General features: G+C 41.3%; 1 protein-coding gene and 1 non-coding gene across 2 annotated transcripts; both read right to left on the reverse strand.

Moving 5' to 3' along the window:
• Positions 1-28,048: 28,048 nt before the first annotated feature.
• Positions 28,049-217,901, reverse strand: cenpe (centromere protein E). Its single transcript, XM_078570164.1, has 51 exons — positions 217,567-217,901; positions 208,362-208,468; positions 207,725-207,814; positions 207,188-207,306; positions 195,792-195,908; positions 195,341-195,422; positions 193,302-193,369; positions 190,971-191,021; positions 187,924-187,975; positions 185,152-185,239; positions 184,837-184,966; positions 171,636-171,755; positions 166,389-166,535; positions 157,820-157,928; positions 147,111-147,285; positions 145,779-145,890; positions 131,929-132,000; positions 131,608-131,844; positions 129,913-129,987; positions 120,778-120,906; positions 120,374-120,481; positions 117,254-117,431; positions 114,042-114,196; positions 113,314-113,517; positions 112,403-112,580; positions 108,249-108,382; positions 101,428-101,538; positions 99,331-99,456; positions 94,827-95,081; positions 93,490-93,750; positions 93,052-93,291; positions 92,593-92,853; positions 89,796-90,056; positions 89,342-89,602; positions 88,898-89,158; positions 87,818-88,078; positions 87,353-87,613; positions 85,135-85,395; positions 84,670-84,930; positions 68,525-68,758; positions 67,894-68,076; positions 63,307-63,528; positions 61,870-62,100; positions 46,903-47,118; positions 42,677-42,898; positions 41,959-42,162; positions 40,102-40,214; positions 39,910-40,007; positions 38,225-38,390; positions 37,299-37,675; positions 28,049-28,768 (listed from the first exon to the last, which is right to left on the reverse strand). Exons 1-51 carry the CDS (start codon positions 217,620-217,622, stop codon positions 28,671-28,673), a joined length of 8,538 nt encoding a protein of 2,845 aa, XP_078426290.1. The 5' UTR covers positions 217,623-217,901; the 3' UTR covers positions 28,049-28,670.
• LOC144671769 (U1 spliceosomal RNA) lies at positions 212,318-212,477 on the reverse strand. Its single transcript, XR_013574006.1, has one exon. It is a non-coding gene; the product is annotated as a U1 spliceosomal RNA (small nuclear RNA).
• Positions 217,902-249,176: the final 31,275 nt, after the last annotated feature.

Consider the following 249,176-nt stretch of genomic DNA (forward strand, 5'->3'; position numbering starts at 1 on the left):
TATTGTTCATGCTTGGGAGTCATTTGGCTCAACCACCTGAGCTGGGTCATGTTAATCACATGGATATTTGAGTTCAGGCCATTGAGTGTGATGCATTTGTCTGATGTCCTCATACACTCTGGCACTGCAAGGCCTTGGGCTTGTTTCTGCCGAAGTAATGGTGATGGAGCAGAGATGTGCTGAGGAAATTTCAAGTTTGTAAGTTTTATTGCTGATCTGTTTAATGTAAACCTTGGGCAACGCAGTCCAATGGTAGACAAAATGCATTTTAGAGATAGATATAATATTAACATTGGGAGGAGGTCTAGGAGCTTAGCAATAATATTGGGGGAGCTGGGTTTTTGTATCATTGCAGGTTGTGCTGGGGTCTGGCAGTATATTTTGGAAAGGATACCTGAGATTTGGTAGTATGGGCGTTAGAGGATGAGATGGTGGGGTGGGGCTGAGGTTAAAATGTTGGATGAGCCCTTCTCAACGTACATGGGCTCAGGAAAGTAGCTAAACCCTTGTGGTGAGTTTGGCCTGGGGCCTGGGGCCAATTAAATTCTGGGCCTCATTTATATGTCAGCCTGAACTCGGTATGAATCACTTCAGGATCAGTGGATGGGAATGATAACTTGGCTGGGAGCCTGTGAAACAGTAACGGCTTTACTAAAATTGTTAATCCTGAGGCTTGGCCATATTAACTATCATGCCTCACAAAGAACTGTGGGCAGTGCTGCAAGAATTTCGTATTTTCAGCCTTTTTAAAATTAAACTTGCTAACTCAGCTGTGGCAAAACAGATAATCCTATCAGGTAGAAACAAAGACATTCCAATTAAAGGAGATACCTGTCTAAAATAATGAGGTCCTAGACCTTGAAGTCTGGAGAAGAGAGATAACACAGAATGTTATGACATGTTGATCTGTTCTGTCTCAGCAAGTTCTACTATTCATGCATTGCCACAGACATCACTCCTTCTGGCCTCAGTAGGTTGACTTGCCCATCCATGCTATTTTAAGCTCTCTGATTAATACAACTGCTGTGTGTGGTATATTAAAATAGTTGAACTGTGGAATGAGTGTCCTTAGGAACGTGACTTGAATGAGGAATTTCCTGAACCAGGAAATGGTCATCATCTGGGCAAAGGACACAAAATGAGGCAGGAAATCCTTATTCTGGGTCTTGGTGCCTTTATTGTAGAAGCAAGGGATATATGCCAATACAACCCGATGGGAAGATTGTGACAAAATGCAAAAGAGGAGCTATTGGTTTTCTGTGCATCTTTTGCTTCCAGCCTTGGGACAAAGAGATGTTTTCATTTTAAATGCTCAGTTTCCCTAATGCAATTTACAGAAGAGCTGAGCACCCCAGCAATGTGCTAAGTAGTTCCCTGAGTATTAAAACCCACACAATACCAGGGGAACGGCTGGGGTCAGGGCACACTCACAGCACTGAGTACAGTTCATCTTACTTAAGGAGGGATATACTTACATTGGAAGCATGTCAGAGAAAGTTCACTACGCTGTTTTCTGGGGTGATGGGCATGTCTCATGAGGAAAGATTGGGCCTATAGTCATTGGAGTTTAGAAGAATGAGAGGTGATTTTATTGAAACATATAAGATTCTGAGAGGACTTGACAGGGTAGATGCTGAGATGAAGTTTTTCCTTGTGGGGGAATCTAGAACTAGGGGGCACAGTTTAAAAGCAAGGGGTCTCCCATTTAAGATGGAAAAAAGGAGGAATTTCTCCTCTTAGAGGTCATTAGTGTCTGGAATTCTCTTGCCCAGCAAGCAGTAAAGGCTGGATCATTGAATATATTCAAGGCTGTTAGACAGATTATTGACTGACAAGGGAATCAAGGGTTATGGAGGCAGGCAGAAAAGTGGAATTAAGGCCACAATCTGATCAGCTATAATGGCAGAGCAGGTTTGAGGATCTGAGTGGTGTACTCCTGCTTCTATTTCTTATGTTCTTATGTAAGGGCAAGGGGGTGGATGTGGAAGGCCCATCCATCAAAGTTCCACCATTATTGGGGCTGTTCTTGTTAGAACAGAGGAAATTATGGGTTTATTTGATAGATGCCCTTAAATTTATGAAGGAGTTGATTGGCATATTCAGGCCAGTTTTTGGACATATGTGGGCCAAACAACCCATTTCTATATTGTAATTTATTGAGGCAGACAGAAAATGAGCCATATGATCCAAAAGGTACGGCACTGAGCAACTTTAATAGGCCTTTATCTCTATAAAGATAATTGCACATAATCAATATTGATAAAAGCAAACTATTGGCTATTTTGGCTCACAACACAATTAGCCATTAAAAGTATTTTATTTAGCGGTTCCACATTTCATGAGGCTGATCAGCTTTACATTGAACAGTAGGTGGTTTTCCAAAGGACTGGCCAGAATGGTTAGGTCAGTTTGATTGACAAGAATGACACTCTCATGCTGTTGAATTCAACATTTGCCATTGTAACGAATCTTGGTGTCTAGCATGGATTTCCTGAAGGACAAAAAACATCAGTTAGAAATCAAGAGAAGTGGCCTCTGCAGGGATTTGATGAGCTAGATCAAATTATAACATACAATGGCCACAGCAGATCTAAAACAAAATGGCTACCCTGACCTCAGACATCATTGGACTTTCCAACAAATTTGTAATTGAACCTCTTAAGTGTCAGGTTAGCTCAGTCGCAGCACATTTGTTTCTGATTATAAAAGATTGTGGATTAAACCCAAATTCTAGACCTGTAAAGAACTCTACAAAGAAGAGCAAGAAAGACATTCTGAAACAATATCCACCTCACAACTGATCATTCACCTTATGTGCTGTTTGAGGGGTATTGACATTTGTTCATTTGCCTACCAATAAAGACTAAACTTCAAAAGTAGTTCATTGTCTGTGAAACTCTTTGGGAGGTCTTGCAGCTGTGAATGGTTCTATATAAATGCTAACCTTCATCTGTGCAAGTTTCAAGATCAAGAAAATTAATAGAACCAATTCCCACTGAGGAATCACACCCTTGGAGAAAGTTGCCTACACCCACAATTTCCTGATCAGTACTCCCTTCAAATGCTGTGCTCATCAGAAGTGCCTGACTGGAGATCAGTATGTCACTTAGGAGTAGTTGAGATCTTTGGAGAAGCTGAGATCTACCCTCTGTGGCCCGGCTGGATAGAATGTCATGCAATATTGTTGACCTCGCCATGTCCATACAATTTAAGGCTATAAAACTAACATCATGAGAGCCACAGGTTTTCTCGCCCCTCACACTGTTGTGGAGCTCCCTCCCATAACTCTTCTGCCTCACCACTTCTCTAAGTAAGTTTAAAACACTTCTTGAAATCCATCCTATTGAACTGCAGCCATAGGGTTGGGGGGCACCTCCTTGTTGTTCACCATAACTTTGGTGGAAATCCAAGAAAAGTGGTGTAAACCATACTCTCACAGTTTCTCTGGGTTCTTAGCAATTCCTTGACTGGAGTTGGGGGTGACTGAATAGGTAAATCCCCTCTCGCTCCAGAACTTCACTACCCACACTCCCTAGCTATTGTTGCCTTCTACTCAATCTCATACATAAGCGTGTTAGCCATTCCTTACTCCTTTTATTTAGTTTTTATTAGCTCTTTATAAATGAAAATAATTGTCATTACTATGTTTGTGTTCCATGAGGCCACCCAGGACCCTCATCTGCAAACTGAATACTTAGTTCTAGAACATCTAAATTACTTAGAGAGAGAAATGGATCAAAATCAACTTCCAAAGCCTTAACAAGTATATTAAGGAGAAAGTATAATTGGTACGACTGTAGGAGATGGAGTTGGGGGGAGGGCGGGGGGTGGTGGTGGGGGGCGGGGGCGCTGCTGGCAGGCGATGTGTGTGTTTAATCTGGAAGAAGTATTGACAAGTTGGAATGTCTGATTTCAATGTAGATACATAAATACCATTTTACTTCTGAGTTTTAAGTCTCCATGTGTGTCAGGTGTGAATATTTAAAAGGCCAATTCAAAGATTGAATTGGAGGGGTTGGGGAATTTTGGAAAGAGACAGCAAATATCTAAGATGAACTCGGGACGTTCAAAGGTGGCACTTTAGCCACACCTCATTTGATGTGCTGCTGGGTACAGTGAGCATGGCAGGAGGGAAATAATCTTCCTCAGCAATGAGAAGAAGAAACCTGCTACTCTCATCAAGGAGGCATGGTTAGAGATGGCTGAGGCGATCAGCAGGAGAGTTGTGCCTTGTGTCCGGGTCCAGTACCGGCAACAGTTTAATGACCTAATCAGGTCAGGAACATAGGGACAGGAGTAGGCTATTTGGCCCCTCGAGCCTGCTCTGCCATTTAACTAGTGCATGGCTGATCTTCTATTTCAACGCCATCTTCCTGAACTATCCCCATTTTCCTTGATGTCATTGGTATCTAGAAATCTATCGACCTCTGACTGAGCCTCCGTAGGCTTCTGGGATAGAGAATTCCAAAGATTCATAACCATCTAACTGAAGAAATTCCTCGTCATCTTGTTCCTAAATGGCCTATGGAGTATAAGGGTCTGGCACATACAGGGTTAAGATGGGACTGAGTACAGTGCCACCCACACAGTGATGTAAGAGAACACATGACCCACACCTAGGGGTCAGTCTAGTATTGGACAGACTGTGTACACAAGCAAGCATGAAGACAGTTCCTGCATACAGTTCAGATTCACCTAAATCCTGTAGTGCACACCCCGGCCCCCTCACTCTGTCTTGTTAAGCATATTCCATTACATCACTCTTCACATCCACTAAAGTTTGATGAGTAAAGTTGTTCACTTCTTATGCACTTTATTCCCCATTTATCTATCCATCATTGTCACTCACCCTTATGCAATGTGATGCATCTAGTCCCCCTCACCGATTGTATTGCATTTGTCTGGTGAAGGTAAGCCTTAAAGACACTCATAGCTCTGTTGTTCCCTGGTTGCAGGAGAGCTGAGCACATAAGACAAGGAAGAGTGGGAGGACGAGCAGTGAGCAGTCACAAATAGTGCCACTGACACCATCAGAGGGAAAGGCCAAGGAGTTTAATGGCATGCCTGACCAATGGTGACACTGGGACTTCACAAATGTCTGGTGACAGGTTTAAATATCTCTGACTCACATCTCATACAAGACTCAGTCATATTGTCTTGATTTCAGCAAAGAGTGAAATATGATCATCTTAATTATGCAAAGTAGGAACATTTTTATATTGCCAGTACTAATGCACATCTGTCTCCTCCTCTCTAGCATCTTCACATGTAAAACTGCAGTCTGTGGACTTTCCAGATGATATTTCCCAAGAGGAGCTGATTCCTTCTGAGGGTGCACCATCACAGGGCTCATGTTTACCATACACTAGTGCAAATACTCACACTAGGTTCTGTTAGACAGTTAGTCAGGTTTTCAGCTGCTGACAGACTGTTCACAAGTGAGCATGAGCAGAGAGAGGTGGCAGGGAATCCTTCTCAGAGGGCACAGACCCTCTCCAACCTATGCTCATTGGGTGCAAATGCTGAACCCCAGGAACCAACATAATAGAGGGCAGCAGCAAATCTGTGAGATACAAGCAGCCCTGACATGCTCACTGTCCACAGTAGCAGTGACATTGAAGGAGTGTAGCATAAGCATTAATGGCTTGATGTTCCAGATCATTGCAAGTGTGTCTTCTACTATGGATAAGCTTCCATCATGGAACACCGAGTATGGCAATCAAATGAGTCCACATGGGCCCTGACCATGGCCGATGCCTTAAATAGGATGACAGATAGCGTAGTGTAGGCCTTTTAGCCCGGCACTGATCTGCCCCAAGGTGTCCTTCTGCAGAGAGGTAGGAGTGATGTGTCACTGGCCCAGGAGAAGGGTGATGGTGAAAGGCGACATGGAAATGGGAACTCGAGTGAAAGCATTCCCACATCCCATCTGTTGCCTTCTGCCTCAAACAATATCTGACAATGAGCCTCCTCTCCCAATGGCCATGTTTGCCCCTGGAGCAGTCTTTGGTGGGGCCTCATGGCCTCCAAAATCCAGTGGGTGTAGGCCAAGAGGATTTCAGCAGTTAGAGCAGGGATCTGGGCAGCCTGCCTCTACCTCTACTGAAGCCACATGGGTTGCACCATGTAGCAACTACGGGCAAAGCAATAGAAAAGCTTTATAGCTCACTAAGGATACGTACATGGGTGTATCAGAAAGTGTATGTGAAGTTTCTTTTTTTTTAAGAAAATCAAATAAAATTTATTGGCTTGTGCCATTTTCCTGTCTTGATGATTCTTGGTTGCTGGTTGTCAATGTACCTTTTCAGTTGTTTGATAATGAGTGTGAAGATTTGAATTGAAGTGACTAATCTGCGAATGAGCGATGGGCAGATGGTTGGGTACAGGACAGCTTTGCGTCAGTGGAGTTGGGGGTAGGGCACTAATTGTGATAGTCACTCTTGTGCAGTGTGAGTGACTAACTGAACCTTTGAGTTATGAGGGAATACCTGGCAACCTCAATAGTATTGAAGGGCTGGTGTGGCATTCAGTGCTACATTTTCATCTTCTTCATCCACTTCTTTAGAATCCTCATCAAAGGATGGGTGATGAGAAGCTTGTTCTTGCTTCACCTCTAGTTCTTGCTGCTGCTTTTGTTGTGTAGAATGCAGCACACAACAGTTAACCTAGAGACCCTGGCTGATGAGTACTGAAAGGGCCCCTCTAGACTTATCCAGACAATTGAAGTGCATCTTGAGCACGCCAATGGCTTGTTCAATGTCACATATGGGTATCATACGACTATTGTTATAGTGCTTTTAGGGTTCATTGGTGAGGTTTCTCAGAGATCTCATCAACCAACTTTGAAGAGGGCATCCTTGTGCCTTAACAGCTGCCATTAATATTACTTTTACTTATGCATAAGTGTTAGGGATGTTAAACCTTGTGAAAGCAACATTGCAGCTCCCGGGGAGTCTTACCCAGGCCTGCATGAACCTTCCCTTGTGGTTGCAGACCAGCTGCATTGTCAGAGGTGCTGTCTTTTCGATGAGACATTAAAACAAGGGAAGTTCTCCTGGTGTCCTGACCAAAATCTATCCTTCAGTCAACTGCACCAAACAGGATTATCTGGTCATTTTCTCATTGCTGTTTGTGGGATCCAGCTGTGCACAAATTGACTGCCATGCTTCCTACATTACAACAGGAATTACACTTCAAAAAATTATTTCATTGGCTGCAATGTGGTTTGAGACTTCTTAAGGTTATGCAAGGCACTATATATATGCAAATTCTTTATCTTATTAGAGAATGACAGAAAACTAGAGAAAGCCATATGGTAGGCTATCCCAGATGGTTCACTAGATTGATCCCTGGGAAGAGAGTGTTGTCCTATGATGAGAGGCTGAGTTAATTTGTTCTATACTTTCTGGAGTTTAGAAGAATGAGAGGTGACCTCATTGAAACATGTGAGATTCTGCAGGTGCTTGACAGGCTAGACACAGAGGTTGTTTCCCTTGGCAAGGGAAGCTAGACCACAGGGCTCAGTCTCAGGATAAAGTCAATCATTTAGGACTGAGATGAGGAGAAATTTCCATGAATCTTTGGAATTCTCTAAGCCAGAGGACTGTTGGTGCTCCATCATTGGGTATATTGAAGGATGAGATAGACAGGGAATCTAGGGATATGGTGAGTGGGCAGGGTAGTAAAATTAAGGTCAGTCATGATCGTATTGACTGGAGGAGCAGGGTCAAGGAGCCATATGATTTATTCCTGGTCCAATTTTATGTTCTTTTGAATTCATTGCACAAATGAAGTTCCTCTACCATTAAAACCAAGGAGATGTAGACATTTTGTATTTACACCTAAAATTCTACTATCTTTTCAGAGGCATATTTGCTTTGTGGCCTGACCATGGGCAAATCAACTGGCAATTCCAGACCAGTGTTTACACTGCATCAGTGAAAAGGTTAAATTTTCCACTATTAGGATTTGGTATAATTAACAAAAGAGCATTTGATTTGTACCAGTTGGTGACGCAGAGCTGGCATTCATTCCTGTACGTTATTCCGTTTGCTCCACATACTGGCTTGGTTGGAAGTTCACATTCAGGAAACATGTCAATGTATTTCATGCACTCTGGCTGGAACAGAGAAGAGAATCACTGATGTCTGTTTAAAGTCAAGGTATACACACATGGCATGAAGTGGAAAGTGAAACGAACGCATCTTACCTTTCTCTCTCCTTGGTAAGAATAACCTTCTGCTGCTGAATGAATACAAAAATCATTCTCAGTACCAATTATTTACGTGATTTTCAGTAAAAGATTTTCCAAACTTTTGGCTGCACTTTTTAAGGATCAACAACATGCCCAAGGCACTCCAAAGCAATATTCCATAAGGCAGGGCTTTCTGCAAAAGGTTTAAGAAAGAATGAAAGAATTTGTATTAATAGAGTAGCTTTCAGGACCTCAGGATACCCAAAGCACTTTATAACCCATGAGATATTTTTGAAGTGTACTCACTGCTGTAATGTGGGAAAAGTTGCAACCAATTCACACACAGCAAGGTCTCAAGAACAGCAATATGATAATTATCAGATAATGCATCCTTAAGTGATGTTGGCAGATTGTCAAACATTGCCCAGTGGAGAACTTCACTGCTCTTCTCTGAAATAGAGGCATGGGATCTTTTATGTCCAATTGAGAAGGGAGATCGGGCCTGGTTTTCACATAAGCACATCACCCAGACCACTGTAACGTGCTGCCCAGAGTCAAGCTAAAGAGCACATAGAACCAATGGATGTTTGAGGCAGGTTTCTACCTGGGAGTGTATGCAACATGTGCAGGAACAATGGGAGCAAGAGAGAAATGTCATACCCTCCAGAAAAAAACAGTCTGTGCCAATTCTTCACATGAGCATATCTGGTCACAGAATTTGCAATTCACTCTGATAGCATTGACATATTGCCCTTGATATTTTCCTTTATATTAGAAAACATCCTTATAATTAGGAACCATCTACAGTAACAAAACAAAAAAAGCATTCACGAGGTAGAAATTTCATAAACCGATGCAATTTGGGGCCAAACTCCAATCTTCTAGGTCTTTCTCCTATTTAAGCCACACAGGAAAGTTCAAGCAATAGAGAACTCTTGCTACCTTCCCTATTTAACATCAAGCCAGCATTTGAGAGGATTTTATTGGGCACTTCCAGGGTGCCCAGTAAATTCCAGCAAGAACACCCTGAAAGGCCTGTGAATCCTAAATCTGCTGAGAGCAGGTACAGGTCCTGTAAAGAGACCAGTGAAAGTCCCAAAATGAACAGAAACTGAATCCAGGGGGATCGATGATAGCAACAACATGGCTGTGTTAGCCATGAGCCAGTAGTAACAGGCTCACCTCTGAGTTAGAAGGTTGTGTGTTCCAATCCCACCCCAAAGATTTGAGTGCAAAACATAGACTGACTGTCAGGATGATGTCTTTCAGATGACATGGTAAACCATGGAACCATCTGCCCTCTCAGATAGGTGCAAAAGATCCCACAATAATGTCCCAGTTTCGTGTTTATACCTCAACCAACATCACTAAAACACATTATCTGGTCACGAACTCATTGCTGTTTGTGGGACTTCTCTGTGCACAAATTTTACATTACTGCAGTGACTACACTTCAGAAGTATTTCCTTGGCTATAAAGCACATGTCCCGAGGTCATGAATGGTGTTGTATATAAATGCAAATTCTTTCTTTCATACTTTGCTCCTCAGGGGAAGTAAAGGAAAACAAATTCTCACCAGCTTCTTTGTCTCAATCCAGCCCATGCTCCTTCTCTCAGTGATAGAATGGCATTCTGAATTCCTGCTGCCTTGAAAGTTGAGGGTGCACTGTTATTTAGATAATACCATCACTGAGATTTGGGACAAGATCACCCGTTCAGCAACAAACAGACATTCTACCCTGCCTCAAAGTGCTGAACATTGAATGCCATTACTTTTAATATAGTCATGATGTTTATGTAAGCAAAAGAAGTGCCCATTTGTTCACAGCATGGTCCCACAAACTGCAATAGTATGAATAACCAGTGTTTAGAATCTGTTAATGCTGTCTGAACCACTGGAACAGACAGCCTTGTCTCAATGCCCCATTAGAAAGATGGCATCTCCACCAATGCAGCACTCTTACAGTACTGCACTGGAATTTCAACTCAAGTTATGGAATAGCTAATTGATTGGTTTGATGTAAAGTGGAGCGTCAGAAGCTGTACTATTTGCTCCAAACCACAATGGGGAATAAAATCGTCTTCAGCAATAGCACAAATGGGCGATAGCGAATCAATAGAAAATAAATTCAGACAGGATTTAAACTTAGTTTGTCATCTTGGTCCATTTAGTGACTTTCTGCACCAGGGTAATGGGTTGACTTTTGGTGGAAAAAAGTGCTAACATAGCAATTAGGAATGCAATTCAAAACTTGCTATCCTTTCTCAGTCTACCCTATATGTGACCCCTGTTCCACATTAATGTGGTTGGCTCTTAACTGCCCAATGAATGGCCTAGAAAGCCATTCAGTTGAACACCTCCTTATCGGGGTAACTAGGTCTTGGAGGTAAATGCCATCTTCATCCATAGCAGTCACATACCAAAAAAGAATAAGGAAAATAGTCCATGACACATCATTTGAAATGCAAACTAATCTTCAACAAGACAAGGCAGTTGATTCAATGTCCCCAGCCATAGCATCATGGCACGTACTATGCTCTGGAGAGAATTTGTGCTCCTGGTGCGGTAGCTGACCACACTAGATTCATATAAGTGATTGGAATGTGACTCCTGCATGTTTTTCATGAACAGGTTGAGTGCTATAATTATTGGGGGCAGAGGGAGGGTGGTGGTGGGGGGGAGCTGTGTGGGAGGTGATATCTGGCGAGCGGCTGCTTTTCAAGGATGTAGGTGTTCTTTTACTTTCAAAAAATTTGGCAGGTCAAAAATGGAGGCTAGGCATTGAATCTGGCCATAACTGCCCCTCTTGACAAAAGCAACTTGGATTTCTTTACTGGAAGAGGTAGAGAAAGGGCAGGGGGGGTGTGGAATTTTTGAGGCTGAAAAGAAGTAAGCACAGTAGGAGATGTCCAACAGTGTCTCCTTGCCTGTAAGTTATGGGGTAGATAAGGGAAAAGATACTCTGGTCCAAAGAAGAGTGTCAATTAAAATAGAGCCTCTGGCAATATCACACATGCTACAAAACACCGTAATCCAGACATAATCATCAGTGAAGAAAGAATGGATGATTACAAACGTCACCAATCAAGTTACTCCACATGAAATCAAGAATAGTTGAGTGTGCTGACTATTGCAATGGTTATGGATCCTGATGATATCCTGACCGTTGTGCTAAAGACTGGTGTTCCAGAACTAACCACGCCTCTAGCAAAGATGTTCCAGTATCCTGATAGTGTAGAAAATCATCCTCAATTCATCTGTCTAAAAAAGCAGGACAAATCAAATCCAGAGAATTACTGCCCCATCAGCTTACTTTTCATCATCATCACAGTGATGGAAAGAACCCTAACAGTGCTATTAAGCACCATTTACTCACCAAATACCTGCTCATTGATGCTCAATTTGGGTTCTACTAAATCCATTTGACTCCAAATTGATTACAGATTTGGGTCAAACATGGATCCAAGAGCTGAATTCCACGGGTGAGGTAAGAGTGACTGCCCTAGGTATCAAGGCAGCATATGACCAGTTATGGCATCATGGAGCCAAAGTAAAACTGAAGTCAATGGAAATCAGAAGGAAGACTCAATGGTCTCTGGAGCCATAACTAGCACGAGGGAAGGAGGCTGTGATTATTGGGGATGACAGTCTCAGGACATTGCTGCAGGGGTTCCTCAGGACAGCATCGTACACCCAAAAATGTTCAGCTGCTTCATCAGTGACCTTCTCTCCATCATAAGGTTCAAAGTATTTACTGATGATTGCAGTGTTCAGTTACATTCATAATTCCTCAGATAACGATGCAGTCCATGCCCATGTGCAGCAAGAATCTGGACAACACCCAGGCTAAGACTGATAACTGACAATTTTCACCAGAAAATGGCCATCTATAATAAGAGTGTATCTAACCACCTCCCATTGACATTCATTGGCATTACCATTGTTAAATGCCCTACCATTAACATCCTTGAAGCCATTGTTTAAGGGAAGCTGGATAAACATATGAGGGTGAAAGGAATAGAAGGATAAGTTGAGTGCAGTGAAAAGGTATTGGAGGAAGCTCATGTGGAGCATAGACCAGTTGGGCCAAATGGCCTGTTTCTGTGCTGTAAATTTTATGTAATTCTGTGAAAAGATATAAATAATGTGGCTACAAGAGCAGGTCAGAGGTTGGGAATTCTGCAGCGGGTAACTCATCTCCAGACTCCCGTAAACCTGTCCACTATCTACAAGGCTCAAGGCAGGTGCGTGATGGATTAATCTCCACCTGCCTTGTCAGTATGCTTCAACAAGATGACCAACAACATTCAGGGCAAAGCAACCAGCTTGATTGGTACACAATCCACCACCTTTAAACATTCACTTCCCCCAGTACTGGTGCACCACGGCTAAAGTGTTGACTATCTACAAGACGCACTGCAGCAACTCACCTCTTTGACAGCATCCTCCCAAAGTGCTATCTCTACCAATTAGATAGGCAAGGAGGGCAGCAGGTGCATGCACCATCACTTCTAAGTCACACACCTTCCTGACTTATATAGGGCTCCTCACCTGAGCTTCTGCTGAGCTTAGCAACCATAGTGTGAGATTTCCCATAATCTTTCTGTCACCCTGTGCTTTGTCTGTGACAATCGTTTTCTGTAAGAAAAAAGATGCTGCATCGAGAACGCTCTGTCCTGGCACTATATAAGGCAACATTTCCAAGCTTGTCTCTTCAGCAGCATATCCAACAGAACATCTCTCAGCATCTAATGAAGTCCCCAAGAACAGAGGTCAATCTGCTAAGTTTGAAACAGAGAGCAGTGGGAGAAAAAATGTTCTGGAGTCATGAGTTCTGTTGCTTAGGCAACATCCAGATCCATTCAAATTATTACGAGTGTGAGATTCACTGTTGTTTTGAAAATGAATAAATGACAACTGTTTGCAATTATGTAGTGCCTTTAATGTAGTAAAACAGCCCAAGGTGTTTTCCAAGAGCATTATTAAACACAATGTGACATTGAGCACATTAGGAGATACTGTGCTGAAATCTTGGTGAAAGAGGTAGGTTTTAAAAAGCATCTTAAAGGAGGAGAGGCGTAAAGGCAGAGAGGTTTAGAGGAGGAATTCCAGAGTTTAGGTCTTTGCAACCTGAAGGCAGGGCCACCAATGGTGGAGTGCTGAAAATTAGGGCTGTGCTAGATGCCAGAATTGGAGTAGTGCAGAGATTTTAAGGGATGCAATGATTGAATAAGATTGGAGATAGAGATGGGTGAGGTCATCAGTTTCCATTCAAGTCCAAATTAATTCCAGATCAGAAGTTTTAAAACCATCAGAATGAATTGACTCCAGCTCAATAGTAGTGCACCTATTATTTAATCCAGAAAACAAAATAGTAACATATAAAAGGGGATGAGAGAAATTGAAATCCATAACCAGCACTATGAAAAGGAACTTACCCATGGTGCAGAAGAACAGGGAGAGAAGAGCAAAAGCTGAGAATTGTTTCATTCTCCTGCAGCAGAAGCACTGGGTCAGCTGCATGCAGTCGTCTTCTTGTATTGGCACTTGTCTCTCAGTGTTACACTGCACATAATGGAGCTGGTTTATATAAAGGGAAGACTGGTCAGTGACTCATTAAGCAATGTGAAATGCACAGAAGATAAATATATTCTAAGGATGGCCATGTGTATGCATGAAGCAACAGTTAATCTACTAAACTGGAACAAGTGCTACAGTGTTAAACAACACACAAGTCCAGAACAGTAAGAACCTACAAGGATACGACCACTTGAAGGCTACCCAGAGTTGCCATCCTTTTACTGACAAAAACAACAAGCTTTTTATCTCACTCCACTCCTCCCTAAAACTGAATGTAACAAATAATGGTAATTGGTTACATACTTATGTATAAAGTGTTGTTGAAGTTCTCCCACCTCCCCAGAGTACAGTGTACTTGGGGAAAAAGGCAAGTTATGGAACTAGAGCTGGAACTGCCTTGCATGGGTCTTCTATAGTGCTGACTGTACATAAACTCAAGAAAGAACTTGGATTAATAAGATGGTTTAAAGAATGAGCTAATCACGCTGATCTGTTATACTAATAAAAATCAAAAGCAGCATTGTCTTTATATTGCAGTAATGTTAGCTTTTAGCCTTTGTTTGCTAAGCAATTTTTAGGTAGTGACCACTAAACCTTTGAACTGAGATTGACCCTACAGCTCTCATTATTTTTATTATGAAGTTATCACTTGCATAATGAAGGAATTTAATTAAAGATGAGCCATTGCATACTGGTTCCTTAGTTCCAGGGAGCTGTAATCACTGATAATTTGTGTAAGCACAAAAGTTAGTCCTAAAAAAGAAAAATATCTGGCTATAAATATCTTATTAATTAGGCTTTCTGTCGAAGAGGGCATTAACTGCTGTTGAATGGAACAGAGTCAAAGACACACTTATAATTAAAGGCTTCACTTGGTGGAATAGCAACATGCACAAAATTTGTAATAAGATAACAAGGTAAGGGAGTTCCACATACATATTAGCCTAACTGAAAAAGAAGTTGCCACTAAAGAAACCAACTTATTAACTGTAGTTATTGGAAAAAGTAAAAGTCCAGTTAGACTTTTCTTATATGGAGCTGTATTTTAACCTATGGTACCAACAAGTAATCTAGAAACATACACAGGACTTCACCAAGGCTCCTTCGACAGCACCTTCCAAACCCACGACCACTACCATCCAGAAGGAAAAGGGCAGCAGATAGATGGGAACAGCACCACCTGGAAGTCCCCCTCCAAGTCACTCATCATCCTGACTTGGAAATATATCACTGTTCCTTCACTGTTGCTGGGTCAAAATCCTGGAACTCCCTTCCTAACAGCACTGTGGGTGTACCTACTCCACATGGACTGTAGCGGTTCAAGAAGGCAGCTCACCACCACCTTCTCAAGGGCACCTAGGAATAGGCGATAACTGTTGGCCTAGCCAGCGAAGCCCACATCCCGTGAATGAATAAAAAAAAGTATTAAAAGTGGCAGGCTGTAATCAGCATTTGAATTTGTAATGGTTTGATTTGTAATGCTGAACTCAGAACTTGAACGCATTTGAGATCCCAACCATTAGGTGTGGTTGTAAGTACTGTACTTTATGTTGACCTTCAAACACTATTTCATGTAGTGTAAGCTTAATAAATCCACTAAGGCTTGGTTGCAAAGTTTAAAAATCTTAGATGTTTTGAGGAATTGATAGGACATCTAATCATAAATAAAAATCATATTCTAACATTTAGGGCAGATATTATACAGTGAGTGAGGGGAAGTGTTTGTCATTCACAAATGGGAATTTAACTTAGCCCATGGCAAATATGATTAATCACAAATAACAGTAAATTGAGTGATATCACAACCCCAGCCAGGAGCAGTGCTTCAAATGAACATGAGCCAGAATATTGGCATGGATTTCCAGGCTGATACTACTCAATCTCCACCCCAATGGAACTGCAGACAACAAAACTGGCCCACTGATTCCCTGAGAAGTGAGGAAGTGTCCAGAGGGCACAGATATAAAATAATCCCAAAAATGAATTTCATGGAAGGTAAGCAAAAGAAACTTCCTTACACAGGAGGTGGTTGGAATGTGAAATCCCCTGATACAAAACAAGCAGGGAAACAGGGACCATAAGCCTGTGAGGAAGTTCCTGAAAAAGAGGAATAGAGCAGGAGGGTGGGATTAGACTGGGTGGAGAAAAAGGCCGGTGGAGAGTTATTGTTCTGAATGGTCATTCTATGATTTTGTATGTTGTCTTGCTGAGGCACAGGAGCTACTGGAAGTGGGCTATGGTTGGGGTGCCAAAATATGTGGGAGTCCTACATACAGGGAAGAATTTTACGTCCCAATTGGGCGTAAAATTGTGCGAGAAGGCGTCGGGCAAGGGTCTGGACGTCATCACGCACTCGCGTGATATTTCGCTCAGTAGGTGCACACAAAAGTCAGAAGCGCGCCCATCGACAATTAAGAGGGCAATCTAGCCCATTATTGGCACAATTGACTCCGATTTTTCATTGCCCGTCCAACCTTGGGGTTGGTGGATGGGCAAATCAGCCAGGTGGCCTTTGCATTTTCCATCAAACCTCATCCAAGGGTGGGATGAAACGTTTGTGATAAAATAAAATAAAAATAAACTTCTGTGGATAGCATTTTTATCATCTACATTTTCAGGTGATTGATTATGATGCATGGACACTTTTTTCAGCTTTTAAAGCCTTTATTTTAGCTTTTTCAGGTCTCCAGCTCCCTGAGGCAGCTGTCTGCCTTCAGGGAGCTTTCTCGCAGCGCTCGCTCATGCCCGCAGAAATGTCATTGCCTGCCCTCTTCCCGCCCCCACCCCAGCAGTGCTGAGCGTTTCAGCATGCGTTTCACGTTGGCTGGCCGTTAATTGGCCAGCCAGCATGAAATCGCGGTCGGGGGCCGATCGCAGTTGGTGATCCGTTTCCCGACTGCTCCCGGTCCCACCGATTGGGCGCAAAGGTAAAAGTTAGGCCGCAGAACTTAAAGGAAGAATGTACATTTATATAGTCATCAACCTGAAATATTAACTGCTTTTCTCTCCACATACGCTGCTTGACTTGCTGAGTGCTTCCAGTTTTTCCTGGTTTACATTCATAAATTCTAGATTCAGAAAAGGCTGACTTCAATGGGATGAGACAGAGATTGTCTATAGTAAATTGGGTAAATCTGCTAATGGGGAAAGTGAAAGATGATAAGTAGGCATTCAAAAAAGAATTCTGTGATACAGAGCCAGTTTATATCCCTAAGGGGCAAGAGCTCTACTTGTCATAAAAAGGCAGCCACAGACAACGAAAGAGGTAAGAAACAACATAAAACTAAAAACAAAAACACACAAATTGCAAAAAGAGCATAGATATTGTCAAATGGGAAAGATACAAAATAAGGCAAAAGGTGACGAAACAGATAACAAGAGCTACAAAGAGGGAATAATAAAAGAAGCTTGCAAAGTTTAGCATAATCAACAATTTTTAAAATAATTATATTAGGAAAATGAGGGTGGTCAGGAGCAAAATGGGTCCCTACTGATAATAGTGATATTGTCAAAGAAAATAAGGAAATGGCAGGCATGCAGAAAAATTACTTTGAAGAAGAGGTCAGCATACCAGACATCTCAAGGGAACTAATATTGAGCTAGGACTAGGGCTTCACCCAAATTAACACAAGCAAAATAACAGCAATGAAGAAAATATTGGTACTAAAAGAGTGACAAATCCCCAGCACAAAATGGTTTCTACCCCAGGGTTTTAAAGGAAGTAGATGAGAACATTGCAGATGCCCTAACTATAATCTTCCCAAGTTTACCCAGAAACTACAAACCAATCAGTTTAACCTTGGTGGTGGGAAAGCTTATAGGAACAACAATCTGAGACAAAATTAAGTCACTTTAACAATGTGGTTTAGTTGAGGAAAGTCATCATGGATATGTTAAAGGTAAATTGTGTTTAATTTGATTGAGTTTTTTTTATGAGGTAATAGGGCGAGTTGATATGGCGTACATGGACTTTCAAAAGGCGTTTAATAAAGTGCCACAAACCAGGCTTGCCAACAAAGTTGAAGCCCATGGAATAAAACAGGCATTAGCAGCATCAATGCAAAGTTGACTGAGTGGCAGCAAACAGTAGTGGTGAACAAATTTTTTCAGACTTGAGGAAAGAATACAGTGGAGTTTCCCAGGGGTCAATACTAGGACCACTGCTTTTCTTGATATATGTTGTCTTGAGCTTGTGTGTACAGGGCACAATTTCAAAGTTTGCAGATGACATAGATCTTGGAAATATTTTGAATTGTGTGTAAGTTATTAATAGACTTTATTGATGACTAGACAGGCTGGCGGAACAGCGGATACGTGGCAGATGGAAGTTAATTGCACACAAGTGTGAAGGTGATATGTTTTGGTAGAAAGAACAAGGAGAGGCAATAAAAACTAGAAGACACAACTTTGAAGGGGTTGCAGGAACAAAGACACCTGGAGACGTATGTGCACAAATTGTTGAAGGTGCTAGGGCAGGTTCAGAAGGTGGTTAAAAAGGTACACTTGTGCTTTATAAATAAAGGCAAAGTGTGCAAAAGCAAGGGAAGTATGAAGAACCTTTAAGGCTTTGAAAAGGAAATTGGATAAGCACCTGGATGGAAAGGTAAATACAGGGCTATGAGAAAAGGGTGGGGGAGTGCAAAACTAATTAACAGCTAAATTAGTTTTGCAAAGAACCAGCAAGTGCTCAAAGGGTTGATTGGCCTCCTTCTGTGCTGTAACCATTCTATGATCCTAGGATAGGACGAGTGAACACCTTAAAAATTTTCAACTGATCAGAGAGTGCCAACCTGGTTTTGCAAAGGGTAGGTTATGCCCGGCGAAATTGATTGAATTTTTTGAAGTGCTGACTAAAGTAGTGGACAGGGGACTATTTATATATGTTATTTATGTGGACTTCCAGAAAGCATTTAATACAATTCCACATAAGAGACTGTTAGCTAAAGTTGAATCTCATGGAGTTGAACAGAAATTATTGACCTGGTTAGGAAATTGGCTAAGCGACAGGACACACAATAAGGGTGACAGCAGATACTCCAATTGGCAGATGTGACCAATGGTGCCTGCAAGGGCCTCAACTATTTGCTATAATTAGTAATAACTTAGATGATGGGATAGAAAGCCATATATCCAAATTTGCCAATGGCACAAAGATACACAGCATTGCAAGCAGTGCAGACAGAAGAATAAAACTACAAAGAAATATTAATAGGTTTTCTGAATGGGCAAAACTGTGGCAAATGTATTTCAATGTAGGCAAATATGAGGTAATCTACTTAGGACCTAAAAAGCATAGGACAGTGTGCTTTTCAAATGATGAAAAGCTAGAACCAGTGGAGGTCCAAAGAGATTTGGGGGTCCAGGTACATAGTTCATTAAAATGTCATGAACAGGTACAGAAAAAGGCTAATGCAGTGTTGGCCTTTTTATCTGGAGGACGTTAATACAAGGGGTTAGAAGTTAGGCTTCAGCTATACAAAGCCCTGGTTAGACCACTCCTGGGGATTAGTGATCAGATCTGAGCACCACACCTTAGGAAGGATATAGTGGCCTAGAATGGAGTGAAATGTAGATTTAACAAAACGATACCTGGACCCAAGGATTAAATTATGGGGAAAAATTGCAAAACTTTAAAAAAATTCATTCATGCGATGTGGGCGTCACTGGCTAGGCCAGCATATATTGCCCATCCCTAATTGCCCGTAAGAAGGTGGTGGTAAGCTGCCTTCTTGAAGCTGCAGCCCATGTGGTGTAGGTATACCCACAGTGCTGTTAGGGAGGGAGTTCCAGGATTTTGACCCAGTGACAGTGAAGGAATGGCGATATATTTCCAAGTCAAGATGGTGAGTGGTTTGGAAGGAAACTTTCAAGTAGTGGAGTTCCCATGTGTCTGCTGCCCTTTTAGTTTTAGATGGTAGCGGTTATGGGTTTGGAAGGTGCTGTCTAAGAAGGCTTGGTGAGTTCTTGCAGGGAATTTTGTAGATGGTACACACTGCTGCCACTGTGCATCGGTGGTGAGGGAGTGAATGTTTGTGGATGGGGTGCCAATCAAGTGGGCTGCTTTGTCCTGGATGGTTTCAAGCTTCTTGAGTGTTGTTGGAGCTGCACTCATCCAGACAAGTGGAGAGTATTCCATCATACTCCTGACTTGTGCCTTGTAGATGGTGGACAGGCTTTGGGGACTCATGAGGTGAGTTACTCGCCACAGGATTCCCAATCTCTGACCTGCTCTTGCAGCCACAACATTTATATGGCTAGTCCAGTTCAGTTTGTGGTCAATGGTAACCTTCATGTTGCTGATAGTGGGGGATTCAGTGATGGTAATGCCATTGAATGTTAAGGGGCGATGGTTAGATTCTCTCTTGGAGATGGTCATTGCCTGGCACTTGTGCAGTACAAATATTACTTGCCACTTGTCAACCCGAGCCTAAATATTGTCCAAGAGTTGCTGCATTTGGACATGGACTGCTTCAGTATCGGAGATGTCACGAATGGTGCTGAACATTGTGCAATCTTCAGCGAACATCCCCACTTCTGACCTTATGATAAAAAGGTCATTGATGAAGCAGCTGAAGATGGTTGGGCCTAGGATACTAAGCTGAAGAGCTCCTGGAACCGAGATGATTGACCTCCAACAACCACAACTATCTCTGTTTGTGCTAGATATGACTCCAACCAGCGGAGAGTCTTCCACTTGATTCCCATTGACTCCAGTTTTGCAAGGGCTCCTTGATGCTACACTCGGTTACGTGCTGCCTTGATGTCAAGGGTAGTCATTCTTACCTTTCCTCTGGAGTTCAGCTCTTTTGCTCATTTTTGAACTAACACTATTGTAAAGAATATATGTTCTTCACAACAGTCCAACAGAAATAGAAAGATAAATTTTTATTTCTGTTGGGCTGAGGATTAAAATTACAATGGCTGCCGTTTGAAGGACATGTTGTCTGGAACAGTGTGAAGGATATACAATGTATACAACAGAGTGTGCCATGAAACGCAGGATGGCGCCGAGGAAGAGTCTGGTCTAAAGGGGTACTAATGGCAACAATGTTTTAATTGGCTCCTGACCAGGTGACCAGTGATTATGTGAGAGTACTGTAGCATAATAGCTCCAATGTGTATCATATCCCAGTAATTCTACAATAATAGCTAGCTGGTTTTTTCTCCTCATATCTCTATAACCTGATCTCTCTGAAAGCCCCTGTCAAGAGAAAAAGGGGAAAATCACCGTTAGAGACATTGAAAAGCAAGTGCTCAACCAGTGAACTAGAGACTGAAAGTGCTGGAAAACCACCTCGTGTCATCAATAAAGAACTGAAAGGAATTTGGAAGACATCAATCAAAATCATCCCATCGAATCTTGTACTCCAGAATGGGTACTATTGAACTGTTTTATCCAACCCTTAAAATCCATGTTTTTGTGTGTCTTGTATGTGTGTGTATAGGGATTTAAGAAGGAATAGAGTTTAGGTTATAGAGTTAGAAATTAGCAGTTTATATTTCTTTGTTTTGCCACTGGTTAATGACAGTTTGTTCAATAAACTGTTGTTTACTTATTAAGTTTACAAACCTGGTGCTCGAATTCTGTTAACCTAAATTTAAAAATTAAGTGGGTTGATCAAACCTTTTCACATTTGTCATGGCTCGGGGAGCAGTGGGGCTTGATATTGCAGTGCACTATCCCCAGTGAGTCATGACACTGTTGATGACTTCTTCCATCACTTCGCTGATGATGGAGAGTAGAGTGATGGGGTGGTGATTGGCCAGGTTGGATTTGTCCTACCTTTTTGTGTACAGGACTTACCTGGGTAATTTCCACATTGCTGGATAGATGCCAATGTTGTAGCTGTACTGGAACAGCTTGGCTAGGGACACTGCAAATTCTGGAGCACAAGTCTTCAGTACTATTGCCGGAATGTTGTCAGGGCCCATAGCCTTTGTAGTATCCAGTTCCCTCAGCTGTTTCTTGATATCATGAGGAGTGAATCAAACTGTCAGAAGACTGGCATCTGTGATGCTGGGGACCTCCAGAGAACATTTCTACATGCAAAGGGTTGTAGAAGTTTGGAACACTCATCCACAAATGGCAACTGATGCTAGATCAATTGCAATATTTTCTGTTAACCAGAGGTATTAAATTAAGCAATATGGGACAAAGGCTGGTATATCGAGTCATGTCACACATCGACCATAAACTAATTCAACGGCAGAAGAGCTTGAGGGCCTTTTCCTGTTCCTGTGCTCCTAAGTTCCTGTCCCTCAAACTAGTCTGCCTTTCAATTAGATCATGGTTGATCTGTACCTCACCTTCATTTACCTGCCTTAGCAGGCAATCTTGAAAGTTCAATTTTTCTCAGCATAGTCTTTTAGGGAAAAATTCCAGATTTCTACTACTGTGTGAAAAACTGCTTTCTGATTTCCTTCCTAAATGGCACAGCTATAATTTTAAAATTCTCTCCTTTTATTCTGGACTTTGACAGTGACTGCCCTTGACATCAAAACAGCATTTGACTGAGTGTGGCATCAAGGAGCCCGAGCAAAACTGGAGTCAATAGGAATCAGGGGGAAAACACTACTAGTTGGAGTCATAGCTAGTACAAAAGAAGGCAGCTTTTGGAGATTGATCATCTCAGTCCTGAGACATCACTGCAGGAGTTCCTCAGGGTAATGTCCTTGGCCCAACTATCTTCAGCTGCTTCAATGACCTTCCTTCCACCATAAGATCAGAAGTAGGGATGTTTGCTGATGATTGCACATTGTTCAGTGCCATTCGCGGCTCCTTAAGATACTGAAGCAGTCCGTTGCCCATATGCAACAAGACCTGGACAACATTCAGGCTTAGGCTGATAAGTGGCAAGTAATATTCATGTCACACAAGTGCCAGGCAATGACATATCCAACAAGAGAGAATCTAACCATCACCCCATGACATTTAATGGCATTACCATCGCTGAATTCCCCTCAATCAACATCTTATGGGTTATCATTGACCAGAAACTAAACTGGGCCAGCCTTATAAATGTGTGGCTACAAGAGGCTGGGAATTCTGCAGTAAGTAACTCACTTCCTGACTCCCCAAAGTCTGTCCACCATCTACAAGGCTCAAGCAGGAGTGTGATGAAATACTCTCCACTTCCCTGGATGAGTGCAGCTCCAACAACAATCAGGAAACTTGTCACCATACAGGACAAAGCAGACAACTTGGTTGGTACTCCAGACACCACCTTAAACAGTCAGCCCCTCCACCACTGACACACTGTGGCAAGAGTGTGCACCATCTACAAGATGCGTTGCAGCAACTCACCATGGCTCCTTCGACAGCACCTTCTAAACCTACGATCTCCACAACGTTGAAGGACAAGGGCAATAGATGCATGGGAACACCACCACCTGTAGGTTTCCTTCCAAGTCACACACCATCCTGACTTGGAACTGTATCTCTGTTCCTTCATAGTCGCTGGGTCAAAATCCTGGAACTCCCTTCCTAACAGCACTGTGAGTGTACTTAAACCACATGGGCTGGCTCATTACCACCTTCTCAAGGGCAATTAGGGATGGGCAATAAACGTTGGCCTATCCAGTGATGTCCAGATCCCATGAAAGAATAATAAAAAAAATTTAACAGTGTATTGGGTATTGTTGATCAGATTACTTCTCAATCTTCAATACTCAAGGGTAGAAACTTAGAACCATCCGGACAACTGTGTTGTCATTTTTTCAAGGAACAACAAAAAGGAGAAAAGACTTTTTATGGAATTTATAGATTTGTGTTTTCTTATGTATTAAAATATTTCACTCAAACTATCTTCGAAATCACTTGTGGTCAATTTTTCAGTCAATTTGAGTACAAAAAAGTCTCACAAACAGCATTTTTTTTGTTGTTGATTAAGAAATTGGCGAACTCCCTAATTTTCTTCCAATAGTGTTAGTTGGTCTTTTACATTGATCCATCTGATGAAGCAAAACGGGCATTGTTTTCATATTTCAATTGGAGGACTGACTCAGCTAGTACTACACTGAAATATTGGGTTTGTGCTCAGGTCCTTGGGTTGAATTTATAACCTACTTGAGTGCTATGAGTGAGACAAGCTCTCAGTGGAGTATCATGGAGCTGCAAAGCCAATTTCTATAATTTGGTAATTCACAGCTTTAGACAGGAGTGGATTGAGAAAAACAGCTTGTTATGTACTCCAGTGAAAAGATAGTAACTTTCGGTGAACCTCAAGTAGTCGTGCACTTTTAGGTTCATTCTGTACCTACATCTACACTTAGTTCCAGTGATCTGTTCCTTCACACATCCTTGGCCAGTGTGCAATTCACATTGCTCAAAGAGTCACTAAGCAGCCTTACTCCTTATATAAATCAAGTCCCTCCTCAGCAGTGTCAATAACAAGATAACGACTACATAATTGATCCAGGGCTTCTGCTGCAGGAGAATGAAACCATTCTCAGCTTTTGCTTTTCTCCTCCTGTTATGATTCTCATAGAGACTGATAACTTTGAATTTCCCACATAACCAACGGAAATAATCAAAGGGCAAGATTTCACATTAAGACTTTTACCGTATCCAAGCTAAAATCAGTATCAAACATTCCTTTAGTTCAATGTATTTGACAGGCAACTAATAAAGATATTTTCGCATTAACACAATAAAAATACGTCTTACAACCCCTTTTGCTGTGCACTGCTGTCATGAAGCTATTAATGTATACGATATTTTGGAAAATATTTTTCTTTCAAAATAGAGATTTAGTCTGCGGTGTTTTAATTGGATTAAAGGCAGCTAGTCTGGGTGCTTTGATGGGTACTAGTTTTGATATGTAAGAGCGATAGCGTACGTTTGCATTTTTTGAATAGAACATTCAAGAAGTGGGGTGAAAACGGACATCTTTCCAGCAGCTACCAAGCAATATGTTTATATCACTGATAAAGTTGGTACTATGAAACGGGTTTTATTGTTAGAGGGGTTTAGTTCAGAGTTTGTTGATACAATGAGAATTAACAGTCAATGGAGCTGGTTGGTATAACTTCAGTGGTTTTTGGGGGTGCAGGGCAGAGGCAATGAGAAATCAAAAGGTAACTGCAAGCCTCCAACTGGCTCCACAGAAACCAAGTGAAAGCACCTCATTTTGAATTTGTAAGGTGAAAATGCTTTTCCTGGTGTTTGGTTAAGTCTATGGGTTGCCTTTGCCTTAATGGAGATTAGTTTGGAAATTTGTTAAAAGTTATGATAGTAGTAATTTGTAGCTGTGTGTGTATATTAATGTGCAGAAGTTAATAAAATGTTTTCACTTAGTTTAACATAAAACCTCGAGAGCTGGTGGTCTGATTCCTGAATTTAGTTGCATCTCAAACATAACACTTAAAATTATAGGTTATGACAGTTGTTTAAAGTTTCCCTCTGGGATTTTTAAATAACTCTGCTTTACCAACTGCATCGATCATAACACTGCACTTTTGGTAAATGGGAAGCATAAGAACAAGCCCAAAGTTACTCCTGGCTTTCCAGCATATTCACTTCTCTCTGCCATGCTTGGTCGCAACTTTCAATGTCCTTTGAAAGTCGTTCCATTCAGTCTGAGTCTTCCAGATCAGACTTCCAGCAGCAAGGCCCAACTTGGGGACTCCTTGATTCTTTAATCTCCAAACATCCAGTCTGCTCTGATGAAGAGTCATATGGACTCGAAACGTTAACTGTATTCCTCTCCACAGATGCTGTCAGACCTGCTGAGTTTTTCCAGGTATTTTTGTTTTAGATTTCCAGCATCCGCAGTATTTTGCTTTTATCCAGTCTGTTCTGTTCTCTTCCCTTCCTTTCAAACAGAAAACAAACTCTTACAAGAATCCTGCTTCATCACAGTAGCTATTTTGTTCCCCACACAGCAATAGTTGCTTTCTCTCTCTCTGCATTTGTGTCTTACAAAGCAGCTGTCTTTTACTGAGGGTCACTGCAGAAAATGTGGAAACTGACACTTGATTTCAATAGGATCCTATTTTGAGTTTCACCCCCATGGTCACCAGATCACATGGGCCTGTCACAGAGCTAGGGTGCTTCCAAAATTCCCAATTTCACCTTAAGTTAAAGGAGACAGTTTAAAACGTAACTGCCTTGCAAAATCCGGCATTCATAGCACTGTTCCAATGGATAGTGGTAGTAGTAAACAAGGATCATTTGATTGTTCATGACACATTGTGATCACTTCTCACCTCTACAAGAGTTCTTACTTTTGATAATATGCATGTCACTGTAATTTGAACCCCAGACTAATCATGTACTGACCATTGTTTTCAAGTCCATTGATGGTGTCACCTCTTTCTATAACTACATGCAGTCCTTCAATGCATAGTGCATATGAAACAACCATGTATGTACACAGTGGATGTTAAGGTGAAGAAAATGAAGGCTCTGGTCTAATTGAATTAACTGAGTTAATTCAACACAGGGGAAAGGGTGGGCTCACAACAGGTCCTCCAAAACACATCTTGTAGGTCCAAGAAAAGGATTAGACCAGAAAATTCTTAACTTTTTAGCAGCTGTGGAACTCAAAAGTAAAGATGCAGTAAACTATGTGAAGTCAAAGTCTGTGAAATTAAAGATACACATGAGAAATCTTTGATGAAATAGCATCACCAGCATCTACAAATCCTATTCAACCTGGAACAGTTGATAATGTTCATTGTGATCATCTCTCCCTGCAAATAAGAAATTAATTTGCTCTTTGAGAACTGCAAATTCTGCATCCATCTGAGAGATGGGATCCTTAGCAGCCTCAGTGCACACAGAGTATTGTTGGTGGCAACAAAAAAAAGATGTGATGTGGAAACTTAGTTGACCTGCACATCTTTCATTAGAATAATGAAAATAAGACAACTGCGCCTCATTGTGTTAGTCTTAGACTCGAGCATAGTGGATGGCAGTACAGTGCTAATTTATGCCCATTAGGGTCAAAGAGAATCAATCTTGGTTGGTTATATGGTTACTATTCCTTGTCATGAGAAGAGAGCGAGTTGGGTGCAATTATTCAGAATCCAGTCAGTGTAAATCTGTTATCAACAAGATGGAGCACACGGTGGATTAACGTCATTATGGGGCAAAACCTGCAGTGCAGAGCTCATTTATGAGACTATATTTAGAATGCTGCTAAAGGTTTCCCTGCTGTTGCTGCTCCCATCTTCCACCTAATTTTTAATTGCATTATTTCTCACTTATTTATCCTACCCCTCTCCCTCATGCTCTGAGGGTAGTCCCTCTTGAAATGTACACTGCTCCGGTTGCAAATTCAAACTACAGGGAGGTACATTTTGGCCCTGACTCCCTAAAGACTTTTCATCATCTACAAGGCACAAAGTCAGGATTGTGATGGAATATTTTCCACTTGCCTGGATGAATGAAGCTCCCAACACTCAAAAAGCTCAACACCACCCAGGACAAAGCAGCCGCTTGACTAGCAACTTCAACATCCATTTCCTCCATCACCAATGCACAGTGTGCACTGTCTACAAGATGCACTGTAGGAGCTCATCAAGGCTCCTTCGACAGCATCTTCCAAGCCCGCAACCTCTACCACCTAGAAAGAGGAGGGCTGCAGATGCATAGGAATACTATTATCAGCAAGTTCCTCTCCAAGCCACACACCATCCTGACTTGGAACTATAATCGCTGTTCCTTCACTGTCACTGGGTCAAAATCCTGGAACTCCCTCCCTAACAGCACAGTGGCTGTACCTACACCACATGGACTGGAGTAGTTCAGGAAAGCGGCTCACCACCACCTTCTCAAGGGCAATTAGGGATGGCCTAGCCTGCGACGCCCAGATCCCATGAAAGAATTTTTAAAAAAAACTACAACAATGTGCCAAGGCTTCTTTGATAGCACCGTCCAAAACCGCAACCTCTACCACACAGAAAGGAAGGGTAGCAGGCAAACGGAAACGAAACAACACCACTTCCAAGCTGCTCACCATCCTGACTGTTCCGTCATCACCGGGTCAAAATCCTTGAATTATTTCCCTAACAGCACTGTAGGTGTACCTTCAGCATACGCAATGCAGTGATTCAAGAACATGGCTCACCCGCATGTTCAAGGACAATCAGGATGGGCAATAAATGCCACTCTTGCAAATATCTCACAAATGAATAATAAATAAGACAATTTCCTTCCCTTCAAATGACCATGTGTCCTTGTAATCTATGGAAGTTCAATGGTTATTTTAATAGGCTGTGACTGATCTGTAGTGGCAATTTGCTGCAGTGTATTGACAAAACAAAAACAGTTTTTTATTGAATAGAAAAATGTCTTTATTTATTGAGAAAACTTCAATAGGAGAAACTTTTATTATAAAAGTGTAAATATTCATAACATAGAGACTAAATACAAGTTAATGAAACCTTCTGTTTGACGAAAAAGTTTTTGAAACATTGGAGAGCATTTTCCAGGGCAATATTTCATTCCATTAAACATGAGAACTACTGCCTTTGCTCATTTGGCATGAATGTTGCTGCTACTTATTTACTTGCAGCCAATGATAGAAACAGACATGTTTTTCAAAACAAATTTTAATGCTACAAGAAATGCCAGTGCTGGAAAATGCAACATTTCCAAAGTGTGAGCATCCAGCATCTTTTTTATCAGATTTACCACAGTTAGATTCTAAACAAACTTCCTTTTATCCTCATTAAAACAACACCCAGTGCACCAATGTGACAATTTGAATCAGACCCAGCTGTCCTGTGATCTCCAAGAAAGATTAGAGGCAAAAAGATGAAGCAATTGAGCTACCTGGCTCAGCAGAAGTATACAACCTATTTAATCATTCAATGATAGTAGTTTCAACCATGCTTTAGTGAATGCATTTGGTGGTCCTTAATGTATTCCTTTTCCCCAGCAATTAACTTTCACTGCATTTTACACTCTGGTTCATCAGCAGAGGGTTTGGGCCACCAATCATTGTGTTCATTCTCATCAGATTTAGGTTTCTGTTGAGGACTTCCAGCTAAAGACAAAAAAAAATCCAAAATTAATAAAGATCTAAAGCATGCCTAATTTTTTTCAATGCCTATTTCAGCACTCTTCTGTCGAGTTTTTCAAACATCAATTTCCATGTTGGTGAAGAGAGCAAATTTACCAGGAGGAACTTCTAAAGGTTTCATTTAAACTTTCCGTAACATTGAGATGAGAACTCATTGTCTCTTTAAAGCCTTACTGCTGGCCTAATCTTTCACCATCTCTCTCTTCCAATACTTACTCATCTAATTTCCAAGAAAAGTTCTTATTTAAAGATATATAAATAAAAAAAGGCTGATCTGTAGCAAGAACTTGTCTGTACACATACCTCCGTGTTACAGGTGTTCTATGGCGAGAACATGCCTGTAAAATTACCTTCTGTATACAGGGTTTCTATGCCAAGTACTCATCTCTTGGGTTACCTTCCTTTATAGGTCATAGAGAGTTAGAGCACAGAGAGGCTATTCAGCTCATTGTGCCCGTGTCAACTCTTTGAAAGTGCCATCAAATTAGCCGATTCCTCTGCTGTTTCCCCATAGTCCTGCAAATTCCAATTTTTGAAATATAGATCTAATTGTCTTTTGAAATTGCTATTACATCAGTTTCCACCACTCCATATGGCAGTACATTGCTCATAACTCTCTGCCAGAAAATATTTCTCATCTCCTTCCTGGTTCTTTTGTTAGGTTTCCTAAATCTGTGTTCTCCAATTGAGTACCGGTACAATAGGCTGAAATGTCTCCTTCTGTGCTGTGTCATTCTATGTTAATATTCTATCAAACCCTTCATAATTTTGAAATCCCCTATGTTAAACCTTTGTTAACCTTCTCTACTCTAAGGAGAACACCAGCTTTTTCATTCTCTCCATGTAACTGAATTCCCTTATCCCAATTCCATTCTAGTAACCCTCTTCTGCACCCTCCCTAATGCCTTGGCATCTCTCCGAAAGTGTGCTGCCAAGCAAAGATCATAATCCAGCTAAGGCATAACCATGATATATAAAGTTTGTAAGATTTAGAGAAACATCCTTGCTTTCATAATCTATATCTTTATTAATAAAGCCTCAACTTGTCCTACCACCTACAAAAATTTGTATACGTGAAACCTCAGGTCTGTGTTACTGTATCCCCTTTAAAATTTTGCCGTTTAGTTTATATTGCCTCTCCTCATTGTTCCTTCCAACATGCATCACCTCACACCTCTCTACATCGACTGCATCTACACGCCTGTTCATTTCACTAGCCTGTATGTCCTCTTGAAATTTGTTTCTATTTCCCTCAATTTCACTATATTTTCAGGCTTTGTCATCTGAAAACTTTGAACCTGGATACCTAAGTCCAAGTCATTAACAAAATCAAAAAGAGTAGTGGCCCTAATTCTGACCCCGGGGGACAACACTATACTTCCCTCCAGTCTAAAAAACAAATATGCACCATTACACTCTGCTTTCTGACTCAGTCAATTTCCTATCCACTGTGCCCTTTAATCTGACAGACTTCAATTTTATTCACAAAACTATTGTGGCACTTTATCAAATGCCTTTTGAAAGTCCTTGTACATAATTTCAATCTTCTTGTTCCTTCTTTGAAGAACTCAAATCAAGCTTGTCAAACATCATTTGACTTTATTAAATCCCATGTTGTCTGTTGCTCGTTAATCCATGTTTTTTGATTGGGTAAGTACCGGGAGAAATTTTCCACTTGTGGGAGGGACTAGAACTAGTATAAGGATAAGAATAAGAGGTTTAAGAATAAGAAGTCTACTGTTTAAGACGGAGATGAGGAGGAATTTTTTCTCAGAGTCATTAGAACGTGGAATTCTCTTCCCAAGAAAGCAGTGGAGGCTGGGACATTGTCAATCAAAAATCTACTTGAATAAATTCAAAGCAGTCAAGGGTTATGGAGAGCAAAGTGGAGTTAAGGCACAACCAGATCATCCATGATCTTATTGAATGGCAGAGCAGGCGCAAAGGGCTGAATGGCCTACTCCTGCTCCTAAATCTTATGTTCCTCAGTTCCAAGTGATGATTAATTTTATCCCGAACTATGGACTCTGATGTTGCCTTATTAGGTTGAATGGCCCGTAGGTTTTGGGTTTATCCATCACCCCTTTTTTAAATAGGCATGCAACGTTTGGAGCCCTCCAGTCCTCTGGCAGAGTGCCACTAGTTAATTGCTGAGTGCTTGGATTTCTTCTTTAAATGCTAACGGTCCCCAACAGGATCGTAACAGTACCAATTTCTCTATCCTCTCCTCCTCTACTGTGAGATTGGTAGCATCCAACTGCTTTTGTGAAGGTAGGTGCAAAGTACTCATTTAGTCCCTTACCCATATCCTCTGGCCTCAAGGGGATTTCCTTTCTGATCCATAATTAGTCCCACTTTCCCTCTGACTCTATGTCTAGAAAAAAAATTTAGTGTTTGCTTTGTTATCCATTAATCTTTTCTCAGATACTCTCTTGCCCCTCTTACTTCCTTTTCGGTTATCTGCATTCACCTTGATTGTTTGTTGTTCTATAAACCTGACATTTATTGTAAGCCTCATTTTTTTGTTTCTAGAACAGTAAGTTTCCTGTCCAATGAGAAAGAAAGCACTGCTAGATCTGGTTCTTCAGAATGAGGTGGGCCAAGTGGAACAAGTGTCAGTAGGGGAACATTTAGAGGACAATGATTATCGTGTCATAAGGTTTAGGTTGGCAATGGAGAAGGACAAGGAATAAGCCAGAGTAAGAATAACGAACTGGGGGAAAGCCAACTTCAATGTGGTAAGAATGGATCTGGGCCAGATAAATTAGAATCAAAGGTTGGCAGGCAAAATGGTAACTGAACAATGAACTGCCTTTTAAGAGGAGATATTTCAAGCACAGTCAAGGTATATTCCCTCAAAGGGGAAAAGTATAGCAAATAAATTCAGAGCTCCGTGGCTGATGAAAGAAATAGAGATTAAGGTGAAGAAGAAAAGGTGGTGTTAGATAGGCTGTCTGTACTTTAAAAAGTTGATAAGTTACCAGGACCAGATGAGATGCATCAATGGATGCCGAGGGAAATGAAAGTGGAAATTGCAGAGATGCTGGCCATAATTTTCCATTCTTCCTTAGACTCAGGGTTGGTACCAGAGAACTGGAGAATTGCAAATGTAACACCCTTGTCCAAAAAGAGTGTAAAAATAAGACCAGAAACCACAGGTCAGTCAGTTTGAACTCAATGGTGGGGAAGTTTCTAGAAACCATAATTCATGACAAAATTAATAGTCACTTGGGTAAATGCAGGTTAATTAAGGAAAGTCAACATGGATTTGTTAAGGGCAAATCATGTTGAACTAACTTGCTTGAGTCGTTTGATGATGCAACAGTGTGTTGATGAAGGTTAATGCTGTTGATGCAGTGTACATGGACTTTGAAAATGCATTTGATAAGGTGCTACACAACAGACTTGATAGCAAAGTTATAGCTCATGGAATAAAAGAGACAGTAGTGACATGGACACAACTACCTCTCTCAGCTCTTCCACTGCTCCCAAATTAATAGACTGCTTCTTAGACATCCAGTACTAGATGAGCAGAAATTTCCTCCAATTAAAAATGGGAGACCATTGCCACTAAAACTCCATTTCTAGGAGTTCATCCCTTTCTTGCCAATTGTGCGAGGCTGAACCAGACTGTTTGCAACCTTGTGTCATGCTTGACCCTGAGGTGAGCTCCTGAATACACCCACACCATCACTAAGACGACCTATTCCCACCTCCATAACATTGCCCGACATTGTCCCTGGCACAATTAATCTGCTGCTGAAACCCTTATTCATACTTTTGTTACCTTTAGGCTGAATTACTCCAGACTCCTGGCTGGCCTCTTGGCATTCTACTCTCCATAAATTTCATGTCATCCAAAACTCTGCTGCTTGCGTTCTTACTCACGCCAAGTCTTGTTCACCCATCACTCGTGCTCACTGGCCTACATTGTTGGACCACAAGCCAAAGCTTTGATTTTAAAATTCTCATCCTCATTTTCAAATCCCTCATTGCTGTGACCCTCCCCATCTTTAATCTTCTCCAGCCCCCCAGCCCTCAGTTGTCTGCAATCATCCAATTCTAGCCTCTTGAGTATTCTTGATTTTAACTGCTGCAGTGGCCTTGTTTCCAGCTGCCATGGCTCAGCTCAGGATGTCCCTCTGTAACCTCTACTGCCTCCTTTAAAACTCTCTTTAAAACCTATCTTTTTGACCAGGTTTTTGGCCATCTGCCCTAATCAGGGGTGTGATTTTTTTCATTTTCTTTTATGAACAAGTTTCTGTTTTTTTTGTTTTTGCCACTCAGTTTTTTTAATGGCTTTCCCATCTTCCCCCTGCAGTTTTGATATACTTTTATATTTCCACCATCTGGCAGATTACGACATTGACTTTTCGGAAATTCACCATTTTAAATATATGTTACAAGCTTTGGGACTGGTACGGGACTCAAAAAAATTTGCAACTCTGGTTTGATTGGAGGAGCAGCCAACGCAGGAGAGGCAGAAATACTCCTCCAATCAAAGATTCTGTCTCTCCCATGCTAACTGCTCCAGCTCCTCCAATCACAGGTTCTCTCCTTTCCGCTCTCTGTGTCTCTGGATGAGCAGCATCTATGATTGGAGGAGCAGCATGGGCTGGAGGGAGGGAATGGTATTTGGAGGAGTTTGAACAATTATTCTGGCTGGTCCTGCAGCCACCACGCAGGAGGCTTTTGGCTGCGCCATCGCCAATCATTCAACATCGTCCTGGAGGCAGAGGAGAAGAATCTGAAAATGAAAGAAAAGGGAGAGTCTGCCAGTAGCATGGCCAGATCAAGGGGTGTTTGTTCCCAACTCTGCTCTGTACCTACTCTCAAAATCCCAAACCTGGCTGTCCTCAGCCAGGTTAGGTTTACTCGGAACCCAGGATCTATCCAAGGCCTGGTAAGGGAAGAAGAAGCATGCCTCAGCGCCCAGGCCCAAGTTCCTATCCTTTAGGGAAGTGGCTCTCAATCTTGCCCAGCAGTGCAGATGCAAGTGGTGCCAGCTGAGGAAGAGTCTCCCTGCCCACTGACAGCAGGGGCAGCCACAGCAATGAAGAGCTCCGTCTGAGCAAGGGTGGAGAAATCCAGGTTTATTGGGTGGGGGGTGGGGATGTTGGAAAGGTGGAGAAGGAATGCCTGGGATTGGATGAGTGAGTGGGGGATGCAGGGAAGGGTTGAGTGAAGGGAGGAGGTAAGTAGGGAGCTGAGTGGTGGGGGGGGGGTAAGGGTATGAAAGTGTAAAGGGGAAGGGGTTTCAATTAATTCTTCAAATGCTGCTGAAATAAGGTAACAAGGTCCCATTTCAAAGAAATTATTGAACCAGTCTCCACATTGTGGGACAGGGTAACCCCTCCAACACTCCCCCCAGAACTTGCTGTGCCCTTAGACAAGCTGTTCCAGTACGGCTACAACACTGGCATCTACCTGGCAATGTGGAAAATTGCCCAGGTATGTCCTGTACACAAAAAGCAAGACAATTCTAACCCGGTCAATTACTGCCCCATCAGTCTACTCTCCATCATCAGTAAAGTAATGGAAAAGGTCATCAACAGTGCTATCAAGTGGCGCTTGCTTAGCGATAACATGCTCACTAACACTCAGTTTGGGTTCGGCCAGGGTCACTCAGCTTCTGACCTCATTACAGCCTTGGTTCAAACATGGACAAAAGAACTGAACTCCAGAGGTGAGGTGAGTGACTGCTCTTGACATCAAGGCTGCATGTGACCAAGTGTGGCGTCAAGGAGCCCTAGCAAAACTAGAGTCAATGGGAATTGGGGGAAAACTCTCTGCTGGCTGGAGTCATACCTAGCACAAAGGAAGATGGTTGTGGTTATTGGAGGTCAGTCATCTCAGCTCCAGGGCATCACTGCAGGAGTTCCTCAGGCTAGTGTCCTCGGTCCAACCATCATCAGCTGCTCCATCAATGCCCTTCCTTCCATCGTAAGGTCAAAAGTGGGGATGTTAGCTGATGATTGCACAATGTTCAGCACCATTTGCGACTCCTCAGATACTGAAGCAGTCCATGTCCAAATGCAGCAAGACCTGGACAATATCCAGGCTTATGCTGACAAGTGGCAAGTAACAATAGTGCCACACAAGTGCCAGGTAATGTCCATTTCCAACAAGAGAGAATCTAACCATCAATCCTTGATTTTCAATGGCATTATCATCACTGAATCCCCCACTATCAACATCCTGGAGGTTACCATTGTCCAGAAACTGAACTGGGCTAGCTAAATTAATACTGTGGCTATAAGAGCAGGTCAGAGGCTAGGAATCCTGTGACGGGTAGCTCACCTTCTGACTCCTCAAAGCCTGTCAACCATTGACAAGGCACAAGTCAGGAATGTGATGGAAAACTACCCACTTTCCTGGATGAATGCAGCTGCCACAACACTCAAGAAGCTTGACATCATCCAGGACAAAGCAGCCCGCTTGATAGGTACCACATCCACAAACATTCACTCCCTCCACCACTGACGCACAGTAGCAGCAGTGTGTACCATCTACAAGAATCACTGCAGGAATTCACCAAGGCTCCTTAGACAGCATATTCCAAACCCACTACCATCTAGAAGGACACAGGCAGCAGATAGGTGGGAACACCACTACCTGGAAGTTCCCCTCCAAGTCACTCACCACCCTGACTTGGAAATATATCGCCGTTCCTTCACTGTCACTGGGTCAAAATCCTGGAACTCCCTTCCTAATAGCACTGTGGCTGTACCTACACCACATTGAATGCAGTGGTTCAAAAAGGCAGCTCATCACCACCTTCTCAATGGCAACTAAGGATGGGCAATAAGTGCTGACCTAGCCAGCGAAGGCCACATCCTATGAATTAATAAAAAAAAAACCCTGCATGGTCACTTCATTCCCTTGCAGGGCTCACCCATTTTCAGATGTTTCTTTTTCCCTTTGACCCAATCACATCCCTGCCTAGTATTACCTTTTCTGGCTTAGTATCAAATCTCACTTCATAACGCTTGTGTAAAATGCCATAGGATCTTGTAATAGCATCTTTAACGTAATAGAAGTTGATGTTGGTAGCGTGCTCTCACTTTTACAGCTGAGTGCTAAGATTGGAAACCTGTGCTGCTCAGTATGAAGTTTAAAGTAAATCAGGCTTTAATAAGCAATCAGCACTGTTTACAAGTTTTGGAAGTTGGCTTTCGACACATAGGCACTTTACTGTCCAATATAAGCGAAACCACACAATAGTGCAGAATCTGTAAAAACTGAGTGATATTACTGTAGGAAATTAAGGAGAGATGACCCAATCTTTTTCAGTAAAGAGGTGTTTCTAGTCTCATCAGTTTGTATGTGCAATAACCACAAAACCACCGCCCACATTTTCATTCTATACATACTTTATAACGTTTTAGGATCAGAACTTTTATGAAGGCTACATAGAACTCTTCTTGAATTGCTGTCAAAATTGAAAGGAGGAGGGAGTTTCTAAATGTTTTCAGGTGACTCTGGCTTTTGTTGGCTCCAGGCTTGACTATTCTAACACACTCCTTGTAAACCTCCCACATTCTGGCTTTTGTAAATTTGAGGTCATCCAAAACCCTACTACTCGTATCTCACAAACCAAACTACCTTCAATCAGGACCTCTACTTCTGGTTAAGCAATGCCTTCATTTTAAAATTCTCATCTGCAAATCCCAATCTTTGTAATCTCCTCCAGCCCCAAACCCTTAGAGATATGCGCTTCTCTAATTCCAGCCTCTTGATTATCCCAAATTTAAATTGCTCCACCATTGTTGGCAATGCCTTCAGCTGCCCAGGCCCTATGCTCTGGAATTCCCTTTGACTTTCCCCCTTAAAAATGCTCCTTAAAACCTACCTCTCTGACCAAGTTTTTGGTCATCTGCACTAATATCTCCTTATGTGGCTCAGTGTCATTTGTTTTACAATACCTCTGTAAAGTGCCTGCAGACATTTTATGTTAAAGGTGTAATATAAATAAAAATTGTTGTCAATTTCCTCCCTTATGTTGGCAACAAGATCAATTTTATGCTCCAACTTCAGGAGATATAACCACTAACAATTCAGCACAGTTAAGGGTATAAAAAGTACATTTCAGATCACATTTTGGCTCATTATATTGTGACATGCTACAAAGAAACAAGCCATCGATTTTAGAAGAGAACAAACATTCAGAACTTTAAATCCCTAAATGATTGAATATTAAGTAAGGAAAACCTTAAAATTCCATGTGGCTTGCTGTATGTTTTACGTTCTATTCAAATTATTACATAGGCAGATTATGCTAACGAGTGCCTTCTACCATTCAAAATTTAAGCCTGTCTGTTCACTTTGTTGAAAAATGACTTTTCTGGTTTGTTGTAGTCTCATATCTGCAACCACATATTGCATGCTAATCATCTACTGCAAAAATTGAAGTCATCAGGTTATTTTTTATTAATGGTTTAATTAGAACTCTTGCATATCTATTTTAACCACACAAATGCTAATTGCTTTTTACCTGCTAGGAAGCCCAGCTGAGAGTTATCAAAAATTTTGGAGTGAGGAAGTGACCACGACTGTGATTCCATACCAAACAATGACGTTTTAGAAGAATCAATGGGAAGCATTTTTTCCAAAGCCAGTGCAGCTTCATCCTGAGTGTCAGTAGCTTTGCTTTCAGGAGGAAATAATTCTGTCGAAATCTCAACTTTTTGTGGCACTGATGCACATTCTTTTTGCGATTGGGAAGTGAGACTCTCATCTGGACACTGTGTAAAAGTATGTTGAACATTTTCATGCTTCAGTCGATGCTTTAATGGCGTTCGGTCCTTTTCTTCAAGCTTTACAGCTCTTTCTTTCCATTTATTATTTTCATATTTTAGCTCAGACACCATTCTAAAATCAATTGAGATAATATCATTGCCCATCACCAAATACAGCAGCACTTCCAGGTAAATTTCTTTCAGGATCTCAAAACATAACGAAGAAATTATTTTAACAACTTGCATATTTAAACAGCAAGTTGGGAAACCAAAGCATGCAATGTATCACATTCAAGAGCAAAACTTTTGAGGTCCACTCACCTTTTACCTTAAATGAAAAAGACAGAGCTGCATATGCTCAAGTTATTTGATGTTTGAGATGGAATAGCTTAATATCCTGTTTTGATTTGTTCCATAGTGACCAACATCATTGACTGAGGGTGGTGGGCAGCAAAATGAGTGTACCTTGGAGATGTGGGTGTGAAAGGATCACAAGATGCATTTGAGGCTCCTGAGTACTGCTACCCTGAGAAACTTCTTGTAGGATTTTTACTTTACCTCTGTACTTGCATAAGGCCCATTAATGCCAAATACAACTAATCAAATGGAGTGCACACACTGTGAAGCCAGTGTTTTATTTTAAATGAACAGAATAAAGGCATATTTGAATGTGAAAAATTACCTTTTAAGATGTGCATTTTCTTTCTTGAGCTGATTTAGGTCTCGAATAAGTTTAGCTTTCTCAGAATTTAAAACAAGTACCATTGCATTCTGGACTATACCGCTTCCAGCACTGTATGTGAGAGATGCATCCGTAGAACGTGTCTCATCTTTACTTTCAATTGTAACTGAAAAAAAAATTGAAATTAAACATTATCAATTGATATTCTAAACATTGTGCTATCACAACATTCTGTCTTTCAAATATAAGATCTGAATACATTAGAATGCCACTAACAGAAGCATGTAGAAATACAGCAACTGTACAGCTTATCAGTCAGTGACAACCTGAAACTCATGACAAATTGCCTGAGTAGCTAGTCACTACACAAGGAGTATACTCCAGTATCTTTGGGGAAGGGAAAGGGAGGTGGAGCGAAAAAAGACTGAGGTAAGATCCTGCCCTCCTTAAAGCAAAACATGGTACCAACCTATTCACTCAATTTTTAACCTTTATGCTGATACACTTACCCAAGATTTTGTATTCAAAGGAAGCTAACTGTTGTCTAGACACATCTAAATAGCTAAAGTCTTAATTAACATAATGGCTGAAAAACAAGGAATCCAATTTGCCAACTTCCTTGATGACTTTGAGGATGTTGTTATTAAATATAAAAGGAACTTCGAATGATGGATGCTAATGTGAATCTCCTAAAAGCCTTCAACAAGGTTCTGCATGAGAAGAGGCCTTTAATGATCAGTTTGTAAAATTGATCTCTACTGTTAAATTATCAAATTCTGAAGAGATATTTATTATGAATTCGAGGAAGGTATAATGTATTCTGTTTATATCACCATTTCTGGCAGGACACCATGTCCTAACAATGTTTGCATAAAAAGTTTCTCCAATACCTAACTTTGTTCCTAATACCTACCTTTGTTCCTTTATTACTGATCTTAAATTTATGCCCTGGAGCTACTGACTTACTGGTATCTAATTTTCCCCCCATTTATCTCAAAATTTGTCTATTTTGAGCATCTTGAATGATTTTCCCCTTAATCTTTTTGCTCCATTAATAAAAATGAACAATTTTTCTAGTTTTGCCTTTTCTAACCAAAGCCTAATAATATTAGTAAGCCTCTTCTATGCTCTTACTTTAGCCTGGTCATTCTAAAGTAGGGCACCTAAAACAGGATAATATTTGAACTGCGGTTCAATGATGTATATAGGTTTGGCATATAAACCCTACCTACAAAACATGGGAACCCATACTTTTTAAATAAAACACCATCAATTTATTCTCCGCATTTGAAGATGTATGCATCTATACACCACAGGTATCTGAACTTTACTCCTTTTGAAGTTTCACACACATTAGATAGAGCCACATATTCTTCCCTCCCAAATGCTTCAAACTTATCATGAAAGTGTGCTTGACATCTATTGATTTCATTCAGGGCAGGCATGTCAAATCCTCTTAATGCTCACCTTTTTTTTGTTCTCAAATTTTGACATTGTGCTCCCTATGCCAGAGACCAAAAACATTTGTATGCAATTACAAAATTTAATGAAGGCAAATAAATTAGGATACATTTTAAAAACTGCTTTCTGAATTTTGGTGTACGATATCAAAACCTCAAACCGTTTGATGCACAACGCTAAGCAATTTTGTCTCATTTCTTCGTAATGAATTTAAAATTACTAACTTGTAGTATCCTGTTCTTGTTGGTTTCTCCGAAGTGTTTCCTTCATTTGTCTCAGCAGCTCTTCTTTATGCTCTAAGCTGGCTTTGAGGGAACTAATTCTACAAATAAATGGTTTACGTTACTTACAGTACAATCAAAATAAAAACCGTTACCAAAATAAAAACTGTTAAAAAAAAAGATGGCCATCCTTACTGATTTTCAAGATGTTTACTCTCCTTAATTTTCTCCAACTGCAGTGCAAGCAATTGATTTTTCAGCTCAGTCATCTCCTCTTTGAAAGGTTGAGCTCCCATGTCCAGCTTGGCCTGTGATACGACAGAAGTAATGCAAAAAAAAATCTGATGAATGCTTACTTTTACAGGATAATTCAGACATTATATACCTGCACAAAAATTTCATAGCCTTCAAACATGCAGCAGTTTTTAAATCATTTATTTTTTTCCTGAACAAACTACTTGCCTTTAGATTTCAGTATAATGTGATTTATCTTTGAGTCAGAAGTGCTACTAACATAACTTTTAAATTCACGAGTGCACAATGATAATTTGAAATTGCCACCAGTTGGGAACAGGTCAGAAAGAACCCTCAAGCTGCCTTGTTGAGCATAGAAAGAGCCTTGTGTTTAAAAGCAAAAATAACTGCCTTATAAAAAAAATTCCAGGCCCTTAGAAGGTTTTGATTAACATCCGACTCCCTTCTGCCATACCTGGTGGTGTAACTTTACATGTCCATGAATCAGCATCATTTCTAATGTGATACACATCAGAATTACTTCAACAAGCCAGTTATTCAGCTGGGTAAAATTGCGTGTTTTCCTTGACCATATCAAAGCTGATAACACAGGAAAATGGAGTACAAAGTGCACCAGTTGGAGCTAGATTGTGCAATTTCATAGACAAATTAGCTGAATTTTGAAAGTCAATTGGTGTTACTGTCCCTGCTAGCAGTAAGTGATTAAATCATTTATATTTTCTAACTTCCAAAACATGATGATAATCAGATGCTGTTTGCATAAAGTTCAACTTATTTGAGATGTGAAAAATTAGGTCAAATTAAAATACATAGATAATTCAATGGAAAACATTAATCGTGTTATTGTGAAGTATGTATATTTCGGACTGTTGCTTAAACCCTTTTGTATTTTAGAAACAGTTACTGAGAAAGAGGCGATCAAATATTTTAGAAAAATATGAAAAGTAGGAAAAACAATACAGCGCCACCTAGTGACCATATTGTCCAATTGAAAGACAACAAATTTCCATAGATGTGAACCTGGCAAGCTATCATGGAAAAAGTTGGCAAACTTGTTGGCCAAAACAAAATTGACAGTAAGGAAGACTATCTTTTTTAAAAACAGAGATTTTGAAGACACAAATTCACAGTGGATACAAGACAATGCTAACTTTTCAACAGGGAAAAATATATGCTTTCCAATTCTAAACTCTTAATTTTATACTTCTATATATGCAAAGTTGATTTCCTACTATGCTACCAACTACAGGAGCTAACTGGGCTGACACAACTTACGTACAAACTTCAGGCTATCTTGCTGATTCTGGAACAGCTCCAGACTAATAAATGCCCTCACAACACTTGGTGGGGCTTTGTGAATTTAAACGACTGCCAGAGAAGTTTGAACAGTGCTGTCAAGTCAAACACATAATCAAAACAATCACAGCACAATTGTTTCAACTGCATGGTTTGGTTCCTTACTCAAGAAAACTTTTCCTGAAAGCTGAACAAATATTTCAACTATATTAATTCAGACCAGGCCAGTGCAGCTGGTTTTAAAATGCATTTTCCTAATGCTTTTGTGACTAAATTAAAGTGTCACAGCCTCATCGCTGATCCTGCAAAATTATTTAAATACACATTTAGTTTGCAGATTGGAAAAATTTGATTTTTGTTGTTCTGAATCAATTGCTTAAAAAAAGGTTACAGGAATACAACTCCTTTTATTTTCTCAAATATTTAACCAAAATACTCTTGTTTTCAGTAGTGCATGCATTTTTAAGTTCACATTCAACTGCTTGATTTCAAGCCCCACACCTGCAGCTGTTTTATACTTTCTTCAAAGCTTTTAATCTGGCTGTCCTTCTTTGACAATTTCTTGTGAAGGTCTTCAAGTTTTTTCTCTGAAGTCTTGGAGTTTATTTCTGTCTGCAGTTCTGCAAGTTTATCTTCCTGTTGTTTGTGAGCTTCTTGACTTGTTGTCAGTGTCATTTCCAACTCATGAATTTTTATTCTCATTTTCTGAAATTGTAAAATTAGGATATTAATATACCTTACCCAACTCACTCAACAACATTACATTTCAAGATCAGTGTACTTCTGTTCCAGTATGAATATGTAGAGGGGTCATCCAAATGTAAATAGTATCTTGTGGGCTTTAAAGAGTGACGAGGTAGTCCAATTGCATTTACTTCTGTGTTTACCCCTGAATGTGCTCTGATCTCATCGTTGCTCAGTGGTCAGGTCAGGATCATGCACTGATAATCATTGTTAAGTAACAAGACAACAATCACACAATATTCGTTCTAGCACATAACTGCACTTTGCCTTCTCAAATTTACAAACTAGGAACTGGACAGAGATGATTACATCTTCACATTTCAATTAGTAAAGCACATCAGTATAATAAAAGAAATTCAGTGGGTTGATTATAATGATGGATTCTATCCCATTGCAATTTTCAAATCTTTTTCAGAGAATATTTCCTCTAACCCATAAAAGTAATTCTGAATATGCATTAATGCTGTTAAATTACCTGCAATGATAGCTCAGCTGCCTTCAACTTTTTGGACAGCTTCTGGTTCTCCACAGTTAATAATGGATCATAACCATTTTTGTTGAATGAATCCTGTCTAAGAGCTTCAATCTGTGAAAGCACTTCCTCATTTTTTTTCTTCTCATTAGCCATTTCATCACAAGAATTCCTGATGTACTTCACATATCCAGTTCGCACTGACTCAGAAAATTTAGCTTCACTCTGAGGACAAAATAACAATTTCTAGCAGCACAGAGTATTGCTCAGCAACACAATATGAATTATTTCTCTTTAAAAACGTAATGTATAGATCTATGGTTGAAGTACTTAGATGGAGTGTGGGAGAAGTTTGGTCCCTACAAAACTGAAACATTCTATGAATTCCATAATAGCCTAGAAATTTATGCTGTTCTAATAGAATTTAAGGGCTTCAAATCTTCAGCCAAAAGAGAACACAGATGATCTTTATAATTATTTTGTCTATTATACCATATAGAATTGATATTCTTTTCAGGAAACCTCATTGGAAACGAAGCAAATAAAATGCTGGATGACTATGCACCATTGACAATCATATCCACCTTACAATAAAAATCTGTTGTACACCAAACCTTTGACATCAGGTAATGTCAGCGCCAGATTGTGGAGAGCGCAGCATGCAACCACTATCAGTGACACACGATCTGGAGGTATTGGAGTGCGCCCCCTGAGCGGTCCAGGCATCGGAAGCGCATCTTGAGAAGACCGATGGTTCTCTCTACCACAGCCCTTGTGGAGGCATGGCTCCTATTGTACCGCTGCTTGGCCTCTGTTCTTGGATGGCGGAGAGGCGTCATGAGCCACCTTTTGAGGGGGTAGCCCTTGTCACCCAGCAGCCATCCAGGAGCACTGAAGAGCCTCGGCATCTGGGAGTGTCTGAGTGTGTAAGCGTCATGGGAGCTGCTTGGGTACCTTGCACAGACTTGCATGTTCAAGGATTGGAATTCCTTCCTGTTGATGAAGGCACTGGACTCACCTGCTGGTGCCTTGATGGCCATGTGTGCATTCGATTGCACCCTGGACGCAGGGGAAGCCAACAATCGCTGTGAAGCCTCTGGCTCGCTCTGTCTGACTGGCCTCGTCCCAGCGGTAGTAGATGAAAGTCAATGCACGCCTGAACAGAGCATCTGTCACCTGCTTGACACAAGTGTGGACAGCTGACTGGGAGGCTCCGCAAAGATCACCCACCGACCCCTAGAAAGAGCCGGAGGCATAGAAGTTGAGGGCAGCTATGATCTTCAATGCCATTGGCATGGGATGTCCGCCCACACAGCTGGCACAGGTCTCAGGGCCCATCACCTGACAGATGGAGGTCACTATCTCCCTTGAGAGACAGAGCCTCCTTCGGCACTGTACCTCAGACATATTGAGGTAGCTGCTTCACCACCTGTATACCCTGGCAGCAGGATAGTGGCATCTTCTGCGGCCCCTTCTGCCTTGGACTGCCTGTTGGTCCTGTGCCTCTTGTGCCCGTCCTCCCAAAGGTGGCTCTCCTGGAGGCTGAATGTGGACTCCTGGCCTCCTCCCCCTTCTGGCTCTCCCTTCCTCCTCAGAGGAGGTGCCTCCAGCGGATAGCACAACTCCTATTCCAAGGCTAATGGAAGGCTTCCTGAAACCTGCAGGCCTCAAAATTGATCTTTACTGTGGAGTCCTGACCTGAAGGCTGTTACTCCTGTCCAAGCAGCCGTGAAGAGTTTTGAAGTATTCCTGCTCACACAGGCAAGTAGCAGTAACTTTCACAATTAAATATCTAACAGATATCACTCGTGACACCACTCACCCTTCTTACCCCGCCCATGGATGAGGTTTATACAAATGTCTCCTACCCGCCTGCCTGTGCGATGTCCTGAAGATCACACAGGCCCTGAAAGAATGCAGACAGTTGCTGCCTCAAGGGCCTTAACTAGCTGTTTAATTAATGGCGGGTGCGCATCTGAGAACATTGCATGCCCACCCACCTAAATATCGCGATGGCGCACGGTGACGTCGGGACGCTTGCCCGATGTCACTGCGTGTCATTTTATGTGTCGGCATGCAGGGCTTGCCCCCGCACACCAACGGGAAAATTCTGGCCCATTCTCACAATGTTTCATTTAAAATGTTCATCTCATGTTTAAATCATTTCATGGTGCTGTGTCTTTCAATATAACCTTCAGTAATACAATCCTCCTGAATTCCCTGCAACTCTGACTCAGGCTTTTTATGCAACCACAGCCCACTGTTAATGGCACTGGCCTTTCAACTGTCTCAGCCCCACACAAAATGCTTCCTTAAAACTTACATTAGTTCACAATGCTCGTCCAAGACCAAGCTTTAGGCCACTTCCAGTACCTAATGCTTCAGATTAGCATTCATTTTTCTCTATTACACCTCTGTAGTATCATGGGAAGTCATCCCAAAGGCATTTTTTTAGCTGCAACTTGTATTTGGTATAACTGAACAAAACTAGGCGTCGTGTTGTTTGGAAATGTGCACCAAAAAGCAAGAAAATATTTCGGCACTCAAACTTTTGAACATACAAACTAGATCAATTAAATATGAAAAAGGATAACATTGGAGAATTGATGGTCCCCAGTAAAAACCTAACAGAACTTATGTGACATGAAGTGGAGGAATGTTTTCATGGTGGTGAAAAACTGCTATTCCAATGTTTGTGTTGTTATTTTATAGATCATCTGATGCCACAAATATCACTATATCAAAAATATTTTGAATAGAAGTAATTCCATTGAGACATGCTTATTTGGCTTGGAAGGGTGAGCTCTAAAGCTAGATTCAGTTTATAAAAGTTTAACTTCCAGACTTACACAATTCATATAGAATGTTGATGAGGACAATGAAGTAAAATTCTAGATCAAAAGACCATCAAAATTTATACTCTTGCATAGCACATAAGTTTAAAACAATGGGAATCAGATGTCATGTCCCAGGGTAGTTAGCACCCTTCATACTAAATGGGTTTTAATTCAATGTGTCCAGCTCAAGGAGTTGTGGGGAGGGGCTTGGGTGCAGCAGAAACTAAAAGGAGTGTGCAATTTTCACGAGCCCCCACCCCACCCCCCTCATCAAAAGATGGTAGGGGTTCCTCATTCAAAGGGATAACTGGAATTGACAGCTCAACAGACCAACTCTTGACAGAACACAGGGAGTAGTCAGAAGTTGTGATGCCTTGCACGTTCCTTCTACAGAGAGTGAGCATACCATATTGAAAAATATGAACTACTAGATGAAAAATAATCGCAATCTATTAAGTTCATTACCACCATTCTGTTAGACATGATGCAATGACAATTAAGTTGTTGACTAAACATAGCAATAAATCTCTATAACATATTCTGCAATAGATCCCTACATGAGTTTTTTTATTCGTCCGTGGGGTGTGGGCGTCACTGGCAAAGCCAGCAGTTTTGCTCATCCTTATTCTTAAACCACCACATTCTGTTTTGTGGAGCTACACCCAGTGCTGTTAAGAAGGAAGAATCAGGATTTTGACCCAGGAATGGTGATTTGGTTCTAAGAAAAATGGTGGAGAAGAACTTACAGATGGTGATGTTCCCATGCATCTGCTGCGTAACAATTTCAGTGTTTACAAACTAGCTTTGCCTTAAGTGTTTTTTAGTCTACCTTTCTGAAAGCAAAAGGCTGGATTTTTCATTTAACTAGATACTGGACAGTAAAGGTGCTTGCCACTTCATAGGAAAAGTGATGTTTTACTCAAATATTGTTAGTCAGCTCAACTCCCAATGACGTGTTGAGAAAATAAAGGATTGAAACTCATCTCAAATTTCCATTAGTATTGCTTTGGTGCTTTTCCTTCCAGTTATAACAAATGCAGTCCTGAATTTGCAAAGGCCAAGTACAGTGTACATTTTAGACAACATTCAGAACTAAAATTTGGGTGTAGACAAGTTGGAACTACATCATTTTAATTCTCTTTTATCCACGTCATTGGAGTTTTTTTCTCATACCCAGCTTTCTTCTAGAAAGAATGTTGAATCTGAAATCAAAAGTTTGTCGCAGTTTAAATTAGGATCAGAAGTTATTGGAACAAATCAATGGAAACAACCGCTGATTCCAACGTGGAAATTTTAAAAAAACCCTAATTTCTAAAAATGTAACAGTTGCAGTTGAACATGGGAACTTCAAGTACACTAAGGCTATACCTATCTTGAAGTAAATAAACATACCTGAACTGCTTTCCATTGAAGCCGACATTCTTGATCTAGCATTTGATTTTCGTTCTCAATTTCTTCAATTATATTCAAAATATTTGTGCAGGTCTGATTGGAAATTCTTTCCATAAGACACCTTCGGGCTTTTGCCTTGGAAAGTAATCCATTCTGTGAGCTGGTCAAGAAGTTTTGATATTTTGACTTCAATTCCAACAAATTCTGCTGGGTATCCTGAGTAAGAGAAATGACATTCAATATATATGAGAAATGCATTCACTACTTGAAGCATCCAACTTTAGACCATCAAAATTGTTAGATTAGCTACTGATGGTGCTGAAGCATTTAGTGTCTGAATTGATGATTTTACCCCAGTATAGTAGATAATTTTCAACTTGCAGGGTCCTTAAAAACTATTCATCAATCTTCACCATTTTTGGGTGGTGAGTTTGTTTAAAAAAAACTTTTTCCTCAAAACAAGAGGAAAAAGTGCTTCTCATTATTTCTTAAAATAATAGTTGGAGATGTATGTAAAGGGCTTCTGTAGTTTTAGGATGCACACTGAAGAGACCTGATAGTTACTGTGATGCGATTAACAAAATAGAAATGCTGCATATAATAGCCCAAATCTTCTGGTATTGGATCATCAGAGATGGGATGCAAGTTGAGATATTTATGTCTGGGCCTCGTGGAAGTCCTGGCATACACACATGCGGGGAATTTGCCTGGGAAGTTTAAGCTTATGATGGGCTGATTTCTACTTCCCTGGACCCTTTGCAAATGTCTCTGACACTTAGCTCACTTGGGTCACATTTGGGACTTACCTGGATACTTACCTGGAAATGTTACACAGTTTAATGCCTGGTTTAACTCAGTGTTTAGCCAGTTTAACTCAAGTGAGCACCACAACTGATTCCTCCAATCACCCCCCTGACCACTCAAGTACTCACTCATCCATTCGCTATCCCACTCACTTACTGACTTTAAAAACTTACCCAAAGTTCAACAGCTAGCACTGTAAAAGGGAGAGCATCCTCTCCTTCCTTCAACTCTCCTGCATTCACTGAATTGGCAAGGTTGTGCTGCTCCATTTCTGCTTCAGCTGGGATTGAAGTCATGGCCGAAAATGGGTAGTTCCATTTGGGCAGAGAAAGCTTCCTGGACAGCGGCATTGCTCACCATTGCTATTTTGGGAACTGCTATTGAGCACCATAACAGTGGCATAAACTGGAAATAATTGTTGCCATTTGGCTTAACTGTACCTAGTCAGCGTCTTCTTTTGCTAGAATTTATTGATTTTCCAAACAAAAATAGGTTTTATCCAAATTTATCATTTTGGCTCTTTTTTCCCCCTAATTTTCTCCCAGTATTGATTACAAATAAAATTGGAAAGCATGGTTAAACAGCATTTTTCTTGTAAAAAAGAATACCATACCATCCCTAGCAACTTTGCTGAGAACTATAAAAACTATAATAGCATATCGCCAAAGCACGGCTAAAGAACAAAGACAAATGTCTAACTAAATGGGCCCTGGAAGTTCTTGAAAAGGGTATTGAGCATCAAATAAATTTAAAATTTCTTATAAGAACAGCATTAGACCATTTAGCTCTTCAGGCCTATTTAGCCCTTCAATGAGATCATGGCTGATCTGTATTTCAACTCTATTTACCGGTATTTACTCCTTGTCCCGTAATATCCTTACCCAACAAAAAAAAAAATCAGTCTTAGTCCTGGATATTTTAGTTGACCCAGCATCCAAAATCTTTTGGGATAATAAGTTCAAGGTTTCCAAAACAATGTTTGTGATAACATGCTTTCTAATTTCGCTCACAAATAGCTTAGTGCCAATTTTAAAATTACACTCTCTTGTTCTGGATTTAGCCACCAGAGGAAATAGCTTTTCTGGAAATTCCTATAAAATCCCTGAAATGGAGAGTATGAACTGTGTAAGCAATTGTCGCCATTTGGCTTACCTACCTAGTCTCCTCTAATTATCATCAAATGCCAACAAAACAAAACTAGATTTTCTCCAACATTACCCACTTATGTACTCTTAATTTTCTCCCAGTTTCAGATTTTAAAATTGAAAATGGGAAATACCCCAAAGAGTTCATTTTAAAAGGCCCTTTCCCACTCAACTTATAAAAAGCAATGAACTGGAGAGGACCAGAAAAAGCAACTATCTGTTTCAACAGCCTCAACAGGTTTTTCCAAAACCACTGGAGATAGTGATATCATATCCCCAGCCAAGTAGCTTCCCAACAAAAAATCAACCCCCACAGTAACAAGACCAGTAGATAAGCCACATTTTAATTTAACCTTATATAAAGGAATGGGCAAACAGTTTTCATCATCACCTCGATTTAATACCCTTTTATTCAGTGAACTTTTTGGAGAGCACTTCAGGTCACCTGCTAACATCAGTAATGTGCTTATCCTGTACCTCTAAGGATAATAATCGATTTTCCTGCCTCATCAGATGAGCATGGGACACTACCTTAAGGCAAAATATTTCTATAGCTTTCCATCATCCAATTCATCCTCTCAATGAATGTTGGGGGAGACTCCCTCCATGTCATGAACTTTATCACTCAGGACATTATCACCTGAGGGAACACCCCTTGTCTGGGCAAATGCAACATGCTTGGAGTTTAACTTCCAGCATTCAGCCTTCACATGTCCTCTCTTGTGACAAAAGTAGCATGTCAGTCCCATTGAGCTAAATCTGTGCTCCGAACCTTCACTTTTACTAACCTGAGAATGCCCTGGGATTTTACCTTCTCCCACTTTCTCAGTAAGGCTTGACCGCTTAGCATCAAATTTCCCCTCATTCGAGTTTTTCTGGAAGGTTCCAAAGTGGGGTCTGCTACTAATAATCTTTAGTTAATTATTAATTGTCTGCTATTATCAAGGCTTGATCTTCCATGTGAGACCTTAACCCCAAAGGGACACTATTGTGAATTCCTCCACCATCATCTCTCTAAGGAGACTGAAGTTCTGTTTCACATTCATCGACTGTATTTCCCTTTCTCTGGAAAATTCTACATTGGTCTGGCCCATTCTCTAGCTCAACTTTTTTCCTTTAGACCTCTGGCACCAACTTGCAAGCATCGAGTATAGCAGTTTTGCTTCCTCGTAAATCACACGAGTGCTCTGCAGAAAGATACACGTATACCTCCAAAGCCTTCCCCACAAACACTTTGTAGGAGCATATCCACTGCTCTTTTGGCCAATTCAGGTCTGTGGCAATTTTCTCAAAGGACACAAAATCTCCACTTCCTCCTGGGTACTAAGTGAACATTCTTCGCCAAATCAAAATTAAAAGGCATTCTAAGTCAACCTTACTTCTGCTCGGCAACTCAAGACTGTGTAGTCAGAACTCATGCACCATTTTGAGTTTTTCATCTCTTTCTTTCTCCCCGTTTGCTAATTTCTCTAAGGCAATCTTTTATGGTTCTATTTATTTTTCAATTCTGGCTAGTTGTACTTGATCACTAACGGAACTGACTCCTTCTTCCTCGAGCCCCAGATGCTTAGCCAATTCTTCAAGGATCCCATCCTCTTAGCTCCTGATTTTGTATTAGGCCCCACCTGCTCTGATCTGCTACAGCCTGTAAAGTGTGTTTTCTCAACTGTTTCAAGTCTCTGAGAGTCAGGTCCTCTCTTTCAACAAAGGCTTGAGACTCAAAGGTACTCGTACTGACTTCCCAATACAATATAGCATAAGCAAACGTGAAATATTGTTTATTTAAATGCTAGAAAGTTCTAGGGAACCCGTATTACAATCTCTGGGATCAATCCCAGATTTGAGCCTGCAATTTTGTTACAATCCATGGAGGAAGTGGAAACCAAAAATACCAAATGTATGAAATGACCCCCAAATAAAGAAATTACCAGCAAGATTTCACTTTTTGAAACTTTTACTGCAAATCAGCGTCAACTCAAATTTAAATATGGATAGGCAAATGATACTTCAAATAAAATGTAAATTTCAGCTTAAATAATTGATACAACGATACGTCTTACACAAATCCCCTCACAAATGTGATGCCACATTTCTTTAAAACTCCATCGATTCAGCCCTCAAGTCGCATTCACCAGCAGGCGTATGCCATTGGAGGTCTTTGGATTTGCTTAGCACCACACAGCGCTAACCAGCCCTTCTGTAGAGCTTTGCTGGCTTCTCTTTGCACAAATTCAGTGTTCCTCTTTCTGTCTCTGCATCTGTGTGCTGGTTGCCTTGACCCTTCAGCTCTCCTGCTCCTAGCTGTCGTTTGTATCCTAACTTCCTTCCTATTGGTACTGCTTCCAGGTCAAGGGCCGCTAGGTCACAAGAACCGACATTTCTTATTATCCAAGAAAATTAAAAACTCCATCACAATTTATGCAAACTCAAAAGTTACTTTCAAATATTCTTAAAAAAATACACATTCCACAGGCATTTTAAAGAAATTACAAATTTTCCTTACTGTACTGCTTCGAGGTCAAAGGTTGTTACAACATTTAACAATAGGGATTGTGAGAGTTAGAAAGCAAGCAAGGGCAAATGAATGTTTTTTTTTCAGATTACTAGATGAGATGCAGGAATCTGAAATGGGAATTTTATTTTCCAATTTGCGCAAATATGGGCATAAGTAAAAAAAGATAGCTTCTTGACTATATCAAATTAGGGGGCATGAAAACTGGAGGGAGCATCCAGGAGATTTCAAAATTCAGATTAGCAGATTGACCGAGGTAGGTGGTTGACAGTTCAATGTAGAAAAGTATGAAATATTACGGTAGGAAAAAAGTGAACAGAAATATACCAGAGATTGTAAGACACTCAGGAGTGGAGAAACAAGGAGAGGTCTGGGGGATACGAAGATTATTAAAGATGGGAGCGTTGCTGGAAAAGACCATAACAAAAGGCAATTTAGAATCAAGGAAGTGATGCTGAATATGTAGAAGACGTTGTTGAGGTCAGTTAGAATACCACATGTAAAACCAGACATTCCTAAATGAGATACTGGAAGCAAGGAAAGGGTACAATGATTTATTGGATGTCAGGAGGAATGAAATGAAAGCTGGCTTAAAATATACTGACATTTCTTTGTACTGGAACAAGGGTGGCTCAAAAAGGAACAAAAATTTAAAATTATGAAAGGATTCTGAAAACAGATCAGTGAAAGTTTGCTCCCACTAGTTGAAAAATTGTAAGAGGACATCAGGTCAATCACAAAAATAAATGGGGAAAATTGAAAGTTTTTTGACGTGAAGCAAAATTAGAGGATTGAATGATATACCAGAAGTGCCCATTGAGACAGAGAATTATTTACAAGGGAATTGATTAAATATTTAATAGATAAAGGCCAGACAAAAGTAGATGGCTGCAATTGAATAGCCAACACAAACATACCAGTCACAGGCCTCATCTCCTCAGACCTTCCCTCCATGGCTCCACAACCCCTTGATCCCCCAAGCCCAAACAACCCACTCCTACCTCCTTCCCAGGATCCATAAACAGGACTGCCCTGGAGGACCCATTGTTTCAGCCTGTTTCTACCCCATGAACTGATTTCTTACCATCTCCACATTTTATTATTATTTTTTTAAAAACAAACAGCTTTATTCTTCATCCTCATCAGGATGGTCTGAACTCGCCGCTTCTTTCTTAAGCAAAGATTCAACCAGTCTCCATCCACCATAACCCTCCTCTGCCTGGCTGAACTTGTTCTCATATTTAATAACTTCCCTGCCAACTCCACTCACTTTCCCCAAAATGGTATTGCTATGGGTAACCACAAAGAGGTCCTGGCTTTATCTCCCTTTTTGTGGGTTATATGGAACAAACATTGGATCTCTCCCTACCAGCAGCCCCCCACCCGGCCTTTTTCAGGGTAAATCAAATCCATTTCCTGCTCTTGCCCTGAACTGGAAAATTTCAAATCAACTTTGCTTCCAATTTCCACCCTTCTCTTGCCTTCACATGGCCAACCCCAGACTCGTCCCTGCCCTGACCTTGTCTCCATTTCTGGGGATAGACAAATATTCACTATAAGCCCACTAACTCCCACAGCTACATCGATTACACTTACAAACCCCATTTCCGGTAAGAGCGCCATTCCATTCTCAGCTTCTCTGTTTCCATTGCATTTGTTCTGATGATGCAAGTTCTCATACTAACGTTTCTGACATGTCTTCCTTTTTCCTCAAGCAAAGAATCCCCCCAACACCATGGTTGACAGGACCCTTGACCATGTCCATTTTATTTCACACCACTCTCACCCACTCCCCTTCCTCCCACCCAGAACCAGGATAGGGTTCCCCTCACCCATACCTTCTACTTGACCTGCCTCTGTATCCAATAGATCATCCTCCACCATGTCTGTCATCACCTAATATATATTGCATTTCTCTTTCAGCATTCTGAAGGGACCATTTTCCTCCTGAGGTCTACTCCTCAGCCACCCTCAACATCTCCTTCCCCATGGCACCTTTCTATGGAAACGCACCTTTTACCACCTCTGTCCCACCATCCAAGGCCCCAAAACTCTCCTCCTGTGTGAAACACTGAGTTACTTGTACTTTTTTCAATTTAGTATATTGTATTTTCTGTTCTCCATGAGGAATCCTTTATACTGGAGAGACCAAATACAGACTTGGTGACTAGTTTGTGGAACTTCTTTGTTCAATCTGTATGACCTGAGATCGCAGTTGCCTGTCATTTTAATTCTCCGCCTTGCTTTCTCACTGACTTTTCCTGTCCTCAGCCTCCAGCTTTCTCGCTGACTTTTCCTGTCTTCAGCCTCCAGCAATGTTTCAATGAAGTTCAACACAAGCTTGAGGAACAGTATCTTATCTCCCTATAGGGCACTTATAGCCTTTTGGACTCAACATGGAGTTCAACAATCTTAGATTGTAATCTCTGTCCTAAATTTGTTTCCTTTCTCTGTTAATTTTTCTTCCCTTGTTTCACTCTTATTGCCTTTCGGATGGCAGTTGTTCATGATTCTGCATTCACACCACCTCTGAACATACTTTGTTTCTTTACTTGACCATCTCCTGTAAATTCCATGTAATCCAAAACACTGTACACAGGGTAAGTCTGCTGATTGATCACCCCTTTGGCCTTGTACCATGAACCCCATGTCATTTAATCTCTTGCTTTCCACCTTACTACCTTCTTTTACCCCACCCTCCCCAGCTTTGCTCAAAACCTATTACATTTCTACTTCCCCCAGATCTGATGAAAGGGCACAGACCTGAACGTTAATTGTTTCTCTCTCCAGAGATGCTGCCAGACCTGATGGGCATTTTCAGTTTTTATTTCAGATTTCCAGCGTCTGCCATGTTTTGCCTTTGACCTAATCACAGATTTTTTTCCAACACAAGTAAAGGGAACTTCAAGCGTTGGAATATCACTAAGGGTCACTCTTGCATGTTCAGTGACCAGTGGAAATCTGTATTCCAACTGGTTCCATATCCTTAATGTGTCAACTCTTTGGGGGATAATTTTAATAGCGTTTTAGAAGATTCACAGTTTAATGACTGCTATTGTCATTGATAATTCCTTTCTTGGTTAAGGAATGGAATGGCTGAGAGGACACTTGAGTAATGGCATGTCTTCAAAGTGGAGATTGCTCAGTTACAAGCCAAGGAAGAAAGACAAGAACAGCCAAAGCTAGAGCTCCTTGGATTACAAGGAAATAGAGGCTAAAATGCAACAGAGAGAAAAAGGGTTATGATAGATTGCAATTATGGAATAGAGTTTAAAACTCAGGTGGAATGCAGAGGGAAACTGAAAAAATGGGTATAAAACTGAAAATATGAAAAAATATTAATGGGTAACAAAGAGAAACAAAAAACTAAGAGGTAGTTCAAGGGACAATAGGGTCGCTCAAGGACAAAGAGCACATTGCTGAGCTACTGAATGGGTACAGTATTATGCATGTGTCTCAATAAAAAGAGGATGAAGTTAATGTCACATTAGAGGAGGGGGTAGACATATTGTGTGGATTAAAAAAATAGAGGTGCCAAATCAGTTGACACCACTCAAAGCAAACAGCCCAAATGGGATACATCCTCAGTTGCTGGGGAAAACAATAGTGAAAGTAGCAGGAGCTCTAGCTACAATCTGTCAAGCTTCCTTGGATGTGGGTGTGGTCCCAGAGGACTGAAGGGCATCAAGTGTTACTCCCTGTTCCAAAGAGAGGGGAAAGGGATTAACCTTGTAATGACAAGTCAGTCAGTACAATGGTGGGAAATGATGATGCAAGAAAACAACACTGGGACACTGACAACACCCAGCTCAACCTCTCCACTGTCTTCAAATTGTCAAAACTGCTCATCCCAAAACCAGTACCAGATGAGCAGAAATTTCCCCAAGGATATATTGGGAAGACAGAAGCTATCATCTTCGGTCCCTACCACAAACTCTATCCTTCTCCCTGGCAACTGTATGAGGCTAAGCCAGGTTGTTTGCAACCTTGATGTCATATTTGACTGCCGAAATCAGCTCCCGAGCACATGCGTGCTATTACTATATCGTGCTATTACAATGGCTGCCTATCTCCACCTCCCCAATATTGCCTGACTATGCCAGTGCTTCAGGCCATCTGGTGCTGAAAATCTCATCCATACCTTGGTTACCTCTGGACAGAATTAGTCCAATAAGCTCCTGGCCGGTTGCAAATGTTGTACTGCCCCTCATACTTGGTCATTCAAAATTCTGCTGTCCATACCCTATCTCATTACCAAGCCCCATCCAACCATCAGTCCTGTGCTAGGTGACCTATCTCAGCGCTTTGTTAACCAATGTATCACTTTCAAAATTCTCGTCCTTGTTTTCAAACTACCCCCACCACACCTCATTCTCCCCCCCTAGTTTTGTAATCTCCGCCAGTCCACAATGTCCCAATATATCTATGCTCCGCTAATTTTGGCCTCTTGCTCATCCCCAATTTTAATCACTCCACCATTGATGGTGTTGTCTTCTGCACCCAAAGCCATAAGCTCAGAAATCCCCTCCCCAAACCTCTTCACTTCTCTTTCCTCCTTTAAGATACTACCTAGAACCTACCCCTTTCAACCATCTTTTGATCATCTGACCTAATATCTCTATGTGGCTCAGTATTAAATATTGCTTTACAATGCTCTTGTGAAGAAACTTGTGATGTTATATTACATTAAAGATGAAAACTATGAGAGACCATTGCCAAGAACAATTAATTCTCACTTGGAGAAGCACAGGTTATTAAGGGATAGCCAGCACACATTTGTCAAAGGTAAATCATATCTGACTAACCCACATGATTTCTTCAATAAAGTATCCGGAAGGGCTAATGAAGATAGTACAGTAGATGCTGCATTATTGGACTTTCAGAAGGCATTGGCTAAGTACCAAATAACATACATTCAAACTAGAAGCACATGGCTATGTAATTAGCTAAGGTATAGGAGGCAAAGTTTAATGATGAACTTTTGACTGGAGTGAACTTTCGAGCTATGTTGAGCAAGGATGATACTAGAAGCATCGTTTTCCTTTTGATGTATAAAATGATCTGGACATGGGCATAGGGAGTATAGTTTCCAAGTTCGTGGATGGCACTTAACTTGGCAACATAGCAAATAGTGAACCAATGGTAACAGGCTTCAGGAAGACGGACTGGTGAAATGGCAGACATGTGGTAGATGAAACATAGTGTGGATAAGTGATGCATTTTGGGAGGAGCAATATAATCTAATTTTGAGGGGGGTGCGGTGCACAATAGAGGGACCTGGGGCTCCATATTCACAAACGTTTGAAGATTCTACTGCATGCTGAGAAGAAGTGTGTACGGAATACTTGGCTTCGTAAATAGGAGAATTGAATACCAAAACAAGGAAGTCACACCAAGCTTTTACCAAAATAACTGGTTAGGCCTCAGCTGGCATATTGTGTATAAATCTGGGCACCACATTTCAGGATGATGTTAAGGCTTTGGTGAAGGCACAGAGGTGGTTTACCAGAATGATACCATGATATGGAGAGATTGGAGAAGCTCAGTTAGCTGTCCTGAGAGCAGAGATGTTTAAGGGGGGAGCAAATAGAGGTATTCAAAGAGGTATTGACAGAGCAAGATTTTTTTTTTAAATGGTGAGTAGTTAGTAACAAGATGTCAGCTTTGGAGTAATTGGCAAAAGAGCTAGAGGGGCAATGGGGAAAATTTAGAAACACGTTAAGATCTGGAACACATAACTTGAAAGTGTGGTGAAAGTAGATTCTACAGGAAATTCCAAAAGGCCGCTAAACCTGTACTTGAGAACTAAATTGCAAGATTATGGGCGAAAAACAGGGCCGTGGGACTAAATTGGAAACTAACAAGCACAGCAGGCTAAATGGCCCGCCTTCTGTCTGTACTGTTGGATTCTATGAAGTGAAGGCAGTGCAGATCTATTTGCATTGTTATGCCTGCCTTAGACCAGGGAAACAAAATAATTCCAAAGAAAATAGAATGCAAGTTGAAATTCAGGAAACCATCATTGGTTGAAGTAATACTAATAAGATCAAGTTTATGACAAAGTATTGTATTTTGTTTCTGATGAAGGTGCAGGGAATGACAGAGAAGTCATAAAAGTTTAGTCCAGTACGTGTTCAAAATTGACCATTTCAGCATCAAGCTCCAGAAGATAACAATGTCACGGTCCTGCCCTGCACCATCATCAGAAACAAAGTACAAGACTTCCTCACAACCTTCTGTATGTGTGCTATTGTTACAGGGATTGGGTGGCTATCGACCCATCCACATTTCTAAAGGGATATGAATTATCTGGTAACCCTTATCTAGCAGTCCAGCTCCCTGAATATCTCAATGCTGCTTGTGGTGTCAGATGAGAGGAAACACCAGTAGGGCTCAATTTCAGTCATTCCAGTTGAAGTGCTGGAGCTTGATTCGCCACCTTGGAAAAGTCCAAAAATCACCTATACTAAATTGCCCATCAGTCACCCCAAACCAAGTTGCCAGTTATCTGTTCCATGTAGCGAGGACCCGGTTGGGGGGAAAAGAAAAACACATCACCTATAACAAACTGGAATAAACAATGCCAGCAACATGGAGAAGCAGCAGTCCTGATCCCTTCAAGGTCACAAAACTGGAGAAAGCATTAAGGGGCTGAAATGTGGCAAAGAAGCAGGATACGACAACAACGCACCAGAATTCATGAAACAACTTGGCCCCCATGCTTGTGCTCGGCTGACTCAGTTCTACACAAGAATCATCAGCTTAAACTCACTCCTAAAGGTGTGGCATATGGCAAAAATCATTGCCATTCCAAAACCTGGCAAAGATCTCACATTGGTGATTAACCATTCGCCAATTTCACTACTTCCTGTGTGCTTTAAGATGTTTGAGCATCTTACCCTACAACGCATATTTTCGGAAGGAGAGACCAGCCTTAATGTCAACCAAGCTAGTTTCCGCAGTACGTGATCAAGTTCTGGCCTCACCACCTACATCGTAGAATCTGAAGACAGGCATAATGTGACCAGATCTCACAGGCCCTACAATACAGTGTGGCACACTGGTCTGCTCCTAATGCTGCCCAGAATGCTTCCAACTTGGGTTGGGACAATTGTTGAAACACTCCTTCGCAACAGCAATTCAGAGCCTGCCTTAGGAAAGGAGAAGTGCATGGAGAAGACAGGCCAACAGGCTACCAGAGGGCTCAGTGCTAGCCCGAACCATGTTCAACATGTATACAAATGGCCTGCCAACAACCATATCCCACAAGCTCAACAATGTTGATGACATCTGTTTTGGCACTAAAGCTCCATCCTTCTGCACTCTGGACCAAGTCCTTAATGAAGGCGTTACAAAGTTGACAGACTACTGCAGCACATGGCATCGCGCACCTCTAAAACTATATCCAGTGCCAAAAAAAAAACAGCCTATCTACATGAATGGCCAGAGGCTAAACATGCTGCACGTTACCGAGGAGTGTCCCCTCTATAGACTAAGCGGAAGATTAACAACCTTAAATTCAGCAAATGAGGAAGCTATCACTTAGCTTCAGGGATTTGCATTAGCAAAATAAGGGGTTGGGGCAGATAAAAACCACACATACACATTATTTTCAAACATTCTGATATACTTTTTTCCCCCCTCCCCCCGATCTTCATTAAATTTCTCTCTTCTTCATTGATTACCTAGATGGCATAATCCCAGAGGCACTGGCTGTCTTCCACATCTCATGTAAGTGGTTGTAATCATGTGTGAGGCTATTTAGCCAATGACCAAGCAGTGTCTTATTTTCAGTCAAGGCATGTACTTTCCAGTACTGATGGCTCTATAGCAAAATTTTCTTCTCCATACCCTATGTAGAACTTCAGTTGCTGGTTGATTGATACCAACTGCAGGCAACAAACCAGATTATTTTGTTCTTGAAAATTAAGGTTGCAACCCAAATTTAAACATGATTCCACTGAAGTTCAATGACAGGGTTTACAAAATGTTGGGTACAAAATAATCACAAAGATAATCCAAAAAATAAATGAAGGGGAGGTTACAAAAATACAAATCATTTAGAATGTGGATTTTTTTCCCTACAAATGACAAAGCTATGTCCAAAAATTCGTTAAGGTGAACTGAAAAATTGCAGAGGAAACTAAAAATATGGAAAGTGAACAGCAAAGTAAGATAGATTGCCAATTTGTGAAAACAAGCACCACAGACTTGATGTGTCAAATGGCTCATTTTCATATTTGGCCTTTTGAAGATACTGATGTAAAATCAGTAGAATGAGAAGCTAGGGCAGCAAGATCAGGCACTATCATAATATTATACAATGTGCATTTAAATAGAAGGTCAAGGAAAATCAAATTTTCAATTTTTGAGCAAGTACCTTTGGTTAGAGCTCTATGCTCTGGTGTTTTCTACTAGGTGAATGGGGTGCCTGCCTTAAAAATCTGCATTCCTACTCACCCATCTTTCACAAGATTTGCAAATATCAAACGTTAACTAAACATTTAAAACATTACTCCAACAACTGCGCTCAACACATTTCCATAATCCAGCAATTTAATTTTCTGCCAAGATACACAAGAGCAAATTTGCTATTAAATGAATACAAAAAATGTATCATGTCACTTGCAGTGATAATACCAAGCTTTACTGCTTCAGCAAAAAATAAAAATAAGTTAGATAACAGGTGCCAGTGCATGGTGTTGACTGAGCTAGAGTTCAGATACAATGACTAACTGGCATTAGCCTCAAATGAAATTTGGCACACAGAAAATTTAAGGCACAGGAAGAGACATTGTGCCTGTGCCAGCTGGAAGTTTTACATCACTTTCTAGCTCTTGGTCCATAGCTGTGTATGGTATGGTTCTTCAGGTGTATATACAAGTACTTATTAAATGTTATGAGTTTTTCTGCCTCTACCACACTTTCAGGCAGAGAGTTCCAGATTCCCACCACCCTTTGGGTGAAATGATTTTACTCAACTCCCCTCTAACTCTTTTGCCAAATACTTTAAATCTATGCCCCTTATTGATTTCACTAAGGGAAATAGGTCCTTCCTATTTATTATGTAGGCTCCAATTAATCACATACCCTTTAATTAAGTCTACCCTTAAGTCTCCTGTTCCAAAAAGTTAAAAAAAAAGTCTACCCAATCTTTCCTCTGCTAAATCCTCTTTGTATTCTCTCAAGTGTGATCTCATCCTTCCTGAATTGTGCTGACTGGAACTGTACACAGTAGTACTCCAGCTGCAGTCTAAATGGTGTTTTATGCAGTTCTAGCACAACCTCCACGCTCTTAATTTCTAGGCCTTGGCTAATAAAGGGAAGTATCCCAATATACCTTCTTAGCTGCCTGATCCACTACTTTCAGGGATCTGTAGACGTGCTCACTGGAAATAGTCTTCTAGTTACCAAAACATTTATCAACCATTATTCTTTGCTTCTGCCAGAGTCAATTTTGGACCCAATTTGCCACTTTCCTTTGGACCCTATGGACTTTTTCCTTTCTGACCAGTCTGCCTTTTGTACCTTGTCAAAAGCTTGCTCTTTCCTTAATTAACCTCTTGTCCTATTTGTATTTATTTCAAAACTTGCACTTCTACAAAAATCACATCTCAAGCTTAGTAAAAATTGTCCTCCCCAATTTAAAACTTTTACTCCTGATCCACCTTTGGCCTTTTCCATAACAATGCTAAATCTAAAAGTAGCATGATAATTGTCACCAAAATGTTCTCACTGACATTATTTATACTTGCCCAGCTTCATTTTCTAGTGTACTCCCTAAAAAAGATCTAAATACATTTTAAGAATTTTGCATCCTCTGCTGCAACTCTTACACTAATTTTCTCTCAGTTATTTAGGGTAGTTGAAATCCCCAACACTACTGCCCTAATGTTTCTGCATTTTTCAGCAATTTGCTTTAATATTTGCTCTTCTATCTCTTGGACTGTGGAGTATATTCCCAATAATGTGATTGCTCTTTTCTTCCTCCATTCAACCCATATGGCCTCACTTGATGATGTTTCTAGCATATCGTTCCTCCGTAAAGCTATGAATACTTCCTTAATCAATATTGCCACCCCTACTTTTTTATTCACCTCTCTATCCTGTCTGAAAGCCCTCTGAAAACCATTTCATCAGCCATGGATTCATCTGCATTCACCTATTTCTGTAGTCACTAGCAAGTAACACGGAGTAATCTGGAAATTACCACCTTTGAGTTCCTGCTTTAATATTTTTCCTAGCTCCCTAAAATCTTCCTGCAGGACCACATCCACTTTCTACCTAGATCTTTGGTACTGATATGGACCACAACCATATGGTTGATCCTCTCCCCTTAGAATGTTCTGGGAGGCAAAATATCAGTCTGGAGTCATGTTTGCAGCCACATAGGTCATTTTTGCACAAAATACTGTTAAACAAACAGTCAAAGGTGGAACAAAAGTCTTGGAATTACAATGTTTTAGTTTCCTGATCATTAACAATTCTAAAGGAAACAATACAAACCTGCAAATGGTTTTCTTTATTTGCAATTAAAGCCGAAATTCTTCTTATTTCAGTGTTCTTCTCTTCTGACATTAATTCCAGTTCAGCTGGACCAGATGCTTGCTTCTTCAGAGCCTGCAACTGTACAAGCAATTCTTCATTCTTCTTTAACTCTTCTGCTAGACTTATGTCACATTTACTAATAGGCTTCTGATAGTTTTTCACACGAGGAGGTACAGTACTCAGCGTTCTCTGTTGCAGAAACACGAAAAAGAGGCATGATTGTAAAATGAACGGGATGGAGCCGAAACCTATCATTCACCTACTGAAATATTTTAAAAGTTAGATTAGGTCCTTTTAATTATTACATTTCTCACGTTTTCAATATTAAGCTACAACATAAGTGAAAATCTGCTAACACCAACGAATACACTTCACACTGCAGAATTGCCTTCCAAGACTGATTGCAGGCAGGATAATCAAATTCAACTTGTTGCAAATAGGCAAGTGGCCAGTTCACCTATACAGGCAAGCAATTGCTAGGCTGTAAGATCTCCCAAGACATTGGGAAAGAATCAAATGTGACTTTAGAAGAACTGTGCTGTGCAAATTTTAATCCATATGCAGTTGTTTGATACAGGTGATCTCCGAAACCACTCTGCAGTTACAATGAGAAGTCGGATTAAAGCAGAGGGCAGAGACAACAGGATAAATATACGTGAGGGATAATTTAAACAATAGAAGGAATATAATACCAGCCTCTTTATATTTGATAGGATCTCCATTATTATTGAAATTAGATCTGCATGGAACATTGTTGTAAAATATGAAGACTTCGCACAATTCTTTCCAACAAATTAGCTACTCTGCTGTTCAACCTGAACCTGCTGCACACTTCAAAATCATACTTTATCAGCAGACAATACCCATGACAATAACCAGAGTCAAAACATTTACCAAACACAATACAGACTGATCAATTTAAAAGCAATATTAACGGTATATTGAAATCTATGGGATTACCCTCCACCAGTTCAACTTTACTTGAATACCCACTGCGGCAGCAAATACCAACGAAGTTTCACCACATTCAACTTCAGAAACAACTAAAGCTAAAGATTTATAAAATGAAATCACTTTTCCCTACTGAACAACTATATTGCAAAAAAAAAATCATAATAGAAATTTGCTGGAAACATTCAGTGTCTATGGGGTAAGGAAGGTAGGGTTCATGTTTCAGGCCCAGAAACACAGTTCTGACAAGTCAATGGACTTGAAACATTAACCCTACCTTCCTCTTTCCACATTATGCTATGTGACTTGCTGAATGTTTTCAGCATTTTATTTTATTTCAGATTTGCAATATGTTGCTTTTGAAATTTAGACTATAATGCAGAGATGTTTATTATATTTATTAACAAAAAGTACTGCCATTACAAAATCTAATGCATGTAGTACCATAAAATTACTTCTCCACAACTTAAGTTTTTCATATAGTTTTTGATTCTCTTCTTGTAGCTTCCCAATGCGTGTTGATTCTGTTGAACCTTCAGGTACTTCAGAGCAAAATCTGATCAGTAGTTCTTTCCATGCTTCTGCCTCTCTTGACAATTCTTGGTCAGCTTTAGATAGGCTAATCTTGTACTCATTTTCCAATTGAAATAAACTCTGAATTGTGTTCTGAATAATAAATAAATTCAGTCAAAAAGAGTGGTAATGAAACAAACATAAGATCAGTAGACTAAAGAAATCATTCCCCCAATTGACACAAAACAAGAGGAACTACACACCAGCTCCAATGCAGCTAGTAGTTGGCAGTCATTATATAGCAAGGGCAAACTTCAGCTGCAGCACAGTAGAATGTTAATGTGACACTGCCATTCAAATTCTACCAACAATGGCACATTTTAACTACAATTCTGGAGTATTATTTTATTTGTCTTAACAAGTGACAAAATTAAATTACACCAAACCAGAAATTAGTCAAGCTGAAATTAATTTAAATTTGTGCAGTAGTCTGCAATTCAATTCAATTCTGGCAGTGAATATTCAAAACAGAACATATTTTCAAGCACAGAAAAGCATGATGCGTGTACTGGCCCATTAAGATACATTAAATTTCCATACAAAGCAAAAATACAAAAATTTGGATAGATTAACCATCCAATCCAACATTAATAAAAGGGGAAACATTCCCCCTCTTGTTTTTCTCCTCTCTATTCCGATGCTAACTTTCGGGTATCAAAGTCCCTAGACTATCTTGCTCAAATGGCCATGCTTCATGTATAATCTCAGACAGGAAGTATACAGAAGTTACTCAGTGTGACAGCTGAGTCAGATCGGCCATAATGTCTACCTTTGCTCACTTTTCACCAAGGATCACTGAATAGCAGTCAGAGGCCATAAACATCTTTGGTCTATTGCTCATTGTAGCACCCTAATGGAGATTGTCCATCTTAGATGGTGGACTAAAATTGGTATGCTCCTGGCTTAGTTCTACACTAACTACTTTTTTTTAAAATTGGGAACCATTAAACTGCCATTTACCCTAATGTTCAAAAAGTTTTAATATGCCAAATGAAAAGAGGTTTTGCTGCAATTTAATACTTTCTTAGCCCCGCAGCATTCCAATACAAGAAAAATAATCCACAGACTTGGCTGCTCCCATTAGTGATAACAAGGGGAGATATTGACAATTTTGGATCTTTAGCAAAACAAGCAGAGATTGAAAATCTTACACAGGGTGCAATACTGCCTTAGCAAATGCATTGTGGACTAATGGAAAAAGATATACAGAAATTAGGAAATATTGATATACATTTGCAAGTTTTTTTAAAAATTGATATTTAAAAGCTGAAAATAGATCATACCAAATTTAACTAGTTGTGAAATATTAATTGCAATATATTCTACCATTGTTACAATTATGCAGTAAACTAGATACTGTAACAAAACACTACTGCTTTGAACTTTATTCTTTCATGGGATGTGGGTATTGCTGGCAAGGCCAGCATTAGTTGCCCATCCCTAATTGCCCCTTGACCTGAATGGCTTGCTAGGCCATTTCAGAGGGCAGTTAAGAGTCAATCACATTGCTGTCAGTTTGAAGTCACATATAGGCCAGACCAGTTAAGGATGGCAGATATCCTTCCCTAAAGGACACTAGTGAACCAGATGGGTTATTTACAACAATCGATGATAGTGTCATCGTTACCATTACTGTAAAAAAGGTGAAAAGCTGCATTTATTTTTAAAATTCATTTATGGGATGTGAGCTTCGCTGGCTAGGCCAGCATTTATTGCCCATCCCTAATTGCCCTTGAGAAGGTGGCGGTGAGCTACCTTCTTGAACCGCTGAAGTCTCTGTGGTGTAGGTACACCCACAATGCTGTTAGGGAGGGAGTTCCAGGGTTTTGACTCAGCAACAGTGAAGGAACGGCGATATATTTCCAAGTCGGGACGGCTTGGAGGAGACGTTCCAGGTGGTGGTGTTCCCATGTGTCTGCTGCCCTTGTCCATCTAGATGATGGCAGTCATGGGTTGGAAGGTGCTGCCTAAGGAGCCTTGGTGAGTTTCTGCAAGTGCATCTTGTAGATGGTACACACACTGCTGCCACTGTTCAGTGGTGGAGGGAGTGAATGTTTGTGGAAGGGGTGCCAATCAAGCAGACTGTTTTGTCCTGGATGGCACTGAGCTTCTTGAGTGCTGTTTGAGCTGCACTTATCCAGGCAAGTGGAGAGTATTCCATCATACTCCTGACCAGTGCCTTGTTGACGGTGGACAGGCTTTGGGGAGTCAGGAGGAGAGTTACTCGCCACAGGATTCCCAGCCTCTGACCTGCTCTTGTAGCCACAGTACTTATATGGCTAGACCAGTTCAGTTTCTGGTCAATGGTAATCCCCAGGATGTTGAAAGTGGGGGATTCAGTGATGATAATGCCATTGAATGTCTAGGGACGATGGTTATCTTGTCTCTTATTGGAGATGGTCATTGCCTGCCACTCGTGTGGCATGAATCTTACTTGCCACTTGTCAGCCCAAGCCTGGATATTGTCCAGGTCTTGCTGCATTTGGACATGGACTGCTTCAGTATCTGAGGAGTCACGAATGGTGCTGAACATTAATCAGCGAACATCCCCACTTCTGACCTTATGATGGAAAGAAGGTCATTGATGAAGCAGCTGAAGATGATTGGGCTGAGGATGCTACCATGAGGAACTCCTGCAGTGATGTCCTGGAGCTGAGATGGTTGACTTGCAACAACCACAACCATCTTTCTTTGTGCTAGGTATGACTCCAACCAGCAGAGAGTTTTCCGCCTGCCTCCCATTGGCTCCAGTTTTGCTAGGGCTCCTTGATGCCACACTTGGTCAAATACTGCCTTGATGTCAAAGGCAGTCACTCTCACCTCACCTCTGGAGTTCAGCTCTTTTATCCACGTTTGAACCAAGGCTGTAATGAAGTCAGAAGCTAAGTGACCTTGGTGGAACCCAAACTGATTGTCAGTGAGCAGGTTTTGCTAAGCAAGTGCCACTTGATATTCCTGTTGGTGACCTCTTCAATCACTTTACTGATGATTGAGAGTAGTCTGATGGGCTGGTAATTGGCCGGGTTAGATTTGTCCTGCTTTGTGTACAGGACATGTCTGGGCAAATTTCCACATTGCCAGGTAGATGCCTGTGTTGTCGCTATACTGGAACAGCTTGGCTAGGGGCGCTGCAGGTTATGGAGCACGTATTCAGTACTATTGCTAGGATATCGTCAGGGCCCATAGCCTTTGCAGTATCTAGTGCTTTCAGCTGTTTCTTGATATCACGGAGTGATTCGAATTGGCTGAAGGCCGGCATCTGAGATGCTGGGGACCTCTTGGGGAAGCAGAGATGGATCATCCATTGGGCACTTCTGGCTGAAGATTACTGCGACTGCTTCAGCCCTATCTGTTGCACTAATGTACTGGACTCCTCTATCATAGAGGATGAGCATATTTGTGGAGCCACCTCCTCCAGTGAGTTGTTTAATTGTTCACCACCACCATTCATGGCTGGATGTGGCAGGACTGCAGAGCTTAAATTTCATCCATTGGTTGTGGAATTGCTTAGCTCAGTCTATCACTTGCTGCTTATGCTGTTTGGCAAGCAAGTAGTCCTGTGTTATAGCTTCATGAGTTTGACCCCTCATTTTTAGGTATGCCTGGTGCTGCTCCTGGCATGCCCTTCTGCACTCTTCATTGAACCAGAATTGATCTCCTGGCTTGGTGGCAATGGTAGAATAGGGGATACGCCAGGCCATGAGGTTACGGATTGTGGTTGAGTACAATTCTGCTGCTGCTGCTGATGGCCCTTAGCACCTCATGGGTGGCCAGTATGGAGTTGCTAGGCCTGTTCAAAATCTATCCCATTTAGCACGATGGTAGTGCATGTTAGGTCATCTACTGTATATGTATTCCTTCTTCTTTAAACCATAATATTCGTGCCTCCCTCAAATGTTCCTTTAACCTGATGCTCCAGGAACTTGTTTTTTTCTGAAGTCTGCATTTTATCAGCTTGGATCACTGCTGCCATGACTTCAGTAGGTCTTGCATATACTCCGAGCTGCATGGCTAAATCATCCCTTTATAGGCTATAACCTAAAGGGACATCATCCTCGACCTTTGGAAGAGATCTAGAATGATGTGTAAATGATGTCTAGAGGGGAATGTTGCCAAAGAAGGCATTCTGTAAACATGCTGGATATTGAATTGAACTCAATGGGGAACACCTCTTTCATTTTATATGAAACTAAGTTTAGTGATGTGGTGAATGGCAATGAGTGGATCTATTTCTTCAAGAATCACAATAACTGGCCAGTCTCTAGGGTAAATCATATCAATTCATCCAGAAAGTGTCTGAACAAAATGCCCATAAAAAAAGCTGGTAACTACCTCGATTCTAGATAAGGATTCCAAACAATCAGGTTTCCTTCCTCACTTGTTCACCTTCTACATATCAATAAGATGAGAGTTACAACTGAAAGTACCGCTAGTAAAATAGTACTGTATAAAATATACCTGCAATAGTAGATCTTTTTCCTGTAGACAATTACAAAGCCTATTAATTTCTGCTTCAACTGGATCAGTTTCTGAATTAGCGGATACAATTTCTGCTTTCTCTTCTTTCAAAGTAACAATTTGTTTCTCTAAGATTGTGACAGATTCTTTAAGTTCTTTGTTCCTTCTTTCTTCCATCATAAGCTGTTGATAATTATTCAAGAATAAAATCTGATTAAATATAAGCAAATCTATTGCATGTATACCTAAGGACTTCAAAAAGCAATTTCCATTGTATTTGGTGTATCTACTGTAAATTCACCAATTGGTGATTAAGAGCAGCACATAACAAGAGCAGCAGTAACAGTATGTTCAGAACACTTGCAGTATCAAAATGAGTGTACATATGCTCTGGATTAAGGGAGGAGGAAAAATAAATAAAGGAAACAAAGAATTGGGGGAGCAAAGAAGAAAATTAATAATTTTTGTAAAAGGAATAATGGTTTCATTTTCAGCACTGCAGTCATCACCCTGATGTCAACACAACCTGTTTGTAGGTTACAGCAAACTAAATTTAAGAGCACTTTCTGGTGAAACTTAACATTTTATAGGATTTAAAAGTAACCCAAGAGTTCAAAATCCCAATACTCACCAATTCAGTCTTTTCAGAGAGAACATTCTGGGTTTTATCCACCTGTAATTTGAGCTCATCTTTCTCCATCAATATGGATATTTTATCTCTCTCCAGTTGATCACTAGATTCTCTTTGCAAGAGTTCCATTTTCTGCACCTTGGACACATGAGCTTTCATTTCCTCCCTCAATTGTTCAATCTCAATTAGCAGCCGGTCACGGTGGTTTCTTATACTGTTAAACTCATCTGTCCACTTAAACAACAGATGGAAAGATTCCATGAGGTTACACACACAAAATGCTGCAACATTGAGTGAAACTTAAATACTACTCCAATTTCTATGAGATTTGATTAACTTTCTCAGAGTGAGGAAGCATGGCCCTATTTTAGGCTCCTACCGGCTCCATTCTGAACTAGCAGTGAAAAACTGCTAAACTTGCTACCCAATATTTCCAACACTCAGCTGAAATTATTAGTAAAATTGTGGCTGTGTTCCTGAAAACTGAGACTTTAAGTGAAGCGACTTTAAGAAAGTCATAGGTTCCCACAGGAATCAATGTTAAAGCCAGAGTTAGGTTCCTTCAGGCGTTTGTCGCCCGGAAAAAGCAATGTGCAAATTTAAATATTGTCAGTTGTTTGGTAGTACAGAAATTGAGTATCGCTGAAAAAAAAGAGACATGTCAAAGCTTTTTGACTTGCACTCATCAGGGTATTCGCAAGAATACCAAATATAAAGGTAACAACAATTTATACTTCATGAGAAGAGAGTGCTGATTGGTTGGCAAGTGGACTCTGAGTCTCTTGGTAGAGGTGTTGCCATGGAAAATGCACCAGTTAACTGATGACTGATAGTTAACTGCCAAGCTTTGTCTAAATTTAAACCAGGCAGATTGATTGGTCAAGGCATTGTCCTGGGGAATGAACCAGAGATGGCCATTGCCTATTCTTTTCAGTTGAAACAGGTGCATGTACATGTTCTTTCTGTCTGCAAAGAACAGGGCTCTGTATTAATATACATAGCTTCCTACATGCATCAGTGCATCACATTGCAAGCCTGACTGATAATCTTAACATATGAGCATACAAATTAGGAGGAGTAGGCCACTTGGCCCTTCGAAGCTGCTCTGCCACTCAATAAGACCATGGCTGATCTGACTGTAACCTCAATTCCACATTCCGACCTACCCCTGATAACCTTTCGCCCTTGTGCTTCTCAAGAATCCACTTCTGCCTTAAAAATATTCAAAGACTCTGCTTCCACTGCCTTTTGAGGAAGGAAGTTCCAAAGATTCACGATCCTCAAAAAATTTTTCCTCAACTGTCTTAAATGGGCAACCCCTTATTTTTAAAGTGATCCCTAGTTCTGGATTCTCCCACAAGAGGAAACATCCTTTCCACATATGACCCTGTCAAGACCCTCTCAGGAGTTTTTGTGTTTCAATTAAGTCGCCTTTCACTCTTCTAAACTGCAGTGGATACAAGCCTAGGCTGTCCAACCTTTCCTCCTAAGACAACCCATCCATTCCAGGTATTAGTACAAATTGGGTGCCAGCGTAATTCTTAGAACACTCAGCATTGTTTAACAACTGTCGTCCAATCGCAGAAACACATCTAATGCTGGACACACTGTTTTCAGCTTTGCACATATGGGCTGGTTGGTTCATTCCTCAGAGCAATGCAATGACCAGAGTCAACCTGGTTTGAATTTAAACAAAGATTGGCAGTTAACTGTCAGTCATTAGTTAACTGGTGTATTTTCCATGGCAATGCCTCTACCAGAGTCCACTTGCCAATCAATCAGCACTTTTCAATTAAGTATAAATTTTTGTTTCTGCTACATTTGGTATTCTTGTGAGTGTCCTGATGAGTATAAGATGTAAAGCTTCGATATGTATCTTTGTCAGCGATATTTAAATACTATACCATATATGTACAGTACTATGCAGTCCTAGCTGAAATAACTTGTAAAATAAATTAAAAGAAATAGAGCACATGACATAACTTAAAAAAATTAGTTACCTCGGTACAGTATTTTTAGGCTGACCAGGTTCCATCTAGTGATAGTAGTTGTTCAGTGCAGGAAACTGCTGGAATCCTGAGACTACCTGCCCCAACTAACTTCTATCACTAGATGGAGCCCAGAAGCTTCAGTTTAGAATTGGAGCCAGGGCTGAAGTTCGGAGCAAAGCAACTGAAAACAGATCCTGGTAAGAACGGAGGGTGGGAAGCAAGGCCCAATTGGGGTGGTGGTAGTCTCGAAAGCAATGTCAAGGGGGAGGCAGGCCAGAGAACAACATCAGGAAGGGCGACGGAGGCAGGCCAGAGAGCAACACTGGGAGGCTAGGGCAGCACCAGTGGGGACTGAGGGCAAGAGCAGAAGAGTTGCGGCCAAGATTTCATGCTAAACATGCCACAGAAGAGGAAGTCTGTGGCAGATTTTTTTTTGGAAAAATATACTTTATTCATAAAATATCTGAGAGAACATTACAAAACATTTCTAAATGTCCATCACAAAAGGGGCAATCATATTCAACTCTTATACATGGATCATGAGGTGCTTCAATACCATCAATGAATATTACAGTCACTTCAGTATGGTCATTACAGACAGACAGTCAAACAATGCAATGGTATTGGAGTTATCGACATATATCATGTTGCACTCTGAGGTGCTTCAATACAACTATGATACATTTAGTATTCACTACATACAATCTTTGTGAGTCGTACAACCCGAGGGGTCTATATAATTCCCAGCCCCTTGGTGCACTATGGCAGAAAGGTCTTAGACAGCAACCTTTCCCCATTGCACCTTTGCGGCGCCTGCCCCAAGCTTTAGTGCGTCCCTCAGCACGTAGTCCTGGACCTTGGAATGTGCCAGTCTGCAACACTCGGTCGGGGACAACTCATTGCACTGGAAGACCAACAAATTTGGGGCAGGCCAAAGAGCGTCTTTCACCGAGTCGATGATACTCCAGCTGCATTTGATGTTTGTCTTGGTGTGTGTCCCTGGGAACAGCCTGTAGAGCACTGAGTCCTGCATCACAGCACTGCTCGGGATGAACCTTAACAAAAACCACTGCAGCTCTCTCCAGAACTTCTTTGCAAAGGCACATTCCACGAGGTGGTGAACAACGGTCTCTTCCCCACCACAGCCACCTCGAGGGCAACGTACAGAGTGGATGAGACTCCAGGCGTGTAGGAAGGATCTGATGGGAAAGGCCTTTCTAACCACCAGCCAAGCTACATCTTAGTGCTTGTTGGAAAGTTCTGGCGATGAGGCATTCTGCCAAATGACTGATAGTCTGCTCGGGGAACCATCTGACAGGATCCACCATCTCATTTTCCCGCAGGGCCTCTAGGGTGTTACATGCCGACCACTAGGCTTTTTTTTTGCAAAAATATACTTTATTCATAAAATATCTTCAACCACATTTCAAACCATTTCAAAAACACCATTACAAGGGTACAATCCGGTTCAACTTTTACAAAATGTATCACCAGGTGCATCAGTATGAACAATATTACAATCATTTACAGCCTTTCATTTTGAGCTGTACAGCCCGAGGGGATTTAAACAGTTCCCAGTCCCTCGGTGCACTGTGACAGAAAGGTCTTAGACAGCGACCCTTCCCCATTGCGCCTTTGCGGCAGCTGTCCCAAGCTTTAGTGCGTCCCTCAGCACGTAGTCCCGGACTTTGGATTGTGCCAGTCTGCAACACTCGGTCGGGGACAACTCTTTGTGCTGGAAGACCAACAAGTTTCGGGCAGACCAAAGCGCGTCTTTCACCGAGTTGATGATCCTCCAGCTGCAGTTGATGTTTGTCTCGGTGTGTGTCCCTGGGAATAGCCCATAGAGCACAGAGTCCTGTGTCACAGAACTGCTCGGGATGAACCTCGACAGCAACCACTGCATCTCTCTCCAGACCTTCTTTGCAAAGGCACAATCTACAAGGAGGTGAACAACGGTCTCTTCCCCACCACAGCCACCTCGAGGGCAACGTGCAGAGGGGGTGAGACTCCTGGCGTGTAGGAAGGATCTGACGGGGAAGGCCTTTCTCACCACCAGCCAAGCCACGTCTTGGTGCTTGTTGGAAAGTTCTGGCGATGAGGCATTCTGCCAAATGACTTTGACAGTCTGCTCGGGGAACCATCCCACAGGATCCACCCTCTCCTTTTCCCTCAGGGCCTCTAAGACGTTACGTGCTGACCACTGCCTGATGGACTTGTGGTCAAAGGTGTTTTTCTGCATAAATTTTTCCACGAGGGACAGGTGGTACGGCATGGTCCAACTACTTGGAGCGTTCCGCGGCAGCGTGGCCAGACCCATCCTTCGCAACACCGGGGACAGGTAGAACCTCAGCACATAGTGACACTTGGTGTTTGCGTACTGAGGGTCTACGCACCGCTTGATGCAGCCACACACAAAGGTGGCCATCAGTATGAGGGCGATGTTGGGCACGTTTTTTCCCCCTTTATCTAGAGGCTTGTACATTGCGTCCCTGCGGACACGATCCATTTTTGACCTCCAGATAAAGCGGAAGATGGCTCGAGTGATCGCCATCTCGCCAGACCTGTGCCACGTACAGCAACAGCGAGAGTGCCTCACACCTGATGACCAGGTTCTTAGCCGCAATGGAGAGGGAGCGTCGCTCCCACATGCCCAGTTTCCTTTTCACCATAGACACTCGCTCCTTCCAGTTCCTAACGCATGCCCTGGTCCCTCCGAACCATATCCCCAGCACCTTCAGGCTGTCAGCCCTGACAGTGAAGGGGACAAAGGATTGGTCAGACCAGTTCCCAAAGAACATGGCCTCGCTCTTCCCACGATTTACCTTGGCTCCCGAGGCCAGTTCGAACTGGTCGCAGATGTGGATCAGTCTGCGCACCGACAGCGGATCCGAGCAGAAGACGGCGACATCGTCCATGTACAGGGAGGTTTTTACCTGAGTGCCTCCACTGCCTGGGATCGTCACTCCTCTTATGCCCGGATCCTTCCTGATGGACTCAGCCAAGGGTTCTATGCAACACACGAAAAGAACAGGCGAGAGAGGACAGCCCTGCCTGACTCCAGATTTAATCGGAAAGCTATCTGTTTCCCACCCATTGATTCAGACTGCGCTACTGATGTTAGTGTAGAGCAGCTGGATCCAATTTCGAATTCCCTCCCCAAACCCCATTTTGGAGAGCACATCCACCATGTAGGTGTGCGATATTCTGTCAAAGGCCTTCTCCTGATCCAAGCTGATGAGGCAGGTATCCACACCCCTGTCCTGTACATAGACAATCGTATCCCTGAGCAGCGCGAGGCTGTCAGAGATCTTCCTGCCTGGCACAGTGCAGGTCTGGTCAGGGTGAATCACCAATTCCAGAGCGGATTTGACCCGATTGGCGATGACCTTGGACAGAATCTTATAGTCCACATTCAACAGTGAAATGGGTCGCCAATTTCTAATTTCCTCCCTTCCCCCCATGTGCTTGTAGATGAGGGTGATGATGCCTTTCCTCATGGATTCTGACATACTACCAGCCAGGAGCAAACTCTCGTACACTTCTAGCAGGTCTGGGCCGATCCAGTCCCACAGAGCCGAATACAATTCCGCCGGCAAGCCGTCGCTTCCGGGAGTTTTACTCTTCTCGAAGGACTCAAGGGCCTTAGTCAGTTCATCAGGAGTTAGCGGTTTGTCCAGGCTCTCCCGCGTACTGTTGTCTAAGACATCTGTGATAGAGGACAGGAAGGACTGGGAGGCCGTGCTGTCCGTGGGCTTCACGTCATACAATCCGGCATAAAAGGATTTGCTGATCCTCAAAATGTCGGACTGCGATGACTTTACTGAGCCGTCTTCTTCCTTCAGGCTGCTGATCACAGAGCTCTCTCTGTGTACCTTTTGGAAGAAGAAACGTGAGCACGTCTCGTCCTGCTCCACGGAGCGGACTCTGGAATGGAAGATGATCTCGCTGGTCTCCTTGTTGTCTCCAATGTTCTGGAGCTCGGGTGTCTCGTCCTCCAATGACCTGGAGCTTTGCCGCTTCTTCTGTCGGTGCCGCCCTGGCACTTCTTCATCCGAAGAGCTGCTGCCTTTGTCATCCATGTCGGATGGGAGACGCCTCTTGCCACTTGTCTGGAAAGTGGCTTTGCTTCTTCTTCGCTCCCACTTCCTTTTGGCTCTCTTCACCGTCTGCCACTCACCCTGCTGCTTTTCCACGGCTGCCTCCTCCTCCATTGATTCACTGTCCTGAGGACTGGGAGGTTCAGGAGGTAGTGCTGTTGATTGGCTATCTGTTGCCTCAATCTCTTCCTCTACCTTGTCTCTCTATGTGTCCTCCTTTGTCCCGTTGAGCTCCCTGGGGGTCTTGGTGGTTGGAGTGACACGAAGCATTTCTTCTGCTTCCCCCTCGTTGGCTTTGGCTGCCTGTGCGTAAGTACAGCAGCGTTTGGGGCAAGTTCTGTAGAGGTGACCTGCCTCGCCACACAGGTTGCAGCACTTAGCCTGTTTGCAGTCTTTTGTCTGGTGCCCTTCCTGTTTGCAGATCTTGCAGAGGGAGGCGCTGCAGTTGGCCGCCACATGACCAGCCTTGCCGCATGAGCGACAATGCTTGGGTTGCCCAGCGTAGACCAGGTAGCCACCGTTTCCCCCAATAGCGAATCTGGAAGGAGGGTGGAAAATGGCTCCCTTACCGTCGGTCTTTAGCGTGACCTTAAACTGGCGTTTGCCTGTCCAGATCCCCAAGTCGTCTCGAATCTCGGTGCCGCCCCCCACCTTATCGAAGTACCTGGTGAGGAAGGTGACCACGTCGGCGACAGGGACGAAGGGGTTGTACAGATGCACCATCACCACACGGTCCCGTTGCAACGGCAGAGCAAAGAGCGGCTCCGCCGTCAGAATCTTCATCTCCGGCAGGTCTCTCTTCTCCTCGAACGCCCTCAGGAGCTGGACCTGGCAGGGGAGAGACCATGAGCATGGTTCTGCCAAGGCAAGGTCAGGAAGCAAAGGCTATAACCAATCGAAACCATTACCATGGGTTATCTACACCGTCCGAGTCACGGTGAAGGACAGCGAAGGAGGATCACCTATGGATCGGGCCTTCTTCGCCAGGAGGATCCTGTTGAAGGCGTGCGGTTTTGAAGCTCCGGAGATCTTCACCCTGCAGGAATTCCCCAGCGCTGGATTTTTCTACATGCCGACCACTAGGCTTTCAAATGAAATTGGCAACAGATTGTTAAACAGATAGACTGGCATTGCATTAAAGTGAAACAATGTTAAGTGAGTCAACATTAAGCAAGGGCTTACTGTACTTTAAATGATTACAACCAACATCTTAACTCAGCATTGCAACAGAGCTGTGCCCAACTCTTTGTCCTCATAGGTTACTTTGGTATATACCACTGAACATCATGAGCCAAAATATTAACTCGAGTTAATGGTGCAATTAACATGCATAGATCTACACTGCTGATATGCCAATCAGTTGTAACTACCATTAAGAAACATTTCAGTCATCCATAGGAAGTGATCTGTACTGTTCTCAATTTTCTTACATATATATTCGATCAACTCACTTGGAATTCACTGTTTAGTGATGATTTAAGGCCATTGATACTCTGTGTAAAGTGAAAGTCTCTGGATTTTTACCAACAGCTTTAGTGCACATGGTAGAAACACTTTTCCCTCTATATCTCACAACATCTCTTTCTCCTCCCTAGTCCACTCCAAACAAAATACGAGGGCAGAGTTCCTCTTACCCATGTCCACATAAAGACAACACCCAGTAAGGCTCATTTCGTTTCATTATTTGGCAATAGTTATCATCATGACTCCTAAAAAAATCAGAACTCTACAATCCCTTACTAATGTTAAAACACTGAAAATACAAAGACTGCACAAGTACATGGGGGAAAAAAAATATTCAGCTGCAGTTCAAACACAAAAAATCCTCAACGAACAAGCTCACTCTTGACCTTAATGACAGAGGGAAGGTCACTGGTAAAGCAGTTGGAGGAGGAAAGTTTGAGAAAATTCCAAAGCAATGACTTAGGCTGACAATGATTGGCCCCAGACAATCAGAACCATTTTTATTTGTGTCAGATATGGCTCCAACAGTGGAATTTTCATTTTATTTCCTAATGACCTGTTTTGTTATCGTTCTTGATACCATAGGATATATACAGCACACAGGCCATTCAGCCAATGCCATGTTGAGGGACTTATACTTTTCCTTTGGCATTCAGCTCTTGCAACCACATCTGGGTGAAGAAAATGAGGTGGTCTGGAGCCAAGTAGTTTGAGTTCTGCTAAGTGTTGCTGAGCAGGTTTGAGACTATAACTTTACGAAGGATTGGGAGACAGCCAATAGGATAAATCTACATAGCAGCTTGTTACGACGCAGCAGATGGTAAATGCTGAGCTGTTCAAATCCCAGAGGGAAACAACTAGCACAACTAATTTTCAATTTGTATGTTTTGAGATCCGGGCTTTGAATTCAGTAACAAGACCACCGAGTCTCAAGAGGTTTTTGTAAAACTAAATTAAACATTTATTAATAAAAAGAAAATATTGTAAGCACAAGGTATGTCTACAAATTATTATTATAACTTCTAAATCTCCTAATTAATTTAACTCCCAGTTACACTTTTGTTAGGGCAACAGTTAAGACACAGATTTTAAAAGACCCAGGCAAAATAAACAATATCCCGAACAGTCGGATTCAAAGTGAGTTCTCTTAACTTCAGTCCCTGGAGGCAGCAGTTTGGTACATACCGGCTGTGAGCTTTTCACACTTGTTGGATCTTAAACTTACAAAAAGCTTTCTCTCCTTTATATATATTTTCCTCTTTGAATGCAAATTCCCATTGTTTCACTATGTCTTTTGAACTTTTACCTCACTACTAATAAAAAAAATCCATCATAGTACTAATCCACCAGTACTCTTTGGGAAAAATAAGTAAACACACTACTTCTTACTAATTCTGCTGGCTAGGTATTCCTTATACCCCCTCCTTTGAATTTAAGCCATTATAGTTTGTTTAAAAATGCAAATGTTCCCTTTACACTTCACATTCTAAAATTTCCCCATGTTTACCTAATAAACATTTCAAATCTAACTTCTCTTCTTACGTCAAGGCACCCAGACTAACTGTCTCTAATTCAATTAAGTTTAACGTACACACATAGACACATCCCATATCCTATGCTGTAATCAGCATATTCAGACACTTCTTAACGTCATATGGAATCAATGGAAAGGACATAGGCTTGAGCAATGAAGACGACCATGCAGGCTCCTCTACTTAACACCGTTGGTATTTATATTCTGGGCTCCATCATGGTTTAACACAGGTGTGTTTAGAATGTCACCTCCTTCTCCACTACCATAGCCATCTACAGATAGTAGGGCTGCAGAGGTTTGATCGCAATCTGTTTGCAGGGGCTACATAGCCCTTATTAGTTGATGCTTTATGCTCATCCCTACAGTGGGTTGCAACTTCAGTGATGCCTGATGGCGCTCCTGGAATGCCCGTACCTGACATCATGGTGATCAAAGGCTGAGGGATGTATGGGCCAAAATATTTCAGATTTCTGGTGCCCCTACATCATCTCATGGGAACCAGAGTTAGGCTGCTAGCAGGTCAGTTAGTATGGCTACAATATACAATGGAGGATGTCCTCCTTGTTTCAAGGCTATTTCTTCCCGGGGCTGAGGGGCATTCCAATCCATGTAGTGAGAGCCATAGATGTCTACAGCATAGAAAAAGGCCCTTTGGCCCATCGAGTCTGTGCCAGTCAAACAAGTACCTAACTATTCTAACCCATTTTCCAGCACTAGGCCCATAGCCTTGTATGCCATGGCATTGCAAATGCACATCCAAATACTTCTTAAATGTTATGAGGGTTTCTGCCTCTACCACCCTTTCTGGCAGAGGGTTCCAGATTCCCACCACCCTCTGGGTGAAAAAAATTCTTCCTCACATCCCTTCTAAACCTCCTGCCCCTTACCTTAAATCTATGCCCCCTGATTATTGATCCCTCCACCAAGGGGAAAAGTTCCTTCCTGTCTACCTTAGCTATGCCCCTCAATTTTATACACCTCAATCATGTCCCCCCCTCAATCTCTTCTGCTCCAGGGAAAATAACCCCAGTCTATCCAATCTCTCCTCAAACTCACCAGCCCAGGCAACATCCTGGTAAATCTCCTCTGCACTCTCTCTAGTGCAATCACATCCTTCCTATAATGCAGATTCCAGAACTGCACGCAATACTCTAGCTGTGGCCTAACCAGTGTTTCATACAGTCCCAGCATAACCTCCCGGTTCTTATATTCTATGCCTCAGCTAATAAAGGCAAGTATCATGTATTCCCGTGCCTTCTTTGTCCTGCCCAAGTGCATCAATTCACACTTATCCGGATTAAATTCCATTTGCCACTGATCAGCCCATCTGACCAGCCCATCTATATCCTCCTGTAATCTAAAGCTATCCTCCTCACGATTTACCACCCCACCAATTTTTGTGTCATCCACGAACTTACTGATCAACCCTCCTACATTCAAGTCTAAATCGTTTATATATACCACAAACAGCAAGGGGCCCAACACCCATCCCTGTGGAACCCCACTGGACACAGGAATCCAGTCACAAAAACACCCCTCGACCATCACCCTATGCTTCCTGCCACTCAGCCAATTCTGGATCCAATTTGCCAAACTGCCTTGGATTCTATGGGCTCTTACCTTCGTTATCAGTCTCCCATGCGGGACCTTATCAAAAGCCTTGCTGAAGTCCAAGCAGACTACGTCAAATGCATTGTCCTCATCTACACACCTGGTCACCTCTTCGAAAAATTCAATTAAATTGGTCAGACATGACGTCCCCTAAACAAAACCATGCTGACTGTTCTTGACTAATCCCTGCCTCTCCAAGTGTAGATTAATTCTGTCCCTCAAAATTGCTTCCAATAGTTTCCCCACCACTGAGGTTAGACTGACTGGCCTGTAGTTCCCTGGTTTATGCCTTCCTTCCTTCTTGAATAACGGTACCACATTGGCTGTCCTCCAGTCCTCTGGCATCTCCCCTGTGGCCAGAGATGTATTGAAAATTACTGCCAGCACCCCGGCTATCTCCTCCCTTGCCTCACTCAATAGCCTGGGATATGTTTCATCCAGGCCTAGAGATTTATCTACTTTTAAGCCTGCCAGACTATTTCTATTCTAATTTCTTTAATTATATCACAGACCTTCTGCCTGATTTCCACACCTACGTTGTCCCTCTCATTTGTGAACGCCGACACAAAGTATTCATTTAGAACCCTACCTATGTCTTCTGGCTCCACACACAAATTACCACTATGGTCCTTAATGGGTCCTACTCTTTCCCTAGTTATCCTCTTACTCTTAAGGTACTTGTACAATAACTTTGGATTTTCCTTTATTTTACCTGCCAATGTTTTTCATGCCCCCATTTTGCTCTCCTAATTTGCTTTTTAAGTTCCCCCCTGCTCATTCTATACTCCTCTAGGGCTTCTGCTGTTTTGAGCCCTTGGTATCTGCCATAAGCCTCCCTTTTTCTCTTTATCCAATCCTGTATATCCCTGGATTTGTTGGTCCCACCCTTTATCTTTACTGGAATATGTGGCCCGGTACTCTCCCTATTTCCTTCTTGAATGAGTCCCATTGCTCTGATGCAGATTTACCTAAAAGTAGCTGCTCCCAATTCACTCTGGCCAAATCATATCTGATCTTATTAAAATCGGCCTTCCCCCCAATTTAGAACTCTGATTTCTGGCCCATCCTTGCCCTTTTCCATATCAACCTTGAATCTAACGGAGTCATGATCACTATCTGCAAAATTTTCTCCCACTGATACCACTACCACTTGCCCAGCTTCATTCCCTAAAATTTAAGTCCAGGACTGCCCCCTCTCTTGTAGGACCTTCTACGTACAGGCTTAAAAAGCTCTCCTGGATGCATTTTAAGAATTCTGCTCTCTCTAGGCCTATCACACTATGACTAATCCAGTTAATGTTGGGGAAGTTGAAATTCCCCACTACTGCTACCCTATTATTTTTACATTTCTATTAAATTTGCCTACATATCTGCTCTTCTGTTTCTCTCTGACTGTTTGGGGGCCTATAGTACACTCTCAGCAGTGTGATTGCTCCTTTTTTGTTTTTAAGTTCTACCCATATGGCTTCATTTGAGGAGCCTTCTAAGATATCATCCCTTCTTATTGCAGTAATTGATTCCTTGATCAATATTGCAATACCCCCTCTTCTTTTACCTCCTTCCTTGTCTCGCCTGAAGACCCTATATCCTTGAATATTGTGCTGCCAATCCTGCCCGACTCTCAACCATGTCTTTGTGACAGCAATGACATCATACTGCGATGTGTTAATTTGTGCCCTTAACTCATCTGCCTTATTCGTCAGACTCCTTGCATTAAAATAAATACCATTCAACCGTGACAAATTCCCTTGTGCCTTAACTGACCTATAACTTCTATGCCTTCTTGGCTCACTTGCTCTCTCTTCTAATTTTGGCTCTGCATCTCCCCCTGCTGAACCTCCTCTCAGGATCCCACTCCTCCAGCCAAGTTAGTTTAAACCCTCACCAACAGCACCAGCAAACCTCCCCACAAGGATGGTGGTCCCATTCCGGTTCAGGTGCAACCCGTCTGCCTTGTACAGGTCCTACCACCCCCAGAAAGGGACAGATCCTTCTGTAATAGGTAGGTTGAAAAAGGAGGGGAAGTAGGCTATCCCCTTACATAGGTCCCATCATGAGACTGGCAGCCATGTTTAAGACACAGCCAATGGTGGTACTACCAAGTTGCTCTTACTGGGCTTTGTGCTTTTGTTTTCCTCAAAGTTTACAACAGGTTTTCAACATGAAATACAAGTTAGTTAGTTGCGAAGATCAGGAGGATTGGAACGGTTACTTGACTAGTAATCCAGAGGCCCAGACTAGTATTCCAGAGGCACGAGTTCAAACTCTGTCATAGCAGCTGTGGAATTTAAATTCAATGAATTAATAAATCTGGACTAAAATACTAGTCTCAGTAGTGGCGATCATGAAACTACCGACTTATAAAAACAAAATCTAGTTCACTAATGTCCTTTTGGGAAGGGAATGTGCTGTCCTTACCAGGCCTGGCCTTCATGTGACTCCAAACCCCCAGCAACATAGTTGACTCTTAGCTGCCCTCTGAAAAAGGTCTAGTAAGCCACTCAGGTGTATCAAACTGCTCCAGAAAATTCAAAGAATAAAACTAGATGGGCCACCCAGCACTGATACAGGTTCAAGAAATGGCAAAGACACACTCTGCCCCAGTTGACCCAGCAAAGTCCTCCTCACGAACATCCGCGAACATGTGCCAAAATGGGAGAGCTGCCTCATTGACTAATCAAGCAACAGCCTGACAGACATACTTACTGAATCGCACCTTACATGTCCCAGGCTCCTCCATCACCATCTCATGGTGTCTGTTTCCAGTGAGACAGAACATACACACCAGAGTGGTATACAGTCAGAAGGGAGTGCTTAACATTGAATCCAGAGTGCATGAAGTCTCATGGCGTCACGTCAAACATGGGAAAGGAAACCTCTTGCTAATTACCACCTACCACCTTCCACCAGCTGATGAATCAGTACTCCATGCTGAACACTACTTGGAAGGATGACTGAAGGCAGTCAAATGGAGGGCTTCAATGCTTAACATTAAGATTGGCTCAACAGCACCACTACTAATCTAGCTGGCTGAGTCTAGAAGGACAGATTTGCCAGACTGGCCTGTGGCAGGTGATGACAAAGTTAACAGAGGAAACAAACCTACTTGACCTCATCCTCAATGTATCTGTTGCAGATGCATCTGTCCAAAATAGAGGGTATAGGCAAGAGTGATCACTGCACAGTGCTTGTGGAGATAAAGTCTCGTCTTCACACTCAATACCCTCCATCGTGTTGTGTGGCACTACCACAGCGTTAAATGGGATAGATTCAAGACATATCTAGGAGCTTGAAACTGGGCATTCATGGGGGACTGTGAGCCATCAGCAGCATCAAAATTGTATTGAACCATAATCTGCAATCTTGTGGCCCAGAATATTACTCACTCTACCATTACAATTGAGCCAGGAGACCAATCAGGAAAGTATGCAAGAGCAGCATCAGGCATACCTAAAATTGAGGTGCAAACCTGGTGAAGCTACAATACTGGACTTGGTGCACATTAAACAGTGGAAGCAGCAGAGCTAAGCAATCCCACAACCAATGGATCAGATCAAAGCTCTGCAATCCCTACCACATCCAGTCATGAATGGTTGTGGACAATTAAACACCCAACAGGGGCCAGTGGCTTGAGGACCATACCCATCCTTAACGATGGGGGAGCCCAGGACATCAATTCAAAAGACAAAGTTGAACATCTGCAACCATCTTCAGCTAGAAGTGCTGAGTGGGTGATCGATCTTGGCCTCCTCCTGATGTCCCCACCATCATGGATACTTGTCTTCAGACGATGCAATTCCTTCCACATGAAATCAAGGAACAGCTGAATGCACTGGGTACAGCAAAAGCTATAGGCTCTGACAACACACTGGCAGCACAAGGCACTTAAGATTTGTGCTCCAGAATGAGCTACACCCCTAGCCAAGTTGTTCCAGTAGAACTACAACATTGGCATCTACCAGACAATCACTCTGCATTCAGGCTTAATAACATTCGCACCACATAAGCACCAGACAATGGCCATCTCCAATAAGAAAGAATCTAACCTTCTCCCCATGACATTCACAGGCATTACCATCGCTGAATCCCCATCATCAACACCCTTGGGGGGTTGCTAACATGATCAGAAACTTAAATGAATAAGTCACATAAATACTGTGGATATAATAGGTCAGAGGCTGGGAATACTGTGGCAAGTAACTCACCTGTGTCCTCAAAGTCTGTATACCTCAATTCCAGAGCTGAAGTGGCATTGACTACCCTAGACATCAAGCCAGCATTTGACCGAGTGTAGCATCAAACAGCCCTAGCAAAACTGAAGTCACTAGAATCAGGGGGAAAGCTCTCCACTGATTAGAGTCAAACCTAGCACTCAGGAAGATGATTGTGGTTGTTGGAGGCCAATCATCTCAGCCCTAGGGCATTGTTGCAGGAGTTCCCAAGGGTAGTGTCTGAGGCCCAACCACCTTCTGCTGCTTCATCAATGACAATTCCCCCCATCATAAGGTCAGAGTGGAGTTGTGCGCTGATAATTGCACAGAGTTCATTAACATTCATAACTCCTCAGATACTGAAGCAGTCTGTACCCATATACAACAAGACCTGGAAAACATGCAGGATTGGGCTGCCTACCAAGTGGCAAGTGATAATTGTGCCACACAATTGCCAGGCAAAAAGCATCTCTCCATGACATTCAATAGCATTCCCATCAACGAATTCTCCACCATCAACATCCTGGGGTTCACCATTGACCAGAAACTGGACTGGACCAGCCATGTAAATACTGTGGTTACAAGTCCAGGTCAACAACAGGGAATTCTATGGCAAGTTACACAACTCCTGGCTCCCCAAAGCCTGTCCACCATCTACAAGGCACCAGTCAGAAACGTAATAGAATAGTCCACACTTGCCTCGATGTGTGTGATTCCAACACTCAAAAACTAGAGACCATCCTGGACAAAACAGCCCACTTGATTTGGCACCACATCCACCACCTTAACTATTCACTCTCTCCACCAGTGCATAACGGCAGCAAGGTGTACCATAAACAAGATGCAACTCGCCAAACCTCCTTTGACAGCACTTTCAAAATCTGTGACCACTATCATCTAGGCGGGCAAGGGCAGCAGATGCATGGGAACAACAGCACCTGCAAGTTCTACTCCAAGCCACACATCATCCTAACTTGGAAATATATCGCCATTCCTTCATTGTCGCTGGATCAAAATCCTGGAACTCCCTTCATAGTAACCCTGTGGGTGTTCTTACACCAGATGTGCTGCAGCGGTTCAAGGCGGCAGCTCAATACCTCACTGTGACAATTCAGATTGGGTGGCAAATGCTGGCCTAGCCAGCAATGTTCTCATCCCATGGAGAGAATAAAATATTACAATTTTGAGACAACAACAAAAAAGTATACTATGGTACTTATGATCCGTTACTCACCATCTGAGTGTTTTCTTGTAGGGTCCTCTTCATTTCATCCCTCTGCACTTTACTATTCTCTAGCATCACCTGAAGATTATCGTTCTCCTTTATTATGGTTGACTTTTCATCCTCTAGTTGCTGGAGCCTCAGGTTAAATTCCTTCTCCTGAATTTCTGCTTTTTGTTCATTGGAAACACGAGCTCTCAGCTCTTCAATCTCACCAAGCAGCACATCGCGCTGAGACACTACACAGCGCAGTTCCTTAGTTTGCTCTTGCATCTAATAGAAACATTAAAAATTACAAATGAAACCAAATTGCTAGTTGCATACTATAGTAAAGTTTTCTTCCACATTTTCAGGAGGTTATCCTGTACACAAGAGGTGACGTACTGCTGTGAAACAGGTTAATACACTTATTGCATATACAATGTCCCCATCGTGACAAAATTATATTTTCTCCATAGTTGTAAATTTATAACTCACTGCCTCAGTGTTTTCTTGTACGGTACTCATCATTTCATTGTTTTCTGATTTGGCACTCTCCAGTAATTCCTGGAGCTCCTCCTTCTCCTTCGTTATGGTTAATTTTTCATCCTCCAGTTGCTGGAGTCGTTGGTTGAAATTTTCTGCCACAAGTTCTGTGCTTTGCTCTTTGCAAACACAAGCCTTCAGCTCATCAATCTCACCGAGTAGCACATCACGCTGAGATACCACACAGTGAAGTTCCTCAGATTGTTCTTGCATCTAATAAAAACATTAAAAATTACAGATGTAACCATGTTGCTAGATGCATGCCTCAGTAATGTCTTCCTCCACATTTTCATGAGGCTGTCCGATACAGTGAAGGTATACTGCAGCAAATCTGGTTAATAAATTCAGTGACAATATAAGGGCTGTAACATGGCAACTGTTGGGCCAAATTTTGCTGGAGCAAGGTTGCATGGTATGATCCGTTAGTTAGACTTTCTGGTACACATTTAGATTTTAAAATGCTTTGCCCACAAAGATGTTGGATTATGAGCAGGTAATGGCACAGTAAGCACAACAACAGGGTTCTGATACTTTTACGAACACTAGTCAAACAGTCCTAATCTCTTTAACCAATAGGATTTCAGAGATGAAAAACAGGCATAGGATTCAAAAGATGGATGACTTAAGGAGGTAAGTTCATGTCAAATCAGGTGCAGTATATGAAAATAATTGGATTAACAGAGCAAAAAATAAGACAAAACGAAAAGAAAAGAATTCAGACAGTCAAAAACATCACAACAGTGGATCGTACCCCTGAATTACTTACGGACATATTGAACTTTTAAAGGAAACCTTGTTTTTTAAAAAGACATACAAGCAAAAGCTGGCTGAGAATGTAAAGTAACCACTTTCTGGAAAATTCCAATGTGGATTATACTTGACCCACTAGTCCAGAGAGAACATGGAATATGTTACACCTTAAAAAGTGTCAGGGCCTACTTCAGGCTGAGACACTTGAAAGAAAGATGAAATGCAAAAGACTGAATTTTAATCTCCTGTGGTTGCAGCGACAATGGAGATTGATTGCCACATATCAGCAGGCGTTCGAAATCATCTCCTGTTGAGTTAAATCTCAGGATGTGGAAATGACCTGAGTTGAAAGAAAACAGACTCTGGCCAAAAGACATGTTCGTTTTTTTCCTTCCAGAAATACACAAGGAGAACAGGTTAAAAAGCCAGCTGCAGACTTGAACTGTGTGTTCTAATTCTGGTGTGGTAGTGTGTTAGTCAGAGTCACAGCAGATGATCTACTAGGCACCCCTTTGCAGCTTGTCGGTAAAGGCTCCCTTCTCTCTCGGTGTTGCTGGAGGCAAGTCACAAAGCCACAATCAAAAAGGAATTAGGACAGCTTCTTCAGCCAACCTGCAGAACCAAGTATCTACAAACCAACTGCAAAAGTCAGCTCTACCGGAATCATCTAACTTGACGGCTGCAATGTTTCACCATCTACTCCTCATGGACAAACCAAGACTGATTTGTATATCTTTTCAAATTTTTATTTGGAGTCAACTTGTCATCTCTGATCTGTGTATGTGTGTTGTGTTTTTATTAATTTTTTTCCCCCTCAGGTTTTTAGTAACTAATAAACTTACTATTTCTTTGATTCAAGAAAGCCTGGTTAAATTGGCTAATTCTAAAACATAAATACATTTGGAATGGGAAAAGGTATCCACAAGGGAAGGGGTCCCTTTTAAATTAACCTTGTTGTGACCAACTAAGGTGGTGAATAAAGAAGGGGAGCCAGCTCGTTCCTCCTCACCCGGGAGCAGGAGGAAGTCACCAATTTGGGGTATCTCATCTGGGGTCATAAATTGGGGGGGGGGCTCACCCGGGGACCTGTCATAACAAAAATAATTATCTTGTCATTAGAAGGGTCCTTGCACTGCTAATTAACGGAATAATCTGTTTGGCTATTTTAGCAGGCAGCTAAAATGCAAACACAGCAACTTCATGAAAGTCATGGGAAGGATAGTGCAAAATACCATTTTCGCAAAGCTAAAGGGAAAGCAGCGTAAATGAGTCAATAACTGCTGGTGATTCGCAACTCACAGGGGATCTTGTCCTCACTAAAGGTTGCAGGTCAACTTGTGAATTAAAGCGCCATTGAGATGACATCATCTTTCAAGTAGAATATTTATCCTTCTAGTTAACAGAAAACATTTTAACTCACCATCTGAGTGTTTTCCCGGAGGGTGCTCTTCATTTCATCCCTCTGTATTTTAATACTCTTCAGCATTGCCTGGAGATTATCGTTCTCCTTAATTATGGTTGACTTTTCATCCTCTAATTCCTGGAGCCTCAGGTTGAATTCTTTTTTCTGAATTTCTGCTTTGTGTTCATTGGAAATGTGAGCTCTTAGCTCTTCAATCTCACCAAGCAGCACATCGCGCTGAGACACCACACAGCGCAGTTCCTTAGTTTGCTCTTGCATCTAATAGAAACATTAAAAATTACAAATGAAACCGAATTGCTAAGTGCATACCGTAGTAAAGTTTTCTTCCATATTTTCAGGAGGTTATCCTGTACACAACAGGAGACATACTGCTGTGAAACTGGCTAATAAATTTATTGAATATATAAGGTCCCCTTCATGACAAAATTATATTTCCGCCATATTTGTAAATTTATAACTCACTGCCTCAGTGTTTTCTTGTAGTGTACTCATCATTTCACTGTTCTGTGATTTGGCACTCTCCAGTAACTCCTGGAGATCCATCTTCTCCTTTGTTATGGTTAATTTTTCATCCTCCAGTTGCTGGAGTCGTTGGTTGAAATTTTCTTCCACAAGTTCTGTGCTTTGCTCTTTGGAAACATGAGCCTTCAGCTCATCAATCTCACCGAGCAGCACATCACGTTGAGATACCACCCGGTAAAGTTCTTCAGATTGTTCTTGCATCTAATAAAAACATTAAAAATTACAGATGTAAGCATGTTGCCAGATGCAATCTTCAGTAATGTCTTCCTCCATATTTTCATGAGGCTGTCCTATACAGTGAAGATATACTGCAGCAAATCTGGTTGTTAAATTCAGTGACAAGATAAGGAGTGTAACATGACAACTGTTGGTCCAGATTTCGCTGGAGCAAGGTTGCATGGTATGACCCGTTAGTTGGACTTGCTTGTACACATTTAGGTTTTAAAATGCTTTGCCCACAAAGGTGTTGGATTATGAGCAGATAATGGCACAGCAAGGGCAACAGGGTACTGACACTTTCACGAACACCGGTCAAACAGTCCTAATCTCTTAACCAATAGGATTTCAGAGTTGAAAAACAGACACAGGATTCAAAAGAAGGATGACTTAAGAGGTTAAATTCATGTCAAATCAGGTACAGAATGTAAAAAAATGGGTTAACAGAGCAAAAAATAAGGTAAAAGGAAAAGAAAAGTCAACAACAATTATCAAGTCATTAAAAGGGTTCTTGCACTGCTAATTACTGGAATAATCTGTTTGGCTAGTTTAACAAGCAGCTAAAATGCAAATGCAGCAACTTCACTAAAGTCATGGGAAGAGTAAGTGCAAAATGCCGTTTTCATAAAACTAAATGGAAAGCTGTATAAATGAGTCAACAACTTCTGGTGATCGCAATTCACAGGGGATCTCATCCTCACTAAAGGTTGCAGATCAATTTGCGCATTGATGCGCCATTCAGGTTACATCATCTTTCCAGCAAAATATTTATCCCTCCAGCTAACAGAAAACATTTTAACTCACCATCTCAGTGTTTTCTTGGAGGGTGCTCTTCATTTCATCCCTCTGCACTTTAATACTCTCCAGCATCACCTGGAGATTATCATTCTCCTTTATTACGGTTGACTTTTCATCCTCCAGTTGCTGGAGCCTCAGGTTGAATTCCTTCTCCTGAATTTCTTCTTTTTGTTCCTTGGAAACATGAGCTCTCAGCTCTTCAATCTCACCAAGCAGCACATCGCGCTGAGACACTACACAGCACAGTTCCTTAGTTTGCTCTTGCATCTAATAGAAACATTAAAAATTACAAATGAAACTGAATTGCTGAACACATGCCATAGTAAAGATTTCTTCCATATTACATAACAGGAGACAAACTGCTGTGAAACTGGTTAATAAATTTATTGCATATACAAGGTCCCCTTCATAACAAAATATCTCCTCCATAGTTGTAAATTTATAACTCACTGCCTCAGTGTTTTCTTGTAGGTTACTCATCATTTCACTGTTCTGTGATTTGGCACTCTCCAGTGACTCCTGGAGCTCCTCCTTCTCCTTTGCTATGCTTAATTTTTCATTCTCCAGTTGCTGGAGTCGTTGGTTGAATTTTTCTTCGAGAAATCCTGTGCTTTGCTCTTTGGAAATATGAGTCTTCAGCTCACCAATCTCACCGAGCAGCACATCGCGTTGAGATACCAGCTGGTGGAGTTCCTCAGATTGTTCTTGCATCTAATGGAAACATTACCAATTACAGAAAGAACTATATTGCCAAATGCATACCTCAAGGGCTTCCTCCACATTTTCACGAAGTTATCCAGTTCACGTTAGAAGCTTTTCTGCTGTAAAGCTGAATAAACTCTGAGCATTCAAGGATCCTTCATGATAAATAATATACTTCCCCTCTAAGAATCAATGAACTCACCCTCTCAGCATTTTCCTGTAAGGTACTCTTCATTTCATCCCTCTGTACTTTGACACTCTCTAGTATCACCTGGAGATCATCCTTCTCCTTTACGATCAATGATTTCTCATCCTTTAGTTGCTGGAGTTGCTGACTGAATTTCTCTTCTAGAATTTCTGAACTTTGTTCTTTGGAAATAGAGGTTTTCAGCTTTTCAATTTCAACCAGCAACATATCACGCTGAGATATCACACGGTGGAGTTCTTGAGTTTGTTCATGCATCTAATAGAAAGGTTAAAAATTATAAAGGAAACTATACTGCTAGAAGCATAACTCTGTAAAAAGGGTGACAGTGGCCAAAGACTAAAAGGTCTGAAACTTTTGTGAGACAAGGAATCATAGCACTTATGATCTGTAGCAAAATGCAAATGCTTCTAGGCCACTTTAAATGGGTAGAAACATTTGTTTTCCCTTTGTGTACCTTCTATTACCATCAAGGCTGTGGGCTAATGCATTTGTATAAAATTACCAAAGTGACCTCGGTATTATAGCATTTAATGGAGTTGGTGCATGTAATACAGGATAAAGTGAGTACTAACAACGAAACGTGACCGTGCTGGATTATGTACATGTGAAGCGAAGGACTACGGCAGTGCTTCGTAAACTATTTTCCAATGTGCCCATTTTAACTCACTACCAACTTCTCAAGGGCAATTAGGGATGAGCAACAAAGGCTGGGCTTGTCAGCGAGTTCACATAGTGTAGATCAACATATAACATATAATATAAATATGAAAATCTGCATTTTTAAAATACTTTGTAACAATATTATTTTATATACTCTGACTTCTGCCAAACTCTCCATATTCCCTGGTGACAGAAGACTCAGTGAAGCACCCCCCCCTCACCCACATACACACAGTAATCAGCTCCTATGCCCTCACCAAACACAACCCTCTGCCCAACTCACCTGCCTCCCACACTCATCCATGCCCTCCTTCCCATTTGCACTCAGCCTCCAATCACATCTTCCCTCCCATCCCCATTCAATTCACTCATGCTCTCCTTCCCCACTCAGCATCTACTCACTCACACCTTCCCTCTCTCCCATCCCCAATCGATCAGGTCCTCCCTTCCTGCTCAGCACCCCCACTCACATCCCTTCCCTCCTATCCCCACTCAGTCCCCAACTCACTCATACCCTCCCTCCCCACTCATTCAACCCTTCCCTCCCTCCATCCCCAACCAATCCCACTGGCTCAGCCTTGCCCTCCCTCCCTCCCTATCCAGACCTACTCACTGACCCTACCCTTCCACCTTCGGCTCCCTGTCGCTGCCCCTGCTGTCAGTGAGCAGCTGCAGCTCCTTCTCAACCAGAGCCACTTGGATCCATATTGCTGGGGGAGGATGAGTTGCCTTGCTGGGGAATAGAAACTCAGGCCCTGGGGGCTCAGAATCCACTGGACCGGAAAGCACAGCCTCTTATCACTGGGCGATGGGTAGTGCCAGGGTCCCAAGTAGGCCAAGCCAGAGGCAGCACAAAGTGGCGACTGCTGCTGAGGGTGGAATGTGGTTGAGACCACAGACAGCTGAAATCTCCTTCCCTCCTGAAGCCAGAACCAGAGTCTGAAGCAGAGTGGCAGGCTGCAATTGGATCAGGGCAACGGGGCCTCGGATTGCACAAGGTCATCCAGCTATCCTTCACCAGCATCTCTCACAATGGAGGCAGCAACAGGAAGACTACCCCAGCACAGGAAGGCACTCCACAGGCTGCACATGGGAGCAGCAGCTACTGGGGGCACTGCCACCACCTCGTCCAATCACAGAAAAGCCAGGTCAGGATTTAAGACAAGGGGAGCTGAGTGACGGTTCCTGGGGCCAGGCAGGGGTCAGGAAAAAAATGAAAAGGCTGGAATACCATCATCCATTAGTCAGAATTCCACCAAATAGCAGAAATTTCTGATCTCAGTAATAAAATCTTCCTCCACATTTTCTTGAGGCTGTTCTGTACACCACAAAAGATATACTGCTGCAACTCTGGTAAATAAATTCGGTTAGGATGCAAGGATGATCTATTAGATCAAGTTTTTTTTTTGAACCAGAGCATCTCAGTGTGCTCAGTAGGTTAGACTTGTTCATGCAAGTTTAGGTTTTTAAGAATGCTTAACCCACAGGGTTGCTGGAGGTGCAAGCTGTTAATGGTACAGCGAGGGCAACAGAGCCTCTGGCACATGGATGAACAACAGGGCAAACTGTTTAAGCAATGAGGTTTAAGGTTTGAGGAATAAACAGGAGGTAGGAGGACTGAGAAGGAGGGTAAATTCAAAGGGGTATATTCATTGTCAAATCAGGTACAGTGAGAGGAAAATACTGGATTAAGGGTAAAGACAAAACAAAGAAAAAAATAAAAAACTTGACACCTTTAAACCTCAGTAATTCACAACCTAAGGAAGGAGACATCATATTTATAGTATTTCACTTTCTTGGCAGTCATTAAAAATTATGTAATTAGAAGGGTTCTTGAACTGTTAATGACCAGAATTATATGTGTGGTGATTTAATGGGCAATTAATGCACAAATGCAGATTGATGCAAATCGTGGGGAGGTTAAGTGTGAGATGCCATTTTCACAGGTTTACAACAGAAATGTGTAAATGAGCCAGCACTTTCTGGTGATTCACAGATCATAGGGGATCTCGTCCTAATTATAGTTTGGTTAAAATGCACATTAATAAATGCAAATATCTGTCAGATTACACTAGCTTTTCAGCAAAATCTGGTCCATTATATTTATCCCTCATTAAAACATTTAACTCACCTTCTCAAGGATTTCTTGTTGGGTGCTCTTCACTTCGTCCCTCTGTACTTTAGCAGTCTCCAATATCTCCTGGAGGTTATTCTTTTCCTTTACTATAGTTGAGTTTTCATTCTCTAGTTGCTGGAGCCTCTGGTTGTATTCCTTCTCCTGAATTTCTGCTTTCTGTTCTTTGGAAACAGAAGCTCTCGGCTCTTCAAGCTCACCGAGCAGCATGTCACGCTGAGACTCCAAACGGTGGAGTTCTTCAGATTGTTCTTGCATCTAATAGAAATACTACCATTTACAGCTAGAACAATGTGGTCAGATGCATACCATACTAATGTCTCCCTCCACATTTTCATGAGGTTATAACTATATACACTAGAAAACATAATGCAGTAATGTGACTAAAATTCAGGGAATATACAAGCCTTCATGATAAATGTGTTCCCCTCTAGTTATTAAGGACCAATAACTTACCCTATCAGTATTTTCCTGTAGGGTGCTCTTCATTCCGCCCCTCTCCAATATTTCCTGGAGGTTGTCCTTTTCCTTTACTATTGATGACTTTTCATCCTCCAGTTGCTGGAGTCGCTGGCTGAATTCCTTCTCCTGAATTTCTGCTTTCTGTTTTTCGGAGCTCTTCAGCTCTTCAATCTCAGCGAGCAGCACATCACGCTGAGATACCACACGGTGGAGTTCCTCAGATTGCTCTTGCATCTAATAGAAACATTACCAACTACAGATAGAACTATATTACCAAATGCATACCACAAAGTCTTCCTCCACGCTTTCACTTGTTCACATTAGGAGCTAATTTGCAATAAATCTAGTTAATAATCTCCAAGCAGACAAGGATACAAGGACCCTTTGCGATAAATAATACATCCCCCCTCTAGTTATTAAGAATTAGCTCACCTTCTCATTTTTTTCCTGTAGGGTGCTCTTCATTTCATTACTTTGTACTTTGACACTCTCTAGTATCACCTGGAGATCATGCTTCTCTTTTACTATCAATGATTTCTCATCCTCTAGTTGCTGGAGCTGCTTGCTGAATTTCTCTTCTCGAATTTCTAAGCTATGCTGTTGGGAAATCTGAGCTCTAAGCTCTTCAATTTCAGCGAGCAGCAGGTCACGTTGAGATACCACATGGTGCAGTTCCTCAGTTTGCTCATGTATCTAATGGAAAAGTTAAAAATTACAATTGGAACTGTATTGCTATGAGAAATTCTTGGTAAGGTCTCCCTTCATATTTTCATGAGAATGGCCTGTACACAGCAAATGTTACACCACTGTAAAAATGATAAATAACTTCAGTTAAGAACAAGGAGAAGCTTTTGGGCCAGATTTTGCTGGAACAAGGCATTTCATGGTGTACCCAATTGGTTAGACATGTTTGCACAAGTTTGGGTCTTTAAAAACATTTAACCCACAAGGATGCTGGAAGTGCAAGCTGATAGTGGCACAGCGAGGACAACAAGGCCTCTGGCAACTGGGTGAACAACAGGGCAAATCATCTTTATCTCAAAATTGTTTACTTCTCAAATCCTTAATCAGAGGTAGGGCTGAGAAGGAGGGAAGGAGATGAATTCAGAGTCAATTTAGGTAGAGGGAGAAAACACATTGGGTTAACAGGATGAGGGGGAGAGAGAGAGAGAGAGGAAAAGGGAAAAATATACAAAATAAATCTAAAACAATTCACAAACTGATGAAATCAGACACCATATTTATAATCTTTCACTTTCTTAGCAGTCATTAAAAGTGATACTGGGACATACCTTCTGAGCTCCAGGGCATTGTGACTGGGAGAAGGGGTACCTAAATGATATGGTGGGAAGCCACCCCCACCTTATCGAACGAGACAGTATCGAAAAGATTACAAGTTATAAAAGTAGGAGCAGAGTGGCAAACTGACTCCAATTGCCACGCCACGCAAGTTCATGCCCCATACCATTAAACAGGTTCTTACACTGTTAAGTTATAAAGTGATTTAACGGGCAATTAATGAGCAAATGCAGATTAACAAAAATCATGGAGAGGTTAAATGCGAGATGCTTTTTTCCCTAAACTAACCTGTAAATGAGTCAGCAACTTCTGGTGAATCACCATTCACAGGGTACCTCTTCCTCACTATAGTATGCTGGTCAATTTCTGCAATAAAACTTCTGGCCTCATTCAGATGACATTACCTTTTCAGCAATATCTGGCCCACTAGATTTATTTCTCCAAGTTGCTAAAAAAAAAATTTAACTCACCATCTCAGTATTTTCTTGCAGAGCACTCTTCATTTTGTCATTTTGTATTTTGATACTTCCCAGAATCTCCTGAAGATCTTCCTTCTCCTTCATTATGGTTGATTTTTCATCTTCTAGTTGCTGGAGGTGCTGGTTGAATAATTTTTCTTGAACTTCTGTGCTTTGCTCTTTAGAAACATGAACCCTCAGTTCTTGGTTTTCACTCAAGACATGTTGAGAGGCTACCTCTTGGAGTTCCTTAGTTAGTGCTTGTACCTAAAGAAAGTATTTAAATTTATCTGGGATAGGGGGTTATCTTGACCTACTAGTTGTCAAGGTTTAGAACTAAATAGTTACATAAAACAACTTCAAAAAACAGTGTTAAAATTCAGCTCACTTGTAACAGCTCCTTCATTCTAATCAGCCTCCCTGAATAATTGTGCTTTTAAAAAAATAAACCAAGTGTACGAAAGTTAACACTGTACTTTAATGTTCCAATTGTTTTTAAATGAATGCAATTTGATAAACAATTTTCACAAGAATCATTCTGGAACAGCATCCCTGGAGTATTGGGTTGCATGATGTAGTCAAAGGACTGATCTGAGGAGTATCATTGAATAGTCACTGTCTTATTTTTGGCTTCTCTTTAAATTGATATGCAGCCAACTAGAATATATACTTTAAATGTCAGTTTGTTTATTATGACTGGAATCATTTGAAACCATCCTAAAACCCCAGTATCTCTCAAAAACAGGTCTCCCTCAGTTACCAAGATCCATTGATATTCGGCCCTGTGATACAGGTTGTAACAATCCTGGGAGTTTACACTTAACAGTTTAGGTCAGGCATTGTGTAGGCCCTAAATTAAGCTGATCATGTGATGCCTGAGAAAGATGCTCATTTGGTCAGGGCATTATTTATTATAGAACTGAAATGTATACCAAGAAGGATCCAGTTTGACCTATAGTTTGTGCCGAGTTACCTGGTCTCGGGATAGGAAACAGCTACAATTGGACTCACCATCAGACAAGGGAAGGGATAGGAAAAAGAAAATTAATTTCTCATTATAGATTGTTTTAGTGATTCCTGCAGAAACCTGTACATGCAAGCCAATGGATGAAGACAGAATTAGCTCCATGATGTCCACCTAGTCAAAACTTTTGTTCCTTGTTATCTAAATTCAATGAAGAATGGCCACATGGGACAGTGCGCTGAAGGAAAGTTTCCTCCTGCTGACCCAGTAAAGCAGTGGCTTTGGGTAATGGACCAATAGAGCTAGAACAGAAAAATAACTGCTATATCAGACCCATAATGCAAAAATAATCCTGCATTGTGATTTCTCTCTAGCTGGAATGACCAAATATTTGCTTTTTAAGTTTACAAACATGCCAAATGGAAGGGCACAATGCCTATCATGTCAAACAAAACATCTCAAGTGGCTGGGTGGGGGGAGGGGGTGTGTGACTTCAAGTTAAGCAGGAATGGGGTGCAGAAGGTCATAGAGACAGTGAAGGAGCCTCAACCCTTGCAATTGTCCACTAGGTTTGATGTTCTTGCAGTTTGTGAGACCAAGAGCAGGGACTGCAGGGAGGATAAGCAAACATACCACATACCCATGCATTATGGTGCATGGGGCCACTCAAGTGGAGGGGATAAAAAGGAATGTGGTTGTTGTAGAGGACAGTAGAGATGGATAGATACTGGTCTCTGCAGCCAAGAGCGTGAATCTCAAAGATAGTGTTGTTGGCCTGGTACCAGGGTTAAAGACACCTCCCCAGGGCTGGAGAGGAACGTGGATTGGGTGGGAGGGGAAGAATCCAGTTCTCGCGGTCCATGTGGCAACCAATGACATAGGTAGGGCTAAAAAAAGAGGTTCTGGTGAGGGAGTGAGAGCATCTAGGTCTAAATTAAAAAGCAGAGCCACAATGATAATAATCCCTGGATTACGACCTGAGCCATGTACAAATTGGTATAGAGCAAATGAGATCAGAGAGTTGAATGCATGGCTCAAAGCTTGGTGTGGGAGAAATGGTTTCAATTCATGGGGCACCGGCACCAGTACTGGGGAAAAAAGAAGCTGCTCCAGCGGGTCGGCCTTCACCTGAACTGCGCTAGGACCAGCGTCCTGCTGAATCATATAACTAAGGCTGTAGAGATGGCATCAAGGCAGCATTTGACCAAGTGTCGCATCAGAGGGTCAGAGCAAAACTGGAGTCAACGGGAATCGGGGGAAATCTCTCCACTGGTTGGAGTCATACCTACCTCAAAGGAAGATGGTTGTGGTTGTTGAAGGTCAATTATCTCAGTTCCAGCGCATCACTGCAAGAGTTCTTCAGGATAGTGTCCTAGGCGCAACCATCTTCAGCTGCTTCATCAATGATCTTCCTTCCATCATAACGTCAGAATTGGGATGTTTGCTGATGATTGCACAATATTCAGCACCATTCACAACTCCTCAGATACTGAAGCAGTCCGTGTCCAAATGCAACAAAACCCAGACAATATCCAGGCTTGGGCTGACAAGTGGCAAGTAACATTTGTGCCACACAAGTGCCAGACAATGACCATCTCCAACAAGATCACCCCTTGACATTCAATTGCATTACCATTGCTGAAGCCCCCAGAATCAACATCCTGAGGGTTACCATTGGCCAGAAACTGAACTGGACTAGCTATATAAATACTGGGCTACAAGAGCAGGTCAGAGGCTAGGAATCCTGCGGCAAGTAAACCATCTCCTGATTCCCAGCCTGCGACTCCCACATACCATGAATGAATTAAAAAAAAACCCCAAAGCCTGTACAAGGCACAGGTCAGGAGTGTGATGGAATGCTCTTCACTTGCCTGGATGAGTGCAGCTCCAGCAACATTCAAGAAGCTTGACACCAACCAGGACAAAGCAGCCCACTTGATTGGCATCACATCCACAAATATTTGCTCCCTCCACCACTGACACAGTGGCAGCAGTGTGTACTATCCACAAGATGCACTGCAGACCTAGGGTCCTCAGACAGCACCTTCCAACCCCACAACCACTACCATTTAGAAGGACAAGGGCACCAGACATATGGGAGCACCACCACCTCCAAGCCACTCGCCATCATGATTAGAAATATATCGCCATTCCTTTACTGTCACTGGGTCAAAATCTTGGAACTCCCTCCCTAAAAGCACTGCGGTGTACCTATATCACAAGGACTACAGCGGTTCAAGACAGCTGCTCACCACCTTCTAAAGGGCAATTAGGAATGGGCAATAAATGCTGGCCTAGCCAGAGACGCCCACATCTCATGAACGAATAAATAGAAAACAACTTACAAATTGCTACATCGCGTGACAGGGTAGGTGTGGATAGGAAGCTTTCCCTGGCTGGTGAGTCTTAAACCAGGGGATATAGTCTCGGGATAAGGGGCAGGTGGTTTAAGACTGAGATGAAGAGGAATTTCTTCACTCAGTGGGTGGTGAATCTTTGGAATTCCCTACTCCAGGGGGCTGTGGAAGCTCAGTCATTGAGCATGTTCAAGACAGAAATCAATAGATTTGTGGATACTAATGACATCAAGGGATATGGGGATAGTGGGGAAAAAATGGCTCAAAGGTAGATGATGAGCCATTATCTGTCTGAATGGCAGAGCAGACTCGAGTGGCCTAATCTTGCTCCTATTTCCTATGTTGCTAGAGAAAAAGTACTGAGAAAATAATTGGACTAAAGGCTGACAAATCCCTGATCGCCTGCAACCTATGGTCTTAAACTAAGTGGCTGAAGAGATAGTAGACATATTGGTTGTGATCTTCCAAAATTCCCTAGATTCTAGAGAGGTCCCAGTGGATTGGAAAATCAAAAGCAGTATCTTAAGCATATAATGGCAAAGAAAGCTCATGGAATGCTGTTTTTTTTCCCCTGGAAAAGGTACAGAATGTTAAAAACTTACAGTATAATGGTGAATCAATGTAAAATTTTAGTAAGACAACAGTTGGAGCATTGTGTATAGTTTTGGGCTCCACTGCTGATGTTGGGCAACAGAGATATATTGTAGATTTTCTAGGGTGCTACCTGGTATGTAATAATATAGCTAAGAGAAAGCTTGAAAATTGCTTTTGTTAAAACAGTAAAGATGACAGAATGACTTGGTATTCTGGTAGAGATATTTAAAATTCTGAATGGGCGGGGACAAAGTAAGACTGGACTGCTTCTGGTAATTAAGGTATCTAGAATAAGTTAACATGGATACAAGACTAAATACAAGAGATTTCAGACAGAGGAGAAACTTTTTTTTGGTTACATAGACGCTGTGGAATGTACTACCAGAATTAATAATTAAAGCAGAGACCGTGTCAATATTTAAGAGTTTAGAAAGGTGGTTGAAGCAATAAAGGAATACTGGAATAGGGAGACACAGAATTAAGACTATTGGTTATTTGGAGACAGAATCATGACTGGCTGAGCCAAATGTCCACTTTCTTATTGTAATTTCTATCTCTGCATATCTGTAGCAAGACTAGAAGTATACAAAACTTCCCAAACCTTTTCCTGTTCTTCATTTAATAAGTGTTCCATTTCAGTCAGACTTTTCTTTAGTTTCACCTCCAAATTTTGATTCAATTTTAGTTTGTCCTGCAGATCTCTCAGTTCTGCCTGGTTCTCTATACACTATGCAAAAAAATCATATTAATTACATAATATAGTATAGCTAAATTAATTTTTAGGTTTTTGCATATAAATAAATCAGTAATACACTATTTGACAACATTATCACAAAGATCAATTTTCCTATTGCTGGATGATAAATATAAATGTGCTTCCTGGGGAGTTTTAGGTTGTGGTCATGATTTACAAGACAACCCTTTCTCCTAGTCCCATTAAAGTTTACATGATTCCCAGTGCTTTGCATAAAGGCCGTGTTTCAACATGTAGCAAAACAAACTGTCAAATTAAATATCAGCCAGGCACCCTAATTTGGGGTAATAACAAGGGATGAGGGCAGAAATGTAAATCTAAGGCATGCTTACGTTCCAGTGTCAATTTTTTCAATACATGCAAAAAGTAGTTGAACATTTGTTCATTTATCTTCTATAATCTCATAATGAGAATGGGCTAAGTTCAATTAGATGTTTGGAATCAATTTGTAGACCTATTCATTACAATAAAATTTTGGATATAATTATTGGAAAAGTAAAAAATGGCTCTATGACTACTTCAGGGTATTTTGCTTTGAATTGTTGAGTTGGCTTAACTTCAGGAGGCAGAAAGAGAGCTCCATGGTTTTCTTTGTCCTCAGTGTTTCATGAACTAGGTTCAAAAATTAACTTGATAACCATTCAACATTTTGTCTGACACCATTTATGCATTAAGTATTGCTGCATAATTTAAATCTTTATCATCTTCATTCTGATTCTTAATTTAAGTCCAAATGCATTCAGACAATGTGATAGTAACCATCTTCTTGAATGGATAGAGCATAGTACTATGTAGATTGTGGTGTGGAATCATGGAACACCAAGCAATTCATGTCAAACATAACATTGTAAGTTTCAGTCCATAAAAGACCAAGAAATGCTTATGGAAATTGAACCTTTACTGTGGGCACGAAGTTAAGAGAAATTGAGTGATATTACAAATCTAAGCAAGCATTGCCCATAACGATTCCATGCGACTTGACAGGTATTCATGAGACGGTTCAACCTGGCTAACCAGAATGGCAGCCACAAGGCTGGCTTAAATGTGAGCATACTGGAAGATTGCAAATAGAAGTCATTTATAAAACTTAAATGTTTGTACACTTGTCGACACACGGCCAAAACCATTCAATGAGAGGTAATGTATTAAATACCAATCTGCTGAACAAAAGTCAGATGGGAACATTGTGTTTGAAATACTGGTGGACTAATGAAATTGCAATTAATACCAAGACTAAGCAGATGGTTCAAAGAACATATACAAGGCAAGTCGAATGAATCAATTCCCTTTGTTAAGGACAACTGTAGCAATAAAAGACTGACAAGACCTCTTTTCTGAAAAGTAAATTCAGTTGTTTGAATATAATGTAATTCTCGCAAATCAACTTATCCCTCACGCGCTGCTTTTCATTTTGGCTAAGCATCAGTTTTTTAAAAACTCCTTTATTGGCATTAACTCTGATGTGAAACTTTTAGACTAAATAGTCCAATTAACAAAAGACATTGACAAAAGAAAGACACTGCAGCATACCCCAAGAAATATGAACATTTTCTACATCTACATCAATTTCAAAAAAAATGTATGCAATGGAACAAATCGGCTAATTCACAATGGGGTAACAAGGCTGCTAGGTAAACTCTAGAAAACCAGTTACAACGTCATATAGTGCTGTCCAAAACGGAGGACTGTCTGCTGATTGAAGTATTATGAAATATGGAACTGGAGTAAAACAGTTTGGCAAATATAAATTTCTTAAAAAGCATATTCTATCAATTACCCTAGTTGGATCATTGGGCTTACTTTAAGACCTGGATGTTAGAAAAATAAAAACGTGAAAGATCCAAAATGGAGTCAAGCAGCTAATTAGAACAAGTAGATACCATTAAATAACCAAAAGATCATGGCAATTAACTGAATGGAAAAAACACGAAGCACTTAAATTACCATTTCAATATTATCTTGAAGATCACACTTCAACTGATCCCTCTCAGTTCTAAGGTTCATCAATTCTTGATGCAGCGCCTCCTTCTCACTGCTGAGTAACTCACAGTTTTTCTGAAATAGGAGAAGCTGTTGAGTTAAATCCTCTCTCTGAAAATCTTGGTTGATTGTTTTAGCCATAATGCTCACATTCAAAGTTTCTTTTGTCCTGGTCACAAATTGCATTTCCAAATTCATATTCCACTTCCAAAATATTTGGCAACAGAAACAGTTTATTACTGCAGTTAAGCATTTAGCGATCCACCTATGAACATTAATGTTGATATGACTATATGAAAACTCTTTGGCATTTGTAATCAGGAAAGAAATTGTACCTCAAAGTTTATTACTGTATGTCTTGGCACACCAAGAACATAGTCATTTTCATCCCCTTAACACTCAATGGTGGTACAGTGGTATCTCAGTTTTGTATCTCCCAACTCCCTACTTTGAACTGCAGGGTAATGCCTATGCAGCAAATAATTCTACTTCTAATCTTTTCCAATTTCAGCTATTTAAAATATGCAAAATCAAAGTGTATAAATATAAGGCCAAAATGTATGATTTAACAATGCTGTGAATCATCTCTGCTAACTTCAATCATACCTTTGTTCTTTTATTTTTCAGTTTCCACTGTCTATTTTGGAAATGGGTGCAAGTTTTTTTCTTTTTATGGAGCTCTCATTCACTCAAAGCCAGTCAAAAGGAAGATCCACAGATCTTTGACATGGTGCACATGATCTGAAACAGGAAATGCTACTGCTCCACAACAGTTTTGCTGCACCACTACCTCTCTCAATTCCTCCACTGTTACTAAACTATCAGACGCTTATCCAACATCCAGTACAGGATGAGCTGAAATTTCCTACAATTAAATAGTGCAAAGGCTGAAATAATTGCTTTCTGTGTCCTCTCCAAACTTAGTTCCCTAGCTATCAACTCCAACCCTCTTCCTGGCAACAGTCCAAGACTAAACCAGACTGCTCGCAACCTTGGTGTCATATTGGACCCAAAGTTGAACTTCCAACCATATATCTACACCATCACCAAGACCGTCTATTTCTATCCTCATAACATTGCCTGACTTCACCCGTCTCAGTTCATCTGTTGCTGAAACCCTCATTCGTGCAACTTTTTTTTAAACCTCTAGATCTAACTATTCCAATGCACTCCTGACTAGTCTCCCACATTCTACCCTCTGTAAATGTGAGGTCACCCAAAACACTGCTGTCCCTGACTTAACTTGCACCAAGTTCTGTTAACTTATCACCTGTGTTCTCTGACCTACGTTGGCTCCCAGTCAAACAACATCTTGATTTTAAATTTCTCATCCTGGTTTTCAAATTCCCTCCATGGTTTTCCCCCCACCATCTCTAGTCTCCTCCAGCCCCGCAAATCATTTGCACTCATCTAATTTTGGCATTTTAATCACTCTACCATCGGTGGCTTGTGTCTTCAGTTGCCTGGGCCTAAAGCTTTGGAATTCCCTCCCTACACCTCTCCACCTTTAAGGCATTCTAAAACCTACTGCTTTGCCCAAGCTCTTAGACATCTGACCCAACATCTCCTTATGTGGCTGTGTGTCATACTTCGTTATATAAAGCTCCTGTGAAGTGCCTTGGGATGTTTTGTGTTAAAAGTGCTATATAAATACAGGTTGACATTTAATACAAACGTGATGGCAACCACATTCCCCGAGGATGTCTCAATTCAAATTAGAAACTTGTAAGCACCCCTACAAAATAAAGATATTCGCTTGCCTCTCCTCCATTAACTGAGTATGACTGCCCTTCACCTGCTTCCATTTTTAGGTTTCCAGTTGTAGCCGAGCTAGCAAATCTCCTGCAATAGCTTCTTGTCTCACCCCTACACCCTTGCCTTTAACATCCTCCCCAGCTATCTAACCTTTGTTCCATCCCATTTCTCATCTCTATGCTCCCCTTCGGCAACCTTATTCTGAAACCTGCCCTGTTCCATGCCCAGATAATGTGACAGCACAGAGATGTATCTCACCACCACTGCTTTTAACCTATCATTTCTGTATTTTTTTTTGTCAAATTGCTTCCCCACATCCAGTACTGGATAAGCAGAAATTTATAAGAGCATAAGAACATAAGAGATAGGAACAGGAGTAGACCATTCAGCCCTTCGAGCCTGCTCCACTATTCAATAAAATCATGGTTGATCTTCTTGTGTTTCGATTTCTACATTCCTAACTAACCCCGATAACCTACACTTACCTTGCCTAACAAGAATCTATCTACCTCTGCCTTAAAAATATTCAATGACCCTGCCTTCACCGCCTTCTGAGGCAGAGTGTTCCAAAGTCGCACAACCCTCAGAAAACATTTCTCATCTGTGTCCTAAAAGAGAGGCCCCTAATTTTAAAACAGTGCCCCCTAGTTCTGGACTCAAATAGGTGCCAATTAAGCATTTATAATACTGAAGCCATTGTCTTCTGCCCTGCCACAAACTCAGATCCCTAGCCACCATTCCGTCCCACTGCTGGCCAGTCGTTTCAGGCTGAATAGACTGTTTGCAACCTCGTTGCCCTATTTGACCGAGCTCAGCTTCTGAACTCTCATACTCCCCATCACCAAAAACATCTACTTTTATAGTTTGATAATATGGCCCGTCTCCACCCATCCATCATCTGTGCTTTTGTTGCAGCAAGATTCAACTCTTCCAATACTTTCCTGGTTGGCCTCCCATAAAATGAGCTTATCAAAAACTTTGCTGCTACCTGTAGCTTAACTCATTCACTCATCAACTATGTGCTCACTGGTTTACATTGGTTCCTGGACCAACAATGCTTTAATTTATAAATTCCCATCCTTGTGCCCAAATATTTCCATGGCTTCGTCGTTCCCTATCTTTCTAACCTCCTCCTGCCCTACAACCCTCTGAGAACTCTGCATCACTTCCATTCTGATCTCTTGTGCATCGCTCAACTTCCTTCATTCCATCACTGGAATCCATGCTTTCAGCTATCTGAGCCAAAAGCTCTGAAATTTCCTCCCCATTTCACACTCTTCCTTTCAGATATTCATGAGTATTGCTGAAAATAGACATTTTGTTGAAGCTTTTCATCTTGCATTCATCAGGCAAGAATACCAATGTCAGGAGAAGCAACAACTTTATACTATATGAGAAGAGAGTGCTAATTGGTTAGCAAGTGGACTCTGGTTGGTAGAGGCAATGCCATGGAGAATGTACCAGTGAATAGTGACAGTTAACTGCCAGGCATTGTTTGAAATTTTAAGCCAGGCAGCTTGACTCCGATTGGTCAAGGCATTGCCCTAAGGAATGAGCCAGCGAATTGCCATCACTTATTTTGTTGAGCTGAAACAGGCACAGTGTGTGTGTACATGTTCTTTTCTGTCTGTAAAGACAGGGTGCTGTGTATTAATATAACTAGCTTCCAGTACATGCAAGTGCGCCACACTGTGAGCCTGACTGGCAGACTTAAATTGGTTGTCGCCATAATTTTTAGCAAACTGAGGGGCATTTAGCAAATGTTGTCCAATCATGGAATCACATCTAATGTTGGACTTCCCTTCCTTGACGTACTAGTTGAGGAATCTGCCAGCGGGTTCTGTGTCATGGTCTAGCGCAAGCCTACCTTCACTGGTCAATACACACGTTGAGTCTTACAGTTCCACGTGCTATCATAAATAGGGCCCAATGTGTTTGCTCACCATGCAAGCTTGATGCTGAAATAGGGCATATCAAAGACATCCTGCGGGATAATGGCTACCCTGATCAGATCATTTTGTGCTGTACATCGCATAAACTCATCAACAGACCTAAGGCCACTTTCAGCACTGAAAAGTGCCCAATCTACCTCAGATTACCCTGGAAGGGCAAGGTACCCCAAAAAATTGGGCAACAAGTGAAGCTAGCTGTTTCATGCTGCTACTGTGCAGTAGCAACTCGAGTGGAATTTGTCACAAACAGGACACTGCCGTCAAGCCAAAAAGCCTGTCACACAAATGAGCAGTGTGGTATATGAATTTCAGTGCCAGTGTGATGCTAGATATGTAGGTCGTATATCCCAAAGACTGGCAGATTGTATCAAACAGCATGTCCCTTCCTCTGTTCACAACAGACAAGGTACAGACCATCCCCAGCCGCCCTGCGCTTACAAAACTCAAAACACGGTCTCCAACATGAGATGTGATTCTGCGATTGGACAACATTCGCTACATAATCTTCAGTGTGCTAAAAAGTACGCTAACAACTAATTTAAGATTGCCAGTCAGGCTAGCAGTGTGATGCATTTGTGTGTACTGGAAGGTAGATATAGCAATACACAGGGCCCTGTTCTTTGCAGACAGAAAGAACATGTGCACACACTGCGCCTGCTTCAGCCAAACAAAATAAGCAATGGACATTTGTTGGCTCATTTCTCAGGGCAATGCCTTGACCAATCAGAGTCAAGGTGCCTGGTTTACAGTTTCAAACAATGCTTGGCAGTTAACTTTCAGTCACCATTAACTGTTGCATTCTCCATAGCAATGCCTCTACCAATCAAAAGTCAGCACTCTCTTCTCATACAGTATAAAGTTGTTGCCTCCCCTGACATTGGTGTTCTTGTGATTGCCCTGATGAGTGCAAGATGAAAAGCTTCAACAAAATGTCTTTTTTCAGCAATACTCAAGTTCTGTACTACCAAACGACTATTTAAGATGTTCCTTAAAACTTACTTCTTTGCTTAAACTTTTAGTCATCTGCTCTAATGTTAACTATTTTGGCACGTTATTAATTTTTGCCCAATTATACCCCTATGAAATGCTGTGAAAGGCACAAGATAAATGAAAGGTGTATTATATAAGGGACACATCTGGACAATTTGTAGCTTTAAAACAATTTGGGGTTAATTTTAAACTAGATTACAATAAATATACTCACTGCTGGGGGCAGAACAAAAATATAGCACATGCTTCCTTTAGCTGAGCTGGAATCTACTTAAGGTAAAAGCATAGATTTATAGTCTTTCCTCAACCTAAAGGTATTAAAGGAGTGTGGGTAGTCTCAGCGCTGTTCTAAGGAAGTTTAAATTAACAGCAAAACTTCAGAATATTTGACCCATTTGATCCTAGATTTGTAAACTAATTCCGAGGCCATGATGGCTACTGCAATAATAAAAATCTTTCCGCTGCATTAGCGAATGAGCCACAGATTATTATAAATCATCTTTAGGACAGAATATTGGGTGCTTTCACTTACATCAGACTTAATAGTGCTTCTTGCGGCCACTGAGGGGAGGGAAGTGGTTGGTGATCTGATCTATATTCTCCCTTTATCTCGGATTGTGTCAAATAGAAAATTGAACCAGGAATACAAGCAACTTTCCATTCACTATAAAGTGCATTTTAGAGAATCTAATCCACAAACCCCACTCCATTTTTTCTGGTGCATCCATTTTGCAAAGGAGAGAGCATGTTGCAGTCATGCCTAGCGCAAAGGAGATGGTTGTGGTTGTTGGAGGTCAATCATCAGTTCCAGGGCATCACTGCAGGAGTTCCTCAGGATAGTGCCCTCGGCCCAACCATCTTCAGCTGCTTCACCAATGACCTTCCTTCCATCATAAGGTCAGAAGTGGGGACGTTCAGAACCATTCGTGACTCCTCCGATATTGAAGCAGTCTAAGTCCAAATGCAACAAAACATGGACAATATCCAGGCTTGGGCTGTGATTTATACCACATAAGTGCCAGGCAATGACCATCTCCATCAAGGGAGAATCTAACCATGACATTCAATGGCATTACCATCACCAAATCCTCCACTGTCAACATCCTGAGGGTTACCATTGACCAGAAACTGAACTGGACTAGCCATATGAATACAGTGCTTTCAAGAGCAGGTCAGGGGCTGAGAATCCTGCAACAAGTAACTCACTTCCTGACTCCCCAAAGCCTGTCCTCCATCTACAAGGCACAAGTCAGGAGTGTGATGGAATACTCTCCATTTGCCTGGATGAGCACAGCTCCAACATCACCCAGGAAGCTTGACACCATCCAGAACAAAGCAGCCGTTTGATTGGCACCCCAACCACAAACATTCACTCCCTCCACCACCGACACATAGTGGCAGCAGTGTGTACTATCCACAAGATGCACTGCAGGAACTCACCAAGGCTCCTTGGGCAGCATCTTCCAAACCCATGACTGCTACCATCTAGAAAGAAGGGCACCAAACACAAGGGCTCACCACCACCTGGAGGTTCCCCTACAAGCCACTCACCATCCTGACTTGGAAATAAATTGCTGTCCCTTCACTGTCACTGGGTCAAAATCCTGGAACTTACACTCTCAGCGCGGTTAGGGAGGGAGTTCAAGAAGGCAGCTCACCACCACCTTCTAGCAACTAGGTATGGGCAATAACTGCTGGCCTAGCCAGTGACGCCCATATCCCATGACTGAATAAAAAAATGCATAATGTTACTGCAGCAGTGCCAGTGAAACCTTATAATTTGAAAACCTTGGAAATCCTATCTTTTTTGCTTGAGGCAAAATAGTGTCTGCATTCTTGTTTTTGTTAGAAAACGCCAACAAATGTATCATTAACTGATATAAAACTTCAGTCACTACCATGAGGGGAGATCAACAACACTTTTATGCACCATGACCATCTGAACAGAAGGCAAAATACAGTCTACCAGAAATTTGACATCAGCCAAGACCAACATGATCACTAACTAGAAAACAATTTTGGGGTATTTATATTGTGAAACATAATGGGGAAACTTATAGCAAATTAAAGTTGCTCAATTAAACTAACCTGTTGATGAGATTTGGATTGTGACATTGTCAGTTCTTCATTTGCTTTTGTTAAAACTTGCAATTTAATCACTAGCTCTTCTTTCTCTTCGTTAAGTTGTTTCAGATTTTCTGAAGCTTTAGAATATTTATCATCTAACAGGAGAAAAGTTGTAAGAAATTACATTATCAAACTGAATTCAAAGATGTATCCGTCTATACTATACACCTTGTTCAACTTCTGCAATTCTTGTTATAATGATTAACAAATGGAAGTTAATTTGTTTTTGAATAAGGGAAGAAATCACGTTGCAAAAACATATTCTGGACACCAGCATTAATTTGAAGACAACACAAAATTAACCAATCAAGTTGATGCTTGGAAACTAAGCTATGGTAATTCACAAACCTATCAACATAACTGCAAATATGAGCTTCATTTCATCCATAGAAAGGCTACCTTCATTTTTAAGTTTGATTAAAGGACATTAAAAAAAGAAAATGATGGCTTGCATTTATATGGCATTGCATCTTAAATAGATTAAATTCGTTCACATACAATGAATTACTCTTCAGTGCATGTGGGTAGCAGTCACTATGTGCACAGCAGAATCTCATAAGCAATGAGTTGAATTTCCAGTTAATATGGTTTTGGTGATGTTGGGTGGTGAAAGAATGAACATTGGGACAACTCTCTACTTTTTTTAAATTCTATAATTCATAGTCATAAACATTTTACAAAATCCTCATTTTTTGACCGCACAATGCCTCCTGCAGTATTACACTGATAACAGGTTTCTCATAACGGGCACAAGCCTAGGAGTGATAGCTAAATTATCTGTTACTTGCATCTTGGAATAAAATGGGAGGTGGGGAAGGGAAGAAAGAAGAAATGCCTTGCTTACTAGTACCTGTTATGTCAGTTAACACTGTTGATCTTCATTGCCAGGCCAGTGGGTGGGTTACTGTGCTGGGATGGAGTTTGTGTCAAGTGAGCCCCCAAAACCAGAACCAAGCAACTTGATGTTTCTAGTTGCAAGCTAGACATCAATTTGAATGGGATATATTCTGCATGTGTTTCAGTAATGCTTGTGCAGGAGTGCAGTCCTTTCCACAAGAACTTACCTTGTTACAGTTAGTAGCTAAAGCCATGCAAATCTGCACATAGCAGGGGTCCCTCACAAGCCACTTAAATCAGCCCAGCAAGCACTCATGAGAGTCTGCTGAAATTGTTGGACAGGACATGATCCCTCTGGTCTTCACAGCATTATTCTGAACAATAATGGAAAAGTGAGGCATGACCAGAATAGCATGCTTTCAGCCATTGCACCTCCAGTAATTTATCTGGCATCGAGGACTAAAATTGTTGAACCCCTAGGTTCTATATTATTTGTAAAGTACGGTCTCAAGGATTTACCTCCACACCACCCACTATTCCTCCTCCATAGGCTTGGTTCCCAGGCTTCCCTCAGATTTCCTCTCATAGAGCCGAGCATAACACACACAGCTAAAATATATTTGGTGAGATGGTGGTGTAGTGGTAATATTGCTGGGCTAGTAATCCAGGGACCCAGGCTAATGCTCTGGGGACACGGGTTCAAATCCCATCAAGGCAGCTGGTGGAATTTTAATTCAGTTAATCAATCTGGAATATAAAGCTAGTCTCGGTAATGGTGATCATGAAACTATCTTCAATTGTTGTTAAAAACCCATCTGGTTCACTAATGTCCTTTAGGGAAGGAAATCTGCCATCCTTAACTGGTCTGGCCTACATGTCACTCCAGACCCACAGCAATGTTGTTGACTCTTAACTGCCCTCTGAAATGGCCTAAGAAGCCACTAAATGCAAGGGCAAAAAGAGATAGGTAGCAAATGCTGGTCTTTCCAGTGATGCCCACATCCCATGAAAGAATTTTAAAACATCATGGGAGGCTATTGGGAAGCTGAAGGGTTCTAGGGTAGGGGTGAATGATTTAAAGTTGATTTCAGTCTGCATAGTATTGTTAATTCTGGAGATAATGCCTTGCATAGGATAAAGCCACTGGTGGAGATGACAGTTGTCAACAAATTATCATATCTCCTCACCTGGCTCCAAATCTACCCAAGTCCTCACAAGAGCTTCCTGCTGCAGTAGATTGCAAAGTTAGTTGATAGGACCAGTTTCAGGGAGGGTAAAAAAGTTTACGAATGTTCCTCTGATTAGCATTAGCCTCCAGGAATCTTGACATAAGATGCTTAGGGAGTTTGGTAAAGCAATATTAGATTCCACCTGTAGCCATGCATTTAGCTAGGCTCAGACCCAGGCTCTAGCGCACTTATATCTGGACTCCAATGTCCAGGTCTGTTGGAACCTGGCATTTACCCATAAGTAAGTCCCATTGACAATTCATTTCTTGAGTGTCAGGTTTTGAACTCAAATGTCTGAAGTTGACAGGTGTTATATTAATACACATGCACAAACTGCCAAGATTAAAAGAATACAAAAGACCAGTGAGACTGATCTTAGGCCCTCAGTACCAGTCGTGTGACAACACCCTTCATGACACAAAGCTCGAAGGTCTACAAATGAGAGTTAATATTTATACTAAGTTCTGAAAATCCCTAATGCAATCCACCCAATTTCAGAACTGTTGATAATCCACCGGGTCCAGAGCAATCAAGGCAATTCAGAAGTCCAACTAAACTCAACCCTGCATGATGTTTGACAGATGTATACCAATGTAGCCCTATTTCTTACATGGTTTGGGTCCTCAATGATGTACTTAAATGATGAAATTTTTGTACTTCAGTGACGGTAATGTGGGAACGATGTATTTGTTTGTGATTTTAATCATTTTAATTCAACATTATCCTTTTAATATCCTGTTCATCACTTCCCTGTCCCCCTGCTGGCTTTGTTTACTTTTTGTTACGACATGATTGTTACGTGTTTGCATGTTTTTAAACCTGATTATTTAGTCTTTATATGAATTTTTTGATACAAGTTACACTGCAATTCAGCCTTCAGGCTGCGTACATGTTTCTTAAATAAAATACCTTTATTTTCATACCTATGGTCTATTCATACCACTCCCACCATGACCTGTCTAATAAAACAACATCAACATATTGGCCAGGATTTTCCTGTTGGCAATTTGGGGACGGGGCCCGCTCGCCAACAGGAAAATGACGCGGGATGATGTCGGGAGGAACCCCCGACATCATCCCGGTCCCTTTAAATTTTCAGGAAGGCGGGTGAACAGCGAAATCAGCTGTCTGCTCGCCGACCTGCCAATGGCCAATTAATTGACAGGCTAATTATGATTGTTAAAGACCCTACTCGTCCAACCTTAAGGCTGGCGGGCAGGCCAGGAGCCCCAGTGGGCTCCTGATTATACATGAAACTTCATCCACTGGCGGAATGAGGTTTCATGTCCGTTTTTAAAAAGTTTCACATGAGGGGGACATGTTAATAATTTTAATATTTTTCTATTTTTAGAGTTTTTTTTTTAACCTGTTACTAATCTCCCTGAGACAGCACTTGGTCTCAGGGAGCAGTGAGCTCTTTCGCATGCATGCGCGAAAGAGCGCACTTTGACAGGTGGGGAATCCACCCCCCCCCTCCCCCGGCACATGCGCTTCCTGTTGGGCAGGCCGCTGGGTGGGCCTTAATTGGCCCGCCCACTCAAAATGGCGGCGGGACCTGTTTCGATGGCGGAGTTCAGCTGCCCGCCTGCCCACCAAGGGCAAAATTCTGCCCATTAAGTTTCAACCAGTAATTATTGCTGCAGGACCATAACACATGTCCACTATAGGTTCACACTAGAGTAAAGATACTAAAACCGTTAAGTATTTCTCTCATGGGGCGTGGACCTGCAGAGGCACAAACATGGACCTGCCACAGTGATCCAGAGCCAAAAGGTATGTAGGCTGGCAACAGCCAATGACTCAGCAACTAGCACAACACCTTCCATTGGCACTCAAGCTGGCAACCTTCCTGGCTTTAGCCAACTCCATACTTATTGTGGTCAAATGGCGATGATAAGCTTCTAATGTGTGAAATGAAAAGAATTTCAAACTATTAGTTTTACTTTATTAAATATTCTGTGTAATGACTTAGTTTAAAGGAAGGTAGAATTTTAAAAGTAACATTTGTAAGTTAGCCTAGAGTTCAGATGAAAAATGTCTTAATCTCACCAATTTCCTTCTGCTTCTCAAGCTCCTGCTTTAGTTGCTGTTCTTGCTCTTTAACTTGCCTTTCTTTGTCTTCAAGATCATGTTGAAATTGCGCACATTTAGTCTTCTCTTCTTCAAACTTTGAGGAGTACAGGTCTAATTCCTTTTTAAGATTCTCCACCCTACACTGCATTTCATTCTGTAGAAAGCATATGGAAGCAGAGTGCTAATGAATCAAGCAATTCATTTAAGTCCCTAAAGAAAATGCTGTGGAACAAATAACTGCCTGTGATGTTTCACATACCCTGCCCATTCGTAATATGACATGAACAGCATTAATGTTACCATATTAATATGAATTTAGCATTAACCCCTTAAAATAAGTGTTGACTGATCTTTCATTTGTGAAACATAGCACTACAATTGGTATTTTGAACTAAATCATATAATATTTAGAATTCACTGAAATAATCTCTCGCATTCCTATGATTTTCATGGGCAAAAAGCTGTCAACTATAATCAATTTTCATACCTTAGCTTATATGACTACTGGACGAAAGGAAATTGCAGCATCTAGCCTCAGTTTAAGAAACTGAGCAACAATTTAGCCATAAAAGGATCTATACCATTTGACAACAGAGTTTTCAAAACAGAGATGAGGGAAGAAAGCAAGGTAATAATGGAATGCCTTTTGTATTAGAATTTTGCTTAATTATAGTGGTAAACATTTATTGTTTGAGGCCATTTCCTCTGCATCGGGATAGCTTTGTTGAAACAATTTCTTAAAAATTCTGGAAAGAATGCAAGAGACTTCCTGCTGATGAGAAAATATCACTTAATATTCTTTTTGAGCTTTAAAACACATCAGGATTAATCTTCATAGATTAATAATCCAACCATCAAACAACTAGAACTAACATTTCTTTTTCTACCTGTTGTTCAGTTGTCAAATTTTCCTGATGATCCCTCTCAGATTGGAAGCTGGCAAGTATTTCCTGGAGTTTGTTCCTATCTTGGGCAATGTTCAACATTTCTCCGCGCAAATTCTCAAATTGTTCAACATTCTCTTCTCTGCATGCCAACAAATTATCACGTTCGGAAGTGACACCATTTAGTTCTTCTGTTAGCTTTAGAACCTAGGTTCAAATTCAAGGCAATGACCATTAACTTGCACTGAACAAAAACGCACTGGCACTTTGCTACTCTACTTCCACAAAAATCATATTCAAAACTGTCTAGTTTCATTTGCAATCATTGCTAGCTTCATGCACGAGTTCACAGCCTCAACCTGCCCGAACACAGTCAACTATGCAGCGTCCATCCCTTTATTCCATTAGTAACAGGGGTTTTATTCACCACGCCTCTGCTTTGAGATTCTCCTCCCAAACCCTTTCGCCTCAACTCTTCCGTAATTTCAAGGGTCTCAAAATTTACCTTTTCCTTGTGGATTTCGTCACGTACTCTAAATTCTCTTCTGAGTTGACCTTCTCTCCCACATATGTTATTTTGCTTTTCTAAGAAGCATTATTGTAATAATAACATAAACCTTCATTTTAGGTATAATTTATTTCCCGATGGTATACAGGATAAGCCCATAGTAATATAAATAAAAGGCATAAAAGTCAAGCATTTTCTAAAGTACTCATTGCACCTTCATTACCTGTTTTGCCAATTCATCTACTTTTTCAGGCAATGATTTATATTGAGATAAAAGGGATGCTTCCTCCTGCAGTCTAGTTTTTTCTTTTTCTGCTTTTTCCAACTGTTGTTTAAGATCAACCATGTTCTTTTCCAAATGAATACGATCCAATAAATCTAGGTTTATCAAAAGAAGGTAAGTATTAAAATGCTGACTGACATCTTCAAAGTACAAGTGTAAAAAGTTAAGATCCTCATATACACATGAATTTCAACATTAGCAATGGACTTCTTCCCTCAAAATAATTTTAACGTGCGATCACCTATCAGTAAGTATTACCCCCCTCCCTGCCCAATCCCCTGAAGTTTTAGATTATGGCTTAATCTCGTCTCAGCTGGTTTTTATTTTGACCTTCAGTTTTAGTATTTCACCTTTACTGAGCTAACGTAAATATCCAGATAGTGCTAATACCAATCTCAAATTGGGGGAGGGTAGAGGTGGAGGGGGCAAGAAAACAAGATAAGGAAAATTACAACAATTCCCGTTTTAATCATGGGAATCCAGCGAAGTAGTTTTCAGGGAGTAGAGTCTTTATAATTCCCATACTCAATGTTTCTTTAAACTATGCAGTGCAATCACGAAGCTACCACTCAAGCTGTTCACAAGCTGCCCCCTTTAAGATAGTGTGCAGATGTGGTCACTGAAAAACATTTAAGGTTACTGTGCATCAAAATAAACAGGTCACGCACAAAGAAAATTTGGAGGCACCTCTGCCCATTCCCCCAAACCTTTTGACTCAGATTAGTCCTACTTCTTCTGACTACACTGAGTGAGTTTGCAGATTCTCCAAAACATGGCATAACATTTTTTAAAAAACATAAGATCTGGTGACAGTCAATACTGGACTGTATCAACTCTCCAAGCCAGCATTCGCAAACATCAAAAATACTCTAGTAAATAAAAGGCTCAAGTTTCACTTCTCTAAACAATACAGGTTATTGTTGGGAATAAAAAATATGTACTCCGATAGATGGGCTCAAACAGTGAGGAAGTGCTGAATTCTAAAAAGAATTTTGAGGAGGAGTTGGTAGTTTCGTTAGAACAGAATGGTGTGGTCTACGTTCTATCATTACATGTGTGTTATCTTTGAAAGGCTCACCGCGCCTTTTTTTGGGCTTACTTCTTTTGCAAGTTTGTCTTGTGCTGCCCTGAAGGATTTGACAAGATTTTCAATAATAAAGGAAGTTGAGCTTACTTGCACTTCTCAGCAAAAGTGAAACACATTTAGCGAGCCCATTTTATAACCATGGTAAAGAACTCAACTGAACTCTGCCGATGCAAAGATGAAATAGACTCTTGCATATTAATAGGTATAGAGTATTTTTTTCGCTAAAGAGTTTGAATGTAATGATTCTTCAATTGCTATTTTGAGCGGCTTCAGTTACACAGCAATAGAGAGAAGCTCAGCCTTACAGGAGTTCTTCAAACTTTTAATGAAGGGGAACAGAGGTGAAGAGTTGAAATAGAAGCGTTCTTGCTAATTTAGCACCCGAATTGCCCCTCCATGGGCAAAATAGCAATGCTCCAACTTAGTGAAGGAAGTTTATCAAAACCCATACAATATGTGCGCATTTTCAAGGTACTCTACACAAGAGTTGGGGCAAGAACATGGTATGCGCAAAAGAATGATCAAGTTTTTGGTTTACAATGATGGTTTCAAAGATAGCTGTCTCCTTAATGACTAAGCAAAATACATACTACAACCAGTTGTGAAGTAAAATGCTTCACAATTGATTTAATAACGTTCTTCAGTAATCAGAACAGGACATTGATTCCTCTTAATAACCTAAGTTTTAAGGGTAGCTGCACAACTTTCTTTGGGGAAATTAAGTCCAACAGCGAGGACAACAGAGAATTTTATGTTTTATTGTGCAGGTGCTCAGTTATATCGGTATTGAGCAAAAAGGCCTGTGAAATCTTATTTTTGTAGCAAAGCTAGTACCTTCAATGCAGCCATCTGGTGTATCACAGACCTGCACATCAAGCTTTTGGTTTCTTATATACTAAATCCCCATAATGCATTTCACACCCAGTTTGGGCAATGCAACAGTTGTGCTCACAAGGACATACCATACACATCACTGACTCAGCCAAGAAAGTACACAAGAAGATAGGAAACAGACTTTCTTGAATGACAACACAAATTAAAATCTAGCTGGCTACTTGCATAAAAAAACATGGGTGGGGGGGCGGTGGGAGGGGAAAAGAGATATTCAGGGGACCCATTTCATCAGGCAGCAGGAGCCCATTGCCCATCTGAGAGAACTAATCCAGGGCTAACCACTTTCAGCACTCAGCGGCAGGACTTTCGCAGGGCCAAGCCAGAAGTGAGAGTTTGGTGGGGTGAGTGGACAGGCCACCAGTGGGCCATTTGTATTAGTTCAGGAGCACTTAGTTCCTGTACCTTCTGGTCCCAAGAATTTTGATCTACATGCTTGGGTGCCCTGCAGCTGCTCCTTTAAGCCTAACCACTCAAGCCTCGTGCCGAAGAGCAAATATGGCATGCCTGCCCGTTGGTACACAAAAATGACGCTACGGTCTTACGAGTGGCGTAGGGTCCTAATTTAAATATTGAAAGGCGGCCCATGTTTGCTTCACGCAGGAAGGCTGGCCCACTGAAGTCCACTTGATAACAGTCAAACTGACCTCATGCATGCAATGTCGGGAGGTGCAAATCACCCTCCAATTTTTTTTCTAAGATTTTATACCATAAAGAGGCTAACAAGCTTTATTCATGCTAGTAATGAAATATAAAAGTCAGTCTGATTATATGCAAGGCAGTAATTTTACATTTGACTTATTCTCCGAAATATAAGGAGGCAAACTTCTTTATCATCAAGAGAAGGCGCCACCACAGAAACGGTACCACAACAGAAAAAGGAGGAACCAGACAGTAAAGCTTCCTCATTCCAGTTAGCCTTGAGGCAATAATTAGAGAAGGAAAAGAACTACCAGTGCAAAGGTCAAGGTATATTTTCCAGAGGTGGGAATTTGGGAAAGGAAAGATGTATTCAACTTCTGACACTGTCTTTTTGAAAAATGAAATACAGAACTATAAACCAAAAAAATTAATTTAGTTAACCTGAGCTGGATTCAAATCCAGGCTAAAGATGATTAATGACAATATACAATGTGGTCCTTAAATGTGAAACAGTATATTACAGTAACAATACCTTTAGGGACTTTTCCATCCATAAGTGACATTAGCTTGGTATTTTCATTGAAAGCAGACTTTAATTCTTTCTGCAAATCAGATTGCATTTCTTTGTAGCGTGACCGCTCAGTATCTAGCTGGCTGCTGTACAATCGCATGTCCTTTTCCATTTGTTGATAGCCCACCCTCATTTTATCCTCCAGTTCATAAGAAAATTTAAAAAAAAAGCAACCTTAGAATAAAATGCTTTTATTAACCCAACATTATTCAAATAGTTCAGAAGTATAACAATGTCAGCAATTTTGATTTTTCAGCCCTTTAGAATTCAATTGCAAAGGATGCAGTCATCATTTTGTGTATTTTGCCCAATGAAAAGCATTTTGCAATCTTTTTAATATAAAGGAATTTGCTTTTATGATGGTAGCATAAGTTGTGCATCAAGCATATGGTAAATATAAGGCTACTTAATAAGATAAGAGCCCATGGTGTTGGGGTAGTATATTAGCATGGATAGAGGATTGGCTAACTACCAGAAGACAGAGTTGGGATAAGGGGGACATTTTAAGGATGGCAACCTGTAACTAGTGGAGTGCCACAGGGATCAGTGCTGGGGCCACAATTATTTACAATATATATTAATGACTTGGATGAGGGGAGTGAATGTACTATCGCCAAGTTTGCGGATGATGCAAAAATAGGTGGGAAGGCAAGCAGTGAGGATGACACAGAGTCTACAGAGGGATATAGACAGGTTAAGTGTCTGGGCAAAAATTTGAATATAATGTGGGAAAATGTGAGGTTATGCACTTTGGCAGAAAGAATAGGAGAGCTGAATATTATTTAAAAGGAGAAAGACTGCAGAAAGCTGCAGCACAGAGGGATTTGGGGGTCCTTGTGCATGAATCTCAAAAAGCTAGCACACAAGTTCAACAGTTAATAGGAAAGGCAAATGGAATGTTAGCCTTTATTCCAAAAGGAATGGAGTATAAAAATAGGGAAGTCTTGCTAAAACTATACAAGGCACTAGTTAGACCACACCTGAAATACTGTGAACAGTTTTGGTCCCCTTATCTAAGGAAAGATGTACTGGCATTGGAGGCAGTCCAGAGAAGGTTCACTAGGTTGATCCCAGGTATGGAGGGATTTTCTTGTGGGGAGAGGTTAAGTAGGTTGGGCCTGCACTCATTGGAGTATAGAAGAATGAGAGGCAACCTTATTGATACATATAAGATTCTTATGAGGCTTGCAGAGTAGATGCTAAGAGGTTGTTTTCTCTTGTGGGAGAGTCTAGGACAAGAGGGCATGACCTCAGAGTAAGGGGATGCCCATTTAAGACAGATGATGAGTAATTTCTCCTCAGAGGGTAGTTGATCTGTGGAATTCTGTACCACAGAGGTCTGTAGAGGCTGGGTCATTAAGTATATTCAAGGCTGAGATAGACAGATTTTTAATCAGTAAGGGAGTCAAAGGTTATGGGGGAAAGGCAGGAAAGTGGAGTTGAGGTCAGCCACGGTCTCATTGAATGGTGGAGTAGACTCGATGGGCTAAATGGCCTACTTCTGCTCCTACGTCTTATGGTCTTAAATAGCCAACTCAAATCTTTACAAAATTGCTTTATGGTTTTCCCTCTTTTTGGGTGGGTACGAAGCATGGCTACACACAAAAAGCATCCGAAAGTCTTATTCTGTATCAATCTGCTCATTTTTTGATGGCTGTCTTTTTTTTAAAGCATCATGCCTCGAATAGGTCTGAGGATATGTTGGTGGTGCGTGTCCCTCTGCAATGGGCATTACACAAATGTGACAAAAGACTGCCACGTAAGTATATTTTAAATTATTTAATCTGCAATTTAGATTACTGACCCATACCCAATGGAACAATAGGATCTTATGGTCAATGCATCACTGCTGATTGTTAGAAGTCCTCCAATGGAAAAGCCCCCTTGTTGGTCCGTGGCACAGCCGGACACTGAAAAGTTCACTGAACTATTTATTTATATCTTCTTCCAAAATGGATGTGGTAACAGTATTCATGTTAGATGTGCAGATTGCACAAAGCACTCAGTGTGATCTAATCAGTACAGTTTAGATGACCCAATTAGCACATTCTCAGCATTGCAACATAATTTAACAACAATTGCCTCTCACTCGGTAGGAATACACCCGATAATCTACTGCAGTCAACAGCAACTAAGAATTAATCTGGGACTTCAGTGACTTTATACAATTTTACTCTTGCTATACCAGGAAAAACGCATGATGAAACCCAAGGTGTAATGCAATGAGGCACCCGAATCTACTAGGTTTTAGCAATTTCCAGAGCAGCAGCTCTGCCCCAGGAACACACAGTCTCAATTAGGTACTTCAGGCTTTGCATTGAAGTCATCAAACAAGCTAATGAAAGGATGTAGTAGAGCCATAGAATCAAGTAGAAAATATTTTCATATCATTTAAAAATAACCACAAGGACAGTATAACTAGTACTCAATAATACCTAGGGTAACTGCAATACCATGTACAAAAAAAATTTAAAAACGGCACTGTAATGTGACTTTGCTGATAGTGTTTGAAATCTTTTTTAAAAAAATGTCATGCTCACTTGCACTCATTGCCCAGACTCCTTTCATTTTCCTCCCTTCACAAAAGATTTGTGCAAGCACTTCCTTCCCAGTTATCCTTGCTATGTTTCTTTTCACCACATTCCATTTCTCTGCTCCTAATATTTATCCTCATATGCCCTTTCATTTCCTTATTACTTTACACATTCACTCCTTACCCTTCACTTTCTTTTACTTCTTCTCCTCCCTCTCACTCACTCATTCTCCTTACTTATTCCTATATCACCATGCCTAAATACTTATCTAATTTCGTCACCTTTCACTTCCCTTAGTTTGCTACACACTGGTTTTATACTGTGGCAGAGTTCAGACTGTGTGAGGCAGGCAAAAGATATCACCTGGGCAAAATCTTAGCATCCATCAGTACATCTGAGGCATAGTCTGTCTACTCTTTCCTGCCTTGCCCACTGAAAAATTTTGGAACTCTGCCAATCAAGTCCAACGTAAATGAATAGCATCAATCACTGCAAGATGGATTACTATACAAGTAATTATTGAAGTTGCACTGAAAGCTAATACTACCATTTCTTCCTTAAGCTCCAGATTTTCACTTCTGATAAAGGAAGACTCTTTCTTTGCATCACGAGTTACAACTTCTGCATCATTCAGTGATTGCTGCAACTGTTGGATCTGGAATGCAAATCATCAGAAAATACAATTGGAAAAAGCAAATATAAATCCATATATAATGCATATATATCCATTTGTAATCGAAAGAAAAGATATGCAAAATGCTAGAACCACCCTTAAACTCTGAAATAGAATTTATATTAATTTACAAAGCTTTGTCATGATTCTTGGCAAAGCCCAAATCAAACAGCTAAAATTCTTCTATCTTCCTTGGCCAAAGAATGTCTCAAGGACTTAATAAATCAAATGAAAATTATGTTAAATGATGATACTACAAATCAATACTCCACCCTTACCTGTACCATTAACATCTCAAGATTTGCCTTGCCGTCTGATACCTCTTTAAGTCGTTCCAACCGTTGTTGAAGGTCGAGGAGATTTTGTTCCTGTTCTTTTAACCTCTTAGTTTTAGTCTTTAGTTCTACCTGTTAAGAAATTAAAATTCCCACTATAGTGTCTGCTTGATATAATCCGGCACTACTGAGATCTATCAACCCATCTTTAACCTCCCTTTTCTTTACAAAGTAGTTGAATGTGTTGTAGCCTTGCAAATTCATGCGCATCTTTTCCAGAACTCCTTGTTTGAATTACTAATGGGTTTTTACTCTGCCACAATGTTGAAACTGCTCTTATCAAAGTTAAAAATGACATCTTATGTGATCGTGACAAAGGAACGCTATTCCTTCTCGCCCTTCTCTACTTGTCTGCAGCCTCGATACAGTTGACCACATCAGCCTCCTCTAAAGCTTCTCTACCATTGTCGAGCTTGGTGGGGCTGCACTCACCTGGTTCCATTCTTAACTAGTTAATCACAGCTGGAGAATTATCTGAAATGATATATCTTCTTGGTGCCTCTGGCATCCCCCAATGCCCCTCAGTGACATCATCTGAAAACACATCAGTTTACACTGATATCATCCAGCTCCAACTCACCACTACCCCTCTCAAGTCCTCCAATGACTCCAGATTGCTTGTATGACATCCAATACTGGATGAGCATAAGTTTCCTCTAATTTTTTATTAGGAAAGGTCAAAGTTGTCGTCTTTGGTCCCCAATGCAAACTCTGCTACCTAGCCAACTCGATTCCTCTCCCTGGCAATTGTCTGAGGCTGAACCAGACTGTTTGCAACCTTGATGTCATACCTAAGCCCAAGGCAACCTCTGATCACATATCTGCTCATTTCCAGCTCCATAACATCTCCCGAATCCATCCTGCCTCAGCTCATCTGCTGCCAAAACCCTCATTCATGCATTTGTAATCTCTAGGCTTGACTATTCTGATACACTCCGGTTGGCCTCCCGCATTCTACCCTTTGTAAACTTGAGGTATCCAAAACTTTGCTGCCCATGCCCTAGCTCGCGCCAAATCACCCCTGTGCTTGCTAACTTATTTTGCCTGTCAGTGAAACAACACCTAGGATGACAATTTTCAAATTGAGTTTTCAAATTTGTTATGGCCTTGCACCTCCCCATCTCTAATCTCCTCCAGCCAAAACCAACTTCTCTAAAGTACCTCTAACTTTTGTTTGCTGTGCATGGCTAGCTTGTTGCCCTGTGGGGCTCTTTAAAGATCATGCGCAGCCGTGAACGCAGGCATCTTAAAGGGAACGTTGATCGTGTGTGGCCAGTCCATTCACTATGCAGTACATTCTTGATTACTGCATGGTGGCACAGCTTAGAGGGAACATTGTCCACAATCCTTCACGGTATCTACACTCCTTTAACTTTGGCATCTTGAGCATCCCTGATTTTCTCACTCTAACCATCAGTGGCTACGCGCTCATGCACCCGGGCCATAAACAATGGGATTTCCTCTGCCTCTCTAACCTGCTTTCCTCCTTTATGATATTCTTTAAAACTGAACAAAGTTTGGCTACTTGCCTTAATCTCTCCTTATTCATCTCAATGCCATAGCTTGTTTTCTAACATCCCTGTGAAATATCCTGGCATGTTTTAATACATTAAAGGAGCTATATAAATGCAAATTGAAAAGCAGAACACTGTGGATGCTAGATATCTGAAACAGAAACAGAAAATACTGGAAATACTCAGGTTAGGCAGCATCTATAGACAGTGAAAAAAAACAGTTAATGTTTCAGGTCTGTGACCTTTCATCAGAACTGCGAGAAGTTAGAGGTGAAATAGGTTTTGTGCAAGGGGCAAGTGGGAAAAAGACAAAAGGTCGGTCTGGGATAGAGAGGAAGACAGGCGGGATTGAATGACAGAAGAGTACAGGGCCGAAGGGAATTTTGATGGGACAAGAAAATGTGTGTCTAGAACAAGTGTGCTGCTGACATGCAAAAAAAAAAGGAAGCAAAATGAGGCTTCATGAGTCTGTCTCAAGCTGGCAAAGAGCCGAATCGCCATTGTCATCAATACATACGCCCCAGCTCGAACTGACAACAAAACCAAGGAAGATTTCTATGCCAAATTTGACCAAGCTCTCTGTTGGGTTCCAAAGGAGGACAGGCTTATACTTCCTGGAGGCTTCAATGCCACGGTTAGCAGAGATTCCAAACCCTGGAATAGAACTATTAGCAGGGAAGGAATTGGAAATGTCAACAGTATTCATCTCCTTAGCAAAAGCACAGAACATGGACTTGTAACCACAAAATATCCTCTTCCGCCAGAAGAACAAGTACATAACATCATGACAACACCCATGGTCCAAGCATTTGTGCCTGATCGACTACTTCATCATCCATGTCTGGAATCGCAAAGATGCCCGCACAACCAGAGCAATGACAGGGGCTGATGACTGCTGGAGCAATCACCAGCTTATTTGTTCAATTATGTCCATCAAGCTGGCTCCCAAACAATGGGTGCAATAGAAATGATGCCGATGAAAGATCAGTGTCGAAGCTCTGAAGGATTCAATCAAAAGAGACCGATCCAACAATGCCTTAGGGATAAACATTCGAACTTCAATCAAGAACAGAAGAAGAGTGTCCGCAGTGCTTGGGATGTCCTTAAGTCTAATATGATCAATGGCTGCAAAGAGACACTTGGATTTTCTGTCAGGAAACATCGGGATTGATTTGATCAAAATGATCAAAGAGCAAGATTCTCTGTGCCTGGAAGAGACTCCAAGCAAAAGAAATGCACTCACCAACAAGTAAAGGGCGAGGTACAAAAGTCCACCTGAGACATGAAGAACATGAGGTGGGCGGGCAAGGCAAAGGAAATTCAATATCCCGCTGAAATGAATAATACCTGTGGTTTCTTCACTGCCATAAAAACCATTTATGGCCCAAGTACTCAAGGAACAGCTCCTCTGAGACCCAAGGAAAGGGGAAATCTGGTCAAGGAGAACGAAACTATCAATGCCTGGAGGGAGCATTTAAGACCGTTTCAATCAAGAATCAACTGATGAGTGTTTTCAACTCCATCCCTCAACACCCAGTTAGAGATGAGCTTGGAACCCCAAAGCCATCACTCAAAAGAACAACAACAAAGCAAGAGATGATGGAATCCCTACTGAAATCTTTAAGCACAGAGGAGAGGAACTAACATTACAGCTCCATGCCCTTATCCAACAGATCTGGAATGAAGGGGAAGTCCTGAATTTTTTTTTAAACTCATTTATGAGATGTGGGCATTGCTGGCTAGGCCAGCATTTATTGTCCATCCCTAATTGCCCTCGAGAATATGATGGTGAGCTGCCTTCTTGAACCGCTGCAGTCCCTGTAGGTACACCCACAGTGCTGTTAGGGAGGGAGTTCCAGGATTTCGACCCAGCGACAGTGAAGGAACAGCAATATATTTCCAAGTCAAGGTAGAGAGTGGCTTGGAGGGGAACTTCTAGGTGGTGGTGCCCCCATGTATCTGCTGCCCTTGTCCTTCTAGATGGCAATGGTCGTGGGTTTAGAAGCTGCTGTCTAAGGAGCCTTGGTGAGTTTCTGCAATGCATCTTGAAGATAGTACACACTGCTGCCACTGCGCGCGGTGGTGGAGGGAGTGCCAATCAAGCGGGCTGCTGTGTCCTGGACGATGTCAAGCTTCTTGAGTTTTGTTGGTGCTGCACTCATCCAGGCAAACGGGGTGTATTCCATTACACTCCTGACTTGTGCCTTGTAGATGGTGGCAGGCTCTGGGGAGTCAGGTGAGTTACTTGCTGTAGAATTCCAAGTTCTGACTTGCTCTTGTAACCACTATTTGTATGGCTAGTCCAGTTCAGTTTTTCGTCAATGGTAACCCCCGGGACGTTGATAGTGGAGAGTTCACTAATGGTAATGTCACTGAATGTCAAGGGGTGATGGTTAGATTCTCTCTTATTGGAGACGGTCATTGTCTGGCACTTGTGTGGTGGGAATGTTACTTGCCACTTGTCAGCCCGATGATCTTAAGGATGCCACGATCATGACAATCTTCAAGAAAGGGGGCAAATCCAACTGTGGAAATTACAGTGGCATCTCTCTGCTTTCCATTGCAGGAAAGATCTTTATAAGGAACCCTTCTGAATTGACTTATTACACTTGAAGAGCTACTTCCCAACTCTTAATGTGGATTTAGGCCATCAAGACACAGCCAACATGATTTTTACAGCTCGCCAAATACAAAAAAAAATGTTGCAAACAACATCAACCTCGCTACATAGCATTCTTCGACTTGACAAAGGCCTTTGACTCTGTAAATCATGAGGCACTCTGGAAGATTCTGAAGTATGATATCCTCCAAACTTCATTACCATCCTTCGCCTGCTTCATGATGATATATGAGCCGTGATCCTTAACAACGGATTCATTACAGACCCTTTTGAGGTAAAGGCAGGGGTCAAACAAGGCTGTTTCATTGCTCCAACCCTTTTTCGATCTTCCTTGCTCCCATGCTCCATCTGACTAGAAACAGGTTCCCTGCTGGAGCGCAGCTTCTTTATTGAATGGATGGTAAACTATTTTTCCTGAGGCAAGTCCAATCAAAAACCAAGAGCACCCAACTTCAGTCACTAAGCTCCAATATGCTGATGATGCTGCAGCAAGTGTTGTGTCGGAAAAGGGTCTCCAGGGAATTCATCAATGTATTTACCAAGGTAGACGAGAAGGGACTTACACTCAACCTTCAGAAGACCAACGTCCTCCATCAGCAAATGTCAACTGTACACGCCCCCAACTCCATTGATTAGGATTCATGATAGGTGCCTGGAAAATGTGGAACGCTTCCAGAACTGTGGAAGCTATCTTATACAAAAACCTGACATTGATGAAGACATCCAACATCGTCTGAAATCTGGTGTAGCCTTTGGCCACCTGAGGAAGCAAGTGTTTGAAGATTACAATATCAAAACTGAAACCAGACTCATGGTCTACCATGAGGTTGTGATCCCTTCCTTACTGTATGGAGGTAAAACATGGACAATGAACAGGAGGCACCTCAAAGCACTGGGGTTCATTCAGTCAACGCTGCTTGCGGAAGATCTTACATATTTAGTGAGAGAACAGACACAACAAATTCAGTGTCCTCTCACAATGTTATGATCCCAGCTATAAGAATATTGGACAAGCCTGATGCTCGTTTGACTATGGTCTATCAAGCCAGATTCTTTCAAAGAATGTAACACGTGGAAGAACCATGGGTAAGGAAATAAGAGGCAGGACTCCATAGATTAAACTGAAACACCAAAACAATCTTTACTATACAAACTTAAAATAAATACATGCAATAATGACTAAGTAAGTACACTGAGCAAATAAAATAATGATTCCAAACAAAATGAGCTTCTACCTTAAACTCAATCCAATAGACTTAGCCCAGCTTAACCTTTGCACTGTGCCTTTCACTCTGATAGGCTTTTGAACACACTTTTTCTGAGTCTGGCTGCACAGTTCACAGCTCAGGTCTATAGTACATTCCTACCAATATGATCTCCTGGTCTAAGTATTGGTGTCTCTGATGGTCACATGCTACAACCCACCAGACACATGTTGACAGTGTAACAAGGAGGCACCACAAGCATCAAGGCTATGATCATCTGCCATCAGCTTCATTGGGTTGGTTATATAGTTTGGATGCCAGATACCCAAATTGGGTCTTCTTTTCCCAACTCAACCAGGGCAGATGTACCAGAGGATGACAGAATATGCGCATCAACGATGTCTTGAAAGCCAACATGAAGCAATGCAACATTGACATCAGCTCCAGGGACACCATCGTCTTGGATCAAACCAGGAGCTGCTGCGTCTGTGCCGACGATTCCAGCATTGAGACCCAATGACAAAAAGAAGAAAAATGAAAGCGGCAAAAAGCCCATGCCATGACCCGAACTAGTAATACAACTAGACATCTCAAATGACAACAAATGCCCTACATACCATAAAGCCTGTAGATCCTAAATCAACTCCATCAGCCATCTTCAGATTCATGGAAGACAATCATCCTCGCTAGCGAGGGATTGCCAATAATAATATTTCATCATTTCTGCCACCTCCAGTATGATGCCACCACCAAACACATCTTCCTTTCCCTCCCCTTTCAGTATTCTGAAGGGACCAATCCCTCCTTGATACCCTGACCCACTCTTCAGTCACCCTCAATACCTCATCCCCTTCCCATAGCACCTTTCCATGCACATACAGGAAATGTGCACCTGTCCTTTTACTTCCTCTCTCTCCTCGTCATCCAAGGTCCCCAACTGCTCCTTGCAGATGAAGTAGCAATTTAAGGGTACTTCTTTCAGTTCAGTCTATTGTATTTGCTGCTCAATGTGGTCTCCTCTACATGGAGAAGACGAAACGCAGATTGGATGACTGTTTTGTGGAACACCTGTCAGTCTGCAAGCATGACCCTGAGCTCCCGGTGGTCTGTTCTTTTAATTCTCCACCTTGCCCTCATGCTGACATCTGTCCTCGGCCTACTGCACTGTTCCAATGAAGCTCAATGTAAGCTTGGAGGGACAGCGCCTCATCTTTCAATTAGGCACTTTGTAGGCTTCAGGGCTCCACTGTGAACATTGATTTCAATAATTTTAGACCATACTTTCTGCCCATTTTGTTTCCTTTTCTTTGCATGCTTTGGTTTTTCTTCTATTTTTGCTTACAGTCAGCAGCACACTTGCTCTAAGTACATCTGCTGTTTCTTTATTTGCCCCATCACCATTCTCTTTGGACCTATAAGACTAACTCATCTGCCATTCAATCTCTCCTGTCTTTCGCCCTATCACAGACCTTTCTTTTGCCCTTGGCCCATCCACTCCTTGTTCAAAACCTATTGCATCTATAACTTTTCCCAGTTCTGATGAAAGGCCACAGACCTGAAATGCTAACTTTCTCTCTCCACAGATGCTACCTAACTTGCTGAGTATTTCCAGCATTTTCTATTTTAACTTCTATATAAATGCAAGTTGCTGAGTCACTTAAATTTAAAACAAAATTGCACAGCATTTTGAGAGCGCCAATCATAGATATAGGCCCTCTGTACTGTTGCCAGTTTTTAAACTTAGAATTGAATTGATAAAGAAAGAAAAATTGGTGTAAAGGCTGGAGTGCTTGAAGCTAAGAAAACAAAATACTACAACTGAGGCAATTAGCAGTTATTCACCTTCAGTTCAACTTCCATGCACAATATAGAGGTGTCAGCTGTGGCTCAGTTCATAGCACCCTCGCCTTTGAATCAGAGGGTTGTGGGTTCATGTCCCACTCCTGGAAAACCAAGAACTGTGATTGTACTCGAAAGAGTTGCAATCTGTGACTGTTGATAACTCGAAAGAGTTTCCATGCACAATATAGAGGTGTCAGCTGTGGCTCAGTTCATAGCACCCTCGCCTTTGAATCAGAGGGTTGTGGGTTCATGTCCCACTCCTGGAAAACCAAGAACTGTGATTGTACTCGAAAGAAGTTGCAATCTGTGACTGTTGGTAACTCGAAAGAGTTTCCATGCACAATATAGCCAACACAAGGTCAGATGCTGGGATGTTCACTGAAGATTGCAGTGTTCAGCAAACATTCGCGGCTCCTCAGACCCCCGAAGCAGTCCTTGCCTGTATGCAGCAAGACCTGGACAACGTTCAGACTTGGGCTGATAGTCGGCAGGTAATATTCATGCCACGAAAGTGCCAGGCAATGACCATCTCCAACAAGAGTCAAACTAAATATCTCTCCTTAACATTCAATGGCATCATCATTGCTGAATCCCTCACCATCAACATCCTGGGGGTCACTGTAGACCAGAAACTTAACTGGACCAGCTATATAAATACCGTAGCTACAAGAGGTCAGAGGTTTGGAATATTGCGGTGAGTGACTCACCTCCCAGCTGCCCAAAGCCTGTCCACCATCTACAGCACACAAGTCAGGAGTGTGATGAAAGAACCCCCATGCCAGAGTCATGTATGGCACAGAAGGAAGCCATTCAACCCATTGAGTCCATGCTGGGTCTCTGTAGAGCAATTCAGTAATTCCCACTTCCCTGTTCAATTCCCAAAGCCCTGCAGATTTAGCTGAGTGCAAATCGACACCAGCCAGGAAAAAACAGCCCGCATGATTGGCACCCAATTGACCCCATAACCATTCACTCTCTCCAATGCAGAGTGGCAACAGTGCATGTCATCTACAAGGTGCAGTGCAGCAACTCAACAAGGCTCCTCCAACAGCACCTTCCAAACCCACGACCTCTACTGTCTTGAAGGAGAAGAGCAGCAGATGAATGGGAACACCACCACCTGCAAGTTCCCCTCCAAGCCACACGCCATCCTGACTTGGAACTTCCTTCACTGTCACTGGGTCAAAATCCTGGAACCCCCTTCATAACGCCACTATGGGTATAGCTACACCACATGGACTGCAGTAGTTCAAAACAGTGACAGCTCACCACCACCTTCTTAGGGGCAACTAAGAGATAGGCAATAAATGCTGGCCTTGCCTGTAATGCTCACTCCACAAATAAATAAAAAAATTGAATTCCTGCATGAAAAAATGCAGAGATACTCTTGACTTGAATTTGAGACCCATCCCAAGTTCCACATCACTTCATGAAAAGATGCTCGGGCTTGCAATCTTGCCAGTTTAAAAATAACTACTTGTATGATTTTATTATGTAAAGGTTTTGAATTTCATCACCGCATGTGCAAAATAAATAGTTAAAAATCACAAGATACCATGCTGCTCCTTTAAATATATGTTACTTTGCAACAGGTTTCACTACTGCTGTGTGGTATATATTTCATGATTTAAAGATTCATTTCACTAATTAAAAATAAATACTGAGATTTTCGGGAAACAAATGGCATTGAGCCCTGGTAAAAAGCAACCTCTAGTACCCTATGTTCATTGGGAGAGAGCTGCTGAGCTCAATGGCCTGTTTTTAATGAAGTAATAACTTATGATTCTATGCGATCAGCTGAGTACGTCCATTTTTTTAAAAAAAATTCTTATGTCAGTAAAATGCACCTCACTTTAATGCTCACTTAAAGCAGAATACTTAATACAAAATCACTTACCTCAAGTTCCTGGTTGATAATCTCTGAATTGTGAACCAGCTCCCTTAACTTGGCATTTTCATGCTTTTGTTGTGCCTGCAAACAACCCAAGAAGGGAGATTGCATTAGAATTAATTGCTGTGACCGGATGTAAATCGAGTTGGTATTTCTCATGACTCTACCATTTCGTACTTATGCAACATCATTTGAAAACATGACAGGATCTACATGATTCCTGATGGCATCGAGCTCGACCTCACCATTCTCTCACAAACCCTCCACTGTCTCCAAGTTGTCAAGCTGCTTGTTTGAGATCCAGAAATTTCTTCCAGCTAAATATTGGCAAGACCAAAGTCATTGTTTTCAATCCCCACCATAAACTTTGTTCCCTAGTTGACCCCATCCCTCTCCCTGACAATTATCTGAGGCGTAAACAGATCATTCATAACTTTGGTATATGATCCAGAGAAGAGCTTCCAACCACACTTCCACACTCCCAACAAGACCAGCTACTTCCAACTCTAACATTGCCCAACTCAGTTCCTGCCTCAGCCAATCTGCTGTTGGAACCCTCATCTATGCCTCCGACACCTCTAGTCTTGACTGTTGTAATGATTATCTAGCCAGCATCCCATCTTCCGTCTTGCATAAATTTGAGCCTATCGAAATCCCTGCTGCCCACATCTTAAATCACACCACGTCCCATTCATCCCTCACACGTGTTTGCTAAATTATTTGGGTCTCAGTTTGACAATGCCTCAGATTTAAAGTCCTCTTGCTTGTTTTCAAATCCCTTCATGGTATATGGTCTTGCCCCTTCATCAGTCTAACCTCCTCCAATCCTACAACATATCAAGGTCCCTGTGGTCCTCCTATTCTGGCATCTTGCACATCCCCAATTTTAATTACTCCATCATCGGTGACTGTGCCGCCAGCTGCCTTGGCCTGAAGTGCGGAATTCCTTCCCTAAACCTCTCGATCTCCCTTTCCTGTATGAGGTCACTTGAAGTCACCTGCCCTAATATCTCCACTGCAGCTCAGCATCACCTATTGTTTAAAAACATTCCTGTGCAACTTACTGGAATGTTTTACTGTGTTAAAGGTGCTTTATACATGGAATGCTAACAATGCCTTCATCACTCCAAATTAATTATTGGTTTTAAAGTTGAACATTCAGGATCTAGGTTAAAAAAAAAAGCAAGAAATGAAAAGAAAATGGATTAGATTTTTCTCTGATAAAAACAAAAAGCTAAAAGTGTTCTGCCGAAGGGTCATGAAGACTCGAAACGTTAACTGATTTCTTCTCCACCGATGCTGCCAGACCTGCTGAGTTTTTCCAGGTAATTCTGTTTTTGTTTTAGATTTTTCTCTGTTCTACTTGGGGCGTAAACAATCACTTGGGTGGAGCACATAGAAGTAAAGAAAGGAGGATTGAATATTCCAATAGAACCTGCCTGTTTGTCTATTTCAATTCATGGATAGTGAATCAGGCATCCTGCATTGTGCACTCCACCTGGGCTAAAACCTGCAGCAAAATCACAAGTGAGAAAAATCCATCCCATTTCAGCTTCTTTGGATAGGTAAGAATTTTATTTTTAATATACAAAATTAACCTCGTCTTATTCACTGGGCTTTGCTAACCGCCTCCATTGCTGGTCGCCATTGCGGTACTGCAAGCTAAATATTTTCAAAATTCACTCCAGATGTTTTATGTACCTTTTCTTCTTTCTCAGCTTCTTTTTCCAAGAACTCAAACTCTTCAATTTCTCGTCTCTCTTTCAATTCTTCAATTCCTTCACTCAGTTTTTCTAGTTCTTTGATTTCCTTTTTTTGTTTCTCATTCTCCATTTTGAAGTATTTTGCATCCTCCACCTTTTCTTTCAGGAGTTCTTTTAATTCTTCAATTTCTTCTTTCTGTTTATCATTCTCCATTTTTAAGCTTTCTGCATCAAACTGAAAAGTAACATTATTGACATTCTTTCAGGAAAAGGGACACACGAAGTTTTGCAATAGATTGCCAGATCATAGCTGACATACCTGTTTTGAGTGAAGAAGCTCACAAAGCTCAATACTGTCCTGTAACTGTTTCTCAAAGTGGCTTGCATAATCCTGAAATATTAGAGCAAGCAATTAAAATCAACACAGTAAAAGAAAAGCATGCACTTTCACAATTGAAACCAGAAGAGCATTTAGAGAGATTTGACCCTTGAATCTCACTTGTCCTTCCCTACTCCGACAGCTAATCAGATATAGATTGAGGCTTTGGAATAAAACACTCTGGCCTTTCCCCAAGGTAAAGGGTGGGGATGGGTATAGCAGGATCAGGGACAGGGAACGAGTAGAGGAGACATGGGAAAGGATCTAGAATTTTCCACCATTTGGGTAGGAGAAACAACGCGTGTTATTTTAGGAAAGCATTGCAGTTTTTGTAGAGTTTATGAACATTCGAATGTACAAATTAGGTGGGAGAGTAGGCCATTCTGCCTCTTGAGCCCATTCTGCCATTCAATAAGATCATGGCTGATCGGATTGTGGCCTCAACGCCATTTTCCTGCCTCCCCCGTACATCCTTTGGATCTCTCATTAGTCAGGAATCTATCTACCTCTGCCTTAAAAACATTCAATGACCCTGCCTCTACCACTCTCTGGGGAAAGAGTGTTCCACAGGCTCATGACCCTCGGAAAAAAATTTCTCGTCTGTCTTAAATGGGAAACATTTTTTTTTAAAACAATGTCCCCTTGATCTAGTCTTTCCCGTAAGAGCAAACATCCTCTCAGCATCCAGCCCATCAAATTTCCTCAGGGTCTTATGTCTCAATAAGATTACCTCTCATTCTTCTAAACTCCCAATGGATACAAACCCAACCTGTCCAACCTTTCCTCATAAGATAATCCCTTCATCCCAGGAATCAGTCGAGTGAACCTTCTCTGAACCACTTTTAATGTAATTATATCCTTTAAGTAAGGAGCCCAAAACTGTACACAGTACTCCAGATGTGGTTTCACCAATGCCCTGTACAACTGTATCAAAACATCTCTACTTTTATATTCCATTCCACTAGCAATAAACACCAATATTCAATTTACCTTCCTTATTTGCTGCACCTGAAAACTAACTTTTTGTGACTCATGTACCAGGACATCACTCAGATCCCTTTGTACACAAGAGCTCTGCAATCTCTCTACATTCAGATGACATGCTGCTTTTCTATTCTTCCTCCCAAAGTGAAGAAGTTCAGTTTCCCACATTATCCTCATCTGCCAAATTTTTGCCGACTCAATCCATCTATATCCCTTACAGATTCATTATGTCCACTTCACAACTTACTTTCCTGCCTATCTTTGTGTCATCAGCAAATTTAGCAACCATAGCTTTGTCCCCTTCATCCAAATCATTGACATAGCTTGTAAGTAGTTGAAGCCCCAGCACTGATCCCCTGTGGCACTTGTCATGAAGCTATTAATTCCTTGATTGGTTTGGAATTGGTGAATCTTAAGGTTACAAGTATGAGAAGCACTTTCAATTCAGGAGTTGGTGAGGTATTTTAGAAGTGGCGAGACTGCAAGATGACTTTGGAAATTGCCTGGGAGTAGAAGAGATAACTCTGATTGGGCTGGAGAAAACAGCCAAAAGTAAGCTAACAGAGTTGGCAGGTAAGTTAAAATTGGGGTTACCTGAGGGTGCTAGGAAATCAGATATAATTAAAAGTATAGCACAGCATCTACAGTTGGAAGTGAAACCTGGCACTAGTGAGTCACAGCTGGGGGGTAGTGAAACTTCAGTTGCAAATGAAAAAGCTTGAATTAGAAGGAAAGGACAAAGAAATGGCTTTTAACAGGGAATTAGAAATTGTGAAGAGAGAGGGAGAATTCCAACTGAAAATGTTGGAAGTAAAAAGAGATGCCAGTAGGTGAAGAAGGATTTATCTCCAGAGTAGAACCTAGTGGGGATATGTTTAAATTTGTACAAGCTCTTGCAAAGTTTGAGGAAAAAGACATTGAAGCATTCTTCATTACATTTGAGAAGCTAGGTAAGTAGATGAAATGGCCACAGGAAAACTGGACATTATTATAACAGTATAAGTTGTAAGTAGGGCGCTTGAGAATATGTTTTGCTATCAGAAGAAATGTCAGTAAATTGTTGTGAAAAAGACTATTTTGATTGCATGAGAGTTGTGAAAAACACTATTTTGAGTGCATATGAGTTGGTTCCTGTAGCATACAGGCAGAAATTTAGGAATATGAGAAAACAGCCTGGGCAAACTTATATTGAGTTTGAGAGCGTAAAACAAAGTATTTTTGACCAGTTCATACAGACGTTAAAATTAGAGACAACCTATGCAGCTCTTAGGGAAGTAATTATTTTGGAAGAATTTAAAGATCCAATCTCTTCTGTAGTGAGAACTCATGTGGAGGAGGAGGGTTGATTCTGTAAGACAAGCAGCAGAGATAGCTGATGATTGAGTTAGATCATAGAACTAGACCTTTTTCTCGTCACCCTTTCAAATTGGAAAAGGGTAAAAAGTGGGAAGGTGAAAATAAGGTAGGCAGTCAGGGAAGAGGAGTAGCTGGAAGTTTCCTCTCAGAATAAAAAGGAAGGCGCTGCAGGCAGAAGTGACATTTGAAAATTCGGGTGTTTTCATTGTAATAAAGTGGGGCACATGGAGTCAGTGTGTTTGGTATTGCAGGAAAAATCTGTTGAAATTGTTGGGGTACAGAAAAGCTCTGGAAGTAAAAGTACTGTGGGTTCTGGGGTTCAGGCACAGGAGAAACCAGTGGTTTGTGTACAGGTGAAACAGGGAGAATCAGTGAAAGGTAAAGAAGTGGGATTGTGTTCACCGTTTACTCAAGAGAGTTCTGAAGAGCAGGTTGCAGAAATGTTTAAAGATTTTGTAGGTGAAAGGGAAGTCTTTCTATGTGTACAGGGTCCAGTAGGTAAAGATGTCAAAATTTTAAGAGACACAGGGGCTAGTCAATCCTTAATGTTGTGGGATAGTGATATTTGTTGCTCAAAGGGGGTATTGCAGGAGCAGGTAATAAGAAGTGAGGTTCATGGAGGTGCTAAATCTATCCTGTTCTGGAAGGTAAATTTAAAGAGCAAATGGAAGACTGGTGAAGTTATAGTTAGAGCGGTGGAAAAATTACCCATTGCAGGCGTTCAATTTATTCTGGGTAATGATATAGCTGGATGGCAAATTCCTATGATTCCTATGATAGTTGAGCAGCCTGTAGAAGTGTTTTCAACACAATATCACAGAAGGAACATCCTGGATTGTTTCCTGATTGTGTTGTAACGAGATCAAAGGCTCATAGAGAAGAGCAAGACAAACGAGATAAGCAGGCAGTTCAAAGGCAAGAAGGTGGTGTCAAAATCCAATTAGCTGGCACTGTATTGATAACATTGTTCAAGAGGAAGGAATAAAGGACAGTGCAGCTGAAGTGTTTAACTCAAAGAGATTAGTGGTGTTAGAGAAAAATGATTTGCAATTAAAACAGTTATATCAGAAAGCTTATTCAGAAACAGAAGCAAAATGTATTCCAGTATGTTATTATCTGCCGGAAGGTTTTTTGATGAGAAAGTGGCAGTCAGATTATGTCTCAGCAAATGAAAGCTGGAGGGAGGTGCATCAGATTGTTATCCCATTCGGGTATAGAAATGAGATTCCGAGGATTGCTCATGAAATTCCAATGGGGAGGCCTTTAGGAATTAGGAAAACAGAGGAAAAGATAGAGGTTTTTTTTTGGCCAGGATTGCATAGGGATGTAGTCAAATTCTGTAGAACCTGTTATGCATGTCAAATAACAGGAAAACCACAAGCAGCAAACAACCCGGCACCTTTAATCCCAATACCAGCATTTGAAAAACCTTTTACCATGGTCATGATTGATTGTGCAGGACCCCTCCCTAAGACTAAAAGTGGAAATCAGTATTTACTGACACTAAAGAATGTGTCTATCAGGTTTCCTGAAGTGAAACCTTTAAGAAATATTACAACTAAGAAGATTGTGGAAGAGTTAATTAATTTTTTTTTTAAACAAGATACGGTTTACCTAAAGAAATATAATGAGGTCAGGGGTCAAATTTCATGTCACAGCTGTTTAAGGAAGTAATCAACAGTTTTACCCCCAAACTGTTCAAGTCAAAGCTTATCATCCAGAGTCACAAGGAGCTATGGAAAGATGGCTTTCAAACTATGATGAAAGCATACTGTCAGGATTATGCACAGGATTGGGATACAGGAATTCCATTTTTGTTATGTGCCATTAGAGATGCTCTTAATGCATCGACTGGTTTTAGCCCTTTTGAACTAGTTTATGGTCATGAGGTAAGGGGACACTGAAATTGATTCATGAGAAATTGGTGGGTCAAAATTCAGAAACTATTCTCCTGGATTATGTATCAAATTTCAGGGAAAGATTGAACAGAGCATGTGAGCTGGCTAGGGAGCATTTAAAGACAGCACAGCAAGTGGTGAAACTGAAAGCAGGTAAGAAAGCTAAAACTCTCAGTTTTGGTTCTGGAGAGGAAGTACTAGTTTTGTTACCAGTGCTAGACGATTCATTAAATGCAAGATTTAGTGGGCCTTACAGGATTGAAAAAAAATTGAGTGAAGTTAATTATTTAATAAATATTCCAGATAGAAGAAAGAAGCAGAGGCGGTGTCATGTAAATATGCTTAAAAAATACTTTGACAAGGAAGAGGAACAAAAAGAGGTATTAGTGATGGTGGATGATGAGAAAGAGGTGGAAGTGCAGGACTCTGAAATTGATTTTCCTCCAATCAAATTGGATAACGAGGAGGTGCTTGAAAATTTAAATGAAATATTGAGCTACTTTCCAAGCAAGTGTCAAAGTGATTTGGAGAAGCTATTGCAGTCACACAAACCTATTTGGGGAAATAAGCTGGGAAGTACAAATTTAGCTATGCATGATGTATGTATAGAATTATCAGCTTCAATAGGACAAAATTCAATAGATTAAATCCGGCAAAGTTATCACAAGTACAAAAAGAAATTGATTTCATGCTTCAAAATGATATCATTGATTCTAGTTGCAGTAACTGGAGTTCACCAGTTGTACTGGTACTGAAACCGGATAGAACATAAAAGCTGTGTGTGGACTATCGAAAGGTGAATCCGGTGACAAAAGCAGATTCATATCCCAAACCACGGTTGGAAGGTTGCATTGAGAAAGTGGGACAATCAAAATTTATCACAAAGATTGACTTGCTAAAAGGATATTAGCAGGTACCATTGTCAGAGAGAGCAAAGAAGATATTAGCTTTTGTAACGCCAAGTGGACTATATCAGTTTAAAGTCATGCCATTTGGTATGAAGAATGCACCTGCGACATTTCAAAGACTGACAAACAAAGTAATTGCAGGTCTAAGCAATTGTGCTATTTATATTGATGATTTAATAGTTTTCAGTCAGATGTGCGAGGAGCAGTTACAGCATCTGGAAGAATTATTTTATTTACTCGTCTACAAAAAGCTAATTACAAACCGACACAGAAGTTTAATATACAACAGAGAAGATATTCAACGATCGAATAAGAGGCTTTGAGTTTGGTATTAGCATTGCAGCATTTTGAAATTTATGTTGCAAACAATTCATCCGAAACAATTGTTTATACAGACCATAATCCTTCGAAGTTTTTGGACAAATTTCGAGACAAAATTGCAAGGCTTTTCAGACGGAGTCTATTATTACAACCATTTAATCGACGGATTATACATATTGCTGGAGTTGGGTTATTAAAATGAAGCCGTCTTTTAGAATTATGATGGTTCATTTTTCGATAGGGAGAGGGATGTCATGAAGCTATTAATGTATATATTATTGAAAAATATTTTTCTTTTAAAATAGAGCTTTAGTCTGTGGGTGTGTCTTAATTGGATTAAAGCCAGCTAGTCTGGGTGCTTTGATGTGTACTAGTTTTGAGATGTAAGAGAGGTAAGAGTGTATTTGCATTTTTTTTTGAATAGAGCATTCAAGAAGTGGGGTGAAATCTACCTAACTAGCAGAGACAAAGCAATATGTTTATATTACTAATAAAACTGGTACTATGAAAGGTGTTTTATTGTTAGGAGAGGTGGAGGTCAAAGAGGCTAGTGATACAATGAGAATTTACATTCATTGAGATGTGCTAGATATAACTGATTGTAGTTTTCGTGTGTGCAGGGCAGAAGCAAAGTAACACCAAATAGCTGTAAGCCTACAACAGTCTCCATAGGAACCAGAAAAGAAACTAATTTTGAATTTGTAAGGTGAAAATGCTTTGCCTGTATCTGGTTAAATCTGTGGGCGGTGTTGCCTTAATGGAGATTAGTTTGGGAATTTGTTAAAAGTTATGATGATAGTAATTTGTAGCCATGTGTATATATTTAACTGTGTAAATTAATAAAATGCTTCATTTAGTTTAAATATAAAACCTCTCAAGAACTGGTGTCAGATTCCTGAATATAGAGCTGCATCTCAAAAGTAAAAATAAAGGTTATGACAGTTGTTTAAAGTTTCCCTCTGGGATTTTTAAATAACTCAGCTTTAACAATTGCTGGGTCATAACACACACTACTCATTAGATCCTACCAATCCAAAAATGACCCATTTACGCCTACTGTTTCCTGTTAGCTAACCAATCCTCTATCCATGCTAATATGCTCGCCCCTACACCATAGTAACCTTTGATATACCTTGTCAAATGCATTCTAGAAATCCAAGTTCATCGCATCCATAGGTTCTCCTTTATCCACGTTGCTTGTTATTTCCTCAAAGAACTGCAATAAACTAATCAAACACGATCTCCCTCTCACAAAACTATGTTGACTCTGCCTGACAGCACAGAGATTTTCTAAGTGCCCTGCTATAGCCTCCTTAATAATAGATTCCACCAAATTCCATATTACTGATATTAAGCTAACTGGCCTGGAGGTTCCTGCTTTCTGTCACATTCACTGTTTTCCAAACTGTTTGGACATTTCCAGAATCTAGGGAATTTTGTAAAATCCAAATCAATGCATCTACTATCTCAGCAGCCATTTCTTCTAAGACCCCAGGATGAAGTCCATTAGGACCTGGGACTTGTCAGCTTTTAGCTCTAATTTCTCAGTGCCCTTTCCCTGGTGATTGTAATTGTTCTAATTTCCTCCCTCCCTTTCATCCCTCGATTCACAATTATTTCTGGGATGAGTATCCTCTACAGTGTAACTTTTCATCCACCATTTCCTTATTTTTCATTATTAATTTTCCTATCTCACTCCAATGCTCACCTTAGTTGCTCTCTTCCTTTTTAAATACCTGTAGAATCTCTTAGCGTCGTTTTTATATATTTCTAGCGAGCTTTCTCTTGTACTCTAATTTCTCCTTTATTAATCTTTTAAACATTCTTTGATTTTTTTATATTCTGTAAAATCTTCTGACCTGCCACTAATCTTTGTGGAATTATATGCTTTTACTTGAAATTTATTATCTTTAACTTCCTTAGTTATGGATGGTGCGTCCTACCCCTGGAGACTTTCTTTCTTATTGGAATTTATCTTTGTTGAGTGTTATGAAATATCTCCTTAAAAATCTGCCACTTGAGTTGTGCTGCCTTCTCAGAAGCGGCCACAGGAGACTCAGATACAGGTTAACAATCGTTTTATTCAAGGAGAATCTGTCTTAGGCTAGCTAAAATAGAACTCTACCGATTACAGGAAAACCATCTTTTTATACACAGTTAGTTACGTACACATTGTGCTATTCAAATTCCAATCTCGTCAGTACATAATCACATAATAAGCAGATGGCCCCAGTCCCAGGTACGTATCTTTTTCTCACCCAAGCAAGGGCTCGTTATCTCGTTCCAGCTTGGTACTGCTCGTCTTTACCTTATCTATTTATCCAAAACCCCCACTTATGTATCCTATTTAGTCAATCCCTTGTGATCTCCAAGGTCTTTCTGGAGAGTTCTGCTAACGTCTGCCCTTTGACATACAAGGTTCACCTGGAGAGTTATGATGACCTTTGGTTTTACTAATAGAAAATCTCTGTTTAACTCTTACACAGACCTATCCCTAAACCTATTTCACCAATTCATTTTAACCACGTCTGTCTTCATACCCTCATAATTGCCCTGTTTAAAACATTATTCTTCCAGGTTACCTTTGCCAATCTGTTTCACCCAATCTATATGTAGATTAAAATCATCCATGATTATCACCATACCTTTGTCACAAGCCCCCATTATTTCTTCCTGTATTTCCTGCTCTACAATGTGGTTACTGTTGGCAGGGGGGCTATAAACTACTCCTACAAGTGGTTTCCTATCTTTATTATTTCTGATTTCTAACCAAACTGATTCTACATCTTTAGAACAAAAGGTCATCCCCCTCTGATATACTAAAGCCATCCATAATTAACAGAACTATCCCTCCACCTTTCCCTAGCTTCCTGTCCTTCCAAAAGGTCATGTATCCTTGAATATTCAGGTCCCAGCCATTGCCATCTTGTAGCCAAGTCTCTGTAATGGCTATCAGATCCAACATTTATTTATATTTGAGCTCTCAATTCATCCCTTTTGTTATGAATGCTACATGCATTTAGATACAGAGCCTTCAATTCTGTCCTTTCACCATTACTATTTAAAACTTGGAAAGATGTCTTAAAAGCTTGAAGACAGCTTACAAACCAAACCGTATTGCTACAACACTGACAAGATTACTCTTCAGCCTATAAATCACCACCACAGAAGGTCACTTCTCACAATATTTTAAAAAAGTCTCTTAGCTCAGTCTCTTTCCAATCACGTACAGCTGAGTAAAAGGCCAAAAATTGGGCATGAAAAGGGGCAGCCTTATATTCTATTACATGCAAATATTCACACATTCTGCAATCCAAAAAAGGAGAAAAAAAATGACATTCCTTGTTGATCTTCACCCAACTCATGGAACACCATCTTACTAGCCTTTGAACTCAACGTGGAATTTGGCTTTCACACGAATAGAGGAAACTTAAATTTCTTACAGATCTTGAATTCAAATAAATTGGAGTTGAGGACATGACAAAGTTAAAGGTGACACGCTTGACCAATTTAGAATGGAAAAACTGACGGCCCAGATCTTCCAGTCTCCAGATTATCAGAGACCTGGCGTCCAACCCAAGATGCGAGTCAGGAACCTGCCAAAGTCCCAATGCGCTGACCTCCATGGGAATTGCCGGGAAGTTTGAACTTCCAATGGTCAATTCCCCCGCTCCGAGGGATCCTCTGAACTTAGAGCCAGAGAGAGTTCTGAAGGTACTAACCTGGGTAGTTACCTAGGAAATGTTAGGCAAAAATCCTAGTCTAACTCCCGGATAACTACACAACTGCGCCCCTCCACCACCCCACCAAAATCACACACTGGCCCTCACCCCTCCTCCTGATTTCCTCCCTCCAACTAACCACCCGATCCAACAATTACCCCAACCTGATCCCACCACCCCTCTTACCAGACCTGACCAGTACCCACCACCTGACTACCCACCTGACCCAATCCAACTTGCGCCACCACCCTACTACCCCCCCCAGCCCACATAAACTACCCCCCTTTACCCAACCTGACAATCCCTGGCCTACTTGCCACACCTCCACCTCACTCAACTGCAACCCTACCCCCCTACATACTTACCTCACCCACACTACCCACTTCTGCTACAAATCATCAACAGGCACCAACATCACAGAAGTGCACAAACAGAACTTACTGGTACAGCTGAAAGGGATAGGTGGGAGATGGCAGAAGGCGTGTTAGGGTGGCACAAAGGAGGAGTAAGTATGGTACTGAGTAAGACCCTAATGTAAAGATTGAGAACAATCACCTGATCAATTATGATGTTGACAATTTCAAGTGACTTTCTATGCTCATCAAGGTAAGTAATATTAATTCGTACACCTGAGCAAAAGGCCAAAAATTGGTCATGAAAAGGGGCAGCCTTTTATTGTATTACATGCAAATATTCACACATTCTGCAATCCAAAATCTCATTTCTATAAGTCTTAGTTCTGATGAAGGGCCATACGGACTCGAAACATCAACTGTATCCCTCTCCGCAGATGCTGTCAGACCTGCTGAGTTTTTCCAGGTATTTTTGTTTTTGTTCTAGATTTCCAGCATCGGCAGTATTTTGCTTTTATAATATTAATTCGTCGTTTGGTAATACGGAATTTGAGTATTGCAGGAAAAAAAGAATTTTTGTGAAAGCTTTTTATCTTGCACTCATCGGGACAATTTGCAAGAAAATCCCTAGTGAATGGTGACTGACAGATAACTGCCAAGCATTATTTGAAATTTAAACCAGGCAGCTTGATTCTGGCCAAGACATTGCCCTGGAGAATGAACCAGCGAACTCACTTATTTTGTTTAGCTGAAACTGGCACAACGTGTGCACATGGTCTTTCTGTCTGCAAAGAACAGGTCCTATGTATTAATATGTGTAGCTTCCAGTCAATGACTCAAAGGTGCCACACTGCGAACCCAACTGACAATCTTAAATTGGTTGTCAGCCTAATTCTTAGCACACTGAAGATTACTTAACAAATGATGTCCAATCGCGGAATCATGTCTAATGTTGAACACTGTGTTTGAGTTTTGCAAGCACAGGTTGGTTGGGAATGGTCTGTACCTCGCCTGTTGCGAACAGCAGAAGGGATATGCTGTTTGATACGATCTGCCAGTCTTTGGGACATATGGCCTACATACCCAGCATCACTGGCACTGAAATTCATATATCACATTACTCATTTGTGAGATAAGCAGAATGTCTTTTTGGCTTGATGGCAGCATCCTGTTAGTGGCAAATACCACTTGTGTTGCTACTGCATAGTAGCAGCATGAAACAGCTAGATTCATCTGTTGCTCAAATTTTTGGGATACCTTGCCCTTCCAGGGTAATCTGAGGTAGACTGGGCACTTTCCAGTGACAAAAGTGATGGCCTTGGGCCCGTTCATGAGTTTGTGCAATATAGTGTATTGAATGATCTGACCAGTGTATACATTATGCTGTAGGATGTCTTTGGTGTCATTCGACTTCTCCATTTCAAAGGTGAATTTGAGTGCAGGGTGGAGGCCATTAAAACATGCGAAAACCATATATGACTTGCATATCGATAACAAGGCTGTGTCCATGTGCTCATATGACATTGCTAGACTGTTTATCAATGTTCCACTTAAGGCGTCCATAGAAATTTGTGCTGCAGTACAATAACATGGTGATCTAGACCCACCACCCATTGCGTGAATCAGTATTCATTGAGCTTATGAACTCCACAACTTGCGCAGTTGAGTTCAGCTTTAATGACACGATGTCCAAATAGATGGTATTCTATGGGATCAACTCTTGGATGCCTTGCAAACATTTTTGTTGGGTTCCATGAGGAATGTGTCTTCAACGGAATGAAATCCAACCTGCTACCCCTTGCATATTTCTGATATGTCGATGATATGTTTCCTGGAGTGTATACAGGATGTTTTTCTGAACCAATATGTTGAGGAACCAACGAGAGAACAGGCCATCCTCAACTGGGTATTGTGTAATGAGAAAGGAATAATTGGCAATCTAGTTGTGCAAGGCCCCTTGGGGATGAGCGACCATAATATGATAGAATTCTTCATCAAGATGGAGAGTGATGTAGTTCATTCTGAGACTTGGGTCCTGAATCTTAATAAAGGAAACTACGATGGTATGGCTGTGTTAGTTGGTTATCATGGATTGGGAAACCTTACTTAAAGGGATGACGGTGGATAAGCAATGGCAAACATTCAAAGAGTGCATGGGTGAACTGCAACAATTGTTTATTCCTGTCTAGTAAAAAAGGAAAGGTGGCCAAACCATGGCTTACAAAGAAAATTAGAGATAGTATTAGATGCAAGGAAGAGGCATACAAATTGGCCAGAAAAAACAACAGGCCCAAGGATTGGGAGCAGTTTAGAATTCAGCAAAGGACCACCAAGGGATTGATTAAGAAGGGGAAAATAGAATACGAGAGTAAGCTTGCAGGGAACATAAAAACTGACTGTAAAAGTTTCTATAGTTATGTGAAGAGAAAAAGATTGGTGAAGGCAAATGTAGGTCCATTACAGTCAGAAACAGGGGAATTTATAATGGGGAACAAAGAAATGGCTGACCAACTAAATATATACTTTTGTTCTGTCTTCACAAAAGAGGACACAAATAACATACCAGAAATGTTGGGGAACACAGGGTTTAGTGAGAGGGAGGAACTGAAATAAATCAGTATTAGTAGGGAAATGGTGTTGGGGAAATTGATGGGATTGAAGGCCGATAAATCCCCGGGGCCTGTTAATCTACATCCCAGAGTACTTAAGGAAGTGGCCCTAGAAACAGTGGATGCATTGGTGGTCATCTTCTGAGATTCTATAGACTCTGGAACAGTTCCTACAGATTGAAGGGTAGCTAATGTAATCCCACTATTTAAAAAGGGAGACAGAGAGAAAACAGGGAATTATAGACCAGTCAGCCTGACGTCGGTAGTGGGGAAAATTCTAGAGTCCATTACAAAAGATTTAATAGCTGAGCACGTGGAAAACAGTGGCAGAATTGGACAGAGTCAGCATGGATTTATGAAAGGGAAATCATGCTGACAAATCTACTGGAATTTTTCGAGGATGTAACTAGTAGAGTTGATGAGGGGGAGCCAGTGGATGTGGTTTATTTGGACTTTCAGAAGGCTTTCGACAAAGTCCCACATAAGAGATTGGCGTGTAAAAATATAGCGCATGGGACTGGGGGTAGTGTATTGAGATGGATAGAAAACTGGTTGACAGACATAAAACAAAGAGTAGGAATAAACGGGTCTTTTTCCGAATGGCAGGCAGTGACTAGTGGGGTACCGCAGGGATCGGTGCTGGGACCCCAGTTATTCACAATATATATTAATGATTTAGATGAGGGAATTAAATGTAATATCTCCAAATTTGCAGATGACACAAAGCTGGGTGGGAGGGTGAGCTGTGAGGAGGATGCAGAGATGCTTCAGTGTGATTTGGACAAGCTGAGTGAATGGGCAAATGCATGACAGATGCAGTATAATGTGGATAAATGTGAGGTTATCCATTTTGGTAGCAAAAACAGGAAGGCAGATTATTATCTGAATGGCTATAAATTGAAAGAGGGGGATGTGCAACGAGACCTGGGTGTCCTTGTACACCAGTCGCTGAAGGTAAGCATGCAGGTGCAGCAGGCGGTAAAGAAGGCAAATGGTATGTTGGCCTTCATAGCCAGAGGATTCGAGTACAGGAACAGGGATGCCTTGCTGCAATTGTACAGGGCCTTGGTGAGACCATACCTGGAATATTGTGTGCAGTTTTCGTCTCCTTAGCTGAGGAAGGATGTACTTGCTATAGAGGGAGTGCAGCAAAGGTTTACCCAACTGATTCCTGGGATGGCGGGACTGACATATGAGGAGAGATTGAGTCGATTAGAATTATATTCAGAGGCGGCTGAGGGGTGACCTAATTGAGGTGTACAAAAATATGAGGGCCCGAGATAGAATAGGCAGGAAAGACTTGTTTCCCCTAGCTGAAGGGTCAAGTACCAGGGGCATAGGTTTAAGGCGATTGGTAGAAGGATTAGAGGGAACACGAGGGTGGTGGGTGTCTGGAATTCACTGCCAAATCAGTGGTTGAGGCTGAGGCGCTCAACTCATTTAAAAAAGGTACTTGGATCTGCATCTGAAGTGCTGTAACCTGCAAGGCTACAGACCAGGTGCTGGAAAGTGGGATTAAAATGAGAAGCTAGTATCTTTTTCTACAACTTCTGACCAGCATAGACACGATGGCCTGTAATTTTTCTATGGTTTCTAAAGCAGATTGATTGAAGATCTCATAGGTTTTACAGGCACTGACCTTGTGCTTCCTGCTTTCTTTCTCTTTTTCTTCTGTCAAAGTTTCAAGTTGTTTCTCCAGTTCAGAAATCCTTTGTTCCAATTCGTCCTTTGAAGATGCATCATACAGCATACTGCATAAAATAATTGAAGATATTTAAAGTAGTGGCACTTTATGACAAAGAAATCAATGACGGTAGATGGAGAATTAGTACGGTACACAAACCAGATAGCAATTTATCACAGTTAATTCCTTTATTCCAAATTAAACACCTAAATACATTTTCATCATTCAATTTGAAGAATTATTTCACACCCATAACATGTCTCCAGCCTAAGGTAAACTTGACCAAAATAACTTGTTTTTTTTGAAAAGGTTAACAGCAACGAAACTTAGACTTCTACTGCCAATCAATAGGGGATCACAGAACCACAGGTCTGTGGAAACATTTTATGGGGCCCGCAAAATGACATGAAGTGACAACAAGGGTGGGACACATGCTCTTGACTGCTATTTTGATTTCCTTTATCTACTCAAATACACAGCTGAAGGCTCACACATCTCCGAGTTCAATGTTAGGCCCAGGAATGTGGCGCATTCATACAGCAAGGCTCTGATAAGAGATCACCAAACCGGTACTGGAGCAGAGATATCTCCGGAAACGAATAGGTAATCAGATTAGCAGGGTCTCTGACTAACTGAGAACACAGAGGGAAAAGACCAGAGGCCCCAGAGGCACTGGGAATGGATTCAATGAGCTGGGTTCATTAAGGGAAAAAAGGAGCGCCACTTCAACCTTGCCCAGCAGTTTGGACTGATGATAAAACTGAGCTTCGATCATTGAGAATGACAAGATCAGAGGCTGCACTAGGACTAAAGTCGTGGTCCCATTTACTGGCAGTGTCTCCATGCCAGAAATGCTGCACATCAGTTTGTCAATGATATTCCAGTGCAAACAGACAAATAAACAGCAGAGGTGGAGAAAAAATGCCCCAAAACACTTAAAATCTGTGCAGCACTGGGCTAGTAAACACATTGCCGCAGGGCACCTCAGTGACGACATCTGGTCATACACAATTGTATTATTTTCATATTAATGTCATGACGTATGCATACAGGACAAACTCCTGGCCTCTTCCTGCAAGTCTCTTTTGACAATGGTTAACAGAGATCAGAGACTTAATTTAAGATTAAGTTCGTGGATACAACTCTCTTGATCTTTAAACCTTGGTTTGTAACGTGTGAAAAAAAGTCTTTAAATAAAGGTATTAACCATTAGGATCTTATCAGAAAAAAAGCACATTGGATAACATTGCAATGGTCACTAACATGCACAACACAAACATGCCTTACCTACTACAGTTGTGGTTTGCTCTGCTTTGATCATTGAAGTAAAGAGAATCTTCAAATGAAGGTATCTGGAACCCACAACTTCCACCTCTTTTTGTTGTGATTGTACTGCTGCACTCTGATATCGTTTTAGATGGCCAGTCACTATCCACATCAAAATCATCATCATCATCGTCATCTGTTTCCAAAAAATTCAAGACTCAAGAACAAATATTTTGCAGCAATATTCATTGAACCATCTGGGGTCATTTGCAGCCCTTGGCAGAAGTATTGGTCCAAAGTTATGATCATTAGAATAGTGACAGAAAAACAAATGTTAGCATTAGAAAGAGGGGTCTTCAGCATGTTTGAGTGATTAGATTAAGAAGGTCTAAAATGCAAAAGCTTAAGGATTGCTCTCAGGATACAAGTTAGACGAGCAGAGGGTGGGGCAGGGGAGAAAACAGCAAATCAAGGTTTGAAGATGGCAACCAGGGGAGGGTTTGAGACACTTTATGAAAGAAGTTGATAGATTGATCTATTGGGCTACTTCTTAGACAGGGAATAGAATTAATAAATTGTACGCGTTTTATTTTTATGTGAAGGCTATGCTGTAAACTGAGATAGTCAAAAAAATAAACAAGCTACAGATTGCGATAAGCAACATAAAGTAGTGTGTCATTGTAGAAGTACTTTTTTTTAAAGGAATCACCAGACAAATAGTAGGATAAGACTGGAACTTTATATTCAAATATGGAAAGGAAGAGGGAAATCAAATTTAATATAGTCAACCAACTGATCAGAGACAGAATGAGATTATTGTTACCCACTCTAGTGGGGATCCATCTTAGGTTGCTAAGGAAATCAACGTTGAGATAGCAGAAGCTCTAACCACAATCCTTGCATATGCGAAGCTTTTAAAGGCATTTGATGAAGTACCACATGACAGACTTGCTTGAAAAATAAAGGGACAGTGTAACATAGTACTTGATTGATTAAGGTTTAGGAGGTGGAGAGTAGTGGTAAAGAGATGTTTTTCGAGCTGGAGAGAAGTATGCAGCGAGGTTCCCCCAAGCATCAGTATTAGGGTATTTGCTTTTGCTATGTATAGATGATCTGGATTTGGATATGGATAGAATTTCCATGTTTGCAAATGATACAAAACAGGTAGTAGAGAGTAGATAGCAGACTTCAGGAAAACAGACAGACTAGAGAAATAGGCAGCCACTTGGCAGATGCAGTTTAATGCTGATAAGTATGAAGTGGTGCACTTTCAAAGAAACATGGAGACACAGTATGATCCAAATGGTATTATTATGAAGGGGTGGCAGTAGGAAGGAGATTGAGGGGAGGGACGTGCAAGAGAGGAAGGCACCTGTGGTTGCATATTTCTAATCTTTGAAGGTAGCAGGGCAAGTTGAGATGGGTAAGAAAGTATATCAAATGCTTGGCTTCGTCAATGGGGGCATTGAATGCTAAAATAAGGAAGCAACACTAAACCTTCAAAAATCACAGATTAGGCCCCAGCTGCCATAGTGCTCACAAAGCTGGGCACCACACTAGGAAAAATGTCAAAGCCATGATACAGAAGTACAATACAGAAAAACTTTAGTCAGTTGAGGAAATGAGCAATGAATTAAAGGAACTGGATTAGATTGCAACTCAGTGTTACAAGTGCGGTGTACAAAGGAACAATAGAATATTTTTAAGATTAGTGTACTACTGAAAATAAACATATCACTGAGAAAGAAGTGCAGCACAGAATGAAACCCTTTTGAGCAGTAACTTAAAATAATGGAGGGAAGAAAACTTCCAAACACTATGACATAAGGAAATCAGAAGATGGCAATAAATTTAAATTTAAGGAAAAAAATAAATGGGCCAGAAGTGTTTAATATTACAGAGAATAAAATGCAAAAAGAGCAAACATTCTTTGAGTCACACAGCTTCTCTCTCTAACGTTCCAGTGCGATACAAGGCTTTACAACTGCTATTCTGTATGTTCATCTGTTCTCTCTAAAATAAAACAGCCTAACCAAAAGCATCAGGCATCATTTCATTAAAAAAATGTTTTCAGTCCATTGACTGAAAGATTGGAGAGGGCACAATAACTTGTACTTATAGAGTGCCTTTTACATGATAGAATATCCTAAGGTGCTTTCACAGGAGTGTTATGAAGCAGAATTTGACAACCAACCACAAATATAGTGGAGCAAACAGACAAAAACTTGGTCAGTGAGGTAGGTTTTGAGAAGTATCTTAACAAAGCCAAGTGAGGTAGAGAGTTTTATGGAGGGAATTCCAGAGCTAAGGACCTTGGCAGCTTAAGGCAAAGCGACCAATGGTGGAGCAATTAAAATTAGGAATGTTCCAGGGGCCATAATTAGAGCAGCACAGATATCAGAGGGTTATGGAGCTGGGAGGAGATTGCAAAGGTAGGGAAAGCAGAGGCCATGGAAAGGTTCAAGAACAAGAATAAGAATTTTAACCAGGAGTCAACATAGATCAGCAAGCACAGGGGTGATGGGTGAACAGGAATTGGTATGGACATGGGCAGAGTTTTGGATGACCTCAAGTTTACGGAGGGTAAATTGTTGGGGGAGCAACCAATGGTGTGTTGGAATAGTCAAGTCCAGGGGCAACAAAGGAACAAATGAGTGTTTCAGCAGATGAGCTGGGCAATGTTACAGAAGTGGAAATAGGCAGCCTCACTGATCATGTGGATGTGGTTGAAATGTTTAGCTTAGAGTCAAATATGACAACCAAGGTTGCAAATAGTCTGATCCAGCTTCAAACATATGCCAGGGAATGGATGGAACCGGTGACTAGGGAACAAACTTTGTGGCGGGTACCAAAGATAATGGTTTTGACTTCCCAATATTTAACTGGAGAAAATTCCTGCTGATCCAGTACTAGATGTCGGACAGGCAGTCTGATAATTTAGAGAGACAGTTGAGAAGACAAGGGAGGTAGTGGTGAGCTAGAGCTGGTTGTCAACAGCGTACATGTAAAACTTGTCTGTTTTTGGACGATGCTGCCTTGGGCCAGGATTAATCTTTGAGGGCGACCAGAAGTAAAAGGCGTGGGAACATGAAGTGAAGCCAATGCAAATTATTCTTTGGCTACAATTACATAAGAATGGAACCACTAAACAACATAAGGGGATATTGGCAGGTAACGAAAAGCTTGCTTAAAGAAGTTAGTTTCAAGGAATGTCAGAGGTGGAATGGTTCAGGGAGGAAATTCCAGCACTTAGGGCCAAAGCAACTGAAAGCACGGCCACTAATGATGGAGCAAGAAAACTGAGGATGCACAAGAGGCCAGGATTGAAGGAGCACAAAGATCTAAGAGTTCTAGGGCACAGAAAAAGACAATATCTAATTCAAAATTGCAATGGTGTATTATTCCTACATCCCCAGGTTACACTATGCTATAATTATACAGGTTATACATTTCTGAACACAAGAACATCTAGACCACATTACAGGAGTAATCAGCACCTGAGAGAATATTGAAGGCAAATCAAAATTTGGCTTACTCCCATGCTGTCTTTGATTTCACACCCATACCAGATTCCAAAATGTTTAGTTCCCTTTCAATAAATGTTTTAAAAACAAAATCTTTTAAATTTAATTTGCTAAATTAGATATGTCTTGTTATTCACAGTCCTTACCCAAAAGTAACATTGAGTTAACTATATTTACATCTTTCAGTCCTTAATATACCAGACGCCTAGCTTTCATCATAACTCATCCCCATTGATATTAGAGATCATGCTTCATTGACCTTAAGTACATTCAGGTTCATTTTGAAATGTGAAAACTAGAATGCTTCTAATGTTCTGTGAAGTCTGCCCAGTTCATTATAAAACCTCAGTATGATCTGGGAGTTTTAGATTTCATTGCTCTGACAATGGATCACAATATTGTATTTGTTTTTTTAAAGTACATCTTCATATTATCTCAATACTGCATCTACAGTCATTTCTGGATCTCTTTCAAAAATCATTGTGCTGTCCTATATCCTTTATTGTATACCTACATTGATCAATTTTTTTCTTCCAATATGCAGCACCTCATATTTGTCAAGATTATATTTTCTTTAAGATTTATTTTGAATTACATGACCGACCTAAATTTTTCTACAAAATCTTACTTGCATTGTTGATCCTTTCCATACTCCCATTTTAGTCCCATCACCAAATTTAACAAGATTGCAAAGGGTTTCTACATCCTGCGATGAGCTCTGCGGTTAGTGGAGTTTGCAACTGTGGGCGAGCAAGGTGTACAGTGATGCCAGCACAGCCACGTTCCACATTGAGATCAGATTAATTAATTACCTCATAGTGAAGGCACCCCTAGGTAGCAATGATCATAATATGATAGAATCTTGCATTCAGTTTGAGGGAGAAAAGACTGGGTATAATACTAATATTTTAAACTTAAATAAGAGCAATTGTGAGGGCATGAAAGCAGAGCTAGCAAAAGTGAACTGGCAATTTAGGTTAAGAGATAGGTCAATAGAGATACAGTGGCAGACACTTAAGGGGATATTTCAGGATACAAATAGATATATTCCAATATGAAAGAAAAATTCCGTGGGGAGGATCCGCCATCTGTGGTTAACTAAAAAAGTTAAAGATAGTATCAAACTTAAAGAAAAAGCATATAATTGTGCAAAGATGGATGGCAGGTCAGAAGTTTGGACAGAATATAAAAAACAGCAAAGAATGACTAAAAGATTAATAAGAAGGGAAAAATTAGAGTATGAAAGAAAGTTTCTAGAAATATAAAGACAGATAGTCTTTATATAGACAGTTTATATGGATATTTAAACCAAAAGAGTCAACAAAGTGGACATTGATCCTATACAAAGTACCCCTGGGGAATTAATAATGGAAAATAAGGAGATGACAGATGAATTGAATAGGTTATTTGCATTGGCCTTTACTATAGGCAATACAAGTAACATCCCAGAAATAGCTGTAAATCAGGAATTGGAAGGGAGGGAGGAACAAGAAAATTACAATCACCATGGAAGTGGTACTTAGCAAACTGTTGGAACTGCGGGTTGACAAGTCCCTGGGTCCTGACGGATTTCATCCTAGGGTTTTAAATGAAATGGCTAGTGGGATAGTTGAGGTGTTGGTTTTAACTTTCCAAAATCCACTAGATTTGGGGAAGGTTCCATTAGGTTGAAAAATAGCTAATGGAGCTCCTTTATTCAAAAAGGGAAGGAGACAGAAAGCAGGAAACTATAGGCCAGTTAGCTTAACATCTACCATAGGGAAAATGTTAGAAGCTATTATTAAAGACATTATAACAGGGCACTTAGATAAATTCAAGGTAATCAGGCAGAATCAGCATGGCTTTTTAAAAGGGAAATCGTGTTTAACCAATTTATTGGGGTTCTTTGAAATAACATATACTGTGGATAAAAGGGACCTGGTGCATGTACTGTACTTAGATTTTCAGAAGCATTTGATAAGGTGCCTCATCAAAAGGTGACTACGGAAAATAAACTCTCATTGTGTAGCGGGTAATATATTGGCATGGAGAGAAGATTGGCTAGCTAACAGGAAGCAGTGTAGGCATAAATGGTCATCTTCTGGTTAGCAGAATGTGACAAGTGGTGTGCTACAGGGATTAGTGCAGGGGCCTCAATTCTTTACATTTCACATTAATGATTTGGATGATGGGACTGACGGCAAGGTTGCTAAATTTGCTGATGGCACAAAGATGGGTAGGAAAGTAAGTTGTGAAGTGGACATAAGGAGGCTACAAAAGGATATAGAAAGGTTAGGTGAGTGGGCAAAGATATGGCGAATGGAGTGTAATATAGAAAAATGTGAGCTTGTCCATTTTGACAGGATGGATAAAAAGAAGGCATATTATCTAAACGGTGAGAGATTGCAGAGCTGAGATGCAGAGGGGTCTGGGTGTCCCAGTGTATAAATCATAAAAAGTTAGTATGCAGGTGCAACAAATAATTAGGAACCAAAAGAATGCTATAGTTTATGGCAAGGAGAATTTATTATAAGAATAGGAAGGTTATGCTTCAGTTATACAGGGCATTGGTGAGATACATCTGAGAGTAATGTACTGTATTGGTCTCCTTATTTAAGGAAAGATGTAAATGCATTAGAAGTAGTTCACAGAAGGTTTACTAGATTAATAGCTGGAATGGGTAGGTTGTCTTATGAGGAAATGCTAGACAGGCTAGCCTTGTATCCGCTGGGGTTTAGAAAAGTAAGACGCGACTTGTTTCAATCAAGTTGCCTCTTACTCAAGATCCTGAGGGGACTTGACAGGGTGGATGTGGAAAGGATGTTTCCTCTTTTGGAAAAATCTAGAACTCGGGGTCACTATTTCAAAATAAGGGGTCGCTGATTTAGGTCAGAGATGAGAAACGTTTTTTTCTCTCAGAGGTTTGAGAAACTTTGGAACTCTCTTCCCCAAAAGGTGGTTGAGGCAGAGTCCTTGAATATCTATAAAGCAGAGGTGGTTAGATTCTTAATAAGCAAGGGGATGAAAGGCTATCGGAAATTGACAGGAATGTGAAGTTGAGGTTGAAATCAGGTCAGCCATGATCTTATTAAATGGCGGAGCAGACTCGAGGAGCCGAGTGGCCTACTCCCACTCCTAATTCGTATGTTCATATGTTAATTGTCATGGGGCATCCCTTCTGACGGTTTCACTTGCCGGTCGTCACCTCCTCCTTTAGCTGTGACCCCCAACTGCTTATGGTACAGTGTGGGCCTACCCATCATTCACAGTATGCAGCCACGCTTTGCCTGATGCACTCTGAGAATTGGAGCCCACAATGGCGAAGTGGGATTATGTTACCCAGAGTGGAATGCAAACGTGTCAGTTGACCAGTTTTGGGCAAAAAGAGGAGAAAGTCGTGGTGCAGCTGGAAAAGATGGCAGAATCATGGAGGAGAGTCCGGAAAAGTGTGCCTTTTGGTGAAAATTGTACCCATGGAAATGGGGTGGAGTAAAGTTATGAACGTACGAACAAGGAGGAGTAGGCCATTCAGCCCCTTGAGCCTGCTCTGCCATTTAATAAGCTCATGACTGATCTGATAGTAACCTGAAATCTGCATCCCACCTACCCCCAACAACTTATCATCCCCTTGCTTACCAAGAATCTATCCACCTCTGCCTCAAAAATATTCAAAGGCTCTGCTTCCACCACCTTTTCAGGAAGAGAGTTCCAAAGACTCTCGCCCCGAGAGAAAATTTTTTGCCTCATCCATTTTAAATGGGTGACCCTTTATTTTTAAACAGTGGCCCTCTATTTCTAGATTCTCCCACAAGAGGAAACTTCCTTTCCACATTCACCCTGTCAAGACCCCTCAGAATCTAATACGTTTCAATCATTGCCTCTTGCTCTTCTAAACTCCAGCAGATACAAGTCCAACCTTTCCTCATAAAACAACCCACCCATTCCAGATCTGGTTAACCTTCCCTGAACTGTTTCCAATGCATTTACATCATCCTTAAATAAGGTGACCAATGCTGTTCACAGTAGCCCAGATGTGGTCTCACTAGTGCCCTGTACAACTGAAGCACAACCTCCCCATTTTTGTATTCAATTCCCCTCGCAATAAATGATAACATTCTATTAGCTTTCCTAATTACTTCCTGTACTTGCACACTAGTCTTTTGTGATTCATGCACTAGGACACCCTGGTCTCTCTGCACCTCAGAGCTCTGCAATTTCTTACCATTTAGATAATATGCTTCTCTTTTATTCTTCCTGCCAAAATGGACAACTTCACATTTTCCCACATTATACTCCTGTGGCCAAATATTTGCCTACTCACTTAACCTATCTATATCTTTTGTAAAATAAAAGCAAAAAACTGCGGATGCTGGAAATCCAAAACAAAAATACCTAGAAAAACTCAGCAGGTCTGACAGCATCTGCTGAGAGGAACACAGTTAACGTTTCGAGTCCGTATGACTCTTCAACAGAACTAAGGAAAAATAGAAAAGAGGTGAAATATAAGCTGGTTAAGGGGTGGGGGGGTGGGGGGGAGGTGGGACAGGTAGAGCTGGATAGAGGGCCAGTGATAGGTGGAGATTGCCAAAAGATGTCATAGACAAAAGGACAAAGAGGTTTTGAAGGTGGTGATATTATCTAAGGAATGTGCTAATAGGTGACATTAAGGGTAGAAAGCAGGATGAGCAAGGTACAGATAGCCCTAGTGGGGGTGGGGTGGGGGCAAGGGATCAAAATAGGCTAAACGGTAGAGATAAAACAATGGATGGAAATACATTTAAAAATAATGGAAATAGGTGGGAAAAGAAAAATCTATATAAATTATTGGAAAGGGGGTGGGGATCGGAAAGGGGGTGGGGATGGAGGAGAAAGTTCATGATCTAAAATTGTTGAACTCAATATTCAGTCCGGAAGGCTGTAAAGTGCCTAGTCAGAAGATGAGGTGCTGTCCCTCCAGTTTGCGTTGAGCTTCACTGGAACAATGCAGCAGGCCAAGGACGGACATGTGGGCATGAGAGCAGGGTAGTGTGTTGAAATGGCAAGCGACAAGGAGGTCTGGGTCATGCTTGCGGACAGACCAAAGGTGTTCCGCAAAGCGGTCACCCAGTCTGCGTTTGGTCTCTCCAATGTAGAGGAAACCGCATTGGGAGCAGCGAATGCAGTAGACTAAATTGAGGGAAGTACGAGTGAAATGATGCTTCACTTGAAAGGAGTGTTTGGGCCCTTGGACGGTGAGGAGAGGGGATGTAAAGGGGCAGATGCTGCACCTTCTGCGGTTACATGGGAAGGTGCCGTGGGAGGGGGTTGAGGTGTAGGGGTTGATGGAGGAGTGGACCAGGGTGTCCTGGAGGGAACAATCCCTGCGGAATGCCGCCGGGGGGTGAAGGGAAGATGTGTTTGGTGGTGGCATCATGCTGGAGTTTGCGGAAATGGCGGAGGATGATCCTTTGAATGCAGAGGCTGGTGGGGTGATAAGTGAGGACAAGGGGGACCCTATCATGGTTCTGGGAGGGAGAGGAAGGTGTGAGGGCGGAAAGAGATCTTCACAACTTAATTTCCTACCTATCATTATGTCAACAGCAAATTTGGCAACCAACCCACCCAACTCATTTATATAAATTGTAAACAGTTGAGGTCCCAGCACTGATCCCTGTGGCACAGAACTTGTTACATCTTGCCAACCTGAAAAAGACTCATTTGTGCCCACTCTCTGCTTCCTGTTAGCTAGCTAATCTTCTACCCATGCCAATATTTTACCCCCTTTACCATGAGCTTTTATTTTCTGCAACAACCTTTGGTGTGGCACTTTATCAAATGCCTTCTGGAAACCCAAGTACAGTACATCCACCGGTTCCCCTTTATCCACAGCACATGTTACTTCCTCAGAGAACTCCAATAAGTTGGTTATACATGATTTTCCTTTCACAAAGCCATGTTGACTCTGCCTGATGACCTTGAGCTTATCCAAGTGCCCTGCTATAACTTGTTTAATAATAGCTTCTAACATTTTCCCTTTGACAGATGTTAAGCTAACTGGCCTGTAGTTTCCCCTTTGTTTCCTTCCCTTTTTGAATAATGGAGTTACATTTGCTATCTTCCAATCTAATGGGATCTTCCCTGAATCTAGGGAGTTTTAGAAAATTAAAACCAATGCATCAACTATCTCACTAGCCATTTCTTTTGACACCCTAGAATGAAGTCCATCAGGACCTGGGCTCCTGTCAGCCTGCAGCTCGAGCAATTTACTCAGTACCACTTCTCGGGTGGCTGTAATTTTCCTGAGTTCCTCCCTCCCTTCCATTTCCTGGTTTATAGCTGCTTCTGGGATGTTACTTGTATCCTCTATAGTGAAAACTGATGTAAATAACCTGTTCAATTCATCTGCCATCTCCTTGTTTTCCATTATCAATTCTCCAGACTCACTTTCACAAGTTGCTGTTAGATGGCAATTGGTGTCTAAGTCCTATGTAAAGTGAAGGAGCAGGAATACAGCCTGAGGAAATTAAGAGCTTTGAAGGACTTTGTGGTTGAATGTGATAATATATATGCCAAGTAGACTGCCCTATACATTACATATCTAACAAGAGGGAGATGTAGTAGATCAGACATCTCCCTCTTGTTAGATGTGTAATGTATAGTTTATGTTGACCACAAATTGCCTGTTAATTCATGTTGATTTTGATTTAATTGTTAAAGTAAATGTTAGGAAAAGTGAAATCTTGTCCATTGTTTTTTCTCTAGGGTCGTTTGGTTCTTTTAGTTTGTTGGTCTCCACAGGGATCATAACCAAATATGTAGATGAGAAACAAGGGTCGAAGCACTGACTCCCTGCTTTCAGAATTTTACCCTTCAGTCATGTTTTTGTTTCCTCATTTTAACCCTCCCAGTATTTTCTCTCTGATACACACATTGTACCTAATTTATTTTTCTCCGCATTGCAAGGTGCCTTAAGAAATCTTCTTATATTTAAAGAGCACCAATAAATGTGCAAAATGCATAATACTCAGTATACAGTGAAAGACTACTCTCAACACTTCAACTGAACACAAATTGCTATTGGCCCAATGATTTCTGCCTTGCGTCATAGCTTGTAGACTAAGTCACACTTCAATTTGGAAGATCAATCACAACGTGAGATAAGACTTATAAAAACTACTTTTGAATTTATGTTCTCAAAAGTCAAATTGGTTGACAAACGGTTATCTTATTAATGTTCATTGAACTTGCCTTCATCTTGCTCTCGACAAACTTTATCCAACTTTATCATTTTGGCAGAAGAGTCCAAGCTAGATCGCAGTTTTCCAGGAGCCCAGGTAACCCTCCTCTTTCTTCTTGCCTAAAAACAAAATATGGACAGGTACTACATAGCATGTTGAAATGTACAAAGCCTCTCTCCATCCAGTCCTGGCAGCTTACACAATTTATTTATTTCTCACTCTACTCCTCAATCCCCAAATTAGCTTACAATGAGTATTTTGTATATTCTTCTCCACAACCCTGACTTCCTGGTTTCATAAAGCCACCATGACAAAATAAAGATTTTTAAAAATTCATATTACACCATAACATTGGTTTAATTCTCTGTCATGGTACATATGGGTTAGAAGTAGGTGTTGTAGAAAATAACCCAGCAAGTTCAGACAATAGCATCAGAACATGCATCGACCATTCAGCCCCTTAAGCCATATTTAATAAAACTCTATAGAGAGCATGCGAGAGCGAGCGTGAGAGAGAAAGAGAGATGAGAATGTTCCAGATTTATTGATATCCTTTCTTGATTTCATTCCTGAATGGTCTGGCTCTGATTAATATTGCACCCCTTTGTCCTTGGTTCCCCAGTTAGAGGAAATATTATCTCCCCTATCAAATCAGTGTCAATTTAGATGCTTCACTTAAAGTCACCCCTCAAACCTTATAAATTCAAAGGAATTACAAAAATGTTTATACAATCTGTGCTCATAATATAACCCTTTGAGCCTCAGTATCATTTGGTGAAATACTCTACACCCCTCCAAGATCAATATATCCTTCCTGTGAAGTAGTGTCCAGGCCTGAACACAGGGGTACATAGCATATACAACACAGAAACAAGCAATTCAGCACAACTGGTCCATGCTGGTGTTTATGCTTGACTTAGCATTCCATCTTCTTACATTTAAATCTACCATCAGATCTATTCCCTTCTCCCTCATACTCTTAGCTAGTTTCACTTTAAATGCCTCTACACTATTCTCTACAACCACTCCCTGTGGTGGCAAGATCCTCATTCTCACCACTCACTGAATAAAGAAGTTTTTTTCTGAATTTCCTATTGGATTTCTTGATGACTACCTCATATTAATGACCACCCGTTAGGCTCTTCCGCACAAGGGTAAATATTCTCTCTGTATCCACTCTAAAAATTTTCATAATTTTAAAGAACTCTATTAGGTCACCCCTCAGCCTTCTTTTCTCAAAAGTAAAGAGACCCCAAGTCTGTCAATCATTTCATGATATGTATATCTAAGTATTTATGGTATAATCCTTGTAAACCTTCTCTACACCCTTTTCCAGTGCCTCTATATCCTTTTTATAATATGGACGCCAGAACTGCTCTCAGTACTCCAAAGGTGGTCTAACCAAGGCTTGATACAGGTTTAGCATAACTTTCTACTCTGTAATTCTAGGAATAAAACCTAGTGCTTAGTTTGTTTTTTTTGCCTTGCTAATCTGCAGTGCAACTTATAATGATTGGTGTCTACTCTTGGTTACCTCCTCAAAAAATTCAATAGGGTTGGTCAAGCAAGATTTTCTCTTTTGAAATCCATGCTGCCTATTCATTTTATATTTCTCATTTCTAGATGCTCTTCTATTCTCTCTTTTGGTAAAGAACCCATAGTATTTCCTACCACTGATGCTAAACTGGCTGATCCCCCTTCTTAACTATAGGAATTATGTGAGCTATCTGCCAGTCATCTGGCACTGCACCTTTTTCGAGCGAATTATTAAATATGCGCAGTAATGCTTTTTTACTTTTTCCCTAGATTCTTTTAAAATAGATGGATACAATCTACCTCCATCAGGAGTTTAATCCCTTCTATTTTAAATGCACTAATCTTTTCGCTCATCTCATCATTTAATGCCATGTCTGTGTTCCATCTCTTTGGTAAATACCAAAGTGAAATAATTAATGTTTCTGCCATGTCTCTAGCGTTACCTATGGTATTATCCCTTAATGGTCCTATTCCCATCACAGCTATCCTTTTTTTTAAAAAAAATTGATGTGAATGTAAAATACTTTACTATTTTTATGTTCCTTGAAAATTTAATTTCATAACTTACCTTTGCCTTCCTAATTATTTTCTTACTTTTCTCCTGATCTCTTTGTATTCTCTCTCATCATGCATTCCTCTGCTGTCTATTTATTAACGTATGCCTCTTTCATAACCCGGAATTGTTCCCTTATGTCTTTATTCATCCAGTGCTCCATATGGGGTCCGACTGAGGCTCGAAGTCCTCATGAGATAAAGGTAAAACTCTATTTGCCTTTTTGATTTGTTTTTGTAACTGCGGACTCGTTTTTAATTATTTGCGCACATAGAGACAATGTCTTTGCTTCTACACAATTCCTAGTATTGCACCATTAAGAAAATATCCAATGTCTTTCTCAGATCAAAAGTGGATGACCTCACACTTCCCCACACTGAACTCCATCTACTATTGTTCTACTCAGTTCACTTAGTCTGTTGATGTCCCTTAATAACCTCCTGCCCCATCTGCAAAATTTACCATATCTCCTAACTTAGCATCATCTGCACATTTGGATATAGAATTCTCTATTCCTCCAGCCAAGTCACCCATACATATACTTAAAAGTTAAGGCTCTAGTTCAGATCCTAAGGGAACACTCTTATCAGTGTTAGTGTGCTCCCTTTATCCCCACTAGCTTTACAATTTCCAAACCATGTCCTAAGGTTTTCTCCAGCTTTGTGCACTTTTACTTTTGCTAATGTCCTCTGCGGAATTTTGTCAAATGGCTTCTAGAAACTTCATATTGGTAACTTTGGTAGATTCTCTCTTAACTACACATTAGTCAGCTCTTCAAAATATTCAACTAGATTAGTCAGAATGACCATGCATGACAAATTCATGCCGACTCTGATCAACTTACATTTGTCCAAGAGCTCGCCACTTTGTTCCTTGTGAAGGATTGCACTAAGTTCCTACAACTAGTGTTAGGCCTGTAGTTAACTGATTTCTCTCCCCCTCCCTTCTTAATATTCGAATAATATTTGCAACTTTCCAATCCAGCAGCATAATTCCCAAATCAACACAGCACCATTTGGCAGATATAGGCAGCTGCCTGTGATATGCCTAAATGGTGTAAGTGGAGGAAACTATTACATCCAGCAAGTTCCATAAAGTTTCCCTTCTATCACTGGTATTTTATCCTCTTCCTCTACTGTTTTAAAAAAAGAGGCATAGCTGTGGATTTTAGTTCCATACACAGATTTTTAGCTGAGTTTAAGGCTCATTTATCAAAATATTTATTCAAGCATTTTAGGAAGGATACAGACAGAACAGATTTACAAGGATGGTTCCAGTGATGAAGGGCTTCTGTCACATGTATAGATTGAAGAAGCTGGGGCTGTTCTCCTTGTGATGAAATGTGATGGAGTTGTTCAAAATCAAGAGGGGGTCTAGAAAGCCTACATAGAAAAAAATTGTTCCAATAGGCCGAAGGGTAGAGAATCAGAGGAGGCAGATTTCAGGGGAATGGCAAAAGTACCAATACAACACAAGGAAAACCTTTTTATTTAAGGATCTGGAATGCACTGCTTGACAGTATGATGGAGGCAGAATCAATCAGGGTTTCAGGGTTTTCAAAAGACAATAGGATGAGCATCGGAAGAGAGAAAAAAAAATCTGCAGGTCTTATAGGCAAGGGCAGGAGTGAGGCTAGTTAAATTGCTCTTGCAAGAAGCTGGGACAGACTTGATGGGGGCGTGAGGCCTCCCTCTGTGCTGTAACCATTTTGATTCTAGGAATTGAGTTTTCTTCTAAAACAAGAGATAAACAGGTGTCATGGACAATTTTAACATGTTTCCTTTTAGTTTTCCATGATCAAGTAGATTTGTATTTCGATGCATTTTTACCCTCCGAGTGACTGAGTCAACTCAAATAACCCAACAGCAAGCTCTTGTATTTAAAAAGCACAAGGTTAGTTTATTTTCCCACATCCATGCCCTGGAGGTTAAATTAAAAATAGCATCTCACTCTCACACCCCAATTAGTTACAGATGAAGATAAAACAATAATTATAAAAATGGAATTTAACTCCGTCTCTGTTTTGGTGCAGGCCTGTTGTTTCGTAGTCAGGTTGTTAGGTTATCTAAAGTGAAGGCTTTGAAATTGCAGAGGTATCTCAGCAGTTGCGATGGTTCCTAAAGTTGATCTGCCAGAGGCTGGTTTCTTGAAGACTGGAATAGAGCAGAGGAGAGAGGATCCTTGTTTCTGCTTCAAGGTACTGTGATGAGGCACTTGAGTTGCCCAATTGACTACAGCAGCCCAATGGCTTTGCTTGCCCTGGACTCTGCTTGCTCTCTGATAGAAGTTCTGCCTGTCTGTAAGCAGTATGCCGTTTTGTTATATTTTTAAACAGGAAATAAAGATGGCAACTGTATCATGTGACCCCATAAAAGCACCAAGTCTTCTTCCACTGTCAGCAAGCAATTAGGAAGGCAAATGGCATGTTGGCCTTTATTGCAAGGGTTGAGAGTACTAGGATAAATAAGTCTTGCTGCAATTATACAGGGTTTTGGAGAGCGCACATCTGGAATACTGTGTGCAGTTTTGGTTTGCACATTTAATAAAAGATGTACTTGCATTGGAGGCAGTACAGCGAAGGTTCAATAAATTGGCCCTGGAATGAGGGGATTGTCCTATGATGGGAGACTAAATTGGGCTTATATTCCCTGGAGTTTAGAAGAATGACAGGCAATCTCATTGAAACTTACAAAATTCTGAAGGGGCTTGATAGGGTAGATGCTGAGTGATTGTTTCCTCTGGTTGGGAAACCAAAACACAGGGGCACAGTGTCAGTATAAGGAGCCAATCACTTAGGGTTGAGACGAGGAGAAATGACTTCACTCAAAGTTGGTGAACCTTTGGAATTCTCTACCCCAGAGGGTTGTGGATGCTCCATTGTTGAATACATTTAAGGCTGGGATAGACAAATTTTTGGTATCTCAGGGAATTAAGAGATATGGGGAGCAAATAGGAAAATGGAGTTGAAGCCTAAAATCAGCCATTATCAGATTGAATGGCAGGGCAAGATCGACAGATCTGGTGGTCTACTCCTGCCACCAATTCTTGTGCTCCAAATAAGGTATTAGAGTAATTTAAGTAACAATCTAAAGTTTTCTCCCACCTGCAATTTTTGGCCTTTCACACCTTAAAAGTTTATCGGTTAATGTCTTTGTGCTTGGAGGAAACCCATCCAGGTCAATGGATCTTATTTACGCTAGTTGAGGCACCCATTGAATTTCAATGTCTTTCATGTCTGGGAATGCATCCTTTTGTGATCCCTCACGATAATGGAAGTGGTTGAATTCACAAGAGAAGTCAGGTGACCCCCTCAGGAGTCCATTTGGATTTATGGTCCATTTTTAAAAAAATTAAAACTATAATATAAAGATTACAAAATTTACAATGCCATCATGCAAGCACTGTCACGACACAGGCCAGGTACATTATTGTTAGTAGGACCTTGAATGACAGCTTCTTTTCCATCAGATAAGTCCTGACCTCTGGCAGAAAGCAATCAGCAAACCAGTCTTCAAATACTACTGCTGTAATCCAGGCATTGCTGTTAGCCTTCCAAAAGACTGGCAGATGAGAATTATCATTCCCTTTAAAAGCTTGAGGGTTTTCTGACCTATAAACCAGCGTTGGTTTACATTTAGAGGCTGCCACATTGGCATATCTTTGATAAGGTCAGCCTGTTCTTTGTTGCTTTAAAACCAGGAGTTGTCCTTTCTTCTTTCAATATGTAGGCCCCATTTGGCACTTTCTTTCAGAACAGGTCAGTTTCGTCTGCATTAAAGGCCTACCCTGTCTGGTAGCCTATTTCTTCAATGTATTCCTGCAGTACCTTGGGAAATTCTCCTGTAGCTGCATGGTCAGCTGAAGCAGCCCCCCTATCAACTTCACATTATGCAGCCCAAAATGCTTTTTAAAGCGATCAAACTGTCCTGAGCTGGCTGAGAGTCCTTTGGAAGTCAAAGGAGGGGCACCTTCTGCATCACTATCATCACCAGTGACACCAGCACTACCGTCTTTATTCTTTATGCGCTGGTACATTTCAAGTTCCTTATTTCTCATGATTGAACCATTAACTGCGGTTATCCTTTGATGCTGGTGCTCTATCCACACTGAGGAAATAGAGAAGTTACTCAAAGCAAGGATCTCCCCTGCTCTAAAGTTAACCTGGCAGTACAACTACCAGAACCACTAATAGTGGCCCTTATTTTTCCTTCAGACTGTCTAATGTACCTGATTGTGGATTCATTGACAAGAGTATTCCCTAGCCAACATGGTAGCACTTGCACTATTTTTCAGTATAAGATAGAGACTTTTTGTTCAAGTGTCATCAATTTCCTGGGATGTTTTTTGCTTGGCTCTGACTCACTCATTTTTAGTGAAGTGCTATACTGTAACTGTATAAAACACTTGTTGGGAGTTACTGTATCCTGCAAATCACAGCAAACCATTTGCAGTTAAAGATGGCACGTGTGCAGTGCGCACTTTCAACAGGGGAAGGACAACACTGAAACTTTGTTTTTTTATAGCCTCTAAATTCTCTCTATTTATTTCAGGACCAACATATCTTAAGGTGGAAAGTTTTAAATCTTAAATGGGCAGATTGAGGGCTACGAACTGAGATCAAGTGTACAAACACTACTGCGTGGGTAAATTTGCATTGGAGGGGGTCGCAAACAGGAGTTGACTATTTGTGATTAGTGATGCCATCTTTTTCTCCCTGATCCTCAACATTTCTTCAGTTAGTCAACAAAACCAAAGACATCCTTCTTGGCCCTTGCTTTCAGCCAAATGCTTCCTGCCTCAGTTCTAGCTGGTTTGCTTAGCTACCCCCTCGGATTTAATTATAAGAAGTAGTTATAGTATTCAGTGCGACCTAGAATTGTACTTTTTATCCCACATCTGATCAATAAATCTGTTTCTCTCAGGAGTGTTGGACCCACCCATTTCCCTACCTCCTCTCACTTTGAACTGAACGAGGGCCAGTTTATGTTTCGCCATTTCACTATACTCACTTCACTGTTAGTCTTTTCAGTACATGGCCTTTCTATAGTTGAAAACTTAACAAAATCTGCATGTTTTGTGTAAACATAGTGGGTCAGAATTAGTTTCCAAAATAATGGCGCACTTAAACATTAATAATGGCATGCACATTAAACTATCCAGCAACTTGTGACAAAGAAGAGATATCCTATGGAGTAGAAATTGCCACAAGTTATTAGACAACTTACATTACTCCACCATTAGCCTCCGAAAACAACTCACTCTTGCCATGAATTTAAAGACACTGCTTCACTTGCACATTGATTGCCAACTAATCTCACTGCATTAAGTTAAGGCTGGTACTCAGCAGTTCAAGTAACCTTTCTAATGGTGAGACATAGGTTCCTCCAACCCTACTCAACCTCTCTGACCAGAAAGGGAACAAATGAAATTGTAAAGTCTCATTTCTACAGGCAGTCATTTGCTGTTAGAAGCATTTTTTTGTTTTTTTTCTTTCCCTTTCTCATTCCGTACCCAATTTGCCTTTAATTCACCCCACTTCCTTCTCCGTCATTCTTCGGTTTCTTTCTCCACCCATAAAACTAATTGTTTATGGAGTTAAAACATTATTCATTAAGAGATCAAATATCCCCTTTCCTTATTTAACAGCTCACACTTCTAATAAATTGCAGCACAAAATGTTAAGCTGAAAGGCAAGGGGAAAATATTAAATAATAAGGCACACCGTGAGGTGCCCCACCCCAGCAAATTCTGGGCCATTTAAAAAAATTCCAGCAGCACCTACAGAAATCTGGAAGTAGCAGCTGAAATAAAATGTCTTCACTTTCAATAACCACCAAATAAAATCAGTTTAAAAATGGAACTGTTGCAGTCAGACAGAAGAAAAACTTATACCAGGGCTTGTTCACATAATTTTTATTGTAATTTAGCTATACTTTTGCTCCCTTGTGCTGGGCTCAACTAATTCAAATTTACTGGACTAATTATAATGGAACTGTCACAAGGTCTGCATGCTTGAGTGAAACTTGACACATTTCACTATTTATAGTTAAAACAGATTGAAAAAATTCCCTCCAGTCAAAATCTATCCAGTAAACTTTTCTTTTGAGTTGTACAAGATAGAATTTTACTGCAACAGTCAAGTAACCAGGAATTTGAATAACTACCACCTCTCACAATTACAACTTGTACGTAACAACCATCAAAGCTAGATTGACTAGTATAAATTCGAAGAACATCCCTGAGCTTTAACAGGAGTGTGAACTATGCATTTTGTTCAAAGCTTTTGGCATCCTTCTCCATATAATAAAGCTCTTAAATTTCCTCATCCAGTGTGCTATGGCTATAAACAGAACTCACACCAGCTGCTCAAATACACAAAAAATAATTCCCTTTGAATTGGTCTTCTGAAGTTTGAATGCACAGAAATCGATCGCTTAATCAAGCTGCGGTAAATGCAAGACAGTTACTTTGTAAAAGATATTCGACTTACTTTCATCTCTTGGTCTTCATCAGTTGAAACTCTGACAAGCATTCTTGTCAAGTTTTTTATTTTCTGCTCATGCTCCATTTGAAGGATAAGTTTTTCTGACAACAGTTGAGCTTTCTCCTTTGCCTGAACACGGTTATCTGAAGTAAGCTGTGTAACAAAAAAGTACTTTACAACTTAATACACAAGATCATAAGAAATAGGATTATTTTGAGCCATTGAGCCTGCTCCACCATTCAATATGTTCATGGCTGACTAATTGTGACCTTAACTCTACTTCTCTGCCTTCCACCAATAACCCTCAATTCCTTTGTCAATCAAAAAGTCTAACTCAGCCTTGAATACATTCAACGGCCCAGCCTTCGCTGCTCTCTGGGGAAGAGAATTCCAAAGACTAAAACCTCAGAAGAAATTCTTCCCCATCTCAGTGTTGAATAAGGCACCCATTATTTTTAAACTTGTGACCCCTAGTTGTAGATTCACCCACAAAGGGAAACATCCTTTCAGCATCTACTCTGTCAAGCCGTCTCAGGATCTTATGTGTTTTGATAAGGTTACCTCTCATTCTTCTAAACTCCAGTGAAAACAGAGCCAGCCTTTCCTCATAAGACAACCCCTTCATCCTATGAATCAGCCTAGTGCATCTTCTCTGAACTGCTTCCAACGCAAGTATAACCCTCCTTAAGATGAGAAAAATTGTACACAATACTCCAGGTATGGTCTCAACATGGCTTCCCTGCTTTCATACTTCATCCTCCTTGCAATAAAGGCCAACATTCCATTTGTCTTCCTAATTACTTGCTGTACCTGCATGTTAACTTTGTGATTCATGTAACCAGATCCCTTCGTGCTACAGCTCTTTATTTACATAATCTTCCGCTTTTCTATTGTTCCTGCCAAACCTCTCATTTTGCCACATTATACTCCATCTGCCAATTTTCTGCTCACTTGCATAATCTATCTATATACCTTTGCAGGCTCTCCGTATCCTCCTCAACTTGCTCTCTTATGTACTTGGCCACAATACAGGTGGCCTCTTCATTTAAGTCACACATTCTCCATTTCTATCCAGAATCAATACACACATTTGACAGCAGGTGTCACCTTTTGTGCATGTCTGGCATTGCCACTGAAAACAAAAGCATCAAAATATCAAGCAGGCCAAGTAGAAGATTCAAGTTTAAATTAATGAACTTTGGAGAATATTTCCTTACTAAAAGCCAGTTGGAATTGCCAGTATAAAACTTTGAGCATGGATCAATACCAAGCCAATAGCAACTTTCCTTGGATTGGACTCCTACCTCCAGCGTTATCAAAAAATACTTGTCTTCAGGAGACAAGCTGGCCGGGCCACCTTTAGAAACTCATGTCATGCGAGCAACTCTGAGTCAAAATACCAAAACACCCATGAGATTGAATCCTTGACCTCTATTTCAAAAAAATCAGGGCAAGACAAAATAACATTAAGTAGAAAATTGCCACAAGCTGAGGGTGGTTGCAATTTTGTATCTCGTGTGTTATGAATGGAGAGCAATTGGACACATTAGGCTAACAAGACACCAGCCAACACAGGGAGCTCAGCACATGGTATTATTCCCTACTACTCCCCATAGAATATTAAAAATATACAAGCATGAGGGAAATGAAAGGCAAACTGAAAACACAGCTATTTGCATACCCTCCAAGAAATGAAAAGTAGAGAAAGAAGCAAAATTTGTGAAAACAAAGCACAACCGCAGTATCCCTTTATTACATGTATGTTTCCAGACAAGTAATAAAATTGCACTGGGCATCAGGGGAATTGTTCCAATGCAACAGCCCACAAGCAAAATAAAACTACATTATAATGGTCAATTTCACAACCAAAAGCAATGCTGAAATAACTAAGATTTTTTGGTAAATATTTAATTTCTGGTGTCACTTGACAATTCAGGGACAAAGGACAAGGCCAGGCCATTGAGACCAACCATTCCATGTAGCCATCCACTTGAGCTTCCACCCATGTATCCTCATCTAAATCTATCATCGTCATCCTCTCTTCCCTTTTCTCTCATTCTTAAATAACTCTCTTAACTGCATCTATCCCATTCTCTTCAAACACTCCCTCCGGCAGCGAGTTCCACATCCTCACCACTCTTTGGGTAAAGATATTTCTTCCTTATTGGATTTCTTGATAACTACCTTATATTAATGGCCCCTCATTATGCCCTGTCTCACAAGAGGAAACATTCTCTCTCTATTCACTCTATCAAAAGCTTTCATAATTTTAAAGACCTCTAACAGGTCTTTAAATAGGTCTTATTTTTCAAGAGAGGAGACCCCCAACTGGCATTCCTGTCCTCATTTGTATACCCACGTATTTCTGGTATCATCCCTTAAATCTTCTCTGCACCGCCCTATATCCTTTTTGCAGTATGGCAACCAAAACTGCACATAGTACTGGTGTAGTCTAACCAAGGTTCAATATAGGTTTAGCATAACTTCCCTACTTTTCAATTCTATTCTTCTAGAAATATAGCCTGGTGCTTGGGTTGCTTTTTTAAATTTTTTTTTAGCTAACTCAGGTGCAACTTTTAGTGAGTTATGTATTTGTTTTCAGATCCCTTTTTTCTTCTAACCCACCTAGACCTCTGCCTTCCAAGTTATAATTGACCTCCATATTTTTCCTATGGAGATGTGCTACCTCAAAATTTACCTGTATTGAACGCCATTTGCCAATTATTTTCCCATTTTGCAAGTTTATTAATGTTCTCCTGTAACTTGGCAGTCCTCCTCAGTAATGACTATCCACCAAATTTTTGGAATATCAGTCAAGCAAGATACTGCACATGTGCACAATTAGAAAATCACAAAATTAAGAGCACATCTCCAAAATGCTTTTGATGTAGACCGTGGTGTGAGGATTAAAATAAAAGGTCTTTCAGGAGATTTGTGAAACCAAGGTCCCATCTGAGGGACATTAATCCCTCAATCCACATTCCAAAACAGACTGGTCATTCATCTCATTGCAGCTTCAGGGAACTTACTATTTGCATATTGTTTATCACATTTAGCATAAGAGAATCATAGAATGGTTACAGTACAGGAGGAGGCCATTTCGCTCATTGTGTCTATGCCAGTTCTCTGCAACAGCAACTCAGCTGGTCCCACTCCACTGCCTTTTCCCTATAGCCCTGCAAAATCTTTACTTCTCAGATAAAGATCCAATTCCCTCTGGGAAGCTATGATTGAAACTGCCTCCATCACACTCAGGCAGTGCATTCCAGGTCCTCATCACTCACTCAGTAAAGTACTATTTCCTCATGTTGCCACTACTCTTTTGCGAATCACTGTGTCCTCTGGATCTCAACTCTTCCACCAATGGGAACAGTTTCTCTCTTATCTACTCTATCCAGACACCTCATTATTTTGAACACCTCTATCAAATCTACTCTTAATCATCACTTCTCAAGGAGAACAACCCCAGCTTCTCCAATCTATCCTTGTAACTGAAGTTCCTCATCCTTGGAGCTAATCTTGTAAATCTTTTCTGCACCCCCTCCAATGCCTTCACATCCTTCCTAAAGTGTAGTGCCCAGAATTGGACACATCATGTTTTTGTGATCTATGCCTGTATTTATATAGCCCAGGATCCCATTTTTTTTTTTTTGCAAAAATATACTTTATTCACAAAATATCTTCAACAACATTTCAAACCATTTCAAAATCACCATCACAAAAATACAATCAGGTTCAACTTTTACAACGTGTATCACGAAATGCATCAATACAATAAATGAATATTACAATCATTTGCAGACATTCATTTTGAGCTGTACAGCCCGAGGGGATTTAAAAAGTAGCTGTATTAACCACTTACACAGATTTACCCTCAACAATTTATGCACATGTATTCTTCGGTCCCCCTGCTCCTGCACCTCTTTTAGAATTGTATCCTTTTATATGGCCTCTCCTCATTCTCCCTGCCAAAATGTATCACTTCACACTTCTCATCTGCCCATCCTATCACCCTGTCTATGCCTTCTTGATGTCTATCATTATGCTCATGGTTTTGTGCAATATGCAAATTTTGAAATTGCATACACAAATCCATGTCATTAATATATATCGACCCCTGGGAAACCCTACCATATAATGCCCTCCAGTCTGAAAAACAACCATTCACCACTACTGTTTCCTGTCACTCAGCCAACTTCATATCCATGTTGCCATGTTCCTTTTATTTAATGAGCTTCAACTTTGCGGACAAGATTGTTGTGGTACTTTATCAAAAGCCCATGTACACCTTATCAACCTTTGATACCTCAAAAAAACTCAAGTAGGTTGTTTAAACAATTTGCCCCAACAAATCAGTGCTGATTAGCATTAATTAATCCACATTTGTCCAAGTGACTGTACATGTTGTCCCAGCTCATTTTGCAGAAGCTTTCCCACCAAGGTTAAGCTTGAAGCTGCTGGGTTTATCTTGACATCCTTTATTGGGCATGGGTGTAAAATTTGCGATTAGTTCTCCAGTCTTCTTGCACCACCACTATATCTAGGAAGTGTTGGAAGATTATGGCCAGTGCCTCCCCAATTTCCACCCTAACGTCCCTCAGTATCCTCGGATGCATCTGATTTACAGCAGTGACCTCCACTTTGAAAGCAAATTGCAGATGTAAGGTACTTTGAGATATCCTGAGAATATGAAATGCACTATACAAATGCAAGTTCTATGCTTCTTTGAGCTGGAATGCTTCTATAAGGGAACCATTGTTACATTCAGAGGTGAGGCCAGATTGGGCCTTGCCATTTCATCCAAAAGACAGAACAATGCACAAAGATAGCACTCCCTCAGCGCTGCACCAAAGCATCAGCCTTGATTGCATGAAGTCTCAGGAATGGGGCTCGAATCCTTGATCTTCAAAGTTAGCTGAGAGTGCTGCAACTCAGCCAAGGAAGACACACAAATGGAACAAATGAAAGTTTGTGGAAAAATAAATTTAGGAGGTACCAATAAAAAGTTTACTGTAAACATTTCTCATTCAAAGTAAGCACGGTAGATAAGTGAGTGTAACTAAAAATACCAGATGCAATAAATACAGTTGCTGGGGGTGGCCATTTACGAACAATTTTGTTTTCTCCCAACCTTTTCTTCTGTTCAATGACAAACTTTGGAAAACTGCCAATGGAATTCTCTTTTGCATTCTGTGAATGAATTAGGTTGAGAAAACAATTCTGTATTACATTTCCCAAGTAGCATTAACTTACTTCTTCCAGCTGGTTTTTCAGATCCATTATTTCTTTACGACATCGCTTCAACATTGCTTGGTCATCCAGCACTTCATTGACATGAGGTGTATTCTTCATGAATTTGGCAGTGCTTGCAAACTAATAAGGAAAATATGTTACATGCTTTAACTTGGATAGCATCCGTTAGTGGGGAAAACTCTCTTTTATGGGAGAACATTCTCCCTCCTTTCCATTTTCTTTCATCTTTTCCCATGTTACATGGGGTCTGCATAATGCCAGTTGATCACTCCTTCATATCAACCATCATTTTTGGATTTGGCAGGTGTGTTTCTTTTACAGCCCGATGCACTCCCTGCTGATCTCCTTCCCCATTTATCCATCTGGGGCCGAGCACCAATACATGCTGGCTTGACTGCATTAGTAACTGTGTTCTTTCATGGCCAACAGGTCCTTAAATGGGACTTGAACCTGGGACCTTCCAGCTCAGAAGCAGGAGAGCTCCGCACTGAACTACTCCAGCTTCTCGAAGAAAATAGTTTCCAATTAATATAAATCAAATGGCTGAATTCATTGGTGAAGAGAGCTCATTTCCACAAGGAAATTTAAGTTATGCATTCATTGTTAATAGCTATCATCTATTTAGAAATTGAAATAACCCATTTAAACTCCAACCGCATAAATCCAATTCTGGGAACTTTGCTGAAACAGGACCAAGCACAGAGGTCACTGGGATACAACTTAATCTTTTTCAATGCTTTTACACATATTTTGCTTGGCTCTCCAAAAAAATCTCCGTCTTCCACCTCATTCAAGAACACCTCTACCAAACATACAGACCAGACAGCATCTGCAGAGAAAACTGCCAAAGCAACATTTCAGCTGTAACCCAAAAGATACAGAAAAAAGTATCGATCATTTAAAAGGAAGAACAAATTGACAGGAGATAAAGGAAAATACACAAGGATATAGTGTGAATTTTTTTTTAAAAGGCAAACATGCTGTTACATGGCTGAAGTTGTAACATGAAAATTGAGGAGTAATCTAAAAAATTAGGATCACTTAAGAGACATATGCAAGATTCTCATCTTTACGGTAAGGAAGAGGAGCTCCAAGGGTGAGTAAATAGAGATTCAAAAAAAGTAGTCTTCGACCAGAGAGGCTAGAAGTACGGAATCATGAGGCAAATAGTGAATTGAAAATAATGGGAGCATAGAACCAGCGGAGGTCTGAAAAGAATTGAGAGCTGGAGCTTCAAAATCAAAGAAAATCAAGGAGCGATAACACAGGAAATAAAGTAAGTGATTGGTTGATGAATATTATAATTTTACAGTTTGTCTCTAAACTAGGAAATTAACTTGCTATCACTTCACTATATTAGTACCTTAAACTAGATAAACCAATTAATAGAACTGAAATAATCAATTGAACTAAAAAAGTGAACTAATGAAATAAGTTAATCAATCAGGCTAATTGGACATGATAGGGCAGGTGGTATGCCATAACTGCAACATGTAAGAGTTTGTGAAAAGCATTTAATCCCAGATAACCAAATCTACAGTTAGGTGACTGTAGCTCAAGGAATTTCAGGTCAAAATTGTTAAACTGGAGTTCGAGCTGCAGACTTTGCAGGGCATCAGGGATGGGGAGAGTTAACTGGATACTTTGTTCTAGAAAGCAGTCACACCCCTTAGGTTAAAAACAGTTTTAGATTGACTCAATGGTCAAATGATCCAAATTAAAAAGGAGAACCTCAAAAGTAATAATCTCTAGGTTGTTAGCTAAGCCATGTTCCAACATGCATAGGGATAAACAGATTAGAAGATTAAATGCGTGGATGAAAGAGCGATGTGGGAGGCCAGGGTTTCACTGCATGGGCCACTTAGATGAATCAGGTTATGTCGGAAAATTCGAAAAAGGCAAAGCTAAAGGCACTACAGCTGAACACAGAAAACATTAGCAACAAATTAGATGAATTAATAGGTTTGACTTAATAGTCATTACGAAGACATTGTTACAGGGTGACCAAGGTTGGGAACTAAATACTCCTGTATGTTTGACTTTTAGAAGAGAGGGGCAAAAGGAGGAGGGGTAGCTCTAATAATAAAAGATGAGATAAAGACAGTAGAGAGAACAGATCTTAGCTCAGAAAATCTAGTAGTAGAATCTATTCTCATGGAGCTAAGAAATAGCAAGAGGTTAAAAAAAACATTGGTGGGATTTATTTATAGACCCTCTAACAGCTGAGGTAGTGTAGGGCAAAGGATAAATCAGGAAATTAGACGTGCATTTAACAAGGGTAACAGTAATCATGAGAGAGTTCAACCTTCATATAGACTGAGCAAGCCAAACTTGCAGTCACAGTGTGGAGGACAAGTTCATGGAATGAATACAAGTGAGTTTTCTAGATCAGTATGTCAAGGAACCAACTAGGGAACAGGCAGCTTTGGATCTAGTATTGTGAAATAAGAAAGGGCTAATTAATAAGCCAGTAGTAGAGGGGCCTCCAGGGAAGAGTGTGTCCATAACATGATGGAATTTTATATTGCGTTTGAAAGAATTTAGTGAAGTCTGAAACTACAGTCTTTAATCTAAACAAAAATTGCATGGGTAGGAGGGATGAATTGGCTAAGGCAGATTGGGAAACATGAAGAAAAGGTATGACAATAAACAAGCCATGGCATTTAAAGGATACATAATTTGAAACATATATACATTCATTTAAAGGCACAGAAACCCCACGGAAAAATGACCCATCCACAGCTAATTTAAAGGTAGCATTAGATAAATGAAAGCGGAAAGGTAATAGTGTACATGTAATGTCACTGGAAGAGTAACCCAGAAGCCAAGACTAATGCTCTGGGGAAACGGATTCAAATCCCATCATGGCAGCTGATAAATTTATTAATTAAATTTAAATTCCAATCAATTAAATCAAGAATTGAAACCTAGTCTCAGTTTCATCATCAATTGTTCACTAACGTCCATTTAGGAAAAGGAAATCTGCCATCCTTCTCTCGTGTAACCTACATATGACAACTCCACGTCCATAGTTTGTGGTCGACTCTTAGCTGCTCTCTGAAATAGCTAGCAAGACACTCAGGCGTACCAAACAACTACTAAAAAGCTGAAAAGAAATAAAACAACACGGACGACCTGGCATCAAGCAAGGGAAGAAACGACAACAGCTCACCCAACCCTGCCGACACTGCAAATTCATCCTTACTAACATCTGGGTAGTTGTACCAAAATTGGAACAGTAGTCCCACAGATGAGTCAAACAACAGCCTGACATCTGTGCCCAAACCATATCTTGCATTTCTGGTCTCAGCTCTTCCAATCCCTCCGAGAATGAGGGTTTGCCCCTATCCTCACCTTCCGAGAGAGACAGGCAGGATAAACAGGAAATATAGACAGTTTAAGTTATATTAGTATTTGTGGGTGTCGGGGGGGCGAGAGGGGCTGGGGGGGAGAGAGGCGGTGGGGAAAGAGAGAAGGGGGAGACAGAGACAGAGACAGAAGTGTGTGATTACAGGTCACGCAGGACAGTATGGGAACCCAGCATATAGTGAGAGGAGCCTAAGCCCCTGAATTTGTCAAACAGCTATAAAGTGCTTGCTACCTGTGTGGACAAGAAGGACTGCAAGGTGGATGAGCGGACTGACCTAGACACCATGGCAAAGGATGCCATTCAAGTGACTGGAGCAAAGAGGAATGCAGTAGTGATAGGAGGCATTATAGTTTTTCTGTTCTCTGCAGCCATAATAGCGAGTTCCGAAGGTTGTGTTGCCTGCCCAGTGCCAGGGATAAGGACATCTCCTCATTCCTGGAGAGAAACTTGGAGTGGGAGGGGAGCATTCAGTTGTTGTGGTCATGTGGGAACCAACAACATAGCAGAACATCATTCCTGGTTCTACCGAAGAGATTTTGAGGAGCTAGGGTCTAAATTAAAAAGATCAAAGGTAATCATCTCTGGATGATTACCCGAGCCACACGCCAACTGGCGTAGGATCAAGTAGATTAGAGAATTAAGTGCGTGGCTCAAAGATTGGTGTGGAAAGAAGGATTTTCAATTCATGGACACTGGTATTGGTACTCGGGGATGAATGAGCTATTCCATTGGAATGAGCTCCACTTGATCTCGGCTGGGACCAGCGTTTTGGCCAAATGCATAACTAGGGTTGTGGACAGGGCTTTAAACGAACAAAGGAGGGGACAGGGTTCGGGTGAAGGGAGACTTAGAAATCCAAAAGGTAGGGTCGACTATCAGAACAGTATAGTGATGTGGGTAAAGACAAGCAGAGTGGCACAGGAAGGGACATGGAGTTTAACAAAATTCTGAAACAGCAAATGAGGTCATTACAGGGAACAGAAGTAAAAAAAAATGAAATTAAAAGGTTCTTTATCTGAATGCATGAAGCATCTGCAATAAGATTGATGAATTAATGGCACAAATAGAGATAAATTTAGATCTAATTGCCATTACACGAACATGGTTACAAGGTGATCCAAGGTTGGGAAATGAATATTCCAAGGTACACAATAGGTGTATAAAATTATGAGGGGGATGGATCGGGTAGACAGGAAGGAACTTTTCCCCTTGGTGGAGGGATCAATAACCAGGGGGCATAGATTTCAGGTAAGGGTCAGGGGGTTTAGAGGGGATGAGAGGAAGAATTTTTTCACCCAGAGGGCGATGGAATTTGGAACTCAATGCCTGAGGCAGAAAGGTAGAGGTAGAAACCCTCATAACATTCAATTAGTATTTGGATATACACTTGTGATGCCATGGCACACAAGGCTATGGGCCTAATGCTGGAAAATGGGATTAGAATAGTTAGGTAGTTGTTTGACCAGCGTAGACTCGATGGGCCAAAGGGCCTTTCTCTGTGCTGTTGGCCTCTATGACAATATTTCAGAAAGACAGACAGAATGGCAAAGGAGGTGGGGGTAACCCTTATGGTAAAGGATGACTTAAGGACATTAGTGAGAAAGGATGTGGCCTCTGAAGATCATGCAGTGGAATCAGAATGGGTAGAATTTAGGAATAGCAAGAGCCAGAAAACACTGGTGGGAGAAGTTTACGGGCCCCCTAACAATGTTTATACTAATGGGCAGAGCATTAAACGAGAAATTATTGGAGACTGTAACAAGGGGAGTGTAATAATTGTGAGGGGTTTAATCTTCATATAGACTGGGAGAGTCAAATTGGCAAGAATGGTCTAGATGAGGAGTTTGTAAAATGTTTTGATGACGGTTTCTTAGAGCAGTATATAGTGCAACTGACTAGAGTAAACCTATCTTAGATCTAGTACTGTGTAATGAAGCAGGGTTAATTTGTAATGTCAGTGATAGATCCACTGGGAAATAGTGATCATAATATTCAATTCCATGTTAAGTTTTAAAGTGACATATTCCAATCACAAACAAATATCTTAAACTTAAACAAAGCCAATTACATAGTTATGAAGGGAGGCTAAGGTTAATTGGATAAATAGACAAAAGTATGGAGGTAACTGAACAGTGGAAAACATTTAAAGAAACAATTCAAAAATGTTCAACAAAAATACATTCCAGTGAAGAACAAAGACTCAGAAAGGAGCCATGTGTGGTTCACTCAGGAATTTAAGGATAGTATTAGATTACAAGAGGCAGCTTACAATATTGCAAAAAAAAACATAGAATGAGAGTAAACTAGCCAGAAATGTAAAAACAGATTGTAAGAGCTTTCACAAGTACATAAAAACAAAAATAGCCAAAGTAAATATTGGTCCCTTAAAAGCAGGGACAGGAGAAATTATAATGGGGAAATGAAGAAGTGGCAGAGGCATTGAACAAATATTTTGTGTCTGTTTTCACAGTGGAAGACACAAGTTCCATACCAGAAATAGACAATAACTTAGGGGCTAAAAAGTGTGAGGAAATTAAGCAAATTAATATCAGCAGAGATTAAGTATTGGAAAAATTTAAGGGACTAAAATCCAACAAATCCCCAGGACCTGATGGCCCACACCCCAGGGTTCTAAAAGAGATAACTGCAGAGATAGTGGATATGCTAGCTATGATTCTGCAAAATTCCTTAGATTCTGGAATAGTCCCAATAGATTGGAAGTTCACAAATGTTACACCACTTTTCAAGGAAGGAGGGAGGGAAAGCAGTGAACTACAGGCCAATTGGCCTAACATCAGTTGTTGGGAAAATGGGAATCTATTATTAAGGAAGTCTTAACAATGCACTTAGAAAAGCATAGCACTAAGAACAAGTCAACATAGTTTTAATAAAGGGAAATCCTGTTTGACAAAATATGAGTTTTATGAGCATGTACCTGGTAAAGTAAATAAAAGGGAACCAGAAGATGTAGTATTTACAAAAGGCATTTGATGATGGTGCCGCATAAAAGGTTAACAGGCAAAATAAGGGCTCATGGAGTTGGGTGTAATATGTTTGCACGCATAGTTGATTGGTTAATGGATAGAAAACAGAAAGTGGGCATAAACTGGGCTTTTTCAACTTAGCCGGCAGTGAATAGTGGACTCTGCAAGGATCAGTGCTGGGGCCTCAACTATTTACAATCTACATTAATGACTTAGATGAAGAGATGGAGAGTAATGTATCCAAGTTTGCTGATGATACCAAACCAGGTGGAAAGGCAAGCCATGGGGAGGACACAGAGGCTGCAAAGAAATATAGATAGGTTACATGAGCGGGCAACAAGAGGACAGATGAGAAATGTGAAGTTATTCACTTTGGTTGTAAGAATAAAAAAGCAGAATTATTTTTAAAGGTGAGAAATTTCGAAGTGTTGATGTTCAAAGAGACTTGGGTGTGCTGGTACAAGGAATGAAGAAAGTTAGCATTCAGGTGCAGCAAGCAATTCGGAAGGCAGATGACATGTTGGCCTTTATTCCAAGGGAATTGGAATACAAGAATAAAGAAGTCTTCCTACAGTTGTACAGGGTTTTGATGAGACTGCATCTGAAGTACTGTATATAGTTTTGGGTCACCACATTTAAGAAAGGATATACTTGTATTAGAGTCATAGTCATAGAGTCACAGAGGTCTACAGCACAGAGAAAGGCCCTTTGGCCCATCGAGTCTGCGCCAGTCAAACAAGTACCTAACTATTCTAATCCCATTTTCCAGCACTAGGCCCATAGCCTTGTATGCCATGGCATCACAAGTGTACATCCAACTACTTCTTAAATGTTATGAAGGTTTCTGCCTCTACCACCCTTTCAGGCAGTGAGTTCCAGATTCTCACCACCCTCTGGATGAAAATATTCTTACATCCCCTCTAAACCTCCTTCCTACCCCTTACCTTAAATCTATGCCCCCTGGTTATTGATCCCTCCACCAAGGAGAAAAGCTCCTTTATGTCTACCCAATCTATGCCCCTCATAATTTTATACGCCTCAATCATGTCCCCCCTCAATCTCCTCTGCTCCAGGGAAAATAACCCCAGTCTATCTAACCTCTCCTCATAACTAAAACTCTCTAGTCCAGGCAACATCCTGGTAAATCTCCTCTGCACACTCTCTAGTGCAATCACATCCTTCCTATAATGCAGATTCCAGAACTGCACGCAATACTCTAGCTGTGGCCTAACCAACGTTTTATACAATTCCAGCATAACCTCCCTATCTTATATGCTATGCCTCGGCTAATAAAGGCAAGTATCCCATATGCCTTCTTAACCACCTTATCTACCTGTCCCGCTACATTAAGGGACCGGTCCTTCTGCCTGATTTCCATAGCCACGTTGTCCCTCTCACTTGTGAACACTGACACAAAGTATTCATTTAAAACCCTGCAATGAGCTATGGGCCCTGACAACATCCTGGCTGTTGGACTGCGAACCACACCCTTAACCAAACTGTTCCAGTACAGCTACAACATTGGCATCTACCCAACAACGTAGAAAATCACTCAGCTCTGTCCTGTCCACAAAAAAGCAGAACATAACCAACTTGGCCAATTACCACTGCCAATTTGTCAGTCTATTCTCGATCAAAGTGATAGAAGGTGTTGTCGACAGTGCTATTAAGCAAAGCCTGCTCACTGATGTTCAGTTTGGGTTCCACCAGGTTCAATTCAGATCCAGATCTCATTACAGCCTTGATCCAAATATAGTCAAAAATGCTGAATTCGAGAGGTGAAGCAAGAATGCCTACCCTTGACATCAAGAGTGTGTTTGACCGAACGTGACATCAAAGAGCACTAGAAAAATCAAAGTCAATGGGAACTGGGGTGGAGGGGGGAGAAGGTTCTCCACTGGCTGGAGTCATATGTAGCACAAAGGAAGGTTGCTGCGCTTGTTGGATGCCAATCACCTCAGCACCATGACATCACTGCAGCTGTTCCTCAGGGTGGTGTCTGAGGCCCAAACATCTTCAGCTGCTTCATCATGACCTTCCATCCAACATAAAGTCAGAATTGCACATGTTCAGTACCATTCGCAATTCCTCAGATATTGAAGAAGTCCAGTCCTGCACGCAACAATGTCTGGATAACGTTCAGGCTGGTGTTGAAGTGGCAAATAGCATTTGCGCCACAGAAGTGCTGGGCAATGACCACCTCCAAAGAGAGAATCTAACCATCTCCTCTTCATACTCAATGGCATTAGTGTCACTGAATTCACCCCAACATCATCGTGACCAGCCATATAAATACTTTGGCCACAAAAGGTCAGAGGGTCAGAATTCTGTGGCGCGTAATGCACTTCCTGACTCCCCAAAGCCTGTCTACCATCTGCAATTTTCCCTCCAAGTCATGCACCAGCCTGACATGGAACAATATCACCATTCCTTCCCAGTCAGTGGGTCAAAGTCCTGGGACTCACTTCCTAACAGCACTATGGATTGACCTACATTACATCACAGCAGTTCAAAAAGGCAGTTCTCCTTCTCCATCTGAAGGGCAATTAGGGACAGACAATAAACACTGGCCTTGCCAATGATACACACATCCCGAGAACCCCCGAAATGCTCACAGTCCTTCCTAAGGCATCAGCAACTCTTGCTGAAAAGGAAGTAGACATCTGCAAGTGCATAACAAAAGGATACCAGTTATGTTCAAATTTGCACCAAGTTTCCATAGAACAACATAGAAAACCAATAATGGAGAGGTCAGAAAAAAAGTGGGATGAAGAATTAATGTGGCAAAGAGTGGAAATCTTAATCTTCATTTGGTCACTCCATATAAAGAAAACCATACCATGAGCACAGAATAAAACACAGTAAGTTGTCTCACATGCAATGCCTATCTCTTGGGATAGAAGATGTGGGAAGTGATAAATAAACAAGTGTTGCACCTCCTGTACTTGCTGGTAATGGCAGTGGGTGGCACAAGAGTTAACCAGGGTGTCATGGAGTGAGTGGTCCCCTTATGAAGTAGAGACATGGGATATGAAGTATTTGATGACAGGATCACATTGGAGGCGGAGATGGCAGAAATGGAAGATGAACTGGTAAATGGAAGGGTGGAAGAGGCCTTCATCACAGTCGGGATAGCAGGGGAATGAAAGCAAGGGCACAAGAAAATGGGACAGACATGATACAGGTCTGTCTACTACAGTACAAGGGGGTCCTCAAATGAGGACATTTTAAAAGCTCAGGTGTGGAAATTGGCAGAGACAGAAATTGGGAGAACAGTGCATAATAGAATAACTTACTCATTTTTGTGCCCATTTTTCCTTGATAAATAACTTAATACCACAAGGCCTGTCAAAGACTAACAAAAGGTTAGTGTGCATGAGCTGCAAAGTGAACCAGAAAGTGAGACCTCCACTTTAAGTTTTGGTTTCACGTACCCAAACTAAAAGCCAGTTTACCGGCCACAATAAGCAGCATCAAGGGAATGGCTTAATAGCGAAGGCATTTGCTATTTGGTGAAAATAAAATGCTTCCTCCATGCAGTCATTGCGCCACTGCTTCTGTGCACAACCCTGTTCTTGCAGTTCACACAATATTGTTCATACAGTGATTGTTTGCAGGGATTTTGTTCGCGTCTCATCACATCAAATGAAATCAGAGACTGACAAGATATTTGCGTGTGTCGCAATGAAACCAGGGAACAACAAAAAGTAAAAGCAAAATACTGCGGGTGCTGGAAATCAAACAAAAATTGCTGGAAAAACTCAGCAAATCTGACAGCATCTGTGGAGAGAAAGACAGAGTTAATGTTTCGAGTCCATATGATTCTTCTTCAGAACTAAAGAGAAGTAGAAATGTGGTGAAGTATATACTGTTTAAGGGGGGTGGCACATGTGAAGCTGGATAGAATGCCAATGATAGATGGAGGCAAAGGAGAGGTTGTAAAAGATGTCATAAAGAAAAGGTCGAAGGGGTGTTGATGGGTGATGATACTGGCTAAAGGAGGTGCTTATGGTGACATTAAGAGTAGAAAGCAAGATAAGCCAGTGACAGGTGGCCCTAGTGGGGGTGGGGTGGGGGGAGGGGAGGGTGTGGGTGAAAAATGATCAAAATGGGCTATAAAACAATGAATGGAGCAGGCCAAGGATGGACATGTGGGCATGAAAACAGGTTGGTGTGTTGAAATGGCAAGCGACAGGAAGTTCTGGGTCATGCTTGCGGACAGACCGAAGGTGTTCCGAAAAGCGGTCACCCAGTCTGCGTTTGGTCTCTCCAGTGTAGAGGGGACCGTAGAGGGAGCAGCGAATGCAGTAGACCAAATTGAGGGAAGTGCAAGTGAAGCACTGCTTCACTTGAAAGGAGTATTTGGGCCCTTGGACGGTGAGGACGGGGCAAGTAAAGGGACAAGTGTTGCACTTCTGCGATTGCATGGGAAGGTGCCATGGGAGGGTGTTGATGTGTTGGGGGTGATGGAGGTGTGGACCAGGGTGTCCCGGAGGGAACTGTCTCTACGGAATGCCGACTGGGGGCCAGGGGGTGGGTGGTGGTGAAGGGAAGATGTGTTTGGTGGCGGCATCGTGGAGTTGGCGGAGGATGATCATTTGAACACGGAGGCTGGTGGGGTGAAAAGTGAGGGCAAGGGGGACCCTATCATGAAAGAGGAAGGTGTGAGTGCAGAGACGCGGGAGATGTGTCGGACACGGTTGAGGGCCCTGTCAACCACCGTGGGTGGGAAACCTCAGTTAAGGAAGGAAGAAAGACATGTCAGAAGCACTGTTTTGGAAAGTGGCACATCGGAACAGATGCGACAGAGGCAAAGGAACTGAGAGAATGGGATGGAGTCCTTACAGGAAGCAGAGTGTGAGGAGCTGTAGTCAAGGTAGCTGTGGGAGTCGGTGGGCTCTTAATGAATATTGGTGGGCGGTCTAGCACCAGAAATTGAGACAGAGAGGTCAAGGAAGGGAAGGGATGTGTCAGCGATAGACCATGCGAAAGTGATGGAGGGGTGGAAATTGGAAGCAAAATTAATAAATTTTTCCAGGTCCAGACGAGAGCATGAAGCAGCATCGAAACAGTCATCGATGTACCGGAGAAAGAGTTGTGGGAGGGGAGCCCGAGTAGGGCTGGAACAAGGAATGTTCCACATACCCCATAAAGAGACAGGCATAACTGGGGCCCATGCGGGTACCCATAGCCACACCTTTATTTGGAGGAAGTGAGACGAGTTTAAGGAGAAATTGTTCAGTGAGAGAACAAGTTCAGCCAGACGGAGGAGAGTGGTGGTGGATGGGGATTGTTCAGGCCTCTGTTCGAGGAATAAGCAGAGAGCCCTCAGACCATCCTGGTGGGGGATGGAGGTGTAGAGAGACTGAAAGTCCATGGTGAAGAGGAGGCAGTTTGGGCCTGGGAACTGGAAATTGTTGATATGATGTAGGGCATCAGAGGAATCACGGATGTAGGTGGGAAGAGACTGGACAAGGGGAGAGAGTCCGGCATCAAGATCGGAAGAAATGAGTTCCATGGGGCAGGAACAGGCTCACACGATCGGTCTACCGAGACAGTCCTGTTTGTGGATTTTGGGGAGGAAGTGGAAGCGGGCTGACTGAGGTTGGGAGACTGAGGTTGGAAGCTGTGGAGAGAAGATCTCCAGAGGGGATGAGGTCAGTGACAGTCCTGGAAACAATAGCATGATGTTCCGTGGTGGGGTCATGGTCCAGGGGTAGGTAGGAGGAAGTGTCTGCAAGTTGGCACTCAGCCTCTGCAAGGTAGAGGTCAGTACTCCAGACAACAATAGCACCACCCTTGTCAGCAGGTTTGATAACAAAGTCAGGGTTGGACCCGAGAGAACGGAGTGCGGCAAGTTCAGGAGGAGACAGGTTAGAGTGGGTGAGAGGAGCAGAGAAATCGAGACGGCCGATGTCACGCCGACAGTTCTCAATGAAAAGATCAAGAGCAGGTAAGAGGCCAGAGGGAGGGGTTCAGGTGGAGGGAAGAATACTGGAGGCGGGTGAAAGGACTCCTGCCCAAAGAAGCGAGCACGGAGATGAAGGCGGCGGAAGAAGAATTCAGCATTATGCCGAGCCCGGAACTCATTGAGGTGAAGACGTAAGGGTATGAAACAACAAAAAGTATGTGCTTGCAAACTTGAAGCTATAACATTCACATACCCCTTCCAAAAATCTCTCTGCATGTTAAATAGCTATGCACAAAACTTTTGTCATCAAAATATTGCTTACAAGAGGGTCTTTTTCAAAAAATATTTATTCATGCTATGTGGGCATCACATGCAATGCCAGGATTTATTGCCCATCCATTAGAAGCTGGCGGTGAGCTACTTTCTTGAACCACTGCAGATCATGTGGTGTAGGTGCACCCACAGTTATGTCAGAGAGGGAGTTTTAGGGTTATGACTCAATGATAGTGAACGGCAGCAATGTATTTTTAAGTCAGGATGGTTTGGGACTTGGAAGGGAACTTGCAAGTGATGTTGCTCCAATGTATATAATGGCCTTGTGGTAGAGGTCATGGGTTATCTTGGGGCAAGTGGCACCAGATTAGCAGAATTTTAATGACACTAGTCATTTCATAAAAGATTGGCAGTTAAAACAATATGAATGAGCAACATTAAGGCTAGTATTTATCAGTCACTCTTATTTCACTGCAAGTCACTAGAATTGCATTCAGTTAGGTCTAGGAGTTTCAGGATGGAAGTCACGACAATTTGCATCTCAAGCATTTTCTTATTATAGTACTAAGTGCTTTTCTGTTGAGCCTGTTTTCAGCAAAGTATCAGCCGATTTGAAAGGGTTAGAGAAAGGAGAGGTGAAGAATAGGAAAGAGATTGCCTTACCTGAAGAGTACTGAGAGTTTCCTCAAAACCAACTGGAGTAATTGTGCAAATGATGAGAGTCCTTGCATTACCCCCAAGTGAGTTCTGTAGGATCCGAGTCAGCTTACTGTCCCTATAATTTAAAAACCCACTACAAAACAGGAAAATAAAAAATTAGGTCAGAAAGGCAAAAAGTTAAAACCCTTAACCACTCCTGGAGATTTAAAAATTAACTTCCATTGAGGGTTACATACATTAAACGTTTCATATTTTAATTCTTTAAAAATCTGGCCACTCAATTATAGTCAAATTCTAAACAGCAAAGCAGCTTCCTACCCAGCTTGTCCGTCACTGAGCTTCTTAATAACTTGGCCAAGTACAAACAAGCTACGGTTGATAAAACATCCTTCTTTTAGGCGAACACCTAAATTATAGAAAAATTAAAATCAATATCACCTTCACACAAATAGGTGTGACAGCTTGAAGCAAAAGTAAAATGCTGTATTAGATTTAAGTTGCTATGCAAGACAAATGAACTTATTGTAAACTTTCTGTATTAAATAGCCCCAATTATTTTTATACTCTTCATTAGAAGGCAGCCAGGGTTGGATTCCTAATTAGCAATAATCCAGATACCCTTTATCAAGAGTTTAGACATATTTATAGCCCATAGAGGGGGTTCGCAATCGATGCCGAGCAATGCTTAGGAGTCATGGCCAACATGAGGTTATGGATAGCAGCAAAACGACTGCGCTCACTGCCGACCTCGAATAAAGCTGTACAAAAATATCTAAACTAACTGTGGTCTGGGCTTCTCTTTTCTCAGGTGTTAATTTGAATCTGGTACCAAGTAAAGGAAATCTCCAGACATCTAGCTGTCACATCAAGCACAGTAACCAGCAAAACCACATTGAAGAATTGTCACAGACAGCAAACCAGGGAGTTGAAAATGCTGATTATTACAGAGACCAAAATATAAATTGGGACATACACGTGGGGTTATCACGATCTGGATTTTGCAGTGGTCACTTTCAATGTTCACTGTCATTAGTCCATCTAAAACTAAATGCAACTTTGGGAATCTGCATATGTGCAGAATAACACACAATTCAGAAGTTGCTGTCAGTCTTGCTATGCTCTACCAGAGATTGTGCTGCTGAAGTTCCCCCAGGCTTGCAATTAGAAATCACTGAACTGCACTGGTGCATGCTGATTGGCTGCTTTGGACACTGCTAGAACAGTAGCCGGAAGGTAAACTTTCATTTTTACGCCATTAGTTTCACTGTGAAAACCCTTGAGAAAGCACCCCCATCTCCCCAAAGAGCATGCTAAGCTCATAATTACTGAACTATCAAACTCTCTGGCCCTGAAAAGCTAATTTTATATTTGTGGAATGTCAAATTTCTCCAATACAATTAAATAAACTTTTTTTAAAAAAAGTTACAGGGCTAGATTTTATGGCCAGTGGAGAAACAATGGGTTGCTGGCCTCGGAGAAAGCTGCTCACAAAAAAAAAATCTAGCAATTTCTCTAGTGCAGACTTCATCTTTTCTGATGTTAGTTTAAATCTCCACATGTATAGCAATCAATAATGAAGTATACACATACAGTAAACCAGAACATTCATCCTTCACTTTTAATTTAACTTTTCAGATTGCAAAATAAATGACTGGATTTACATAGAAACTAAAATATTATAAACAAACCTCTAAAGAAAATCTAAAAGTTTGGAATCATAATGGAGAAATTTGATATTGCAGATATAAAATTTTCAATGACAGACTGTTCAGCTGTAATTATGAAGTCAAAAACTCAGTGGTGCCTTATTCAACAAAGTGTGACTTTTTCCAGGTTTTTTCTCCCATAGTGAAGCTACCAGAGCAAGTAAAAGTTTCTGCCAATTTGTTGATTGTTTAGAGGTTGCATTTTTGGGCAGGTGACTCAGTGGCATACCCACTGGAGGAGTATAGAATCACAACTAACACAACATTCAGACGATTGAGAAAGGCAGAAATTGATCGATCACCACTGCCCCAGTTACAAAAATGAAGGTGCCTTTTTATGTAATAGTCTCCACACTGAATTCATACTGCTTCCAATTCTACGTTCTCTCTAACTGAGCACTCTCTTAGCTGGAGTTTCAGACAATGCTATGGAGCCGCTGAGCAGAGACAATAAAAAGAGATCAGGTTGCCCTGGGCAAGAACTCAGATTGAAATATTATTGAAAAGCACAAAGCTACAGGACTTGCTAAGCATGTGTTATTGCCAGTTCCAGAATTACAAATGAAGCCTAGAGTTTCCTTCCCACAATTTGCCTCTGCAACATCTAGACATAAGACTGGTAATGCACAGCATGGACACATAGTGCACTGTGTCAACTGTAGCTCAATCCGTAGCACATGTGCCTCTGAATCACAACATTCCAGGTTCAAGTCCCACTCCAGAGTTTGAGCATCAACATCAAAGCTGACACCCCACTGCAGTGTTGAGGGAGCATTGCACTGTTAGAGGTGCTGTCTTTTGGGTGAAATATTAAACCGAGGCCCCATCTGCTTGCTTGAATGGATGTAATAGATCCCACAGCATTATTTCAAAGAGGAGCAGGGGAGTTATCCCTTGTATCCTGGCCAAAATTTATCCTTCAATCAACATCACAAAAAGTATGATCAAGTCATTATCACAATGCTGTTTGTGGGAGTTTGCAGAGCATAAATTAGCTGGTGCATTTCCTACAACAGTGAGTACACAGTATTTTACTGGCTGTAAGGTGCTTTGAAACATCATGGTCACGATAAGCACTACATAAAATGCAAGCTTTTTTTAAGTACATTCTTGTATTAACACTTTAGCAGCAGCTAAGATCTGAATGCTTTGTGCTTATTCAGTTTCAAATGTAATGTATATTTCACATAAACTTAAACTGCCAGTATTTGGCAGGTTGTACTCCCCAGAAAACAACGATTGCATACAATTGGGTTTTGCTGGAACAGGTTAAAGCAAAGACATAAAATGAGTTAAGAATTGTAGGGCATTAATTAAGGGAAGGAACCTATTGGATAGCAAAGTAAATTCTTGAACAAAACCTCAAGTTAGAAAAACAACTTGCCTTCAGCTCCTGTTTGGCTGGCTCGTTCACTGCCTGCCAGATCAACCAAATTCTGTAAAAGAAAAGCAAGGTTTTGTAAGTACTATGTAACGTAGTTCAAGTTCTTTTCCCAAATTCAAAGTCAGGTACATTAATTTACATCACCCAACAGCCACCAGGTAAATTAGAAAACACGCTCCCCACAAAACATCATCTCCAGCCTCATTTTACTACAGTAGACCAGCTGTCAACAAAATCCCAATCTTTCCATTTCCTTGACCAGGGTGATCTATATTAGAAAGAATAAAGGGAGAGCTTACTATCCAGGCATCCAGCTCACCTTTCACATGGCAAAGAGTGCTTTGGTTAACAAAATAACTTTCCCACAAACTATCCAGGGCAGAGACACTGTGTTGAAAACAAGTTTCTCAGAGCAACAAACCCAAAACAAAGTTTGGGCAAAAGATTACATTTGAAGCCACACATTAATTGTGGGCTTACAGGATTCTATAGTCAGGATAAACTCAACATTTGTGTACGGTTAAAAAAGGTAGCCAACACCACATCTGCTTTCTGGGCCACTTTACAAACACTAGAGCCTTAAGTTTTTTCCCCCCCCCAAACGTTTTAAGGAAATTGGAGCTGGAGTATAAGAATAAAGAAGTCTTGGCACAATTGCACAGGATTTTGGTGAAGCTACACCTGGAATACTGTGTGCAGTTTTGATCTCCATATTTAAAGGAAGGGTATACTTACATTACAGGACTACAGCAAAGGCTCCCTAGATTGGTCCCTGGGATGAGAGGGTTGTCCCTATGATGAAAGGCTCAGTAAATTGGGTCAAAGCTCTCCTGACCTTAGAAGAATGAGAGGTGATCTCAGTGAAACAATATTCTGAAAGGAGATGATAGGGTAGACATTGAAAATTGTTTCCCCTGGCTTGGGAATCTAGAACATAGGGACAGTCCCAGGATAAGGGGTTGATCATTTAAGACTGGGATCAAAGTAACTTCTTCACTCAATGTGTTGTGAATCTTCGGAATTCTTTACCACAGAGGGGCGTGGATGCTCCACTGTTGAGTACATATCAGACTGAGATATTTGGTCTGTCCGGGAATCAAGGGATATGGGGACTGGGCAGAAAGTAAGCCAGGATCACACTGAATGGTGGAGGTTTGAGGGGCCCTATGGTCTATCCCTGCTTCTATTTATTTATGTCATACTCTTTGTGACTCACTACAGGTGTATAGAGACATAAAACAATATAAAAACGTTGTGCAGATTGTGAAATAGTACAAAATAAAAGAATCTTCTGGCTGCTCAGTTAAGTTCAGAAAGACCCCTGTAACCAGAGAGAGACTTCCACACCCCCTGCATTTGAGGTGGGTTTTGAACTCGTGCACTAGAAGCAAAAACCTTGTATCAATCACACACCACCATCTCAAACCCTAATTATTAACTCCCAACATAGCATGCGAAAAGGTAACTTTTGTCCAAAAGAAAGTAGTCAACTGAAATGGCAGTATTTTGGCCAGTGTATTTATCACTAGAGATGTAACATTATTAAAAAGTTAGGGCTTCCGTTCAGAACAACAGAACATTTTAAGATTTAGAGTAAATACGATGATCTCATTCTTGCTATTGTGCAGTGAAAAACAAAGTTCCAGTAATCATAAAAATATATTTATTTATTAACACAGGGGCTGTTAGAATATGGAATTCTCAGTAACTAAAATAACAATTATGAAATCTTGCATCAAAAGATATACCAGTGATTTTTGCTTTGCATATCAAAAAAAAATGACAAATACAAAATGATACTAATGGCAAAAGAAATAAAACTTGCATCATACCTAATGTAACAATTTTGATGTTTGAATACGTTTCATTACTCAAGCTACAAAGTGTATTGAATGATCATCAAAGAAAGGTAATGTGAGAATAAATTCAAGGCCTTCAGAAAATTGTATAACACTACTGTTGGGTTAGTGACCAAAGCTGGAATCTTCCATTCTGGGGTCTAAGTTTGGTGGCGGGCATAGAAATGGGAGTGATTTCCGTTCAGGGGCAAGGGATGGCTGACCACGCACGAACTTGCGCTGCTCCGCTCATTAAATACACATCCTCAAAGAGCTCGCTAATTTTTGTGGTGGGGATGGACATGAAATCACCATCTCTGCCATTACTTCATGCAGTCCAAAGTCCAAGCACCATATTTAAAGGGCACCTGGACAACTTGCACTATCCCTTACACGTTAGCCATGCCACTGTTGCAACTTCCCCTGCTAACCCTTCTTTGGACATCCTCCATGCAATTTGCATTGACATCACCAGGTCACTCAAGCATAGGCTGGCATTTACAGATGCTCCCCAAAGAAGACAGGGCAGCAGCAACTCACCATTATTTGTGGAAGAAGTCTACCTCGCCAGGTGCAAGCCATTTATGTGCAGTCGTAAAAGTGAATGTTCTAACTTCTTGCCAGAGGGGAACTTAATTCCAGTGAGTTGGCCTTTTGATGAGCATGCATGACATGCTAATGCATGCAAAAGGGTTTCCCGACATTGTTCGGTGGGAAACTCAACCCGCCTTTAAAGTCCCAGGAACTTAACTGCAAACGTTCATCCCATCAGGAAAGGTGATTTTTGGCCTGATGCCAAATTAAGCTCACCCACACAGCAAGTTTCCCTATGCTGGCAGGAACGGAAGATTCTGCCCAGAGCCCCCAGCCTTACTAGACTATTTTTCATGGTAATCCCAAGGCAAGTACAGCTCTTGGGTTAGCTGTGTATCTTCTGAGCCTGAGCAATTCAGTTGTATTTGCAATTATTTTTCTTGCTGTGTTGTCATTGGTGTTCAACTCAAACATCAACATTTGTTAGTGACAACAAACTGACATATGCAAATCAAGTCAAAAAGTCATTCAAACTTTATATGTAGCTACGGGACACCTATTCGGCCCAAGCAACCAAAGGGGTCCTCATTCTGGTTAAGCCACAACATGAAGATCAACTGAATTGAACTAGATGTAGATTTCCCAGTGACTTTAAAAAAATGGAACATAACTTACCAGATGTGCAACCATAACTGCTTCATTATTTTTATCCCTGCTTTCCACTATCTGAAATGGAAAGGTTTCTGAAATCAGAGCCCATAAAATTGAAATTGCTTTAAAAATGTATTTTAAAACAGAAGTGCTCCAAGCACCTCTGATGTTGCAGGCTATTTTAACAAAGCACGACAAAGCTTTTGAATTATAGCATGTCAAAAACAAATATTAATTTCAATAAATTTTTCTTTAAACTAAAAATATCTTGGATATGCTGACAATTATACACAAGCATGCTTTAACAAATGAGCCAGCCACAACTCAGAATTGCTGTCCTTTTGCACAAGTCAATAGGTAGAGTACAAAAGCAATCTTAAAAATGAGCATCCGCATTTATGTCCACTCTGTTCCATCATTTAAATTAGCGCACTGATTCACAATGGGTTTAACTGTGAAGTACATTCCACAATGGGTCAGAAACTAACTATGAAGATCCATCATTCATTTATACCTTCTCATTCTGTACTGGATATATGTTATTTTAACTGAAGCTTTTTCCAGTTTTCCTGATTGAAGTAAAAATAACTGGAAAGATGCTTTATTAATGTAATCATGGGGTGCTCATTTCCACCCCCCCCAACATCAATGGTTGTCAGATAAAAAACCCAGGTAGAGATAAGTATTATAATACACCAAGTTCTGCTACTTGTTTCACAAGACAATTATGGATCAATATGACTATTCTATAACTGCACTGTTGTACAATATACAGTCTTTAAATATTGATACGTATTTGTAGAAATAAAACTCAGGTCCACCACTAGACAGCAAGAACCAGATTATAGTGTGCTAAATATGTATTGCTGAAAACAGTTTTCAGTATAAGTAAAAATTACACAGCTGAAGTCTATAGGAGTAGGATATGGACATTGAGCTCATCGTCGGAAAAAGTTAACTAAAGGGCAATGAGAAAAAAAACTCAGTCTGGTTGCAAGAACAAATCTAACTATAAAAAGCAAATCTGTCCATGATTTGCTGTTAAACTGATGACTTTATAAATGTTTCAGCACAGCACTGGACATGTGGGAAGAAACAATGTCTCTTTTTTCAGCAATACTCAAGTTCCGCATTACCAAACAACATTTTAATTGAAAGAAACTCTTCTTTTGTCTAATGTTTTCAAAGTGAATTTGGCGAGAACAGGAATTGTGACACAAGGGAAGAATGACGACCACAGATGCACACCTGAAGCTTAAACAAACAAACCAGATATGTGCTAAGCTCTTCTCATGACAGGATCTTGAAACAGCAAAATGTTGGATGGTATTGACTAGCACAAATATTTTTTCCCAAACAAAAACAGAAAATGCTGGAAAAACTCAGCAAGTCTAACAGCATCCGTGGAGAGAGAAAGAGAGCTAACGTTTCATGTCCATATGACTCTTCTTCAGCTCATCGCCAGAAAAAGTTAACTAAAAGGCAATGAGAAAAAAACTCAATCTGTTTGCAGCTCTGAAGAGTCCTACAGACTCGAAACGTTAACTCTGTTTTTCTCTCCACAGATGCTGTTAGACCTGCTGAGTTTTTCCAGCATTTTCTGTTTTTGTTTCAGATTTCAGCATCCGCAGTATTTTGCTATTTTGCTTTTATCTAAATACTCTTTCCCCTTTTGATTAGAATGTTTTCATGCTTGCTAAGCAGCATGAATAAGCTTTCCATTGTATTCTGTATTATGTTATAGAATTCAAATCAATATTACCAGTATAGGCAATTTAATATGCTGGCACTCTATAATTGCAGCCATTATTTGGCTATCCCTAGTTGCCCTTCAGAAAAGTATTAGTAAGCCTTCTTCTTGAATTGCTGCAGTCCATGTGGCCAAGGTACACCTACAGCACCAACCAGTTGCAAATTCCAGGATTTTGGCCCATCAAAGAAGGAACAGCAATATTTACCTCCAAATCAGAATGGCATATGATTTGGAGGCAATGGTGGTTTTATATTCCTGCTCTCCTTGTGACCTGGAAGGACAATTTTAGAATGAGACTAATCAGATGGACATATTTGAATAAGAGTAGGGAAGTGTTCCCTGTGCCATATCCAATAGTTCTCTCTCAGCCAACATCATTTAAAAAATATTATCCCAATTGATCATCTCGTTGCTATTTATGGGGACTTGCTATGCACAAACTAGGTGCCCTGATGCCCTACATTATAGTGACCGCGTTTCAAAAGTATTTTATTGGCTGCAAAGAGTTTTGAGACATCCTGAGATCATGAAAATAGCAATGTAAATGCATGCATTCTGATTGTCCAAAAGAACAACTATTTCCGTGGATAATTATATCTTACCACTCTAAAAATTGTATGCGACCGACTACTATGTTCATTCATTTTGGTTTCTCCATAATGCCGGTTTTCTGAAGAGGAAAAAAAAAGCCAGATAACTTCACTTTAAATTAAGGCAATAGGTTTCCATGGTGAATAACCAGGCAATGTAAAACATCACAGCAACCATTGTTACTTTTTCTATGTATTTAGGAGCATTATTTTACTTAAATTACACTTAGTGCTAATGTTTTATACTCATCTCTGCTTGGGGTGTTAACAATGGGAAACAAAAGCATTTACTATGAGTGCACTCACCTCTCCCAAATGAAAAACAGCACAGGTTAGATGCACAGAAATTCTCTACACTACCCAAAAAAGCAGTTTTCTTGAAAAAAAAAGGGTATAAAAGCTTATACGATGAGGGTGACAACTCATTGGCCAATTGAGACTAGTTTTGTTTTGTGGGCCACATCCCACTTGGAGTTCAATATGAACTAACAAAATTCATTGCCCCAGTACTTGTGGCAACTTTTAACCCAAACTGCATTTGAAACCACAATCCAAGAGGTGAAAATAGACAAGTGTGTTAACCCCAAGCATTACATTTTCCAGTGATCCTTGTAAGCTTTTATTTCAGAAAATTCCAAACCAATTGCAAATTCCAAAACATACTGGATGATGATGCGATGATGACAACAGATAGACTAGAGATACATCAAATTGAGTAAATGACTAAATGTTAGAACAAACAGGGAACCCTCAGATTTTGTTCCTAAACAAAGTTGCAATGCATTCAAAATTTGGTGTATAGGAAACAAGAGGAAAATGCTAACTAAGTGAAGAAAAACTGTTATACATGCAATCCCAATTACTAACCACTATGACTGCAATGTTAAGTTTTGCAAACACTCACTTGACAGAAGTTAAAGCTATTTTGTTACATGGAAAAAAACTGAAATCCTAACTTTAAAAATTAATGTGTTGTTCCATTGCAGAAATTAAGCAACAGCTCTAATTCACTGTACCATTCTTGGCACCATAGATTTTAAAATGAGTTTTTATTGCATGACTTCATAAAGCTGGCATAGACCGTTACAGAATACCAAGGATATAGAAATCTAAGTCACAGATACTGCTTTCGTTCCAACTAAACTGCGTAGCAAATTTGATGCCAACTGTCAATCAGCAGTAACACTTGCTCTAGTTCCACTCGAGGCCAGAGCACAAAATCTAGTCTGACACAATCAGTGCAGTACTGAAGGACCACTGCACTCAAGAAGTGCTGTCTTTCAGATAGAATATTAGAATGAGTCCATCTACCTTCTCAGGTAAATGCAAAAGAACCCATGACATTACTCAGGTCTCTAAAAATTGTTTGAAGGGGAACTAGGGAGTTCTCCCCAGTGACCTGGCCAAGATTTATCTTTCAACCCACACCTGAAAACATATCTATCACTATCACTGCTTTGCACAAATTAACAGTCACTTTTCCCAAATTAAAAATGACTACACTTCATTTGTTGCAAACTCCTTTGTGATGCCATGACACGTGCAAAATAAATTCAAATCTTCCTTTTTCAGTTGAGTTTTTTTCCCTTAAAATAAACTCTAAACCTATTTATGAATGTGCCATATCATATCAAAACTCCCCAAAACACTTTGCATTAAATTTATTATTTTTGAAGTACAGTCACTTGTTATATTGACAAATAGCAGCTAATTTGCAAATAGAAAGGCACCAACAGTAAGTAAAATAACTTTTTTTTTAAATGGTATTGCTCGACAAGAATACTGATTAGGAAGAGAGAAAAAGAGTTCAATGGAATTAAACAATGGAATCTTTTACCTTCTCCTGAATGAACAGACAAGATTGCAGCTTAACATATCATCTGAAAGACAGCAATGCAGCATTGCACTGGGGTGTGAGATGGAACCAAATGCCTACTTCTTGAAGTGATACTTCACTACACAACTTGGGTAAAAGTACAACCAACTGACCCAAGCAGATCACACCAATGAAATTTAATGTTGCAACAGAGCAATCAGGGCTTTTATCTTACTTTCTCCCTTCTGGACCAACTTCATTACGTCCTCATAGGTTACAGCCAACTCTTCAGTCAGATTGGCAACATAAACTATTCGCTGAAAAATAAGTGAAAATAAATAAAAATGGTGTTAACAAAAGTAGATTTAAGTATTACTGGCATTTCTCTTTGGAATACTATGCATGAATAAATTTCAGGACAGTAAAATGCTCAAATCTGTTCTCAGTATTAAACTAAATTGAGGAATTTTACTATTAAACTGTTGGGTCACAAGCATATCCAAAGACCTAACATAGAAACTGCAGGACAGAGGATGTAATCAGCAAACACAAGCTACAGCGAAGAAAAAGAAATGAGACTAGAAACTCTTTGCTAGTTACTCCACAAAACCCCCAAAAAGGATGAATTCACCTGTATTACAAACAGAATACAGGGATCATTTAAAAGCATGTTTAGATGCACTTACTTCCATATCTTCTCTAACTTCCAAAGGTCGTCTTTTTGGGCCAGCAAGCAAATCCGAGACCGACTCATTATAAATTTCCATGTAAGAAACCCGCAACAAAAACTCTCTGTTCGGCGTCTGGGTGGAAAAAAAATCATAAGTCAACTGAAAAAGAAAATTGCAGTCCTTCAATTACATAAGAAGCAAAATAACAAAACAGAAAAGCAAACAAACATTTATAAAGCAACTTGTTACCAAGTTGCTCAAGACATTCCAAAGAGCACCAAACCAAATTAATTAGCTTTCGCACTTCTGAAGGAATACATCCGAAACATCAAGTTGCCTGTTTCTTCCACAGATGTTGACTGACATGCTGGGCATTTTCAGCATCATAGAATGCTTCCAGTACATGTCGGCCTGTTAAGTCAGTGCCAGCACTCTGCAAGAGCAGTTGAGTTAGTCCCACTACCCAAAGCCTTGCCAATATTTTCCCTTCAGGCGCTTATGCAATTCTGTTGAACTGCTTGATTGAATCTGCCTCTACCACCCTTTCAGGCCATGTATTCCAGGTCATAACCACGTGCTGCATAAAAGGTTTGCCAGCGACTTTAAATCTTTTGGTTCTTGAACCTTTAGCCAGTGAGAATATAGTTTCTCTCTATCTACTCTGTCTAGAGTTATGGCTTCAAATACCTTAAATCAAATCTCCTCTCAAACATCCCTTCTCCAAAGAAAAGCCTTTGCACCTTTCCTCGACCCAACAACCCCCCCCTTAAACCAGCTTATATTTCACCCCTTTCCTATCTTTACTTAGTTCTGTTGAAGGGTCATGAGGACTCGAAACGTCAACTGTGCTCTTCTCCCCCTTTAATTTATATTACCTCTCCTTGTTCTTCTAATCAGAATGTATGTTTGTGCTTCAATGCGTTAAACCTTATCTGCCAAATATTCGTCCATTTTCCATCAGTTTATGTCCTCTTGAAGTCTATCACCAGTCTCCTCACAGATCATTATAATTCTAAGTTGTGTAATATGCACATTGTACCCCGTATATCCAGTATTAATCATGTTTCTATTCTAGTTACCTTTTGAAATGTAGCCAATTTCAAATAGCAATTAAGTAGTTTATTACATTTCCATTACCTACTTTTGACAAATAGCATCACATACTTACTACCTATCAAAGAAAAAGTCTCTTCTCAGCTATTATACTCCAATACACAGGTTCTGCAATTAACATACCTGTCTACTTGTAACTGCATTGTCCAAGCTATTGTCAATCAACACTCCTGGTTACCTCCTCAAAAAATTCGGTCAAATTTGTCAAACATGACATTCCCTTAACAAATCCATGCTGACTATCCCTGATTAATCCATGTCTCACCAAGTGCAAATATACTCTGTCCCTCAGAATTCTTTCCAGTAACTTCTCCACCACCAAGGTTAGACTGACTGGCCCGTAATTTCCTGGCCTATCCCTTCCTTCTTTTTTTAAATAATAGGACAACATTATCAGTCCTCCAGTCCTCTGGCACCTCACCTGTGGCCAGGGAGAATTTGAAAATTACTGCCAGGGCCCCGATATCTCTTTCCTTGCCTCCCTCAGCAGCCTGGGTTACATCTCATCCAGGCGTGCGGATTTATCCACTTTTAAGGCCACAAAACTTGCTAGTAACTCCTCCCTCTCCATGTTAATTTCCTCTAATATTTCAGTCCTCCACCCTGATGTCTATACCTGCGTTGTCCTTTCGCATTATGAAGACCGACGCAAAGTATTCATTGAGGACTGCACCCACGCCTTCTGGGTCCACACACAGATTACCTTTATGGTCCCTAATTGGCTCTACTCTTTCCCTAGTTATTCTCTTGCCCTTTATATATTTTTTAGAAAATCTTTCGATTTTCCTTTATTCTACCCACCAATGCTTTCTCATGCACTCTCTTAGCTTTGCTAATTTCCGTTTCCCCCCCACCCTGCACTTTGTATACTCTAGGGACTCAGCAGTATTGAGCCCTCGGTATCTGCCATAAGCTTCTCTTTTTTTTCTTAATCCTAACCATTATGTCCCCTGACATCCATCTAGACTTAGTCCCCCACCTTTGTCTTTATGGGAACATATTTGCCCTGTACTTTCGTTATTTCTTCCTTGAATGCCTCCCACTGCTCTGACAATTTTATCTACAAATAACTGCTCCCAGTCCACTTGGGCCAAATTGTATCTCATCTTAGTAAAATTAGCCTTTCCCCAGTTTAGAACTTTTATCCCCGGCCCAACCTTTTACTTTCCCAGAACTATCTTAAATCTAACTGTGCTTTGGTCAATATCTCCAAAATGCTCCCCTACTGATTTGCCTTCCACCTGCTCGGGCTCATTTCCGAATATTAGGTGCAGAATTGCCCCCCCCTGCTCTTGTTGGGCTTTCTACGTACTGGCTAGAGAAGTTCTCCTGGATGCAGCTTAAGAATTTTGCTCCCTCCCTACCTTGCACACTAAAACTATCCCAGTTAATATTTGGGCAGTTGAAATCCCCTACTGTTATGACATTATTATTCTAACACTTCTCTGAAATTTGATTACATATTTGATTCCTTATCTCTCCCTGTTTGGGGGCCTATAGTACATACCTAACAGTGTGTTTGCCCCTTTTGTGTTTTTTTATTTCTACCCATATGGCCTCATTTGATGATCCTTCCAAGATATCATCCCTCCTCATTGCTATAAATCGATTCCTTGATCAATATTGTGACCACCCCCCCCGACTTTTCTATCCCCCTCTATCCTGTCTGAATACCCTATAACCAGGAATGTTGAGCTGCCAATCCTGCCCTTTTAACCAAGTCTCAGTCATAGCTATGCTATCATACCCCCATGTGCCTACCTGTGCCCTCAGCTCATCTGTCTTATTCCTCAGCCTCCTTGCATCAAAATATATTCCATTTAGCCTTGCTAAACTCATTTCTTTCTTAGCTAGCCTATGTTTCCTCTGCCTTCCAGACTCACGAGCATTTTAACTTCTAATTCCATCTCATCTTCTCTCCCCTCTGAACTACTTTTCGGGATCCCACCCCACCCACCCCGCCAATTTAAATTAAATCCATCCCAACAGCATCTTAACATCTTGTACACCTTAAGAGTTTGCCCAAGTCCAGAGGGTTCCCAGAACTTGAATAGATAGAACCAAAAATGTTAGACTGACATACATTCACCAAGCATCTCTTGCTGTTGAAGATGAGTCCTTCACGATGAGCTGCTCCCATCAGTGAAAGTAGATTTCGGTCATGCACTTTTTTGGTTATGCCCATCACCGTAACGTCATCGGCAGTGCATAGGCATCCAGGGGTATTTTCTGCAATTCTGTCCATATGCTGCTGGAACAGATCCAGGCTGATGGATAAACCAAAGGGTAACCTCTGGAAGCAGTATCCTGCAAATGGTGCCCTGAAAGTAGTGATTTGAGATTCCTCAGCCAAATTAGCCATTCAACTTGGAGAGTAACCTTGCTCCTGTGAATTTGGGATTCAATTCCACTAATTGTGGGGTCTTGTTTCACCTTCAGAGTGAGGTTTAGATGTCTTGGGTCTCAGTCTACCTGGACTGTGCTATATTTTTTCAGCAAGCACGTGATGGAACAGCACCAGCCTGTGTGCGTGGGTAATGCTGTTATGCTCCATATCATCCAACTCACTTTTCAGCTTCTCCTATACTTGCACGCTGCACTTTCTAGGAGGGTCAATTGATGGAATTGCATCTGAGATGCAGTACAGCATCACCTCTGAAGTTCCCCTATAGCGCCAAACCTGACTAGGTACATCTGTTCTAAGTCATGGACTGACTCAGTGCAATTATTCTTGGCCTCTTCTGCTGCAATTGTTATCTTGGTGATCTCGTGTATGGTCACAATGTTGAGTTCCATACACACCGGTAACCCAGCTACTGCTGGTCCACTCGTGTCCACCAGGTAGAGTTACTTATGGTTTCCATGCAGACTTGCCAAAGCATCAGTAGGAAGACTGTGGCGTAGTGATAATGTCACTGAACTAGTAACCCAGAGACCCATGCTAATTCCCTGGGGGACATGGGTACAAATCTAACCATAGAAGCTGGTAGAATTTAAATTCAATTAATAAAACCAGGAATATAAAAGCTAGTCTCAGTAATGGCAACCATAAAACTAAACATTGCTGTAAAAACCAATCTGGTTCACCAATGTCCTTCAGGGAAGAAAATCTGCCATCCTTACCTGGTCTGGCCTACATGTGACTGACTCTTAAGTGCCCTCTGAAATGGCCTAGAAAAGCCACTCGGTTCAAGGGCGATTAGGAATGGGCAACAAATGCTGGCTTGCCGGTGACACCTACATCCCTTGAAAGAATAAAGGAATATACCTATGCAATGAGGTGACCCATTGTACGCAGTTAGTTTGTCTGTCATCAGGTTATATCATTGACTTCCGATGATCCGGATATATATCCTTCAGAATTCCGACGAGCAAGATACTCATGCTTGCGCCCATGTCGATTTGGACTGTGAATATCTGTTTGCCACTCTTCTTTTGGCACAAGATGTCGTTAGTAACAAAAGTTTCTTAACCATTTGTCAAGGTGACACAATGTGTGAATGAAGTCAATGTGGAAAGCCTGTTTGATTTCCAGTTGAAAATCATTCCGTTCTGCATCTTCACCCTGGTCTGTCTTGCATTAATCTTGTCTATGTGTTTGCGCTTATGCGGGTCTCTGGGGCACTCCCTGATTTTTCTGCCAGTACGCTGCCCATACTTTTGTTTTGCTGCATCTTAGCTCTGGTCACGCCTCTGGAACCAGATTTCCTGCATAGATGAGCCCAAAGTCCTTCCATGCCGTACAACTTCCAAAGATCTTGGAATACAGGACAGCTTCATGGTTGCTTGCTTGCTGTGTCCTGGCTACCATGCCAATCCTGATAGCTGCACCCTAATGCTTGCAGGTGTTGCTGTCCAGCTACAATGGCTTAAAATTTTGCACCATCTTTTAGCAGTGCGTCAATATCCTGACCTTTCTTTTCTTTCAAAAAATCTGTTTGGAATTCTTCAATCGACATTGAAGCCATAGTCAACTCCATTATTTGTTCAGACAGCTCACCTTTCAAGAAATCACAGCCCTTGACCTTATCACGGCACCTGCTGACGAACTGATCGACTGATTCTTGTGGCGGTGGTCTGTAGGCCATCATCTCTAAACAATGTACTCTAAAATTGACCTTTACACAAAGCTGGTCTGCCAACACGTTCCACAACTTATCAGGATCCTCTGATCCTGCTCAGACAAGCCCAAAGTGTTGACCGTGCAATCCCTCGTTTTCAAAGGCTACCTTTATTTTCATCACATGTTCCGAACATATGAAATAGGAGCACAAGTAGGCCATTCAGGCCCTTGAGCCTGCTCCAATATTCAATAAGATCATGGCTGATCTGTTTGCATTTCAAATTCCACATTCCTATCTACCTCCGTTAACCTTTGATTCCCTTGCCTAACAAGAACCTATCTACTATCTTAAAACTATTCAATGACCCCACCTCCACCACTTCTGAGGCAGAGTTCCAAAGTCATACAACTCCTCATCTGTCCTAGATGGGCAATTCCTAATTTTAAAACAGTGTCCCCTAATTCTGGGCTCACCCACAAGTGAAAACATCCTTCCCACATCCGCCTTGTCAACACCATTCAGGATCTTATACGCTTCAATCAAGTCACCCCTCACTCTTCTAAACTCCAGTGGAAACAAGCCCAGCCTGTCTAACCTTTCCTTCGAAGACGACCCACTTATTCCAAGTATCAATCTAGTAAACCTCCTCTGATCCGCCTCCAACACATTTTGCATCCTTAAATGAGGAGACCAAAATCGCACACAATATTCGAGATGTGGTCTCACCAATGCCCTGAAACCTGAAGCATAACATCCTTACTTTTACGTTCAATTCCTCTCGTAATGAAAGGGTAGCATTCCATTAGCCTTCTTAATTACTTGCCGTACCTGCACACTAACTTTTTGTGACTCATGCACTAGAACACCTAGATCCTTCTGCACCTCAGAATTATGCAGCCGTTCTCCATTTAAGTAACACTCTGCTTTTTTATTCTTCCTGCCAAAGTGAAGAACTTCACATTTTTCTACATTTATACGCCATCTGCCAGATTTTTGCCCTCTCACTCAACCTACCTATATGCGTTTACAAATTCATGTCCTCTTCACAACATGCTTTCCTACCTATCTTTGTGTCATCTGCAAATTTGGCTACCATGCCTTCGCTCCCCTCATCCAAGTCATTGATTATAAATTGCAAAATGTTGAGGCCCCAGCACAGACCCCCACAGGACTCCACTTGTAACATCCTGCCAATCAGAAAAGGACCCATTATGCATACTCTGCTTTCTGCCAGCCAACCAATCTTCTATCTATGCTAATGTTACCCCCTACACCATGAGCTTTTATTTTCTGTAATAACCTTTGATGGGCCCCTTATCAAATGCCTTCTGGAAATCCAAGTACAGCATGTCTACAGGCTCCCCTTTATCCACAGCGCATGTTACTACTTCAAAGAACTCCAATAAATGGGTTAAACACGATTTCCCTTTCACAAAACCATGCTGACTTTTCCCAATAATCTGGGTTTCTCCAAGCGTCCAGCTAAAACCTCCTTAATGATATGATTCTAACACCTTCCCCTAGACAGGCATCAAGCTAACTGGGTTATATTTTGCTGTTTTCTGCCTCCCTTCTTGAATAGAGGGGTTATATGCTATTTTCCAGTCTAATGGAACCTTTCCAGAATCAAGCGAAGTTTAAAAAATTAACACCAATGCATCTACTACATCATTAGCCACCTATTTTAAGACCCTAGGATGAAATCCATCAGGACCTGGAGACTTGTCAGCCTGCAGCCCCAGTTTGCTCAGTATCGCTTCTAGTGATTGTAATTTCACCAAGTTCCCCTCTCCTTTCCACCGCCTAATTTACTGAATTCTTTTTGTATCCTCTGTAGTGAAGTCAGAAACAAAATATTTGTTCATTTCATTCACCATTTCCTTATTATCTACTATTAACTCCCCACTGTCACTCCCTAGAGGACCACTCATTTTACTCACTCTTTTCCCTTTTAAATACCTGTAGAAACTCTTGCAATCTGTTGTTACATTTCTAGCCAGCTTCCTCCCACACTCTAATTACTTTCTCCTGATTAACCTTTTAACCATTCTCTGATGTTCTTTATATTCTGATCAATCATTTGACTTGCTACTCATCTTTACGCAATTACTTGCTTTTTCCTTAAGTTTGATGCTTTCCTTAACTTTTTTAGTTAACCAATGATGGTGGGTTCTCCCTTTAGAATTTTTCTTTCTAGTAGGAATTGTCACAATATTGAAAGAAAAACACCGAATTACATCCGGAAATATTGGACTTTAAAAATAAGACCCAAGTTTTTAAAATGCACAAAAGCCACTGGCTAGAATGCTGCAGGTTGGCTCCCCAAGAGGTAATGGAACCCCACCCTGTTACCAGACAAGATACTTCTAAAGACATCCAGAAGCTAATTGCTCCCTCCGGTAGAGACAATGGGACATTATGAGAGATGAGTATCATCTCATCAAGAAATCCTGTGAGCAATGCCCAGACATGTTTGTGAATTTGCTTCCCACTTGAAATATAGAAAGAAGGGGTTAAAAGCGAGCCAAAAACTGCCTCGATGTCTGGTCTGTTGGTGGGTGTTCTGATAGAGAGCAAGTGCTGGAAGTTTGACTCAGAAGTAACAGCCACACACAGTACCCCTGCAAATCGTCATTTTGCAGGTATCCGATCTCTCTCTCTCTCTACCGAAGTCAACGCTACTGGAACCTCGAAACTGTCACTTATTTCAAGCTAAATTCTTACTTTTAACCTGTACGACCATATATGCAAGTGTTTTATCCTTTCTCGCCTCTAGTAGTTAACACACTTACTCCTACCTTTAACTCAAAAGTCTGATCAAATTGGCTCCTTCAAAACCAGAACGATTGGGTCTGGGAAAAAGGTACCTGCCAAAGGGATCTTTTTTAGATTAAATCTCGTTGTGACCAACAGAAAGGCTGAGGGGGGGAGGGTGCAAGACAGGGAGCCAGTTTATTCCTCCTCGCCTGGGGCATAACAATTTGGGGGTGTCCCAGCCCGACAGTGACAAATTGAAGGGTCTCGCCTGGGTCAACAACTTTGGGGAACCTCGTCTGGGGGTTGGGTCAGAAAAGAATATGTATTCTGAAAAATCCCCTTAAATGTCTGTCACTGCTTCTCTATTGATCTATCCCCTAGCCTAATATCCCAGTTCACTTCAGCTAGCTCAGCGTTCATGCTGACATAGTTGCCCTTATTTAAGTTTAAAATCCTAGTCTTAGATCCACTCTTCTCCTTTTCAAACCAGATGTAAAATTCAATCATATTGTGGCCTAGGGGTGCCTTTACTCTGAGGTCATTAATTAATCCTGTCACATTACACAATACCAAGTCTGATATAATCTGCTCTCTTATTGGTTTCAGAATGTGCTGCTCTAAAAAAAAAACTCGAAAGCATTCTATAAACTCCTCATCCAGGCTACTACTGATAAACTGGAAAAATCAGATTAAATGCAGATTAAAATCACCCATGATTATTGCTGTCCTTTTATCACAAGCACCCAATATTTCTTCTTGTATACTTTGTTGTTACTGTTAGGGGGCCTGTAGCCACTCCCACAAATGACTTCTTTCTCCTACCACTCCTCATCTCCACCCAAACCAATTCTACATCCTGATCTCTTATACCAAGGTCATCTTGAACTATTGCACCAATGCTATCCTTGATTAACAGTGCTACCACTCCATCTTTACCTAGCTTCCTATTGTTCTTTTATATCATATACCCCTCGGTATTCAGGACCCAATCCTTGTCATCCTGCAGCCACGTCTCCATAATGGCTATCAAATCACATTTATTTGCTTCAATGTGCGGTATCAACTCATTTATTTTGTTAAGAATGCCACGTGCAGATACAGAGCCTTTAGTTTTATCTTTGTTATCTTTGTAACATCTAGTCTTGACTGTTGGTGTATTCTTAGGTTTTATCTCTCTGTCCTTTCTTGCTATTCTATGACCCTCATTTCCCATATTACTATTGTGGTGTCCTACCTTGTATCTACTCCTTGATTTGCCACATCTACCCAAGCTTGATCCCTCACCTTGTTTAGTTTAAAACCCTCTCCACTTCCCTAGTTACACCATTCGCAAGAACACACGTCCCAGCACAGTTCAGGTGTAGACTGCGCCAACAGTACAGCCCCCAATTTCCTTAGTACTGGTGCCAGTGCCCCACGAACCAGAACCCACTTCTCCCACACCAGTCTTTGAGCCACGCATTCATCTCTAATCTTATTTGTCCTATGCCAATTTGCATATGGCTCAGGTAATAATCCTTTGAGGTTTTGCTTCCTAATTTGGTACATATCTCCGCATACTGACTATACAGAACCTCCTTCCTTGTCCTGCCTACGTCATTGGTCCCTACATGGAGCACGACGACTGGATCCTCCCCTTCCCACTGCAAGTTCATCTCCAGGCCTGGACAGGCATCCCAAACCTGGCAGCCTTCTGGACTCTCGCTCTTTGCTGCAGAGAACAGTGTCAATCCCCCTCACTATACTATCCCCTACATTCCAGTTTGCTCCCCCCGCTTGAACGGCTTCCTGCACCATGATGCCATTGCAAGCCTGCTCATCCACCTTTCAGACCTCACTTTCATCCACACAGATTGTGAGCACATCAAACCTGCTTGATACTTGCAGAGTCTGAGGTTCCTCCACTACTGTCTGCTCGGTCTCATTACCTGCCTCACTCACAGTCACATCCTTCTGTCCCTCAACGCTGATCAAAACAGACAATTCTCTTCTAAGACACGTGACCGCCTTCTGGAACAAAGGGTCCAGGTATTTCTCCCCCTCCCTTATGTTGCACAGTGTCTGCAGTTCGGCTTCCAGATCAATAATCCTGATCCGAAATTCCTCTAGCTGTTTATCTGGTTCAGTGATGGATAAATCTAAAAAGCAGAGCTCCATCCTTTGATTAAAAAGCCTAAATTCAAATAGGACATCTGTGGCCTTCCAAATCATGGTGGGAAATTTAGTGGTCATTTTCCTGATGGTTCCTGTCTTTTATGAATGCTAGCGATGTATTGGGGATTTGTAGCTTCTCTAATCCATTGGGAGATTCAGCAATACAGCTGCTGTGTTTCTTTTCCTCTCCCCCCACCCACCCACTTTTTTTGGGGCTAGAGCTCAGGTTTATTTGCTTTGCACACTTTTTTATGAGAATGGCACCCTTCTGGACTCTGGCCCAAAATCAACTGCCCGATTCACCACTGATCCATTACCTCACAAATCAGGTATGCACTGCTCTGTGGAGCATTCCCAGGGTCTTCAATGCATACACAGCCTCTGCAGCACAAAATCTTGTCTGTGGCTTTTCCTAGGATCTTCAAATCTTGATCATTTTGTTTACGAGAAACCACTGCTGCTTACCACATTGTATTTTTATATTTGCTTTATGCAAACTTACCAATCTCTCACAGGACTGGTTAACTAAACATGGGTTTGGTTATTTGAAACATGTAGTACAGGTTTGCCCACAGACAGATTTACTATAAAGATTCAACAGCTATTGTTAAAAGGATAGTGTAGCCACAATTCCTTCACACCACATACTTCTTGAAAAATTGAAAGCTCCTCCGAACAATATCCACTGGTCACATCGTTTACATCCTGGTTACTTACTCATTAACATATTCTCTAACAGTGATATCACACCAATTGTTAGCATCTCCTCACACTAGATTCAAATCATGCTTCTAGTTTTTTGGCCTGAAAACACAGTTTGCTTTGAAGGCAAGTTGCATATTATAGTCTAAAGCTGGTTCCATCAACGATCTACAGAAGAACATATTTTCATTTATTGATATATGAGCAGCTTTGTTGATAATCTTACATTTGGCGGATGCTTTCACTGAACACAAGAGCAAGAGCTATTCCTAAATAACCTAATAGATGGGGATTGATAATGTTGATCTAAAATTGTTCCGAATGAAAACAGCGGAGAAACAAGATATTTGAAATCTAAACATTTGAGAATTATCAAATAATGATTTCAAGCAAACCAATTTCACAGGTGAATGGCATAACCTATAATGGAACAAAAAGGTTCTGGAGAATGGTGGATTACGACAACAATGTAGAAAGGGAGAGTCATCACCAGCCAAAAAGGCTTTTACCATTCTGCAAATTATCCCCATATTTCCAAAATACAAACAATAATTCCAGGTTATAATGTTCTAGCAGATTTACATGAAATATAACATTCAATGCCACTGAAATGCTACTTACCTCATTAATAACACTGAACAAATTGCAAATTGCCAGAGGAATAAGACCAGGAGCAACGGCATTTCCCATCATTGTGTAAGTCTTTCCAGATGATGTCTGTCCATACGCAAATATTGTGCCTGTTAAACAAAAAGTTCAATTTAACATCAACACTGAAGAACATAGAAACCACCCTCTGTGTGGCAGGTTGTTGTTTTGAATCTTACTCTCTTGCAGTCTCAGTAAAAATATTATTCTTTTATCCCACCTACTGAAGGATTTGCCACCAGGGCTTTTCCACTTGCTAAGTGTACAGTCTATAAATGATTTTATCAAACTTAATATCCCTATAACAGGACTCCATCAAGCTCATGGCTATCACCATGGTTAAATTTACAATACCAGAAGGCATTTAATCCAGAATCTTAGAATGAAATGATTATATTTCTGTATCTCTGATTTAAAACTACTTTAAAAAAAATTGAGAGATAACCATGGAGGGAAACAAATGTCAGCTTTATTAAATCATTGATTTCTTATAAACTGAAGCATACTCACCATTATAACCTTGGGTAATAGAGCGCACAATAGAGTGTGCAACTTCATTGTAAAGTGTTGCTGTGGTCTCTTCAGCATGGAATACACGATCTAAAACAAAGCATTTCAGTACAAAAGATAGTCAACTAACCACCAATTAAGCCTGCTTGTTCTGTAGCATGTATTGAGTGAAGTTAACCAACTAGGAAATCAAACCCCAAGATATAGCTATTGTTTTAACTGTCTGTAAGTGCCACTCTCTACAGAACTTTCACTCAATGGAAATCGGCTTAGTCTGACCTATTGACAGTAGGCCTGATCCATGTAACAAGTAGTAAATAGGCAGAGATGCTATTTTGAGTACTGGGATAGTGGCTTTTTGTGAGATAGCAATCTCAGATACACAGATACCAACATTCTTTGGTTCAGCCATCTGTTCCAGTTAATTTCCCCCAAATTGTCCTATTATTCCCATTTCCAGAATAAAGCCACATATAATTGAGGTGGGCGGCTGTTAACAATAGGGACTCTCTGGAAAAACCTGTCAACAGCAACTGTTTAGTACTGATGACTAATGGTCACTTAATCAGGAAACATTAGAACTGCTACCTGTTAAACGTAAAAGAAATCTGCAGCAAAAAACTTCTCAGGAACTTACCAAAGCTGAATGACCTAGTTCCAGAAATCTGGGAAATAGTTTGGTTGTCTGCTTTCCAATGAATCTGAAGGCTATCAACTGAAGATCCTCCTTGTAAAGATTTCTCTCTGGTAGAAACACAATTTATTTTAGTCATTTTTTTATTTTTAAGATCAAGGCACAGATCTAATCTGTATTACTAACTAGCTGAAAATATTTTATCCATATAGTTTATTGTAATAAATAGGAAGAACATAATTCCTTTAAATGGTAATAACTAGCCTTCAATTCTCTCGTTCTGAGCACTCTTTTCCCAGTTCTCTCTCCATTTCCACTTTATCATCCTTCTCTTTTTCTATCAGCTTCTCATTCTCTGGTTCCATCACTTACGTTCTACACCTCTCAGTCAAATTTGTCGGAACATAGACACCCAACCAAAATCTGTCAAGTCCAAGACAGAGACCGGCAAGGAAAAGGCCACCCAAGGGCTGCTGAAATATACCTCTTTCAGTCACTACTAAGACTAAGACTTCAACATTCACAGGAAGGAAAAGCAAGAAATGAAAATCATGTCTCTTCTGTCCCAATAGCACCACCTCAGGCGGGCCTACTCCTTGCTGTATTGAGTGTCCTGGTTTATGCCTCAGGCTCTTGCTCCCCACTCTCACATTCACCTCCAGGATTCCATTCATGGCTCACATGTCGTTTGGAGGTACCATGGTAGGACATGACTGGAAATTAGGTGGTGAACATTTTCTGCACATAGAGTGGCAATTAAATGTAATTTCATCCATAAAATAATTTCTGCAAATTTAAAGATAATTGCATCTAAACCATGGTCAAACCGACATATGGAGTAGGTTACTCTATATCGGGCTCTCAACCAGGGAGGCTGCAACCTTCTCAGGGTCCGAGATAAGGTTCAAAAGGGTCCACCAAAAGTAATCAGAGAATGTGTACAAAAACAGGTGTGATAATGTAAAGAATATGCTTTTATTTTTTCTTGGACTGTGGCTTTAAGATTAGGCTGTGGTTTTAAAAAGTATAATGGCTGCAGGAAGAAGAAAATCTACAATGTTGCTATCCTGAAACAGTGTGTGCCAGGTTGAATAGAATGGTGCAGGAAAGGAGACCTGGTTTAAGAGGGAACTGCCTAGCGATGGCGTTTTAATTGGCTGCTGACCAAGTGGCCAGATTCTGTGTGAGGATGGTGCAGTAGACCAGCTCCTAGCCTGAAAAGAGAAAAGGCCTCTATCTCCTGTGTTTTGTAAGACTTCAGTAATCCTGCCACAGTAGGTAGCTGGCTATTCCTCACATCGCTGTATTGTGCTTTCTTTGAGAAACCCCTGTCAACCCATTGAATCCTGAACTCCGGAATGGTGCTATTGAAGGGGTCGAGTTTAAGAAGGGGTCGAGTTTAAGAAGGGGTCGAGTTTAAGAAGGGGTCGAGTTTAAGAAGGGGTCGAGTTTAAGAAGGGGTCGAGTTTAAGAAGGGGTCGAGTTTAAGAAGGGGTCGAGTTTAAGAAGGGGTCGAGTTTAAGAAGGGGTCGAGTTTAAGAAGGGGTCGAGTTTAAGAAGGGGTCGAGTTTAAGAAGGGGTCGAGTTTAAGAAGGGGTCGAGTTTAAGAAGGGGTCGAGTTTAAGAAGGGGTCGAGTTTAAGAAGGGGTCGAGTTTAAGATATAGAGTTAAAAGTTAGCAGTTCATATTTCTTTCTTGTGCCACTGGTTACAGACAATTTGTTTAATAAACAGATATTTACTTGTTAAGTTTACAAACCTGGTGCTCATATTCTTTTAACTTAAATTAAACAGTTAGGTAGGTTTGGGACAATTTGGTAGCCTGATTAAACTTCTCACATTTGTCACAGCTTGGGGAGCAGTGGGGCTTGATACTACAGCACACTATCCCCAGTGAGTCGTGACAATAGCATACTAATCAGAATCAGCATTGGGAAAGCAGCAGCCAAAATGCCTTGCTAATTAATGGACGCCATCCAATGAATGAACCAGTGTTGGAGTGTGGCTGTGTTTGAACAAATTTTGAATGAAGTGTAGAGATAGACAGATAAAAACCAAGCCAGTTCTCACGTGAGCCAATGCTGACAGTTGCTGTTTGGGCGCAGCAAGCCCAATTACACCCCAGGAAAGGATGAAGTAGGGCATGGAGATTAATATGCTGAAGCTTTGCCAGATTAACAGCAGAGTATTGGTATTAGCTTCATCTCATTTCCCCAGTTGCATGTTTACATGCATCACATCAGTTAGGAAAATTGTGCCCATTTTCTTCACATTTAATTTCCCCTTAGTTCCACCCCATGCATCTGGTTTCATTATATTTAGTATATAGAAAATACTTAAGGTACAAATAACTTGCAAATTATGAGAGATCATCTGGCCAGTCGGAGTGTGGAGAAAAGAAAGAATCTCAACCAAGACATGGGAAGATTGGAGGATAGCAATAAAGTTGTAAATAAAACAAAAATATGTTTAAATTAGATAACTCATTTTTATACAGAAAAAAATACTTGTCAGGGGCAAGGCCCATGGCATTTTTAAGAACAAAATAGGGTGGTTCGGAAGAGATTGAGAACCCCTGGTCTACGGAATTTCTGTTGAACTATAGAATGTATGCACAGTAAGTTTAAAATCCTTTCGTTCTCTTATGTTAAGTGCAAATTTACCTCAACAGCATTCGACTGGAGGTGCCAGCTTAGCTTGATTTGCTATCATGCCACATGGGCTGAAAATGATGTAGAATTGTAGAATGAGAGTCCAGTGACTTATCACCTCTAACCACTTCCCAAATGATCTCTTTCCCAATCATTCACACATTCTTACACAGAAATGAACAGTAAAGTGGTCAGCCTATCGTTTATATTTTCTCCATTTTAAAGTCACTGACAGGTCAAACAAGAATGTTTTTGTTAAGAATGCAGCACATTTCTCCCATTGGCTGCACTCTAAGATGAAGTAAACAATCCTACCTTGGTTATCCTGACAGTAAAAACACCTCCGATTTCCTGTTTTTTTTTTTGAGCTGCCTCTGGGTCACTTAGAAGTAAAACAAGAATCCCTTGCTTTAAGCAGCAACCTGTCATCTAACAAAAACAGCAACACCATTGCACTCCACCAGCTCACCCCCACCCCCCCACGCACAACCCCAAACCCCAACACTCGCGCGCGCCCCCACAACAGCAAAGTAGTGCAGATATTGGAAATCTGAAATGAAAATAGAAAATGCTGGAATTGCTCAGCAGGTGTGGCAATAGCTATGGAGAAAGAAATAGAGTTGACATTTCAGTCAATGACCCTTTATCAGAACAGAGGTATAATCAGGCAAAAATGGCCACTAAACCAAAACACAGATATTAGATGAGAATTATAAGGCTTAGGACATGGACACCCGAGGGCACGGCCACAAATGCTGGTATGAGGGAAGTGGGGGATACACAGAACAGAATTGAGAACCCCACTCTTAGAGGGCCATGGCACCAAAATAGATTACAAAGTACTCTGACCATCAGTTCCAGTTCTACCCCGGCTGCTGTCTTGAACTAGACTGTGACCTCAATGGCCTGGTCAACTCTATGCTATCTGACCCGAGATCCTCTCTTTCACCAGACTTTCGCTTCTTTAACATTGTCCATCTCTGCCCCTTATCTGATGAAACCTTCATCAGTGCCTTTATCACCTCCAAAATGACTATTCTAGTTCTCATGAAAGATCAATGACCTTTCCCTCCACAAATTTTACCTGGCCTGAGTATTTCCAGCATTTTCTGATTTAACTTCAGATTTCCAGCATCTGCATTATCTTGCTATTGCTCAAGTATCCCAATGTTCTCCTGACTGGCATCCCATCTTCCACCTTACATAAACTACAGCTTACCCAAAACACTGCTCCTTGTACACTAACTCACACCCAAGTCCCTTTCATTTGATCAAGGTGACAGAGCTGCTATTTTTGGAATTGTAAATCAGGGGGGAGTGCGAACGCACCCCACTACCACAAATTTTGCAGTCAAGTATCCCGCATTTGGGGACATTGCAGGGGTCAGCACACCCAAAGTGCAATGGGATAGCCTCGTCCTGGGAGAACCTCCTTCATGATCAAGGTCTCTCCCCTGCTAGGTAAGTATAAGTGTTGCACAATGTATGCCTGCACATGAAAAGTAGGACAAAGTTAATCTGGTCAATTACCTCCCCTCAATCAAAGTGATGGAAGGTGTCATTTAGTGCTATCAAGTGTCCTTTAATCAGCAATCAGCTGTTCACCAATGTGTAGTTTGGGTTCTGCCAGGACCACTCAACTCTGGACATCATTACAACCTTGATCAAGACATGAACAAAAGAGCTGAATTCCAGAGGTGCAATGACTGTCATATGCTGCCTTCATGTCAAGAGCAAAGTGTGACATCAAGGAGCCTGGAATATTGAAGACATTGGGAATCAGGGAAAACTCTCCAGTGACTAGAGTCATGCCATGGTTGTGGTGGTTGGACATCAATCCAGGACATTGCTGCAGAATTCTTTAGCGGTGTCTTAGGCCCAACCATGTTCAGCTGCTTCAATGGCCTTCCCCAGTGTAAGTTCAGAAGTGCAGATGCTCACTGTTAACTGTAGAATGTTCAGTTCCATTCGCAGCTCCTCAGATAATGAAGCAATCCATGCCCACATGCATCAAAATCTGGACAACATTCAGGCATAGGCTGACAAGTGTCAAGTAATATTTACGTCACACTAGTACCAGGCATGATAGTCTCCAAAAAGAAAGTCCAACTGCTTCCTCTCAACTTTCAAGGAGTCACCGTCACTGAATCGCCCAACATCAACATCCTGAGGTGCCACAGACCAGAACCCTAACCAAACAGCCATTTATTATACTTTTCCGAATATGGAGTGAGTTGAATTGGCTGAAGGCTGTCTTGTGTGATGCTGGAGGCCTCAGGAGGTGGTCAAGATAGATCATCCACTTGACACTTCTGGCTAAAGATAGTTGCAAATGCTTCAGCCTTTTCTTTTGCAGCGATGTGTTGGGCTCCCCCAATCAATCATTCAGGGTGGGGATTTTTGGGGAGCCAACTCTTCTGGTTAGTTGTTTAACCGTTTACCACCAGTCATGACTGGATGTGGTAGGACTGCAGAGCTTTGATCTGATCTGTTAGTTGTTAGATCACATAGTCTGTCTATTGCTTGCTGCTTCCGCTGCTTGGCATGCAAAGTCTGACGCTGAAGGTTCATTAGGTTGACCCCTCATTTTTAGGTATGCCTGGTGCTGCTCCTGGCATGCTCTCCTGCATTCTTCAATGAACCAGGATTATTTCCCTGGCTTAATGGTAACGGCAGAATGAAATGCTGAATCATGAGGTTACAGGTGGCGGTTGAATTCAATTCTACTGCTGCTGATGGCCCACAGCACCTCATGGATGCCCAGCTTTGAGTTACTAGATCTGCTTGAGATCTATCCCATTTAGCATGGCGTGGTGCCACACAACATAGGGTGTATCCTCAATGTGAAAACGGGACTTCGTCTCCGCAAGGACTGTACAGTGGTCATACCTACCAATACTGTAATAAACAGATACACCAGCGACAGGTAGATTAGTGAAGACGAGGCCAAGTAGTTCTTTTCCCTCTGATTGGTTCCCTCACCACCTGCCGCATGCCCAGTCTAGCAGCAGCAATGTTGGCCAGCTAAGTCAGTTGTGGTACTACCGTGCCATTCTTGGTGAAATACATCGAAGTTCCCTAGCCAGAATACATTCTGTGTCCTTGGCACCTTCAGCGCTTCTTTCAATTGGTGTTCAACATGGAGGAGTACTGATTCATCAGCTGAGGGGTCGTGGCAGACCCCGGGAGGGGGGGACACGGTAGGTGGCAATAATCAGGAGGTTTCCTTGCCTATCTTTCACCTGATGCCATGAGACTTCATGAAGTCTGAAGACAATGTTGAGGACTCCCAGGGCAACTCCCTCCTGACTGTATACCACTGTACTGCCACCTCAGGTGGCTCTCTCCTGCCAGTGGGACAGGGCATACTCAGGGGTGGCGAGGGTGGTGGTGGTGAAGTCTGGGACAATGTCTGTAAGGTATGATTTGGCGATTGTGACAGGCCATTTCTTGACTGCTGCCCCAAATTTGGCACAAGTCCACACGTGTTCGCAAGGAGGACTTTGCAGGATCGACAGGGCTGGGCCTGCTGTTATCGTTTCCGGTGCCTAGGTCAATGCCAGGTGGTCGGTCAACTTTCATTCCTTTTTGAGTTTGTAGCAGATAAATAAGAACACAGAGTTGAACACGTAGCTCAAAGATTGGTATGGGAGAAATGAGTTTTAATTCATGGGGTACTGGCACCTGTACTGGGGAAAGGAGAAACTGGACCGTTGGGATGGTCTTCACCTGAATCATGCTGGGACCAGTGTGCTGGTGAGTTGTGTAATCAAGACTTTAGAGAAGGCTTTAAACTAAATAGTAGAAAGATGGCAAGTTGGTGGGTGTAGCAGAAGGGTTCAGGCGAGGGGGGATTTGGAAAGTTAAAGGGAAAGGACAAGACAATAGTGCAGGATAGCGATATAGGTAATGGTAACCAGAGTGTGAAAGGAAGGGATAGAGTATACAAGCATATGAGTGCACTAGGAAACATGGTCAGAGTAAGGAAAAATTTGTAAACTAACGGCGAGAGAGGGAGGTTCGGGTGAAGAGAAATTTAGATATCCAAAAATAAAAGTTGAGGCAATTGGAAAGTATATCATTGTGGGTAAAGACAAGCAGAGTGGGACAGGAAAGGACAGAGTTTAACTGTGCCAAGTGCAAGGTCCACACAGGGAATAGTAGTAAAAAAAACTTGATGTCACTTTATCGGAATGTGTGGAGCATCCACAATAAGATAGATGAACTAGTTGCACAAATAGAGATAAGTGGTTTAGATCTAATCGCCATTACAAAGACATGGTTACAGGGTTACCAAAATTGGGAAATAGATATTCCAGGATGCACAATATTTAAAAAAAAACAGGTAGAATGGAAGGAGGAGGGCTAGCTCTAATAATAAAGGATGACATAAGGACATTAGTGAGAAAGGATCTCAAAAATCAGGACATATAATCAGTATAGTTGGAGATTAGGAATAGCAAGAGTCAGAAAACACTGATGGGAGTAGTTTATAGGCCCACTAACAGTAGTTACACTGTTGGGCAGAGCATTAAACAAAAAAAAAATTGGAGCTTGTAACAAAGAGAATGTAATAGTTATGGGGATAATTGAATCTTCACAGTCTGGAACAATCAAATTGGCAAAGGTGGCCTGGAAGTAGAGTGTGTAGCACATTTTTGTGACAGATTCCTAGAGCAATATGTTATGGCCCAAATGGGGATAAACCTATTTTAGATTTAGTATTGTGCAGTGAGGTAGGGTTAATTAGTAATTTCATAATAAAAAAATCCACTGGGAAATAGTGATCATAATACAGTTCAATTGCCCATTCCAATCACAAACAAAAATTTTAAATAAAGCCAATTACATAGATAACGCTGATTGGTTAAATAGACTAAATGTATGTCAGTAAGGGGAAATGTTTAAAGAAACAATTTTTGATTAGAACAAGTCAACATGGTTTTACAAAAGGTAATCCTGTTTGACAAATTTAGAGCTTTTTGAGAATGTAATTAGTAGGGTATATAAAATGGGAACCAGCTGATGTACTATACTTGGATTACAAAAAGGCATTCAATAATGCGTCGCACAAGGTTAAATCCAAGATAAGGGCTCATGGAGTTGGCGGTAATATATCAACATGGATAAAGGATTAGTTGATGGAGAGATAACAGAATGGGCATAAACGGGCCTTTTTCAAAACGGCAGGCATTGCATAGTGGAATGCTGAAAGAATCAGTGCTGGAGCGTCAGTTCTTTACAATCTATATTGATGACTTAAACGAAGAGACAAGAGAATAATGTATAAAAGTTTGCTGATGATACAAAGCCAGGTGGGAATGCAAGCTTGAGAAAGCACAGAGGCTGCAAAGAAATTCAGACAGGTTAGGTGAATGGGCAACAAGGTGGTAAAATGAGTATATTGTGGGGAAGTGTGAAGCTATTCACTTTGGTCGTAAGAAAGAAAAGCAGAGTTTTTTTTTAAAAAAGGCAAGCAACTTTGTCGTTGTCAAGAAATATTGATGCTCAGAGACTCGAGTGTATTCGTACAAGGGACATAAAAAAAGTTAGCATGCAGGTACAGCAAGCAATTAGGAAAACAAATGGCATATTGGCTTTTATTACATGGGGATTGGATAACAAGAATGAAGACGTCTTGCTACAACTATACACCTGGAGTACTGTGAGCAATTTTTGTTTCCATATTTAAGAAACAACATACTTGCATTGGAGGCAGTACAGTAAATGTTAACTATATTGGTTCCTGAGGTGAGAAGGCAGTCCTATGATCAGAGGCTAAGTAAATTGGGTCTATGTTCTCTGAAGTTTAGAGAATGTTCCAATTAGATCACCGCTCATTCAAGATTATGAAGGGGCTTGACAAGGTAGATACTTAGACATTGTTTCACCTTGGTGGGGAATCTAAAACGCAGGGGCACAGTCTCAGGTTAAGGTCCTGATCATTTAGAACTGAGGATAGATTTCTTCATTCAGAGAGTTGTGAATATTTGGAATTCTCTACCCCCAGGGCATTGTTGATGTGCCACCATATATTTAAGGATGAGAGATTTTTGGACTCGCATGGTGTCAAGGGATACGGGGAACGAACGGAAAAGTGCAGTTGAAGCGCAAGATCAGCCGTCATCATATTGAATAGGGAAGCAGGCTCCACAGGCCATATGGTCTTCTATTGCTCTTATTTCTTAGATTCTTATCCCCAAGGTCGGACAAATTCCCAATGTCGGACGCATAAATATGAAGGAGATACAATAGCGATACACGGTGCCGCTCCTGACCTAATATCCTGGCTTAACCACCTTGATGTAAAACTGTTGCTCGATACCCAGCCAGAGAAAGAAGATCCCCAAGATCTTGACATTCTTCACAAAATAACTACAACATCCCAGATGAGGTCTAACCAGTGATTTATAAACGTGACCATAACCTCCTCGTTTTTATACTCAATGCCTCTAATAATAAAGCCAAGGATCCCATAGGTTTTAACAATCTTCTTAGCTTGTCCACCACCTTCAAACGTTAATTTGAGTTAATTATGAGCAACACGATGGCCCTCACCTGTCGTTAGGTGGCCGGACCCGGACACACACTTGTACCGCACCCTCCTCCGACATCCTCCCTTCGAGACTGCAGCCGGCTCCAGGCAAACACACTCCACTCCGACTGAGGGGCCGCGCTCGATCTCCCGCTGCCTCCGCTTCTGCAAAACTCTCTTCCCTCTGACTATCTCTCTCTCTCTCACAGAGCTTCTCTCCCCCAGTTTCTCTCTCTCTCTCGGAGTTTCTCCCCTCCTCCAGTTTCTCCCACTCCCCAGTTTCTCCCTCTCCCAGTATGCCCACCGCTAACGCGCTCTCCTGTCTTTCTCTTCACTCCTGTTCAAATTTCGTCGCTTCAATCTCATTGGTCAATGCCCCGGGCTTCTGTTAGCCTAGACTGTTCCACTGGTGCAGGAGCGGTAGGGGGGAAATTAGTCAGCAGCTCCGCGGTGCTCACAGTCCAACAGCCGGATGCACTGACAACCCATCAGCTGCCTCCCCTTCCTGGCTCGGCACGGGCGGAAATGAGCCATCCTGTAAAATGAGGCAGCAAGGAATTCAGCAACGGTTTACAGGACCGATAGAGGCCACCCGGCCCATCGAACCTTTGCCAGGCACTTGGCAAGAGGAATTTAGCTACTCTTACTTCCTCACCCTTTCTCTGCAGCCCTAGAAACGTTTTTTTTCCCCTTCAAGTGCTTATCCAATTCCCTTTTGAACGCCACCATTAAATCTGTGCATTCCAGAGCCTAACCACTTGTGCTGTCGAGGAGTTTTTCCTCCTCACCTTTGATTATTTGCCAATCACCTCAGATCTGTGCCGTCTGGTTCCCAGTCCTTCTGCCAATGAAAACTGTCTAGATCCTTTATTGAACAATGAAATCGCCATTTCAAACTTCTGTTCTTTAAGGAAAACAACCCAAGTTTCTCCAATCCATCGGTGTAATTGAAGTCCCATCACTGGAACTATTTTTGTAAATCTATTCCTAAGATGCAGTGCCCAGAATGGGGCACAATACTTAAGTTGAACTAGTGTTTTAGAAAGGTTCATCATAGCTTCCTTGCGTTTGTACTCATACCTTTATTTGTAAAGCCACTTTTAATCACTTTCTCAATCTGCCCTACCACCTTCAACAATTTGTGCACGTATGCCCCATATGATTCTGGTATCCTTTCATATCTGTATCCTTTAGTTTATATTGCGTCTTCTCGATCTTCCTACCAAAACGTATTCCTTCACACTTCTCTGCATTAAATTTCATCCATTTGGGTTCTGCCCATTCCGTCATGGTTGTTTTATGTCATTTTGAAATTAGTACTATCCTCCTCACAATTCACTATACTTCCAAATTTTGTGTTATCGGCAAATTTTGAAGTTGTGCCCTGTACATGCCAGTCTAAGTCATTAATATATACCAAGAAAAGCAGTCACCCTGGTACCAATCCCTGGGAAACTCCTCTGTGCATCTTTCGCCAGTCCAGTGTGTCCAGTTTCAGTCTCCAGTCCAATCCCCAATTTCTCTTGAAAAAAAATGGCTCAGGAATGCCCTAATAGAGTTATTTAAAATTGTGAACAGTTGGATTGAGTGGATACAGAGCGAATGGGCTGTAACCTCTGTAGCATCAGAAGGAGCAGCCTCGCAGAAATTAGAAGAAATAAATACCTACTTAGCTGGTCTTGAAAATTACATTGTCACTTCCATTTGCCGGGCCTGCATTGAAAGACCCCTCGCAAGCCCCAGCAAAGTGTAGCTCCAGTGCATTCAAGGAGGCCACACACCCTTTTTACAACACTTGCTGCCGTAAAGCAGGTAAGTTTAAAGGGCCAGGGAAATTGACAGGCCAGGGAGAAGGTAAGTGTCTAAGGTAAGTGCATAGGATTTGGGGGTTGGGAGTTGGGGGTGTCATGGAGGGGGCAGGGTGTCGGGGAGGGTGTCAGGTCAGTTGGAGGCCCAGGGGTGGGATTGGACATCCGGGGGGGGTGGGGGGTGTCAGGGGTGGGGGGTGTCCAAGGTCGGGGGAGGATCGAGGGGGGGAATCTGAGGTCCGGGGTAATCGTAGGGGATGGTCCGAGATCAAGGGCGGAGGTCGGTTGGCCGGTGGGGGAGGTGGAGGGTGGATATAAACCACATTTTTGGATGGTTCCCAGCACAGCGCAATTGTCAGAGGAAGTGTGCCCTTGAAGGATTCCCCAGTGCATCTTTGGGGCACCCCCCCAAATCCGACACTGGGGAGCATGGAAGTTATGGGCCAATGTTTCCTCTTGTGGAAAGAGCACAACTAAAGGCCATCAATATAAGATAGTCACCAAGAAATCCAATAGGGAATTCAGAAGAAATTTGTTCACCCTGGCTTTCTTCTTTACTTCCCCCCGAACTTTCTATATTCTGCTTGGTTCTTGCTTGACACCTATCATACATACCTTTTTTTCACTTCGTCTTACTCTTTATCATTATCATCATCCAGGAAGCTATAGCTTTGTTCATCCTACATTTCCCCATCGTGAGAATGTACCTTGACTGTACCCGAACTATCTCCACTTTACCAGCCCATTGTTCAATTACAGTTTTGCCAATCTTTGATTCTAATTTACTTGGGACAGATCTGTTGTAAACCCACTGAAATTTGCCCTGTTCCAATTCAGTATTTTTTCTCTAGTTTGCTCCTTGTCCTTTTCCATATGTAATCTATGACCCTAAATGTTTCCCTATTAACTGTTAATCCACTTGACCCACTACCCTGAACCAAATCCAGTGATGCCTCCTTTCTCATCAGGCCAGAAATGTACTGATCAAGAAAATGATAACAAAACATTAACTCTGTTTTTCTCTCCACAGATGCTACGACCTTATGAATATCTCCAGCATTTTCTGTTTCTATTTCAGATTTCCAGCATCTGCATATTTTGCTATTGCATTAGTGTAGACCTGTGTTGGAGCTTCACCAGATTGGCACCTCATTTTTAGGGTATACATGTTGCTACTCCTGGCATACTCTCCTACACTGCTCATTGAACCAGGTGATCGCCTGGCTTAATGGTAATTGTAAGGTGAGGAATATGCCAGGCCATGAGGTTACAGATTGTGGTTGAATACAATGCTGCTGATGGTCTACAAGCATCTCATGGATGCCCAATCTTGAGCCACATCCTCACCCCCATGCCCCCTTACATTCCCCGTTCCACCTCACATTCGCCATGCCATCTCTACACCTGCCATATATCCTCCATAGCCACTCACCCAGTATGTACTATGTACAGTTCTCAGGAGACCTGCAATAGCAATGGGAATTATTTTAAAATAATTGGAAAACTATTAAATCTCTAACAATATAAGAAAACCCTGAATTCAAACACTGTCATTGGTGCTGGACCAAAAAAGGGACAAAATGTTATAATCCTTTAAGTGCCTATTAAGTTTATAAACACACAAGAAACCGCATCAAGATATAATCTGCTATTATCAGCTTATAAAAGTTTCAATAGTTCTTGGATCAATAAGATCACCTGCTGAGCTGTAGATTTTGAAACCCAGGCACGCATTCATAATGGAACAGCTATCATAACAAAGCTTAGCTCCAATGACAAAATAAATTTCCATTTCAAAGCGGAGTGCCTGTTATCAGTGGAGGAGATGCAGATGCAGGCCATTTTTTCTACCTTCAGAAGCAGGCTTAAAAACAGCCAGATCAGCCAGTCCAATTAAATCAGAGCACAAAAGCATAACAGCAGAGGAGTTTTTTTTACATTTTTTAATACATTATGGTACTTTGTCCATTGGAAAATTACTGTAATGCATGTGAACAATTACACAATGCTGGTCAATGTAAGGGTTAACTTGTCTTGCAGGACAGATCTCTATGATGAACCACTGCATTAAAAACACATCTACATTACAAAACGGTACCTAACAGTGACATTTGAAGGTGTCAAAACTTTTTACACTTACCTTTCAGAATGCTCCTCAGTAGGCTTTCCATTTTCTCACCAAGGCTCAAACCTGGCATGCTTTTAATGGGCTTCTAAAACCCAGCACCACCATACAAAAATGGTGTGTGGGAGGAAATCCAATTTTTGTCTCCCTTTTAAAATGGGCAACTTGATTTCAGTGGGGATGGTTGTGTTTTTCACACTAGGCATCCGTGACCCACAAAATGGCCATGGAAAATTGCACAGGGTCAGGAATGTGGAGGAAAATTGAATTTCCTCCAAGAAAAATCAAAGTGTGGGCCATTCACACACTGATATGCACCTCCACAACCATACAAAATTCAGCCCCTGATGTCTAGAGTCAGCAACTTGGTAAGTCGATTGGCGATTGGTTAGTAAGTTTTAAGGGTGTGTTTTCCTAAACTAGGCCAGTAGTTTAAATTAGGACCTGGCAAGTATAAGTACTATATTAAATTTATAGATTAACCAGTTAAACTACTTAATATAACTACAGATGATTGTTGAATAAAGACTTAAATAAATAAATAAAATTAAGCTAGTCTAAGATCGGGCAGAGCAGGTTGTGTGCCTGGACTGCAGAATGTGGGAGTTTGTGGACAGTGAAACCATCCCCAGAAAACACATCAATAGGAGATGACTCCATCTCAAATTTCTACAGCTTAAAACCATTGAATGGGAGTGTGAGTTGGAGAGACTCTGATACATAAGGGAGGGGGAAGAATTTCTGGGCAGTTTTATTCAGAGTACCTTAACATCCCAGAGCAAAACACAGGTTCAGGAAAAGGAGGATATGATTGATAGGGAGCTGGGTAGTGGGGATTTAGGAGAGGTTGAGAAGGACGTCCCGCAGACACTGGCCTATCCAACAGGAAGGATGTACTCACTACCTATGAGGACAAGGAGAAAGACTGCAGAGTGGACAGCCACAATGCAGACCAAGGCACCGTGGCCCAAAAGGCTGTCTTGGGCGTTGGGCCGGAGGTAGGGGGATGGAATTGCAAGAGCAGAATAAAAATGTGATAGTAGTAGGAGTCTCCATAATTAGGGGGAGGGATAGCATCCCCTGCAGCCAATAATGAGAATCCTGAAGGATGCAATGCAGAAATGATGCCAGGGCAAGGGATGACTCATGGTGGCTAGAGAGGAACTTGAGAAGGGAGGGGTTAAATTTAGTTGTTGTGGTCAGTGTTGGAACAATTGTCATAGGTAGGAACAGGAAGGAGGTCCTGCTGAGAGAGTATCAGGAGTTAGGTTCTAAATTAAAAATCAAGATCTGGAGTGCAATAATCTCTGGATTGGTAGTACAGAACTTGAGTATTTCTGATAAAAGAGACATGTCGAAGCGTTTCATCTTGCACTCATCAGGACACTTCGCAACAATACCAATATAAGGAGAAAACAACAGTTTATACTGTATGAGAAGAGCGTGCTGATTGGTAGGCAAGTGGACTCTGATTGGTAGAGGCATTGCCATGAAGAATTCACCAATCACGGTGACTGACAGTTAACTGCCAAGCATTGTTTGAAATTTAAACCAGGCAGCTTGACCCTGATTGGTCACGGCATTGCCCTAAGGATTGATTCATCGAATGGTTGTCACTTATTTTGTTTAGCTGAAACAGGCGCAATGTGTGCACATGTTCTTTCTGTCTGCAAAGAACAGGGCCCTGTGTATTAATATATGTAGCTTCTAGTACACACAAATGCACTACATTGCGAGCCTGACTGACAATCTTAAATTGGTTGTCAGCGTAATTCTTAGCACACTGAGGATTATTTAGTAAATGTTGTCCAATCGCAGAATCACACAAATGTCTATCATGCAAATGAATAATGTGGTATATGAATTTCAGTGCCAGTATGATGCTAGGTGTGTCGGCCATACATCCCAAAGACTGGTGGATCGTATCAAACAGCAAGTCCCAGCTGCTGTTCACAAGGGGCTGTACCCAACCAGCCCGTGCTTGCAAAACCCAAACACAGTGTACAACATTAGATGTGATTCCACGATTGGATTATTGCCTGAACCACGTGTGACTTGGGATAGGAGAAGGCAGATCAAGAAAATTACCACATGGCTAAATGGCTGGTGTGGGAAAGAGGGGTTCCTTTTCACAGGACACTGGAACAGGTTTTTGGACATGAAGGAGCTGTACCAATGGGATGCGCTCCACCTGACCCCAGATGGTGTCTTAGCGGAAAGGATAAGTAGGGAGGTGGCATAGGCTTTAAATTAGTAAGATGGGGTGGGGTGGGGAGAGGGGTCTACAAAAAACATAAGCAATGTAGATGTAAACAAAACAGGGTGGAACCGAATAGGAAAGAATAAAACAAGGGAAGACATTGAACAAGGGAATAAATAAAGAACAGGAGTCTAAAAAGATGATTGAACATAAAGTGAGAGGAAATATGAGTTAAAATGCCTGTCAGGAACGCACACATTGTCCATAGTAAGACAGGGGAGCTGGAGACGATCATGCGTTGGGAAAAACATTGTAGGGATTGCTGAGACATGGCTACAGAAAAATCAGGACTGGAAATCAAACATTGCAGGGTATAACATATTTAGAAAAAGATAGGGAAAACAGGGAGGTGGAGTGGCTGTACTTATTAGGGATAACATAATGGCAGTAGAAAAAAGGAACACAATTATTTCAGCAAGATGAAAGTAGAATCCATATGAATAGTGATAAAAGATGATAAAGGATCAATCACACTAATTGGCATACAAATTACCTAATAGTGGAAGGGAGGTAAAGGAAGAAATATGCAGACAAATTTGGGAATTGAGTAAAAAGCATAGGATAATAATCATGGATGATTTCAATTACCCTCATATTAATTGGATAGACGAGCCAATTAAAGGGAACAAGGGAGTGGAGTTCCTAGAATGTATACAGGCTCTTTCTAATCCAATATGTAAAAAGCCCATCATGGGATAATTCACTATTGGATCTAGTAATGGTGAATGAACCAGAGCAGATAAGAGAAGTAATAGTTAGAGAACACCTAGGCAATAATGACCATAATATAATATGCTTTAAGATTATATTAGAGAAGGACATAAGTATGACGAACACCAAGTTAATAGTTTGGATAAAGGCTGATTTTGAGAGGCTGAGTATAGAACTTGGGAAAATAAAATGGGCAACAATATTGGCAAACAACAAGGTAGAACAACAATGGGAAACATTTGAAATGATGGTCAACAGAATTCAGGAAAAATATATTCTGCTATTCTGCTAAAAGGAAGGAACAAACTAAACCCATGTGAGACTCTATGGATGAATAAAGACATAAGGAAACAATTGAGGTTTGGGAAAGTGGCATTCTATTAAGTGCAAAGTCAACAGCGGAGTGCATAAGAGAGAATATTAGGAGATTAAGAGAAAAGTCAAGATAATTACAAAGGCAAAGAGGAACTATAAAATTAAATTATCAAGGAACATAAAAAAAAGCAACATATTTTACAGGCGCATCAATTTTAAAAAAAGGCTGGAATGGGAATAGGACCATCAAGGCAAAGACAGGATAATACCACACGTAACGATAGAGAGATGGCAAAAATATTAAATAATTATTTCTCTACAGTATATAACAGGGAGATAGAACAGGTAACTATGACATTGAATGATAAGATAAGCAATGAGATATATGCATTTAAAATAAAACAGGGGACGTCTTGAAAAAAATAATAAAGCTCAAAGAGATTAAGGACCTTGGTCTGGATGTATTGCATCCAAGCATCTTAAAAGAATCTAGGGAAGATATAGAAGAGGCATTACTACTCATATTTAATAATTCATTAGACAAAGGTGTAGTGCCAGAAGACTGATGGATAGTGAATGTAATGCCTATATTCAAAGAAGGTGGAAGAATATGCCCAGGGAATTATAAATCAGTCAGCTTAACATTGGTGGTGGGAAAAACAATAAAATCCCTACTAGAGGAGAGAATAGAAGAACATCTAGAAATGAAAAATATAAATAGCATGGATTTCAACAGAGAAAATCTTTGACCAAGCTGATTGAATTTTCTGAGTAGGTAAAAGAGAGAGTAGACAATGATAATGCAGTAGATTTAATTTATCTGGATTTTCAAAAGGCCTTTGATAAGGTGTCCCATAATAGACTAATGAATAAGGCCAAAGTGTGGAGTCATGGGACAAGTGGCAGAATGGATTGCTAGCTAGCTTCAAGACAGAAAATAGAGAATGGGAGTAAAGGGTAATTATTCAGAGAAGCAGACGGTAGGAAATGGTGTTCCACAGGGATCAGTACTGGAACAACTGATATTCAGAATTTACATTACTGATTTGCACTTTGGAATCAAAAACACAATTTCTAAATTTGCAAATGATACATTGAATGTCCGTTGCTCGACACTCCAAAACACAGAAAAAAATGTTGAGAACTCACCCCTGATCCGAACAGTCCCCAGCTGGCCCGCCATTTGCCTTTTACCAATCAGAGATTTATGAATGTGATGAATGTTCCACCACCAGCAATGGTAGCTTTGAATAAAGAATTCCACTCTTCAAATTGCAAGGGGTGAGGGATACTGTACTTTACCTTCAAGTCTTTGGGTGCGTTTCTTGCAAACTCCAGCACCTCACAGTCAGACACTCGAGGCACTGAAATAGGCCTCAGGTTGCACTCTCCTGGTCCTGCTCCTCTACACATGCTTCAGCCTATTCCCTTTCTTCAGGAATAATGGGGGCTTGTAAGAAAGTTCCTCAATAATTGTGGGCAATCTTAATTTTCATATACAGATTGGACAAACCAAATTGACAACGATAGCCTATGGATGAGTTCATGGAGTGTATTTGGGACAGTTTCTTAGAACAATACATTCTGGAACCAACCAGAGAATAGGCTATTTTATACCTGCTAATGCGTAATGATTAATGACCTCATAATAAAGGATCCTATAGGTAAGAATAATCAAACAAGATAGAATTTCACATTCAATTTGAGGGTGAGGAATGTGGGTTCATAACTAGTGTCTTATACTTAAGGCAATTACATGGATACGAAGGCAGTCAGTTAGAGTGGACTGGGGAAATAAGTTAAAAGGTAAGACATTGGAGAAGCATTGGCAGACATTTAAGGAGCTGCTTCATAACCTCAGCAAATTTTTATTCCATTGAGGAAGAAAAACACTACCAGAAGGATGTACCATTATTGGCTAACTGAGGAAGTTAGGGGTGGTATCAAATTGAAAGAACAAGTGTACAGTGCTGTGATAATTAATGGTAGGCCAGAAGATTGGGAAAGTTTTAGAAACCAGGGAAGGATGACTAAAATAATAATAGTGAGGGAGAAATTAGAATATGAGAGAAAACTAGCAAGAAATATAAAAACAGACAGTAAAAGCTTCTACAGGTATACAAAAAGAATAAGAATAGGTAAAGTGGGCATTGGTCCCTTACAGGGTGAGGCTCGAAATTACTAATGGGAAACAAGGAAATGGATACTCTTAACAAGCAGTTTATAGGTTGTGTTTATCTGTGCTGCAAAACTAGGGAGATTATTTCCTGCACATGTGCAGATGCAGTGTCAATGTCAGCGTATCAGCTGTCTACAGTAAATTTCAAGTTATCCATTTTAGGTCTATGTAATCCTTAATCAGTTGTAATTCTTGTATCTAGTCTACCTATGGTTTATCAACTGTTCCTTCTGTAAAATATGTTTCTGATAATTCAGTAAATGATGAAGATATATAATCAAGAAATTTCAGCAAATGAGACTCCCAACTTCCAATGAACTCATAGACTGTGGAGAATTGATTTAACATTTAGTTTAAGGACACTTAATTTAAAAAAGTAATACAATTCAATAAAAAAGTATTTTGAATAAAATATTTAGCAAAACAATTCATCATCCAATGTGTGACTCAAAAACATGACCCTGACCATGACCAAGGCCTTCCATTCTGAAGACGAATCATATTTGACTTGAAAAATTAGCCCCGTTTCTCTCTCCACAGTTGCTGCCAAGCCTGCTGAGATTTTCCAGCACTTTCTGTTTTTATCTCAGATTTTCAGCATCTGCAGTAGTTTGCTTTCATTTCTGGATCTGAGTCCCATTATCTGTCTACTGAGCTAACCGGCTGTGTAAGAATTCCCTGCACAAAGCCTTTCCAACTTCTTCACTATTCACAACTTGTATCCAATAAATGAAAAGAAAAATATCATTTAGTGCTTAAAGTTGTGGTGTTAACCTTTTGCAGCGTTAAACTGGGAAGTAAAACAGCACATACCCACCAGCTTGGTGGAAGGATCTGCGTGTATGCCAGCAGCTGCAGACTGGGCTGAGTGCACATCCGCAACTGTTCCTAAGTCCTTCCAGTCGAAGGCAGGAGTAACAGTGTATTTGTATCTGTTTTCACAATAGAAGGCACAAAAAGCATCCCAAGAATAGTAGAAAACCAAGAGGCAAAAGGAAGGGAGGAACTTAAAACAATCGCGATCACTAGAGAAAAAGTAATGGTAAAAGCAACAGGACTGAAAGCTGACTAGTCCCCTGAAACAGATGGCCTGCATCCTAGGTCCTTAAAAGAAGTGGCTGTAGAGATAGAGGATGCATTGGTTGTAATCTTCCAAAATTCCCTAGTTCTGGAACATAGGAACATAAAAACAGGAATGGACCATTCAACCAATCGAGCCTGCTCTGCCATTTAATTAGGCCACGGCTGATCATCTACCTCAAAGCCACTTTAGCACATTATCCCCATATCCCTTGATGTCATTAGTATCCAGAAATCTATTGATTTCAGTTTTGAATATGCTCAATAATTGAGCTTCCAGAGCCCTCTGGGGTAGAAAAAGATTCACCACCCACTGGGCGAAGAAATTACTCCTCATCTCAGTCTTAAATGGCCTGCCCCTTATTCTGAGACTGTGTCCCCTGGTTCTAGACTCACCGGCCAGGGGAAACATCCTGTCTAAATCTACCCTGTCACGCCCTGTAAGAATTTTGTAAGTTTCAATAAAATCACCTCTCATTCTTCAAAACTCTAGAGAATACAGGCCCAGTTGCCTCAATCTCTCCTCATAAGACAATCCCGCCATGCCAGGGATTAGTCTGCTGATCCTCCGTTGCACTCGCTCTAGGTAAAAAGACCAAAACTGTACACAATACTCCAGGCGCAGTCTCACGAAGGCTGTGTACAATTGCAGCAAGACATCTTTACTCCTGTACTCAAAACGCCTTGCGATGAAAGCCAACATACAATTTGTCTTCCTAATCGCTTGCTGCATCTGCGTGCTAGCTTTTAGTGACTCATGAACAAGGACATCCATGTCCCTTTAGACACCAACATCTCCCAACCTCTCCCCATTTAAGAAATACTCAGCCTTTCTGTTTTTACTACCAAAGTGGATAACTCCACAGATATTCACATTATATTCCACTCACTTAGCCTGTACAAATCCCCTTTAAGACTCCTTGCATCCTTCTCACAACTTACATTCACTAGTTTTGTGTCATCAGCAAATTTGGAAATATTACATGTGGTCCCCACATCAAGTCATTTATATAGATTGTGTGCAGCTGTGCCCCAGCATTGATCCTTGCAGTACAGCCTGCTATCTGCTTATTCCTACTCTCTGTTTTCTCTCTTTTAATCAATTCTCAATCCATGCCAGTATACTACCCCAATACCATGTGCTTTAATTTTGTTTTACTAACTTCTTGGGTGGGATCTTATCAAAAGCCTTCTGAAAATCCAAATACATCACATTCACTGGTTCTCCTTTATCTATGGTACAAGCCAGTTCGATTCACTCCACGTGATATCAAGAAACAGCTGAAGGCACTGGATACGCAAAGGCTATGGGCCCTGACAATATTCCAGTTATAGTACTGAAGACTTGTGCCCCAGAAATTGCAGCGCCCCTAGTCAAGCTATTCCAGTACAGCTACAACACTAGCATCTACAGGGCAATGTGGAAAATTGCCCAGGTATGTCCTGTACACAAAAAGTAGGACCAATCCAACCTGGCCAATTACCGCCCCATCAGTCTACTCTCCATCATCAGTAAAGTAATGGAAGGGGTCATCAACAGTGCTATCAAGCAGCACTTGCTTAGCAACAACCTACTCACTGACACTCAGTTTGAGTTCTGCCTGGGTCACTCAGCTCCTGACCTCATTACAGCCTTGGTTCAAACATGGACAAAACTGCTGAACTCCAGATGTGAGGTGAGAGTCACTGCCCTTGATGTCAAAGCAGCATTTGATTGAGTATGGCGTCAAGGAGCCATAGCAAAATTAGGGTCAATGGGAATCAGAGGGAAAACTCTCCACTAGTTGGAGTCACACCTAGCACAAAGGAAGGCGGTTGTGGTTGTTGGAGGTCAATCATCTCAGTTCCAGGACATCACTGCAGGAGTCCCTCAGGGTAGTGTCTTAGGTCCAACCATCTTCAGCTGCTTCATCAATGACCTTCCTTCCATCATAAGGTCAGAAGTGGAGATGGTCGCTGATGATTGCCCAATGTTCAGCACCATTCACGACTTCTCAAGTACTGAGGCAGTCCATGTCCAAATGCAGCAAGACCTGGACCATATCCAGGCTTGGGCTGACAAGTGGCAATTTACATTCCCACCAAACAAGTGCCAGGCAATGACCATCTCTAACAAAAGAGAATCTAACCATCACCATTTGACATTCACAGAATCTTTACAGTGCAGAAGGAGGCCATTTGGCCCATTGAGTCTGCACCATAAGACCATAGGACCATAAGTCTGCTCCGCCATTCAATCATGGCTGATAAGTTTCTCAACTCCATTCTCCCGCCTTCTCCCCGTAACCTTTGATCCCCTTAACAGTCAAGAACCTATCTATCTCGGTCTTAAATACACTCAATGACCTGGCCTCCACAGCCTTCTGTGGCAATGAATTCCATAGATTCACCACTCTCTAGCTAAAGAAGTTTCTCCTCATCTCTGTTCTAAAAGGTCTTCCCTTTACTCTGAGGCTGTGCCCTTGGGTCCTAGTCTCTCCTATTAATGGAAACATCTTCCCCACGTCCACTCTATCCAGGCCTTTCAGTATTCTGTAAGTTTCAATCAGATCCTCGCTCATCCTTCTAAACTCCATTGAGTATAGACCCAGAGTCCTCAAACGTTCCTCATATGTTAAGCCTTTCATTCCTGGTATCGTTCTCGTGAACCTCCTCTGGACCCTCTCCAGGGCCAGAACATCCTTCCTGAGATACGGGGCCCAAAATTGCTCACAATATTCTAAATGTGGTCTGACCAGAGCCTTATAAATCCTCAGCACCAGCTCTCTGAAAGAACATTCTACCTATTTCCACTCGCCTGCCTTATCCCTGTGACCTTGCACATTCTTCATTTTCAGATAGCAATCCAATTCCCTTTCGAATACCTCGATTGAAACTGCCTCCATCACCCTCTCAGGAAGTTCATTCCAGACTCCAGCCACCCTCTGGATGAAAAGGTTTTTCCTCACTCACCATTACTCCTTTTGCCAATTATTTTGAATGTGTGCCCTCTAGTTCATGATGCTCGCTTGAGTGGGAATGGTTTCTCACTATTTACCCTGTCTATACCACTCAGGATCTTGAATAGTTCTATCAGTTCTCCTCTCAGCCTTCTTTTCTCCCAGAAAACCATCTCAAACTCTCCAATTTATCCTCATAGCTTCAATTCTTTATCCCTGGAATTATTCTTGTGAATTTCCTCTGTAATCTCTCCAATGTCTTCACATCCTTCTTCAAGTATTGTGCCCAGAACTGGACACAGTACTTCAGAAGAGGCCTAACTAGTTTCTTATACAAGTTCAACACAAATTCTTTACTCTTGTACTCAATGGCCCTGTTAATAAAGCCTAAGATATTATATGCTTTATTAACTGCTTTCTCAACATGCCCTGCCATCTTCAATGACTTATGTACATATATGTTGAGGTCCCTCTGTTCCTGCACCTAATTTAGAGTTTCTCCCTTTATTTTATACTGTCTCTCCATCTTCTTCCTGACAAAATGAATCACCTCACACTTCTCTGCATTGAACTTCATCTGCCACTTGTTTGCCAAATCCACCAACATTCAATGGTATTGCCATTGCTGAAATCTCCCACTATCAACATCCTGGGGGTTACCATTGACCAAAACTGAGCTGGACTAGCTATGTAATTTGGCTACACGAGCAGGTCAGAGGCTAGGAATCCTGTGGCAAGTAACCTGACTCCCCAAAGCCTGTCCACCATCTACAAGGTACAAGTTAGGAGTCTGACGGAATACTCTCCACTTGACTGGATGAGTGCAGCTCCAAGAACACTCAAGAAGCTTGACACCATTCAGGACAAAGCTGCTCACTTGATTGGCATCCCATCCACAAAGATTCACTCTCTTCACCACAAATTCACGGTGGCAGCAGTGTGTACCATCTACAAGACGGACTGCAGGAGCTCACCAAGCCTCCTTAGACAGCACCTTCCAAACCCACAACCACTACCATTTAGAAGGACAAGGGCAACAGACAGATGGGAACTTGAGAGGTCCCCTCCAAGCAACACATCATCCTGACCTAGAAATATATCACTGTTCCTTCACTGTTGCTGGGTCAAAATCCTGGAACTCCCTCCTTAACAGCACTGTGGGTGTACCTACACCACATGGACTGCAGTGGTTGAAGAAGGCAGCTCACCACCACCTTCTCAAGGGCAATTAGGGACGGGCACTAGCCAGCAACGTTCACATCCCATGAATGAATAAAGTTGTTGCTTTCCCCGAGATTGGTATTCTTGTGATTGTCCTGATGAGTACAAGATGAAAAACTTCGACAGAATATCTCTTTTCAGCAATACTCAAGTTCTGTACTACCAAACGACTATTTGAATAAAAAAAAGCGTGTGGGCAAAAGTTTGACATCTGGAGTATTATGTAGGAAATGTGAAGAATAGGGAAGCAGAATATTATTCAAATGGGGTGAGACTGCAGAATTCTGCAGTATAATATATAATATAATTGAAGCAATGGCAGACAGCTCGGTTGTGTGGAATGCATGACCTCTAAATTGTGGGAAGTCATGGATGTTACCAGTGTCCTAGACAATCACATATGCAGGAATTGTCACCAGCTGCAGAACCTTGAGTGCAGGGTTTCAGAGCTTGAGCTGCAGCTGGAGTCACTGTGGTGTATTCACGAGGCTGAGAGGCACATGGATAGCACATTCAGACAGGTGGTCACACCGCATCTTAGACCCTGGAGGCAGAAAGGGAATGGGTGACCTCCAGGCAGTCCAAAAGCACCAGGCAGGTATTGCAGCAGTCCCCTGGGGTCCCGCTCACCAGTTTTCTATTTTGGATACTGGTGAGGGCATTTTTTCCTCGGAGGAGTGCAGTCAGAGCCATGTTTGCAGCACCACAGCCAGTTCTGTTGTACAAGAGGGGAGGAAGAAGAGGAAAGGGTAGTAGTGATAGAGGATTCGTTAGTTAGGAGAACAGACAGGCATTACTGTAGCTGTAAACATGACTCCAGGATGGTATGTTGCCTCCCAGGGTCAAGGATGTCATGGAGCAGCTGCAGGACATTCTTCTAGGGGAGGGTGATCAGCCAGAGGTTGTGGTCCACGTTGGTTCCAATGACTTAGGTAGGAAAGGGGTTGAGGTCCTGAAAGCAGAATTCAAGAATCTAGAAAGGAGATTGAAGACCAGGACCTGTAAAGTAGTAATCTCAGGATTGCTCCATGTGCAAGTGAGTATAGAAATAGGAGAATAGAGTGATTGAACACGTGGTTGGAAAGCTGGTGTAGGAGGGAGGGCATCACATTTCTGAGGCATTGGGACCGATTCTGGGGAAGTTGGAACCTGTACAAGCCAGACGGTCTACACCTGAACAGGACTGGGATGAATATCCTTGCAGGGAGATCTGCTAGTGCTGTTGGGAGTTTAAACTAGATTGGCAGTGGCTTGGAACCTGAGGGCAAATTCAGAGCAGGGAACAGGAGATGGAAAATTAGTGAGTGACTCTGAAAGACAGAAGAAGCATAGGTTAAATAGTGTACAGAACTGGAATTTGGCAGTGTTAAAAGGTATATCTTTAAATGCAAGGAGTATAGCAAATAAAGCCGATGAGCTGAGGCCACAGATAGACACATGGCAGCATGATATCATTGCTATAACGGAAACTTGGCTTAAAGAGGGGCAAAAATGGCAGCCCAAGATCCCTTGTCTAGAGTTTTCAGGCAGGATAGTGAGGGGGATAAAAAAAGATTGGCGTGTAGCATTATTGGTTAAAGAAACAATTAAAGCTGTGAGAAGGGATGATATATTAAAGGAAACACCAAATGAGGCCATATGGGTTGAGCTCAGAAATAAAAAAGGGGCAGCCTCATTGATGGGAGTGAAAGGGAGTTAGAAGAGCAAATATGTAGGCAAATTTCTGAGTGCTAAAACAATAGGACAGTAATAGTTGGAGACTTCAACTACTCTAATATCAATTGGGGTACAAATAGTGTGAAGGACACAGAGGACACAAAATTTTGAACTGCATTCAGCCAGCATGTAACCAGCTCAATGACAGGGGGCGCAATTCTAGATTTAGTCTTAAGAGAATGAAGCTGGGCAAATGGATAAAGTAGCAGCGAGGGACCATTTTGGAGATAGTAACCATAATCCAGTTAGATTTAGCATCATTATGGAAAAGGACAAAGATAGAACAGGGGTAAAAGTTCTAAACTGGGGGAAGACAAATTTTACAAAGCTGAGAGGTGAACTGGCGAAAGTGGACTGTATACAGCTACTAGAAGGGAAAACAATGTCAATTAGTGGGAGGCATTCAAAGATAAGATTCTATGGGCACAGTGTAAACATGTCCCACAAAAAAAGGGTGGTACTGCCAAATCTGGAGCCCCCTGATTACCCAGAAACATACAGGGTAAGATAAAGCAGAAAAAGAGTGCTTATGAAGGTCACAAAAAGCTTAATACTGTAGAAAACCTAGAGGAGTGTCGAACGTACAGGGATGGAGTAAGAAAAAAAAATTAGGAAAGCAAAGAGGGCATGCAAAAAAATATTGGTAGGTAAAATCAAAGAAAACCCAAAGATGTTTTACCATTGCATTAAGAGCAAAAGGATAACTAAGGAAAGGATAGGGCCTATCAGAGGTGTACATGGTAACTTGTGTATTGATGCTGAAGATGTGGGCAGGGTTCTCAATGAGTACTTTGGGCAGAATCGTCCCAGATTTACACTAAGTGCGGTAGTGGGCGGGGAAGTCAGCGTTTTACCCGTTGGCTGCAATAGCTGCTTCTCACGCTGTATCATCCCAAGCCCGCCGCATTAATTATGCATTCCCAGGAAACACGTCGATTTGATAGCGGGGGGACTCTCATTCGCCCACCACACCATCACCTTGCTGCTTCATCATGCCGGGCAACATATTGCAAAGGAAATTTGGTCAGCCTAGCAATTACCACCTGCCATATCATAACTAAATTGGGGGCACTTTGCGGGATTTAAAAGAAATTCCTTGATTGGCTTGGAGTTGTTAATCTGAAGGCTACGTGTGTGAGAAGAACATTGAACTCCTGAGTTGGAGTTCTGGGATTTTAAAGTGGTTAAACTGCAAAAATGGCTTTAGCAATTGCTAAGACTTTTCTGGGAGTAGAAGGTGTAACCATGGTTAGTTTACAAAAAGTAACTAAGGCTCAGTTAACAGAATTGGTGGATACATTGCAGTTAGGATTAACCGCAGGGGTGAATAAAGCAGACACAATTGAAGTAATAGTGCAACATTTGAAATTGGAAGGGATACTAAAGGGACCACATTCTCCAAAGGGTGAGTCACTTGCATTGGCTAAGATTCAGTTGCAAATGAAAAAGCTTGAATTGGAGGATAAGAAAAAGAAAGAGAATGAACATTTCAAAGGGAGTAAACAGAAAGGCAGGACAGAGAAAGAAAACAGGAAAGGAATTGGAGATGGAGAAGTTAGCAATGGAGGAAAAAGAAAAGGAAAGAAAAAGTGAATACTAACTTAAAAAGCTGGGCTTTAAAAGGTTCTGATGGTAAAAAGACCACCTTCAACCCGAAATCCAGTAGGGAGATGCTTAAATTTGTGCAGGCTCTTCCACAGTTTGAGGAAAGAGTGGTAGAGGCATTCTTTATTTCATTTAAGAAGATAGCTAAGCAAATGAAATGGCTACAAGAAATCTGGACATTGCTTTTACAGTCTAGGTTGGTAGGTAGAGCTCATGAGGTATATGCATCGCTGTCAGAAGAAGTATCTGTGGATTATGGTGCAGTAAAAAAGGCTATTTTGAGTGCATATGAGTTGCTTCCTGAGGCGTACAGAAAGAAATTTTGGAATGTGAGGAAACAGCCTGGACAGACTTATATTGAGTTTGAGAGAGTAAAAACAAGTAATTTTGACTGTTGGATACAGGCATTAAAGGTAGAGACAACATATGCAGCTGTTAGAGAAGTAATTCTTTTGGAAGAATTTAAAAGTTCACTTCCTTTGGTAGTTAAAGCCCATGTGGAAGAACAGAGGGTTAAAACGGTTAGGCAGGTAGCAGAGATAGTTGATGGTTATGAGCTAGTCCATAGATCAAAACCTTTTTTTCTATCACCCTTTTAAATCTGAGAAGGATAGAAAGTAGGAAATGTCATGATAATAGCTGACTGTGGTTGTGGACTCTGATATTAGATACTATACGGTACTCCATACTATATACAGGGTCACCTGACCTGGGGGCTGAAGGTCAGATAGCACATGTTGGAGCCTGTTTTGATAGAGTTCAGCCACTGCAGATATGTGTTCATGTTAGGAAAATGTGTTATCAATTAAGTTAGCTCAGCTACAATGTCAACGGCCCATGTACATCATTAAAAAAAGAAGCAAGGCATGGTGTCAGAAGTAAACTAAATGCAAACAATGGAGGTTCTGAAACCACTGACAAAACTCAGTTTGGAGGGCAATCTCACCAAAAACTGGAGGAGGTTCCGGTAGTAATTTGAGCCGTACATCACAGCAACAGGCAGTGATAAAAAAGACCCTCAGGTACAGTCTTCCATCTTTCTTCATGTAGCAGGGGAAGAAGCTCTAGAAGTCTATAACACATTCATGTTTGAAAGTGATGAGAAACAAAATGACTTGAAAGAAATAATGGAAAAAATTGAAGTCTACTGCAGCCCTAAGAAAAACAGCACATATGAAAGATATCGATTTTTTACATGCATGCAAGGCAGTATGTAATTGAGCTGAGAAAACAAGATAAATAGTGTGAATTTGGAGAGCTTGAAGAATCACTCAACTGAAATAAAATGATTTGAGGATCGCAAATGACTCTCTGAGAGAACGGCTTTTGAGAGAAGTTGCTCTCGTGCTGGAGAAAGTAATAAATATATGCAGAATGGCAGAGACAATGAAATGCCAGATTAAACAGACGACAGAAGATGATAAGTCGCATGCAGTCAAGCAGTTAGATGCAGTTAAACAGAAACAGCCCCGGTAAAGAACAAATAGACAGCCTGAAGGTAAAAAGAAAACTTCTATTAAACACTCTAAATGCAGCTGACGCGGAACAGAGCAATTACCATGTAGTTGTCCAGCCTACAGAAAGCAGTGCCAGTTGTCCAGCCTACAGAAAGCAGTGTAAGAACTGTGATAAACTAAATCACTTCGCTAAGATGTGTAGATCGAAGAAAGTGCACACAATTGCAGATAATGACACAGACACTGAAACTGGACTTTTCGTTGTTGCAGTAACAACAAATTCCAAAGAAGAGGAATGGAATGTTGATTTAAAAATTGCCAACATGATGGTGAATTTCAAATTTGACACAGATGCCCAAGCAAATGTCATTCCCATAAGCATGTATCATAAGATAAGCAAAGAAAAACAGCTAACTAAAACAAAAGTGAAGCTGGCTACTTATACATGTGAAAAAATTGCAGTCAAAGGCAAATGCACACTTACAGTGAACTACAAAAAACAGTCTCAAGCACTTCCATTGATAGTGGTGAAAACTGATGCAAAACCCACCCTTGGAATCAAAGCATGTGAAAATCTGAAGCTAATCGAGAGAATAATGACTGTCACCACTGATGACATCCTGAGCGAGTATAAAGATGTGTTCCAGGGGATTGGCTGCCTAAAAGGAGAACTCACCATCAAGATTGACAAAACTGTGACACCCAAAATACACCCGCCCAGGAAAATACCAGAGATACTGAGAGAGCGACTGAAAGCAGAGCTGGACAGAATGGAGAAACTTCACATCATTAAAAAAATTGAAGAACTGACCAGGTGAGTTAATCCAATTGTAATTGTAGAAAAAATCAGATGGGAATCTGTGAGTCTGTCTGGATCCCAGAGACCTAAACCAGGCAGCACAAAGAGAGCATTACCAGTTGCCCACAGTAGAAGAGATCACGTATAAGCTAGCTGATGCTAAATACTTTTCAGTCTTGGATGCAAGTTCAAGCTTCTGGCAGGTCAAGCTGGATGAATGCAGCCTGTACCTTCAACACACCAATACAGCAATACCCTCTTTGCTTTGTTTTAAGATGCGTCATATTCGACCCCTTTCCCTGGTTTTGGAGAGAGAGCGAATAGAATGCAAATGCTTCAGGTTCCAATTTGGTTCAAGTTTGGCTTCTTTTGGTATTAATTTAGCTCCGGAGGGAAACAATGAAGCAGCTGTTTGAAGGGTTAGAGGGCGTGGAAACCTATATCGACGATGTGATGGTCTAGAGAGCCTCATGGGAAGATCACGACCACAGACTAAGGCAGGTGCTGGCCAGAGCTAGAGAAAGGAACCTCAAATTGAAGAAGGAAAAGTTCAAAATAGGTCTTCATGAAATCAAGTACTTGGGATATGTGCTAACAAGTGAGGGACTGAAGCTGAACCAGAGTAAAATTGAAGCAGTCATGAACATGCCACCCCCAGAATGTAAGAAAGACGTGGAGATGTTTTGGGGCAATGGTGACCTATCTTGTGAAATTCTTTCTGAACACGTCAGAACTGACAACACCTCTCAAAGAACTTCTACAAATTGATGTGGAATTGCACTGGGAACAAAGTCACCAGCAAACTTTGACCACTCTGAAGAGAACACTGACCCAAGCACCAGTGTTTAAGTGTTACGATGTCAGTTAGCCAGTCAAGGTCTCAGTGGATGCTTCAAAGACTGACCTGGGAGCTGTCCTCTTGCAAAATGAGGCACCAGTGGCATACGCTTCAAAGGCAATAACAGAAACACAGCAGCGGTGTGCCCAAATAGAGAAAGAAATGCCAGCAATTGTGTTTGGCTAGAACGCTTCCACCAGTTTGTCTATGGCAAAGACATGGAGGTGGAGTCTGATCATAAGCCTTTGGAAGCTATACTTAAAAAGCCCCTGAACTGTGCACCACTAAGAATCCAAAGATTACTAATGTGTCTGCAGAAGTATCAGGTGAGTTAAATATAAACCAGGCAAGGAAATGTACATCGCAGACACTCTGTCACGTGCAAAGCTACCCATCACGGAGGAAGAGGATAAAGAAACGGAAGCACAGCTTCACATGCTGACAAAGAACTTGCCTGTGGCTGGAACCAAACTGGATGAGATCAGGGAAGTGACCAAGAATGATGTCACCCTGAGAAAACTGCAGCAGATTGTGCAAACTGGCTGGCCCACACACCGGAGCGGAGCCCCTTCTGCTGTACACAAGTACTGGAACTGCGTAAGGAACTTCATGCAGCAAAAGGAATATTTTTCAAAAGAGAAAAGATCGTAATTACTGCAACACTGAGGAAAGAAATGCTGCAGCGCATACATGAAAGTCATCTTGGCATAGAAACATGCAGGTGAAGAGCTCGAGATGTAATGTATTGGCCTGGAATGGGAGCACAAATCGGGGAAATGGTGAATGCATGTGCAGTTTGCCAAAAGTACAGTAAATTGTAACAAAAAGAACCACTTCAGCCACACAGTGTTCCAGAGAGGCCCGGGCAGAAAATTGGAGTGGACTTGTTCAAATTTGACAACAGTGAGTACCTACTGGCAGTAGATTATTACTCAAAGTTTTTTGAGTCTGTGCTGCTGAGAAATGATAGTAAGAGCATCACTGTAATAAATCATTTAAAATCTATTTTTGCTCACCACGATGTACCTGAAGTGCTCATGTCAGATAACAGTCCACAATTCTCAGGCACTAAGTTTCACAAATTTGCACAGGACTGGGAGTTTTACCACACTGCGTCAAGTCCCAAATATCCACAATCCAACAGAATGGTGGAACGTACCATGCAGACCTTAAAACACCTGTTGAAGGCGGAAAGGGTGGACGGAAGAGACCCCTACCTGGCTCTGCTGGATTTCAGGATTACTCCATTAGTGAGCATTGGATCATCTCCAGCACAGCTCCTGATGTGGAGAAGACTAAGAGCTAAGATTGCAACTGCACCACAACTGTTGTTTCCACAGCCAGTGAGCTACAGCGTGCAGGACCTGCTCAAACTGAGCCAGCAGAAGCAGAAGCAGTGCTTTGATCGAGGACCTCGACCTTTGTCTGACCTGAACATGGGAGAGACAGTGAGGATTCAGCATGAAGGGATCTGGAATCCTGCTGTTGTCACAGGAATCACGGGAGAACCAAGGTATCACATAGTGCAGACTCCAAACGGACAACAGTACAGGGAAAACTGGAAATTCTTACGGAAAACAAATGAAATGCAATCCTGCTCTGAATCAGAAAGTGTAGCTGAAGATCAAAAACCAGAATGCACCAGTGAAGCAACAGATAACCAGCAAAGCCTTAGAGTCCTGAAAACTATCCAAGGGGTGATAGTGACACAGAGCTGGAGAAGGCCCCTTGTCCTTCAAAACCACCTCTGTCACCATTCAGAACATCCAATGGAAGAATCGTGGAAAAGCCACAGAGATACAGAGATGAGTAAAAGACAAAACAGAGTGAGAAAGAATAGATAAGAAACTTTGTGTACTTGAGTTGTATAAAAGTTTTTTTTTTAAAAAGGGAAATGTCATGATAATAGCTGATTGTGGTTGTGGACCCCAGTATTAGGTACCATACAGTACTCTGTACTATATACGGGGTCACCTGAACTGAGGGTTGAAGGTCAGATAGTACATGTTGGAGCCTATCTTGATAGAGTTCAATTACTGTAGATATGTGTTCATGTTAGGAAAATGTGTTATCAATAAAATTAGCTCAGCTACAATGTCAACGGCCTATGTGCATCATTAAAAATATAAACAAGAAGCAAGACAGGAAAGTGAAAGGAAGGCAGGTAGTCAAGGAAGAGAGGGGACAACTGGGGATTCTCAGGAAATTTCTCCTCAGACCAGAAAGGAAGGTGCTGAGGGTAGAAGTGACACTCGAAGGCTTAAATGTTTCCATTGTAATAAGGTTGGGTACAGAAAGTCAATGTCTTGGCGATTACAGGGAAAACCTATTGGGTAACTGGAGCTCAGAAAAGTTCTGGAAATAAAAGTGCTATGGGCTCTGAAATCCAGAGGCAAGAAAAACCAGTGGTTTGTGTACAGGTGGCATAGGAAGAATCAGTGGTAGGTAATGAAATGGAAATATGTTCACAATTTATCCAAGGGAGTTCTGAAGGGCAGATTACAGAAATGTTTAAAGGTTTTATGGGCAGGATCTTCCCCCGTTGGGGGGGGTTGTGTGGGAGCGGGCGTGAGCGGGTGGGTTCCCGATCGGCGCCCCCAGTTGAGGGCATGCCGCCATTTTACGTGGGCAGGCCAATTAAGACCCGCCCAGTGTGACGTACGCCAGGAAGCGCTTTGCAGGCGGGGGGTGGATTTCCTGAGCTGGGAGTGTGTTCTTTCGCTCATGCGCATGAAATAGCACACAGATCTGGTATAACAGGCAAAGTACAGCCTCAGGGAGATCAGCTCAGGTTTCAAACATTGAATAAAGATAAGAAAAAAATTATTGACATGTCCCCTATGTGAGCTGGGACATGTCCATTACTTTTATTTATAAATTTCTGGAACATTTTAAATCCCTCATGAAACCTCATCCCACCCGTGGCAGGTCCATTGATTACTTCAATTACTTCTTTAAGGGCCTTAAGTGGCCGTTGACTTGGCTCCACGCCCGCCGACCTGAAAATATAAGTGATGTGGGATGACGGCGGGATGAACCCGCGTCATTTTACGCGTCGGCAAGTGGGCCCCGCCCCTGCTCGCCGACCTCAAAATTCACCCCTATATGTGTACATGTGTACAGAGTGGAGCAGGCAAAGATATCAAAATTTTAAGGGACACGGGGCTAGTCAATCCTTAATGTCATGGGATAGTGCTACTTGTTCTCCAGAGTGGGTATTGCAGGAAAGAGTATTAATAAGTGGAATTCATGGAGATACTAAACATATGCCATTGTGTAAGGTAACTTTAGATAGTAAGTTGAAAACAGGCAAGTTCATTGTTGGGAAAATTGGCCATTGCAGGGGTTCAATTTATCCTAGGTAATGCTATAGCTGGGTCTGTCTTTGAAAAGGTTGTTCAGGAAGAGAAGTGAGGCTGAAGTGTTTAGCTGAGTGAAAGAGAGTGAGGCTGAAGTGTTTAGCTGAGTGAAAGAGAGTGAGGCTGAAGTGTTTAGCTCAGTGAAATTAGTAGAGTTACAACAGAAAGATCCATGAATAAAGCAGTTATACCAGATGGCTTATTCGGAAACAGAGGCAGAATGTATTCCAGGGTGGTATTACCTTAAAATAATGTGTTAATGAGGAAATGGAGGCCGTCTCATATTCTAGCAGATGAAAAGTGCAGAGTAATACATCAAATAACAATACTATCTGGATACAGAAATGAAATAGTAAGAGTGGCTCATGAAATTCCAATAGCGGGACATTTATGAATTAGGAAAACTCAGGCTAAAATACAAAAACATTTCTATTGGCCTCTACTGCATAAAGACGTAGTCAAATTCTGTAGAACATGTCACACATGTCAGATGATAGGAAAGCTTCAAGCAGTGATTAAACCTGCACCTTTAATTCCGAATCCTTTTTAGAACCTTTTACTAGGGTCCTGATTGATTGTGTAGGGTCCCTCCCTAAGACCAAAAGTGGAAATCAATACTTGCTGACAATCATGGATGTGTCCACAAGATTTCCAGAAGCGATACCTTTACAAAATATTACAGCAAAGAGGATTGTAGAGGAGTTGACCAAATTCTTTACAAGTTATAGGTTACTGAAAGAAATACAGTCAGATCAGGGTTTGAATTTAATGTCACAGCTGTTTAAGGAAGTAATGAATGGCCTAGAAATAAAGCAGTTTAAGTCATTAGCTTATCACCCTGAATCACAAGGCGTTTTAGAGGGATGACATTAAACTTTAAAAAACTGCTGAATGCATAAAGTTAAGACTACCGACAGGACTAGGATAGAGGGATTCCATTATTGTTATTTGTTATTAGAGATGCCCCTAATGAATTAACAGGGTTTAGTCCTTTTGAATTAGTCTATGGTCATGAAGTAAATTAAGTTGATTCAGGAGGAACTAGTGGGTCAAAGTTTGGAAACTACTCTCCTGGATTATGTGACAAAATTCATAGAAAGATTGAACAAAGCATGTGAGTTAGCCAAGGAACATTTAAAAATATCACAGCAAGTGATGAAGACAAGTGCAGTTAAGAAGGTAAAAGCTCATACTTTTGTTGCCGGAGAAAAGGTGTTAGTCTTGTTGCCAGTGTCAGTCAAGCCATTAAAGGCAAGATTTAGAGGGCCTTACCGGATTGAAAATTTACTGAGTGATGTAAATTATTGAATAAATATGCCAGATAGAAGAAAGAACCAGAGGTGTGTCATGTAAAATGCTTAAAAAGTACTTTGACATGGAAGATAACCAGAAGGAGGTATTAGTAGTGGTAGATAAGGAAATGGAGGTAGAAATGAAGGATTCGGAAATTGATTTTCCTCTAATTAAATTGGACAATGAAGGAGTGCTTAAAATGTAAATGTAATATTGAGTTACCTTCCAGACAAGTGTCAAAGTGATTTGGAAAAGCTATTGCAATCACACAAAGCTATTTGTGAGAATAAGCTGGGGGAAACAAATTTGGCTATATTTGATGTAGATGTGGGAAATTCAGTTTCAACAAGGCAACATCCTTATAGATTAAATCCAGTGAAATTAGCTCAAGTGCAAAAAGAAATTGAATTCATGCTTCAGAATGGCATCATAGAGTCTAGTTGCAGTAACTGGAGTTCACCCACTGTGATGGTGCTGAAACTGGATGGAACATAAAGACTATGTGTGGATTATTGAAAAGTGAATGCAGTGACATAAGCGGATTCATATCCCATCCCATGGTTGGGAGATTGTATTAAGAAAGTGGGACAATCAGAGTTTATCACAAAGATTGAATTGCTGCGAGGAAAGAGTGAAAGAAATATCAGCTTTTGTAACACCAGATGGACTGTATCAATTCAAAGTTATGCCATTTGGTATGAAGAATGCACCAACAACATTTAAAAGACTGACAAACAAAGTAATTGCAGGACTGAGTAATTGTGCTGTTTATATTGATGACTTGGTAGTTTTCGGTCAAATGTGGGAAGAGCATTTACAACATCTGAAAAAATTGTTTTGTCGACTGTAAGAAACTAATTTGGTGGTGAACTTGGCTAATTAAATTAAAAGCCATTGTGAATTTCCCAGTGCTTACAACAAAATGGGAAATTTTGAGATTTTTAGGCATGACTGGGTTTTATCAGAAGTTTGTATCAAATTTTAGCAGTGTGGTCGCTCTTTTGACTGAACTACTAAAAAAGAACAAGAAATTTCAATGGACACAGGAGTGTCAGAAGGCATTTGACAGTATAAAATCTGTGTTGACTACTACACCAGTTTTGGCTGCACCTAATTATGCAAAGCAGTTTAAGTTGGTGATTGATGCAAGAGATCTGCGTATTGGTGCTGTGTTGATACAAGAAGATGAAACAGGAATTGAAAAGCCGGTAGGATACTTTTCACAGAAGCTGAATGTACATCAGAAAAGATAATGAACAATCAAAAAAGAGACTCTACATCTGGTGTTAGCATTGCAGCATTTCGAGGTTTATGTTGCAAGCAATTTTTCAGAAACAATTTTTTAAACAGACCACAATCCTTTAAAATTTTGGGGAAAATTTCAAAACCAGAGTGCTAAACTGTTCAAATGGAGTTTATTACTGCAACTTATATTATATTATATAGATCATACATGTGACTGGAAGAGAAACTGTAATTGCAGATGCATTGTCAAGATTTAAAGTTCAAAGGAAATTGGACAGTTAAAACATGGACAATGGACTGAAATAATCTCTGTTGATATGAAGGCCTTGTGTGTATTGTCATGTTAATGCATGTACCTGGTAGTGTAATAGTTTTGTGTATAGAGATAAGTATAGTAAGTAATATGAAATGGGTTGAGAAAATAAAACCATCTTTTAGAATTATGATGGTCCATTTTTCCATAAGGATAGAGGTGTAAAGGAAATTTTACTTTTTCCTAATATTACTTTGGGATACTTTAAAGCAGGCTTGTGGGGGCTGTGTGTAAACATGTTTGTGTGTGTGTGTGTGACTAATTTATTTAAACTCAAGACAGTCAGACTGCAAGGTTTAAATCATAAAAGGGTTTAAGTGCAAAAGCAGGCATTTGAAATGGAAATGGATGAACTAACATTTGCATCTGTAAATAAGTTGAATTTCAAAGGGGAATTAGAAGGTAACAAGGAAAATGTTTGCATCTTGCAGGAGTTCATAGGTAAACAAGTAGTGGGGATATCATGTTTTATTGACCCAAAAGCAAAGACAAGATGGAAACATGAAGGATCTTATATTTGGAAGTTTCAAAGAAAGTTTGAAACAATGGATTTAAACACTCATAAGGGAGAAAATATATTTAAAGAAAGATTGAAAGCTGTACGTGAGTGGCCATATGAGATCTTGAAAGGGGGACTGTGTGAAGACAGACTGGTCAAGAAGCAGCCTCTAGCCACCCTGGAGAAGTGCTTGCTTGTTCCAGAAAGCAAGGTTTTGTTGAAAGCCTTAGAATTCCATTGTCGAATGAGAGGAAGAGGGAAGCCCTGTGAAGTACCTCCCTTATAATAACAGCAGGTGTTTTGTGGTAATATTACTGGATTTTTTATAGATTAACAATCTATTTGGACTGTTGCCTGAAAAGGGTGTTTATTTTGGTAGTCTAGCTAGGTAGAAATCTTTTGGGGAATGTTGTAAGACTAAATTTAACTGTAACCTTGTGTGTTTAAGTTTTCTTTTCTTTTGTTAATAAGTGTTTTAATTTAATCTTTGAAAACTGCAAAAGTGGTAGTGGACTCTTTATTTCTGACTTAAGTGCACATACCTTCTCGTAATAAACACAAATTGCAAAATCCTTGTGATAGCTTAGTCAAGTTTCCCTTTGGGATTTGGTTAGCCTGGCAATTACCACCTGCCACATCATAACAATATTTAAAGTACAGCCCTGCGCATATCTCTCAATGCTTCCAACCCAGGATTGCTGCACAGAAGATGTGACCCTGAAAGGCAAAAAGACTACAGCCCCCAGGTTCAATGATGCATCCTTCAAGCACCTTTTGGACGCTGTGGGGGCCTGCCATAATGTCCTCTACTCCCACTCTGGCCGCAGGAGGGGCAGCGGCATCACCAATCCAGCTTGGGTAGCAGCGGTGGCCAGCGCCAACGCTCTGCAAAAGAGAACAGCCACCTAGTGCAGAAAGAGGATGAATGATTTCCTCCGTTCTGCCAGGGTAAGGCAATCTTCTCATCACTCTCAATTCACACACTCTCAAACCCATCACACATCCACAGAGACCTCACTCACTTCCAGTTCAAGGGACGTCACCATTTACTCCCTGACGCATACCTTCATTGTCCTCACCCCGTCCATGGGACCAGCCACACATACCAGGCATACTTATCATTTGACCTTGCAGGCATCCTGCTTACACTGTCACCATCTCTATTTATGCACGACAAGCTGGCACACAAGAGGGAGAGGTCACAGACTGGTGGAGGGATGTCTGAAATCAAGTCTTCACAGACTTTGAAAACAGAGCCATTCAGCTGGCCGGCGAGGATCTGGACCATTCTTGTGCTGACAGTGAGGTTGGCGGTGCTCTACCAAGTGAGGATCCAGAAGGGTAATGTCCATCAGATAACCATGCTGTGAGTGATGTGTCCTGTTTCCCAGGCCACTGCCATGCACTAATTGTCTCTCCTTGCTTTCGCAGGCACATCTGGAAAACAGCCAATGGAGTCCACAACCCAGGTCCTCGACTCAAGCCCTGAGGAAACCTCCAAAGAGGAATCTGAAGGCACCCTCTTTGAAGACCCATCACAGTGCTCACCCACACCCTCCACCAGCGCAGAGACACATATCTCGGTGGGATGTGTCTCAGGATCACAATCTAGTGAGCACATTGCATTTACTGATCCATAGCAGGCGGTAGCAGTAACTTCCCAGGTCCCTGACACGTGGAGTATGGCTGCAGGATGGAAATTTGCTGAGTCCAAGTCAGGTGGCAAGCCTCTGGGCTTGGTCATGTCTCAGTTGCTGGAGCTGCAAAGGGAAGCTCGGGAACATCAGGAAAGAATGTCCCCAGATTGCAAGGCACAATGGAGGAGTCCATCTGCCTTCAGGCTGAGCTGATAGTGCCGGCTTGCCAATGCACTGAGGTCAACACTGGTAGGATGGTGGCTGCCATGGAGACCTTTGTCCAGGACATCACTCCTGTACTGCTGCGCGGGCTGAACTCCATCGCTGATGCCATAGTTGACCTCCAAAGGTGTGTACACGAGAGAGTGCAGGGTAGCTCAATCTCAATCCAGCATCCCCTTCTCCTCTAGGAGTCAGAGGCCCTCGAGCATCCAGGGAGGAGGATCAGCAGGTGCACCCCCCGGGGCCATCCACCCAGGTGACTCCGGCAGTGTCCAGGCCATCCGAATCCCCTCTTCCTGTGACCTCAGCAGCTCCAGCTCCAAAGGCCAAGGAGAGTGCCACTGCCACCCCAAAAGCAAGTCAGGGACCTCCAGGTCTTGGCCCTCCAGAGGACGGCACCAAGGTCATCACAGACAGGGCGTAGCAGTCAACAGGATGCCTCCACCTCCGCTGTGGATAACCAGGGAGCACCAAGATGTAGCGGCTGGGCACGGGTGTTAACCACTTGTACATAATATTCATTATTGTAAACAAACTCTCAACAATGTTTCCCTGCCTATGGCTCCTGGTTCTGATGAGCAGTTTTCGTGTCACTCAGATGCACAAGATAAAGGCAGCTGCCTCTTCCCTGTGCTTTGCGCAGCCTTCAGACCAAAGTGATGGTCCGGCCTCACACTCCCTGGATATATTACTGATGCCTGCACCTCGATGGTTCTTGTCATTGCTGCCAGAATGTCTTGGGCAGGTATCACCGAGTTCTGTTATTCTCTCTGTGTGCTCTCAGCATCTTTAAGATGGGGCTGGCCCCCATCTCTTCAAATTCTGTAACCAGTGACTCTGTGCTCCTGAAGGGGTCAGGTGCTGAAGGCAAAGAATCAGGTGCTTTTTAAGTTTCATGGCTGCTTCTCCATGATATGACCGGATCACAGAGCACAAGCAAGCTGCCCTCAGCCAGACAGGATTCAGACATTCTCAGGGGCTATGTAAAGATCTATGGAGTGTCCTCACTGCATGTCGTCATCATCCTCCTGCAATCGAGCAACTATTAGGGCCTCCACTGCATCTCCATGACAGGAGCATTCTCACACAGGGTATGTGTGCTGCCATAAGCCAGACTTGAGTCAAATGTTCACAGATGCAATGTGAGGATCTATGGTGTCTCCTCACTGCATGTTGTCATCATCCTCCACAAATCTAGCAGTTTTGAGGACCTCCTGAGCACGCCTGCCTCGTCTGGCCAGTGTAAGGGCCTCATCACCATCATTGTCGCTTTCGAGGACCTTTTCACCCTCATCACTGTCAACGTCCTCCTCATCAGAGGAAACCTCCAGCTCCTCCTCAGCCAACTCCTCTCCCCATTGCAGCACCAGGTTGTAAAGGGTGCAGCAGGCGACGGTGATGTGTGACACCCTCTACGGACTCTATTGCAGGGCTCCACCAGGCCAGTCCAGGCACTGGAAGCTCATTTTCAGCATCCTGATGGTTTGCTCCACCAAATTGCGAGTTGCTGCATGATGCTCATTATACCTTCACTCTGCCGCAGTCTAAGGCCGCACGGATGTCATCAGCCATGTATTCTGCGGGTAGCCCTTGTCCTCAAGGAGCCTCCTTGCAGCCTTTGTGGACCCTGGAAGATGTCAGGGACCTGTGACCGACTGAGGATGTAAGGGTCATGGACACTCCTGGAAACCATGCACAGACCTGCAGGATGTGATTGTGGTGGTCGTACACCAGCTGTACATTCAGCGAATGGAAGCCTTTGCAGTTGACATAGTTGACCCCTTGTTGAGACGGAGATTTGAGATCTCAGTACAGTCGATGACACCCTGCAACTGTGGGAAACCCGCGATCTAGGCAAATCCAATCATTCTTGTATCCTGGCTCTTCTGGTCCTGGGAGAAATGCACTAAGTTGTGTACTCTCATGAAGATGGCATCCGCGGCCGCATGCATGCATTTGTGGGTGGAGGCTTCTGATATCCCACAGAGGTCACATGTGGGGCCTGAAAGGAG

Source organism: Cetorhinus maximus, chromosome 2, assembly GCF_964194155.1.
Source record: "Cetorhinus maximus chromosome 2, sCetMax3.hap1.1, whole genome shotgun sequence".
NCBI lineage: Eukaryota > Metazoa > Chordata > Chondrichthyes > Lamniformes > Cetorhinidae > Cetorhinus > Cetorhinus maximus.

Excerpts from the sequence above, each read along its gene's own strand:
- cenpe (XM_078570164.1), bottom strand. The coding sequence starts at position 217,622 with ATGTCGGAGGAGGGTGCGGTACAAGTGTGTGTCCGGGTCCGGCCACCT. Across the intron at positions 68,077-68,524 it reads TCTCTGAAAAGACTGAATTG|CTTATGATGGAAGAAAGAAG; the intron begins GTGAGTATTGGG and ends AATTATCAACAG. Across the intron at positions 47,119-61,869 it reads ATAAAGAAAACCATTTGCAG|GATACCCAGCAGAATTTGTT; the intron begins GTTTGTATTGTT and ends TCTCTTACTCAG.